This window comes from Oncorhynchus mykiss, chromosome 17, assembly GCF_057628025.1.
Source record: "Oncorhynchus mykiss isolate SJ-2025 chromosome 17, ASM5762802v1, whole genome shotgun sequence".
In the NCBI taxonomy this organism is placed as follows: Eukaryota; Metazoa; Chordata; class Actinopteri; order Salmoniformes; family Salmonidae; genus Oncorhynchus; species Oncorhynchus mykiss.
Window position 1 is genome coordinate 54,586,215 of NC_143038.1, and position 288,358 is coordinate 54,874,572.

Consider the following 288,358-nt stretch of genomic DNA (forward strand, 5'->3'; position numbering starts at 1 on the left):
TCAATTATAGTGGATTTATCAGTGGTGACAGTGTTTCCTATGTTCAGTGCAGTGGGCAGCTGGGAGGAGGTGCATTTTTAAAGAATTACCAGGCATCCTTTACTGACGGGATGAGATCAATATCCTTCCAGGATACCCCGGCCAGGACGATTAGAAAGGCCTGCTCGCTGAAGTGTTTCAGGGAGCGTTTGACAGTGATGAGTGGAGGTCGTTTGACCGCTGACCCATTACGGATACAGGCAATGAGGCAGTGATCGCTGAGATCTTGGTTGAAGACAGCAGAGGTGTATTTAGAGGGCAAGTTGGTTAGGATGATATCTATGAGGGTGCCCGTGTTTAAGACTTTGGGGAGGTACCTGGTAGGTTCATTGATAATTTGTGTGAGATTGAGGGCATCAAGCTTAGATTGTAGGATGGCTGGGGTGTTAAGCATGTTCCAGTTTAGGTCGCCTAGCAGCACGAGCTCTGAAGATAGATGGGGGGCAATCAGTTCACACATGGTGTCCAGAGCACAGCTGGGGGCAGAGTGTGGTCTATAGCAGGCGGCAATGGTGAGAGAATTGTTTTTAGAGAGGTGGATTTTTAAAAGTAGAAGTTCAAATTGTTTGGGTACAGACCTGGATAGTAGGACAGAACTCTGCAGGCTATCTTTACAGTAGATTGCAACACCGCCCCCTTTGGCAGTTCTATCTTGTCTGAAAATGTTGTAGTTTGGGATGAAAATTTCAGAATTTTTGGTGGTCTTTCTAAGCCAGGATTCAGACACAGCTAGAACATCCGGGTTGGCAGAGTGTGCTAAAGCAGTGAATAAAACAAACTTAGGGAGGAGGCTTCTAATGTTAACATGCATGAAACCAAGGCTATTACGGTTACAGAAGTCATCAAAAGAGAGCGCCTGGGGAATAGGAGTGGAGCTAGGCACTGCAGGGCCTGGATTCACCTCTACATCGCCAGAGGAACAGAGGAGGAGTAGGATAAGGGTATGGCTAAAAGCAATAAGAATTGGTCGTCTAGAACATCTGGAACAGAGTAAAAGGAGGTTTCTGGGGGCGATAAAATAGCTTCAAGGTATAATGTACAGACAAAGGTATAGTAGGATGTGAATACAGTGGAGGTAAACCTAGGTATTGAGTGATGATGAGAGAGATATTGTCTCTAGAAACATCATTGAAACCAGGAGATGTCATCGCATGTGTGGGTGGTGAAACTAATAGGTTGGATAAGGTATTGTGAGCAGGACTAGAGGCTCTACAGTGAACTAAGCCAATAAACACTAACCAGAACAGCAATGGACAGGGCATATTGACATTAAGGAGAGGCATGCTTAGTCGAGTGATCAAAAGTGTCCAGTGAGTAGTGAGGTTGGTTGGGGTCACGGCAATTCAGACAGCTAGCCGGGCCATCGGTAGCAAGCTAGCATAGGATGGAGGTCTGTTTTTAGCCACCTCGTGTGTTTCCGTCGGTAGGATTAGTGGAGTTCCGTGTGGTAGAGGGGAACAATCCAATTCGCAAAAAAACAAAAACCGCAGATGGGCGTTCAGGTAACGTCGTGACGGAGGAGCCAGCCGGATAACTCCCTCGGGCAAATAACGTCGGTAGTCCAGTTGTGAAGGCCCGGTGGGGCTCCGCGTTGGCAGTAAAACGGGTCCGGATAGGTGATTGTAGCCCAGGAGTGACTGTTGGAACTCTTTAGCTGTCTAGCTCCGGAATAATTGATGTTTGCTCCGGAATTGACGTAAGCCGATAGTCACACGGATAGCAGCTAGCTAGCTGCGAGATCCAGGTATAAATGTCCAGAGTTATATCCGGGGACATGGAGAGAAAAATAGGTCCGGTATGTTCCGGTCCGAGCCGCGCCGTCCAAAACTGACAATAGATTTTGAGCTAAAGGATAGCTGATGACCACAAACCGTGGTTAGCTGAATACTAATGATTAGCCAGTAAAGAAGCTAACTAGCTTCTGATTAGCTTCTGGTTAGCTTCAGGCTAGCTTCTGGTTAGCTTCTATGGAGGATTACAGATTTGAGGTAAATAATACTTTCTTTTTTAAAATATAAATTGGTGAGGCGGGTTGCAGGAGAGTGTTTTGAAGATGAGTTTATGGAAAATAAAATATATACATAAAAAGGTATGCGAAGAAAGTTGTAAATGTAAATATATATATATATACAGTGCCTTGCGAAAGTATTCGGCCCCCTTGAACTTTGCGACCTTTTGCCACATTTCAGGCTTCAAACATAAAGATATAAAACTGTATTTTTTTGTGAAGAATCAACAACAAGTGGGACACAATCATGAAGTGGAACGACATTTATTGGATATTTCAAACTTTTTTAACAAATCAAAAACTGAAAAATTGGGCGTGCAACATTATTCAGCCCCTTTACTTTCAGTGCAGCAAACTCTCTCCAGAAGTTCAGTGAGGATCTCTGAATGATCCAATGTTGACCTAAATGACTAATGATGATAAATACAATCCACCTGTGTGTAAGTCTCTGTATAAATGCACCTGCACTGTGATAGTCTCAGAGGTCCGTTAAAAGCGCAGAGAGCATCATGAAGAACAAGGAACACACCAGGCAGGTCCGAGATACTGTTGTGAAGAAGTTTAAAGCCGGATTTGGATACAAAAAGATTTCCCAAGCTTTAAACATCCCAAGGAGCACTGTGCAAGCGATAATATTGAAATGGAAGGAGTATCAGACCACTGCAAATCTACCAAGACCTGGCCGTCCCTCTAAACTTTCAGCTCATACAAGGAGAAGACTGATCAGAGATGCAGCCAAGAGGCCCATGATCACTCTGGATGAACTGCAGAGATCTACAGCTGAGGTGGGAGACTCTGTCCATAGGACAACAATCAGTCGTATATTGCACAAATCTGGCCTTTATGGAAGAGTGGCAAGAAGAAAGCCATGGAGGAATGGGAAAAAATTTCAGTCTCTCGATGTGCAAAACTGATAGAGACATACCCCAAGCGACTTAGAGCTGTAATCGCAGCAAAAGGTGGCGCTACAAAGTATTAATTTAAGGGGGTTGAATAATTTTGCACGCCCAATTTTTCAGTTTTTGATTTGTTAAAAAAGTTTGAAATATCCAATAAATGTCGTTCCACTTCATGATTGTGTCCCACTTGTTGTTGATTCTTCACAAAAAAATACAGTTTTATATCTTTATGTTTGAAGCCTGAAATGTGGCAAAAGGTCGCAAAGTTCAAGGGGGCCGAATACTTTCGCAAGGCACTGTATATACACGACAAGACGAGGACAAAAGACGTCTGACTGCTATGCCATCTTGGATCCCCTCTCCCCCGATTGATCAGTTTGGCCGGGCGGCCAGCTCTAGGAAGAGTCTTGGTGGTTCCAAACTTCTTCCATTTAAGAATGATGGAGGCCACTGTGTTCTTGGGGACCTTCACTGCTGCAGAAATGCTTTGGTACCCTTCCCCAGATCTGTGCTTTGACACAATCCTATCTCGGAGCTCTACGGACAATTCCTTCAACCTCTTGGCTTTGTTTATGCTCTGATTTGCACGGTCAACTGTGGGATCTTATATAGATAGGTGTGTGCCTTTCCAAATCATGTCCAATCAATTGAATTTACCACAGGTGGACTCCAGTCAATTCATAAAAACATCACAAGGATGTACAATGGAAACAAGATGCACCTGAGCTCAATTTTTGAGTCACCTAACAAAGGGTCTGAATACTTATTTAAAAATGATATCAGTTTTTTATTTTCAATTAAGGTTCAAAATGTCTAAAAACCTGTTTTCACTTTGTCATTATGGGGCTTTGTGTGTAAAACGATGAGGAAAAACATTTATTGAATCCATTTGAGAATAAGGCTGTAATGTAACATGTGGAAAAGTCTGGTGTCTGAATACTTTCTGAATGCACTCTATCTACATCAATGACCTTATGCCCCTACATACCGACTCTGTACTGCTTCTCCCTGTATATAGACATGTTATTATTACTCTTTTTTGTTATTCGTTATTCACTGTGTATTCTCTGACTCTAACATATAGTCTCAGTAGCACTCGTCCTGATGGTTCTCAGGTCCCCAGCCTCTAGTCCCCCGAGCCCCTCTGAAAGATAATTCTCCAAACAGCTTCAATAGAAGGGGGAAGAAAGGGAGAACCTAGTGGCGTGGCTGAGGAACAGAGGGCAGATGAAAGAGCTGCTAATGGACAGCGCTATGTGGCTGATAAAGCCTCCAGACACCGTGCCGTGCTGGTCTGTTGCTGGTCTGTTTTACAGGATCACCATTTTATAGCTAAACACTACATCTCACAGTCCACAGCCAGGCCTGCTTGATGTGACTGGGGTTACAGGCCAACTAGAAGAGTGAGTGAGTGAGTGAGTGAGTGAGTGAGTGAGTGAGTGAGAATAGTCAACATCTACTTCTTGGATCAGCCGAAGGGAATACCTGAGATGAATGGATGACTGATAGAATGCTACAGGCAAACAGAGGGGAAAACATACACAAATAAGTTCTCAGCTTTACTGACAGACTGTGACCAGGCTGAGTGAACTACCTTGTTCACCTTTGGAGCAATGGCTAAACACTGCTGAAGTAAAGTAGGGATGTGTGTATAGACAGTGAAACCTAGCGAGGCAGAGACAGGAGACAAACATCTTCATCACTGTTGCTGATGCACTCAAATCTCTCAAGACACCTTAGACTATCTCACCCTGACTCTTACATCCATGCTGTGTGTGCGTATGTAGTGTATGTGAATGTGTGAGTGTCAGTGTAGTGTGTGTATATATAGTTGTGTACACTGAGTGCACAAAACATTATGAACATCAGCTCTTTCCAAAACATAGACTGTCCAGGTGAATCCAGGGGAAAGCTATGATCCCTTATTGATGTCACTTATTAAATCCACTTCAATCAGTGTAGATGAAGGGGAGGATACAGGTTAAAGAAGGACTTTTAAACCTTGAGACAATTGAGACGTTGTCCGCTCCTGATATTCTACGAATTTTCTAAGAATGAATTCGAATTCGTGTTAGGCCTGCCCAGGCTTATGGTTTGTGCAACATTATAGCTTATGTTTGAGACCAATGCATGGCTGTTGCTGTAGTGATAGAGAGAAGTGTTAGTGAGAGAGAGAGAGAGAGAAGCGTGCTTGTACGCTCTCTCAGAACTAGAATTAGATTAACTTTCTATGATCTCGCTCCCTCTCTCTGCTTGACATGAGCCTGCAACTCTCATCTCTCCAGCGTTGCTCTTCATCATTTATTTCCTTATAGAATAATAGCCGCAGGAGCTGAAGGAGCTGAACAGCATGCAGCCAGAACAAGCTTTTCGCAATATATCAAATACAATTGGAGGAAAACACAGGTTGGAAAGCAAATATATCCTGCTTAAAAGAGAAGACTCTAATCTGACTGTAGGCTACGAAATATTTTATTCGCTTCCAAATAGGCCTATTGAGCGAACATTGTTTTACACAGTTAAACAAAAGAGAGATAGGCTTTTGGTACGAGAGTATCGGCCTTCTCCGCCGAGTGAGTTTCACATCATTGGGTGAGTCATTGAAACTGGAAGTCCTAAAAAGCTTATCATTTCCTATTCATATTGTACAATATGTCTCTCCTCCACACACCTACAGTAGGTCTAGGTTATTGATGGCTTCAAGGCCATTTTTATTGATCTCAGATTCTCAGTGTAGAAAAGTAGCCTGTCATTTCGATAATTTGTGCGATATTAAAAAATCTCTCCAGTCATAAAAAATGATGTAGAATTGAATGAAATGTGTTTATAAAAGGCCAAATTCTTCCCGGACCTAAGTACTAAAAACAATCCCATGTGTGAAAGTTCTGTAAGTGGCTTTACTATAATGCTCTATGCCATTATGCAAATGTGGTGAAATGCATGCAATGTTTTATTATAAAGGTGATTTTGAATGTGTTCTGGTACCTCAGAGCTCCTCAGGTCACCCTCCTCTCATGCTCACTTTTTGTTCCGGTACCTCCCAATTTACAAATTAACCACTGGTTAAGTCCTTAGTGATGTGGACGCCAAGGAACTAGAAGCTCTCTATCAACTCAACTACAGTCCCCGTCAATATGGATGGGGGCGTGCTCTCCCCTCTTTCTCCTATAGTCCACGATCAACTCCTTGGTATTACTGACATTGAGGGAGAGGTTATTCCTGTAGGCTCTCTCATCACCGCCGGTGATCAAGCCTACCACCGTCGTGTCGTCAGCAAACTTGATGATGGTGTTGGAGTCGTGCGCGGCCACGTCGTCCTGGGTGAACACACACACCATCCCACTCGCCCCCGTGGTTTGTGCTCGTCACTCCGGTGTACAGAGCTGATAGCTGGAGCATCCTGGGAATGTGCCTTAATAAAAACACTCTCCCCTCTAATTAATGGCATGGCAACCAGATAAAAGAAAGGGATGGGACAAGATGGGTTATGCAAGCTTTCTCTCCTCTCTTTCTTCCTCTCCTCCGGTCTGCTCCTCCCTGTTCCAAGGTGAATTACATGTTTTCAGCCAACTTAATGGGCCTAAACAGAGAGTGTAGAGAGAGCAGGATGGGTGTGCGTCCATCTTCAGGGGTGTAGAGAGGGATGGAGGGAGCAGGGTGGGTGTGCGTCCGTCTACAGGGGTGTAGAGAGGGATGGAGGGAGCAGGATGGGTGTGCGTCCGTCTACAGGGGCGTAGAGAGGGATGGAGGGAGCAGGATGGGTGTGCGTCTGTCTACAGGGGTGTAGAGAGGGATGGAGGGAGCAGGATGGGTGTGCGTCCGTCTACAGGTGTGTAGAGAGGGATGGAGGGAGCAGGATGGGTGTGCGTCTGTCTACAGGGGTGTAGAGAGGGGTGGAGGGAGCAGGATGGGTGTGCGTCCGTCTACAGGGGTGTAGAGAGGGATGGAGGGAGCAGGATGGGTGTGCGTCCGTCTACAGGGGTGTAGAGAGGGATAGAGGGAGCAGGATGGGTGTGCGTCCGTCTACAGGGGTGTAGAGGGTCAGTGGGAAGATAGAGTGGGTTGCAGGGGTAGAGGGATGGACATAGAGGAGCAGAGGGATAGAGAGAAGGATGAAGGGGACAGAGAGCATGATGGAGTTGGCTTAGAGCAGAGCTAGCAGACTCTATTCTCTCTAGCCACTCTACTGAGAACATACCCATCTGGCCCTGGTCTCTCCAGATGATGGCTGGGTGTCACACAGTTGCACAGCCCTCTGCATTAAAGCATTACTACAGCGTAGAGCCCTGGAGAGCCAATGCCACCCCAGGCCCTAGTTGGGTTAAGCTCCTACCTCATTCTCACAGCATATGTGGGTTTATCATGGGGGATGCTAATGGACTCTACATCTGAGGGCTCTTTGCACACATCCTTAATCATGTGTAGAATGCCTTCTCTAGAAGGTCCACAGTGTGGCACAGAGGTCAGAAGTCAAAGTGATAGCATTGGATGGGTTTAGGATGGTAGTCTGGTAGTTTAAACTGCTATCCTGATGGGAGCAGCTGAATTGCAGCCAGGCACTCAGTTAGTCCCCACATGAACTGATAGCAGGACGTGATAACCCTAGTTCACCTCCTTCAGACAGCCTCTGGTAGAAAGGGTCAACGAAAAGGTCAGAAATGGATGACCTACATACCCAGACTGTAACTCACAGCATACAGGGCTAACAGCAGTACAGCAGGGCTACCACAGTCTTGAGCACTGATTTGTGGGTAAGAGAGAGAGGTTAGGGAGGGGATCAGGGATCACGATGAGGTCATCACAGCCACCCAATTACAGATGTGTGTGTGTGCATGTTGTTTATTGTGTGTATCTGTTTGTAATGTCCTCTACTAATCTGATTTTTTGTTACGTTCACACATAATACAGAAAAAATGCTTTATATTTCAAGTATCAAAGGTTATCTATTTCCAATTTTTCTCAGTGTTTATTACACAATGTTTTAGGAAACACTCAAGTAACAGAGTAACACAGCTGAACAAAGTATCTGAATAGTGGAACATTGACTAATAACAATATTAGCACAGGCAATAACAATAACAAGGATAGTGACATCACAGTGATGCGGTTGTTGTGCTGTGCATCTATCCTCTCTGAGTGGGGTGACACAGGCAGCTCTCCGTAGCCTACTTGAACAGCCTTGAAATCTCCCAGGGTATGCAGACGTCACAGTATTTACAGTATGTACAGAGTCCTCACTGTCCTGCTACGTCAGTCCAGCGTCAGACGAGCGGGAAAACCATGCTGGAGATGGGTTTGCAAGCATGCTGAAGTAAAACTAGAAGATTCACTGAGCAAAGCCCCCTGAGTCTGTGTAGTATCACTACAGCTTTGTGTGTGTGTGTGTGCTGACAGAAAGGTCAGCTTGAACTTTCCAGTACACAAAACAAAATTATTTTTGTGTGAGCAAATCTCAGAGAGAGAGAGAGGCCGAGAGATGGAGAGGGGAGGGGGGATAGATCTGTCTGTGTGTGAGAGATTCTACTTTCTCTGCCCAGCAGGCGATTTCATTGTCCTATGAGGTCATTCCCTAGAGCAGTGGTATTCAAAGTCGGGGTTAAACTGCAGGAGGGTCGGCAAAATAATAATACAACAATTGTATGGGACAATATACAAACATTTTTGAGAAAGATCAGTTGAAAGATAACATTTTATTGAGTAAATGTTCTTATTGGTTTCTTTCACTTTGATAAGAGATAAAAATGCAATGAATTTAAGAAAATATACAGATTTTAAGGTTGAGGGGTGGGGTGGGGTGGGGACGCAAGAAATTCATGGGGGAAAAATGGGGTTCCCTAGAGATTCTGGCAGAAAAAAATGTCCCCGCTGAAAAGGTTTGAATACCACTGCCCTAGAAGATGTCACTGGCCTGTGCTCAGACTGCCCAGAGGAATCATGGAGCATGCTCAGTGCTGTTTTCCCACTGAACTAGATTCTCATCGGAGACGCTGTGTGACTGTGACCCACTCTTACTACCGGCTGCTGCGTCAGACCAGACAGAGAATGGTCACTTCCCTTCTACCATCCCTCTCTCAAGCCCAGCCTAATCAGAACATCAGGGCAAGGAGGGGCATGGTTCCACCCAGAAAGTCTGTCCCGTCCCTCCGTGAGGAAGGCCACATCCAGACCCTTAGGGGTTTCACAACCCATCCTGGTGTGAGGTATGTCGTATGTCTCTGTGGTGAATTCCTCCCTCAGTGGTACAGCCCTGAATTCTCAGAGGATGTAACCCCTCCCAGAGTAGTGGTGTTACAGAGGCGACACACACCCCTCATTCACCTACTTACCGTAAGATCTGAGATCTGGTCATGGGCCATGCACATGTACTTCCTCGCTGGACGAGAGGGGGTGTGCCACAAATAATTAAAGGAAGGGACCAGTCCTTCTCCCCAGCCAAGAGGCAAAACTCTTGTCTCAAAGGGGTTATACTCACTACACAGTGTACCAAACCGTGTGCCGAATTGTGTGCCAAACAGTAAGTCTTATGGTAACATCTTAGTCAACCATTCCAGCTCATGGAACTACAGAATGGAAGGAAGGTGGAAGCTTGCTCAGTTCCTCGCTTGTTCTTTCTTATCTTTAACAAAACCTTTCTTCCCACATCCTCTTTCCTGTCACCTTCCTGCAGGAGTTTCCAGTTATATCCCCTCCCTGCATCCATCAATCAACCCCCCCCCACCTGTTCCCTTCAGCAGCCCCTCCCATCATCAGCCACACCCCTTTACACTATATGGTCTATTACCGTGAAGAAAGTCCAGCAGGGTGGTTTTCATCTCAGAGCATGATCCTATCATATTTATTCCACAGTATCCATCCCTGCCACCACCCTCTTTTCTCACACATTCTTCACCCAGAGTACACATGATTTACCCTAACTCCACTTGGCCAGGCACCATTAATCCCCCATTTCTGGTAACCTTTCTTCCTGGGTGCTGAATAGCTGTGCTAATAGATTTACAACTCTATATAAGCACACTGCCTGAGTGCCGTACTCCAGGGAAATAAAGAGGGGCAATAATAATGTCCACACACATAACAACATTACTGGCAGACATACTGAGAGGTTTTCATTTGTCCTTGATTCACTACGGCAGGATTCCTGATGACAGCTTTATTTAGTGATGATTACAATCACATTTCTCAATTTTCCCCTCTCCTCTGCCATAGATGTCTAAATATAATGTTTTCAGTTGTTTTTCATTATCACAAGTCTTCATGGTAGAGTTGCTTGAAAAACATTTTCAAATGTCAGTGATTATAGTCCTCGACTGAGCGGAGGTCGTAGAGAATGCTGAAAGAACGGGATATGTGAAAACAATATCGCACTGGGCACACACTGGTTGAACCAACATACCAATGGGATGGCAGATACTGTTCACTATTTAGCTTTCACCTGTCCAGATGGATAGCGACAAACATCATTGTCTGTATCCACACACAACCACCCAAAGGAAATTAACCCCCATGGAATCCGCTTTTTTTAACAGAGGCCACCGGTCAATATGGAGTCTGGACAATTATTGACAATTCTCAAAGCCTGCTCCACAGTGAAGGGTCCCCTGCAGGCTACAGGCCCCAGAGAGCAGGAAGTGTATGGCTGCTATGGTCAGCCTGAAGCCTGATGCGTGTTTGTCTTTGTTCCAGAGAGCAAAGGGGCTTTGTTCTGCAATAACAAAAATAATCCCTAAAACAGGAGAGAGGGGGAAAGTCTCAGTATTGTTTGGTAGTTGGTGATGGCTGAGGACCCTGAAAAAAACAAAGCCCTGGAATCCATTACAGCACGGCCAGTATGCTGACAATATCAGGTCGCACAAAAAGCCATTGTCAATGTTTATTACAAATAAAGTATTTATAATTTCTATTTTGTCTACTCAGTCAGACAGGTTCTTTGCAAACTGCAAGTTCATTTAGTTACAGTGTATCTCCTGTGTAAGCCCCTCTTTTGGTCGAAACCCCCTCCCTGGATAAGACCTCGGTTCCACTGGACATTTTAGAACAGGAAAAACTACCAAATTGCGACAATATGAGAAGGTACTGTACATACACAATGTCCAGAGGCGATGAAGCTATCTTCTCATTGGGAGAGGCTACAGATCATCATTAGACTACACATATTTCTATGTGGCTAACTTTACTGACTCCTGTGTAATATCTAGAATAGTCTGACATTAGATAAAGAGCAAAGATAAACTGCCATGAGAAAATGACAGAATTAGTTAAGTTTCTCTGAAAATCGTTGCAAATGGTAGCCCAAGATTCATCAGACACGTCCTGTACAGCTCAGGGTCTGGGTCTGTAACTCCCTGACACAGGAGACAGTGCTAGAGTGAGAGAGCCTTGATTTGTTCATTCAGACAGACAGAGAGAGAGCGGGAAAAGTGTTTTTACTGTTCCTTTGATATTGTTCACCAATCATTTATCAGTCACCCAGGCCTCCCCAAACACCAACAACTTACATCGTCTGTCATGTGAGAGAATGTGTGGGGTTCACTTCAAAGAGGAAGTTGAGTGTAGTGTAAGACCTTCTCTCTGATAACAGTCACTGGGTTACATTGAGAGAACTATGCCTTTGCTTTTCTGTTTTCCCAGAACGGATCTAGACTGTAGAGTGTAAACAGGTATCAAGTGAAGTAATGTGTAGCCTCAGTGAACACTCACAACTCTCATGTCCTTTGGAAGCCCTCAGCATGGAGTGGCATTTTTTTAAACATTGGAAATGTTAGACGTTGTATATTATGCATGTATATTAAAGATATGTATATTAAAGATATGTATATTAAAGATATGTATATTAAAGATATGTATATTAAAGATATGTATATTAAAGATATGTATATTAAAGGCCGATAACTGTGACACCACATCGCTCACCGAAAGGTCTGCCCATGAAGTTTATAAACAGCAGAGGGCGCATCATCTCCATCTCGGAGCCGTGTCCCAGGGCTGTGAAATCATGTTGGATAAATAAGCCTTGTGTCGCTCTGCAGACCACAACATCAGCCTTGTCTCCAACCAGGCAGTAAAATAACAACTCCAGATTATATTGATCGGTGTATCTATGGACGCCACTCCTCCTGACAGAGACAGATGGGTCATTCCCTACCAATGGCCTTGAATGAGAAGGGCCAAAGTTCAGCCAAACACTCTAATATTCTAAGGAACTACAGGGAAAACATTTAGTGTCCTCATCTCATGTGACATATTGTTCAGTGGAGAGACATATTAAAGTAATTCCATCAGCACAGCGCAAGTCCAGGCAAAATACCGGAATGGTGACGTCATGTGCAGGGTGGATGTGATTTCACATGTTGACCATAAGATGGCACTCTCTAACACCCACTTGAACATAAACCAAGAAACACACAGGTTTCTTGGTTTTCATTCTGTATCATTTGGGGACCAATGCAACCTGAACAGTTCTGTCTTGCCATCTTCTGCACCAGAGACAGATGTTTACAGTCATCCACCATCCCTGTCCACAACCCCCTAGTCCACAACCCCCTAGTCCACAACACCCTAGTCCACAACACCCTAGTCCACAACACCCTAGTCCACAACACCCTAGTCCACAACACCCTAGCAAAAACTAAACCTTCTTGAAGGGAACAGCGCTCACTGTTGCCCCTAGTTGCCGTTTTCCACTTCATCTCCCGACGTCCTCAGACATGGATGGACGTCTAATCCTGACTTGTATCACAGGTGACCGCGCTGTAATTGTCCTGCTACAAAGACTGACTGAGCTTTATTACCTACCAGGAGAAATTAGGTGCATTGTACTGTAATTAAACACAATATTCAAACTCCCTATGGGGATTCTTAATTGATGTTGCTAACCCAGAATGTGTGGACAACAGGTGGTATTTCATTTCTAAAAATAAACCATCACAAAATAAATATCTTAGCCAGTATCCTATTCTATTACAAACAAATGCTGTTCAACTGTTGACAATAAACATTGACAATAAAAAAAGCACAGTTGTTAAAAAAAGTGAGTGGGATAAAGCAACATGCAGGCTTCTACTGTGTATTTGTTTGATTAACTCTCAGTAAATATTCCAAACCACACAGTAGAGATTAAGATCCACCCCCCAGCTCCAGATTACGACTTGTCAATTTGGACTAATGATAATAATGATGATTGATAGGTAGCAACTCATAGCCATAATAATATCCCTAATGGCCATAATAATGTGAATAACCCGATGAGTAGCTAGTTCAGAGCACATTTGGATTAATGATGATGGACATTATTACCCAAATATCCTGATGAGTTGCTTGTCTCTGAATAGCAGCATTGGATTATTGGTCAATTTATACATTTCTGCTGTCACATCAGTCCTGGCAATCAGGTGAGCTCCTTTATAAGGGTTACTCACATACATACACAGACTGTACACACACAGTAGCCATGGAAGGCGCAGAGGGACCCAAATTCTACATCCACATGTCCAACGCTTACAGGAGTGGTGCGGAGGCCTTTTGAGTACCCTCAGAGTCATATACCTGTATATAGAGAGCTGGGCCAATGCGGTTTCTTTCTGAACATTCCGAGAGCACCACTTTCTCCTCCATAGCCATTGCTAAGTGATAATTGACGCTTCTGCTTTGTGCTGTTTATTTTTGAGAGTTTTCAGAACACAACCATAGAATTAGGAATTAGAATACCAATTTAACTCAATAAGATATCTATGATCACAACACAGTACTGACTTGGATACAAATGATCCCAGTTCTAATCAATAAAATTGTCTTAAATTCGCAGCTCAGTTTTGCTTATTTAGAGTGCATCATTTCGTATGGAATTGCATTGTTACATCACCTACATTTTGAGTAAAAAGGCACTAACATGGCGTCCGTTCTAAAACCTGGCCAAACTCTCAATATATGGTTTGGAGTACCCTCAGTACTAGCTGGCTGATCTCTGAGCCTACGCATGTATGCCCGCATACATGTTCTTCCTCATCATCACCTGCCTCACCATCAACTTCCTTATATTCTAAGTCACCATCGAGCACAAGAAGCATTGGACAGCCCTCAACTAAATCCTGCTCAACCTGAATGTGGCTGATCTCGTCACGGTGTTCGGCGGCTTCACCACCACACTCTACACCTCCATGAATGGCTACTTTGTCTTCGGCCTCACCAGCTACATCATTGAGGGCTTCTGCGCTACCCACGGCGGTCGGATCGCCCTCTGGGCCCTGGTGGTGCTGTGTAGCGAAAGGAGGTTGGTTGTCTGCAAAGCCTATTGTAAACTTGCGCTTCAGGGAGAGCCATGCCATATTGATGGTGGCATTCCCCTGGGTGATCGCTGCCGCTTGTTCCGTGCCCCCTCTGTTCGGCTGGTCACGTTACATTCCGAAGGGCATGCAATGCTCATGCAGTTTTGACTATTACACTCAGACCTCAGGGATCAATAAAGATTCCTATGTCATCAACATGTTCTTCTGCCACTTCACCATTCCCCTGGTCATCTCCTTCTGCAATGGCAACCTGTTCTGCTCCATCCAAGATGCTGCTGAAACCACCCAGAGGGCTGAGAGGGAGGTCACCAACATGGTCATCATGATGGTCAACTCCTTCCTGTTGTGCTGGGTGCCCTACTCCAGTATTGCCGTGTACGCCTTCACCCAACAGTGACTCACCTTCTGACCCTTGTTCATGACCGTTCTGGCTTTTTTGCCAAAAACTCAGCCCTGCAGTTCTGCCGCTGCATGATCACTACCCTGTCCTGCAGAAACCTCTTGGATGAGGAGGAGGGAGCCTCCACCTCAGTGTTTTCTGCACAAGATGGCTGCTGCGGCCCTTCCGTCTCCTCAGGTTATGGAAAAGTTTGACCTGCATAAGACACTTTCTACATTCAGGTTAGTTTCAACGTATGTCTGTAGATGCACGTCTCAGTATACTGTAATTTCTGTGTTTACTTCACTGCCGTAAACATTTGTTTTATCTTAGAAAAACAAATATTAGTTACAGTACAAGAAGCCAGTTGATACAACTTAACTTTTAAGTCAGAGGAATAACTCATTTTTTAAAGTTAAAATACTTAGGAATTTTTATAGTCTTTACACTATAAGAAATCTTCAGTGCTTCAATTTAAAAAGAATGGTGACCCCAATCACTTGTATCTTATAATGTAAGAGTTGATGTAGCTAACAATTGCAAGTCAGTGGTGTAAGTTATCTTTTCAAGTTGAAACAACAACAATTTACAGTGTACTGAAGTTATCTTACAAGTTGAAAGAGTAGAACTGTTAATTAAAACATTTATAAAAATGGCCTATATTTTAATGAAACACGCACCTACTGAAATAACAGAAAAAGGATAATTTGCTTTCAGAGAACATGTTAACATCTACATTGTTTCTACCTGTTTTTGGTGGAAGTATGTACAGTGCCTTCGGAAAGTATACAGACTCCTTGACTTTTTTTTTGCTAATATATTAAAAATAAAAAAACTGAAATATCACATTTACATACATAAGTATTCAGACCCTTTACTCAGTACTTTGTTGAAGCATCTTTGGCATCGATTACAGCCTCGAGTCTTCTTGGGTATGACGCTACAAGCTTGGCACACCAGTATTTGGGGAGATTCTCCCATTCTTCTCTGCAGATCCTCTCAAGCTCTGTCAGGTTGGATGGGGAGTGTTGCTGCACAGCTATTTTCAGGTCTAACCAGAGATGTTTGATAGGGTTCAAACCCGGGCTCTGAATGGGCCACTTAAGGACATTCAGAGACTTCTCATTTAGCCACTCCTGCTTTGTCTTGGCTGTGTGCTTATGGTCGTTCTCCTGTTGGAAGGTGAACCTTCGCCCCAGTCTGAGGTCCTGCGAGCTCCGGAGCAGGTTTTCATAAAGAAACTCTCTGTACTTTGCTCCGTTCATCTTTGCCTCGATCCTGACTAGTCTCCCAGCCCCTGCTGCTGAAAAACATCCCCACAGTGTGATGCTCCCACCACCATGCGTCACCGTAGGCATTGTGCCAGGTTTCCTCCAGACATGATGCTTGGCATTCAGGCCAAAGTGTTCAATCTTGGTTTCATAAGATCAAAGAATTTTGTTACTCATGATCTGAATGTCTTTATGTGCCTTTGGCAAACTCCAAGCGGGCTGTCATGTGCCTTTTACTGAGGAGGGGCTTCCGTTTGGTCACTCTACCATAAAGGTCTGATTGGTGGAGTACTGCAGAGATGGTTGTCCTTCTGGAAGGTTCTCCCATCTCCACAGGGGAACTCTAGAGCTCTGTCAGAGTAACCATTGGGTTCTTGGTCACCTCCCTGACCAAGACCCTTCTCCCCTGATTGCTAAATTTGGCCATGCGTCCAGCTCTAGGAAGAGTCTTGTTGGCCTCAAACTTCTTCCATTTAATAATGATGGAGGCCATTGTGTTCTTGTGGACCTTCAATTCTGCAGAAATGTTTTGGTACCTTTCCCCAGATATGTGCCTCAACACAATCCTGTCTCGGAGCTCTACGGACAATTTCTTCAACCTCATGGCTTGGTTTTTTCTCTGACATGCACTGTGGACATTATGTAGACAGGTGAGTGCCTTTCCAAATCATGTCCAATCAATTGAATTTACCACAGGTGGACTCCAAGTTGTAGAAACATCTCAAGGATGATCAATGGAAACAGGATGCACCCAAGCTCATAGCAAAGGGTCTGAATACTTATCTAAATAACGTTTTTCTGTTTCTTATTATTTATACATTTGCAAAAATGTATAAAAAACTGTTTTTGCTTTGTCATTATGGGGTATTGTGTGTATATTGCTGAGGATTTTTATTTTATTTAATCCATTTTAGAATAAGGCTGTAATGTAACAAAATGTGGAAAAAGTTAAGGGCTCTGAATACTTTCTGAAGGCAATGTATCTATCTATATCTTATAGAATAAAAGTATTCTGCATTAAGTCCTGTCTGGTACTGTATGTATTTCGTCTGGAGAGAGTCGTAACAATAATAGTAATAGTAATATTAATATAAAGCATTCTTCATTCAGTCCCGTCTGGTATGTTTCTTCTTAACTGACTTGTCTAGTTAAATAAAGATTAATGAAATAAACACCCCTGAGGGGCCCCAGTGTTAAGGATCAGTGTGGCAGATGTGTTGTTACCTACTCTTACCACCTGGGGGCAGCCCATCAGGAAGTCCAGGATTCAGTTGCAGAGGGAGGTGTTTAGTCCCAGAGTCCTTAGCTTAGTGATGAACTTTGTGGGCACTATGGTGTTGAATGCTGAGCTGTAGTCAATGACCAGCATTCTCACATAGGTGGGAAAGGGCAGTGTGGAGTGTGATTGCGTCATCTGTGGATCTGACCAACCTTTCAAAGCACTTCATGGCTACCGACGTGAGTGCCACGGGGCGGTAATCATTTAGGCAGGTTACCTTCGCTTCCTTGAGCACAGAGACTATGCTGGTCTCTATGAAACATGTTGGTATTACAGACTTGTTTAGGGAGAGGTTGAAAATGTCAGTGAAAACACTTGACAGTTGGCCTGCGCATGCTTTGAGTACACATCCTGGTAATCCGTCTGGCCCAGCGGCTGTGTAAATTGACCTGTTTAAAGGTTTTGTTCACATCAGCTACCGAGAGCGTTATCACACAGTCATCCAGAACAGCTGGTGCACTTGTGCATGCTTCAGTGTTGTTTGCCTCGAAGCGAGCATAAAAGGCATTTAGCTATTCTGGTAGGCTCACGTCACTGCATTGGGCAGCTTGCATCTGGGTTTCCCTTTGTAGTCCGTAATAGTTTTCAAGCCCTGCCACATATGATGAGCGTCAGAGCCGGTGTAGTAGGATTCAATCTTAATCCAGTATTCACGCTTTGCTTTTTTGATGGTTCGTCTGAGGGCATAACAGGATTTCTTATAAGTGTCCTGATTAGTCTCTCGCTCCTTGAAAGCATTTGCAGTTGTGGCATGTAATCCATGTCTTTTGGTTGGGATATGTACGTACATTCACTGTTGGGACGACATCGTCGATGCACTTATTGATGAAGCCGATGACTGAGGTGGTGTACTCCTCAATGCCATTGGATGAATCCCGGAACATATTCCAGTCTGTGCTAGCAAAACAGTCTTGTAGTGTAGCATCCGCGTCATCTGACCACTTCCATACCGAGCGAGTCGCTGGTACTTCCTGCTTTAGTTTTTGCTTGCAAACAGGAATCAGGAGGATAGAATTATGGTCACATTTGCCAAATGGAGGGCAGGGGAGAGCTTTTTATGCATCTCTGTGTGTGAAGTAATGGTGGTCTTGGATTTTTTTTGTCTCTGGTTGCACATGTGACATGCTGGTAAAAATTTGGTATAACTGATTTAAGTTTGCCTGCATCAAAGTCCCTGGCCACTAGGAGTGTCGCTTCTGGGTGAGCATTTTATTATTTGATTATGGCCTTATAGAGTTGGTTTAGAGCGGTCTTAGTGCCAGCTTCGTTCTGTGGTGGTAAATAGACTGCTATGAATAATATCGATGAGAACTCTCTTGGTAGATAGTGTGGTCTATAGCATATCATAAGGTACTCTACCTCAGGCGAGCAATGCCTTGAGACTTCTTTAATATTAGACATTGCGCACCAGCTGTTATTGAGAAATAGACACACACGCCCACCCCTCATCTTACCAGAGGCAGTGTCTCTGTTCTACCTGTGCATGGAAAATGCCGCTGGCTCTATATTGTCCCATGTTCGTTCAGCCACGTCTCTGTGAAACATTAAGATGATAAAGCTTTTAATGTCCCGTTGGTAGGATCATAATTGCAGGTCATTCATTTTATTTTCCAATGATTGCATGTTACAAGAACAGATGACAGTAGGAGTTTACTCGCTTGCCTACTGATTCTCAGAAGGCTGCCCGATCTGCGGACCCTTTTCCTGCGTCTTTTCTTCACGCAAAAGGTGGGGATCTGGGCCTGTTCCAGTGAAAGCAGGATATCGCTCTCGTCGGACTCGTTAAAGGAAAAACTTTCTTCCAGTTACAGGTGAGCAATCGCTGTTCTAATGTCCAGAAGTTCTTTTCAGTCATAAGAGATGGTAGCAACAACATTATGTACACAATACGTTTAAAAAATAAGTTACACAAAAAAAAATAACCAAATTGCACAATTTGTTGGGAGAATGTAAAACATTAGCCATATTCTTTGGCACCATCTTTATCATATATATTATGGCACCTACAGAAAATATTTAAAAAACAACCATCAATGTGGTACTTTCTTTTGGGAGAAAAGTATTCTTAAAAGAAACTGGCATGTTCCTAAAATGTATTATAGTTAAACAGACCCAGGACCCATAGTTATTCAAAAGTAAAAGAATAATACTGGAAAGGATTTGCAATTCAGACAATATTTTAAGGCTTATTATCCAAGCACATCTTCAAATTGTCTGGCTTCATTATGAAACAACTTTATTGATCAGGCCATGACAAGATATTTAATATGGTATGTCTAACAATTTCTTTGTCAATCTGTCCGGCCAGAAGCTGACAGCTGATAGAAGAGGTTTTCCTCTAATAAACCTGAGTGGCCTCCACAGGTCACTTGACTGACTGGCCTCTGTCTGCATCTACCATCTGTCGTTCTGTCTGTCTGTGGTCTGGGAAGAAGAGAACATGACCTTGGTGTTCCCATCCACTAGCTCCTGTCATCGTCTTGACTTCGTACACTTTCTTCCTCTCTCATTTGAAGAATTAAATGGAAAAGGATCACACTGGTTTATAAACAGACAAATCCAAGTAAACCATACTTTTACTTTGTTTGAAATATTATACTATATTATTAATCTACCATTCTGCCCTATCTTCAATATTATATCTTATGAATCTCATGAGGTAGTAAGACAGACTCACATCAAAACTTCACATTCCCACACTGATCAATTACAATACCAAAATAGGGACACTGAAGATATGTTTAATATATTATTTTTATTTTAACATGATCATCATCACCATCGTAGTTTAACTTCATTTCCCTTCATTCGTTATGATCCCATCAATGTACACATTCTGCAGTCAAAAATATACAAACAAATGCAGGCTTGTGCTATAGTCTGGTCAAATGTCTAAAAAACAGTGGCACTGGGGGAGAGAAAGAAAAAAGACATGCACAGCATCTGTGTGGGGGGCACCAGTCACTGGAACTGTGTGCTGCCTGCCTCCTTGGGCTCAGTGGAAAAATACATACCAGTCATCAGACTGATGGCTGGGAAAACGGCCATCTCATATTAAACAAAAACAAAACAAAAATACGCTCATTAATGGAACTGTTAGGCACATCATTGTTTTTTGTGGTTTTACATTTTCTGTAAAATTCTGATGAATGTACAATGCTTAACCAAATCACAAAAAAACGACCCCCAAAAAACTAAAACTAAAAAAAATAAGATATCGTACTTCTGCCATTAAAAGTTTGTAGGTTTTGGAATCACTGTCTAGTAGGAACGCAGGAATGTAATATAATCAATAATTTAGGTTCATCCAGGGTCCAGGTATGTTCTGTTGTATGAAGAGTAGAGCTGAGTGGTGAGAGGGAACCATGGTGCCGTGGAGCGGTGAGAGGGGGGGGGGGACTGGTTGTGTTATAGCAGACGTCCCATCAGATGCTCAGATCTTTGGGGCTGTCTTTGTAAGCCTTCCGCTTGGGCTCCGGGGGCGCTTTGGAAGCACGGCTGATGTCAGACTTGAGTGTGCTGTAAGACTCCTTCAGCCTGGGTGCTGTTGCTCCCTCCTCCTCCAGCTCTATGAAGCTCCTGACAGGGGAGATGTTTCGTCCCAGACTCTGAACTCTGTAGCGGGGGTCTGGGGACTCCTCTCTGGGGGCGTAGCGTGCCTCTCTCTCCACCCTCTCAGGCGAGCGGCCCCTCAGCAGTGAGCTGTACCGCTTGTAGGCGCTGTCGGACTCGGGGGTATGGACCCTGGGCATGGTCTCTCCTCTCTGGCCACGGGCAGCAGCAGATAACAGGCCATCTCCTCTGTAGTCACGCTCCAGGGTGGATGCCCTCAGCAGAAGGCTATCCTCCTCAAACAGGCGCTCTTCCCTGGATTCCCTCAGCAGCGTGGGCTCCCTGTTGAGCCGGTCCAGGGCTGGAGGCTCCCGCAGCACACTCTCCTCACGATAGGGGCTGGGCACAGGGCCAGGAGGCTTCCTCAGCACTGGTGCCACCGCCCCGTTGGGCCTCTCTGGCTCCCGGCCCCTCAGTCTGTATGGGGAGGGCTGCCGGTAGGGGTCTGATGATTGGGTGCGGTGGTAGCGGGTGGGGGAGTGGTGGCGTGAGTGGTAGGGTGACCGGTGACCATAGGGCGACCGGTGACCATAGGGAGAGCGGTGGCCATAGGGTGACCGATTGCGCCGAGGGGACCTGTAGGGAGAGCGCTGGCGGTGGGTGCGGTGCCGGTCAGGAGAGCGGCCTTCCCTCTCTCTGTGCCCTTGGCTTTGTCTACTGTCCAGGGTTTTCTCTGCGCTGCGGGCCCGGCTACGACCCTTATCAGGGGAGCGGTGTCTCCGGTGGCGGTGGCCGCTACTGTTGTTGTGGTGTTGGTGAGTGCCGTGGTTATCCACACCAGACCTCTTGCTCTTGTCGCCCTTTCTCTTGGACTGATTGGAGGAGGCCCCTGTCTCCCCAGACGCCCCTCCCTTGCTCTTGCTCTTCTTGTCCGGGGAGTGGTGTCTATGTTTGGAATGGTGGTGGCCCTTCTTGTCCTTGCTCCGTGATGGTTTGTGAGGGTCTGGTGTGTTGGTGTCCGATGGTGTGTTGTTGTGGGGCAGAGTGCTCACTTCCGAAGCGTTTTGTACCCCTGCGGCTGGGCCTGCACCGTCGATGCTGGGGTCTGGAATAGAACATGACATACAACACAGGGTTCTGGATGAAACACAATGCTCTCACAGACTCCCTGACCAATAACATCTAACATTATTAGTAATACTGCCAATTGTAAAGTTAATGTCAGCAAACAAACACGGCTAAATTCTTCATTTGGATGCACAGCCACAGCTGATGGTTAGATATTAGTATTGCTATGTATGAGCCAAAAGCAGCAATGTACTGTGCGAGGACTGGTGGAACAGCCAAAGCCCGGAGACGTTCTCCACAACAAACCTGTCCCCAGGCAAGGAGCCTAGGGTGGCGTCTGGCTTTATGGAGCTGAATGGGGCTCAGCTGATGGTTGGACCAATGGTTTGATTGCGATGCTGCGTGGTGTTGATGCTGATTTTGATTGTTTGACATGACTAATTCATGCTCACTCATGCTCTCACTCATGCTCTGCCTTTGATGTTATATCAATATTTAATGCAACTAACAAAACCAAGATGAGTTTCTGAATTGAGTAATGATGTAAATAATGAATGAGCATGTTTGGTTTCAGGAAGAACGTGGTTGCTCATTATTTTCACAGATTGCACTCTATAAAGACTGCTGGGAGTGGGCTCAACACCATGGATAGAGGGTGCATGGAATTGTTTTAGGGACTAATCAAGGAGACTACTGATCCTAATTAAAATGACTGCAGTTCTATTGGTTCTTACCTGACTCTAATCATCTCACCAGATCAGTGGATAAACCACACGGAGGGTAATCAAAGTGTCACAAGACAGCTTCTAAAAGTCATAGTAACTCTACTTGATTGATTGGCTGAGAAAATGTCTAGGAGAGAAAAACTTTTACCATTGTCCCACAATCCCTATCACCAAACTAACGTGACATGAATCGAACGAAAGCTTCGGCATGTCAGCAGTGGACACGCCATTCCCAGAGGTTATATGCAAGATGTGGTATGTATGAATCCATTCCAACTGGTCAACATGACAACAGAGGCGGCGGTATTGGCAATGCATTCTGGGTGAATGGATTCTTGCATGGAGCAGAGGCACGGCAAGAGAGAGAGACCGGAGAGCGAGAGAGAGAGAGACCGGAGAGAGAGAGAGAGAGAGAGAGAGGACAGCTACAAACCATGGTCTGATTTTGGTAGGAACTAGGATCTCCCAGCTTGTCATTAGATGCTCTCATACATGCGGTGAGATGGGGAGCAACCATCGCTGAAGGAAGAAAGAGCCCAGTGAAACAAAAGGAGAGGTAGATAAAACAGAGAGAAGAGAAAGGCAACAGGGTTTAGATCCTACAACAATAGGCAGAAGAAGAATTCTTGTCCAATGGAAAAGGTGTTTATTTGATCATTTAATCATTCGGAGAAAGAGACAGTCCAGAAAATAACACAACCCTTGAGGAAAAAACAATCAGTTACAGAGAAAGTCCTGGAACCCAGCACACACTCACAGAGATTCACACACACAGAGACCCCAACCCCTTAGAGACAGCGAGACGCACACACAACACCGTATGAAGCCGTTTACATTGCAGAAATGAAATGTCAAATGGTGGAAACTAAAAGCACGAAAAATAGTAAAAAATATACAACCTCACAGAGATGTCATATTGGTGCAGGACAGACATAAGATATTCTCAGCTCAAAAAATCACATGAATAGAAATCAAGAATGCATTAAGATGAATTGTGACTATCAATCAACAGATCAATACAATTAAAATGAAATATTCCATAAATATTATGGAAAATCAACAAATAAAATCAGAAAAAAAACATTTGGATTTACACTGACAACTTCATGCAGCCATATACTTTCTATATGAATATGTGGGTTGATCATGATCATGGCTCTGTACATGTACAAACATTTCTGTAGAAGTGGAGCTGAATGGAATTGAATTGTCAGAAATGAGTGCAGTCTCAAGAATCACAGCTTCCCAATGACAGTTACAGTAGATGAGAATAAATCTGTGGATTTTTGTCAAACAAAGTCAAACAAGTATTGTGGATTTCCCAATGAAATGGTAGAAACTATTAGAATGCTCTAATTTCTCAACTGAAGTCCTAAACTCAGAAGCTTACATTCACCATCAATAAATATGATAAATATGTTGATAACGCCATATCAAAGCTTGGAGATGCAATACAACCAGAGAGCATTTCCCAGTTTATTTTTTTTTCAACCCTAAAAATATCATTCAGCAAGGACTCTGAGAATCAATAAACATATCCACATTTAGAAACACTAAATCTTTAAGATAAGATTGTTATCCCTCTCCTCACAGTTCTTTCATTGTTTTTATTTTATCAATGGGTCCATAGACCCCTTTCATTCTTGGGGAATTCCAGAATGCCCTGCTCTCCAAGCCACGCCCTGCTCCCCAAGGCACACCCCCACTCAGTGACACACAGCACAAGGTTAAAAGGTGACAGCAGGTGACAGCAGTTGACCCAGACCCGAAGAGAGCACCCAGAGTAGAACCAGACGCACCCAGTGGACAGTGGCAGTCAGTGGAAGGTCCCGAGCCCGGAGCGCAGGACAGGACAGAGCAGGACAGGAGACAGGGTTCCTCTCGCACCCCACCCTGTCCCTCTCCCCATTGTGCTCAGGGGGTGAAGACAGGGGAAAAGGGAATGTTTTCGTAGATTGACCCACCATATTCAGGCACTGAGCCGTCACCCCTCTTGAGGACCAGGTGGGCGTGACGGCCACCATCTTTTATCAGTTCAATGGCGCGGGCGTGCTTCATGCCCTTGGTGCTCTCACCGTTGATCTCCAGGATCTCATCTCCCACCTGAGGGAGAGAGGAGTGAGGCAGAGAGGAGAGGGGGAGACATTGGAGGAGGGGGAGGTGGAGACATTGTAGGGAGAGGGGGTGTCAGTAGAAGACATTGGGTAAGACACAGAAGGGGGGAGTGTGTCAGGGACGAAGAGGGAGAAGGGAGGATAAAGGAAAGAGGGTGAGGCAGAGAGAGATTGGGTGAGGATAGGTAGAAAAGGGACAAGGAGGAGAAGAGAGGGCAGAGGGGATGCAGAGGGGAGGGGACAGACGGGAACATAAGAGGTGCCAGAGAGGGAAGGTTAGATTATAGTTAAAACTGCTCTGACTGCTGTAAAGGAAACATTTCTATAAATCCACAATGTTACAAGAGGGGAAGAGGTTTTTCTCTGCGCCTTAAGTTATCTGTCAGTGTTCTCTCTGTCGAGGGAATTCCACTTCACATATTCACAAATAATATCGGATAATCAATTAACCCTTTCATTCTGTCTAAAGGACCCAGGGGAATGAGACGCTTAAGCTTTTAGACAATTCATCAAATTAAAGGTTAAATGACAGCTTGACAACTACAAGAGAGCACAAAGGACATCATATTTACATAATACAGACTTTAAAGAATAACAATTCATGCTTGTGGGGCATTGCATACATAACAGCACTGCACATTTTGTATTAGGCATTCAGCATAACATAACCACATCAATGAGTAGATGAATCAACTTCAAATTTCAAAACGCTCCTATATGGGGCTGATACATACACTCATGTTGCCGTTGCGTATGGCCGCTCCGTCCTCTGCTAGCCTCAGCACGTACAGGTCCATGTTGTACTCGTGACCTCCTCGCAGGCTGAACCCAAAGCCTTTATTTTCCCTCTCCAAGTCCACTGAGTAGAACGCAGCATCCTGAGAGAAACACACACACACGCAAACACACACATGACAAGGTCAGACTGGTGATTCACCGGTGGCTGGACTTGATGTTTGTGCCTGGGGACGGCTCGTATTTCAGTGTGGGGATGAATGCCACCTTGAGGACAGTTGCACCTATTAGATCGGAGCTCCAGAGTGGTGGTGAGTGAGATGAATCATAGATGGTTTGGACTCTGGGGGCGGTTTGAGGTGGGCCGAGAGGGCACGCAGAGCCACAGACACCGACTAACACCCACCCTGCTCTGTTCAGGATCTTATCAACATGGTATCAGAATAAAGCATCTCCCTAGTGTGACAGCCACTTAAAGGGAACACATTGCTGTAGGGTGTGTATTGGGCTGGATGGGGCAGGCCTTGTTGGTGCTGGACAAGTCCTTACCTGGGCTGGAGGTTGTGTTGTTGGGGCGGGGGGAGGAGGGGCCTGAGGGGATTTGAACTCAAAAGAGGACTCCTGTTTTGGTTTGGTGTTGTTTCTGGAATGAGAAAGATGTCAAAATATAGGTTAAAAATCACTGCTCATAGATACATGTTCTTAGTCAATTAGGTACTCCAAGTCTCAGAATCCCTCTCACCTGGGTTCAGGTGCAGCCTGTTGCTGGGGCGTGTGAGTGGTTGTTATAGTGGCGATCTTCTCAGCGTTGGTCAGTAGTGATGCATTAGAGGAGTCTAATAGGAGAGAAAGAGAGAGCGGGGGAGTCAGGAGACTGGAGACTGAAGCATGCAGAAGACAAAGGGAGAAAAACAAGAGCAGTTTCACAAAACCTTTCGTAAGCCGTTATTACACTGGTAAGATATAATTTACTCAAACAGGGACATATGGAAGCCTGGACCGGATGGAGTGGTACACTCATGACTCTCATCTAATCACAGCACTCTATCTCAATGTGACATCATTTGTGTGATTAATTACCTATAGTTGAATGTAACCCTTAAATAAACACGTAACAACTACCATCTCCCCACTCCAAACCGCCCCCTCATTTCTCTCTATCAACCCTTCGTAGCCTGATCCTACCCCCTGCTATCAGCCCAACTACCACCCGTAGCCTGATCCTAGCCCCTGCTCTCAGCCCAACTACCACCCCTAGCCTGATCCTACCCCTTGCTATTAGCCCAACTACCACCCCTAGCCTGATCCTACCCCCTGCTATCAGCCCAACTACCACATCCTACCCCCTGCTATCAGCCCAACTACCACCGCTAGCCTGATCCTACCCCCTGCTATCAGCCCAACTACCACCCCTAGCCTGATCCTACCCCCTGCTATCAGCCCAACTACCACCCCTAGCCTGATCCTACCCCCTGCTATCAGCCCAACTACCACCCCTAGCCTGATCCTAGCCCCTGCTCTCAGCCCAACTACCACCCCTAGCCTGATCCTAGCCCCTGCTCTCTATTCCACTCACAACCCCACAAACTGTGCTCAATTCCTCTCTCATCTATCCATCATTCCCCCACTAGTCCCCTTGGATTCCATTGGCTTAACTCTCCATTCAGACCACAGCCCCTGAGACGCTGGGCCGGCCAATCAAGGTGTAGGCCGAGCCGAGGGGTTTAATTCCACTCTGCTGGGTAGTCATTGCTGGGGAGACCCAGGGTTTGATGAGTTGTCTCTCTGCCCATGAATCCCAATGTCTTAAAATAGACCTCTCTCCACACCAGTGTCAACTGCCTGCAGCCAAGGCTCCATCCTTCTCTTTTCCTCCCTCAATTTCTGCTTCGCTCATCCAATCCTTCTTCTCTCCCACTGTCCTCTTTCCAATACTCTATCCCTTCTTCCCTCCCAGTTTTTCCACTTTAGTGCAGTTTGCAACCTTTTCTTTTTTTTCCCCCTCTGTAAACATTCAGGACTGAGGACGCAGAAGGCACTGAACTGTACCACTGATCAGTCTCTCCCACTGTGAGAATGGAAGGGGAAAAGGACCATTTTATCGAAGAAGTCATGGGAGGAAGAATTCAGCCCCTCCTGCCTACCCAGGGGGCTGAGTAAGGGTCACACCATCTCTCCCTTGTTGCTTTTACAAAGAAAGAAAGGGGGTGAGAGAGAGGAAAGGGAGGGAGAGGGAGAGTGAGAGGAAGTGGGAGAGAGAGAGGCAGAGAGAGAGAGAGAGATAGGCCAGGAGTGAGGGAGAGAAAGGGGAGAGAGAGGCAGAGAGAGAGCAAGGCAGAGAGTGAGAGAAAGTGGAGAGAGAGGAAGCGAGAGAAAAAGGCAGAGAGAGAACGAGGAAGGGGGGGGCAAGAGAGGAAGAGGGGAGAGAGGCAGATAAAAAGAGAGAGGAAGGGGGAGAGAGAGAAGGGGGAGAAATTGAGAGAGAGAGTGAAGGGGGAGAGAGAAAGGGGGAAGAAAGAGAAAGGTGGACAAGAGAGGAAGGAGAAAGAGAGTGAGAGAGAGAGGAAGGAAGGAAGGAAGGAAGGAAGGAAGGAAGGAAGGAAGGAAGGAAGGAAGGAAGGAAGGAAGGAAGGAAGGGAGAGGGAGAGAGAGAGAGAGAGAGGGGGAAGAGAGAGAGGAAGGAGAAAGAGAGCGAGGAAGGAAGGGGAGGGAGACAGAGAGAGCGAGGAGAAGGGGAAGAGAGAGAGCAAGGGGGAGAGTGAGGCAGAGACAGAAAGAGAGAGGAAGGACAGCGTACGAGAGAAAGCAAGAGAGGAAGGAAGGGGTGGGAGAGAGGGAGGGGAGAGAGAGGGAGGGGGAGATATAGAGGGGAGAAGCGAGAGAGGAAAGGGAGAGCGAGGCAGAGAGAGAGGAAGGGGAGAGAGGTAAAGAGAGCGAGAGAAAGGAGGGGGGAGTGCGCGAGAGAGTGAGAGAAAGGAGGGAGAGAGGGCGCAAGAGAGTGAGAGAAAGGGGGAGAGTGAGACAGAAAAAGGGGAGGGAGAGTGAAAGGGGGGAGAGAGAGAGAGAAAGAAAGGGGAGAAAAAGGGGGAAGAGGGAGAAAGGGGAGAGAGAGAGGAAGGGGTGAGAGAGAGAGGAAGGGGGAGAGAGAGAGGAAGGGGGAGAGAGAGGAAGGGGGAGAGAGAGAGGAAGGGGGAGAGAGAGAGGAAGGGGGAGAGAGAGAGGAAGGGGGAGAGAGAGAGGAAGGGGGAGAGAGAGAGGAAGGGGGAGAGAGAGGGGGAGGGGGAGGGCGAGAGAGCGAGAGTGAAAGCGAAAGGAGAGAGAGAGAGCGCTGAGTCTCCCTGCAGTGATTTTGGAATCAGCCTCCTTACTAAATCTCCTTCCCTAACAGCCCTGTGTTTAACAGCAGGATTCTGGATAAATCTACCTATCTCACTAATACAGGGATCTAACACACACACACAACCTCTCAGCCCAAAATACAGACATACAAACTCTTCCTCTCCCTCACAAACCCAAACTATGCTTTTAAAAAACCTCTGTTTTCTTGGCAGAACAATTTTGCCTCAGTGTAATCATCTATGGCTCTACAGAAAAAGGCTTTCATCCATAAAAACAGCCTAAAAAAACATGAACAAATAGTTCCAATTTCTCCAACATGCAGGTTGACAAAGACTCGTGGTTACACGGCCGTTCCCCCTGATTCTCCCTCACTTAATGAAACAGCAGTCCAGGGTGATGTGTTAGTGCAGTGTAGCGAGAGCTTTTAGCCCTAACACACAGACAAACATACACACATTGTGACAGCCTCTGACACTTGAATTACTCTTGCATGTTTCAGAAGTATGTGAAAGGCACGACTGCACTAGAAAGTTCCCTCACATCCCAGAGAAGCAGCTCTGTCAACATTGTGAGGGTGTTCAAACTGACTAGAGCACTTGAAATGTAAAAACAGTGTGATGGTGATGTACCGAGAAAGGCTTTCCTTTAGCAAAAGGACTGAGGGTAGAAAACATTAGGAACACCTGTTCTTTCCATGACAGACTGACCAGGTGAATCCAGGTTGAAAGCTATGATCCCTTATTGATGTCACTTGTTAAATCCACTTCAATCAGTGTGTAGATTAAGTTTAAAGGATTTCTAAGCCTTGAGACAATTGAGGCTGTGTACGTGTACCATTCAGATGGTTAATTGGCAAGACAAAAGATTTAAGTGCCTTTGAAATGGGGTATGGTAGTAGCTACCAGGTGCATCGGTTTGAGTTTGTCAAGAACTGCAACACTGCTGGGTTTTTCACGCTCAACAGTTTCCTGTGTGTATCAAGAATGGTCCACCACCCAAAGGACATCCAACCAAATTGACAACTGACGGAAGCATTAGAATCAACATCAGCCAGCATCCTTATGGAACGGTTTCGACACCTTGTAGATTCCATGCCCCAAATAATGAATTCAGGGCAAAAGGGTGTTCCTAATGTTTTGTTCATTCAGTGTATATACAGTACCAGTAAAAGGTTTGGACACACTGACTCATTCCAGTATTTTTCTTTATTTTTACTATTTTCTACATAGAATAATACTGAAAGACATCAAAACTATGAAATAACACATACCGAATCATGTAGTAACCAACCAAAAAAGTGTTAAAATCAAAATGTATTTTTGATTTTTCAATGTAGCCACCCTTTGTCTTGATGACAGCTTTGCACATTCTTGGCATTCTCCCAACCAGCTTCACCTGGAATGCTTTTCCAACAGTCTTCAAGGAGTTCCCATATATGCTGAGCACTTGTTGGCTGCTTTTCCTTCACTATGCGGTCCAACTCATCCCAAACCATCTCAATTGGGTTGAGGATGGGTGATTGTGGAGGCCAGGTCATTGGTCATCGAATGCAGCACTCCATCACTCTCCTTCTTGGTCAAGTAGCCCTTACACAGCCTGTAGGTGTGTTGGGTCATTGTCCTGTTGAAAAACAAATGATAGTCCTACTAAGTGTAAACCAGATGGGATGGCGTATCGCTGCAGAATGCTGTGGTAGCCAGGCTGGTTAAGTGTGCCTTGAATTCTAAATAAATCACAGACCCCCACACCTCTTCCTCCATGCTTCACGGTGGGAACCACACATGTGGAGATCATCCATTCACCAAAAACCCCAAATCTCAAATTTGGACTCATCAGGCCAAAGGACAGATTTCCACCGGTCTAATGTCCATTGATCGTGTTTCTTGGCCCAAGCAAGTCTCTTCTTCTTTTTATTGGTGTCCTTTAGCAGTGGTTTCTTTGCAGCAATTCGACCATGAAAGCCTGATTCACGCAATCTCATCTGAACATTTGATGTTGAGATGTGTCTGTTTTACTTAACCTCTGTGAAGCATTTATTTGGGCTGCAATCTGAGGTGCAGTTAACACTACTGAACTTATCCTCTGCAGCAGAGGTAACTCTGGGTCTTCCTTTCCTGTGGCGGTCCTCATGAGAGCCAGTTTCATCATATCGCTTGATGGTTTTTGCTACTGCACTTGAAGAAACTTCTGGATTGACTGACCATGTCAGAAGGTAATGATGGACTGTCGTTTCTCTTTGCTTATTTGAGGTGTTCTTGCTGTAATATGGACTTGGTATTTTACCAAATAGGACTATCTTATGTATACCACCCCTACCTTGTACCACCCCTACAACTGGTTGGCTCAAACACATTAAAAAGGAAAGAAATTCCACAAATTAATTTCTAACAAGGCACACCTGTTAATTAAAATGCATTCCAGGTGACTACCCCATGACACTGGTTGAGAGAATGCCAAGAGTGTTTAAAGCTGTAATGAAGACAAAGGGTGGCTACTTCGAAAAACCTCAAATATAAAATATATTCTGATTTGTTTAACACTTTTTTTGGTTACTACATTAGGTAGCCTAGTGGTTAGAGCATTGGGCCAGTAACCAAAAGGTTGCTGGATCAAATCCCCGAACTGACAATTAAAAATAGGAAAATAGCAAGGCAGTTAACCCACAGTTCCCTGGGCGCCGAAGCCATGGATGTCGATTATGGCAGCCACCCGCACCGCTCTGATTCAGAGGGGTTGGGTTAAATGCGGAAGACACAATTCAGTTGAATGCATTCAGTTGTACAACTGACCAGGTATCCCCCTTTCCCTTTCTATATGTGTTATTTCATAGTTTTGATGTCTTCACTATTATTCTATGTAGAAAATAGTAAAAAAATAAAGAAAAACCCTTGAATGAGTAGGTGTGTCCAAACTTTTGACTGGTACTGTATATTCCAATACAATACATGTTTACATAATTGATGTAATGCACAAATAATTCCTGACACAGGTTGATCCTAGCGGCTGAGATAGTCTTCGGTCTAGATCAGATCAACCCTGTTCCTGGAGAGATACCCTCCTGTAGGTTTTCACTCCAACCCCAGTTATAACTAACCTGATTAATATTATAAACCAGCTAATTATTAGAATCAGGATTGCTAGATTAGGGTTGGAGCAAAAAACCTAAGGAGAGAAGCTCTCCAGGAAAGGGGTTGTGCAGCCCTGGTCTAGATGGTATATATGAGTGGAACATTAGATATGGGAGACAGAAGAGGTCCTCTCACCGTCTCCGGGAATGATCCTTAGCGTGACGGTGTTCCCGGCCTCCTTGATCAGGTTGACGATGTCCGAGTGGGACTTGTTGGTGATGGAGCAGCCGTTGACGGCCAGGATACGGTCTCCCACCTTCAGCTTCCCACAGCGGTCCGCAGGGCTCCCCTCGATAATACGCCCTATTTTGTGGGGCATGGCCACACATGCATTTCCAGCTTTTTGCGTTTGTGTGATTCAGAAAGTGTGTGATGTGACATTTTTGGTGGTAAGGGGTGTTGTTTAAAGAGATAGAGAGGTGAAAAGGGGCAGAGGAAGAAGAGGAAGAGAAGAGAGAGAAAGGAAGGAAGGCAGAAGGTTAAGGGTTTATTCACCAAACCCACCAAGCCAAGTGCCAACAGAGTGTGCCCGGAAATCTGCTATGAGAAATGGAAAGCGTTTGCCAAGTGCTGTCCCCGACTAATAAAAATCTCGGTCAACCAAAAGTCGTCTGTTCTTTCAAACAATCGATTGGACTCAATTTTAAAACTTTAATTTTTCCATAAATAGACACACCCTATGTGTTTTAATAAAATCAACTATATGCTAGTCTGATTCTGTTTGATGAAATAAGACAAAAATGACACAAGAGAGAGCCAGAGATCAAGATACCCAGAAGAGAGGGACCTTAACCTGCCCATTCTCCTCCCGCACTTCACCTGTTGCGTTTGTATTTCTGTTCAGTGTATATTAACGTCTTCAAATATCAAAATCATTGTCTTGTGGTTAATCAAAATTCTATCCAAATCTACATGAAAATGATACAAACCTAAAAAATAACTTCTACTGCCAATTATGTAAAAATAGCCTACATAAAGCCAACAAATAAAAACACCAGCCTGGAGGTAGAAAATATCCTGATTAAAATAAATATCCTATGAATCACATTGGCTACCCATGGCCAGTCTGCAATGAACTTGAAACATTGTATCAACTAACTTGGGTCCAGCCCCAAGCTTATGCTAGCAAACTTGCAACATTGTATAAAATATGCTGTGCCCTCAGAGTTTCCCATGCCAGTGAGCTCGGGACAGAAACAGCTGGAGGCTATTTTGGGTAAGGGATAAGAGCTCATCAGGTAGACGTTTCCACTGGATCAGACATTTAGCATCACGATGAGTGGTAATCGAAAGGGAGAGTGATGGATTTAAAAAAAAAATACATTGAGGACCTATTGCCATTCTCAATGGATGTAAAAACAGACATTGTTTGCTTGTTGTTTGAGGTGAAGAAAACATTACTTTGAGAAGCTCCACAGCTCTTTAGTGGTGTTGCGTTACGCCAATCAGAAATACTACCAGATCCCCAAATGGGCACATTTATAGGCCAGGTAGCCGATAGGCCTACTTCTATGCGTAATCAGGTGCGTTTCCTTTGTCAACATTGACAGAAGCGCTCAACAAAAAAAACTATAAAATGGAATAAACCAAAACTTGTTTCTCACAAGTGTAGCATAGGTTGTGCGCTCTGCAAACAATGTGTCCACTCCTACAATGAGAACATTAAAAGACTGGAATAAAAATATATTGAATTGATTAACAGAAATTACCATAACCAAACAAACGTTGTAGATTAGAAATTATAGGTATTAACGGTAAAAGTAGGCTACTGCTGGTGATATACCATATGTAATGGGGAATTGATAGACACTAACAATCAAGGCAAACAATCCACACAATTAAGTTTTGAAACAATGAATGTGCACAAATTTGCAGGAAAGCGCACATTGGAGAGAGACTTGCATTGTGAATTTTTGCCACAACCCTTCTTGGACTGTGTCATCCACGCAGTCGCCGAAAGGATTAGTCTCAGCCTCCTCAATGAATTAGTTCACTGAGATGGGCACAAATCAGACAGGTGTTTCGTGTGCCACACATTTTTTTATATATATTTGCTACTGCTCGACAAAAAAAAAGGTTGGTCGACAAACAGCCAAACAATCGACCAGTCGACTAATTGGGGTCAGCCCTAATCTCAATTATTACAGTGAACTATTGCACATATCATTCCCTCTCTCTCTACTCCACTTCTTGATTTAACTACAAACAATAATCAAATCTAATTGTATGTCACATGCGCCGAATACAACACCTTACAGTGAAATGCTGTATAGTTAAGAAAATATTTACTAAATAAACTAAAGTTTTAAAAAATGCAAACAAAAAGTAACACAATAAAAGTACATAAGAATAACGAGGCTCTATACAGAGGGTACCGGTACCGAGTCAATGTGGAGGCTATATACAGAGGGTACCGGTACAGAGTCAATGTGGAGGCTATATACAGAGGGTACCGGTACCGAGTCAATGTGCGGGGTTACAGGTTAGTCCAGGTCATTTGTAAAGTGACTATTCATAGATAATAAACAGCGAGTAGCAGCAGTATAAATCCAAAAGGGGATTTAATTGTTCAGCATTTTAATGGCCTGGGGGCAGAATCCCTCTCTCCACTGGGATTCTCTGCCTCTTACCCTATTACAGGGGCTGAGTCACTGGCTTACCAGGGCTCTTCCATGCCATCCTTAGGAGGGATGCATCACTTGAGTGGGTTGAGTCACTGATGTGATCTTCCTGTCTGGGTTGGCGCCCCCCACCCCCTGGATTGTGCGGTGGCGGAGATCTTTGTGGGCTATACTCGGCCTTGTCTCAGGATGGTAAGTTGGTGATTGAAGATATCCCTCTAGTGGTGTGGGGGCTGTGCTCTGGCAAAGTGGGTGGGGTTATATCCTGCCTGTTTGGCCCTGTCAGGGGGTATCGTCGGATGGAGCCACACCGTCTCTGACCCCTCCTGTCTCAGCCTCCAGTATTTATGCTGCAGTAGTTTATGTGTCGGCGGGCTAGGATCAGGCTGTTATATTTCTCCTCTCTTATCCGGTGTCCGGTGTGAATTTAAGTATGCTCTCTCTAATTCTCTCTCTTTCTCTCTTTCTTTCTCTCTTTCTTTCTTTCTCTCTCTCTCTCTCGGAGGACCTGAGCACTAGGACCATGCCTCAGGACTACCTGGCCTGATGACTCCTTGCTGTCCCCAGTCCACCTGGTTGTGCTGCTGCTCCAGTTTCAGGAAACCTGACCTGTTCACCGGATGTGCTACCTGTCCCAGACCTGCTGTTTTCAACTCTCTAGAGACAGCAGGAGTGGTAGAGATACTCTGAATGATTGGCTATGAAAAGCCAACTGACATTTACTCCTGACGTGCTGACCTGTTGCACCCTCGAAAATCACTGTGATTATTATTTGACCCTGCTGGTAATCTATGAACATCTTGGCCATGTTCTGTTATAATCTCCACCCGGCACAGCCAGAAGTGACTGGCCACCCCTCATAGCCTGGTTCCTTGCTAGGTTTCTTCCTAGGTTCTGGCCTTTCTAGGGAGTTTTTCCTAGCCACCGTGCCTCTACACCTGCATTGTTTGCTGTTTGGGGTTTTAGTCTGTGTTTCTGTACAGCAATTTGTGACATCAGCTGATGTAAGAAGGGCTTTATAAATTTGATTGAAATTTGAGAACAGTCTATGACTAGGGTGAGTGGAGTCTTTGACAATGTTTTGGGCCTTCCTCTGACACCGCCTGGTGTGGCCTGGATGGCAGGGAGCTTGGCCCGGGTGATCAGTCTGTCTCTTTCCTCTGCGGTCAGTCACTCCAGTCTAGAAGAGCTCTGTGGAGCTCAACTCATTGAGTTCTGTACAAACTAGAAGCTTTGATGGTTTCACAGCAGGATGTGTTTGTCTAATACACAGAGAGAGGGGATGGATGGGTCTCTGTGTCAGAGTAACTGGGATCCATGCAGATCAAAAGGTCATTTCTCTACACTATTGATCAACAACCAATGTGTTTCACTTTGATATGATTAACAAATTGGCACAAACTTGCCAACTCTTACTATTTGTGTATAGTACATGAAGCTGTGCTTTACTAGATCATTGGATGCCCATAAGCAGTGTAAGCCTGATCAGCACCCCTGTGCCCAGAGAGACTCCCAGAGCTGTGGTCAGGCAGGGAGAGTGGCAGCAATATCTCTAGGCAGCAATTGTAGGCAGACAGGGCACGCAGAGGGACAAAAAGAGCTGTAGGACAGTGGGAGGTCTATCAATCTACAAATATTACAATAATCTTCCCCCTTAATAACTAATCCAAGTCAACCCCGTTTTCATGATTCCTGGTAGATCATGAAAATAAAACAGGAAGTATTTTTAACAATATATAACAATATATCCTCTATAGAGGATAACCTGCTGATTACAACCATCTAGATGTCCGTCTAACGAGTGATGTAAACAATATTTACAGTTTCTGTTTTTTTTTAGTTACAACAATTTACCCATAAGCAATATGAGTGATTAATTGCAACTTGTCACAAGAACATGGATTTTAGTGCATTTGCTGTTTATAAGGTGATCGTTTAAAAGAAAACAAGTAATATGATTACTATTTTGGCATGTTTCATATGGGGGTCGCCAAAACGGAAAGAGAAACACAACACTTATTTGTCAATCACTCATATTGATATCATGTTGAAACCCCCAAAAATAGAGAGGGGAGTCGAGCTACACATCCTGTCTAAAAAAAACACAGAATCTGAGAATAATATGTATATCACTGGTTAGAGGACAATTTGTAGAAGACAGCAAGCTACATTTTGGATTGTTGCATTTTGTTTCAAAGTTGGTCACCAACACAGAAAGATAAACGCAAAACTATTTTGTTAAATCACTCATCGATATAAATTTGAAATCAATAGAGCAGGGGCAAACGTGTGGGGTGTATACACCATTTAAACTAACACTATTCAAAGGCCACACTGAATCTGATAATACTTTTTATATCACTGGTTAGAAGAGAATTTGCTGAAGACAGTCATCTAAATTCTAGAATGTCAGATGGAAGTTTTGTGAGGCTGTCAAAATGGGGAAGGAAACAAATCAGATGCTTTGTTACTTATCTTCAACGAATCACAACCCACCATATAGCAACAGTGACAAGGGTTGGCTGTTATTTCAGTGATAGTTTGACTCTCAAACCATGTACAGGCGTAGTTGTGAGGCCAGCAACTTTTATACAGAGAGCTGAATTTTCCCTGCCATTTGAGTTTGAAAATGATAGTAGAAAACTGCCAGAGCATATGACAAAATCAATGGTACAAAACGAATGATACTGATCTGTTTCAAGCCATCGTTTTCATCTCATTGCGATTATTATATAACGTTTATACTAACATCACTAATCTGAGGTAAAAAAAGATGTGCAATTCCCCTCCATTCGAGGTGGTCAAAACGTGAGGTTGTGCAATGTAGTAACACATACTGTCCACATACAGGAAATCAGTGCAATGTAGTAACACATACTGTCCACATACAGGAAATCAGAGCAATGTAGTAACACATACTGTCCACATACAGGAAATCAGAGGAATGTAGTAACACATACTTTCCACATACAGGAAATCAGAGCAATGTAGTAACACATACTGTCCACATTCAGGAAATCAGAGGAATGTAGTAACACATACTTTCCACATACAGGAAATCAGAGCAATGTAGTAACACATACTGTCCACATACAGGAAATCAGTGCAACGCAGTAACACATACTGTCCACATACAGGAAATCAGAGCAATGTAGTAACACATACTTTCCACATACAGGAAATCAGAGCAATGTAGTAACACATACTGTCCACATACAGGAAATCAGAGCAATATAGTAACACATACTGTCTACATACAGGAAATCAGAGCAATGTAGTAACACATACTTTCCACATACAGGAAATCAGAGGAATGTAGTAACACATACTTTCCACATTCAGGAAATCAGAGGAATGTAGTAACACATACTTTCCACATACAGGAAATCAGAGGAATGTAGTAACACATACTGTCCACCTACAGGAAATCAGAGGAATGTAGTAACACATACTTTTCACATACAGGAAATCAGAGCAATGTAGTAACACATACTGTCCACATACAGGAAATCAGAGGAATGTAGTAACACATACTTTCCACATACAGGAAATCAGAGCAATGTAGTAACACATACTGTCCACATACATGAAATCAGAGGAATGTAGTAACACATACTTTCCACATACAGGAAATCAGAGCAATGTAGTAACACATACTGTCCACATACAGGAAATCAGAGCAATGTAGTAACACATACTTTCCACATACAGGAAATCAGAGCAATGTAGTAACACATACTGTCCACATACAGGAAATCAGAGCAATGTAGTAACACATACTTTCCACATACAGGAAATCAGAGCAATGTAGTAACACATACTGTCCACATACAGGAAATCAGAGCAACGCAGTAACACATACTGTCCACATACAGGAAATCAGAGCAATGTAGTAACACATACTGTCCACATACAGGAAATCAGAGCAATGTAGTAACACATACTGTCCACATACAGGAAATCAGAGCAATGTAGTAACACATACTGTCCACATACAGGAAATCAGAGGAATGTAGTAACACATACTGTCCACATACAGGAAATCAGAGCAATGTAGTAACACATACTGTCCACATACAGGAAATCAGTGCAACGCAGTAACACATACTGTCCACATACAGGAAATCAGAGCAATGTAGTAACACATACTGTCCACATACAGGAAATCAGAGGAATGTAGTAACACATACTGTCCACATACAGGAAATCAGAGCAATGTAGTAACACATACTGTCCACATACAGGAAATCAGTGCAACGCAGTAACACATACTGTCCACATACAGGAAATCAGTGCAACGCAGTAACACATACTATCCACATACAGGAAATCAGTGCAACGCAGTAACACATGCTGTCCACATACAGGAAATCAGAGCAATGTAAAATAATCGAATATTTAAACATAAATCAACATTTAAATTTGGGCTTACATTTTACACATATACTTCTCGATAGTTTAACCATTTACAATAATAAAAAAGATCTTTAAGCGGGCGCTCTAGAAATAACTCTCCCTGCCTACTTATTAGAACCTGTCAAGCCATAGTATTGATTTTATTCTATTCATTGTTATTTCAGACCACATCTGAATTATACAACATGCTTTCACTTGTGATCAATTATGAAAGACAGTATAAATATTACAGCTCTTTGGGCTGGGTTACAGTGTCTCTGCTTGACAGAATGAAAGAAAATAGAAGAGGATCACCACTCACTAGAAAATAAAATAATGAGGATGAAAGCTATTCACCAAGTGCCAGAAATATGCACTATTCAGAAACTCATTTGCATAGAAGGGACAGTACCCAATAGTCAAACAGCGATTAGTTACTAAGAAAAATATGTTCTACTGTATATTGAGAGAAAGGTTGAGTGTGTGTGTGTGTGTGTGTGTGTATATAGTGCATGCCTGTGTGTTACCTATATTTAAGTATAGTAAGGTAGAGATTACATGGGGGTCTTACCAAAGGTGGTGCCAGACTCAGGTCGGGAAACTGAGGAGACGATGACGAATCCAAAGCCCTCGTTCTCCCCGCGGTGGATCTCCACGTCGTAGGGCTGCAGGGCGGTGTTGACCACAGCACTACCTGAGCCTCCGCCACCCCCGCTACCGATGCCGCTGGTGGAGCCGCTGCCAGAGCCGCTGCCAGAGCTGACCGTGTTGAGGGAGTTCTGACTGCCCTGGGGGGTCCGCTTCCCCTCAGTCAAGGAGGGGGCCTGAGTGCTGCTGTGGTGTGACGAGGCTGGGGACGGGGGCACCTCACCCTCCCCTTTAGACACTGTGTAAGAAGAGGAGAAAAACAGATGTTAACGCTGTCAGACTGACAAGAAGCAAACTATTACCAACACTTCACAGCAACAGCACACAGCTCATAACACCAAATGAAACACAAAATGAAAGGTTTTCCTAATCAACATGGATAACGCTGCTCCTCTCTACCCACTGAGGATCACACCGATAGAAGGAAAAAAGAGCAGCATGCTCCCTGTTGACCAACGGTCACGCTTTGATCTATTTCCCCCCAAAACATCTACAGATATGGCTTCCGGATTGCATCACAACAGAAGGTTCCCATCTTATTTCCTGGCATTGAAGCAGTGCTTCATACAGGGCATCGCTTCTCTGACAGACCATTGTGCCCTCTGTCTGGGCACTCTCATCAATGGCTGGTAGACAGGCTAGTGTGTGGAGGGCATGGGGAAAGGTTGGAACCCTCTTCATCACATTTATGAACCTTTATTCATTCTGCTAAAGGGCAGGCTGGGAGCGATGAGCGCCTCTGACAAACATTTTTCCCACACACCCATGGACTGTTGAAGAGCAGCGGGGATGAACCTGCAAATATCAGCCCTGTCCTCGGGCCCTTCACTGCTCTGATGAAGACAAATGGAGCCAGGAGCAGTGAAAGGCCTGAATGTTACAGCACAGACTGCTGTTGATGGTACTACTGCACAGACTGCTGTTATTGATACTACTGCACAGACTGCTGCTGATCATTTGATGTACACAACATGCCTAACACTTAGAAGATGCAAAATATGTTTTACTGTGAAACAAACAAGAAATAAAACAAAAAAACAGAAAACTTGAACGTGCATAACTATTCATCCCCCCCCCCCCCCAAAGTCAATACTCTGTAGAGCCACCTTTTGCAGCAATTACAGATGCAAGTCTCTTGGGGTATGTCTCTATAAGCTTGGCACATATAGCTACTGGGATTTTTGCCCATTCTTCAAGGCAAAACTGCTCCAGCTGGTGTACAGCAGTCTTCAAGTCATACCACAGATTCTCAATTGGATTAAGGTCTGGGCTTTGACTAGGCCATTCCAAGACATTTAAATGTTTCCCCTTAAACCACTCGAGTGTTGCTTTAGCAGTATGCGTAGGGTCATTGTCCTGCTGGAAGGTGAACCTCCGTCCTAGTCTCAAATCTCTGAAAGATTGAAACAGGTTTGCCTCAAGAATGTCCCTGTATTTAGCGCCATCCATCATTCCTTCAATTCTGACAATGCTGCCACCACCATACTTCACTGTGGGGATGTTGTTCTCGGGGTGATGAGAGTTGTTGGGTTTGTGCCAGACATAGCGTTTTCCTTGATGGCTAAAAAGCTCAATTTTAGTCTCATCTGAGTACCTTCTTCCATATGTTTGGGGAGTCTCCCACATGCTTTTTGGCGAACACCAAACATGTTTTCTTATTTTTTTTTTATAAGCAATGGCTTTTTTCTGTCCACTATTCCATAAAACCCAGCTCTGTGGAGTGTACGGCTTAAAGTGGTTATATGGACAGATACTCCAATCTCCGCTGTGGAGCTTTGCAGCTCCTTCAGAGTTATCTTTGGTCTCTTTGTTGCCTCTGACTAATGCCCTCCTTGCTGGGCCGTGAGTTTTGGTGGGCCTCTCTTGGCAGGTTTGTTGTGGTGCCATATTCTTTAAATGTTTTAATAATGGATTTAATGGTGCTCCGTGGGATGTTCAAAGTTTCAGATTTTTTTTAGAACCCAACCCTGATCTGTACTTCTCCACATCTTTGTCCCTGACCTGTTTGGAGAGCTCCTTGGTCTTCATGGTGCCGCTAGTTTGGTGGTACCCCATTGCTTAGTGGTGTTGCAGACTCTGGGGCCTTTCAGAATGGGTGCATGTATACTGAGATCATGTGACAGATCACGTGACACATACATAAAGTCCACCTGTGTGCAATCTAACTAATTATGTGACTTTTGTACCAGATCTTACTACTCCTGTCTTATCCGGTGTCCTGTGTGAATTTAAGTATGCTCTCTCTAATTCTCTCTTTCAGCACCTGGCCATGCTGCTGCTCCAGTATCAACTGTTCTGCCTGCGGCTATGGAACCCTGACCTGTTCACTGGACGTGCTACCTGTCCCAGACCTGCTGTTTTCAACTCTATAGAGACAGCAGGAGCAGTAGAGATACTCTTAATGATCGGCTATGAAAAGCCAACTGACATTTACTCCTGAGGTGCTGACTTGCTGCACCCTCGACAACTACTGTGATTATTATTATTTGACGATGCTGGTCATCTATGAACATTTGAACATCTTGGCCATGTTCTGTTATAATCTCCACCCGGCACAGCCAGAAGAGGACTGGCCACCCCTCATAGCCTGGTTCCTCTCTAGGTTTCCTCCTAGATTTTTGCCTTTCTATGGATTTTTTTTAGCCACATTGCATGCTGTTTGGGGTTTTAGGCTGGGTTTCTGTACAGCACTTTGAGATATCAGCTGATGTAAGAGGGGCTATATAAATTGATTTGATTTTGATTTGATTTAGGGGCTTCATAGCAAAGGTCTTTTTCGTTTTTTACATTTATTTTTTAAATATGGTTTTTCATTTCACTTCAGCAATTTGGACTATTTTGTGTATGTCCATTACCTGAAATCCTTATAAAATCTGTTTAAATGACAGGTCGTAATGCAACAAAATAGGAAAAATGCCAAGGGGGATGAATACTTTTGCAAGGTACTACAGGACAGACTGCTGGTGATGATGATACTACTGGACAGGCTGCTGCTAATGATGATACTACTGGACAGACTGCTGCTGATGGTACAACTGGACAGACTGCTGCTGATGGTCCTACTGGACAGACTGCTGCTGATGGTACTACTGGACAGGATGCTGCTGATAGTACTACTGGACAGGCTGCCGCTGTCTACTGTCCAGTAGACTGCTGGTGATGGTACTACTGTACAAACTGCTGGTGATGGTACTACTGGACAGACTGCTGTTGATGGGAGTGCTGCTGATGGTACAACTGGACAGACTGCTGCTGATGGTCCTACTGGACAGACTGCTGCTGATGGTACTACTGGACAGGCTGCTGCTAATGGTACTACTGGACAGGCTGCTGATGGTACTACTGGACAGGCAGCTGCTGATGGTACTACTGGACAGGATGCTGCTGATGGTACTACTGGACAGGATGCTGCTGATGGTACTACTGGACAGGATGCCGCTGTCTACTGTCCAGTAGACTTCTGGTGATGGTACTACTGGACAGACTGCTGGTGATGGTACTACTGGACATACTGCTGTTGATGGGAGTGCTGCTGATGGTACAACTGGACAGACTGCTGCTGATGGTACTACTGGACAAACTGCTGCTGATGGTACTACTGGACAGGCTGCTGCTGATGGTACTACTGGACAGGCTGCTGATGGTACTACTGGACAGGCAGCTGCTGATGGTACTACTGGACAGGATGCTGCTGATGGTACTACTGGACAGACTGCTACTGATGATACAGGACTGCTGCAAATACGGCTGCTGATGGTACTACTGGGCAGACTGCGGCTGATGATACTACTGGACAGGCTGCTGATGATGGTACCACTGGACAGGCTGCTGATGATACTACTGCACAGACGGCCGTTGATGGTACTACTGGACAGGCTGCTGCTGATGGTACTACTGCACAGACTGCTTCTGATGGTACAGTACTACTGCACATACTGCTGTTGATGGTACTACTGGACAGGCTGCTGCTGATGGTACTACTGCACAGACTGCTGATGGTATTACTGCACAGACTGCCGCTGATGGTACTATTGGACAGACTGCCGTTACTGGTAGTACTGGACAGACTGCTGCTGATGATACTACTGGACAGACTGCTGCTGATGGTACAACTGTGTAGACTGCTGCTGATGATACTACTGGACAGACTGCTGTTTATGGTACTACTGGACAGACTGCTGTTGATGGTACTACTGGACAGACTGCTGCTGATGTTACTACTGTGTAACATAAAAAACAGAAAATCAGAAAATCACTACCAGAAAATCACATTGTAGGATTTTTTATGAATTTATTTGCATATTATGGTGGAAAATAAGTATTTGGTCACCTACAAACAAGCAAGATTTCTGGCTCTCACAGACCTGTAACTTCTTCTTTAAGAGGCTCCTCTGTCCTCTACTCGTTACCTGTATTAATGGCACCTGTTTGAACTTGTTATCAGTATAAAAGACACCTGTCCACAACCTCAAACAGTCACACTCCAAACTCCACTATGGCCAAGACCAAAGAGCTGTCAAAGGACACCAGAAACAAAATTGTAGACCTGCACCAGGCTGGGAAGACTGAATCTGCAATAGGTAAGCAGCTTGGTTTGAAGAAATCAACTGTGGGAGCAATTATTAGGAAATGGAAGACATACAAGACCACTGATAATCTCCCTCGACCTGGGGCTCCACGCAAGATCTCACCCGGTGGGGTCAAAATGATCACAAGAACGGTGAGCAAAAATCCCAGAACCACACGGAGGGACCTAGTGAATGACCTGCTGGGACCTGCTGAGAGCTGGGACCAAAGTAACAAAGCCTACCATCAGTAACACACTACGCCGCCAGGGACTCAAATCCTGCAGTGCCAGACGAGTCCCCCTGCTTAAGCCAGTACATTTCCAGGCCCGTCTGAAGTTTGCTAGAGAGCATTGGGATGATCCAGAAGAAGGTTGGGAGAATGTCATGTGGTCAGATGAAACCAAAATATAACTTTTTGGTAAAAACTCAACTCGTCGTGTTTGGAGGACAAAGAATGCTGAGTTGCATCCGAAGAACACCATACCTACTGTGAAGCATGGGGGTGGAAACATCCAGCTTTGGGGCTGTTTTTCTGCAAAGGGACCAGGACGACTGATCCGTGTAAAGGAAAGAATTAATGGGGCCATGTATCGTGAGATTTTGAGTGAAAACCTCCTTCCATCAGCAAGGGCATTGAAGATGAAACGTGGCTGGGTCTTTCAGCATGACAATGATCCCCAACACACCGCCCGGGCAACGAAGGAGTGGCTTCGTAAGAAGCATTTCAAGGTCCTGGAGTGGCCTAGCCAGTCTCCAGATCTCAACCCCATAGAAAATATTTGGAGGGAGTTGAAAGTCCGTGTTGCCCAGCAACAGCCCCAAAACATCACTGCTCTAGAGGAGATCTGCATGGAGGAATGGGCTAAAATACCAGCAACAGTGTGAAACCTTGTGAAGACTTACAGAAAACGTTTGACCTCTGAAATTGTTGGCAATTACAGAGGTAATTGTCAACAAAGGGTATATAAAAAATTATTGAAATAAACTTTTGTTATTGACCAAATACTTATTTTCCACCATAATTTGCAAATAAATTCATTAAAAATCCTACAATGTGATTTTCTGGATTTTTTTTCTCATTATGTCTGTCATAGTTGAAGTGTACCTATGATGAAAAGTACAGGCCTCTCTCATCTTTTTAAATGGGAGAACTTGCACAATTGGTGGATGACTAAATACTTTTTTGCCCCACTGTAGCTGTTCTTTGAAGGTGTTCATTGCAAATCACACTGGAAAACATAGTGTCCATGTCTAACTAGCTGTGTTTACCTCCGTAGCCGGTCTTGCGTCGCACAGTGAGGTTGACGTGACCCTGCTTGGCGGCCTGCTGCATCAGCTGTACCACCAGCTGGTGAGACTTGCCCATCACTGCCGTGCCGTCCACACAGATGAGCTCATCCCCTGAACGCAGGCGTCCATCCTCATCCGCCGCCCCATACTTCACTATGTGGCCTATGTAGATCTATGGAGAGAAGATGGGAGGGTAGGGGAGAAGAGGAGAGAAAATAAGAGAAAAGGCGAGTACAGAAGAGGGGGATGATCGGAAAGGTTGTTGGTCAATCAACAGTAGATGGTAAAAGAACATCAAGGTGAGATATTGACAGGTAAGATTTTCTTTTTCCAGCAGCACTAACATAACTCAGACTACTCCTGGCCAAGCTAGAAAGGTAGCTAGTTAGTCTTCCTCATCTTTCTCCGCTTGGCTGTGATAGGGTCAACTTGGGGTCATGATAGGGGCTGCACCAAATGTTTGATGTATTATAATAATTGATTATACTTATGTTGTATTAATAGAAGGGGAAGGGCTATAAGACCCCTCCACCACTACATTTATAGGGTCCTAGACTACAGATTAACAAATATATATATATATATATATATATATATATATATATATATATATATATATATATATATATTCATTATAAGGTTTAATATTGTTCCACTATTATTTTCTAGTCTTTGCCTCTTATAAAGAAACGGTCTGAGAGATGTGTGTTATTGCAGTCAAAACAGGGGTTTGTGAGAAAGCGCATCAAGGCTAAAAGAGATTCATAGACACAGAACCCTGCAGGTGAGTGAAAGAGATAAGAGACTAGTCTGATTTACCACTATATAGCAACTTGTGGAGTGGAAAATTACTGCTGAGCACTTAGAAAACACTGGAACTATTGTATCTCTCTTGCAAGTTTGTAAAACTGTGTATGCATGGGCTTGGTCTCGTGACTAGAAGGTAGTGATGTAGGCAGTTACATCACTAGGGGTTGACTGCAAGCATATTAAAAGCACCTTGGACATTCCCTATTTTGCAGAACTCAGGAGAGACATCGGTTGTATGTTTGATGTTTGATCTTTGACTTCTGTCTACAGCTGTATTTTTATTAAAATTGTAATGATTTATAAGTGCACATTTGGAGTGTTCTGTATTTGTCAAGTAAATAATGGAGCACAGAAAAGTGGAACCAACAGCTGCACAACCGGTCTAAATCTCGTGTGTCATTATTTTCCTTCTCCAAAAGAGGTAAAGACCAGGTTACGAGAACCAACAACTTGGCCTCTAAAAAAAAAGAAAATTGGTCTGAGATGTATTTTTCTCTCTGATTGAGGCTGCAGCAAAGAGATGAAAAACAGAGGAGCAAAGACCACCTCCACACACAGATCAACACTGCTGCTGAAGTCGATTCAGCTGGCTCCAACAGAGGAGCTAAGACCACCGCCACACACAGACCAACACTGCTGCTGAAGTTGATTCAGCTGGCTCCAACAGAGGAGCAAAGACCACCGCCACACACAGACCAACACTGCTGCTGAAGTTGATTCAGCTGGCTCCAACAGAGGAGCAAAGACCACCGCCACACACAGAACAACACTGCTGCTGAAGTTGATTCAGCTGGCTCCAACAGAAGTGTTTATAACCATCAAATTGGAATGTGAAATATGGCATTCAATGATGGTCAATATATATTAAAAAACATGATAAATATATGTGCTAATAAACGGAGAATAAGTGTTCAATCCAAGATTAAAAACATACTTAAAATAAAACCTATAGACACAGTTGAAGTCGGAAGTTTACTTACGCCTAAGCAAAACAAATTAAATTCAGTATTTCACAATTCCTGACATTGAATCCCTGTTAAAATATCCTGTCTTAGGTCAGTTAGGATCACCACTTTATTTTAAGAATGTGAAATGTCAGAATAATAGTAGAGAGAATGATTTGTTTCAGCCTTTATTTATTTCATCACATTCCCAGTGGGTCAGAAGTTTACATATGCTCAATTAGAATTTGGTAGCATTGCCTTTAAATTATTTAACTTGGGTCAAACATTTTGGGTAGTCTTCCACAAGCTTCCCAGAATAAGTTGGGTGAATTTTGTCCCATTCCTCCTGACAGGGCTGGTGTAACAGTCAGGTTTGTAGGCCTCCTTGCTCGCACACACTTTTTCAGTTCTGCCCAAACATTTTCTATTGGATTGAGGTCAGGGCTTTGTGATGGCCACTCCAATACCTTGACTGTGTTGTCCTTAAGCCATTTTGCCACAACTTTGGAAGTATGCTTGGGGTCATTGACCATTTGGAAGACCCATTTGCGACCAAGACTGATGTATTGAGATGTTGCTTCAATATATCCATATCATTTTCATTCCTCATGAGGCCATCTATTTTGTGAAGTGCACCAGTCCCTCCTGCAGCATAGCACCCCCCCAACATGATTCTGCCACCCCCATGCCTCACGGTTGGGATGGTGTTCTTCGGTTAGCAAGCCTCCCCCTTTTTCCTCAAAACATAACAATGGTCATTATGGCCAAACAGTAATATTTTTGTTTCATAGAAAACACTCTAAAGTTTCCAAAAATGTTGAAATAGTGTCTGTGAGTATAACAGAACTGATTTAGCAGGCGAAAACCTGAGACAAATCCATTCAGGAAGTAGTATATATTTTTTGGTTCTGTAGTTTTCTATTCAATGCCATTACAGTATCTATTGACTTGGGACTCCAGTTCCTATGCCTTCCACTAGATGTCAACAGTCTTTAGAAATCGTTTCAGGCTTGTATTCTTATAAATAAGGGAGTAAGACCAGTCTAAACGAATGGACCCTAACGTGACGCAGAGTTTTTTCAGACGCATGTGCATTTCTTGTTTACCTTTTATATTGACGACGTTATTGTCCGGTTGAAATATTATAGATCATTTAGGCTAAAAAACAAACTGAGGATTGAATATAAACATCGTTTGACATGTTTCTATGAACTTTACGGATACAATTTGGATTTTTTTGTCTGATTGTTTTGACTGAGTTTGTGCCTGTGGATTACTGAAGAAAACGCGCTAACAAAACTGAGGTTTTTGGATATAAAGAGACTTCATCAAACAAAAGGATAATTTATTGAGTAAATGAATATCTTCTGATTGCCACCATATGAAGACCATCAAATGTAAGGGATTAATTTTATCTCTATTTCTGAGTTTTGTAACGCTTCTGCTTGGCTGGTTACTGTTTGTAATAATTTGTCAACTGGGCTATGTTCTGGACTAGGCATGTTCTGGGCTAGGTATGTTCTGGGCTAGGTATGCTTTCGCCGAAAAGCATTTTATAAATATGACACTGTGGTTGGTTTTACAAGAAGTTAATCCTTAAACCTATGTAAAATATGTTTTGTTTTCAGAATTTTTATAATGAGCATTTCTGTAATTGAATTTGGCGCTCTGCAACCTCACTGGATGTTGGCCAGGTGGGACGCTAGCACATACCCTAGAGAGGTTAAGGCGGTTTTGGAGCAGTGGCTTCTTCCTTGCTGAGCAGCCTTTCAGGTTATGTCGATATAGGACTTGTTTTACTGTGGACATAGATACTTTTGTACCGGTTTCCTTCAGCATCTTCACAGGGACTATGCTGTTGTTCTGGGATTGATTTCTGAGGTCTTGGCTGATTTATTTGGATTTTCCCATGATGTCAAGCAAAGAGGCACTGAGTTTGAAGGTAGGCCTTGAAATACATCCACAGGTACACCTCAAATGATGTCAACTAGCCTATCAGAAGCTTCTAAAGCCATGACATCATTTTCTGGAATTTTCTAAGCTGTGTAAAGGCACAGTCAACTTAGTGTATGTCAACTTCTGACCCACTGGAATTGTGATACAGTGAATTATAAGTGAAATAATCTGTCTGTAAACAATTGTTTGAAAAATGACTAACAGACTTGCCAAAACTATAGTTTGTTAACAAGAAATTTGTAGAGTGGTTGAAAAACAAGTTTTAATGACTCCAACCTAAGTGTATGTAAACTTCCGACTCCAACTGTAGATGTATATTGAGCAGTGATGTTGGTGTATGGTTGAATCCTCCAACTCACCGGTTCTCCTGGCTCGTTCCCTCCCAGGATCCTGAACCCGTAGCCCGTGTCCTTTCTCCACAGGAAGATGTCCTGCTCCTGGAAGTCAGGCACTGCAACCAGAGAACCATCCATCAGCATTGATCACTACATCCTGGATCATTAGACCAGAACCCACACAGAGTAATCCCTCCCCCTGTTCCTCTCAGAGAAGAGTGGAGGCAGAGAGCTGTAGAAGATGGAGGGGGGAGCTGAAGATATCAAGACCTTAATGAGCACACAGCACACCTGCGGCTTCTTGTGAATCAGGTCAGTGGTCCATGCCTCTCTCAGCCTCCCACTGTCTCATTCTGCCTCTTCCTCTATATCCAGCTAGTAAAAACATTACCCTGCGGAATGTGTAAATATCTAAAAACATTCCATCAAAAGAAAATATATATATTTCAAGATACTCCCAAAATCATTTTAAACACCATTCAAAGCAAGATTGGAGAGGGCCAAGAGAACCTGCTTTATCAAAGTTTCATAATTAGTATTTATTTGAGTTCTATCCTTTCAGATGTCTTTGAAGACAAATTCCTTCTTTACTTTGTGTCGTCAACCTAGGTAGGTAGCTAGGTGACAGGGAACTGGACTGGGAGCAAACCTCACCAGTCTCTCCATAGCAGTGCTGCTCCTCAGGCTCAGACAGGAAACCCTGGCTGGTTGGAGGAGATCTGAGCAGGAGGAAAGGGAGTGCCTGGTACTGTCAGAGGCACCATGCTGCTATGTAGTGGTGCACTGCAGCGACTGACAGCTTATTGTTCATGTAGCACTCGAGGTGGGCAGACCACCTGAGAACAGGGTTCAAGCAACAGCCTGGAGCTGTGTGTGTGTGTCTGTGTATGTCTGTGTGTGTCCATGCGTTCAGCCCCCCAAGGGATACCCCATGTTACGGTACAGACCTCAACAGCTAAAGCCACTAAGAGCCAGCAGGGGGAGGGAGGAGGGAAAGAGACCAGCCTGGCTGCAATCTTTTCCTGAGTCAACAGATGAGCTCACAGTCTTAAGCTAGCTAGCTCTCTTCCCACCCACTGGGACTGAGTAGGGCTGAGATGGGCAGGTCAGAGGCTAACTGTCTCAATCTTCTTGTTCATAAGGGCAGGCACTGGGCAGCTTAACAGGTCAATACAGCAGCTCAACTTCAAAACAACTGTATGGAAACAGATCCATACTAAAGGTTAGTCGTTCTACCCTAGCTCGGACTGACCATGGTGAACAAGCAGATTAACTTCAGATCAGGAAGAGGAGATGGCGAGGGCGGGGGGGGGGGGGGGGGGGTCTACTGACTGAGCAAATACTCTATCCAGAGCAGTGTATTTACACCTGGTAATACAACTCTGTCTCTCTATACTGCCTACAAATCTCCCCCTGTGCTTAATAAAGCTGATCTTTTGTTCCTTGTTCCTTTAGAATTCTACACCCATCCTATCTCACCTGAGGATGGAGCCAACTCTGGCAGTACCGATACCCAGCTCCTCTCCCTTTAAGGCCTCTAAATAATGAAAGACCTTGATGAAAGCAGGAGCACCAGAGAAATGATTAGGCGTGGAAACCTCTGGACCCTGGAAGCCTCCACTCCTCAGAGGGCGACTGACAGGGGCTGAGTAATATTCCTATTAATTGAGGAGGTTGGCACCCGTTAGCCTCACCAGATTACCAGGAAATATGAGAGCCACTGTCCTCTACCACCAACGCCAATTCTATGCACATTTGTCTGGAGCTGTGTTCTAAAGAGTAGAGCACTGTAGCATGGAAGCATGATAATGTAGTGGTTATAGGGAGTGTAATTGAGCCGAGGTGCCAAGGAGGCAGCATGGACAGAGAGACTGTGTCAGTGTGTAGGAAGACTTTATAGACACTCTATAGTCAAGGTTTAGTTGATCAGGAGAGTTGTTAGCACCAACTCTCCTTAGACTGTTGTTATTTCTCTCACTACCATGTTTCTACCCAACTGACACAATGCTCTGCAAACAGTCCACATCCCTAACCCACCAAGTTAACGCCCACTTTAGATTAAAACACCGGAAGACAATAGGAAACTTTCAGACAATATGTTTTGGGGCAATGAGTATGTTGAGTTTAGGGGACTGATGCTTCTCAAAGGTTAAATTACTTCTGTGCATACAGGTTATCTCCCGTCACCAGCCCTAGATTGCAGTACCAACCCAACAGGACAGGGGGAGCCCCCAAGCAAACACCCATGCACGCTTGCACCAAAAATAAATACTTACGCCTACTTTCATACATGCTCCTGGACTGGGCCCAGATCTTGAAGGGGTCTGGTTTCCTGTGAATGGTCCCGTCTGCCTGGGGGTCCTGGGGAGGTAGGCCGGGCAGGGGCTGGGAAGGGGGTGGGGGGGCGGTACTCTTGCTGAGAGGGGGGGGCAGGGACGTGTGCACAGGGGAGTCAGTGTGGGTACTCCGGTGGCTGGACACAGAACTGTTCTGACTGTCCTTCCTCGCTAACTGCTGTATGAGGGAGAGTGTTAGAGGGGGAGGAGGAGGAGGAGGGCGATAGGGACAGAAAGGTAGAGAGGGAAAAGGAGGATGGTCAGAAAGAGAGATATTGAGTAAGAAGAAGGAGAGGGATAGAAGGAGTAGAAAAGAGTGGTGAAGAGAAAGGGAAATCATTAACAACATATTACGAAGTGAGACAAAACACCACTTTAATCAAGGCCAACACATCTCTAACAATACCGAAAGCATAATCAAGCAGATTTGTTCATGAGATGTATTTCTGAGAAAGCGAAAAATTCACTGTAGTTTCACATATAGAAATAAAGTCACACTCCTAACAGAAAGAAAACAGCTTGGCTGACAAAGTACATAGTTTATTCCTTTTGTTCAACACAGAGCTGAATATATTAATGGCAAGCCCTATTGCCCGATGCATGAGGAGACATTCAGAGCACATAGCAGTGAGGAGGGTGTTTCAATGAAGGGAGAATACATCTAGGATGGGAGAACACAACATGCAACACACATTACTCTACCATACAACACAGAGAGCGCACACAGGCAGCTTCCTCCCAAGAGATACAGGGAGAGGGTAACACAGAATGACAGTGGTCTCTAGTCATCAAATGATTTCTCCATACTCTAAATGGGGCACAGAAATACTAAGAAGAGCTGGGCCATTCTCAAACATCAACCCTACACAAGCTTGGAACACTTCTCCACTCATGGTAGGCCAAAGATTAAACAATATTTGTATTTAATTTGTGTCAATTCGGCAGATCTAAAATGTCTACTAGAATCACCCTGCTCTATATTTCCCTCAGTGCTCCAAGGCTGGCCTAAAGCTCTAGTCTATTTCCCTACATTAAGCCAAGAGAACACGAGAACATGGTGTAGAGAATGAAAACAGATCCAGGAGCAGCCTTGCACTGCCTACCAATGGATCAACATTATGAAGCATCAAAGCTCCCATCAGGGCCAAAACACAGTGAGAGTCCTGACAGAGAAAATTAGCACTCCACACAGGAGAGTGGAGAGAGGGACGGATGGAGGAGAATGGAAGGGAAGGGTGGACGAGGAGGTATAGATGATGTCGGTACTCACCAGCCTTGGACTCTTCTTTGCCGGTACCACCCCTGGGAAGCAATATCCAGTTCGAGATGGAGAGAGAAAAGTGAAAGAAAAAATGATTAACGACACAAAAATATTTCACCTTCCCCGCAGGTTAAAAAGAAGAAAAAAACAGAGTTGAGAAGATGGGGAACTCCAAACAGGGACTCCATTTGTGCAGCAGCGCTAGCCCGCTCGTCTATGCCCAAGTTATCTTCTCCCTCTCTTTCTCTGCCTCGCTCCCTCACATCCACGCTCCCACGCGCTGTGTTAAAAGGGGCAGCACGATCTATCTGCATTAGCAGGCAGCTGACTGCTGCAGCAGAAGAGGGGACAACCCCAAGGGCTAACCAAGCGCTCCGCTCACTAGAACCTGCCTAACCCACTGGCAGAGAGAAAGAAAGAGTGTGTGTTTATGTGTGTGTGTGTGAGAGATAGACAGACAAATGAGTAGAAAGAGAGTGAGAGAGGCAGCTCTGAGCTAACTCCACGGTCATACCCTTGGAGAAGGAGTCCAAGATACTGAACATTAAATTATAGGCAACCGTCAGTTCCCCTCTTACTGAGACCATCTTCCTGAGTCCGTTCAGTACGCCGCTCTGCTGATGAAGGCTCCAGCATCTAGTTACAGTCACACAGCTCTCTCTCTGCTGTGCATCACTCCACCTCCCGCGATCTTGATTCCCCCCTCCTCACCATCACCCTTCTCTCCCCTCCACCCACACGCTAGTAAACATGCGTGCACACACACAAACACACACATGCGCACACACTTTGCTCTTTCTATTCCTCTTTCATCAATCTGGGTCAGGCTCTGACAGGCAGGGCCAGAATAAATGATATGCTCATATATTAATAGACACCAACACTGGCAGGAATACAATCAGGAATACCAATATCAACATGAACACAAACAGAGAGTACTGGGAGACTAAAATGGAAACAAGCCTAGATCCTTGGATCCCCCTTGTGCACATGGTGAAAAATAACTGCACAATGTACATGTGCATAATGGTATTCAGCAGAATAAAGATGACAGTGAGTAAAATAACATGTTTTCAGTGAGTAAGAGCCAGGATTAGATTGGAGGGAGCATGTAACGCTGATCCTGACAGTGTTGTGTGTCAATCCTTTAAGGATATCTGGGAGATTGGGGTGGAGTAGGCAGTTCCTTATGGCTCTTATCCCCTCAACATCTGCATTCAACAGCCATTGAAATGTGGTCCACAGTCCAGCCACCTCTACAGCATGTTCCCCGATATCTCCTCCCCCATCACTAATCATCTAAACAAATCCCGCTCTCCTCTTATCCCTTACCTGCTCCCCTCCACTATACCCCTCTTTTGCCAGCGTATCACAGTCACCCCCGACTCCAATCCCTGAACCCAGGAGTCAGACAGAGACAGGTTAAGGGTGCCTTGTCGATGCAGCGTACAGCATAATCCCCCTCCATGCTCTTAAATACACACAGGGGGACACGCATGGCTGGTTCTCACACTGATGGACTGAGCAGGAGAGAGGAAACACTGGTTATCATAAGGATTTAGGTTAATGATCATCTGAAAACAGCATAATGCCACTTCAGTTGAAGCCCTTTGCCCTCATGAAGGTTGTAGTGGTCACTATATTTATACCTCCACAGAGAGAGGCTGCTCAGTTCAGTCAGAGGACGCTGGACACAGCAGCTGCTAAACAGAGACCATCACTGAGGAGATAATTATGTCCAGGGGGGTTGTGGGGTACACTGGATCCACGTCCATGCCCCCCTCCTCCATCTGGGCTCAGAGGGATGGATTCCGACAGCCCAGCCTTTCCGTCAGCACGTCGACAGCAACAGGCGCACAGGGGACTGACAGACGGTCGACGGTTGACTCAGAAGGCCAGCCCAGGCTGTTCCATTATGTACAGTGGAGACTGAGCCACATGTCATTCATGTACAAATAGGCTGTCATAGATGTGACTGCAATTACCAATGCAGGGATTTATTTACTCAGCAGCACCAATGTATAGGAGATGGGATTGAAAGTGACATAGGTGCCACCCCAGTCTTGTGACATGGCAAAGGTGACCAGGAAAAGGTGCAGATGTCAGCAACCTGGTGTTTAATCACACATCCAGAGCAAATAAAAAGCATCCTGTGCTGCAGTAATACAATGTGTCCATGTTTAGTCTGTCAGAGGCTTATGCAGTAGCTTACGATGCTGAGCAGAAATGACAATTTTGTGCTTTTGTCAGTCATGTCCCTCCTGGCATTTAGAGAGAATAGGATGAGGGGTACCCCCCCACCACACACACACCACCCACCAGTAGAGGAGCCCCACTGCAGAGTGCTGCACAGTATTGTCATGGAAACAAAGGAAGGCAAGATGGCTGAGACTTACGACTCCCCCTTCAGGCATGAGGGTGTGAAGAGACAGGGAGGATGGGGAGAAGGTGGGGGACTCACCTTGTCCTTGTTATGCCAGTATCTCTGACTCGCCCACAAACAAAGCCAGGTGCTCAAAAGCGCAATGCGTTGCCAAGCTGCTGGCATGCTATTCCTTGATCATTGCATTTCTGTAGGATTTCTCTGCAATGCTGTACGTTATTAGCGCCAAACGTGAAGTCAGCAAGTTTTTATGCAAAGCGTGCAAAAAGGTGCAGCATCCAGCCCTTACATTAAATCAATTCCTTTTGTCTGTGTGACCCCATCGTTGCCATTTCTTTCAGGTTGGGTGTGTTTGTGTCTTGTCAGAAGACACTGATCTGTGTTACTGTGACAGGAGCAGTGTTTACTAAGCCTGCTCTCCACTCTAAGCAGCAGAACATCTACAGCAGGGTGGAGATAAGAGATGTCTCCTTCCTAGCAGCACTCTGACTGCTCTTCTACAACGGCCCAATGCTGAGAAGAAACAACCATCTTACACTCTGCTCTGTCGGAGAGGAACAGTTCGTCACTCTCCACGGCGCAGTGAGAAGACACAGAGGAAAGAGTATTGGCTAGAATATTAGCCTTGTCAGACATTGCCTTATAGACCTTCGAACCCTCTTAATGAGACACAAAACATCCCACAAACAGAGACAAAGTAAAAACAGCATCTGCAGATCTGCAGGTGTGGACTACATAGGTCATTTGGCTTCAGCCCACTAGCATGAAGCAACAGCGTAGTAGTGGATATTTGGGTAATCAGGGTTCTTCTTCTTCTCTGGGATTTGTTTGGCGGATCGCCAAAACCTTTCGGTGCATACACCGCCACCTACTGTACTGGTGTGAGGCCATTAACGGCCTACCTACAGTACATTCAATTCTGAGAGGACAGGACACTATCCCCTCAACACCCCCTGCAGCTGTTCTGCAGTAAATCCTCGCAATCCCAAGTACTTCTCTGCCGCTGCCTCCACAATTTTCAAACCTTTTCTGCAGTACCTTTTCTGCAGTACAACTGACAACCATGGCTATAAATGCTAAAAAGCCCACCTTACTGAAGCACATATTCTTCCCATCACCATCTGTTGATCTCCGCCTACTCACAGGAATCCTCTCAGGATGCCTCACCCTGTACCCATCATCCTCTACCATTCTCTTCACTGCTACACTTTCTGTACAACTCTAACCTCAATCTGCCTTTCTCTCCCCGGACACCTCCGATATCCAGGCCCATGGGAACCCCCACATCTAACACACATAACTTGCTCCACCGATACCACGCATTCCTTCATCTCATTCCATCATCTCATGCCTTCCTGCACACTTCTCACATCTAGGCATCTCTCTCCTACACACTGCTGCAACATGGTAATCAGGGTTTTTTTCTGGATCACAATGCGGCTTAGGTGGGCGTGACAGTGGGTGTGGCCAATGGCTCAGTCACCAACTGATGATTTTACTCTGGGACGCAGAGACAAAACGTTGCTGATTTAAAGCTAATTTCCTGCAATTTTGCCATGGGGTAGAAAACAAATATCCTTCAATTCTACACATTTTGCCATGTTCTAATGCCATCTGAGTGACTCAAACTTTATAACAAAATCAACAGGGTCCACACCATGACAAAAATACTCCTGAACGCATCCTCTTTGGAATTTTAGATTCTCCCTGACTGTCTAGTTTTTATTTTGTTTATTTTTAGTTCTCAAAGATGATTTTATTTGAAAATATACACTCACTGGCCAAGTGTATTAGGTACACCACCACATTCACCAAAATGGATGACTCCTGCAGACAGTGAGTTACATGGGCGTGGCTTTATAAAGCAGGCAGACAGGCATCGTGACATTCAGTTACTGTTTGATTGAGCGTTACAATGGGCAAAACGAGTGACCTAACCGATTTTAAAGTTGGTGATTGTTGGTGCCAGGTTCAACGGATCCAGTAACTCAGAAATGGCCGCCCTCCTGGGCTTTTCACACACGACAGTGTCTAGGGTTTACTGTGAATGGTGCGATAAACAAAAAACATCCAGTTAGCAGCAGTCCTGTGGGAAAAAACAGCTCGTTGATGAGAGGTGGAATGAGAATGACAAGAATCATGCAAGCTAACAGGTAGAACACAAACAGACAGATAATGGCACAGTACAACAGTGGTGTGTAGAAAGGAATCTTGGAACGCACAACTCCTCGATCCTTGTCATGGATGGCCTATTTCAGATGACAACCACACCAGTTTCCACTCCTTTCAGCTAAAAACAAGAAGGTCATGGGCATTAATAAGAAGTTGGTCCTCCGTTTGCTGCCTTAACAGCCTGCACTAGTTGTGGGAACTTGATTCCATTCAGTCAAAAGAACACTAGTGGGGTCGGGCACTGATGTTGGGCAATTAGGCCTGTCTCGCAGTCAGTGTTCTAGTTCATCCCAAGGGTGTTCGATGGGGTTGAGGTCAGGACTCTGTGCCGGCCAGTCAAGTTCTTCCATACCGATCTCGACAAACATTTCTGTATGGACGTTGCTTTGCGCACGGGGACATTGTCATGCTAAAACAGGAAAGGGCCCTCCCCCTACTGTTGCCACAAAGTTGGAAGCACAGAATGGTCTAGAATGCCATTGTATGCTGAAGCATTAAGATTTCCCTTCACTGGAACTAAGGGGCCTAGCCCGGACCATGAAAAACAGCCTCAGACCATTATTTCTCCTCCAATAAACTTTACAGTTGGCACTATGCATTGGGGGAGGTAGCGTTCTCCTGGCATCCGCCAAACCCAGATTCGTCCATTGGAATGGTGAAGCGTTATTCATCACACCAGAGAATGCATTTCCAGTACTCCAGAGTAAAATGGTGGCGAGCTTTACACCACTCCAGCTGACGCTTGGCATTGCGCATGGTAATCCTAGGCTTGTGTGCGGCCGCTCGGCCACGGAAACCCATTTCATGAAGCTCCCGATGAACAGTTCCTGTGTTGACGTTGCTTCCAGAGGCAGTTTGGAACTCAGTAGGGAGTGTTGCAACCGAGGACAGATGATTTCTACACGCTGCGCATTTCAGCACCTGGCGCACCCGTTCTGTGAGCGTGTGTGGCCTACCACTTCAAGCCTGAGCCGTTGTTGCTCCTAGACCTTTCCACTTCAGAATAACAGCACTGACTGTTGACCGGGGCAGCTCTAGCAGGGCAGAAATTTGACAAACTGACTTGTTGGAAAGGTATCATCCTTAAACGGTGCCACGTTGAAAGTCACTGATCTCTTCAGTAAGGCCATTCTACTGCCAATGTTAATCTATGAATATTGCATGGCTGTGTGCTCGATGTTATACACCTTACAGCAACGGGTGGGGCTGAAATAGCTGAATCCACAGATTTTGTAAATGTTGTGCACTTTCTGTCTGGTTTTAGTTGTTTAAGTTTTTACTGAAACTATTTCATATTCATTTTGACAAAATAAACACTTAGGCAGCCCACCCAAGACTTTTTACGCAGAAAAAAAACCTGGATATTTTCAGACTGGCACACATCTGCTGTATGTAGTCTTAATCCCTGCTGGTCATGTCAGTCTCTGACCCTGTCCGTCCTCCCTCCCGCCATCGCTCAGCTCCGGGGGAATAAGGAGTGCATGGGCCCAGCCACCGCCGGTAACGACAGTGTCACCTCTGATGAAGGACTCTTTCATCATCCTCCCGCCTCTGATCCTCTGACATCCTTTCTCCCCTCTCTTTCCTCTCATCTGTTTTCTCCTCCTCTGATCCTCTGACATCCCTACATCCTTTCTCCCCTCTCTTTCCTCTCATCTGTTTTCTCCTCCTCAGATCCTCTGACATCCCTACATCCTTTCTCCCCTCTCTTTCCACTCATCTGTTTTCTCCTCCTCTGGTCCTCTGACATCCCTACATCCTTTCTCCCCTCTCTTTCCCCTCATCTGTTTTTTCCTCCTCTGCGGTGGTTGAGATGCTAAGCCATAACAACAGCAGCAGATTGCCTGTGGTGGTGTATTGTCCAATAGTCCCAGCCTAACAAACAGATGAATGAATGCCTTTAAAGCACCGGAATGGGACTCTGACAAGTCGACATCAACAGGTTAAATTATCTGGGCGAATAATGAGTGAGGCTATAGAGGGCTAGAGCTAGCCTAGATCTCAGCTATTCTCCTCACAGTGGCTCTGCATGGCCTGCAAATTAATACAACAGATGCTGTCTGCACCACCTCTACCATCCCTGCAGACTACTGACTGGTACACGCATTCACAGACTAGCTTCAAGTAAATTACAGGGAAGCGTTAGTCAAGTGGGGCTAGAATGAATTATGTCAGCAAATCAGAATGTCTCAAAAGGTAGGTGAGAGAAATGAGCACATTAGACTAATGGAGGGATTGGCATCGTAATGGCTTCTTTGATGAAAGCTAGAAATCCCATCGCCTGGCCTCAAGAAGACAAAAGAAGAATCCAGTGAGAATCTAGTGTTGTGGAGCCAGTGAGCTAACCTGCAGTGTTGAGGGACTCACTCCCAGAGATGGGAGAGGAGGTAATGGAGAGAGACAGAGACAGACAGACAGACAGACAGACAGACAGACAGACAGACAGACAGACAGACAGACAGACAGACAGACAGACAGACAGACAGACAGACACAGACAGACAGACACAGACAGACAGAGACAGACAGACAGAGACAGACAGACAGAGACAGACAGACAGAGACAGACAGAGACAGACAGAGACAGACAGAGACAGACAGAGTGAGCAGAGGAGCACAGAGCAGAGTAATTAAGACAGACCTGCTCGATCCTGCTCTCTGGGGAAAGGGCAGCCGATGTCTTAGCTGACTGATCCACACACAAACAAACACAACCCCGGAGCAGATCTCAGAATGAGGGGTCTGCATGGAGAGCCAGGATCTGAGAGAGAAGTGCTGTATGTCATAGAGCCATATATAATGAAAATGTCATATTTGTACTACACATACATGACACTCATATAGGTTAACCACATGTTTTGAAGCAATCTTCTGCTGAGCAGTCCTCTCCTTTCCAGAGTAGTGGCACACGGCTCTTTATTAAAGAAACTGACAGCAGCAGTAAAATGTGCCTTAATAATATCAGCGCTGTCTTCCATCCATCACACAGTGAGGAATGACTCTCTCTAACCGTCCCACCCGCACTGCTCTCCGCTCTCTGGTTCAGGGAGCCCCGGTTAAACCAACAAACATTTTGTTTTATTGACCTTCCATAAAAAGCAGAGCATTAGGGAAGTAGCGTTGTATAATGGTGGTCATTATATTAAAGCAACGTAGGAAGAGGAGGGAAGCAGTTTGTAGCAGAGTAGAGGGAGCAGAGTGGGAGCAGAGTGCTCAGCCAATGTCCTGTTCCCTTTCTGAACACTTAGCTTTACACGGCTGATGTTCAGGTCTTACAGTTCCACAAATTCAGCTCCAATGCCAGTTAAGACCACTCTGTATGTCTGTGGAAACAATCCAATTACATGTCTCTGTCAGTGTCAGTCAGGGCTCTTTGTGAAGGTGGGTTCTTGGTAGTGGGTACTGTCTGGGGATTGGAGTGAGAGACCACTCTGGTTCAATCATCCCCCTCATACACTGCATCTTCTATTCAGACCTTTTGTGAGACAGTTTTTCTAATCATACAACCTGTGTCAAAAGCCCGGCCCTGAGTTCTCATTAGAACGTTTATCTGACATACAGACAGTCTCATCCACAAGCATGCATGCATGAACTATGAGGGTGCCACAGGGTTCAATTCTCGGGATGACTCTTGTCTCTGTATATATCAATGATGCCACTCTCGCTGCTGGTGATTCTCTGATCCACCTCTATGTAGACTACACCATTCTGTACACAGTTGAAATCAGAAGTTTACATACACCTGAGCCAAATACATTTAGACCCGGACATTTAATCCTTGTAAAATTATCTGTTTTAGGTCAGTTAGGATCACCACTTTATTTTAAGAATAATAGTAGAGAGAATGATTTATTTCAGCTTTTATTTCTTTCATCATTCCCAGTGGGTCAGAAGTTTACATACACTCAATTAGTATTTGGTAGCATTGCCTTTAAATTGTTTAACTTGGGTCAAACGTTTCAGGTATCCTTCCACAAGCTTCCCACAATAAATTAGGTGAATTTTGGCCCATTCCTCCTGACAGAGCTGGTGTAACTGAATCAGGTTTGTAGGCCTCCTTGCTCGCACATGCTTTTTCAGTTCTGCCCACAATTTTTCTAATCGGATTGAGGTCAGGGCTTTGTGATGGCCACTCCAATACCTTGACTTTATTGTCCTTAAGCCATTTTGCCACATCTTTGGAAGTATGCTTGGGGTCATTGTCCATTTGGAAGACCCATTTGCGACCAAGCTTTAACTTTCTGACTGATGTCTTGAGATGTTGCTTCAATATATCCACATAATGTTCCTGTCTCATGATGCCATTTATTTTGTGAAGTGCACCAATCCCTCCTGCAGCAAAGCACTCCCACAACATGATGCTGCCACCCCCGTGCAGTTGGGATGGTGTTCTTCGGCTTGCAAGCCTCCCCCTTTTACCTCCAAACATAACGATGATCATTATGGCCAAACAGTTCTATTTTTGTTTCATCAGACCAGAGGACATTTCTAAAAAAAAAAAAACAATCTTTGTCCCCATGTGCAGTTGCAAACCGTAGTCTGGCTTTTTTATGGCGGTTTTGGAGCAGTGGCTTCTTCCTTGCTGAGCGGCCTTTCAGGTTCTGTCGATATAGGACTCGCTTAACTGTGGACATAGATACTTTTGTACCTGTTTCCTCCAGCATCTTCACAAGGTCCTTTGCTGTTGTTCTGGGATTGATTTGCACTTTTTGCACCAAAGTAAATTAATCTATAAGAGACAGAACTCAATCCTGAGCGGAATGACGGCTGTGTTGTCCCATGGTGTTTATACTTGAATACTATTGTTTGTACAGATGAACGTGGTAATCTCAGGCATTTGGAAATTGCTCCCAAGGATGAACCAGACTTGTGGAGGTCTACCATTTTTTTCTGAGGTCTTGGCTGATTTATTTGGATTTTCCCATGATGTCAAGCAAAGAGGCACTGAGTTTGAAGGTAGGCCTTGAAATACATCCACAGGTACACTTCCAAATGACTCAAAGGATGTAAATTAAAGGTCTCAACCTTTAAGTCTTTACTGAAGACTGATCTCTTCAGTAAGTCCTATGATTGAGTGTAGACTGGCCTAGGAGTGTGAAGGTGAACGGAAAGGCTCTGGAGCAACGAACCGCCCTTGCTGTCTCTGCCTGGCCGGTTCCCCTCTCCCCACTGGGACTCTCTGCCTCTAACCCTATTACAGGGGCTGAGTCACTGGCTTACTGGCGCTCTTTCATGCCATCCCTAGGAGGGGTGCATCACTTGAGAGGGTTGAGTCAATGACGTGATCTTCCTGTCTGGGTTGGCTTTGTGGGCTATACTCGGCCTCGTCTCAGGATGGAAGGTTGGTGGTTGAAGATATCCCTCTAGTGGTGTGGGGGCTGTGCTTTGGCAAAGTGGGTGGGATTATATCCTTCCTGTTTGGCTCTGTACGGGGTTATCATTGGATTGGGGCCACAGTGTCTCCTGACCCCTCCTGTCTCAGCCTCCAGTATTGATGCTGCAGTAGTTTATGTGTCGGGGGGGCTAGGGTTAGTTTGTTATATCTGGAGTACTTCTCCTGTCTTATCCGGTGTCCTGTGTGAATTGTAGTATGCTCTCTCTAATTGTCTCTTTCTTTCTCTCTCGGAGGACCTGAGCACTAGGACCATGCCTCAGGACTACCTGGCATGATGACTCCTTGCTGTCCCCAGTCCACCTGGCTGTGCTGCTGCTCCAGTTTCAACTGTTCTGCCTGCAGCTATGGAACCCTGACCTGTTCACTGGACATGCTACCTGTCCCAGACTTGCTGTTTTTAACTCTCTAGAGACAGCAGGAGCGGTAGAGATACTCTTAATGATCGGCTATGAAAAGCCAACTGACATTTACTCCTGAGGTGCTGACTTGCTGCACCCTCGACAACTACTGTGATTATTATTATTTGACCATGCTGGTCATTTATGAACATTTGAACACCTTGGCCATGTTCTGTTATAATCTCCACCCGGCACAGCCAGAAGAGGACTGGCCACCACTCATAGCCTGGTTCCTCTCTAGGTTTCTTCCTGGGTTTTGGCCTTTCTAGGGAGTTTTTCCTAGCCACCGTGCTTCTACAACTGCATTGCTTGCTGTTTGGGGTTTTAGAATGGGTTTCTGTGCAGCACTTTGAGATATCAGCTAATGTAAGAAGGGCTATACAAATAAATTAGATTTGATTTGAATTAGCCTATGAGAAGCTTCTAAAGCCATGACATCATTTTCTGGAATATGCCAAGCTGTTTAACTGTACATCTGGCCCTTCTTTGGACACTGTGTTTTAACAAACTTTGAAACGAGGTTCAATGCAATACACTTCTCCTTCCGTGGCCTCCAACAGCTTTTAAATGCTAGTAAAACTAAATGCATGCTATTCAACAGATTGCTGCCCACACCCGCCCGCCCGACTAGCATCACTACTCTGGACGGTTCTGACTTAGAATATTTTGACAACTACAAATACCTGTCTGGTTAGACTCTAAACTCTCCTTCCAGACTCACATTAAGGATCTATAATCAAAAATTTTATCTAGAATCCGCTTCCTATGCTGCCAAACATACCCTAGTAAAACTGACTATCCTACTGATCCTTGACTTCGGCGATGTCATTTACAAAATAGCCTCCAACACTCTAGTCAGCAAACTGGATGTAGTCTATCACAGTGCCATCCGTTCTGTCACCAAAGCCCCATATACTACCCACGACTGCAACATGTATGCTCTCGTTGGCTGGCCCTCGCTACATAGTCGTCGCCAAACCCACTGGCTCCAGGTCATCTATAAGTCTTTGCTAGGTAAAGCCCCGCCTTATCTCAGCTCACTGGTCACCATAGCAACACTCAAATGTAGCACGCGCTCCAGCAGGTATATTTCACTGGTAATCCCCAAAGCCAACACCCACTTTGGCCGCCTTTCCTTACAGTTCTCTGCTGCCAATGACTGGAACGAATTGCAGAAATCACTGAAGCTGGAGACTCATATCGCCCTCTCTAACTTTAAGCATCAGCTGTCAGAGCAGCTTACCGATCACTGCACCTGTACATAGCCAATCTGTAAATAGCACACCCATCTACCTCATCCCCAGGCAGTTAACCCACTGTTCCTAGGCCGTCATTGAAAATAAGAATTTGTTCTTAACTGACTTGCCTTGTTAAATAAAGGTTCAACAATATTTTTTTTTTTTAAATATTGTTTTTTTTTCTCCTTTGCACCCCAGTATCTCTACTTGCACATTCATCTTCTGCACATCACTCCAGTGTTTATTAGCTAAATTGTAATTATTTCACCACTATGGCCTATTTATTGCCTGTGCATAGATTTTTCTATTGTGTTATTGACTGAATGTTTGTTTATGTGTAACTCTGTGTTGTTTTTGTCGCACTGCTTTGCTTTATCTTGGCCAGGTCGCAGTTGTAAATGAGAACTTGTTTTCAACTGGCCGACCTGGTTAAATAAAGGTGAAATAAAAATAAAATAAAATGAACGAACGCACGCACGCACACACACACATCACAGCTAGGATGGTCGAAATTTTGCGTTGAAATCCACAATTGGATCTCAACGCAACTTTGTGTGATACCTTTAAAGTAACAGACATAGACTATAGTATAGACAGTGTAGTGTCAGAGAGAGAGATAAAAATAAAGAGAGAGAAAGACAGAGAGAGAGACACAGATATTAAAAAGACACAGAGAGCAAGAGTGAGAGAGAAAGAAAGAGAGACAGTGTGACAGAAATGAGACAGTAACACAGAAAGACCCACAGGAGGAACTGAGGAACCCAGCTATATATTCATGAGACTTTCTGACCTGGAACAAGATCTACACTATCTCTCTTTACTGCTCTGGATTTTCTCTCACTCTCCAAATGTCTCTTCCACTAACAATCTCTGCAACCATCTCTCACATTCTTTCGGTATTCATATTATCTCCATTCACCCACTAACTTCCCTGTGTTGCTTCTCTCTCTGTTTTCCACATAAACTAGATTCCCATCTCCCCCTCACCTTTCCATGCTTAGTTAAATAAAGGTTAAATATAAAAAAAATAGATAAGAAAAAATAACACAAGCCTTGTTTTAGGGCTAACCTTAATTAACCCTACCCATTTTTTGTGTGTGAATTGTTTGCATGTTTTAGCAACTTCCGGATTCATGACAATGGTGATGGAGAGAAGAGGCGGGAGTAAGAGGCAGGCTTGCCAATTAGAACTCAGATCTCAGCATGTCATGAGTCTATGTCTTACCTCCACCTATCAGATCTCAGCATGTTGTGGGTCTATGGTCTTACCTCCCCCTATCAGATCTCAGCATGTCGTGGGTCTATGTCTTACCTCCACCTATAAAATCTCAGCATGTTGTGAGGCTATCTTACCTCCGCCTCTCTGCACCAGCATGCTGACCTCACTTCCTTTGGGGCACTTGCTGAGCATGTCCACCACTTGGTTGTGGCTCATGCTCTGGACGTTCCTCTTGTTCACCTCTACGATAATGTCCCCCTCCTTCAGGCCCCTGCAGCGGGGGTAGTCCACTATCTGTTTGACCCTCTGTCCTCCCCCTGCAGGGCTGTCTGCGATGGTGAACCCAAAGCCTTTGTCTCCCTTCTCCATGTGCACTGTGATCAGCTCCGGCTGCGTCGCTATGGATGACGCCAGCGTCACAGAGTCGCTGAGGTAACCGTGCGAGCTGTTGGACGCCACCTCGGCGGAGGAGGGACTGTGTGGTCTCGACTCCCTCATGCCATTAACGGGGCCCCCAGTATGGCTGCCGTGGCTGGACGGGGAGTCGTAGCTATCCTGGCCATTGACGATGATGGGCTCCTTGTCCACGATGGCCACGGAGGTCACCATGCTGGTGTTGGGGTCGTCGGGGTCAAAAGGAAGGGGGTAGCCACGGCACAGCTCCAGGTTGACCATGGAGCCAATATGGATGGACTGGAAGACCTTCACCACCTGGGCGTGGGTGTAGCCTAGCACGCATGTGTCATTGACACTCACGATCACGTCACCTGAGGGGAAGAGAAGAATAAATTCATGTTGGATAATTAGCTCCATGTCAAAAACTAAAATCTTGGAAGTAACAAACTGTAGAACGCCTACAGTACACTATCAAACCGACACCAGTCAAGTGTCACCAATTCAAATCCTGGAGGGCACCAGATTCAGCTAATAAACCAATCAATCAACCTTGATTAGTCAATTGTTTTAGTGTGGGTTGGAACAAAAGCCTGCACACTCTGTAGCTCTTAAGGAGTTGGTGAACACCTCTTAATAGTGACAGGGACGGATAGAGCGGCGGCCCACCTGTCTCCATCTTGCCGTCGAGGGCAGCAGGCCCGTCCAGAACCAGACTCTTGATCTGAAGAAACTCATCAGGCTCGTCGCCCCCGACAACGGTGAAGCCGAACCCCCGGTGGCTCTTCCTCAGTTTGGTGTTGATGAAGGTTCCCTTTAGCTCTGCTGGGTTCCGCGTGAAGAAGGGCTTCCCTCCTGTAAAAAAAACACACACACAAGCCTTACACACCTTTCATAAGAACCCGTTGATCTCATGTGCAGTGCTAGCCAAATAAGGAGGGGCTATCCTACACAGTCTTGGCTCTGGATCAGTGAGGGCTCTGTGAGAGATGTGTTGATGTGACAAGCTCCATGAATCATAAAGAGACTGATTATGATTGATTGATTAATTAGGTTAAGAGGGATTCAAAGAGCTAGGGGGTACCAGCTTGTCTGTGCCTGAGAATGGGGGTAATCCTGTGGTAAATCCCCCAGACTGTGCCCCAGCCTCAGCCTGTGAGGCTGCTATCCCCTATGGAGAGCTACACTTTTGGGTAGAGAGGGAGAGGGGAGAGAGAGATGGAGAGGGGGAGAGAGAGGGAGAGAGGGAGGGGCAGAGAGCGGATGGGGCAGAGAGAGTGTGAGAGGCAGAGAGAGAGGAGATAGGGGTTGAGGGAGTAAATTGATGAAGGAACAGGAAACACATCCACTGAGTTGCATAGGGAAATGGACCAATACCCTCATAAAACTAGGATATTAACCTGGCCAGGACTTACGTTTGGGCCCGATGAGGGGCGGCAGTGGGGGTCCAGCCTGGGGATCCCTGTAGGTCTCCTGGTGGTTGGCGGTATAGCTGGCCAACGGGGCACCAGCCAGGGTGGCATCCTCTATCCATTCTGGAACAACAAAGGGCATACTTCCTGTCTCTGGTGCCTGTACAGTTACACCGATTCCGTATGGTTCCCCAATGGGTGGCTAGGAAACTACTGTACTGCATTGAGCCAGAATGGCTGCCAATGAAAGTAATACCACGTAATCCAATCTCTGACAGATCTAAATGGCAGCCTCACTGTGTAATGTATCAGAGGCTTAAGTCTTCATTAATATTCTCAGTATTAAGATTCAATCAATGAAAGAGTAAAAGTCTTCACAGATATTGAGCGTACAGAGATATTGACCTTAAAAGGAGGAAAAGTCAGCAAGTAATCAAGTCAGAAGCGTATTTAGCTGAGCCTGCAGAAGGGGGATCAATAGCCTGGTCCCTAGTGGTGTGACCTGCATGTCTAGGGAAAATCTGAGTGACATCGTACATCTAATATAGAAAGAGGTAAACCCAGGGCACACTCAGACTTAAACCACTTGTCCTGAAAAACCTTTCACTGGGAGAGCAAGACCCAGAAAGAATTCAAATATAGGGATACATTTACATTGCGGTAAAACACTCTTCAATGTATAATTGTCAAACCCAAACTTACCTAGAACTGCACACTTCCAAAATTATTCACATAAGCACAAATCCTTCGGAGAGAGAATCAGTGACACTTAAAACATTGCCAAATTAAACCAAAAAGACCTCTCTTCAAGGCCATTAAAATAAATCATAGGTATGCCTTTATGGTTTCTCAATAGCAAATCATAAAGCGCCAGAAGCAGAGTAGAGCAGAGCAGAGCAGCAGGACAAAGAGACAGATAGGCACGATCACAGACATGAAGAAAGAAAGGAATGACGCCCGGCGGGCTGGAAACGAACCTCGGATGTAGCGCTCACCTTCTGGTGGCTGCTGTTGCTCGAGCTGCTTCAGCCGCTTAGCCTCCAGTATAGGGTTCTCATACTGGGTCTTCCTGTTAATGTGACTGAGAGAGGGAGGGAAAAGGGGAGAATGAGACAGGAAGGGAGCGGGATAGAGAAAGATAATTGAGTCAGTGAAAAGTAGAGCGTAAGTAAGAACAAGGGGGATAATAAAAGGAAAGAAATTAGATCAAAAAGAGAAAGAAAAAAGAACAGAAGAAAGCCAAGGGGATCAGGCCAGGGATGGAGAAGAAGGGATAAAGAAAGAGAAAGATTGAGTTACAGAGAGGCCGTGATGAAAGAGTGAACACAACACACAGATAGACAAAGTCTCTGGTGGCCTATGCTCCAGGAGCCAAGGGCTCAAGTCAAGGAAGTCAAGTCTGGTACAGACAATGCTCTGGTGGATCAGAGGAGACAGAGACGACGAGGCCTGAATATCAACAGCATCACACAATCACTGAGGAGCACTGCTTCAGGAGGTTAACACCACCACCACAACCACGTCATACCACAACCCGACAAGGAATTAAAGGAGCAGTACACCGTAAGGAAATGACACTTCAAACAGTATGGAAACATTATGCAATTATGCATTAAACAGGAAACAATAGGAATAATGTATATGGAAAAACTCAGAAAACAAAACTGGGCATCTGCCTCGAAGGTATTGCTTTGAACAACAGCAAAACATATGCATGTATTGCTATTAATGCACAGCCCCAAGGTCTAGATGAGAAACCCTGTGTCTAAATCATCATGACGGCAACAAAATGGCCTATAATCCCCAAAACAGCCTGCATTTGATGTTGTTTTGCAATGTTCCAGGGCACTGCTCAGTGTTAAATGCATTGTAAATGTACAGTACAGTGAGGTCATTTTAAATGCGACAGATGTGTGTGTGTCACGACTTACTCCACATAGTAAACACCATAGACTGGGTCATCTATTTTCTCCCAGCCTGTTGGCAGCTCTGGAAGAGAGGTAGAGAGAGGAGGAAACGGCACGTTGTTAGAGATGGTGCTCATTGTTAAGACAGAAGGTCACTGAATACCTTTTCCTACCACACACAGCCTGTCAGTCACTGGGGAGTGAGCAGGACTCCAGAGGCTGTCTGGACCTGGCTCTTGGCTCCTGGCAGGACACGGCTGACATTTAACACATCAGATAGACACTACGGGGGGATTTGACCGATCATGATCAACACCAGACGCTCAGATGGTGAAGAGGAGCTGGCGGTATGTGTGTGTGGTGGTCTAAATGTCAATTTTGGTTTAAAAATGTGTTGTTTAAATACGTCACGTGAAGATATCTTTTCTTATTGTTCATGGCAGTAAGGGAATCTGATGTACAACGTTGACCGACATCGCTGATGTAGGCGTGGTGTGTATATAATGGTATTCAATGTTGTCCTTGATTGTTTTATCACTGTCTGTCGCATGGCATTGTAGAACTTCACGACCTCGATCATGTATTTATTCACCGCGGTCAAATTCATTAATGATGAGTTGTGTGAGAGGATGTTTTTAATTTTGTGTGTAACCAGGGACACTCGCATGTATATCTTCCATGACATCGATGCTGAGAATGAACGCCATAAATGGCCTGACAACACGGCCATACAATGAGACCAATTAAATCAGAACGTTTTAGATAGAGACATGCATTAGTCATCTGTGAAGGCTGCTACATTGATACAGTCTAAGTATGTCTCAGTACGGCAGAGCAACGCATTATCTCTCCATACAAAGTAGTGTGATTAAAACAGCAGAGATGGAGTTAGCTAGCTACTATACCAATGGCTATAGGGAAACGCCAGAGTGCTGTAATTGGTTACAAACAGATGTGTATAACTGAGTCCTCCGCTGTACAGTATCAGACCTGCATCTCATTAGCCTCAGCTAATGGGGGGGGGGGGGGGGGGGGGGTTGTGTTATGGATGGAACATCCACAATACAGGGACTAGGCTTTAATATTGTCCGATGTTCTAAAGGGGAACATTATACTTTGAGCCAGCAGCACATCACTCTCACCGTAAATTAGAATCACTCTGTATTTCACACCAGTGTGTCTATATTTCTTTTTTTTATGTACTTTATTTATAGATTTTCAGATTTGAGAACAAAAAGAAAAACAGTACAACAAAACCAACCCCTCATTCACCCACCCACCCACCCATACAGCCATCCCACCCATCCCTCCGATCCCTTCCCATCCCATCCCATCCCATCACACCCACCCACCCACCCACCCACCCACCCATACAGCCATCCCACCCATCCCTCCCATCCCTCCCATCCCATCCCATCCCACCCACCCACCCACCCAACAGTGGCAGTATTTCTAAAGGAGATCCTGCCTGTGTGTTATTATTGCTGGGTGCCAGAGCCATCACGTCACTGCTGGGCTTGCTGATACTGAGTGGGTGTAGTGGGATGAATCTGACACTTCAAAAAGAGCTCCCCTCTCCACGCTCCCCGGATGACCCCCACGCACACTCCAGCTCAAGGGTGACTAAGGTGACAAATTGTCGATTAAACTTTTTGCATCTCATTCTGTCTTCCTGACTATTTGATTGCTCCTGAGCGAGGAGCTGCACTACAGGGGCCATACGTCTGCAGTCCTATACACAACTGGAGTAATTGCCTTTCATAATCAATACGTATTGACTGTGTTCATCCAATCTGAGCAATGGTATTAACAATGGCTGCTCCTACCTTGGCTGCTGTTCACCACATGGAGGCGGCTAAACACTGGTCTAGGATCAGTTCACCCTTACTTATCTCAGACCTAACCTTAAACCAGGGGTGTTTTCATGTCTCCCTAGCAATTAATTGATATCACTGATTGACCTGGTATTGCACAATCCTGGTTTCTCAGGTATAATTCAATCTCTGATTAATAGAAAATAACAAACATCCTCAAATACTGATGACATTGGAGGATTGTGACTATTCACCCAAGTATTCCCCACTGAAATAGAATAGTGGGTAGTAGTTTTCTGAGCCCATCTCAGAGCCATGGCTGTTTAATAACCTCTAGTGACTACCCATCCCGCATGCGGGAGCGTAATCATCGACTGACACTAATTAGCATAACGCAACGGACATAAATATTTCTAGAAAATATTCCTATTCATGAAAATCACAAATGAAATATATTGAGACACAGCTTAGCCTTTTGTTAATCACCCTGTCATCTCAGATTTTCAAAATATGCTAAGTATAAATAAGCCAAAGCTAGACAAGCATTTGTGTAAGTTTATCGATAGCCTAGCATAGCATTTTGTCCAGCTAGCAGCAGGTAACTTGGTCACGGAAATCAGAAAAGCAATCAAATTAAATTGTTTACCTTTGATGAACTTTGGATGTTTTCACTCACGAGACTCCCAGTTAGATAGCAAATGTTCCTTTTTTCCAAAAATATTATTTTTGTAGGCGAAATAGCTCCGTTTGTTCTTCACGTTTGGCTGAGAAATCGCCAGGAAATTGCAGTCACGAAAACGCCTAAAAATATTCCAAATTAGCTCCATAATATCGACAGAAACACGGCAAACGTTGTTTATAATCAATCCTCAAGGTGTTTTTCAAATATCTATTCGATAATATATCCGCCGGGACAATTCGTTTTTCAGTAGGATCGATTGGAATAATGGCTACCTCTGTATTTTACGCGAGAGTCACTCTGGGAGCCATCAGGTGACCACTTACACAATGTATCAGCTTATGGGTATTCTTCAACATAAATGCGTAAAACTACATCACTATGTTGTAGACACCTTCGGGAATACGGAGAAAGAGTAATCTGGTTGATAGTCCATTCACTGCTCAATAGGGATGCATTGGAACACAGCGCTTTCAAAACATGAGGCACTTCCGGATTGGATTTTTCTCAGGCTTTCGCCTGCAACATCAGTTCTGTTATACTCACAGACAGTATTTTTACAGTTTTGGAAACTTTAGAGTGTTTTCTATCCTAAGCTGTCAATTATATGCATATTCTAGCATCTTGTTCTGACAAAATATCCCGTTTACTACGGGAACGTTATTAAACAAAATTAAAGCCCCCATCTGGCTCCAGAGACTGATGCACCAGCAGACAGTGGTGGGTAAAGTGCTCTTTGCTAGCCCAGTTTGCTAGCCCAGTTATAATATGAGGCCCAGTGGATGGAATGATGGGGCTTGAGAGTGAGAGGTCCATTTGACGAGAGGCCCATTAGGAAATTATCATCAGGTCAATGTGCCTCTCGTCAATGGTTCTCTCTTTAATAGGGCACGCTGGCTCGCGGGCGTGTGGGTTAACCCTGCAAGAACTGCCCACTCAGCAGACACAAGCCAGCAAGCTCGCACACACACACATGCAAGCACACACAAACAATATATTACAATATATTATTAACCATTTGATGATAATGTTTACACCCTCTAGGCAGTAAGGAAGAGATGTTATAAGCTGTAAGAAGCCAGGGTGACATTGTCACTGAAGCAGTACAGGAAGCATGTTATACAGTAGCCAGGTTTCCCAGAAGACACAGCAGGGGGGAGGGGAGAAAAGAAAGAGGCCTACCTAGCTCACTGTCCAGCTCTTCTGTGTGTACCCCTTCTTCTCCAGGAGAAAGCCATCAGGCCAGGAGAGAGAGAGTGGAGGACCAAGTGTGGGGATTGAAGAGACAGGGGGGGGGGGGGGGAAAGGAGAGAGAGCAGGGAAGAGACAGAGAGAGAGCACCAGAGGGTTAGAGATTGATTTTGATTCCAAGCCTCAAGCAAGCTAAGAGAGCAGCAAAATTTGGCTCCATACATTGTGAAAACATAATGTTTCTGGAATGGTTTGCTCCCGAGTTGCGCAGAAGTCTAAAGAACTGCATCGCAGTGCTAGAGGTGTCACTACAGACACTGGTTAGATTCCAGGGTGTATCACAACGGGCTGCGATTGGGAGTCCCATCGGGTGGCGCGCAATTGGCCCAGAGTCGTCCGGGTTAGGGTTTGGCCGGGGTAGGCCATCATTGTAAATAAGAATTTGTTCTTAACTGACTTGCCTAGATAAATAAAAGGATAAATAAAAAGCAAATAAATAAAAAGCTAAATCCAAGCTAAATCTATACTAAAATCTCTTCATGCATCTTGTCAATATCTGTCATATTATCTTTATATTAGCCACGGTCTGTAACATAACGTTAAACACACTTCATACTTTGCCATTGGGTGACACTGTTTCATATTTACTAAAGCCCTCGAAAAACCAGCTCCAGAAATCAATAGGTGCATTAAAGTGAAATAAATGTGTCATACCAGAGAGACAGACATACATTATAATACTGAACTGAACATTTTAGGTTGGGGCGGGTGAAAACAGCTGCCACTAAATATGAATCATAGTTCATATACCATATGCTTGACAATATGAATAATCTCTCCATCTATCCTGTGTCCTCATGCAGCGGTTTGAGAGGATAGAACTAATAGGAGCCATCTCATCAACACAAGTACCTCAGAACACATGCAGAGGACACATGGTGGGGGAGAGGAGGGGAGAGAGAGACAGGAGGGAGAGAGAGGAGGGAACAGAGAGGAGGGAAGACAGGAGAGAGAGACAGGAGGGAGAGAGAGGAGGGAACCGAAAGGAGGGAACAGAGAGGAGGGGAGATAGATATGGGGAGATAGAGGTGGGGAGAGGAGAGGAAGGGAGGGGAGAGAGAGGAAGGAGGAGGGGAGAGAGATGACGGGAGAGAGAGGAAGGAGAGGAGGGAGTGGAGGGGAGAGAGAGGCAGATTTAGTGCTAGTGTTTTGAGTGGGTGGGTGGGTGGGCTTGTATTTGCTCCTCTACAGTTCAAGGTACATATTTTATTGATGCTAGATGATGCAAATAACCCAGTCAGTCCTTCAGGCTGCCAGGGCGTCTTGCTCAGACTTTACCGCAGGCAGGCAGCACACGAGAGACCAGAATATTACTCTGTCTCATTTCACACTATGGTGGCTCAAGTGTGCCATCTGCAGGCCACTCATGGAATCACAGATGTGACAGACAAGCATCTGATTTCACACACACACAGAGCCTGTGGTGGACGTACCATCATCTTCACATTCTTCCAGAGGTTTGGGAGGCTTGTCCAGGCAGCGTGGGTCAATCCAGGAAGTGGTTTTTGTGTTGTGGCTATAGATAGACACACATAACAGAATCACAGACAGAAACATTGTTCTGACTGGGAAGGCATCAAACACTCACTGTCTGAAAAACATCCTCACTTCCATGGCTAAATATGATACACACTGTTAAGTAATCAGACTTAAAGGCAAGTGTCAAAGGTAGAAAGTGGCACAATATTCTCTTGAGAAGATTGTAATTTAAATAATATTATGGATGTTGGGTATAGAGCCATGTAGCCTATGTTATATAGTGTGTTATGGGGAGTAACGTGTGCATAGGATACATACTCTATAAAGTAGAGCTCTCCGTTCTCGGTGTAGGCCATCTCCCAGTTGTCAGTTAGAGGTCCCAGGGGGTCCTCTTCTGTGGGAGGATGGCTAAGGTGTATGTGTGTCTGCTGAGAGTCCTCCGTGGTGGATGACAAAGTGTTGTTCACACCGTAGGACGGGGCGTTCTCACGCGGGGCGTAGGGGTGCTCGTCAGGTTCACTCGAGTCTCCTGTGGGGGGAGGGTGGCGGGAAGGGGAAAACATGTGTAAACAAAATGCACACATTCTGTGGCAATGACACTATAGTTTGGTGGCCTTTCGGTTACAAGTCCAACGCTCTAACCACTAGGTTACCTGCCGCCCCATGTATCAGTTTTGACAGATACAAATCTGTCGTTCTGCCCCTGAACAAGGCAGTTAACCCACTGTTCCTAGACCGTCATTGAAAATAAGAATTTGTTCTTAACGGACTTGCCTAGTTAAATAAAGGAATAAAAAAATATATAGAATAAAATAAAACAAAAATACTGTCTAGTAGTTTAGAGGTAAAGGAATCTCTCTCCCTTTCACAAACACACACACTTGGCGAACACTTGACTACTGTTGTTTCTGACTGAGCGAGGCCCCTGATCTGACCTCTTGGGGAGAGTGATGATTAGATTAGTGCTCCTGTTCTCTCTGAGGACATCAAATCATATTCACACCTCTGGCATCTGGCTAGGCTACAAATACTGGTAACAAATTAACTACTCTTGGTCCAATCTGAAATCAAACCCACATCACCACAAAAATTCTCGGACTTGAGTCAGGCTGCATTGCTGAAGAGTAAGGGTCAGTTAATGAGACCCAATCACAAATAAAATACCAATACCTAAATATACCAGGAGAGTGGAGGAGATTAGATTTTCTTTAAAGCACTGATATTCCAGTACAAAAGAGAAAAACTAACAACGTAGTATTCTCATATGAAAAATATGGAACATTACCAAACACAACAGTCACCAAAAAGCAATCACAAAATGTAAAAAAAAAAAAACTGCAATCACAACATGTAAAAACCAGCAATCACAACATGTAAAAACCAGCAATCACAACATGTAAAAACCAGCAATCACAACATGTAAAATCCAACAATCACAACATGTAAAAACCAGCAATCACAACATGTAAAAACCAGCAATCACAACATGTAAAAACCAGCAATCACAACATGTAAAATCCAACAATCACAACATGTAAAAACCAGCAATCACAACATGTAAAAAAAACAGCAATCACAACATGTAAAAACCAGCAATCACAACATGTAAAAACCAGCAATCACAACATGTAAAAACCAGCAATCACAACATGTAAAAACCAGCAATCACAACATGTAAAAAACAGCAATCACAACATGTAAAAAACAGCAATCACAACATGTAAAAACCAGCAATCACAACATGTAAAAACCAGCAATCACAACATGTAAAAACCAGCAATCACAACATGTAAAAAACAGCAATCACAACATGTAAAAACCAGCAATCACAACATGTAAAACCAGCAATCACAACATGTAAAAACCAGCCATCACAACATGTAAAAACCAGCCATCACAACATGTAAAAACCAGCAATCACAACATGTAAAAAACAGCAATCACAACACGTAAAAAATAGCAATCACAACATGTAAAAAACAGCAATCACAACATGTAAAAAACAGCAATCACAACATGTAAAAAACAGCAATCACAACATGTAAAAAACAGCAATCACAACATGTAAAAAAAATAGCAATCACAACATGTAAAAAACAGCTATCACAACATGTAAAAAAACCCAGCAATCACAACATGTAAAAAACAGCAATCACAACATGTAAAAAAAACAGCAATCACAACATGTAAAAAACAGCAATCACAACATGTAAAAAACAGCAATCACAACATGTAAAAAAAACAGCAATCACAACATGTAAAAACCAGCAATCACAACATGTAAAAAACAGCAATTACAACATGTAAAAACCAGCAAACACAACATGTAAAAACCAGCAATCACAACATGTAAAAACGAGCAATCATAACGTATAAAAAAAACAGCACAACATGTAAAAACCAGCAATCACAACATGTAAAAACCAGCAATCATAACATGTATAAAAAAAACAGCAATCACAACATGTAAAAAAACAGCAATCACAACATGTAAAAAACAGCAATCACAACATGTAAAAAAAAACAGCAATCACAACATGTAAAAAACAGCAATCACAACATGTAAAAAAACAGCAATCACAACATGTAAAAAAAAACAGCAATCACAACATGTAAAAAAAAACAGCAATCACAACATGTAAAAACCAGCAATCACAACATGTAAAAACCAGCAATCACAACATGTAAAAACCAGCAATTACAACATGTAAAAACCAGCAATCACAACATGTAAAAACCAGCAATCACAACATGTAAAAACCAGCAATCATAACATGTATAAAAAAAACTGCAATCACAACATGTAAAAAACAGCAATCACAATATGTAAAAAACAGCAATCACAACATGTAAAAAACAGCTATCACAACATGTAAAAAAACAGCAATCACAACATGTAAAAAACAGCAATCACAACATGTAAAAAAAACAGCAATCACAACATGTAAAAACCAGCAATCACAACATATAAAAACCAGCAATCACAACATGTAAAAACCAGCAATCACAACATGTAAAAACCAGCAATCATATCATGTATAAAAAAAACAGCAATCACAACATGTAAAAAAACAGCAATCACAATATGTAAAAAACAGCAATCACAACATGTAAAAAAAACAGCAATCACAACATGTAAAAAACAGCTATCACAACATGTAAAAAACAGCAATCACAACATGTAAAAAACAGCAATCACAACATGTAAAAAAAACAGCAATCACAACATGTAAAAAACAGCAATCACAACATGTAAAAAAAACAGCAATCACAACATGTAAAAAACAGCAATCACAACATGTAAAAAACAGCAATCACAACGGCCAACTGCTTTCTTCTGGAAAATGTGAAGTCCAAGATGGACAAAGGGGTGCTGTTGGGGCTGTGTTTCTGGACCTAAGGAAGGCTTTTGATACTGTTAACCATGAGATTCGCATCACAAAATTGTCCAAGTTCAACTTTTCCCCTGATGCCTTGAGATGGATGAAATCATACCTTGAAGGCAGAACTCAGTGTGTCAGAGTGAGCAATGAGCTGTCGCCCACTCGTAGCTATGATGTGGGCGTGCCCCAAGGGTCAATACTGGGGCCCCTCCTGTTCAGCCTGTACATTCATGATCTGCCTTCTGTCTGTACTGGGTCTGAAGTTCAAATGTATGCAGATGATACAGTGATATATGTGCATGCAAAGAGCAAACAACAAGCTGCACAAGAACTCACTACTGTAATGGTCCAGGTTACAAAGTGGCTCAGTGACTCGTGTTTGCATCTCAATGTGAAAAAAACTGTTTGCATGTTCTTCACAAAGAGGGCAACATATGCTACTGAGCCAGATGTCTATGTGTCAGGGGAGAAGCTCCAGGTGGTATCCGATTTTAAGTACCTTGGCATCATACTTGATTCCAACCTCTCTTTTAAAAAGCATGTGAAAAAGGTAATTCAAATAACCAAATTCAACCTAGCTAATTTCCGATTTATACGAAATTGTTTGACTACAGAGGTAGCAAAACTGTACTTCAAATCTATGATACTCCCCCACTTAACATACTGCTTGACTAGTTGGGCCCATGCTTGCTGTACAACATTAAAACCTATTCAGTCTGTCTACAAACAGGCTCTCAAAGTGCTTGATAGGAAGCCCAATAGCCTTCATCATTGTCACATTCTTAGAAAGCATGAGCTCTTGAGTTGGGAAAATCTTGTGCAATACACCGACGCATGTCTTTTATTCAAGATCCTTAATGGCCTGGCTCCCCCTCCACTCAATATTTTTGTTAAACAGAAGACCCAGACATATGGCAGCAGATCCACAAGGTCTGCCATGAGAGGTGACTGTATAGTTCCCCTAAGGAAACGCACCTTTAGTAAATCTGCATTCTCTGTGAGAGCTTCCCATGTCTGGAATACACTGCCATCAGACACACATAACTGCACCACATATCACACTTTCACAAAATGCTTGAAGACATGGCTAAAGGTCAATCAGATTTGTGAACATGGTCCCTAGCTGTGTGTTGCCGCTTTCCATGTTGTCTGTTGTCTGTAGCTTGTGAGGTGTGGAAACACTTTGTTGCTTTTATGAATTTTGTCTTGCTGCTTTTTGTTTTATGTTGCTCTGCTCTGTCTGTATGCTACGTCTTGCTTGTCCTATGTTGCTCTGTCTGTATGCTATGTCTTGCTTGTCCTATGTTGCTATGTCTTGCTTGTTCTATGCTGCTATTGTCTATATTGTAATTGTTTTTAATAACCTGCCCAGGGACTGCGGTTGAAAATTAGCCGCTGGCTAAAACCGGCACTTTTACTGAAACGTTGATTAATGTGCACTGTCCCTGTAAAAAAAACAAAAAAAAAACTAAAACTAAACATGTAAAAAAACAGCAATCACAACATGTAAAAAAACAGCAATCACAACATGTAAAAAAACAGCAATTACAACATGTAAAAATCAGCAATCACAACATGTAAAAAAAACAGCAATCACAACATGTAAAAAACAGCAATCACAACATGTAAAAAAAACAGCAATCACAACATGTAAAAAAAACAGCAATCACAACATGTAAAAAAAACAGCAATCACAACATGTAAAAAACAGCAATCACAACATGTAAAAAAATCAGCAATCACAACATGTAAAAAAAACAGCAATCACAACATGTAAAAAAAACAGCAATCACAACATGTAAAAAAAACAGTAATTACAACATGTAAAAATCAGCAATTACAACATGTAAAAAAAACAGCAATCACAACATGTAAAAAACAGCTATCACAACATGTAAAAATCAGCAATTACAACATGTAAAAAAAACAGCAATCACAACATGTAAAAAAACAGCAATCACAACATGTAAGAACCAGCAATCACAACATGTAAAAACCAGCAATCACAACATGTAAAAACCAGCAATCACAACATGTAAAAACCAGCAATCATAACATGTATAAAAAAAACAGCACAACATGTAAAAACCAGCAATCACAACATGTAAAAACCAGCAATCATAACATGTATAAAAAAAACAGCAATCACAACATGTAAAAAAACAGCAATCACAACATGTAAAAAAACAGCAATCACAACATGTAAAAAACAGCAATCACAACATGTAAAAAAAAACAGCAATCACAACATGTAAAAAACAGCTATCACAACATGTAAAAAAACAGCAATCACAACATGTAAAAAACAGCAATCACAACATGTAAAAAAAACAGCAATCACAACATGTAAAAAACAGCTATCACAACATGTAAAAAAACAGCAATCACAACATGTAAAAAAAACAGCAATCACAACATGTAAAAAAAACAGCAATCACAACATGTAAAAACCAGCAATCACAACATGTAAAAACCAGCAATTACAACATGTAAAAACCAGCAATTACAACATGTAAAAACCAGCAATCACAACATGTAAAAACCAGCAATCATAACATGTATAAAAAAAACAGCAATCACAACATGTAAAAAAACAGCAATCACAATATGTAAAAAACAGCAATCACAACATGTAAAAAACAGCTATCACAACATGTAAAAAAACAGCAATCACAACATGTAAAAAACAGCAATCACAACATGTAAAAAAAACAGCAATCACAACATGTAAAAAACAGCAATCACAACATATAAAAACCAGCAATCACAACATGTAAAAACCAGCAATCACAACATGTAAAAACCAGCAATCATATCATGTATAAAAAAAACAGCAATCACAACATGTAAAAAAACAGCAATCACAATATGTAAAAAACAGCAATCACAACATGTAAAAAAAACAGCAATCACAACATGTAAAAAACAGCTATCACAACATGTAAAAAACAGCAATCACAACATGTAAAAAACAGCAATCACAACATGTAAAAAACAGCAATCACAACATGTAAAAAAAACAGCAATCACAACATGTAAAAAACAGCAATCACAACATGTAAAAAAAACAGCAATCACAACATGTAAAAAACAGCAATCACAACATGTAAAAAACAGCAATCACAACGGCCAACTGCTTTCTTCTGGAAAATGTGAAGTCCAAGATGGACAAAGGGGTGCTGTTGGGGCTGTGTTTCTGGACCTAAGGAAGGCTTTTGATACTGTTAACCATGAGATTCGCATCACAAAATTGTCCAAGTTCAACTTTTCCCCTGATGCCTTGAGATGGATGAAATCATACCTTGAAGGCAGAACTCAGTGTGTCAGAGTGAGCAATGAGCTGTCGCCCACTCGTAGCTATGATGTGGGCGTGCCCCAAGGGTCAATACTGGGGCCCCTCCTGTTCAGCCTGTACATTCATGATCTGCCTTCTGTCTGTACTGGGTCTGAAGTTCAAATGTATGCAGATGATACAGTGATATATGTGCATGCAAAGAGCAAACAACAAGCTGCACAAGAACTCACTACTGTAATGGTCCAGGTTACAAAGTGGCTCAGTGACTCGTGTTTGCATCTCAATGTGAAAAAAACTGTTTGCATGTTCTTCACAAAGAGGGCAACATATGCTACTGAGCCAGATGTCTATGTGTCAGGGGAGAAGCTCCAGGTGGTATCCGATTTTAAGTACCTTGGCATCATACTTGATTCCAACCTCTCTTTTAAAAAGCATGTGAAAAAGGTAATTCAAATAACCAAATTCAACCTAGCTAATTTCCGATTTATACGAAATTGTTTGACTACAGAGGTAGCAAAACTGTACTTCAAATCTATGATACTCCCCCACTTAACATACTGCTTGACTAGTTGGGCCCATGCTTGCTGTACAACATTAAAACCTATTCAGTCTGTCTACAAACAGGCTCTCAAAGTGCTTGATAGGAAGCCCAATAGCCTTCATCATTGTCACATTCTTAGAAAGCATGAGCTCTTGAGTTGGGAAAATCTTGTGCAATACACCGACGCATGTCTTTTATTCAAGATCCTTAATGGCCTGGCTCCCCCTCCACTCAATATTTTTGTTAAACAGAAGACCCAGACATATGGCAGCAGATCCACAAGGTCTGCCATGAGAGGTGACTGTATAGTTCCCCTAAGGAAACGCACCTTTAGTAAATCTGCATTCTCTGTGAGAGCTTCCCATGTCTGGAATACACTGCCATCAGACACACATAACTGCACCACATATCACACTTTCACAAAATGCTTGAAGACATGGCTAAAGGTCAATCAGATTTGTGAACATGGTCCCTAGCTGTGTGTTGCCGCTTTCCATGTTGTCTGTTGTCTGTAGCTTGTGAGGTGTGGAAACACTTTGTTGCTTTTATGAATTTTGTCTTGCTGCTTTTTGTTTTATGTTGCTCTGCTCTGTCTGTATGCTACGTCTTGCTTGTCCTATGTTGCTCTGTCTGTATGCTATGTCTTGCTTGTCCTATGTTGCTATGTCTTGCTTGTTCTATGCTGCTATTGTCTATATTGTAATTGTTTTTAATAACCTGCCCAGGGACTGCGGTTGAAAATTAGCCGCTGGCTAAAACCGGCACTTTTACTGAAACGTTGATTAATGTGCACTGTCCCTGTAAAAAAAACAACAAAAAAAACTAAAACTAAACATGTAAAAAAACAGCAATCACAACATGTAAAAAAACAGCAATCACAACATGTAAAAAAACAGCAATCACAACATGTAAAAAAACAGCAATCACAACATGTAAAAAAACAGCAATCACAACATGTAAAAAACAGCAATCACAACATGTAAAAAAAACAGCAATCACAACATGTAAAAAAAACAGCAATCACAACATGTAAAAAAAACAGCAATCACAACATGTAAAAAAACAGCAATTACAACATGTAAAAATCAGCAATCACAACATGTAAAAAAAACAGCAATCACAACATGTAAAAAAAACAGCAATCACAACATGTAAAAAAAACAGCAATCACAACATGTAAAAAAAACAGCAATCACAACATGTAAAAAACAGCAATCACAACATGTAAAAAAATCAGCAATCACAACATGTAAAAAAAACAGCAATCACAACATGTAAAAAAAACAGCAATCACAACATGTAAAAAAAACAGTAATTACAACATGTAAAAATCAGCAATTACAACATGTAAAAAAAACAGCAATCACAACATGTAAAAAACAGCTATCACAACATGTAAAAATCAGCAATTACAACATGTAAAAAAAACAGCAATCACAACATGTAAAAAAACAGCAATCACAACATGTAAGAACCAGCAATCACAACATGTAAGAACCAGCAATCACAACATGTAAAAACCAGCAATCACAACATGTAAAAACCAGCAATCATAACATGTATAAAAAAAACAGCACAACATGTAAAAACCAGCAATCACAACATGTAAAAACCAGCAATCACAACATGTAAAAACCAGCAATCATAACATGTATAAAAAAAACAGCAATCACAACATGTAAAAAAACAGCAATCACAACATGTAAAAAACAGCAATCACAACATGTAAAAAAAACAGCAATCACAACATGTAAAAAACAGCTATCACAACATGTAAAAAAACAGCAATCACAACATGTAAAAAAAACAGCAATCACAACATGTAAAAAAAACAGCAATCACAACATGTAAAAAAAACAGCAATCACAACATGTAAAAAAAACAGCAATCACAACATGTAAAAAAAACAGTAATTACAACATGTAAAAAAAACAGCAATCACAACATGTAAAAAAACAGCAATCACAACATGTAAGAACCAGCAATCACAACATGTAAGAACCAGCAATCACAACATGTAAAAACCAGCAATCACAACATGTAAAAACCAGCAATCACAACATGTAAAAACCAGCAATCATAACATGTATAAAAAAAACAGCACAACATGTAAAAACCAGCAATCACAACATGTAAAAACCAGCAATCACAACATGTAAAAACCAGCAATCATAACATGTATAAAAAAAACAGCAATCACAACATGTAAAAAACAGCAATCACAACATGTAAAAAAAAACAGCAATCACAACATGTAAAAAACAGCTATCACAACATGTAAAAAAACAGCAATCACAACATGTAAAAAACAGCAATCACAACATGTAAAAAAAACAGCAATCACAACATGTAAAAAACAGCTATCACAACATGTAAAAAAACAGCAATCACAACATGTAAAAAACAGCAATCACAACATGTAAAAAAAACAGCAATCACAACATGTAAAAACCAGCAATCACAACATGTAAAAACCAGCAATTACAACATGTAAAAACCAGCAATCACAACATGTAAAAACCAGCAATCACAACATGTAAAAACCAGCAATCATAACATGTATAAAAAAAACAGCAATCACAACATGTAAAAAAACAGCAATCACAATATGTAAAAAACAGCAATCACAACATGTAAAAAAACAGCAATCACAACATGTAAAAAACAGCAATCACAACATGTAAAAAAAACAGCAATCACAACATGTAAAAAAAACAGCAATCACAACATGTAAAAAAAACAGCAATCACAACATGTAAAAAAAACAGCAATCACAACATGTAAAAAAAACAGCAATTACAACATGTAAAAATCAGCAATCACAACATGTAAAAAAACAGCAATCACAACATGTAAAAAACAGCAATCAAAACATGTAAAAAAAACAGCAATCACAACATGTAAAAAAAACAGCAATCACAACATGTAAAAAAAACAGCAATCACAACATGTAAAAAACAGCAATCACAACATGTAAAAAAATCAGCAATCACAACATGTAAAAAAACAGCAATCACAACATGTAAAAAAAACAGCAATCACAACATGTTAAAAAAACAGCAATTACAACATGTAAAAAAAACAGCAATCACAACATGTAAAAAACAGCTATCACAACATGTAAAAATCAGCAATTACAACATGTAAAAAAAACAGCAATCACAACATGTAAAAAAACAGCAATCACAACATGTAAGAACCAGCAATCACAACATGTAAAAACCAGCAATCACAACATGTAAAAAACAGCTATCACAACATGTAAAAAACAGCTATCACAACATGTAAAAGTCACATATACGTGACTCATACATGTAGACCGACCTGTGTTCACGAGCCTATTATTTCTAGAAAAACATTTATTATCTATTGCAAATACAAAAGAAAACAGTGAGATGTTAGATGAAAACTGATATCAAGAACACACACACACACACACACACACACACACACACAGAACAAAAACACTTCTACATCACAGTTCTACAAGTAAGAAAATGATCATGCTCCTGTTCACAAGTACATTGAGTGGATACATATTCATTCTCTCAAACAGCACATGTGAAATCATGTTGTATTAGTGACCATTAACAACTTAATTCAGACAGAAACAGACAGAAAGCCACCATACTGGTTTCAAAAATGAAAGGTACACATTCTGCTATCGCAGCCAGGTGGCACTATTTTTTCTGCTATCAGATATACAGTGGCGGATGTAGACTGAACAACCAACTAATCCCTCACCACACAAAGGACCACTTGTATCCTGCACTCTTTCCCATAGCCCAGCAGTCTCTCGCTCCCTCCCTCCCCCTCTCCCCATAGCCCAGCAGTCTCTCTTCCTCCCACTGTCCTTTTCCCTCACCCACTCTCTAACAGTCTTTCCCTGTCCCTCCTCTCTCTCTTACCTGTTAAACTACTGTTCATCTCCGGGAGTTCCTCGTCCTCCTCCAGGTCTACAGGCACTATTCCAGCATTTTGCATCTCATTGTAGGACTTGGTGCGTCGGGGAGTGGAGTGCTGGGAGCCCGGGAGGCTGTCTTGCAAAGCATCACTGGTAATCACTTTCCCACTAGGGGGCTGCCTTGGCGGCTTGGGTGTTCCATAATAGTTACCTAGGCAACAGGAGGACATTAGCATGTTTAGAAAAAAAGGAGAGAAGGAATAAAGAGGAAGGCGGGAGAAGAGGGGGGTATAATCACAGAGTCTTTGTATGCAGATGAGGGGACTAAGAAGGCATGACCACAGAGTTTGGGATTTGTAGTCTAGTGCATTCTATTGGAGGAAGTGAGGAGGCTGTTTGTTTCCTCTGGGTGAGTGGAGCATTGTCTAGGCCCACTGACCAAGCTACAGTGACAGAACAGCCACTTCATTAATTGTGCATGTGAATGAATGGTATTTATGCATGACATGTGTAATGCTCCACAGGTGTTGATTGCAATTCTTCGCTATTAAAATATACACAATACTGAAAGTTGCTTGCGAACAATGGCAGACACCTTCCCCTTCTCTCACGTCTTCGACCCCTTTCACACCGAACATAATGCCAGGGTAATGATGACTTTATCCTGTGGGAATGGGATTATACACACAGGGTGTGAATCCCTTGTAGTCTTGACTACTAAATGCAGTAACCTGTTTAATTAAAAAACTCCTAGTACACTCACCTCCAGAGATATACAGCACACTACACCCACATACAATAAATACCAAAGTAAACAACTTGTCCAGGATTCAACTGATGACCTGCTGCAAATAGTTACCTTCATATGCTCCTATTTCCAGAAGGGTCCCACTCTGCTCCAAAGCCAGAAAGTCCTCCACAGGCAGGAAGTTGTAATCTATTCCAGGGACCTCTCCGTCACGTGGGGGGCGGGTTGTACCTGAGGAGCCAATAAGAGAGTGGAACGGGTCAGTCAACCAAGAAGATAAGACAATGTTAGGTGATGGTATGGCCAATATTAATGTAGCCTTCCACACAGGAAATGTGGCTAAAATTGGAGTGAGATTAACTCAGATATATGCTCCAATATAAATATATAAATAGTCAGTAGTTAGGTTTTCATCCAATTGACAATAGATTTTCATACGAATATTCTAAAATCCAAAATAAAAATGGTGTCAATTTTTCCATCAGAGAAATGTTTCCATCATATCTCTGAATCCTGGCTTAGGAAGGCGACCAAAAATTCTGACATTTCCATCCCCAACTACAACATTTTCCACCAAGTTAGAACTGTTGCAATCCACCACGGAGGACTCTGTTGCAATCTACTGCAGATAGTCTGCAGAGTTCTGTCATGCTATCCAGGTCTGTGCCCAAACAGTTCGAGCTTCTACTTTCCAGAAATAAGTCTCATTGTTGCCGCTTGTTATAGACCCCCCCACAGGACACCATATGTGAATTAATCGCCCCCCATTTATATTCAGAGTTTGTACTGTTAGGCGACCCAAACTGGGATATGCTTAACACCCAGGCCGCCCGACAATCTAAGCTCGATGCCCTCAATCTCACACAAATTATTATGGAACCTACCAGGTACAACCCCAAATCCATAAACACGGGCACCCTCATCCTGACCAACCTGCCCTCTAAATACTCCTTTGCTGTCTTCAACCAGGATCTCAGTGATCACTGCCTCATAGCCTGCGTCCGTAATGGGTCCGCGGTCAAACGACCACTCCTCATCACTGTCCAACGCTCCCTATAACACATCAGCAAGAAGGCCTTTCTAATCGGCCTGGCCCGGGTATACTGGAAGGATATTGACTTCATCCCGTCAGTAGAGGATGCCTGGTTATTCTTTAAAAGTGCTTTCCTCACCATCTTAAATAAGCATGCCCCATTCAAAAAATGTAGAACCTTGGCTAACTCCAAACCTGACTGCCCTTGACCAGCACAAAAACATCCTGTGGCGTACTGCATTAGCATCGAATAGACCCCGCAATATGCAACTTTTCAGGGAAGTTAGGAACCAATATACACAGGCAAATAGGAAAGCAAAGACTAGCTTTTTCAAACGGAAATTTTCATCCTGTAGCACAAACTCCCAACATTTCTGGGACACTGTAAAATACATGGAGAATAAGAGCACCTCCTCCCAGCTGCCCACTGCACAGAGGCTAGGAAACACTGTCACCACCGAAAAATCTACAATAATCGAGAATTTCAATAAGCATTTCTCTACGGCTGGCCATGCTTTCTACCTGGCTACCCCTACCCCGGTCAACAGCTCTGCACCCCCCACAGCAACTTGCCCAAGCCTCCCCCATTTCTCCTTCACCCAAATCCAGATAGCTGATGTTCTGAAAGAGCTTAAACTTCTGGACCCCTACAAATCAGCTGGGCTAGACAATCTGGACCCTCTCTTTCCAAAAATTATCCGCCACAATTGTTGCAACCCCTATTACTAGCCTGTTCAACCTCTCGTATCATTTGAGATCCCCAAAGATTGGAAAAGTGCGGCAATCATCCCCCTCTTCAAAGGGGGAGACACTCTAGACCCAAACTGTTACAGACCTATCTATATCTATCCTATCCTGCCTTTCCAAGGTCTTCAAAAGCCAAGTTAATAAACAGATCACCGACCATTTTGAATCCCACCGTACCTTCTCCGCTATGCAATCTGGTTTCCGAGCTGGTCATGGGTGCACCTCAGCCATGCTCAAGGTCCTAAAAGATATCATAACCTCCATTGATAAAAGACAATACTGTGCAGCTGTATTCTCGACCTGGCCAAGGCTTTCAACTCTGTCAATCGCCGTATTCTTATTGGCAGACTCAACAACCTTGGCTTCTCAAATGATTGCCTCGTCTGGTTCACCAACTACTTCTCAGACAGAGTTCAGTGTGTCAAATCGGACAGCCTGTTGTCCAGACCTCTTGAAGCCACAGGGTTCAATTCTCAGGCCGACTTTTTTCTCTGTATACATCAATGATGTCGCTCTTGCTGCTGGTGATTCTCTGATCCACCTCTACGCAGACGACATCATTCTGTATACATCTGGCCCTTCTTTGGACACTATGTTAACAAACCTCCAAACGAGCATCAATGCCATACAACTCTCCTTCCGTGGCCTACAACTGCTCTTAAATGCAAGTAAAACTAAATGCATGCTCTTCAACCGATCGCTGCCTGCACCTGCCCGCCCGTCTAGCATCACTGCTCTGGCCGGTTCTGAATTTGTGGACTATTACAAATACCTAGGTGTCTGGTTAAACTGTAAACTCTCCTTCCAGACTCACATTAAGCATCTTCAATCCAAAATGTAATCTAGAATCAGCTTCCTATTTCGCAACAAAGCATCCTTCACTCACGCTGCCAAACATACCCTCGTAAAACTGACTATCCTACCGAACCTTGACTTCGGCGATATCATTTACAAAAATAGCCTCCAACACTCTACTCAGCAAACTGGATGCAGTCTATCACAGTGCCATTAGTTTTGTCACCAAAGCCTCATATACTACCCACCACTGCGACCTGTATGCTCTTGCTGGCTGGCCCTCGCTTCATATTTGTCGCCAAACCCACTGGCTCCAGGTCATTTATAGATCTTTGCTAGGTAAAGCCCCACCTTATCTCAGCTCACTGGTCACCATAGCAGCACCCACCCATAGCACACGATCCAGCAGGTATATTTTGCTGGTCACCCCCCAATGCCAACTCCTCCATTGGCCACCTTTCCTTCTAGTTCTCCAATAACTGGAACGAATTGCAAAAATCACTGAAGCTGGAGACTCATATCTCCCTCACTAACTTTAACCATCAGCTGTCAGAGCAGCTTACAGATCATTGCACCAGTACATAGACCATCTGTAAATAGCCCACCCAACTACCTCATCCCCATATTGTTATCTTTTTTGTTTGCTCCTTTGCACCTCAGTATCTCTACTTGCACATTCATCTACTGCACATCACTCCAGTGTTTAATTGCTAAATTGTAATTATTTCGCCACTATGGCCTATTTATTGACTTACCTCCCTAATCTTACTTAATTTCCACACACTGTATATAGACTTTTCTATTGTTTTATTGATAGTACGTTTGTTTATTCCATGTGTAACTGTGTTGTTTGTGTCGCACTGCTTTGCTTTATCATGGCCAGGTCGCAGTTGTAAATGAGAACTTGTTCTCAACTGGCATACCTGGTTAAATAAAGGTGAAAAAAAATACAAGTTCAATTGGTTTCCATTGCATTTTCAACTCTACTGATGGTTTTGTCACAAATAAAATGTGTATTTAGCAAATGTGCCTACTCTGGTAATGGCACCAGTGTTCGAGCCAACAGCTTGCAGATACAGTGCGGTTATAGCATCAATGATGAGATTATTGTGGACAAAGGTGCAAGATTATTTAGATTTTTCCAAACGGCAGCCAAGCATTGATCATCATGTCACCAGAATAAGAGCCTAAAAATTTATTGAAAAGAACATCAAGCTCATCACCCTGCACTTTCACCCAGGAGCGCAACTTTGGTTTTAGAAGTGGGGGGGACATAATTATTCTATATATTTTGTTTTATCCAGTCGGATAAACACTCCAAACAGCCTATCAAATTCCAATGATAAAACTGGGTGGGCCAAAAATGCAATCTCAGAATGTGTGGGGGGGGGACATGAACCCCAGTCCCCAGTGAAAGTTGCGCTCCTGCTTTCATCACACTGAAGTACATCATAACTTATTTCATCTGTAGCCTAACAACCTGCATGATTTCCCGAGTCGTAGTGGAAGGACCACACAACATATCATCACGGGACTCCAAGTTTACGTTGATATGATGGTTATTATATCAATATTTGCGAAGAAAAGCGGTTCCACTGCCATTTCTCCTATAATGAATTTTACAGACACAAAAAGATCCCACCTAAAGTTTACTGACAAATGTGCTGTTTCCATCAGGCCTGTTGTGATTTTTTATTAGACATGTTCTTTACTCACATAAAAAGGTTGGATGGAAACCACAGGAGTTGAGGCACCTAATTTGGGGAGAACGGGCTTGTGGTAATGACTGGAGCAGAGTCCATAGAATAGTATCAAATACATCAAACATGGTTGCCAGGTGTTTGATGCCATTCCATTTGCTCCTTTCCACACATTATTATGAGCCGTCCTCCCCTCAGCAGCCTCCACTGATGGAAACCCGGGTAGTGTCATGATTCAAGCATGACACATAGGGACAAAAAAAATAATTTAACAGTGACATTGACCACTTAAATTGGAGGACAAGTTAAAGATGAGTCTTGTTTATTTATGCATTCATTATGACGTGCTGTAGAAACCCTGTGAGTCTGAGTAACACTACTGTGTGGTGAGTGGGGAAAGTGTGTGTGTGTGTAGATCAAATCAAATTTTATTGGTCGGGTACACCATTTTACATACATAATCCAAAAGTTTTCAAAAATAACAAGAAATTATGACATTTAACATAGAGATGTATGCGAGGGGGACTGTTTGGCAATCAAGGCTGTGAACGGCTTTCCTGTGCATGCTACTGTACATGTTATTGGATGCTGACAGTGGCCAGTTGGTGTAGTCAGTATTAAACAGCTCTATGGTGCGTTGGTGACAAGATTATGTAACACTGCTATGTTAATTGATGACAGGATGGCAGAGCCAGTCAAACTCAACTCTCGCCCACTATCTCGCTCTTATATCGCTCCTTCTCTCTCTGTTTCTGCCTTCTACTCTCCATTACCTAAACAATGTAGTTAAAATACTACTACAACTAAGATATTCTGTTCAAACCAATAATGATTGAGGTAATGCTTTGTCATGGTGGATTAATTAAAATACATACGCTCATGATATTTTCAAGACGTTTTATTTTTTTACATACATACCTTGGTCTACTCTACATGTTGCCTACACTGTGGTGTCTTTACAAAGATGTCTGTCCACGAGGCAGCAGCTGCTTCCCCTTAAGCAATGGATTGGTAACCAAATCTCTCCTGTTTGTTCTCTTTCTCTTCAGTATGAGAGCAACAGCCTCCACTCCTCTATCGCCCCATCACTGAGCTGATGAGAATATGGCTGCTGGTCAAAATAGCACGGGGAGCTGGGAGAAGGTGCTGGGAAATGCTCCTCACCGCAGCAGCCATTTTAATGACACGTGACGATAACTCACACACCCCACTGCCGTGGTCTCATCACACCACGGTCATATTCTCAATCACTTCTTCAATATCATCTCCCCTGTAGCCACCGCTACATAGGAGATGTGACATAACAGCATTGTGTTCTGTGTTCTGTTTACAACGTAGCTTGTGTACAACATCACTGCGATCATCGATTTAAAATCTCAGGCTGGTCATTGTTGTTCACAACTCCTCCACACTCAGTGCGGGGAAATATTGATGCGCAAGGCAAACCCTCAAACAAAGCATGAACTTTATCAGAGAGACTTTGAAGCGTCTCCCATTGCAGACAATACATCTGTAGAGTGTTGATCTTGGTGGAGGCTTCCCCCAGGATGAGTGTTCTACTAAAAAAGCAGACTCAGTAGAGTGCTGTTGACTCATCCCACCAATCACACGGCTCCCCTCGGACACAAACAGGAAGTGTGGGTTGTTATCAGTATTTCCAGGCCAAAAAAGCCAGCCTCGGACAGATTAGGACACTGTCATTCCTATTGAGTTAATGAATTCCCTGTCCCATACAAAAGCTCAATTGATGTTTGCTATGGAAGAGAGAGTCCTTCTCAAAGCTCCTCAGAGTATCACTTTAACGAGTAGCGCCACAGCACAGGCCTCATTCGTTCCAGCCTGACCTCACAAACCCAGAGGGACACAAGAGAGAGCACAGAAATAACCGTTACACAGTTAGCATAATCCACGCATCAAGACACAATAAAGCCTTTGAGATTAGATGCAAGCGTTAGCCAAACGTTAACTCATGGCTAGAAGTACTGTTGCGATATGTCGGTGCAATAAGATCATCAGTAAAACAGTAGATGATAAGGTTTTAAATACTGAGTAGCTGTCCACTCAAAATGTACTATTTAGCATGGTAGCACAGTTATTTGTATGCTACAACATTAGACTGTTGTGTGAACCACTGCAGTGACATATATGTCCTCACAAACAACGTACACTGATGAACCTTTTGTGTATGGAGTAAGATAGTGAAAATCACACACCTAGGCCATCTATACATAAAAATGTAATTGCATTGAGTGTAGTGAGACATTCTGTTTTGTTGCTAAGGACAACCCTGGAATAACAGAATCACTCAGAAGCCAGCCTCAGTCTCCTCTGACATTGAGGGCTTTATTTCCTTATAATGTAGTTGGTACCATTTAAAGGCACAGACAAATGGAAGGCTACAGAGGCACGACAGAGCAGGCCCATAGAAACCCTAAATCAAATCAAATCGTTATTGGTCATATACACATATTTAGCAGATGTTACTACGGGTGTAGCAAAATGCTTGTGTTCCTAGCTACAACAGTGCAGTAACATTAACAATACACACAAATCTAAAATGTAAAATAATGGAATTTAGAAATATTAGGACGAGCAATGTCGGACTCCAGAGTATGTACGGCAACTTCATTAATTAGTACCCGCAAAACACTCGTCTCAATGTCAACAGTGAAGAGGCGACTCCAGGATGCTGGCCTTCTAGGAAAGCGTCTCCTTCCTGATCAGTATGATGGCTGCATGGTCCCATGGTGTTCTTACATCAGCTGATATCTCAAAGTGCTGTACACTTTCTTCAACACACTGTCTGTGTGGGTGGACCATTTCAGATTGTCAGTGAAGTGAAGCTTTTCACCTTCTCTGCGGCCCGTTGATGTGGATGTGCTCCCTCTGCTGTCTCTTGAAGTCCACAATCAGCTCCTTTGTTTTTTTGACATTGAGGTTATTTTCCTGGCACCACCCTACCAGGGCCCACACCTCTTCTCTCATCATTGTTGGTAATCAGGCCTACCACTGATGTGTTGTCTGCAAACTTGATGATTGAGTTGGAGACGTGCATGGCCACGCAGTCATGAATGAACAGGGAGTACAGGAGGGGGCTGAGCACGCACCCTTGTGGGGCCCCTGTGTTGAGGATCAGTGTCGTAGAGGTGTTGTTGCCTACCTTCACCACCCGGGGGCGGCCCATCAAGAAGTCCAGGACCCAGTTGCACAGGGAGGGGTTCAGACGCAGGGCCCCGAGCTTAATGATGATCTTGGACGGTAGTATGGTGTTGAAGGCTGAGCTGTAGTCAATTAACAGCATTCAAATCGATTAATGTGAGAACACTGAGGAGAACCAAGCAGGCATACCACCACCACATACATACAGCAGTCCTTGTGTAATAATGTGAATATGGAGACCAGGAGGAAGAGGGGTGTCTGACCTGGTGATTGTTGTGTGAGGAGGAGCGAGAACCCTGATGAAGTGAACAGGAAAACAGGAGGAGACATGGTACAGTATGTTGTGTGACTCAGAGAGAGAAGGGCTTCAGGGAGAGTAGCAGGTCTAGTCTACTATGGTCTGCTTCACTCTCCTCACAGACACCATATACACTGCACTTGATTTCCTCACAGAACTGGAAAAGAGTCTGCTGTTTTTCAGTCTATAAAACACAGACAGAACCCATCAGTTTTTATCCACAACTGAGGGACATGACTAGGGATGCACCATATATATCAGCCTTCATATCTTGAGAGCGAGAAAGACAATTAGACATAACCAAATAACTTGACACATTGGGGGGGGGATAAACAACCAAAAACAGAGAAAACTAGAATGCCATTTGGCCCTAAACTGAGAGTACACAGTGGCAGAATACCTGATCACTGTGACTTTGTCCAAACTTAAGAAAAGATTGGACTACTAACAGACTCAGTGAGAATAACCTTGCTATTGAGAGGCCAACGTAGGCAGACCTGGCTCTCAAGAGAAGATGGTTATGTGCACACTGCCCACAAAATGAGGTGAAAACTGAGCTGCACTTCCTAACCTCCTGTCAAATGTATGACCATAAAGACACATACTTCCCTCAGATTACACAGACCCACAAAGAATTTGAAAACAAATCAAATTTTGATCAACTCCCATATCTATTAGGAGAAATACCACAGTGTGCCACCACAGTAGCAATATTTGTGACTTGTTGCCACAAGAAAAGGGCAATCAGTGAAGAACAAACACCATTGTAAATACAACCCATATTTATTATTTATTTTTCCTTTTGTACTTTAACTATTTTCACATCGTTACAACACTATACATATCCATATGACATTTGAAATGTCACTATTCCTTTGAAACTTTTGTGAGTGTAATGTTTAATGTACATTTTTAATTTAACTTTTTTTTTAATGTATTATCTATTTCACTTGCTTTGGCAATGGAAAAATATGTTTCCCATGCCAATATAGCACTTTTTTTGTCAGTTATATTTGACCGTGCATGGCCTCTCTGTAACCCCATGTGAACCGTCCCCCTCCCTCCCTCCCGTGATCCTTCCATCCCTGCACATGCCCTGCTGCTCTCGGGTGACTGGGCCACCGGTTGACACAGGAGCACGACATGGTGCACAGACCAGCCTGTAATACTTCAAAGGTTAGCAGAGGAAACACTGATCACAATCAGTAGCCACACACACACACACACACACACACACACACACACAAACCTGTAGCTTGCCTACTACTAAGGGGGAGGGGCCGTGGCCACCAAATGGCATTGTCCCGGTCCAAACAACGAGTAACAATCTCCTAATGGGGCTTTATAAAGCAACCTCTCCCCAGCAATACACAGACACACACACCTGGATGTGTCCTCGGTCACTGTGAATGAGGTGTTCTCCTGCATCTCTCTTCTGTTCAGCATGAGTGTCCTGGTCTGACCTAATCAACCCCATAGCCAGTGACCTAAACCACATCCCCATGTGACTGCAGCTGAAATTAGCAACATTACAACTAGTCCACAATCACCCCTGACCATGTCACAGCCATCATCATTAACCTGTTTTCACCCCCTATACATTGGTAATGTTTCCTCTACAATCACAAACAATACATCATCCCCTGGCCTGGCATGCAACCATCACTCCTGTTGTTGTGAGCTGGATGCTATAAGGGGGGGTGACATCAACGTGATAACTTAACCACAATCTATACATAACCACCCCCGTTCACCAGTTATAATGACCTTTAGAGTCACTGTAACCTAAGCTATCTACCTCAGAGACAATCAATAACCTACTGCCTACAGTCTTATCCCTGTCATCTCCAATGAAGTGCTAACCATCACACACAACCCTGAGTCTATCCTTCTCGCCATCATTGACCATAGTTACACTCCCCCCTGGTCCTTGTCTCAGATTGACACTTCTCCTCAGGGCCTCCTTCCCACCCAATAGATTAACGTGTGGGCATGTGTGTGGTATGATACAGTGGGAGGGAAGGACAGAGCTGTTGATTCAGTTAGGACAGGCCTGACTGGTCTCACCTCCTGCCTTACAATCCCATTACCAATACACCCTGGCCCGAGAGTGTGTTCACAGGAAGCCCTTTATTTATTTGTCCCTCTGGCTGTGTCCCTCAGTGCTGCAGGAAATAACCCAGCAGCCTCCTGTAAACAGTCCTCTCTTCCTTTAAAGCACTACATCATGGATGCTTCCAGCCAACAAATCAGAAGGTGGGAATCTGTGCTGTATAGAGTGGAACAATCTCCTCCCATACTGTATATAAAATAAACAGTTTATCTTGTGCCTTGTCCAACTACATGGATCTCTTCAATGCCCTCAGTGATGGGGATTCGAGTCAACTAACCTCTGCCGTTTGGTCGTCACCGAACTGCTGCACTGGTAAACTAATCCAAGAGCCTAATGCATATTTCATTGATGACAGACTATTTTAGGGAGCCTCTGCTCTCTCTTTGGCTGGCACAATTGACTCAGATATTTTCAACACTGACATTTGTGAGGCTAGACCCTGACAGTAATATTTGATTTGAGTGCAAAATTGCAGGACAAAAAGACAGAAATGATTCTGACTCAATTACATAGCACTCTACATTCCCTTGGCCGATGAAGGACTGGCAAGGAGAAGATTGCATTCAGATCACCCGCTTTTGGTTCAGGACAGAGAGGACAGAAATACATAGAACCAGGGTAGAAAATAGCCCATCTCTGCACTGACAGAGATGGCACCACTGAGGCAAACACACATTGCTCTAAAATCAATCACGTTTTGAACATCACAGTTCCAAAATAGATCAGAAAGGCAAAAGGAGGTTGTGGAGGCACGCTGCTGCTCAAAATAGCTGTGTGTGAAAATCAGTTTATTTCCTCTCTACAGCTCCGTTCCCCAGAGCAGCAGAGCCCCCCCCCCCCCAGAGCCTGTGCTTGGATTTCAGCTACGACCTACATTCAGCCCTTCCCACAAGGGCAACACAGAGTTGGACTTCTTGGCCGACTTCACTGCGACAGAACGGAGACAGTGAGCCACACTCCGCCATCACATTACTGACTGCATGTCTTCCTCCTTGATAATGAGATACAGAGATGTTTCAAAGGGTGGACATGATTTTGTTGCATGTATAGCTAACAACCTAGTGCCCAATGTTCAAGTCCTTAAACATTCAACGTAAAAACGATGGTGTGTCATGCCCCCCAGAATTAGCGGCATCCTGTAGCCTACATTTGAGCGGCCAAAATGATTTTGTTTTGTCTGCGCTGAATCCTACCTAGCAGACCATCTGTGGTGAGGCTACTGTAGCCCGCATTTCCATTTCCATGTAAAATGACCTATGTGCACCAACATGTGAATTTCATAGGTGCATGTCAAATTGGGTGTCAAATACAATTAAGGCATATTTACATTTTTCAACCATTTTCCATTCGAAAAAGCAAAGGCTTTGATTTCAGATGAAAAAGGGATCTTAGAAAACATCCATCAGAAAAAGTCTTGAAATGTATTAAAAATACATCAACACACAATAATCTTGAAGTAAAGACCCCTGCCAACTAATATCAGGTTTAGTTTTTACATTTAAGAAACATTGCCTTTGAAATTACATTACCAAAATCCCACATCTCTTTATAAGATATATTCTAATTTCTCTCCCTCATGAGGAGGGAGGATAATGAGAGTTCACAGGAGTAACAAGTAAAGGTAGACCTATCAATTAGTTCTAGTATTTTTACTGGTATACATTTTTTAAATGTTTTTATTAAAATTGGTAACGGAATTTCCAGAAAAGAAATCGCTAAACAACATTTTTGCAATTGAATTGGCTACAATGGGAAATCATAGTAGTCACAAACCACAGTTGGGTTCACAAGTTTGGACAGTACAGCACAGCACAGCACATTAAAGAAAAGTAGAGTATTGTACAAGCGTCGTAGGTCCTAATCCAGGCACTTGTCCTCTCCTGCCTGGACTACTGCAACTCACTGTTGGCTGGACTTGCAACTTGTGCCATCAAACCCCTGCAACTTATCCAGAACGCTACAGCCCACCTGGTTTTCAACCTTCCTAGGTTCTCTTATGTCACCCCGCTCCTCCGCACACTCCACTGGCTTCCAGTACAAGACCATAGTGCTTACCTACAGAACAGCAAGATGAACTGCCCCTCCCTACATTCAGGCTATGCTGAAACCCTTACATCACAACATGATCACTCCGTTCGGCCACCTCAGGTCTGTTGGCCCTCCCACCCCTACAGGAAGCTAGGACAGCAGTGTCCCTACCTCTTCAAACAGTATCTTAAATAATCTTCCTCCTTACCTCCACCCCCCCCAAAAAAAGAGCACTTGACCCCCCCCCCCCCCCCCCAATCTCTGACTCTACTGATAGCTACATTTAGGGAAAATGTACTTTCTATGCCTGTGATATGTGATTCTCCCACCCAGCTATCTTAAGATGAAGATGAAGTCGCATTGGATAAGAGCGTCTGCTAAATGACAGTACTGTAAAGTAGAGTTCAGTGCAGTACACAGTAGAGCACACTAGAGTTGAGTACACAATAATGTACTGTACAGAACTATACTCTACTGTACTCTACTGTATTAAACTATACTGTACTGCAGTGTACTCTACTGAGCTCTACCGTGCTGTACTTTGATGTCCAAACTTGTGAAACTTAGACTGGTTGGTTCAGATTTGGTCTGATCCGGACCAACCAAATGTGGTCTTGTTTTGGGGGCGGAGCTCTTTAAAATAATAGCCAGTGTGTAGAATAATACCCATTTATGCAAACGAGGATATTGCATATTTATACCTTTAAGTACTTATTTAAGATACATCACCATGAAGATAATGACATACTGTACATATCCATGATTATGTATTTCTGTGTAGTATAGATCAGGGACCAGTGATTAAATTCCGTTACCGCAATTCCGTTACCGGGAGTAAATCTACTTCACTTACGGTAGTTCAATAACCAAAATAGATTTCAATGTGTCATGTCATAGCTGACACCACTTTCTTTCTGCAGACATCGTTGAATCTTAATTCGGAGCAGATATTTAAGAGTTTTTGGAAAAAGTGGACACAAACTGAGGGAGATTTTACTGAAATTCTGTTACAAACTTTGCATCTGCACTGTTCTTCCAGCAACTGTAATTTTGTAAAAATATTAAGTGTAAATTGTTAAAAGTAGTTTTATTTGTTCAACTGAAATCAATGTTGTTTGTGTGGCATACATTTAAAGTACCGTGGAATTGCCCACAACAATTTCCGTTACAGTGGAATAGCCCACAGCTCTCTCTGTGTGCTGTGCCCCAGAGCCCAGGTCACAGCCATATTTGCTGACTTCCAGTGTTCACAGGACAAACTAGGAGGACGACCTCCCTCTCACCCCAGGGCTGTGCAGCCCTCTGGAGGAAGATTGCGGCGAGATCTCCATGCTACTCCCTGACAGGAAGGAGACGTGACTATTTGACTGTAAAGCTCTTTCAAGACCCAGAGGGGAGGGGAGTTACATGCTAAAATAAAATAGGTGGAAAGCAGCAGTGTTTACACACTGAAGACACCAGGCTAGATGTAATTAATCACTAGAGTGGGAATGATATGGGAAGGACAGAGTGTGTGTGTGTGTGTGTGAGAGAGTATGAGTGTGTGTGTGTGTGTGTGTGTGTGTGAGAGAGAGTATGAGTGTGTGTGTGTGTGTGTGTGTGTGTGTGTGTGTGTGTGTGTGTGTGTGTGTGTGTGTGTGTGTGTGTGTGTGTGAGAGTGAGAGAGAGTATGAGAGTGTGCGGACATCAAACATAGGTGTTACCTGTCCGCTCCATGGTGTTTGTGGTACCTCCTCTACTACCTGCAAAACAATATCCATTTACTTTACACAAATACATATGTTGTAAGGACATATCCAACTACTCTTCTGTCCTTCCCAGCAGACCTGTTTGGATTTGGGGTACTTGATTTATCTTAAGAGTTTTACACTTTGTACTTGTGTTTTGTACTGGACAAACTAAAACCAAGCAGGTGAAATATTTGACATGAGAAATCAATTTATGACTGACTGTCTTACTAAATTGAAATATGTTATTTGCATTTGTCTCCCCCTCTGTGGATTATGGTTAAACTAGGTGTAATCTTGTTCCAGACATAACAGAGTAGCTAAAGAGATTCCTTACTTCCAGGTGACAACTCCCTACTTACTGCCAGATAGCTGTAACTGCATACAGTAAAGCTTTAGTACTCATAACAGTCAAAACCCAGGCACAGCAGCCAAGGCCTGAGCAGGTGTTTCACAACATATACACATCTCGTCATGTGTAATCCAGCCACTATGCTACAGGTATCAATACAGACTATACTACCCTTGTCAAGTTCAGAACACTTGTTTATCCAGCATGTGATAGTAACACTCCTGACCTGATACAGACAGGTTTTCTCCCTTTATTCAAACACACTGCCCGAATATAGAACATTACTTATGTATGTATTCAACCAGATCAGTTCTCCTGTTGAAGGCCTATAGAAACAGTGCAGACATTGCTGCTAATCCACATTGCACTTGTTGATGGAAGATGTTACTAGACGTCACCTGCCCCTCATGTCCCTGCCAATTTCTCACCATTTGACAAAATTTATTTCAATTATATTGTTGAAACAAAACAAAGAAGAGTCATTCATGCCCACTTTCCAATACTCATTGCAGGATGGCGCCGACAGAGATGGTCGCCTCGCTTCAAGTTCTTAGGAAACTATGCAGTATTTAGCTTTTTTATGTATTATTTCTTATATTGTTACCCCAGGAAATTCTTATTACATACAGCTGGGAAGAACTATTGGATATAAAAGCAACATCAATTTACCAACATTACGACCAGGAATACGACTTTCCCAAAGCGGATCCTCTGTTTGGACCACCACGCAGGACTATGGATATAATCCCAGAAGCAGTCCCAAAACAATGGCGAAGAAGGGGCAGACGGAGCAACCTCCTGGTCAGGCACTGTAGACGTGCACATCACCCACCACTCCCGAGTATACTACTCGCCAATGTCCAGTCTCTTGACAACAAGGTAGACGAAATTTGAGACAAGGGTTACCTTCCAGAGGGACATCAGAGATTGTAACATTCTCTGTTTCACGGAAACATGGCTCTCTCCGATATATTGTCGGAATTGTATCAGCAATCGGGCTTCTCCATGCATCGCGCCCGAAAAACACTTCTCTGGGAAGAGGAAAGGTGGGGGTGTATGCTTCATGATCAAAGACTCACGGTGTAATCATAACAACATACAGGAACTCAAGTCCTTCTGCTCACCCGACCTAGAATTCCTTACAATCAAATGCAGCCATTTTACCTACCAAGAGTATTCTCATCAGTTATAGTCACAGCTGTGTACATTCCCCCTCAAGAAGACACCAAGATGGCCCTCAAGGAACTTCACTGGATATTTATTGTAGCTGGGGATTTTAACAAAGCAAATTTGAGAACAAGGCTACCTAAATTCTATCAGAATATTGATTGCACTATGCGCATGGGTCATACACTCAATCACCGCCAATCTAACTTCCAGGATTCATACAAAGCCCTCCCCACCCTCCCTTTGGCAAATCTGACCATGACGCCATCTTGCTCCTACCGTCTAATAGGCAGTAACTCAAACAGGATGTACCAATGACGAGAACAATTCAATGCTGGTCTGACTAATCGGAAGCCACGCTTCAAGATTGTTTTGATCACGCGGACTGGAATATGTTCCGATCAGCCTCAGAGAATAACATCGACCTATACGCTGACTCGGTGAGTGAGTTCAAAAAGATGTGCATTGGAGATGTTTTACCCACTGTGACTACTAAAACCTACCCTAACCAGAAACCGTGGAAAACAGTCTGGGAAAATGGCTGAATATAAACAGTGTAGTTATTCCCTCCGCAAGGCAATCAAACAAGCAAAATGCCGGTACAGGGACAAGGTGGAGTCGCAATTTAACGGCTTAGACACGAGAAGTATGTGGCAGGGTCTACAGGAAATCACGGTATACTAAAAGAAAACCAGCCACGTCACGGACACTGACGTCACGCTTCCAGACAAACTAAACACCTTCCTTGCCCGCCTTTGAGGATAATACAGTGCCACCATCGTGGCCAACTAACAAGGTCTGCGCCCACCCCCTCTCCTTCTCCATGGCTGATGTGAGTAAATCATTTAAATGTGTTAACCCTCGTTAGGCTGCTGGCCCAGAAGGCATCCCTAGCCGTGTCCTCAGAGCATGCGCAGACCACCTGGCTGGTGTGTTTACGGATATTTTCAATCGCTCCCTATCCCAGTCTGTTGTCCCCACATGCTTCAAGATGGCGCCCATTGTTCCTGTACCCAAGAAGGCAAAGATAACATATTCTCATTCACTCCTTGAGATTTGTGTGTATTAGGTAGTTGTTGGGAAATTGTTAGATTACTTATTAGATATTACTGCACTGTCGGAACTAGAAGCACAAGCATTTCGCTAACAAGAAGCACAAGCATTAACATCTGCCAACCATGTGTATGTGACCAATAAAATGTGATTGGATTTGATCATTCCTATTTAGATACAGGCTAGAGCTATTTCGCAGTTGTTTGGTCCTTCTGCTTCTAAAACTATAAAGCAGCATTCAAATGGAAAACGCTAACTTGCAGACAGCCCAGGCCATGAAGCCAGGACCATGTTAGTGGACACAGAACACAGCTAGGATTACCAATATGTATTTAAGGGCGGGTAAATAGCCTGCAAACAACTTCAAATCCACATTCTGTCCAAGACAGTACTACGGTCTGGTGTTAAGATACAAACAGAGCTCATTATTGCCGGTCGAGATGAAGATAGAAAATGGTCATCGTGTATGACTTATTATTAACCAGACGTTGGAGAAAAAGACAACGTGATATCCATGATAATGTTCCAATATGTGCAATGGTGAAAAGTAGGCCATCGTAAATCTGTTTGGCAATGATTCATTATTATAATTATTCTAATAATAGGGAATGCTATTCTTATTCTGCTGGTGTTCTGGCATTCCAGTCTTTCAGGACAGACGTTATTTGAAAGAGTGTATTAAACTAGTTCTTGGCTAAAGAGGAAACAAAGACAGCCCTTGCGAATGGCGAGACTCGCTAGAATTGTAGTTTATAATTACATACAGCACTCAGATTTGAAAAAAGGAGTATTTTGTTTGTTACAATGTAAAAGCCATAGAATAGATCATTGCGTTTGAGAAAATTCATTTGTGCAGATATAGATGTTTGTGCCGAGCTAGAAGGAAGCTGTTATCTGCAAAGCTTGATTACATTTTTCATGAGCGTGACCCAGTGGATATCACTGGAGGCTTGTGGTTCTCTCTCCCTCTCCTTCTATCTTCCCCTCTTCTTCTCTCCATCTATTTCTCTCTCAGCTTCTCTCTCCTTTCCTTCTGTGGCCATCTCTCTCTACTTTCATTCCATGTCCATCTTCTATCTATTTCTTTCTCTGTAATCTCAACATCCCTCCTCCTTCCTTCTTCACGTCTCTCTCCCCATATCTGCATTTTCCCTCTCTCATCCCTCTATTGTCCCCATCTACTCTAATAGTGGACATTGATATAATAAAGCAGCACCCTAAGTCGACTGCAGTGTAGTCCATTCTCCAGTCACACACTTTATGCTAATGTGACCTCAAATTGGACAGCGGGCTATGAGGCTGCCTGAGTCTATTGCTGTTTTTACATTTTGGTCAACACATATCCCTCTCCTGCCAAAACCCCAAACTGCATCCATGTGTCTCTAAAATGTCAAAGCCCCAAGACTACCCCAAAACATTATATAATTCATTAAGAGAGCACTTCTGAAGAAACAATGATGCAAATCACTGATGTGGAACAATTAAAATGACAAAATAGTATTGGAGCCAAGGCAAGCCTATAATTAGTGTCCTATAGCTGGGATTCAGGGAATGAGTCAGTTGCTTCTATTCAACCACTGATTACTAAGCAACTCTGTAGAACAAGGTTTGTTTGTTGTGTGGTCATTCTCAATGATCATAAACAGATGACTACGACTGTGTATGCACACATACAGTTGAAGTCGGAAGTTTACATACACCTTAGCCAAATACATTTAAACTCAGTTTCACAATTCCTGACATTTAATCGTAGTAAAAAGTCCTTGTCTTAGGTCAGTTAGGATCACCACTTCATTTTAAGAATGTGAAATGTCAGAATAATAGTAGAGAGAATGATTTATTTCAGCTTATATTTCTTTCATCACATTTCCAGTGGGTCAGAAGTTTACATACACTCAATTAGTATTTAATAACATTACCTTTAAAATGTTTAACTTGGGTGAAAACATTTCAGGTAGCCTTCCACAAGCTTCCCACAATAAGTTGGGTGAATTTTGGGCCATTCCTCCTGACAGAGTTGGTGTAACAGTCAGTTTTGAAGGCCTCCTTGCTCGCACACGCTTTTTCAGTTCTGCCCAAAAATGTTCTATAGGATTGAGGTCAGGGCATTGTGATGGCCACTCCAATACCTAGACTTTGTTGTCCTTAAGGTCATTGTCTATTTGGAAGATCCATTTGCGACCAAGCTTTAAACTTCCTGACTATCTACATAATTTTCCATCCTCATGAAGCCATCTATTTTGTGAACTGCACCAGTCCCTCCTGCAGCAAAGCACCCCCACAACATGATGCTGCCACCACCGTGCTTCACGGTTGGGATGGTGTTCTTCAGCTTGCAAGCCTCCCCTTTTCCTCCAAACATATCGATGATCATTATGGCCAAACAGTTCTATTCTTGTTTCATCAGACCAGAGGTCTGCAGGCCCAGCCGGCATCCCCAGCCGGCATCCCCAGACGGCATCCTCAGCCGTGTCCTCAGAGCTGGTGTGTTTACAGACATATTCATTCAATCCTTATCCCAGTCTGCTGTTCCCACATGCTTCAAGAGGGCCACCATTGTTCCTGTTCCCAAGAAAGCTAAGGTAACTGAGCTAAACGACTACCGCCCCGTAGCACTCACTTCCGTCATCATGAAGTGCTTTGAGAGACTAGTCAAGGACCATATCACCTCCACCCTACCTGACACCCTAGACCCACTCCAATTTGCTTACCACCCCAATAGGTCCACAGAAGACGCAATCGAAACCACACTGCACACTGCCCTAACCCATCTGGACAAGAGGAATACCTATGTGAGAATGCTGTTCATCGACTACAGCTCAGCATTTAACCCTGAGTCTCGACCCCGCCCTGTGCAACTGGACTTCCTGACGGGCCGCCCCCGGGTGATCTGGGGCCCCACAAGGGTGCGTTCTGAGCCCTCTCCTGTGCTCTCTGTTCACCCACGACTGCGTGGCCATGCACACCTCCAACGCAATCATCAAGTTTGCGGACGACACTACAGTGGTAGGCTTGATTACCAACAACGACGAGACAGCCTACAGGGAGGAGGTGAGGGCCCTCGGAGTGTGGTGTCAGAAAAATAACCTCACACTCAACGTCAACTAAACAAAGGAGATGATTGTGGACTTCAGGAAACAGCAGAGGGAGCACCCCCCTATCCACATCGTCGGGACAGTAGTGGAGAGGGTAGTACGTTTTGAGTTCCTCGGCGTACACATCACGGACAAACTGAATTGGTTCACCCACACAGACAGCGTTGTGAAGAAAGCGCAGCAGCGCTTCTTCAACCTCAGGAGGCTGAAGAAATTTGGCTTGTCATCAAAAGCACTTACAAACTTCTACAGATGCACGATCGAGAGCATCCTGTCAGGCTGCATCACCGCCTGGTACGGCAACAGCTCCGCCCACAACCGTAAGGCTCTCCAGAGGGTAGTGAGGTCTGCACAACGCATCACCGGGGGCAAACTACCTGCCCTCCAGGACACCTACACCACCCGATGTCACAGGTAGGCCATAAAGATGATCAAGGACAACAACCACTCAAGCCACTGCCTGTTCACCCCGCTATCATTCAGAAGGCGAGGTCAGTACAGGTGCATCAAAGCAGGGACCGAGAGACTGAAAAACAGCTTCTATCTCAAGGCCATCAGACTGTTAAACAGCCCCCACTAACATTGAGTGGCTGCTGCCAACATACTGACTCAACTCCAGCCACTTTAATAATATAAATTGATGGGAATTGATGTAAAAATGTATCACTAGCCACTTTAAACAATGCTACTTAATATAATGTTTACATACCCTACATTACTCATCTCATATGTACATGTATATACTGTACTCTATATCATCTACTGCATCTTGCCATCTTTATGTAAAACATGTATCACTAGCCACTTTAAAACTATGCCACTTTGTTTATATACCCTACATTACTCATCTCATATGTATATGTATAAACTGTACTCTATACCATCTACTGCATCTTGCCTATGCCGTTCTGTACCATCACTCATTCATATATCTTTATGTACATATTATTTATCCCTTTACACTTGTGTGTATACGGTAGTAGTTGTGGAATTGTTAGGTTAGATTACTCGTTGGTTATTACTGCATTGTCGGAACTAGAAGCACAAGCATTTCGCTACACTCGCATTAACATCTGCTAACCATGTGTATGTGACAAATAAAATTTGATTTTATCTATAGTTTGTTAACAAAAAATGCGTGGAGTGGTTGAATAACGAGTTTTAATGACTCCAACCTAAGTGTATGTAAACCTCCGACTTCAACTGTATGTGTACAACAGGTATTTTCCTGATAAGCCATCATCAACCCTATACTATATATAGTAGTCCTGCACTGCAGCACAATGGATCCACTAAACAATATAAACTTGTATGGATGTTGGTCAGGGTATTCTGCCTTAAACAGCATAGCGTGGGTTAGAGTGAGTGTCTCTATTCTCAGTCTGTAGTCTGTGCACGTCTCACGTGAGAGGGGAGAGAGAGGTGAATCGGTGAGACACTGTGTCTATGTGCTGTGCACACTAACATCTCTCTTCCAGAGATGAATGGTCTAAAATGAGAGCGAACAGAGGGGTACTTACCTACAGAAGACCTGTTAAGTCAACTGCATAGTGATGCTTCTGTCCATGGCAAGAAGAACATGACGGGAGACAGGAAATGAATTTAAGATTCACCATATTCCCGTCAAGCTACAATTCTGAGTTTGTGTTTCAGCGCAACAGCAGCAACGCCACTTGATTTGGTACAAAGTTGCCTTGCCGATGTTGACTTCCATGAAAGAAGATGTGCACCGTCTGAATTCCTTTTGGGTTTCCTTCTGTCTATATGTCCGTCTGCCTGTCCGTCTGCCTGTCTACAGTCTTGAAGGTTCTGACATATTGTCTCAAACCAGCGACCTCACCCAAACATCTGCTGCTTTAACCCGTCAATGTCGAAGGAGAGGAACAGAAGTCCTCTTCTCCCCTCCACACACAGATACATAATGTAACACAATCTAATCTTCAGCAAACAAAACAAAGATATCACCCACTGACAATTGTACACTTGGCTATTCGAGTAGCATTTCTGATACCACACTAGTCTGTTTCGCATTACTGACTGAGGCATGTTTTCATGCAGGTTTTCCAGACAGCAAACAAAGAGGCGGCTAGCATATTCTCAGTACAGTAGCATAAGCATACACCTCCATCATGGCCTCCATCTTGGCCTGATCTAGCTGGCGTGTTGGTGTGTGCACGCAGGGGAAGGGGTCACAGGGATGGGTGAAGACTGGGTTCAGTGCCCGTGCTCCCAATTCCATGAGGAACACAACCATCTGCCCCACCAATGGGTTAATCCATAGCACACAGGCCGTCCTTTCCAGCATTTTCCTCTCCACATATTCCCTTGCGGGTCAGGGGTCGCATTCCGAGCCCAGGCACCACTGGACTGAACAGACTCCCCCCACCCCCATTTTAGGAGGAAGAGGTCGACAGGCTTTGTTATGGCTTTTGATTGATTGGCAACATTGATCAGAGAGGTTTTATGGAGAGGCTGTTGTTTTCACAATGCTGGCTGAAAGAGGCTCATGGTGAGGAGAGAGAGACAGGAACACACACACACACACACAGAATGAGATCAAAACAGGCCTTTCCCTCAACCTGTGACATGCTCCATTTTCCTCTGCAAAGCCTCTGTTTTCAGCACTAAATTATTTGAACAGAGGGGGAAGCATCAGGGAGGGGGGATTAAAATAAGAAAGATCTGAGGGTCACTGAGACTAAATTACCCAGAAACCTGCCTAAAATACCGCAACCAAGATGGGTATTTTTTTCAGCTAGTAAAAGCTCCTTCACCGAAGGCTAGCACGACGGCAGAGGGTAAGAGAGAAAGGCTTTAAAACAATCAATTTACAGAGGGATGGCGAGAGAGCGCCAGGGGGTGGAGGGGAGGAGCAGACGGAGAGATGGATCGAGGGAGAGAGAAAGGGAAAGAGAGAGAGGGAGACAGCGAGGGGGACAGGAGGAGAGGAGAGGGGGTAAACTAGTATCCTGGAAACCCTGCTGCTAGCCAGCTCTGGTGCAGGCATGTCAACAGATCACAGCTTAATAATAGAGCCCCCATCACAGAGCACTGCTGTCTCCGCCAGACACACACGCACAAGACACAGACAGCTTCCGTTTGACCAAAACACATCAGCTGACATGTCTGCCAGCGATCTGCCTCTGTCTCATATACTGATATGTTCCGCCTGATGAACAGCAATCCCCCCCACTACCACACTCTCTTTATCTCTCCATTCCTTATTTCCTACCCCAACCATTAAATCCTTGAAGCCAAAGCCAAATAGTGAGCAAATACCTCTGAGCTGTGATTTCCTCAGCTAGTCCAGGGCTACACGACACACAGCAGAGAATCCAGTCAGGTAGGATGAAAAAAAACACAAAACAGATAGCTCTTTATCCACAGGGAGCGCATCAGACGCTCACATCCAAGCTACTTCCTCCCCCAGTCTGTCTGTGATTCGCTGTCGATATCTGTCGGTCTGTCCCTCTGTCCGATGGGTTTTCCTGTTCCTGCCAGGCTGAGAGTCCAGGCTCAGCCAATGTGAGATATACTCTCACACACACAAACACTTACACTGCTGTGCTCCTCCGCTCTGCTCCTGTCTGACTGAACCAAACCAACGTCTCCAGTCTCCCACATGCACCTACCCACCTCCTCTCAGTCTCTCGCTCTCTCACTCAGTCTCGCTTCCCTCGCTCCCCCTCCCTTTTTTCTCTCTCCTCCCCTCCCCTCCGTAGCCTATATATCTCTCTATCACACACAGACGTTGTCACACATGGTTCCTCTGTTCTGACAAACAAGGCAGTCCCAGCAAAGGAGCCCATCCCCACGCATCATGTGACCCCCGCAATCAACACTACCAAAGGCAAGCACGGGGCAGGGATGGACGGAGCTGGTCTACTGGGGCTGGGCTGCTCAGGCTAGAAGGATGGGGCTAGGTCTGGACAAAAGGCTGGGGATGGGGTGGAATAGGCTTAGATTAGGGACTGAATGAGATGTGGCATGTAGTGTGGGTGCATGAATATACACTGAGTATACAAAACACAGCTCCTTCCATACCATAGACCGGCCAGGGGAATCCAGGTGAAAGCTATGATCCCCCATATTAAATCCACTTCAATCAGTGTAGATGAAGGGGAGGAGAGGATAAAGAATGATTCTTAAGCTTTGGATTGTGTGTGTGCCATTCAGAAGGTTAATTGGTAAGACAAAAGATTTAACTGCCTTTGAACGGGGTATGGTAGTAGGTGCCAGGTGCATCGGTTTGAGTGTGTCAAGGAATGCAACACTGCTGGGTTTTTCACGCTCAACAGATTCCCCTGTGCATCAAGAATGGTTCACCCCCAGCTAACTTGACAACTGTGGGAAGCATTGGAATCAACATGGGCCAGCATCCCTGTGGAACGCCTTCGACACCTTGTAGAGTCCATGCCCCTACGAATTGAGCAATTCGGAGGAAAAATTAATATTAGGCAATATTAGGCAGGTGTTCCTAATGTTTGGTATACTGAATGTATGTTGACACTGTTTTGCTTCAATGAACAGTAGGGAGAGCTTGGGTGAACAGTAGGGAGAGACAACTCCTGCGTGAGACGACTCATCCTTATGCACATTTTTTCACGTCAGAAATACCGCACCAAACATCCTAGTCAGATGCAAAATTACACGACTAAGGTCTCCCTAGTCAAAAATGTCAAAATTAATGACAGACTTGAGTTATTTTGAGGAAGTGTATACTGGCTACGGTGTCTCAAAATGGACAAACAGTACTATTGATGCTTTTTTCTCGCTTTGCAAGCGAAGGTATTTTAAGGGAGTGTGCGGGCTCGGCTAGTAGAGCTAGGATAGGCACCAGCTGAACTGAAGCATGCTGATGCCTTCAGGAGGGGTGATGGGAGAAAGGGCGTGGGGTAAAGAATTAGCCACGAGTTCCTGTTCCTTAACCCCTCGAGGCTAGTCTCTAAGGCATACAAGTCTGACCACACTAAAACTAACTCAATCAATACAGCATCTCCCAATGAACAATTATTTCTGTCCAAACTGACATTTTTTAAATAATAATAATACATTTTCTGGATGGAAAAAAGTTTTCAGTGTAAACTTAACCTCTTAGAGCTCTAGGGGCGCTATTTCATTTTTGGATAAAAAACGTTCCCGTTTTAAGCGCGATATTTTGTCACGAAAAGATGCTCGACTATGCATATTCTTGACAGTTTTGGAAAGAAAACACTCTGAAGTTTCAGAATCTGCAAAGATTTTGTCTGTAAGTGCCCCAGAACTCATTCTACAGGCGAAACCAAGATGATGCATCACCCAGGAATTAGCAGAATTTCTGAAGCTCTGTTTTCCATTCTCTCCTTATATGGCTGTGATTTGCGCAAGGAATGAGCCTACACTTTCTGTCGTTCGCCCAAGGTCTTAGCAGCATTGTGACGTATTTGTAGGCATATCATTGGAAGATTGGCCATAAGAGACTACATTTTCCAGAGGTCCGCCCGGTGTCCTTTGTCTAAATTTGTGCGTAATCTTCAGGTGCAGGCATTTTCTCCTGGGATTCAGGAGAGAAAGCATGTTTCCAAGAACGATGTATCAATGAAGAGATATGTGAAAAACACCTTGAGGATTGATTCTAAACAACGTTTGCCATGTTTTCAGTCGATATTATGGAGTTAATTTGGAAAAAAGTTTGCGTTTTGAGGACTGAATTTATGGATTTTTTTTGGTAGCCAAATGTGATGTATAAAACGGAGCTATTTCTAATACACAAGGAATCTTTTTGGAAAAACTGAGCATCTGCTATCTAACTGAGAGTATCCTCATTGAAAACATCAGAAGTTCTTCAAAGGTAAATGATTTTATTTGAAGGCTTTTATGTTTTTGTTAATGTTGCGTGCTGGATGCTAACGCTAATGCTAACGCTAAATGCTAACGCGAAATGCTAACTCTAGCTAGCTACTTTTACACAAATGATTGTTTTCCTATGGTTGAGAAGCATATTTTGAAAATCTGAGATGACAGTGTTGTTTACAAAAGGCTAAGCTTGAGAGATGGCATATTTATTTCATTTCATTTGCGATTTTCATAAATAGTTAACGTTGTGTTATGCTAATGAGCTTGCTGATAGATTTACACAATCCTGGATACAGGGGTTTTTTCATAGCTAAACGTGACGCAGAAAACGGAGCGATTTGTCCTAAACAAATAATCTTTCAGGAAAAACTGAACATTTGCTATCTGAGAGTCTCCTCATTGAAAACATCTGAAGTTCTTCAAAGGTAAATGATTTTTTTGAATGCTTTTCTGTTTTTTTGTGTAAATGTTGCCAGCTGAATGCTAATGCTAAATGCTACGTTAGCCATCAATACTGTTACACAAATGCTTGTTTTGCAATGGTTGAGAAGCATATTTTGAAAATCTGAGATGACAGTGTTGTTAACAAAAGGCTAAGCTTGAGAGCTAGCATATTTATTTCATTTCATTTGCGATTTTCATGAATAGTTAACGTTGCGTTATGGTAATGAGCTTGAGTCTGTATTCACGAACCCGGATCCGGGATGGGAGATCAGAAAGGTTAAATAACTAAAACAAGATAAAGTATGTAGAAAAGATAATGGGCATATATATATATATATATATATTTTTTTTAAGATAAAATAAAAGTCTCAACAGTCAGAGTATATAAAATCCTAAACATTATGCATTCAGGAGTATTTTTGTCATGTATGGGGCCCACTTTGATTTTGTTATTATGTTTGAGTCAGCTTTAAACTGCAAACTCTCAGCCTCATGGCAAAATGTGCAGAATTGAATGAAATTTACTTTAAAAATGAAACATTTTATTTGCACCAAATGGCAAAATGTGTAGAACTGCAGGAAATTAGCTTTAAACAAATAACTGCAGTCAACATGAGGGCTTCAATCATTTTCGGAACCACTGGCCATGCCAATGGCCACGCCCCCGCAACAGCTATTTATTTTATTTCACCTTTATTTAACCAGGTAGGAAAGTTGAGAACAAGTTCTCATTTACAACCGCGACCTGGCCAAGATAAATCAAAGCAGTTCGACACATTCAACAACACAGAGTTACACATGGAATAAACAAACATACAGTCAACATTAGAAAAAGTCTATATAGAGTCTGTGCAAATGAGGTAGGATAAGGGAGGTATAAGGCAATAAATAGGCCATGGTGGCGAAGTAACTACAATATACCAATTAAACACTGGAATGGTAGATGTGAAGAAGATGAATGTGCAAGTAGATATACTGGGGTGTAAAGGAGCAAGATAAATAAATAAATACAGTATGGGGATGGGGCTATTTACAGGTGGGTTATGTACAGGTGCAGTGATCTGTGAGTTTCTCTGACAGCTGGGGCTATGTACAGGTGCAGTGATCTGTGAGTTTCTCTGACAGCTGGTGCTTAAAGCTAGTGACGGAGATATGAGTCTTCAGATTCAGTGATTTTTGCAGTTCGTTCCAGTCATTGGCAGCAGAGAACTGGAAGGAAAGGCAGCCAAAAGAAGAATTGGCTTTGGGAGTGACCAGAGAGATATCCCTGCTGGAGCGCGTGCTACGGGTGGGTGCTGCTACGGTGACCAGTGAGCTGAGATAAGGCGGGGCTTTACCTATCAGAGACTTGTAGATGACCTGGAGCCAGTGGGTTTGGTGGCGAGTATGAAGCGAGGGCCAGCCAACGAGAGCATACAGGTCGCAGTGGTCGGTAGTATATGGGGCTTTGGTGACAAAACGGATGGCACTGTGATAGACCGCATCCAATTTGTTGAGTAGAGTGTTGCAGTCTATTTTGTAAATGACATCGCCAAAGTCGAGAATTGGTAGGATGGTCAGTTTTACGAGGGTATGTTTGGCAGCATGAGTGAAGGACGCTTTGTTGTGAAATAGGAAGCCGATTCTAGATTTCATTTTGGATTGGATATGCTTAATGTGAATCTGGAAGGAGAGTTTACAGTCTAGCCAGACACCTAGTTATTTGTAGTTGTCAGAACCATCCAGAGTAGTGATGCTGGACGGGCAGGCAGGTGCGGGCAGCAATCGGTTGAATAGCATGCATTTAGTTTTACTTGCATTTAAGAGCAGTTGGAGGCCACGGAAGGAGAGTTGTATGGCATTGAAGCTCCATTTTGATCCAGATAAAAACCCTGAATAACCAATAATGAGGGAGATGTTTGCCTACAGAAAAGCCACTTCATTTAGGAAATGGCTACATCCTTGACTATATTACAATACAAATAAATGGCTATGTTTTTGATGTTATAAACATTATAACAAGACAAGATTCAAATCTCGATGTCCTCAGTCTCACCTTTCTCACTTTCACAGCAGAGGGAGCACTTTAGGTTTACAGGAGTTCAGACAACAAACCCAACCGGACAGAGCAAAGTCCTCAGAAAACAGGGCAGAAGTGTCTATGGGAATGTGTGATGTCCCCTAGGTTGCACAGAGAGACAAGAAATCTGCTATTTCGGGGGACAGACATGAATCATGTTACCCCCGCTGGATCGGTGCTTCAAAATGAGACCTTACCCAGGGAGAAACTCTCTTACTTTAGATCAGCCAGTAGTTTAGGTTAGTCCATCTCTTTTATCATCAAAAGAACAAGAGGTCTGAGAACACTGAAAATATGCTTCCACACAAAATATGCTCAACACAGAAGCTACATAGGAAAAGAATCACTAGCAGGATGAATTCACATCCTCACACACAACCTGTTAATGTGTGTTTGCTGAAGGTGAGTGTGGAGGGGTTTGGGTATGTACCCCAGAGACTCCTCCCTTCATTGAATCCCTCTTGATAATGCCTTTCGTTGACTTAAACTAGTGATGATGTCAGCGTAATGACATTTCAAAAGACATTAAAAGCCCTTTGTTCACCCCCCCTCCGCCCGAGATCCATCCATCCAAAAGCACCCCATCCCTCAAACCATTTTATATATATATATATTATTTTAATAAAGTTTTTTATATAAAGTGGAAAAAAGTATTTTTATTTAAAAGTTTTATGCATATCGATAGCAACAACCGAATACAATTTGTGGAGTTAATTACACTCACTGTGTATCTCACATAGGCTTTGAAAAAGCACCCGCGAGTACCAGTCACGGCAAGTGGAGATGGCTGCTGGTAAGCTTCCTTGACATTCATTTTTGACTACACATGGCTAGCCTTTGTTTAACCAGCTTAACAGCTGCTATTAGTGAAAATGTGTTTGGAGTTAGTCTATTAGCTAGAAAGGTATGTTAAGGGATTACCTCTTCCAATTATATGGTGGAGAGGTCAAAATAATGAATCTATATACCGAATCTATATATTTGAAATAAGGTTGATAAAGTTGATAAGGCCACTTCTTGTTGCCATTATTATTCATCATTTTTTGCTAACATATGATGAGGGTCCCTGGGTCGCCAGTTTGCCTGGGCGGGGAACCCTGGTCAAGAAATGGTTGAAGACCCCTGGATGACTGCTAAAAAGAGGTAATAAACCTACTTTGTGTATGACTTGGAGGACATTGACATTTGTTTTGCCCACCAGTACTATGCCTTTTGACGTTTGCCATGTTTTAGTGGCTGCCAAATAAAACTAAATGGTATTTCTCAAATGCGCCAAACACGACTTTACTGTGAAATGCTTACTTACAATCCCTTTCCCAACAATGCAGAAATCGTAACGCAATACAATAAAAGACGACAGTACATATAAGTAGTATAGGTACCAAGTCAATTTGCAGGGGTACAAGGTAGTTGAGGTAATATATACACTACGGTTCAAAAGTTTGGAGTCACTTAGTTTTTCTTTAAAAAACAAGGACATTTCAATTTTTTTGTCCACTAAAATAACATAAAATGTATCAGAAATACAGTGTAGACATTGTTAATATTTTAAATGACTATTGTAGCTGGAAACGGATGATTTTTAATGGAATATCTACAGAGGCCCATTATCAGCAACCGTCACTCCTGTGTTCCAAAGGCACGTTTTGTTAGCTAATCCAAGTTTATCATTTTAAAACGCTAATTGATCATTAGAAAACCCTTTCGCAATTATGTTATCACAGCTGAAAACTGTTGTTCTGATTAAAGAAGGCCAGTAGAATTGCTTCTTTAGACTAGTTGAATATCTGGAGCATCAGCATTTGTGGGTTCAATTACAGGCTCAAAATGGCCAGAAACAAAGCACATTCTTCTGAAACTGGTCAGTCTGTTCTTGTTCTGAGAAATGAAGGCTATTCCATTTGAGAAATTGCCAAGAAACAGACGCTCTTGTACAACGCTGTGTACTACTACCCTTAACAGAACAGCGCAAACTGGCTTGAACCAGGATAGAAAGAGGAGTGGGAGGCCCCGGTGCACAACTGAGCAAAAGGACAAGTACATTAGAGTGTCTATTTTGAGAAACAGACGCCTCACAAGTTCTCAACTGGCAGCTTCATTAAATAGTACCCGTAAAATACCAGTCTCAACATAAACAGTGAAGAGGCGACTCCGGGATGCTGGCCTTCTAGGCATGTAAAAGCCTTCAGTTCTCAGAACAAGAATAGACTGAAGAGTTTCAGAAGAAAGAAAGGTGTTCCTTTTGTCCAGGTGGGAAAGAGCAATGTGGAGTGTGATTGAGATTATGTCATCTGTGAATCTGTTGGGGCGGTATGCGAATTGGAGTGGGTCTAGGGTTTCCGGGATGATGGTGCTGATGTGAGCAATGACCAGACTTTCAAAGCACTTCATGTCTACAGATGTGAGTGCCACGGGTCAGTAGTCATTTAGGCAGGTTACCTCCGCTTTCTTGAGCACATGGACTATGGTGGTCTGCTTGAAACATGTAGGTATTAGACTCAATCAGGGAGAGGTTGAACATGTCCGTTAAGATACTTGCAAGTTGGTCGGCGCAAGTTCTAAGTACATGTCCTGGTAATCTGTCTGGCCCTGCGGCCTTGTGAATGTTGACCTGTTTCAAAGGTCTTGCTCACATCGGCTACCGAAAGCGTGATCACACAGTCGTCCGGAACAGCTGGTGCTCTCATGCATGCTTCAGTGTTGCTTGCCTCAAAGTGAGCATAAAAGGCATTTTGCCCGTCTTGTAGACTCGTCACTTGGCATCTCATGGCTAGGCTTCCCATTGTAGTCCGTAATAGTTTGCAAGCACTGCCACATTTGACGAGCGTCAGAGCCGGTGTAGTATGATTCAATCTTAGTCCTATATTGACGCATTGCCTGTTTGATGGTTTGTCTGAGGGCATAGCGGGATTTCTTATAAGCGTCCGGATTAGTGTCCTGCACCATGAAAGCGGCAGCTCGCCTTTGGCTCAGTGCGGATGTTACTTCTAATCCCTGGCTTTTGGTTGGGATATGTACGTACATATCACATATCCCAACCAGTCACTGTGGGGATGACGTTGTCGATGTACTTATTAATGAAGCTGGTGGCTGATGTGGTATACTCCTCAATGCCATCGGATGAATCAAGGAACATATTCCACTCTGTGCTAGCAAAACAGTCCCTTAGCTTAGCATCCGGTTCATCGGACCACTTCCGTATTGAGCGTGGCATTAGTACTTCCGGTTTGAGTTTTTGCTTGGAAGCAGGAATCAGGAGGACAGAGTTATGGTAAGATTTGCCAAATGGAGGGCGAGGGAGAACTTTGTATGCATCTGTGTGTGGAGTAAAGGTGATCGAGTTCTTTCACCTCTAGTCGCACAGTTGATATGCTGGTGGTAATGAGGGAAGATGGATTTGAGTTTTCCTGCATTAAAATCACCGGCCACCAGGAGTGCACCCTCTGGGTGAGCATTTTCTTGTTTGCTCATTGTCCTATACAGGAGTGCAGTCTTAGTGCCAACATTAGTTTGTGGTGGTAAGTAGCCAACTACAAAAAATATTGCTGACAACTCTCTTGATAAATAGTATGGCCTACAGCTTATCATGAGGTATTCTAAGGCGAGCAGAACCTTGAGACTTTCTTAATATTAGAGCTTGTGCAGCAGTGTTAAGAGTTTGCCCGATGCTGCCATTCTGTCCTGCCAATGTATATAAAAAATAGTTTGATTTATGATTTTCCATGTCATGATTCGGAGAAACATAGGACATGACAGTTCTTCGGATCACGTTGATAGGATAGTCTCAAACTTAGCTTAGCAAGTTTAGTCTTCAGTGACTGCATGTTTGCCAAAGGAACGGAAGGTAGAGGTGGTTTATCCACTCGCCGACGTAGTCCTGCCGGGCTCTATAACGACGCCTCTTCCTTCTTCGAGTGTCGGGGATTTGGGCCTGGTCCAGGATGAACAGAATGTCTTCCACCTCTGACTCATTGAAGTACCAATCCAAATTGAAGTTAGTGATTGCTGTTCTGATGTCCAGAAGCTCTTTTCAGTCATACAGTGGCTTGCAAAAGTATTCACCACCATTGGCATTTTTCCTATTTTGATTAAAATCGATTTTTGGTTGTTTTGTATCATTTGATTACACAACATGCCTAACACTTTGAAGATGCAAAAAATTTTTTATTGTGAAACAAACAAGAAACAAGACAAAAGAAAACAGAAAACTTGAGCGTGCATTACTATTCACCGTTCCCAAACGTTCCCGTTTTAAACAAGACATTTTGTCACGAAAAGATGCTCGACTATGCATATAATTGACAGCTTTGGAAAGAAAACACTGACGTTTCCAAAACTGCAAAGATATTATCTGTGAGTGCCACAGAACTGATGCTACAGGCGAAACCAAGATGAAATTTCAAACAGGAAATGCCCCAGATTTTGAAGGCGCTGTGTTCCAATGTCTCCTTATATGGCTGTGAATGCGCAAGGAATGAGCCTACACTTTCTGTCGTTTCCCCAAGGTGTCTGCAGCATTGTGACGTATTTGCAGGCATATCATTGGAAGATTGACCATAAGAGACTACATTTACCAGGTGCTCGCTTGGTGTCCTCCGTTGCAATTATTGCGTAATCTCCAGCTGCGTGCATTTTTTCATTTGCTTCAGAGGAGAAACCCAACAGCCACGAATGACTTATCATCGAATAGATATGTTAAAAACACCTTGAGGATTGATTCTAAACAACGTTTGCCATGTTTCTGTCGATATTATGGAGTTAATTTGGAAAAAAGTTTGGCGTTGTAATGACTGAATTTTCAGGTTTTTTCTTACCCAAACGTGAGGAACAAAACGGAGCGATTTCTCCTACACAAATAATATTTTTGGAAAAACTGAACATTTGCTATCTAACTGAGAGTCTCCTCATTGAAAACATCCGAAGTTCTTCAAAGGTAAATGATTTTATTTGAATGCTTTTCTTGTTTTTGTGAAAATGTTGCCTGCTGAATGCTAGGCTTAATGCTATGCTAGCTATCAATACTCTTACACAAATGCTTGTGTAGCTATGGTTGAAAAGCATATTTTGAAAATCTGAGATGACAGTGTTGTTAACAAAAGGCTAAGCTTGTGAGCCAATATATTTATTTCATTTCATTTGCGATTTTCATGAATAGTTAACGTTGCGTTATGCTAATGAGCTTCAGGCTATGATTACGCTCCCGGATACGGGATTGCTCGACGCAAGAAGTTAAATGTTTCCCTTTAAACCACTCGAGTGTTGCTTTAGCAGTATGCTTAGTGTTATTGTCCTGCTGGAAGGTGAACCTCCATCCCAGTATCAAATCTCTTGAAGACTGAAACAGGTTTCACTCAAGAATTTCCCTGTAATAGGCGCCATCCATCAGTCCTTCAATTCTGACCAGTTTCCCAGTCCATGCCAATGAAAAACATCCCCACAGCATGATGCTGCCATCATTGTGGGGATATTGTTCTCGGGGTGATGAGAGGTGTTGGGTTTGCGCCAGACATAGCGTTTTCCTTGATGACCAAAAAGCTCAATTTTAGTCTCATCTGACCAGAGTACCTTCTTCTATGTATGGGGAGTCTCCTACATGCCTTTTGGTGAACACCAAACGTGTTTGCTTATTTATTTTCTTTATTAAGCAATGGCTTTTTTCTGGCCACTCTTCCGTAAAGCCCAGCTCTGTGGAGTGTACGGCTTAAAGTGGTCCCATGGACAGATACTCCAATCTCCCCTGTGGAGCCTTGCAGCTCCTTCAGGGTTATCTTTGGGTCTCTTTGTTGCCTCTCCAATTAATGCCCTCCTTGCCTGGTCCGTGAGTTTTGTTGGGCGGCCCTCTATTGGCAGGTTTGTCGTGGTACCATATTCTTTCAATTATTTAATAATGGATTTAATGGTGCTCCGTGGGATGTTCAAAGTTTCTGATATTGTTTTATAACCCAACCCCGATCTGTACTTCTCCACAACTTTGTACCTGACCTGTTTGGAGAGCTCCTTGGTCTTCATAGTGCTTGGTGGTGCCCCTTGCTTAGTGGTGTTGCAGACTCTAGGGCCTTTCAGAACAGGTGTATATATACTGAGATCATGTGATACTTAGATTGCACACAGGTGGACTTTATTTAATGAATTATGTGACTTTTGACGGTATTTGGTTGCACCAGATCTTATCTAGGGGCTTCATAGCAAAGGGAGTGAATACATAAGCACGCACCCCTTTTCCGTTATTATTATTTTTTTAAACGTTTTATTTCACTTCACCAATTTGGACGATTTTGTGTTTGTCCACTACATGAAATCCAAATAAAAATCTATTTAAATTACAGGTTAAAATGAAACAAAATAAGATAAACGCCAAGGGGGGTGAATACCTTTGCAAGGCACTGTAGGAAATGATGTCGGAAATATCATGTACAAAAAAACGGACACAAATGGTCAGGAGCCCTTAAAACGGCTGCTATTCCCCCCAGCGCCATTATTAAGGTGTGTGTCACAAGGTGTGAGGAGGACATACCTAAGCATAGAACCAGAAAAACTGGTTCACATTTGAGTGTCCTTTGACTATACATGTGCGCTCTCATCTTGTCTTCTTTGGGGTGGGGTAAGATGATGACTACTGGTTGAATAAAACTAATAAAAATGTTCTGTAATGAATTGTTTAAGCTCTGCTTTGACAGTGCTAAAATGCACGAGTATTTTACATGAGTAGGTATCAGTATTAATAGGTACATACATATACAAACCATCATAAAAATCTCTTAACATCACACACACACGCCTTGCAGCCCTTACAGGTGTCAGTCAGACTGGTGGATCAGATATACAAATACCAACTACCCCAAAACCATGTACCTGTAGACATGCACACACATATACACACCATCAGCATAGCCTAGACAAAGAAACGGTCTGTAGGTTTTCAACAACGCAGCTACACACCACATACCTGGTTGTTTTCCCTCAGCCCAACTGATGCTTGACTATGTCAGTCTGTGTCTACAGACACAGTGGCTACACAGCACTGAGCGTTTCCCTGCTCACCCCCAGCTAATGCTTAGACACAGTGAACAGTACGACATGCTACAGACCGCACCATCCTCCAGCCTGAAGGAAACAACCATACAAGGGAAAGAACAGGGTAAAGATGAAACTAGAGAACACCAATAACACCTCCCTGCCTATATACCCATCTAATGGTTTACAATGTGAAGCTCCCTTTCTGTAATCTGCAATGCAGAGAGAATACTCTGCTCTGTGCTCCATTGTTCAGGTGGCATCTAGAGCTGATGCTAGGAGAATCTGCAGATACACTCATTCACCACACATCTACTCTACCATCATCCAATAGCTTTCGGGCACAAACAGAAACATCAAATCAAATCAAATTTTATTGGTCACATACACATGTTAGCAGAGGTTATTGCAAGTGTAGTGAAATTATTGTACACATATGCACAGACAGACAAACACTTACGCAAGCTGACACATTAAAGAGAGAGGACAGTCTTCTGCCTGTGAGAAGCACAAGACAAAGTCCTACTGCGCCACATACAAACCATGCAGGATAGAATTAGGCAGAGAAAAAGGGCTACTAGTGGTCCCCCATCTGTGCCTGTGTGCTAGATGTAGCTGAGCCTGCTTGCATGTCTGCCGATCTCCATCGTCCCTCTTTGCTTCTGTCCAACCCCCTCTCCAACCCCGACCTATACACAAGCCATCCACCATGCTCCAGCATGGCAATACATCACACATACAAAAAAGAATAGCAGCAACAGCAGACAAATCAAATCCCACTTGCCTTGATGCAGAGCGAGGGAGAGAGGAAGAGAGAGGTAGAACGGTAGCCCACAGACTGCAGCAAGGATCCTGTTGATCTCTCTATGCAGGGCAGGCAGGCAGACTGAGACACAAACACAGAGAGGAGAGCTCTGCTGCTGCCAAGACCATCACAGCGACGAGAGGAAAACAACAGCGGAGAAGAGGGAACAGCAGCTACAGCAGCGAAAAGAAGATTGGGAATGTAGAGCAGGAATGCAGAGAGGGTGAGGTGACCGCAGGGAAATCGACCAACGCCGGAAGATTGGAGAGGGAAAAGAGGGTAGCAGAGGGAGACAGAAGAGAGAGAAAAAGGGAGAGAGAAAAGAGAGAGATAGTAGTGGACTGTGGTAGTTGGAGATGGACTGTAGTGAGGCTAGTGTGAGAAGTCAACAGTGTGACAGGAGGAAAGGCAGAAGAAGGAGCCAGAGGCATTACGCTGCTCGTCTATGCTGTAGCTGATATTCCCCATCCAGCAACAATTGTCTATAGAATCTGTAGAAGGGCAGGCAGGGAGAGCCGGTTGGCCGGGTCAATTCCTGTCTACTAGGCACTGAGGACAGGCGACAATAACGTCACAGACAAACTCTGATTATATGAATGATGAAAGAGTGGAGTCAAGCATAGTCTCGGAGATGTGTGTGTGTATAAGAGAAGGGGAGTTTGAACTGCATGGTTTGAGCACCAGAGAGGTGGAGGCTTGAGGAGGATTCCCCCAGTCAGTAGTATAGCACACTCCTCCATCTGTCATCTCCAGTTGCTTTCTGTCCATTAATCACAGCCTCCTCACAAACGCCCTAGCTGACCCAAAGACACATCTATACCACCACACACTGACCTCCAGTCACAAGGGCCTGGAAGGGCAACGGGAGAAACCAAACCACGGCCGAAAACATAACCAGTCCTTGTGCCCTTTCACCTCCTCTCTCTCTCCACATCTATACTGAGTCTATTTGTAAGAAATTAATCCAATTAATACATGTATTATTATTACTGCATATCATATTGTACACCTTCGGTGGTATGTTTCCTTCCTTGGTTAACCATAATACCATTTATCAGGATGTCAATGGGAGTCGGAGTCAGGAGAGAAGAGCTAGGCCTTTGGTAATTAAAACGTCCATTATGACCAGACTAGCACAATCCAGGCCTGTCTGGCTGACATATGGCACACTGGGTAATTCCAATAAAGTCCTGAGAAAAAAGCCCCTGGAATACAGACAGCAATTTGCGTGAGAGGGTCATGAATAAACTAATTGAAAATCCAATGATGAGAATCATTAGGAAAAAGCCCTGTCTGGAGTAGGCTAGAGGCCAATCAGGCTTCTCAATGCACACATTAAAGGATGTATCTGGGGCTTTAGAAAACATGCTTGGATAACAAGGCATTGAAGGAGAGGAATAGAATTAACAGTGTTGAAATGCCATACTACTCAAAGCCTTGATAATGTAGTAGACACATTGAATTGTGGATTGGGTGAGGGGACTAAAAGAATCTAGCCAATAAATAAAATACTGTATGTTTGGTATAACAAATAAACAAGGAATGCCATCCCATACATAAATGCCAAATGGCAGTCGCTGACTACTACACATCTATATGCTAAAAATAACCCATTCTATTCCCCTATGTTATGTGTATGACTGCACACTGTCTCCTGGTCTCACCAGTTGATTGCTCTTCCTTTTCTGTCCGTCTGTCTGTCATGGCTAACACATTAACACCAGGGAATTCCATCTCCAACATCAGAAGGATGATAATCAAAGCTGCTGCACAGGGATTGGTCCACACAGCTAGATGTAGGATCCAAATGGGAATGGGGAGAACAGGCGAGGGCATCCATCTATCTCTCTGGCCACAGAGAGGAGAGGAGGGAATATCCACAGAAAACAGGTCCAAATCCTTGGACATCATGTAATATACTGTACACTCGGAGAAGAAATAGGAGTGAAGATGGGCGTGAGGTTCTGATCAATATGTAGTTTGTTTAATCACTGTGAATATTGATTGAGCAAAAGCCCCCAGGAATATCAACCATGGATGGCGCTGGACCTTGTCACTCTAATCAAATAGTACTGGGAAAGGTAAATATCTGTCTGATTGACTGGATAAAGAGGATTGAGAGCATGGGCTTCATGGTCATCTGGTTCCACTCATCAGTGGGAGGAGGAAGCCATCTCCTCCCGTCTGTGTGTTATCCAGTGCTCACGACTCGCATAGTATTCTGAGTATCTGTATCTCTGAGGGGCTAGAAGCTCCCTTAGAACCTGACAACCCATTTGACCATTCAGATGACACAGAGACATACGGGAACATGAGACCTCCAGCGTGAAGCTTCACTAAACAGCACAGAGTCCTTGCAAAGCTACACACCAAACCAGCACAGTAAACATAAGACATTAATCCAATAACACAAAGATTAGGAGGAAGAAGATGACGATGAGGAGGAGTAGAAAACAGAACTTAAAAGATTGTGGGCTACTCACAAGGCACAGCATGGCGGTAGAGGTTGTCTCGAATGGTCTGCTGCAGTTCGTGGTCCGGGGAGGACTTCTGGAAGCGCTGGCTCAGATAGTGCTTCAGGTCCTTATTTAGCTTGGTTCCTGTAGGCAGCCAGACAAACAGGAAGACATGTGTTAACTACATCACAACACAACATGGACGCCCAACTGTATATAACAGCAAATCCAAACATGGCTGCCTTGCATTTCGTGTGCACACCACTCTCACAGTCCATTTCATTACATCCATAGAAAGCAGGGGAGAACGACTGCCCCTCTCATTGAAGCCACGGAGGGTCAAGGCCGACCGCGGTACTGCAGACATTGTTAGCAGAAAACAGGAACCCTCATTATAGTGAATGGAAAAACTGCAATCTTCGTGGTACATTTTTGTGGAGCAGCTCAAACTAAGCAAGTTATGTCTCCATGAAATGCCATCTTAACCTACTTCATTTGGCTTCAATGTGCTATTGAGTCTTTACATAGGAAAGAATGTGATCTATGGCTTTGTCTATTCATATATACAGTCATTGATAGAAACACACCAGTCGGACATGAATAGGCATAATATAACTGAGAGACTCAGTTCTCCCTCCCTCCCTCCCTCCTCTGCAAACCTTCCCTTGTCACTTGGAGGGGTACCTGGCTAGCTCTCTCTCTCCCAGACTGTAGACAGTCAGTCCTGTAGTGACAGTGCTGCCTGGTGGCTCAGCCCCCTCCCACAGCTATGCCATCTGTCTCTCAGACACACAGTGGGAAAGGCTAACTGGTAGCCGCTAACACAGTGCTAGTGGCAGAGAGAGGAGCCAAACGCTTTCCTGTTGACACATCACACTGACTGGGAGAGCCCACGGTACATCAATGCCAGTCAGCACATTCTCACATGCAGGGTCATTTTCACACAACATTTACAGAGCCAGACTACTCTCTAAGAAATACGTTTATTACACACATACTAACATACAGTATATGCTAGGATTGTATCACCATTTACATGCCAGTAATTCTGCAATGGACCCACGTTTTCTGGAGTGCATTAATGTACAGGGTGGTGCAATAATGACCATCCTACCAATCCTCGACTTCGGCGATGTCATTTCCAAAATAGCATCCAATACCCTACTCAATAAATTGGATGCAGTCTATCACAGTGCCATCCGTTTTGTCACCAAAACCCCATATACTATCCACCACTGCGACCTGTACGCTCTCGTTGGTTGGCTCTCGCTTCATACTCGTCGCCAAACCCACTGGCTCCAGGTCATCTACAAGACCCTGCTAGGTAAAGTTCCCCCTTATCTCAGCTCGCTGGTCACCATAGAAGAACCCACCTGTAGCACGCGCTCCAGCAGGTATATCTCTCTGGTCACCCCCAAAACCAATTCTTCCTTTGGCCCCCTCTACTTCGAGTTCTCTGCTGCCAATGACTGGAACGAACTACAAAAATCTCTGAAATTGGAAACACTTATCTCCCTCACTAGCTTTAAGCACCAGCTGTCAGAGCAGCTCACAGATTACTGCACCTGTACATAGCCCATCTAGAATTTAGCCCAAACAACTACCTCTCCCCCTATTTATTTATTTAGCTCCTTTGCACCCCATTATTCTATCTCTACTTTGCACATTCTTCCACTGCAAATCAACCATTCCATTGTTTTTACTTGCTATATTGTATTTACTTCGCCACCATGGCCTTTTTTTGCCTTTACCTCCCTTATCTCACCTCACTTGCTCACATCGTATATAGACTTATTTTTCGACTGTATGTTTGTTTTACTCCATGTGTAACTCTGTGTTGTTGTATGTGTCGAATTGCTTTGCTTTACCTTGGCCAGGTCACAATTGTAAATGAGAACTTGTTCTCAACTTGCCTACCTGGTTAAATAAAGGTGAAATAAAAAAAATTTAAAACATAATAATGATCCATTGAGCTCAATGACCAAAAATGAACATAAATTATCATATTTCTGTGCTTCTGTAATCTGTATGATAACACCCCTGTGTGTGATTGACATATACATTCAAACCACAATCTCTGAGCCAGGTTTCAGCCAACTCGGGCAAACAGTCTGCTGGCGAATTAAAAGCACCAGATTGTGTTGTCATGGAAACAGTGTGTGTGTGCACCATTGTGTAGGACTACTCTGCTGGTAAATAAAGCCAGAGGCCTCTAATAAGATGCTTGGGGCAGCTAGCCTTGCTAGAGCAGGCGTACTAGTACACAGTTCTATGTGTAGTGCAATGCTCTCAGTCATCCAGTCATGTGAGGACTTCCTCACTGGATCTCCACTCCCACTGTGCCAGACCAGACAGAGACCTGTCAACAGTGCCTCCTCCACAGTGGAAAGTTAATGGCCATCCCTCAAACTCATTCTGTTCCTTTCCATCCTCTGGCATTTGAGGCCATCCCCTGGAATTGCTTTGAGATTTGTCTCTGCATGAATGATAACATTCTCACCATTTGAAAACCTCCTACAGGTAGGTAGGTAGGTAGGTAGGTAGGTAGGTGTGTGTGGTGTGTGGGTGTGTGTCATAAGCCTTCTATAGGAGTACATTCTGGCTTTGGTCATTCCCCTCTCCCATCCAGGCATGTCATTGTGTCTTAGTATTTAGTATTTTATTAGGATCCCCATTAGCAACTGCTAAAGTAGCAGCTACTCTTCATGGGGTTCAAACTTAATGTCTTGATCCCTAAACAGTTTGCCAGCCATTATTCAGACCAATGAAGAGTCACACATACCCTGGAAAGTCCCAGAAGCAGTCTGACCTCGATGGCAGACCCCCACCATGGAGGCAAATCACCACCATCAGCCCTCCAAGATCTAACCAACAGGAGACATACCGGGGCTAGGAAGGAGAGGAGCGGAGGCTCGAGGGGTAAAGGTGGACAAGGCAGAAGGGGAGTTACTGTGAAACAGTGGGCAGATTAAAGATAGAATATTGAGTAATCCAGTAGTGCTGCAGTATGACAAGACTTAAAAATGGTGATCTGTCTGGTGAATCACTGCCTCCAGTAACCTCCAGTAGCCATTACATAACAACTCATTGAATTCTGCATCTCCTGTCCTCTCGTAGGAGGGGACCGACAGTCTAATTTGATGGAAAATATGTTTAGAGTAAATACATTCTTTAAAAAATCCAATAAAAATCCAATCAAATGTATGTCACATGCGCAAAATACAACAGGTGTAGACATTACAGTAAACAGCTTGCTCACAAGCAGTTTCCCAACAATACAGAGTTAAATAAAACATTTAAAAAAAAGACATGATAAATAAAACACACAAGAAATAAGCTATATACAAGGAGTAGCAATACCACGTCAATGTGCAGGGATAAGTGGTAGTTGAGGTAGATACAGTATGTACATGTAGGCATGGGTAAAGTGACTAAGCATCAGGATATATAACAAGACAGGACTGAATGCTTGTGATGACACAGGCCCTTTAGACTGAAGTTTGATTTGCTAATTGTTACCTACTTTACAAGAAAAGGAAATCACTTAAAATCATGCCAAAAGCCCACAGAAGGGTCATCCATACATCTTACTGCAGCACTCAGTGCACTGTGGTGTGCAAACACTAAGTGCTGACTGGAGATGATATCCAACTGTAAAACAGACAAACAGATACCCACTCAATATATTGTGTGCACGGAACACACACACACACCTCAATGAGTCATTGACCACAGATAACCCCATGTGAGATGAGAGGTAGCAACATCTCCTTGAGTTAATCATTTGAACTACTTGAACTGAAATCAGTTTTATCTAATTTCTACCAGCATGTCAACCTGTGCAAGTAAAGGCAAGAAAAAAATCTAGATCACCTTTATTCCACACATAAAGCTCTCCCTGGCAAATCTGACCATAATCATCTTCCTGATTCCTGCCTACAAGCAATAACTCAAACAGGAAGTACCAGTGATGCGCTCAATACGGAAGTGGTCTGATGAAGCAGATGCTAAGCTCCAGAACTGTTTTGCTACCACAGACTGGAAAATGTTCCAGGATTCATCCGATGGCTTTGAGGAATGTACCACATTAGTCACCGGCTTCATTAATTACTGCATCGACGACATCGTCCCCACAGTGACCGTACGTAAATACGTAAGTACATATCCCAACCAGAATACATGGATTAAAGGCAACATCCACAATGAGCTAAAGGCTAGAGCTTCCGCTATCAAGGAGCAAAATCCCGCTATGCCCTCCAATGAACCATCAAACAGGCATAGCATCAATACAGTACTAAGATTGAATCCTCCTACACCGGTTCGGAGGCTATTCGAATGTGGCAGGGCTTGCAAACTATCACAGATTACAAAGGGAAACCCAGCTGTGAGCCGTCCAGTGACGTGAGCCACCCGGATGAGCTAAATACCTTCTATGCTCGCTGCGAGGCTAGCAACACTGAATCATGCATGAAAGAACAAGGTGTTCCAGACAACTGTATGATCACGCACTCCATAAACGATGTGAGTAAAACCTTTAAAACAGGTTAACATTAAGATGGATTAGCAGAACGCGTACATGCGCTGACCAGCTGGCTAGTGTCTTCCCTGACATTTTCAACCTCTCCCTGACCCAGTCTGTAATACCAACATGTTTCAAGTAGACCATCATAGTGCCTGTGTCCAAGAATGCCAAGGTAACCTGTCTAAATGACTACCGCCCCATAGCACTCACATCTGTAGCCATTAAATACTACTGCAAGGCATGGCTCACATCAACAACATCATAACAGACACCCTGGACCCACTCCAATTCACATACCGCCCCAACAGATCCACAGATGACGCAATCTCTATTGCACTCCACACTGCCCTTTCACACCTGGAACACCTACGTGAAAATGCTCAACATTTAACACCATAGCGCCCTCTAAGCTCATCACTAAGCTACGGACCCTGGAATTAAACAACTCCCTCTGAAACTGGACCCTGGAATTCCAGTCGAGCCACCCCCAAGTGGTGAGGATAGGTAACAACACATCTGACACAATGACCATCATCACAGGGGCCCCTCATGGGTGTGTGCTTTGTCCCCTCCTCTTCTCCCTGTTCACCCATGACTGCGTAGCTGCGCACAACTCCAAAACCATCATTAAGTTTGCTGACAACGCCACTGTGGTAGGCCTGATCACCGACGACGATGAGACAGCCATCAGGGAGGAGATCAGAGACCTGGCAGTGTGGTGACAGGACAGCAACCCTATTCCACCTCAGGAAGCTAAAAAGATTTGCATGTGACCTCAGATCCTCAAAAAGTTCTACAGCTTCACCATTGAGAGCATCTTGACTGGCTGCATCACCCCTTGGTATGACAACTGCTTGGCCCTCCAACGCAAGGCACTACAGAGGGTAATGCTAACGGCCCAATTATCACTGGGCCTGAGCTCCCTGCCATCCAGGACCTATATACCAGGTAGCACCATTTAAAAAAAAAAAAACTCCAGCCACCCAAGTCATAGACAGTTCTCTCTGCTACGGCACGGCAAGCGTACCGGTGAACCAAGTCTGGAACCAACAGGACCCTGAACAGCTTCTACCCCCAAGCCATGATACTGGTAATTAGTTAAATAGCTAACCTGGACTATCTGCATTGACCCTTTTTCTACTAACACTTTTATTCATCACATATGCTGTTGTTACTGTTTATTATCTATCCTGTCGCCTAGTCACTTTACCCATGTAATCACTGTTCCCCTCTACTTCTTTGTGACTGCTGCTTTCAATGACGGCCTAGGAACAGTGGGTTAACTGCCTTGTTCAGGGGCAGAACGACAGATTTGTACCTTGTCAGCTCGGGGATTCGATCTTGCAACCTTTCGGTTACTAGTCCAACGCACTAACCACTAGGCTAAATAATTAGCCTACTGCTAGACGACAAGGGCAGCCAGCATCTTTCAGAGTATGTATCTCAGCTGGGAGGAACAGTCCATTGGCATCACTACATTATAGGAGGACAGAACAGTCTGTGCAGAAGCATGACAACAGGGATTGGACAGCTGCCATGGCCTGCTAGGTAAGACCAGGCCAACCTGCTGTTAGCCTCTGTCTGACACCAAGCTGCTGCTACTGTACTGAGGATTCCACAACAGGGTCACTCACTTTGCTACTAGCTAGCTATCTAGCTAGCATGCCAGTTGGCCTAATGTACTAGCTAGACAAGCTTCCACATTCCACACCTTAATACTACACACCCTAACAACCCTGATATGGTCCCAGATTTGATATGGTCCTTTGAGCTGTATCTAGGAGATACTCATCATCAATAAACTGTATTCATTACAAAACACAGTTTCAGGTCAGCAGGCCACCCCTATCCTCTCCTTAAATCCGTACAGTCCCAGGCTGCCAGGCCCAACAAATCACACCGGAGAGAAATAATCCCATTAACTGGTACTGAATGGATAGGAGCTACAGTCTAACTGTACCTAAACACACAGTTACTGACTGAGACAGTAAGAGCCATGTAATCACTGTTCCCCTCTACTTATTTGTGACTGCTGCTATTCTGACAATGGCTAAACTGAATCACAAACCACATGATATGACCCATCTTAAATATCTGACTAGGCTTTTCGTAAAGCACATACTGTAGTTCTGATGGTTTCAATCTGTCCTGCAGAGAGCTAGGGGTAGAGGAAATGGTGAGAGGCAACCATTGGTTCCCTCAAATCCCTCCTCAAACAGATAATTAGTGAATACATTTCCTCCAAACAGAGCCCACCTGGCAGAGATTTCAGTAAGCCCCCCCGTCAGCAGGCAGGCTTTTAGTATGGACACACAACTACACTATCCATAGAGGGAGGGAGTGAGACAGAGAAACAGTCATTTTCTACAAAGCTAATACCATTGGTGAGTGGCAATACTATAAAGGCTGGCCAGGACACATGCAGTAGAGATCAGCCAGCCAACTCTCCACACAGTGACTGCACCCGGAGTAAAGCTCTTCAGCCAGGCACAAAAAGACATTGCACCGCCACAGCCAAGGCCCTCTGTTGGCAGTGGACTTCATCTGTTATTCACACATTGCAAAAATAATACCCCCATACACTCACTCCTCAGCTGACTTTACTAGTTGAGCTGCAATGTGAAAAATTAAAGAACCGACAGATTAGTAAATTGCTGCAGTAATACGTTTTGTTACACTTCTTCCCAGAAACAAAGAGCTTGATTATATATGTAAAAAAATATATTTAACCTTTAGTTAACAATGACGGCCTACCAAAAGGCAAAAGGCCTCCTGAGGAGACGTGGGCTGGGATAAAAACAAAAGTTATACTTTGGACAAAACACACATCACGACAAGAGAGACAACAAAACACGACATCAAGAGAGACCTATAAGACAACAACATAGCATGGCAGCAACACGTGACAACACAGCATGGTAGCAACACAACATGACAACAACATGGCAGCAGCACAACATGGTAGTGGCACAAAACATGGTACCTTATTGGACACAAACAACAGCACAAAGAGCAAGAGGGTAGAGACAATACATTGCACGAAGTAGCCACAACTGTCAGTAAGAGATTCAATGTTTGAGTCTTTGAATGAAGAGGTGGAGATAAAACTGTCCAGTTTGAGTGTTTTTTGCAGCTTGTTGCAGTCGCTAGCTGCAGTGAACTGAAAAGAGGAGTGACCCAGGGATGTGTGTGCTTTGGGGACCTTTAACTGAATGTGACTGGCAGAACGGATGTTGTATGTGGAGCATGAGGGCTGCAGTAGGTATCTCAGATTGGGGGAAGTGAGGCCTAAGAGGGTTTTATAAATAAGCATTAACCAGTGGGTCTTGCGACGGGTATACAGACATGACCAGTTTATAGAGTGCAGTAGTGATGTGTCCTATAAGGAGCATTGGTGGCAAATCTGATTGCCAAATTGTACAGAACATCTAGCCGCTCGAGAGCACCCTTACCTGCCGATCTATAAATTACGTCTCTGTAATCTAGCATGGGTAGGATGGTCTTCTGAATCAGTTTCCCCTATTACGATAGGGGAAACCAAGACTAGATTTAACCTTAGCCTGCTGCTTTGATATGTGCTGAGAGAAGGACAGTGTACTGACTAACCATACTCCCAAGTACTTTTATGAGGTGACTACCTCAAGCTCAAAACCCTCAGAAGTAGTAATCACACCGGTGGGGAGAGGGGCATCCTTCTTACCAAACCACATGCCTTTTGTTTTGGAGGTGTTCAGAACAAGGTTAAGGGCAGAGAAAGCTTGTTGGACACTAAGAAAGCTTTGTTGTTGAGCGTTTAACACAACATCTGGAAAGGGGCCAGCTGAGTATAAGACTGTCTCATCTGCATATAAATGGATGAGAGAGATTCCGCTATGCTATGTTGTTGATGAAATTGAGAAGACCGTGGGGCCTAGGATCGAGCCTTGGGGTACTCCATTGGGGACAGGCAGTGGCTGAGACAGCAGATGTTCTGACTTTATACACTGCACTCCTTGAGGTAGTTAGCAAACCAGGCCAAAGACCCCTCAGACACCAATACTCCATAGCCAGCCCACAAGAATGGAATGGTCTACCGTATCAAAAGCTTTGACCAAGTCAATAAAAATAGCAGCACAACATTGCTTAGAATCAAGGGCAATGGTGACATCATTGAGGACCTTTAAGGTTTCAGTGACACATCCATAACCTGAGCGGAAACCAGATTGCACACCAGAGAGAATACTATAGACATCAAGAAAGCCAGTCAGTTTTTTATTGACACGTTTTAACAACACTTTTGATAAACAGGGCAAAATAGAAATTGGCCTATAACAGTTAGGATCAGCTAGATCTCCCCCTTTAGATAAAGGATGCACCCTGTGGCTTCCTTCCAAGCAATGGGAACCTCCGCGGAGAAGAGAGACAGGTTTAAAAGGTCAGAGATAGGCTTAGCGATGAGAGTGGCTGCAAACTTAAAGAAGAAGGGGTCTAAACCATCTGACCCAGCTCCATTAGCACCTCTGACTCAGTGACCGCTTGCAGGGAGAAACTTTGTAACGGGGCAGGGGAAAAAGAGGGAGGACCATCAGGGCTAGTCGCATTAAAAGGGGTGGGAGATGAGGAAATGTTGGACGGGCAAGGAGGCATGGCTAAGTCAAATAGGAATCCTGACTTAATAAAGTGGTGATTAAAGAGCTCAGCCATGTGCTCCTTGTCAGTAACAACCACATCATCAACATTAAGGGACATGGGCAGCTGTGAGGAGGATGGATTATTCTCCAGGTCTTTAACCGTTTTCCAGAACTTCTTGGGGTTAGACCCAGAGAGAGAGAACTGCTCCTTAAAGTAATTAACTTTGGCCTTCCGGATAGCCTGAGTGCACTTATTTCTCATTTGCCTGAACGAGAGCCAGTCAGCCTGAGTATGCGTATGCCGAGCCGTTCGCCAAATGGAATTTTTGAGGTGGAGTAACTCTGCCAGCTCACGGTCTAACCAGGGGCTGAACCTTTTTCATTCTCATTTTCTTAAAATGGGGGCGTGTTTGTTAACAATACCACTGAAAATATCAAAAAGAAGGACCAAGCGTCTTCAACAGAGGGGATCAAGCTGATTCTATATCAATTTACAGAGGCCAGGTCATGAAGGAAGGCTTGCTTACAGGTCATGAAGGAAGGCTTGCTTACTGGGGCTCTCTCATACCGTCCCTGGGAGGGGTGCGTCACCTGAGTGGGTTGAGTCACTGATGTGATCATCCTGTCTGGGTTGGCGCCCCCCCCCCTTGGGTTGTGCCGTGGCGGAGATCTTTGTGGGCTATACTCAGCCTTGTCTCAGGATGATAAGTTGGTGGTTGAAGATATCCCTCTAGTGGTGTGGGGGCTGTGCTTTGGCAAAGTGGGTGGGGTTATATCCTTCCTGTTTGGCCCTGTCCGGGGGTGTCCTCGGATGGGGCCACAGTGTCTCCTGACCCATCCTGTCTCAGCCTCCAGTATTTATGCTGCAGTAGTTTATGTGTCGGGGGGCTAGGGTCAGTTTGTTATATCTGGAGTACTTCTCCTGTCCTATTCGGTGTCCTGTGTGAATTTAAGTGTGCTCTCTCTAATTCTCTCTTTCTCTCTTTCTTTCTCACTCTCGGAGGACCTGAGCCCTAGGACCATGCCTCAGGCCTACCTGACATGATGACTCCTTGCTGTCCCCAGTCCACCTGGCCGTGCTGCTGCTCCAGTTTCAACTGTTCTGCCTTATTATTATTGGACCATGCTGGTCATTTATGAACATTGAAACATCTTGGCCATGTTCTGTTATAATCTCCACCTGGCACAGCCAGAAGAGGACTGGCCACCCCACATAGCCTGGTTCCTCTCTAGGTTTCTTACTAAGTTTTGGCCTTTCTAGGGAGTTTTTCCTAGCCACCGTGCTTCTATACCTGCATTGCTTGCTGTTTGGGGTTTTAGTCTGGGTTTCTGTACAGCACTTTGAGATATCAGCTGATGTACGATGGGCTATATATATATAAATTTGATTTGATTTGATTTGCTAATTAAACATGTTTAACAGCCGTCTATGACAAATCAGGACAGATCGTTTCACTGAGCAGCCATTACGAACACAGGCTGTAAAACCGTGATCACTAAGGTCAATACGGAAAACTTTTCTTTTTCTTGGTGTTTGGAGTCATACCTTGTGGGATTGGTAATAATCTGAGAAAGACTGAGGGAGTCCCAATGCTTTAGGACTTGTTCAGTCACCTAGCAGGACAAATTCAGACTTAGTGTAATCGGCCAGGAGAGAGTATAGGGCATTTAGGGTACAGGCAGGTGCTGATGATGGACGATAACACCCAGCAACAGTCAACACAGAGCTATTTGAAAGTTTAATGCTTAAAACCAGCTAATCAAATTGTGAACCCACACTTTCAATTGATCAATTTTAGGTAATAAGCTTCTAGAGTGCAGAAAACCCAGGTTTTTACGAGAGCAGACATCCAGTAAACTCTGTCATTAACTCATTGAGTTACTGACAAAGCCGAGAGACAGAACATTCCTCTGTCTTGTCTGACTGAGCTGCCATGTACTGTTGTTAAAAGCAAAAATGGCTAACTATATCATGAAGAGTTCAGCATGTTGATCTCAGAATGTGTTCTGCTAAGGGTGTCCTCTGGACAGCCTATTAAAGCAGGGTTATTCATTAATAAATAGGAGCAGCAGTGGGATGGAGCTATCGGATATAATTTACCGCCATTGATTGTTACGGTTAGGATAAGGGTCAGGATAATCTGAGCCTAGATCTGTGCTTAGGGGGCGAGCATGTTAAATACTGTCCAGCCCAGCCTTCATTACCAGCAGCTGAAATCCCCCGTCGGCGTGAGTCTCTGCTGGGACCCCAAAGTATTTACTGCTATCTAATGAGAGAGAGGAGTTCTCATTACGCTAAAGGCATGGCCATCAGGGCTCCCGGTCAATAAACACTCTCCTGCTACTAACTAACCTCACAACTGCCTGTCAGTCACCACTCTGTCTCTGACAGAAAGAACACATGGTCTCAACTCTGACTGGCAAAACATGCATCAGACTTATTGAATTATTAATATAGTGATAAACACATTGTAAATAAGTGTAGTACTTGTTCTTTTCTTTCTCCCCCTTCCTCTCTGCCTGTCTCCATCTCCCTCGCCGCCTCCCTCCCTCCAGGCTCAACACTGCCCTCTGCGTTCCTCTACATTAGACTTCACTTGCGTTACTGCCGGGCCCAGTCGCCATGGCAACGCCAGTGGTATTAGCATGGATACTGCAGTGGTGACAGACAGTGAGCCGGGTCTGCTGCCTCCAACTGGACCCCTGGTGAACTACACAAACACCTTCAGGCCACATCAGGACTGCTCCAGCATTCCTGACACAAACAGTTCATCTAATGAGTTTGATGATACAATTCTCAGTTGCACACTGCTACCACCACTGAAAATAATTGTTTAGCTGACCTAAAGCAACACACGAATGGACAATAACATCCAGCGTGTACAAAACCTCCTAATATTGAGTTGCAACCCTTTTGCCCTCAGAACAGCCTCAATTCGTTGGGGCATGGACTCTACAAGGTGTCGAAAGTGTTCCACAGAGATGCTGGCCCATGTTGAATCAAATGCTTCCCACAGTTGTGCCAAGTTAGCTGAAAGTCCTTTGGGTAGTGATCCATTCTTGATACACACAGGAAACTGTTGAGCATGAATAACCCAACAACGTTGCAGTTCTTGACACAATCAAAATGGTGAGCCTGGCACCGACTACCATACCCCGTTCAAACGCACTTCAATCATTTGTCTTGCCTATTCACCCTCTGAATGACACACACACATAATTCATGTTTCAATTGCCTAAAGGCTTACAAATCCTTATTTAACTTGTCTCATCCCCTTCATATATACTGATTGAAGTGGATTTAACAAGTGATATCAAAAATGGATTATAGTTTTCACCTGGATTCACCTGGTCAGTCTCATGGAAATAGCAGGTGTTCCTAATGTGTTTTGTACACTGAGTGTAATATCATTGTCCACTCCACTAAATGTGTGTTCACAACCACACACCTCCTTCCACCAAGGGTCATTAACCCACTACAGTCGATTGACGCACTTGTGTGGCAGAGCTAGACTGATGTTTGTCAGACCAAGAGACATCCCGAAAAGTAGTCTGTGTTTTTCAATGTTTCTCAATGTTTCTATGGGCTATAGTAGTAAAGGCAAAAATCAATATTTTATCAAATAATTTTTCCATATTTTTTTTAATACCTAAAGGGGTCCTACAATTCAAAATCAAATAGCCCTATACTCATGCATTATATAAGGATCTAATGGATTCAGCTACGGAAACAATGTATTTTTATATACTACTTTATATTTTATCTGCAAATTGTTTTGTTCAACCAGGAAATCCCATTGAGATAAGCCATCTCTTTTTTCCAGAGAGACCTAAAGGCCTGCCACTGAGGTATTCAAGGCAAAATATATAGCAAACCGAATAGCAGTCCTCCCAGAAGCCAGAAGTCATGGTATACACTGAAAAAACACAACAAATGACTGTTGATATACACAGCTGTATTATTGATAGGATTAGTTTACTCTGTTGGGGGAAACGTAGTTATAGAATTTGACCTCAAATCCAAGACCTGGGGAGGAGGTGGAGAGAGAGAACGTTTCCACCGTTTCTAGTTTAGATTACTTATTGTTTAACTGAGGATATTGGCACACAACACAAGCCTTGGGTCGGCAGATGAGGAATGTTGAACATTACAGACTAGGCCAATGAAGAACGAACCAACTGAATGAAAAACTAACACAAGCACTCAGAAAATGGAAGTGTGTGCCTGTGCATGGCTGTGGGTCCAGATTGCTTTATCGATCTCAGTCCTCCACACAGAAATATGCTTCCCAGGACTAATTTCAGCTATAAGCCAAAGCTGCTCCCACAGATGTGTCAATTTCCTGCTCTGATCCATAACTGGAGAGCAGCACTTGCTGAAGTGTGCTTCTCAGATTCATTTGCTTTGTATGTCTATGAATGTATCTGTGCTTTGTGTGTGTGTGGAAGAGAGATAAATGAATCTGCATAATTCTAAATCATTTAGTAAAGTATTTATATTGAAAAAACGATTTCATCCCCCCACCAAATTGCATACATTGGTAGTACTAGAGCACCCAGCACTGTGGCCAGCCTGGTCATCAACAGTCTAAAGAGCTGTAGCAGTCATTCCATGCCAGCATGGCCTGAAAATATTTGGGGTATCTCAGATTGTTCTGACAATTCTCACACAGAAACTTCATTGGGAGTAAGGATGTTTGATATGCTTTAAACAAAACAAAATCATCATAATGATAATGGCCATTTTAGACATATACTGTACATTCCTCATGTCAGACCGTATGATCTGTGAACCATGCAGGATACAGACTACATCTTGGTGTAATTATAGTCTTTATAATATGCTCTAAAATATAGAGTATGTCTAGATTATGAAATCCTTTGTTTACATGAATATATTCAACATTCAAAATTAAAATGAGCAAACCCCATGAAGCTGGTTGAGAGAATACCAAGAGTGTGCAAAGCTGTCATCAAGGCAAAGGGTGGCTACTTTGAAGAATCTGAATTTGATGTTTAACACTTTTTTGGTTACTACATGATAATGGGTTAACTTCAAATTAAATGTATTTGTCACATACACATGGTTAGCAGATGTTAATGCGAGTGTAGCGAAATTATTGTGCTTCTAGTTCCGACAATGCAGTAATAACCAACGAGTAATCTAACCTAACAATTCCAAAACTACTACCTTATACACACAAGTGTAAAGGGATAAAGAATATGTACATAAAGATATATGAATGAGTGATGGTACAGAACTGCATAGGCAAGATGCAGTAGATGGTATCGTGTACAGTATATATATATGAGATGAGTAATGTAGGGTATGTAAACAAAGTGGCATAGTTTAAAGTGGCTAGTGATACATATATTGCATAAAGATGCAGTAGATGTTATAGGGTACAGTATATACATGAGATGAGTAATGTAGGGTATGTAAACATTATATTAAGTAGCATTGTTTAAAGTGGCTAGTGATATATTTTACATCAATTTCCATCAATTCCCATTATTAAAGTGGCTGGAGTTGAGTCAGTGTGTTGGCAGCAGCCACTCAATGTTAGTGGTGGCTGTTTAACAGTCTGATGGCCTTGAGATAGAAGCTGTTTTTCAGTCTCTCGGTCCCTGCTTTGATGCACCTGTACTGACCTCGCCTTCTGGATGATAGCGGGGTGAACAGGCACTGGCTCGGGTGGTTGTTGTCCTTGATGATCTTTATGGCCTTCCTGTGACATGGGGTGGTGTAGGTGTCCTGGAGGGCAGGTAGTTTGCCCCCGGTGATGCGTTGTGCAGACCTCACTACCCTCTGGAGAGCCTTACGGTTGTGGGCGGAGCAGTTGCCGTACCAGGCGGTGATACAGCCCGCCAGGATGCTCTCGATTGTGCATCTGTAGAAGTTTGTGAGTGCTTTTGGTGACAAGCCAAATTTCTTCAGCCTCCTGAGGTTGAAGAGGCGCTGCTGCGCCTTCTTCACGACGCTGTCTGTGTGAGTGGACCAATTCAGTTTGTCCGTGATGTGTACGCCGAGGAACTTAAAACTTACTACCCTCTCCACTACTGTCCCATCGATATGGATAGCGGGGTGCTCCCTCTGCTGTTTCCTGACGTCCACAATCATCTCCTTTGTTTTGTTGACGTTGAGTGTGAGGTTATTTTCCTGACACCACACTCTGAGGGCCCTCACCTCCTCCCTGTAGGCCGTCTCGTTGTTGCTGGTAATCAAGCCTACCACTGTAATGTCGTCCGCAAACTTGATGATTGAGTTGGAGGCGTGCATGGCCACGCAGTCATGGGTGAACAGGGAGTACAGGAGAGGGCTCAGAACGCACCCTTGTGGGGCCCCAGTGTTTAGGATCAGCGGGGTGGAGATGTTATCTACCCTCACCACCTGGGGGCGGCCCGTCAGGAAGTCCAGTACCCAGTTGCACAGGGCGGGGTCGAGACCCAGGGTCTCGAGCTTGATGACGAGTTTGGAGGGTACTATGGTGTTAAATGCTGAGCTGTAGTCGATGAACAGCATTCTCACATAGGTTTTTATGGCTGCAGGGCATTATTGAGTAGCTTGGATGAAAAGGTGCCCATTGTAAACGGCCAGCTCCTCAGTTGCTAATATATGCATATTATTATTAGTATTGGATAGAAAACACTAAAGTTTCCAAAACTGTCAAAATATTGTCTGTGAGTATAACAGAACTGATATTGCAGGCGAAACCCTGAGGAAAATCAAAACAGGAAGTAGCTTCTATTTTGAAAACATGTTCCATAGACTCCCTTTGCTGGATTTAAAGGGATATGAACCGGATTCCTTTTCCTATCGCTTCCTCAAGGTGTCAACAGTCTTCAGACATAGTTTCAGGCTTTTATTTTGAAAAATGAGCCAGAACGATAACATTGCGTCAAGTGGTCACATGAGTTTTGCTCGCGCATCAGAATTTGGACAGCCATTGTTTTCCCCTCTCCTACTGTGAAAGACATTTGCGGTTGATATGTTATTGATTATATATTTTAAAAACAACCTGAGGATTGATTATAAAAAACGTTTGACATGTTTCTGTGGACATTATGGAAACTATTTGGAATTTTCATCTGCGTTGTCGTGACCGCTCTTTCCTGTGGATTTCTGAACATAACGCGACAAACAAAAGGAGGTATTTTGGATATAAAAAGTATCTTTATGGAACAAACGGAACATTTGTTGTGTAACTGGGAGTCTCATGAGTGAAAACATCTGAAGATCATCAAAGGTAAACTATTAATTTGATTGCTTTTCTGATTTTTGTGACCAAGCTTCCTGATGCTAAGTATACTTAATGTTTTGTGTGCGATCGATAAACTTACACAAACGCTTGGATTGCTTCCGCTGAAAAGCATAATTAAAAAATCTGACACGACAGGTGGATTAACAAAATGCTAAGCTGTGTTTTCCTATTTTGCACTTGTGATTTCATGAATATAAATATTTGTAGTAATATTTATTGAATGGAGAGCTATGCTATTCAGCGGTTGTTGACACTTATCCCGATATCAGGATTGCAGCCATAACAAGTTAAATTACCTATAATGTCAATTTCTATATATAAAATGGGTCATACATTCAAAAGTAGCAGAGAGAGAGTCTGAGAACTAGACATGTTTGAAGAATATATTGTTCCAAACTATGTCTAGAAACAAGCTCAATCAAAATTGACACTTTTGAGATATTCATTTTTTAAATGTCGAATGTCTGTGAAACACCAAGATGTTGTCTGTATCATGCACAGTACGGTTCATCTTTGGGTCTTTACAGGAGGCCTGTATAGGTCTAAAATGTACACTTTCATCATGATTTTCTCCAAAATGGTTTGGGGGACAAATGTAAAAAGCATGTCAAACTTTCTTCCTCCCAATGAAGTTATGTGAGAATTGCCAGAAAAACCTGATACACCCTAAATATTTTCAGGCCATGCTGGCATGGTATCGCCACATAAGCCTTGGCTTCTCAAATGACTGCATCGCCTGGTTCACCAACTACTTCTCAGATAGTGTTCAGTGTGTCAAATCGGAGGACTTCTTGTCCGGACCTCTGGCAGTCTCTATGGGGGTGCCACAGGGTTCAATTCTCGGGCCGACTCGTTTCTCTGTATATATCAATGATGTCGCTCTTGCTGCTGGTGACATCTGGCCGTTCTTTGGACACTGTGTTAACAAACCTCCAAACGAGCTTCAATGCCATAAAACACTCCTTCCGTGGCCTCCCATTGCTTTTAAATGCTAGTAAAACTAAGTGCATGATCTTCAACCGATCGCTGCCACACCTACCCACCCGTCCAGCATCACTACTCTGGACGGTTCTGACGTAGAATATGTGGACAACTACAAATACCTAGGTGTCTGGTTAGACTGTAAACTCTCCTTCCAGACTCACATTAAGCATCTCCAATCCAAAATTAAATCTAGAATCGGCTTCCTATTTCGGATAACAAAGCCTCCTTCACTCATGCTGCCAAACATACCCTCGAAAAACGGACTATCCTACCGAACCTTGACTTCAGGCGATGTCATTTACAAAATAGCCTCCAACACTCTTTTCAGCAAACTGGATGCAGTCTATCACAGTGCCTTCTGTTTTGTTACCAAAGCAGCATATACTACCCACCACTGCGACCTGTATGCTCTCGCTGGCTGGCCCTCACTACATATTCGTCAACAAACCCACTGGCTCCAGGTCAACTATAAATCTTTGCTAGGTAAAGCCCCACCTTATCTTAGCTCACTGGTCACCATAGCAACACCCACCCGTAGAGCGTGCTCCAGCAGGTATATTTCATTAGTCATCTCCAAAGCCAACAACTACTTTGGCCGCCTTTCCTTCCAGTTCTCTGCTGCCAATGACTGAAACGAATTGCAAAAATCACTGAAGCTGCAGCCTCATAACTCCCTCTCTAACTTTAAGCATCAGCTGTCAGAGCAGCTGACCGATCACTGTACCTGTACACAGCCAATCTGTAAATAGCACACCCAACTACCTCATCCCCATATTGTTACTTATCCTCTTGCACTTTTGGACCCAAGTTTCTCTACTTGCATATCATCATCTGCACATCTATCACTCCAGTGTTAATGCTAAATTGTAATTATTTTGCCGCTATGGCCTATTTATTGCCTTTACCTCTCTTGTCTTCTACAATTGCACACACTGTACATAGATTGTTCTATTGTGTTATTGACTGTACGTTTGATTATGTGTAACTCTGTGATGTTGTTTTTTTCGCACTGCTTTGCTTTATCTTGGCCAGGTCGCAGTTGTGAATGATAACTTGTTCTCAACTGGCCGACCTGGTTAAATAAAGGTGAAATAATAAATAGATAAAGAAGCCATAACTGCTAAGTAATACATAGCCTAAAGCACATCACATCACACTCTAAAAGCAGGCCATGTCATAACAGAGTTTAACTTGTCATTCAATACAAAACACGTATACTTTTCTTTAGTAGGACAGAAAGGATGAATGGAAGGAATTAATTGGCTGGAACTGTACTGTGTTAACAAGGTGGATGTGAGAGACCAATGTCTTAGATACATAACAGATTGATCGGTGGGTGGGGTTTTCTGGAGGTAATCAACTCTCCATCATTGAGCCCTCCTTATTGATAGGTCCTATTATGACCTAGTGGAGGCATTCTGCTCCTCTGACTGGCTCACATATTTAAACCATGCTACAGGAACCACAGCCAAGTCACAGACTCTCAGCACTTTACACAGACCGAGATGGAGGGAAAGAGAGGGAGGCAGAGAGAGAGAGACAGAGAGGAGGGATAAAAAGAGAGAGAGAGAGAGAGAGAGAGAGACAGAGAGGGGGGAGAAAGAGGGGGAGAGACAGAGATAAGATAGAAACAGAGAGAGAGGGGGAGAAAGAGAGGGAGAGAGACAGAGATATAGGGTGGAGAAAGAGGGAGAGAAAGAGAGAGACAGAGGGGGGAGAAAGAGGGGTAGAGAGAGATCGAGAGAGACGGGGAAGAGAGAGAGGAAGAGAGAGGGGAAGAATAAAGAAAAACAAGGACACAGGGGATGGGGGATGGGGAAGAGGAGAACAACTTCAAAGAGAGGTAGAGAGAGTAGAAATGACAAAAACTGAGAAAATTAGAGTAGGAAAGAGAGAGTGAGACCATTGTGCATGCTCAGCATGTATAGCCACGGCCTGTCTGAGGTGAGAAATTAAAACATTGAAGATGGACAGAAAATTATTCAGTTCATGGGCACACACACACACACACACACACACATGCACCCACCCACCCACCCACCCCACTTTAATGTCTATAGGATTATTTGAGATAGTTATCTTTGATACCATATCACACTAACTTACTCACACGTTACTGAGTGTGAATAATTCAGACAAACAAGTGTATAGTCTTGTTTCTGCTTTTTGACTAATCAAGCTGATTTGCTCCATCAACCAAATCAGTGATACTTTCTTCAACAGCTACTAAGTACAGCCAAATCTCATTGGTTAATGGCTACTTATCAGTAACCAACCACAGTGCAGAGAATTGTCCTTCAGGCTTGATGGCTGATGTGACTAGTGCAAACACCCACTGTGTCAGGATGACAGGTGTGGTTGTGATACCTTGATTTCTCCTGTTTAGCATCTCCCTGGATTAAATTACCTACGACGTATTGTCTCCTGGAACTTCTCTCCCTCCCTCTCAACCTTTTCCACTCCGGAAATCCCTCCCTCCCACTCTCTCTCTGTTCCATCTCCCTCTATGGGGTAAATGGGTGACTGCTGAGGTTGAATTAGAGGCTGTAATAATATTGGTGCCTAAAATGGTCTAATATTTCGCTCTGTGGTCCATACAAAGGGGAGACACATAAACAAACAAAGACAGAGACAGACAGAGAGACAGAGACTAAGTCCTTTTTTACACAGCTAGTACCAGTGGCGAGTGGAAAAAAGTATCCCTCTACTTCTGTTCTGAACTGAGCTTCATCATACAGACTTCTCATTGGCCAGTAGAGATTACTTATTTGACTAATCAAATTACAGTCTCGCAAGTCTTGTGCATAGTCATTGGAGATGAGTTACTAGTACCAGTTTTTAGCAATGCCACCAGGGGGCAGATGTCACTCAATGTCACCTGTAAAGTCTAATAAAGACATCAAAGCTCTGCAGTAATCAGTTGGCTCCTAGTTTAGTTAATGATGATTATCAGCAGAGAGGTTATGTTGGTCACATCAGACACATAGATCAAATAGCGAGGTCAGCTTTCAACATGATCTAATGCACAACACAGAAGACAACGATTGAATGACCAGTCCTGAGACCGCTACGTTACGGGCTTGATCTAAAGGTTTAGCAAAACAGGACATTGGTTCATGTTGATAATATCAAGGACCTTCTACAATATTTTCACAATCATCCATCCCCTCTTCCCATTTGAACCTTACCCAAGCTTTATGCTAGTCCTACCTCTCTTTCCCTGCTATGCTTTCTAACCCTCCACTTCTCACCTCCTTATGCAATACTTTACTAACCCCAAATCCCTCCTCTTTCCCTTTCCTCAAGCATACCCCTCACATCAACCATCCCTCCAACCATACCTCTCTTCCATGGTAATTTCCCTCCCTTTCCTGCCCTCTCTCTCTGACCCTTGGAGCAGGCACAACTGACCCACTTTCCTGCCCCTACGAAGCTGCTGCTGAGTCAGACGGCCAGAATGCATGCACACACATCTGCTGTACAGTCTAATTTTAGTTACACGCACAGCATACACACACCACAGTACACACACACACTTTCCAAGCTGTAAAGCATCAGAGGCTAAGGGAATTGTGGCACGATGAGAAGACACATGGAATGACAGAGAGAGATCCTGTACCACACCTATAGTGTAAAACACATCCTCCCCATCAACCCAAAGCTACTGCAGTCACTTGGCCTGCTCCCGTGGAGACGGAACAATGATCCTTATCAGAACAGTACTGCAGATGCTCCATCAATAAGTCCCCCATCACCACACAGACTGCTGGGGCCACATTGTAGCTCAGCCCTGCTATTCATCAGACTCATCAATATGGAGATACAAGTGTAAAGTTGACACATTGACGACACTAACTGGGAATGTATGCATGTGTGTGTGCGTGTGTGTGTCCGGTATGTGACCCTCTCTCTCCCAGAGCAGTGTTTTCTCCTGCCAACTGGGTCCTGGGGGACAGATTTACAGACAGTGACAAGACGGAAAGGACAGTTAGGAATGGAATAGTGGAGTTATAGCCAGAAGCCTTGTTTTAGAGCTGCTTTACTGAGCTTTACTGCTCTGACGCTATGACTCGGCATGCACCCACACACACAGTTGAATGTGGAGCTGTCAGACCCAGGTCTGTGTGACATGGCTGTGGGTAGGGGAACAGTCAGAATTAGTTAGTTACAAGCTGATTCTGGGTCAGTGCCAGAGATCAGCCGTGCGGCATGGCCAACAACTGGCTCCACTCTCACACAGCCTGCTGTAGGACTGATGTCAGACCAGCAGGGGAAGTCTAAGACATCACAGCAATTGAAGGTGTATTGTGTGTTTTAAAACGTAACGCCTGTGAGCCTCCACAAGGCAGTTTATAACATGGCAGGACTCCTTTCCTCATCTCCATCATACAGCCATGTTTTCCCACCGTGACAAAATGCTTTCTCTCTACTCCTCCATACCAGAGATCAAGACAGTAACCATCAAGTGATGAACAAGTAGATGGTTCTCTACCAGAAAATGCATATCTGGACAAACAAAAATGGGATTAATAATTTAAAGGCCCAGTGCAGTCAAAATGAATGTTGTCTTGTGTTTTGTATCATATTGTACAACAGCTGATGAAACAAACACTGTAAAAGTGTGAACAAAACTGTATCAGTGTTATTTCCTGATAGTTGCTGGTTGAAAATACCAGCCTGTTTGCTGGGGCTGGAGTTTTGGCTTGCCTGGTGACATTATCAGGAGGTTAATCAGTTAATAGACCAATGAAGAGAGTTCCAGACCTCTCTGCCAATAACTCCTGGGTGGCGCAGCGGTTCTCCCGTGGCGCATCTCAGTGCTAGAGGCATCACTACAGACGCTGGTTCGATTCCAGGATGTATCACATCCGGCAGTGATTGGGAGTCCCACAGGGCGGCGCACAATTGGCCCAGCGTCATCCGGTTTAGGGTTTGGCCGGGGTAGGCCGTCATTGTAAATAAGAATCTGTTCTTAACTGACATGCCTAGTTAAATAAAGGTAAAATGAAAACAGCTAATTTTAGGTTCTCTCTTCCTCACCACTCCCAGACAGTCCTAGCAACAATTTTGTTTGAGTTATAGTTTGTAAATTTGAAAGGAAAACTGTTACAGTAAGGTTGTTACAATTGTTATGCAGAAATTATTTGATATTGATATAAAAACAGCTGCATTGGGCCTTTAAAGTAGGTGTCCTATTTTCTCCATCACGTGACTTATAGATTGCAAAGAGTATCACACACATACACACAAGCCAGGCCGAGAGCTTCCAATTTGTCTGTGTGTGTGTCAGTGGTAGGGAGCACACAGCACTAAATATAAACAGTGAAACATCAGGAATTATCCTGCTAGCATGATGAGCGCGCTAAAGCGCATCGACCGAGAGCCACTGAATTTAGTCAAATGTAGCAGAAGAAAATAGGGTGGTTTTGTAACGGCTTTATCATCATAACAAGAACAATTTAAGTAAGACTCATGCATCTAGATAACACTGCCATCATGCCACTGCTCAAACTGGCTTTGATACAATCCACTGACCTAGTAGGACTGTCCCCTCAGGTCTAATCTGCTATATTTCCTCTCACAACCCACTGGCGTCAGACTCAGTTAAAATTAAACAGAAGTGTTCACAGGTGAAGCACACTGCATGAAGATATGACTCTAAAACTCCCATTTGTCCTTAGCACCTCAGCAAAATGAGGTGGTTGTTTGCATACCACATGTATCCAGTAACACTAGCCAGATATAGCAGGAAGGTAGTTACTGAGGTCTCTCCACACGGCTGCTCTCGCCCAGGCAGAGACACCAGCCTCCCCTCTCTGCATGCTCTCCACTCTGCAACTGAGCTATGTGAAGTTTACACAAACAGGGCCAGAGAAAATTCCAGACGAGAGATAAGCGCAATGAAAATGAGAGCTGTGTAAACACTTCAATCTCGACAGGTCCTGCTGAAATGAGGGAGAAGGAGAGGGTAGGAGAGAGAGAGAGCAATGATGATGGCCTGGGTGAGGTGGAGAGACATGGCCACACAAGCACATGAACACACATAAACTAGCATCACAGCCATTTACTGCTTCTGGTAGCAGGGAAGGGGAAGGGAGGGAAGGATGTGACAGCAGAGGGGAAAGAGGTGACAGCAGAGGGGAATAGAAGGGAGCAGGGGGAGGCTGAGTTGTCTGGCAGGGCTCCCGGTCTGATCTCTGGGGCTGGGACTCACTGGGACTGTACCACCCATTTGCCCCAACTGGAGAATGTGCTGAGTGGCCAGGAACACCCACAACAACCCAGTGGCCTCTGGCCTGGCTGACTCAGTCATCATACAGTAGGCTGTCTGTCTCTCACAGAACTGAATACTGCTCATAAAACAATTGGCCATGAATTGAGGAAATGTATCTCTTGAAAAGATGTAGATGGGGGCCGAGACCACAGTCCCAGAACCAGTCCATTAACCAGGGCTAAAAGCAGGGGTTCATTACCCACTGCTACAGCCCCACTGCTCCAGTTCCACAACCAGTCCATTAACCAGGGCTAAAAGCAGGGGTTCATTACCCACTGCTACAGCCCCACTGCTCCAGTCCCACAACCAGTCCATTAACCAGGGCTAAAAGCAGGGGTTCATTACCCACTGCTACAGCCCCACTGCTCCAGTCCCACAACCAGTCCATTAACCAGGGCTAAAAGCAGGGGTTCATTACCCACTGCTACAGCCCCACTGCTCCAGTCCCACAACCAGTCCATTAACCAGGGCTAAAAGCAGGGGTTCATTACCCACTGCTACAGCCCCACTGCTACAGCCCCACTGCTCCAGTCCCACAGCCAGTCTATTAACCAGGGCTAAAAGCAGGGGTTCATTACCCACTGCTACAGCCCCACTGCTCCAGTCCCACAACCAGTCCATTAACCAGGGCTAAAAGCAGGGGTTCATTACCCACTGCTACAGCCCCACTGCTCCAGTCCCACAACCAGTCCATTAACCAGGGCTAAAAGCAGGGGTTCATTACCCACTGCTACAGCCCCACTGCTCCAGTCCCACAACCAGTCCATTAACCAGGGCTAAAAGCAGGGGTTCATTACCCACTGCTACAGCCCCACTGCTCCAGTCCCACAACCAGTCCATTAACCAGGGCTAAAAGCAGGGGTTCATTACCCACTGCTACAGCCCCACTGCTACAGCCCCACTGCTCCAGTCCCACAGCCAGTCTATTAACCAGGGCTAAAAGCAGGGGTTCATTACCCACTGCTACAGCCCCACTGCTCCAGTCCCACAACCAGTCCATTAACCAGGGCTAAAAGCAGGGGTTCATTACCCACTGCTACAGCCCCACTGCTCCAGTCCCACAACCAGTCCATTAACCAGGGCTAAAAGCAGGGGTTCATTACCCACTGCTACAGCCCCACTGCTCCAGTCCCACAACCAGTCCATTAACCAGGGCTAAAAGCAGGGGTTCATTACCCACTGCTACAGCCCCACTGCTCCAGTCCCACAACCAGTCTATTAACCAGGGCTAAAAGCAGGGGTTCATTACCCACTGCTACAGCCCCACTGCTCCAGTCCATTAACTAGGGCTAAAAGCAGGGGTTCATTACCCACTGCTACAGTCCCACTGCTCCAGTCCCACAGCCAGTCTATTAACCAGGGCTAAAAGCAGGGGTTCATTACCCACTGCTACAGCCCCACTGCTCCAGTCCCACAGCCAGTCCATTAACCAGGGCTAAAAGCAGGGGTTCATTACCCACTGCTACAGCCCCACTGCTCCAGTCCCACAACCAGTCCATTAACCAGGGCTAAAAGCAGGGGTTCATTACCCACTGCTACAGCCCCACTGCTACAGCCCCACTGCTCCAGTCCCACAGCCAGTCTATTAACCAGGGCTAAAAGCAGGGGTTCATTACCCACTGCTACAGCCCCACTGCTCCAGTCCCACAACCAGTCCATTAACCAGGGCTAAAAGCAGGGGTTCATTACCCACTGCTACAGCCCCACTGCTCCAGTCCCACAACCAGTCCATTAACCAGGGCTAAAAGCAGGGGTTCATTACCCACTGCTACAGCCCCACTGCTCCAGTCCCACAACCAGTCCATTAACCAGGGCTAAAAGCAGGGGTTCATTACCCACTGCTACAGCCCCACTGCTCCAGTCCCACAACCAGTCTATTAACCAGGGCTAAAAGCAGGGGTTCATTACCCACTGCTACAGCCCCACTGCTCCAGTCCATTAACTAGGGCTAAAAGCAGGGGTTCATTACCCACTGCTACAGTCCCACTGCTCCAGTCCCACAGCCAGTCTATTAACCAGGGCTAAAAGCAGGGGTTCATTACCCACTGCTACAGCCCCACTGCTCCAGTCCCACAGCCAGTCCATTAACCAGGGCTAAAAGCAGGGGTTCATTACCCACTGCTACAGCCCCACTGCTCCAGTCCCACAGCCAGTCCATTAACCAGGGCTAAAAGCAGGGGTTCATTACCCACTGCTACAGCCCCACAGCTCCAGTCCCACAACCAGTCTATTAACCAGGGCTAAAAGCAGGGGTTCATTAACCACTGCTACAGCCCCACTGCTCCAGTCCCACAACCAGTCTATTAACCAGGGCTAAAAGCAGGGGTTCATTAACCACTGCTACAGCCCCACTGCTCCAGTCCCACAACCAGTCCATTAACCAGGGCTAAAAGCAGGGGTTCATTACCCACTGCTACAGCCCCACTGCTCCAGTCCATTAACTAGGGCTAAAAGCAGGGGTTCATTACCCACTGCTACAGTCCCACTGCTCCAGTCCCACAACCAGTCTATTAACCAGGGCTAAAAGCAGGGGTTCATTACCCACTGCTACAGCCCCACTGCTCCAGTCCCACAGCCAGTCCATTAACCAGGGCTAAAAGCAGGAGTTCATTACCCACTGCTACAGCCCCACTGCTCCAGTCCCACAACCAGTCCATTAACCAGGGCTAAAAGCAGGGGTTCATTAAAATTGCATCTCTCCAACTCTTTGCTTTTAGAGGCCACTGTCCACAACTTAGCATTCTGTGTCATTTTCTGTAAGTTCCTCCATTAGTGTGTGCCGAGTGTGGTTGTCTGCTAGACGTGGATTAGGTGATCCCTGTCGAGGGAAGGGAAAACACCTTGATCCGACACGTAAACATCAGTGTGACATGTGAAGCGCTGCTCTGGGGGATAGGGCCGTTAAACGGATGAGGTCTTCTTCACTGGAAAAGATGTCATCATCTTTACGACGTCGTCACAGCTGGCTTTCGGCTCAAGGAGCTACTGCCTCTCTCTCCTATTACTACTCTCATCCTCCGGTCACCCCTCCATTCTCCCCATTCCTCTCCGTCAGTGGTCTGGTATGCAGACAGACAGAAGTAGACTCTTCCTCTGTTAAAATAATATTCTACGGGGATTTACACACTTCCTTCCATTTATTTTCCACTTGAGGTATGATGGAAATGTCTTATTATTGTGCCATAACAGGTGGGGATGAGAAATGCAAAAACAAATGTGTTATGGCTTTACATCCTCTGCCATATCGTGGACTGAGACCTACCTATCTAATGGAAGCCTCACTAACGTAAACCAGGTACGTACCTCAAGGCAGCCGTCTTGGCCCATTACTGTTTTCTATTTTTACTAATGACCTACCACTAGCCTTGAAGACTGTGTGTCTATGACTCAACATTAAACACACCAGCTACCACAGCAAGTCAAATCACTCTTAACAAAGAGTTGCAGTCAGTTTGTGAATGGGTGGCTAGTAATATACTAGTCCGAAATATATAGCGCACGATCAAAACTATGTGGACACCAGCTTATCAAACATCTCATACCAAAACCATGGGCATTAATATGGAGTTGGTCCCCCCTTTGCTACTATAACAGCATACACTCTTCTAGGAAGGCTTTCCACTTGATGTTGGAACATTGCTGAGGGTACTTCCATTCAGCCACAAGACCATTAGAGATGTTGGACACTTATGTGGGGTGATTAGGCCTGGCTCGCAGTCTGCGTTCCAATTCATCCCAAAGGATCTCGATAGGGTTGAGGTCAGGACTCTGTGCAGGCCAGTCAAGTTCTTCCACACCAATCTCGACAAACCATTTCTGCAACGGGAGCATTGTCATGCTGAAACAGGAAAGGGCCTTCCCCAAACTGTTGCCACAAAGTTGGAAGCACAGAATCGTTTAGAACGTAATTGTATGCTGTGGAGTTAAGATTTCCCTTCACTGGAACTAAGGGGCCTAGCCCGAACCATGAACAACAACCCCAGACCATTATTCCTCCTCCACCAAACTTTACAATTGGCACTATGCATTCGGGCAGGTGGCATTCTCCTGATATCCGCCAAACCCATGATTTATCACATCAGAGAAAGCGTTTCCACTGCTCCAGAGTCCAATGGCAGTGAGATTTACACCTCTCCAGCCGGCGCTTGGCATTGCGCATGGTGATCTTAGGCTTGTGTGCGACTGTTCAGCCATGGAAGCCCACTTTATGAAGCTTCCAACGAACAGTTATTACGCTGATGTTGCTTCCAGAGGCAGTTTGGAATTTGGTAGTGAGTGTTGCAACTGAGGACAGATGATTTATATGCGCTACCCATTCCAATACTTGGCGGTCCCGTTCGGTGAGCTTGTGTGGCCTAGCACTTCACGGCTGAGCCATTTTTGTTCCTAGACTGTCCCACTTCACAATAACAACACTTACAGTTGACCGGGGCAGCTCTAGTAGGGCAGAAATTAGACTAACTGACTTGTTTTAAAGGTGGCATCCTATGATAGTGCCACGTTGAAAGTCACTGAGCACTTCAGTAAGGCCATTCTACTGCCAACCTTTGTCTAAGGCGATTACATGGCTGTGCTCGATTTCATACACCGGTCACCAATGGGTCTGGCTGAAATAGCAAAATCCACTATTTTGAAGTTGTGTCCACATACCTTTGTATATATACTACCGGTCAAAAGTTTTAGAACACCTACTCATTAATGGGTTTTCTTTATTTTTACTATTTTCTACAATGTAGATGCAAGCACTCCATGACTCTCCTTCTTGGTTCAATAGCCCTTGCACAGCTTGGAGGTGTTGGGTCATTTTCCTGATGGAAAAACAAATGATACGACATCCGATCTGGTTTGGGCTTAGTGGGACTAACGCTGCAGAATGCTGTGGTAGCCATGCTGGTTAAGTGTGCCTTGAATTCTAAATAAATCACTGACAGTGTCACCAGCAAAGCACCCCCACACCCTAACACCTCCTCCTATATGCTTCAAGGTGGGAAATACACATGCGGAGATGATCTGTTCACGCACACCGTGTCTCACAAAGAAACGGCAGTTGGAACCAAAAATCTCAAATTTGGACTCTTCAGACCAAAGGAAAAATTTTCACCGGTCTAATGTCCAATGCTCATGTTTCTTAACCCAAGCAAGTCTCTTCTTATTATTGGTGTCCTTTAGTAGTGGTTTCTTTGCACACAGTCTCATCTGAACTGTTGATGTTGAGACGTGTCTGTTACTTGAACTCAGTGAAGCATTTATTTGGCCTACAATTTCTGAGGCTGGAAAATCTCATGTCTTTATCCTCTGCAGCAGAGGTAATTCTGGGTCTTCCATTCCTGTGGTGGTCCTCATGAGAGCCAGTTTCATCATAAAGCTTGATGGTTTTTGTGACTGCACTTGAAGAAACTTTCAAAGTTCTTTAAATGCTCCGTATTAACTGATCGTCATGTCTTAAAGTAATGATGGACTGTCATTTCTCTTTGCTTATTTGAGCTGTTCTTGCCATAATATGGGCTTGGTATTTTACCAAACAGGGCTATCTTCTGTATACCCCCCTGCCTTGTCATAGCACAACTGATTGGCTCAAATGCATTAAGAAGGAAAGAAATTCCACAAATGAAGTTTTAACAAGGCCCACCTATTAATTGAATGTATTCTAAGTGACTACCTCATGAAGCTGCTTGAGAGTGTGCAAAGCTGTCATCAAGGCAAAGGGTGGCTAAATTTTGATTTGTGTAACAGTTATTTGGTTACATATGTGTTATTTCATAGTGTTGATGATTTCACTATTATTCTACAATGTAGAAAATAGTAAAATAAAGAAAAATCCTTGAATTAGTAGGCATTCTAAAACTTTTCACCAGAAGTGTATAGTGAATCAAAACTAAAAGCATTGTATTTGGAACAAATAATTTTCTAAACTCTAAACCTTATCTAAATCTAATAATGAATAATGTGCAAGTTTACTAAGTTGAGGACATTAAAACACTTGGTGTAACCCTAGATCAGGGATCATCAACTAGAGGCTCGGGCCGATTTTTTTCTTGAGTGGATGGGAGCCAGGACATAATTACAAATAATTTGTAGACTGCAAATTGATCACAAGAAGCCCAAACATATATAAAATTTGACTAAAACATAATCATTTCTCACCTTGTAAACAATCACAACAAAATCTTATTTACAATGACGGGCTACCCCGGCCAAACCCTAACGACGCTGGGTCAATTGTGCGCCGCCCTATGGGAATCCCAATCATGGCCGATTGTGATTCAGCCTGGAATCAAACCAGGGTCTGTCGTTACGTCTCTAGCACTGAGAAGCAGTGCTTTAGACCACTGCGCCACAAGGTCAAAACATATCGATTCAACTGTTGCTAAGATGAGAAGTCTGTCCATGGTAAAGCGCTGCTCTGCTTTCTTCACAAATCGACCAAACAAGTCCTACAGGTCTTTGCTTAAGCACGCCTAGACTCCTGCCCATTTCTATGGTCAAGTGCCACAAAGGACAAAAGCAAATTACAGTTGGCCCAGAACAAAGCAGGACGTCTGGCCCTTAAAAGTACATGAAGGACTAACATCAAAATGGTGCTGGGATGCATAGCCGCCATTTTACGGACTCCTGACCAATTATGCCATTTTGTGTGTTTTTTTGCACTTAAATTTGTACATAATGTTTCCTCCATTGTTTCCTATTACCAAAAAAGCCATTACTCAGCTCAATGTGGACAAAGACTTCGGCACAGGACATAATGCTCACCCTTGACCAGGCCCTAATCCCAGACACTTGGAGGAAAAAATGTCGCTATAGAGACTTCAGTGACGAGAGAATAAACCGCCCCTACTCTCTGTCCTATTGGCGAATGTGCAATCGCTGGAGAACAAATTGGATGAGCTCCGTTTGAGACTCTTATCACAATGAGACATTAAGAAGCTTACCGATCTTTGCACCTGTACATAGCCCATCTGTAAATAGCCCACCCAACTACCTCATCCCCATATTATTTATTTTGCTCCTTTGCACCCCAGTATCTCAACTTGCACATCCATCTTCTGCACATCTTTGACTCCAGTGTTTAATTGCTAAATTGTCATTATTTTGCCACTATGGCCTATTTATTGCGTTATCTCCCTAATCTTTTTTTGCACACACTGTATATATACACTTTTCTATTGTGTTATTGACTGTACATTTGTTTATTCCACATGTAACTCTGTGTTGTTGCTTTGCTATCTTGGACAGGTCGCAGTTGTAAATGAGAACTTGTTCTCAACTGGCCTGCCAGGTTAAATAAAGGTGAACTATTTATTTTTAAAGAACTGTAATATACTATGCTTTCAGAGTCATGGCTGAACAAGAACAGGGATAACATACCATTAGCTGGGTTTTCCATGCATCAGCAGGACAAAACAGAAGCGTCCGGTAAGATCCGTGAGGTGTGTCTTTTTATCAACAAAGACTGGTGCACCATCTCGAATATAAAGGAGGTCTCGAGGTCCTGCTCGACTGAGTTAGAATACCTCATGATAAGATGTAGACCATACTATTTACTGAGAGTTTTCATCAATGTCATTATACCCCCACACCTTTGCTGGCACTAAGTCCACACTCAACGAGCTGTATAAGACCATAAGGAAACAAGAAAATGCTTATCCTAGTGGCCAGTGATTTTAATGCAGGAACATTTGAATTTTTACCTAATTTCTACCAGCATGTCAACTGCGAAACTATATGCGGAAAAAAAAAATCACCTTTACTCCACAGACAGAGATGGTTACAAAGCTCTCCCTCGCCCTCCATTTGGCAAATCTGATCATAACTTTATCCTCCTGATAACTGCTTACAAGCAAAAACTCAACCGGAATTACCAGTGACTCGCTCAATGCGGAAGTGCTCTGATGAAGCGGATGCTAAGTTACAGAACTGCTTTGCTAGCACAGACTGGAATATGTTCCAGGACTCATCCGATGGCATTGAGGAGTATACCACATCAGTCACCGGCTTCATTAATAAGTGCATCGATGACGTCATCCCCGCAGTGACAGTGCAACATCCAACATCTGAAAATGCAGCCGATAGCTGCCCAGGATTGCGAGCCTGCCAGACGAGCTAAAAGCCTTCCATGCTAGCTTCGAGGCAACACTGAACCATGTGTGAGAGCACCAGCTGTTCCTGGCGACTGTGTGATCACACTCTCCGTAGACAACGTAAGTAAGACCTCACATTCACAAGGCCGCGGGGCGAGAACTCTGGCAAGTGTCTTCACTGACATTTTCAACCTCTCCTTGACCCAGTCTGTAATTACATTTCAAGCAGACCACCATAATCCCTTTGCCCAAGAATGCCAAGGTAACCTGTCTATATGACTACTGCCCCACAGAACTTTTGAAAGGCTGGTTATGGCTCACATCAACACCATCATCCCAGAAACCCTGGAATCACTCCAATTCGCACACCACCCAAAAAGATCCACAGATGACGCAATCTCTATTGCACTCCACACTGCCCTTTCCCACCTGGACAAAAGGAACACCTACGTGAGAATGCTGTTCATAGACTACAGCTCAGCATTCAACACCATAGTGCCCTCCAAGCTCATCACTAAGCTAAGGTTCCTGGGACTGAATACCTCCCTCTGCAACTGGATCCTGGACTACCTGACGGGCCAACACCTATACTTATTTTCCACCATAATTTGCAAATGAATTCATAAAAAATCCTACAATGTGATTTTCTGGATTTTTTTTTCTAATTTTGTCTGTCATAGTTGAAGTGTACCTATGATGAAAATTACAGGCCTCTCTCATCTTTTTAAGTGGGAGAACTTGCACAATTGGTGACTGACTAAATACTTTTTTGCCCCCCTGTATAATAGGCGAACAAAATCAAGCCAAGGTAAAACTCTGTCATTCTGCCCATGAGCAAGACAATTAACCCACTGTTCCCCGGTTTCGGAAGACGTGGATGTTGATTAAGGCAGCCCCCCGCACCTCTCTGATTCAGAGGGGTAGGGTTAAATGCAGAAGACACATTTCAGTTGAATACATTCAGTTGGACAACTGACTATCCCCCCTTTCCCCCATAGAGCCTGCACTGACCTGCACACACACACTCTCTCTCTGTCTTTCTCTCCGACACACATACACACGACTCAAGTCCTCTTCTACTGCTTCTTAATGACAGCACAACATATTCTGATTCAGAAAATTCCTCAGAATTGATTTATTCAAATTACGTTTAGAGTTTTGCCTAAGTGATCCCCTGCCGTGCCGACTGTGTGTGCTGTGTGTGTGTGCATAGTGTGTGTTCTGCTCTCCGAGAGGGTGATGGATCATAGAGACGTGAGCGAGCGCCTGGAGATCACCGTGGTGACAGCAAGTCTCGGAGGAGACAGGGAAATTAACCTGTCACATAAATCTGGAGGGGGCCTGGACAGCTGACAGCTCTCCACTACTCCCAAATCAGACAGAGCAAGACTGATACCCCGTAACACAGAGGAGAGGAGGACATGAGGAGAGGAGGAAGATATATGGGGCCATATCAAGGGCCCTGTACAAAGAGAAGGAAGAAAAAGACGTGGCTTAACATAAGGAAAACACTAAAGGAGAGTGACAGGAGCCAATGAAAAGCAGAGAGAGGGAGATTGAGAACGACAGAAAGATAGAGGTTGACTCAGTCCTAGCCCCAGACTGAAGGTGTTTGAGCTGAGATGCAGTGTTCCACCAGGTCAGTCCAGGGAGAGTCATGTCAGAGTGAATGAAAGTATATGACCTCACATTAACCTGTCTAGCGGCTAGACAACAGTATCAATTTCACTACTCAGTAGTCTAGTGTAGCCCTCTCAGTCAGGTAGATCAACAGCACTCTCTCACCTTCCACACCACAGGGTATCCCTTGCACAACAGACAGATGAATCTTAAAAAGTTGCTGATGTAGTGTGTGTGTGTGTGTGTGCGCGCACTTGTTTTCCAACCTTATTTTAAGGTCCTGAATATCTTTTTGTTTGTTTGAATGCTATTTTAAGGTTAAGGGTAAGGTTTAGGGTTAGAGAAAATAAAATTGTTAAATGGCAAAAAAATGAAAACACAGCTGTATCTGTGTGTGTGTGTGTGTGTGTGTGTGTGTGGTGTGGTGTGTGGTGTGTGTGTGAGAGAGAGAGAGAGAGAGAGAGAGAGAGAGAGAGAGGTGTGGGTGTGCATGGGCTGTAGTCATAATCTCAGTTTTCTCTGCTAGCTGAGAGGACCTGGCAGGGCTCCGGAGGGAGGGCAGAGTGTTTTTATGTAACCCCACCTCACTCACTCTACCCCTCCTCCTAGACTCTCATCCCCTCCTCCTAGACTCTCATCCCCTGCCAACCTCGACTCTCATCCCCTGCCAACCTCGACTCTCATCCCCTGCCAACCTCGACTCTCATCCCCTGCCAACCTCGACTCTCATCCCCTGCCAACCTCGACTCTCATCCCCTGCCAACCTCGACTCTCATCCCCTGCCAACCTCGACTCTCATCCCCTGCCAACCTCGACTCTCATCCCCTGCCAACCTCGACTCTCATCCCCTGCCAACCTCGACTCTCATCCCCTGCCAACCTCGACTCTCATCCCCTGCCAACCTCGACTCTCATCCCCTGCCAACCTCGACTCTCATCCCCTGCCAACCTCGACTCTCATCCCCTGCCAACCTCGACTCTCATCCCCTGCCAACCTCGACTCTCATCCCCTGCCAACCTCGACTCTCATCCCCTGCCAACCTCGACTCTCATCCCCTGCCAACCTCGACTCTCATCCCCTGCCAACCTCGACTCTCATCCCCTGCCAACCTCGACTCTCATCCCCTGCCAACCTCGACTCTCATCCCCTGCCAACCTCGACTCTCATCCCCTGCCAACCTCGACTCTCATCCCCTGCCAACCTCGACTCTCATCCCCTGCCAACCTCGACTCTCATCCCCTGCCAACCTCGACTCTCATCCCCTGCCAACCTCGACTCTCATCCCCTGCCAACCTCGACTCTCATCCCCTGCCAACCTCGACTCTCATCCCCTGCCAACCTCGACTCTCATCCCCTGCCAACCTCGACTCTCATCCCCTGCCAACCTCGACTCTCATCCCCTGCCAACCTCGACTCTCATCCCCTGCCAACCTCGACTCTCATCCCCTGCCAACCTCGACTCTCATCCCCTGCCAACCTCGACTCTCATCCCCTGCCTCCTCGACTCTCATCCCCTGCCTCCTCGACTCTCATCCCCTGCCTCCTCGACTCTCATCCCCGGCCTCCTCGACACTCATCCCCTGCCTCCTCGACTCTCATCCCCTGCCAACCTCGACTCTCATCCCCTGCCAACCTCGACTCTCATCCCCTGCCAACCTCGACTCTCATCCCCTGCCAACCTCGACTCTCATCCCCTGCCAACCTCGACTCTCATCCCCTGCCTCCTCGACTCTCATCCCCTGCCTCCTCGACTCTCATCCCCTGCCTCCTCGACTCTCATCCCCTGCCTCCTCGACTCTCATCCCCGGCCTCCTCGACACTCATCCCCTGCCTCCTCGACTCTCATCCCCTGCCTCCTCGACTCTCATCCCCTGCCTCCTCGACTCTCATCCCCTGCCTCCTCGACTCTCATCCCCTGCCTCCTCGACTCTCATCCCCTGCCTCCTCGACTCTCATCCCCTGCCTCCTCGACTCTCATCCCCTGCCTCCTCGACTCTCATCCCCTGCCTCCTCGACTCTCATCCCCTGCCTCCTCGACTCTCATCCCCTGCCTCCTCGACTCTCATCCCCTGCCTCCATGTCCTCATCCCTCAGTCCCTGCAGCCCAAGTCTTTACAGATGTATGCCTCACGTGCCAACCTCTAATCTCAACACACTAAGGAGAGGAGAGGAGGAAAGAGGAATGTGCTGGAGCAGAGTAGATGAGAGTGGGTAGGGAAGGGATGGGATAGGATGGGAGGAGAGTGGAGTGGAGGAAATGTCAGTTTATCTTGTTGACTCGACTCCTGACTGATAGCTGTAGGAGATAAGAGGACTGGAGAGAGACCAGTCTGAAGAGTATCTCTGTCTGATCTGATGAGATGTACTCTGTACTCCAGGCCCGAGAGGACAACAGACGAATGGTCACATTCAAATCAAATCAATGGGATATGAGCTGCCCTTAAGGGGGACTACAAACATTTCTTAAAGTCCTTGGTTTGTACAAATAGTAGAGACAAATGGAGATCCAATTCTTAAAGCTTGAGGATTTGAGGTCGGGTAATTCAAGTACCTTCAGCTTCGTAGTACTGGGTTCTTTTTTTTTATTTTACTTTAGTGACAAAGCTGTTTAACCAACAGTAAAAGAAGATAATGGCTGAGCCATTTATGTGTGTTAAACCCAACTCAAAACAGAAGAGGACCTAGAGGCTGTGACAAACAGACACACCAAAGACAGATTTGTGCTTCAGCTATTCCTGTGACAGTGCCTCTGGGGGCAACACAATTAAGACACTTTTTAAACCCTCCTACACACCATGAACAACATTGAAGCCCATCTCGTGCCTCCACATTTGTGTCAAAATCATCCATCTCAATGCGAAACAAAAGTCCTATTGCGCACTCATGTGTTCCGCAGTCAAATTATGTTTGTAGCCCTGCGGGTTTGACATTGGTTTACATTTTTTATATTTTTTTGCAAATGAATGCACCAAATGCCTCTTAAGATACTAGGGAAATAAAAAACATTCTTCTTGTTCATTTTCCCCTTGTGGATTCTACCATTCTGGCCTGAACTCTGGGCTGCAGTGTAAGAAAGTCATTAAGCTTACATCACTTTGGTCTTTTTTACACTAAAACTTTCATTGACTTTTTATGGCAGCACAACTTCCACTAAGTGCTGAGATGGCAGCCCTGCTTTTTAAATTCAATTAATCCAACATTAGATATTAGCCCCAATCTTGTTCCCTGTCCAACCCAAATGAACACGTTTTGTACGCATTAAAAAGGCAGGGAACACTTTTAATCCCATAATCACAGTTCTCAGCATCAATAGGGCTGCATCAATCATGTTCTCATGTGTTTTACCCTGTCAGTGTGCATCCGCATATATACGCTGCCAGTCAGATCATCCGGAAATAAATGTAATGTGGAGAATGGAATTTGTGATTCTATCGAGATCATAATCATTGAAGAGAGATTTGTCTGAACATTCATATTACGACAGCTGACCTGTAATCACAGTCAAGTACAAATGTAGAGCCCCTGTAATGTCTTTATAGGTTGACCAGATCAAGCCCAGAGCTTCTGACAATAAAAAATGGCTTTATGGTAGAGTGTCATAGGGAACCCTACTGTCTAAAATAGTGCTCCTGGGTGGTAGCAGCAAGGCAGGCAAAACAAATAGGGACAAGGAGTGAATCAATTTGAGATGAGAGTGTTCACTGGGCAGTGACCAATGCGTGTGTTAGTGTTTTTGCGTCTTCCTGTAAGTGTTTGAGCGAGAGAGGAGGTAAAAAGACAGAGTGAGATATCTGAACTCTATCACACATTACAGCAATTAGTTAACTACATGTAGTGTAACCCCTCCTCTCCCCATGGTAAACTGTACACACGACCACTGAACTAGAAACAGCTCTCCAAACAAGCCACTGGCAAGCCCACCACCTTAACCCCTCACCTGCTGACACACTGCCAACACAGAACACATCCACAGCCATATAGATCTAAATCCACAGATCTAATTATCCAGCAAGGCAAAACAAGCTGAGACCAAACTGACATTCAGATCAACTATGTTCTACTATACATTCACAGTATTGCTGGGCATTTGAAGTATGCTGAGTGTGCATACGTGAAGGGGTTCAATTAAAAACAGCTGTTCCCTGAAGAACCTAGAAACAGAATGTTTTAAGAAATATCCGGGTGTCTTTCTTGGCTCAGGAAAATGTTATAACAGTCCCAACTAAAACAAAAGAACCATTCAGTCTGTCTGTTGGTGTGATGATAAAACAAATCATTACAGACAGACTTACTGAATGGGAGAAGCACATCTAAGGGCGCTATTGTTATACTGTGTGTGTGTGTGTGTGTGTGTGTGTGTGTGTGTGTGTGTGTGTGTGTGTTTGTGTTTGCAAAAAAACAATGTAAAACACATTGTGTTGATTTCCATCCTGTCCCTCCCACTGTGGAATCCACTCAAATCAAAGTTAGCCCTTCACACCCACAAAGATACTTCTCTAATTGCACCTATTTATCGGTTATGGAGTGTTTATGGCACTCTGCATAAAATGCCTGATTCCAATTGTGTGTTGAGGGTGTCATGGCCACAGAGGTATACCGCTGTTAAGTGCCAGTAATGGTCTGACTATGTTATTCAACTGACAGCTCGGCTGTAGCATAACTGCCTAATAGCCTGCAGCACAATAACATACAGTAGCTGATAAATTAGTCAACAAGTCACAATGGACAACGTGAATATTGGGAGTATTCTGGCTGATTTATGGTTCCCGAGTTAGTCAACCATTAGGATATTGCCTCTCCTGTTTGTCACGAGGAACTCCAGACTTCTGCAGCACAGCAGTCACTTATTTTCATTTTATTTAGCAGAATATCCAATCCAATTATGAGCCACAGTAAAGTGAGCGATTGTGCAGAAGTTAGAGGAGAGGGAGGGCGTACAGGGGAGTTTAGCTGGCCAGATAGATAGGCAGAACCGCACTAGGCACTCCTCTCAGGCCGTGGAGCACATTACCCCTGTGACAAATGGAGCAGGCAGGTAGCAGTCGTCCCATAGTCCTGAGACGGAACCCAGAGACCCAGAGGATAGAGCCCATTAAGCCCACAGTACAGCACTGCAGTAATACTCAACTACTACTGTGGATCTCAGACCGGCCTCAGAGGACTGGTTAAAGGAAACTAAACTATGGGACTGATAGAGTGGAGGTAGTTAAGTACTTACAGATGTACTGTAGTAATTGTACAGTTCCAGTAATCTGTATAGTACACATGCTACTGGTGATGACATCACTACAGCCACACCTTGAACGTTGAGATGGAACACAATACTGGCAGGACTGTTGGAAGTAGTCAGTCAGGTTTCTCTTCTGCAACAACTGCCTGAAACTGTACTGCAGAGTGACTGACGACCTGCAGAACCATCTGAAGACAGAAATATGTGATGCTGTCATTTGCATGTTTCAGGCTTTTGGATTTTGATAATAAAGACTAGCAGGTTTTTATCCAGACCAGATGCAGGCCACTTCATGGAAACTTTGGCACAAGAACTATTGTTAATGTGGTGTGTACTGATCCACGACACAGGCACCGTGGGTCACTTAGACTGCTGAATGGAAACATGTAATGCTTTAATATAAATACAAAAAGAGATGTTTTGAAATGTTCCAGACTACAAAAACAAAGGGGATTTATTGTCATATCCTGGCTATAAAAATAAAGCCTAGTTTCACTAGAACGTCACAGAGGAGGTTTGCAGAAGGTGGTCCATACAGAACAGCAGATAAATAAACAGTGGAATCACACTACACCTCAATTCTCCTTCCCCACAGTTCACATTTCCTCATAACGGTGCCCCTGAAAAAGGCCACTCTCTCAGAAACGTAAATAAAAATGTGTTCTAGCTTAAGTTTTCTTCATCAGAGACTGAGAGCATGGGGATATATGCCATCACATCAAGACATATGGCCTCAATTTCCGGCTACATTCTAAAGGCAAAGCGTAGCTATGCATGCCAATGCAATAATGGCATGTTCTCTGCTTTCCAAAAAATACAACTACAATGACCAATGATTCCCCCCTCCTCCCCATCTTAATTTAGTGCAGTGAGAATAAGGCCTAGTCCCAGGCCAGTAGAACATTGCCATGCAGGTCTTAATGTCACTAATCAGTCAGCACAGCCTGTAGTGGCCCATCAGCACTACTCACAAACAGATCTATGCTAACAATGTTGCCTGGGGGCAGCACTGGGGTAAAGAGGTAATCTGAAAACATAAATGATGATATGGCTAACTTCACTGTCGCAAATGTAGTTAATTTTCTCTCTATTGTACTGTAGAATGGTTATTTTAATTAGTATGTCTGACTCAATGGCAACACAATACTATCTCTATCAAAGTCTATTATCATAAAGTGTCTCTGGGTAGACCAGAAAACCTGGCGGTGTGAACAACGGCATCATTTGCAATTAAGGCGACAGTAATAACGGTGTTGGCGATAACATTCTCCATTACAGCGAGGCCAGAGGAATCTGTCACCAGATAACCTCACTGTGATTGGTAGCTTTAATCAAGGGACCAAATGTCTGTGTTCCAATCTCATTATGAACAAGGACGGAAGGGAACAGGCTATTGTATTAGCTTCAAAGTCTCACTCTGCCTGGGGCTCGCTCTGCTAGCATAGCATAGCGCAGTCTGCCTTCTGTGCTTAGTGTCTGTCTGCAGTGGTCTGCTCAGAGCCAGCCTGTTTGTAAATACTGCAGAAAGAAAACAACATGCAGTAGTAGACAATAACAAATAGCTCTCTTTCTTCTCATCATACCCCACTGCCCAGAGTTAGGGAAAGTGATTTTATGCTGGGGCAATATAAAATCTCTCAGCATATTGCTAGTAGAGGCCTTTAGCAGTTTGTTGACGCAAGCACTAAACCTGTTTCTGCCAGCCCATAGGAGCTAGATGAATCAGGTCCCTGCCTGGCATTATAAAAACACCCAGCTGCCTCTCCACTCCTCACTGACTACCTCATAAAGCAACCTACCAGCCAGAGACACAAGTCTCCACTGTCCTAATACACCCTGTATATACAGGACTGATGGAGCACTTAGAAGAAAAGTGAGACAAGAAAAGGGTTAGGGTTGATATCGACGGTAATAAAAAATGTAACTATCTGCAAAAACTATTGTTGTGGCCCACAGGTACAGTAGGGCCTGAGTTACATTGACTGCCTCAGAGAGAGAGAGAGATTTAAGCGCAAAGAAGAACAATTCAGAATCGATAGAGGGGGAGCTCTTAACTCAGAGCACAAAGTTTAAATAGTTGATTGAGCGGAGATAAAAGATTCAGCGTTCTGCAATGTTTCTTTAGAGCATTGATTTCTCACTGTTTGTGTCCGCCCTGCCCTCCGGCTCAGTAATCCCGTTACCCCTCTCTAGGTCTGTCCCTGTGCTGCTTTATGTTGATGAACTGATTCTCCCCTGCCTCAGACGCCCTTATAGAGCTCACAATGCCCCTATTGACTACAGCGATGCTACTGGACCACTACTGTTCAAATTGTGGTCAACATATTTTACAATACCCATCAAGATGTTTACAGACAATATAGCCTAGTTTATCTGGGAGTTTTTGTCTGTGCATATAGGGATCTCCTGAATGACAAAAAGCACTGTTAAAATAAAATTGACCAACATGAACATCACATGATGTTGATTCACACAACATCATTGGTGAAAACAGCCAGCCTGCCTTTCAACCAACCTTGGGACTTGGCACAAGCTCACAACAACATGACTGGCCAGTGATTTCCACCATGCCCTTCTGACCTCTGGTGAGGCATTAAATCTAAAACAAAGTATTACTTTCTCCACCGGCCCAAATCAGTGTTATTACTGGCCCTCAAACAAGACTTTATCCACCGGCCCAACGCAGTGTTATTACTGGCTCTCAAACAAGACTTTATCCACCGGCCCAACGCAGTGTTATTACTGGCTCTCAAACAAGACTTTCTCCACCGGCCCAATTCAGTGTTATTACTGGCTCTCAAACAAGACTTTATCCACCGGCCCAACGCAGTGTTATTACTGGCCCTCAAACAAGACTTTCTCCACCGGCCCAACGCAGTGTTATTACTGGCTCTCAAACAAGACTTTATCCACCGGCCCAACGCAGTGTTATTACTGGCTCTCAAACAATACTTTATCCACCGGCCCAACGCAGTGTTATTACTGGCTCTCAAACAAGACTTTCTCCACCGGCCCGACGCAGTGTTATCACTGGCTCAAACAAGACTTTATCCACCGGCCCAACGCAGTGGTATTACTGGTCCTCAAACAAGACTTTATCCACCGGCCCAACGCAGTGTTAATACTGGCTCTCAAACAATACTTCTCCACCGGCCCAACGCAGTGCTATTACTGGCCCTCAAACAAGACTTTCTCCACCGGCCCGACGCAGTATTATCACTGGCTCAAACAAGACTTTATCCACCGGCCCAAAGCAGTGGTATTACTGGTCCTCAAACTAGACTTTATCCACCGGCCCAACGCAGTGTTATCACTGGCTCAAACAAGACTTTATCCACCGGCCCAACGCAGTGTTATTACTGGCCCTCAAACAAGACTTTATCCACCGGCCCAACGCAGTGTTATTACTGGTCCTCAAACAAGACTTTATCCACCAGCCCAACGCAGAGTTATTACTGGCTCTCAAACAACACTTCTCCACCGCCCGACGCAGTGTTATCACTGGCTCAAACAAGACTTTATCCACCGGCCCAACGCAGTGTTATTACTGGTCCTCAAACTAGACTTTATCCACCGGCCCGACGCAGTGTTATCACTGGCTCAAACAAGACTTCATCCACCGGCCCAACGCAGTGTTATTACTGGCCCTCAAACAAGACTTTCTCCACCGGCCCAACGCAGTGTTATTACTGGCTCTCAAACAAGACTTTCTCCACCGGCCCGACGCAGTGTTATCACTGGCTCAAACAAGACTTTATCCACCGGCCCAACGCAGTGGTATTATTGGTCCTCAAACTAGACTTTATCCACCGGCCCAAAGCAGTGTTATTACTGGTCCTCAAACAAGACTTTATCCACCGGCCCAACGCAGTGTTATTACTGGCTCTCAAACAATACTTCTCCACCGGCCCAACGCAGTGTTATTACTGGCTCTCAAACAAGACTTTCTCCACCGGCCCAAATCAGTGTTATTACTGGCTCTCAAACAAGACTTTATCCATCGGCTCAATGCAGTGTTATTACTGGCTCTCAAACAAGACTTTATCCACCGGCCCAACGCAGTGTTATTACTGGCCCTCAAACAAGACTTTATCCACCGGCCCAACGCAGTGTTATTACTGGCTCTCAAACAATACTTTATCCACCGGCCCAACGCAGTGTTATTACTGGCTCTCAAACAAGACTTTCTCCACCGGCCCGACGCAGTGTTATCACTGGCTCAAACAAGACTTTATCCCCCGGCCCAACGCAGTGGTATTATTGGTCCTCAAACTAGACTTTATCCACCGGCCCAAAGCAGTGTTATTACTGGTCCTCAAACAAGACTTTATCCACCGGCCCAACGCAGTGTTATTACTGGCTCTCAAACAATACTTCTCCACCGGCCCAACGCAGTGTTATTACTGGCTCTCAAACAAGACTTTCTCCACCGGCCCAAATCAGTGTTATTACTGGCTCTCAAACAAGACTTTATCCATCGGCTCAATGCAGTGTTATTACTGGCTCTCAAACAAGACTTTATCCACCGGCCCAACGCAGTGTTATTACTGGCCCTCAAACAAGACTTTATCCACCGGCCCAACGCAGTGTTATTACTGGCTCTCAAACAATACTTTATCCACCGGCCCAACGCAGTGTTATTACTGGCTCTCAAACAAGACTTTCTCCACCGGCCCGACGCAGTGTTATCACTGGCTCAAACAAGACTTTATCCACCGGCCCAACGCAGTGGTATTACTGGTCCTCAAACTAGACTTTATCCACCGGCCCAACGCAGTGTTATTACTGGCTCTCAAACAAGACTTTATCCACCGGCCCAATGCAGTGTTATTACTGGCTCTCAAACAATACTTATCCACCGGCCCAACGCAGTGCTATTATTGGCCCTCAAACGAGACTTTCTCCACCGGCCCGACGCAGTATTATCACTGGCTCAAACAAGACTTTATCCACCGGCCCAACGCAGTGGTATTACTGGTCCTCAAACTAGACTTTATCCACCGGCCCAACGCAGTGTTATCACTGGCTCAAACAAGACTTTATCCACTGGCCCAACGCAGTGTTATTACTGGCCCTCAAACAAGACTTTATCCACCGGCCCAACGCAGTGTTATTACTGGTCCTCAAACAAGACTTTATCCACCGGCCCAACGCAGAGTTATTACTGGCTCTCAAACAATACTTCTCCACTGGCCCGACGCAGTACTATCACTGGCTCAAACAAGACTTTATCCACCGGCCCAACGCAGTGGTATAACTGGTCCTCAAACTAGACTTTATCCACCGGCCCAACGCAGTGTTATCACTGGCTCAAACAAGACTTTATCCACCGGCCCAACGCAGTGTTATTACTGGTCCTCAAACAAGACTTTACCCACCGGCCCAACGCAAAGTTATTACTGGCTCGCAAACAATACTTCTCCACCGGCCCGACGCAGTGTTATCACTGGCTCAAACAAGACTTTCTCCACCGGCCCGACGCAGTGTTATCACTGGCTCAAACAAGACTTTATCCACCGGCCCAACGCAGTGCTATTACTGGCCCTCAAACAAGACTTTCTCCACCGGCCCGACGCAGTGTTATCACTGGCTCAAACAAGACTTCATCCACCGGCCCAACACAGTGGTATTACTGGTCCTCAAACAAGACTTTATCCACCGGCCCAACGCAGTGTTATTACTGGCCCTCAAACAATACTTCTCCACCGGCCCAACGCAGTGTTATTACTGGCCCTCAAACAAGACTTTATCCACCAGCCCAACGCAGTGTTATCACCTGCTCTCAAACAAGACGTTCTCCCGTCCCAGACGACTGAAGGTGTTTTTAATCTTACCCAATGAACAAAGCTCAATAAAAAGGAACAATACACCATTTGGATCAAGTTCTGATCTCTGATATCAAAAATATCACATCATTGTGTAGAAAAAAGGAAAACACACAGAACATCTACCTAAATGCAGCATATATATAATCATATGTCTAATCATATGTCTAATACTGCTATGTGAGCAGTAGATGAGGCCTAACAAACACGACATTACACTAATGGCCCCAAAAGATGAAGGAGGAAGTGGCTTCCTGACCATTCCCAGCAGAGATAAACAAGGAAACCTAAATATCCTACTGGAGGAGGGCACTGCAGGAAAGGACAGGAGAGAACAGGGCAGGACTACCAAACAGACTGGTAGCAGCTGGGAATAAGAAGAATTAAGTCTTAAACAGATAATTCAATAATATTGGGTCAGTTAGAAAACTACAGTGAGTAAAAACAGATATGCTATTAAATAATAGCAGAGTAAATTGTTCCGGTTTAAATGCACAATTTCAGTTTGGTTCACAACCACAACCCTTCCTCAAACACATGTTGATTTCCTTTGGGACTTCCAGACTCACCAGCAGTAATAGATGAGTGAAGTTCCAGAACACTGCACATACAGTAACATAACCTACTATTAACCCCAGCCCGAATAGAGAGCAACGCACTCTGCTGTTCATTAGCAATCTGTAAATTACCTTAAACGCATGCAGGCCAGGCCAGGGCAGATGATATGACTGTACTGAGCACTCTCTGTCTCTACCCTGAAGACTGTACTCTACCCTGAAAACTGTACATGCCTCTAATGAGCCTCTTTAATGAGTCATTAAACAAGGGGGACTGGCCTGTAGTCTGATTGCTCCAACTCTCTGATCAATAAGCATGACATTTGCACTCTCACCCAGCTTCTAATTTCAACCAGGGAGATGAGAGGAGAGGGTGTGTGTTCAGTCGAACAGCAGTCCAATGTGGTCGTGTTCTAGTGTAAATACCCCTCTGTGCACCTCAGGTGAGAGATGGAGAGAGCCTGGAGAGATGGAGATAGCTTGGAATAGATGGAGAGGGATTAGAGAGATGGAGAGAGACTGGAGAGATGGAGACACCTTGGAATAGATGGAGAGAGCTTAGAGAGATGGAGAGAGCCTGGAAAGATGGAGACACCTTGGAATAGATGGAGGGCTTAGAGAGATGAGAGCTTGGAATAGATGGAGAGAGCTTGGAATAGATGGAGAGCTTGGAATAGACAGAGAGCTTGGAATAGACGGAGAAGCTTGGAATAGACGGAGAAGCTTGGAATATACGGAGAAGCTTGGAATAGACGGAGAAGCTTGGAATAGACGTAGAGCTTGGAATAGACGGAGAGCTTGGAATAGACAGAGAAGCTTGGAATAGACGGAGAAGCTTGGAATAGACGGAGAGCTTGGAATAGACGGAGAGCTTGGAATAGACAGCGAAGCTTGGAATAGACGGAGAAGCTTGGAATAGACGGAAAGCTTGGAATAGACGGAGAGCTTGGAATAGACGGAGAGCTTGGAATAGACGGAGAAGCTTGGAATAGACGGAAAGCTTGGAATAGACAGAGAGCTTGGAATAGACGGAGAAGCTTGGAATAGACGGAGAGCTTGGAATAGACGGAGAGCTTGGAGAGATGGAGAGAGCTTGGAATAGACGGAAAGAGCTTGGAATAAATGGAGTGAGCTTGGAGAGATGGAGAGAGCTTGGAGAGATGCCTATTGATTCATATGTTTGTGCTGTGACATCCTTTCTATAGATTCCCGGGCCGGGTGTGCCTGTGGTGACAGCATCATTGCCAAACTTGGGGCTGGCTTTCCTCAGCCATCAATTAAGCCGCGTGACACCTTTAACAAAGCTAACATCAATCCTGCCCCCCTCTCAAGGCTATCATAGCAACCATTGCACTGGAGGCAGTGGCAGGAGGTGGGTCTCCTGGCCACCAGAGGGACCCTGAAGTATTGAGAGACTTCCCATCCAACCCACTTCTTTTTCACACACAAACGCACACCTCATACTGTCCATTGTGTACATGCAGCTGGATATATCCATGACTAAATGCTACCCCTAAATGCTACTAATTCTACCCCTCATGTTACTGCTTTGAACAGACATCTTGACACACTTAAAGAAAATAATGATCTTAGCTTTTCTATCCTCCAGTCAATCACTCTGCTGGGCTCCTCTGCTGTGTAATGGCCCCTTTTCTCCCTGTCTGATAATATGTCTCCATAAAGTGGGATCAATTACACACACAATTACTGCAGCAGGACACACTACATTTCAAGATTACGCCACTGACCTCGCTCTGACCCCAATGAGACAATACAGTGAGTGTATACAAAGGGCTGATCATGCTGAGGTTATCCGACACTGATATCACTGTACAAACACAATCCAGCACACAAACCAAACCATATGACAGTTGATGGTGGTGCTCATGTTTGCGTATGACATGTAGTATACTCTGGAGGTGGACAATACCCTGTCCTGTGCATTAATAAACACAATCCTGACAGGATTCTAACACACCCCACCCGTTTCAGAAAGCTTCCTGGCCTGAATGAAGAAGAAACAGAGCATATCAGTTGTATACTTCCTGTCCAGATCTGGCTGTTCTATGTCCATTTTTACTCCTGCACAGCATCACATTCTCCTGTTCCCCTGACTGCACAGCACCGTCCAGGACTCTATTGGGACCACCACGATGGTTCACGCAAGACAGAGAGAAGAGAGGGGGTGGAGAGGAGACGAGAGGAGGCGAGAGGAGGGAACAGCTAGATGAAAAGAGCAAGCAAAATACTGAAGAAATGTAACTATAAGCTCTCGTTTTCTCTCTCCAGCATGGGAGGCAGGATGAAATGGCCGCTGCATTCGTCATCACAATCTTTCATATTCCTGTGACAAAAACAACTGGTGAAGCCACACCTGACTCCAAACTTCCCTAGAAACCAGTCAAATTCAAACACGGTAATTAGCCTATGGAAAGAGCCATGGCATATGAGTAGCAGTAAAGCTCCTTATACACATTACAGTCTACAATTTACTTATATAATACAAATACTAGCGTACTGTACTTTAGGCATGAAACTGCAAGAACTACTTAAATTGTTCTTGTTCAGTTGAGACCATTCTTCAGGCTTACCTTCAGGAGCTCTTTGGTTTATGTGTGTTTTATGGGTTGGTGGGAATTTAGAGATGTGATTCCCTCGTCCTCTCGGCTTCCTAATCTAGCATGACTGAACCTGTATGTGACTCCTTCAGTTTCTGCCTGAGAACATGGACACACACACACCTGACACTGTCACAATGGGAAGGGCAGGTGCTTGCATGATATGATCACCTCCTTCAAAGAGTCACAACAAAGAGCAAAATACTCCCATTGGTTGCATGATTCATTCACTTCATGGTGGTCCATTGCAGTACTGAGAACAATTCTTTCAACATTTTCACTGATCTAAGTTTGTCAATAACTATGAAATGTACCGCTGCAGAATTGATAAATATTGCCAGTGACAGAGGATACCTCCTATCCTGTCTGTCAGGCCATCCTCCAAAAGTCATGCAGAGTTTTTTGACTAGCTATTTGTAAAGTACTATAAAAGAGCGGGCACATAAACACACACCCAGTTGAACAGAAACCAAAGCTGTGCGGCTGCCCAGACGAGGCTGAAACTGGCTGCATTGGTGGATGATGACATCAGACCACCCACATTCCTCTAGAGCAGGTTCAAGCACATTTATCCTCTCTCCCCCTCTCTCATTGGCTAGATCAAAGATAATTCTCAAACATCACAGCCTGCTTCCCATTTAGGCTTGGACTTGTCTCATAGACGAAATTCAGTTATGGTTTGTTTGATGCCGTCTCCAATATTGACAGAGCATGACGTACAGCATGACGTAAACAAAGCATAGCTTACAGTACAGTTTTCTATGGAGACTGAATACCAAGAGTTTGCATTCTTCGAATGGGGATTAAAATCAATTCTGTAATGAAGGCAAAGCTTTTAGTCAAGTCAGAGCCAGAAGAAAATGGCAGAGAGAAATGTCAGTCTTGCATTGTCAGCAGTAAATCAGAGAGACAGAGCGAGAGAAAAGAGAGAGATGAGACGAAGGGAGGAAAGAGAAAAGGGAGGAAAGAGAGAGAGAGAGAGAGAGAAAAGGGAGGAGAGAGAGAGAGAGAGAGAGGAAAGAGAGAGAGAAAGAGAGAAAGAGAGAGAGAGAAAAGGGAGGAGAGAGAGAGAGAGAGAGAGAGAGAGAGAGAGAGAGAAAGAAAAGGGAGGAGAGAGAGAGAGAGAGAGAGAAAAGGGAGGAGAGAGAGAGAGAAAAAAAGGGAGGAGAGAGGTAGAAAGGGCGGAGAGAGAGAGAGAGAGAGAGAAAATGGAGGAGAGAGAGAGAGAGAGAGAGAGAGAGAAAAGGGAGGAGAGAGGGGGGGAGAGAAAAGGGAGGAGAGAGAGAAAAGGGGGAAGAGAGAGAGAGAGAGAGAGAGAAGGGAGGATAGAGAGAGAAAAGGGGGAAGAGAGAGAAAAGGGGGAAGAGAGAGAGAGCGAGAGAGAGAGAGAGAGAGAGAGAGAGAGAGAAAGGGAGGAGAGAAAAGGGAGGAGAGAGAGAGAGAAAGGGAGGAGAGAAAAGGGAGGAGAGAGAGAGAAAGAGAGCCACAGACCTTCTAGCCAGATCCTACACTACATACTCCTCAGTAGAGGTCTTCACGGGCCCAGCCAAACCTGAATAACCGAGACGCGATCCCTGAGCAGGTCCGGATCCAGAATACTAATCCGTCCCTCAGCTCTCGGTCAGCTCATGTTTGATTGTCATTGGGTCTCGGGTCTATGTAATTACAGCTGATAGACCCAAGTGGACCCGACCATGGCTATAGCCTAGAACATATTTATGTTACGGTAATAAGGTGAATTTCTTATCTTCTAGACAGCCAAGCCAACATAGAAAGACCTATTTGATAACCAGAAGAGCAACTTGGCTGATGAACATAACGTTTGTGTCACTCTGTTCAAAACGGGTCTCGTCTAGACCCGGGCCTGTTAGGGTACGGGTCGGATCTAGGTTGGGTTGTCCTCGGGTATATTCGGGTTCGGCTGAGATTGTTGTCGGGTCCGAAACCCATTTTCTTTTTTAAATGACCGGTCCATTCGGGCCCGGGTCTGATTGTTATCTGTCTGTTCAGGTCCAGGTTGAGCGGGAAAAACTCCACTTCTCAGCACACTTCTCTGCTCCCTCACACACTGCATACTGTCCCGTTGTCAAGTCACGGTGTTCCACAGTGGTGCATCACACAAACAACACCTTTCATAAAGAAAGCCGAGTCAGAGCCGGTCTAGGTCCAGGGGCAAGAATGTAAATGTAAAGCACATTTTGTGATTAAGGCAGGGAGGGCATAGCGTTTTCATTAACATGCTTTTACATGAACATGCTAGTGAGGCTGAGGGGATCAGAGGGGATCTGAGGAGGGGATCTGAGGGAATCTGAGGAGGGGATCTGAGGAGGGGATCTGAGGAGGGGATCTGAGGAGGGGATCTGAGGGGATCCAGGAAGCTGCTGCTATGCCAGTTACAGTAAAGAATCCATCCAGGTCTGAGATGGGAGCTGAAAGTAAACTGTATGAACTAAGCTATGAAAAATATACCCAAAACAGACAGCGCCACAAATGGAAGTCACTCACCCAAAACAAACAAACAAACATCACCAAGACGTCACTATTCATGACAACTCTGCTAAACCTGAACTGGTAGCAGAAATGAATCGTCCATGAAAACATCACTAAAAACTAGATTGTCTGTAAAACCTCACTCCCACTCTGGTTCTCTGCATTGCAGGCCTAATAAACAGTCTCAGAGCTGGGCATTAACACGAACTCTGAAAATGAGTGTGTTCTGAACTTGAAAACGTCAAGTTGTTGATGTTGCTGTTCAGCTCTAGACATTGGCCTGCGTGTAGAAACATATTTCGACATTATTTTATCAAACAAGAGAAGTTATTGATTCTCTTGTGCTGTTAAATAACTTTAAAAAGCTCTCACTGCTCTCTCCAAACAAAAAGGATGTAAAAAATAAAATTTGCTCGCTAGTTTTACAACAAGGAAAACAGATCAGAAATTATGAACTTAAAAAGCCTGAAAGTTATTAGGATGCAGAGGAAAGAGTAGAGTTGGGTATGGTGGTTCTAAAGGAGAGCGATATGTAGAGGCGTCAGCATGCTTTAGTTGAAAAAATTAGTGTGCTGACATACTCCCTTAATTTGCAGATTTTGCCGAGGAGATCTTAGCTGCGCAATTTTTACATCTGACTCGGATGTTTGGTGCAGTATTTCTCAAGTGAAGGATGTGTCGTCTCTCGTTAAATGACAACAGGCACGTCATTGTAGAATCCCTATGGTGATCAATAGCCGACGAGGGGGGCGTAGACTTCGGCTACAAACTTTGGCGTGCCTCACATTGTGTGCCTGAACAGCCCAAAAAAAGTATTGCCTAAGTCCAAAACATACAAAATGTTGTAATAATATATGCAAGAACTGTTCCAAACTGTTTCGGCTGGGAAGCATGTGGACGCCTTCGTAAGTAAGGAGCAGAGAGGAGGGAGATGGAGGAGTACAGTGGCCTTCTGTCGTTAATGTCAGTGGTTTTTCTACTCCTTGCCAAACGGTGGGAGGGAGCAATTATGCAGATGACGTGCTGCAGCCGAGGATGCACTGCATCAATCACACCGCACAGCAAGCCAGCAGGACCGCAAACACACACACATGCGCACCAGTGCTGGGGTCAATTCAAATTGAAGAAAAAAGAGTATCTATTTTCAATGACCTCTCAATAAACTGAGAATTAGAAAGTTTATCCTTTCCTTAAAAATGTTTATCACTTCCTGACTTGACTGCCTTCAATTCGATTTTACCCCAGCCCTGACACACACACATACGTTGGACATACACATTGTTGGATACGACATTTTGAACATTGAGATGTTAAATAAATGATAGAGAAGAAACATAGAATATCTGTGGAAAGACAGATAACTGTGGAATGTGTTGAAATGTGTTGGGGGACGGGAGCAGAGCACCATGTTGAAACAGGAAAGACAGATGGACATCTGTGGATTAGGTGAAGGAGGGGTTGAGGTCAGGAGGTGAGGACAGGTCACCTGAAGGGAGTAATAAGGGTTTGGTATCTTGTTACACTTTTCCTGTTAAACCATAAGATATAAGGATTGGAGAGAAGGAGGAGTGTCTTAAGTGGGATATATATATATATACACTGCTCAAAAAAATAAAGGGAACACTAAAATAACACATCCTAGATCTGAATGAATGAAATATTCTTATGAAATAATTATTTTTTTTTTTTTTTTTTTTACATAGTTGAATGTGCTGACAACAAAATCACACAAAAAAATTCAATGGAAATCAAATGTATCAACCCATGGAGGTCTGGATTTGGAGTCACACTCAAAATTAAAGTGGAAAAACACACTACAGGCTGATCCAACTTTGATGGAATGTCCTTAAAACAAGTCAAAATGAGTAGTGTGTGTCCCCAACCGCACCAGCATATGGTCTCACAAGGGGTCTGAGGATCTCATCTCGGTACCTAATGGCAGTCAGGCTACCTCTGGCGAGCACATGGAGGGCTGTGCGGCCCCCCAAAGAAATGCCACCCCACACCATGACTGACCCACCGCCAAACCGGTCATGCTGGAGGATGTTGCAGGCAGCAGAACGTTCTCCACGGCGTCTCCAGACTCTGTCACATGTGTTCAGTGTGAACCTGCTTTCATCTGTGAAGAGCACAGGGCGCCAGTGGCGAATTTGCCAATCTTGGTTTTCTCTGGCAAATGCCAAACGTCCTGCATGGTGTTGGGCTGTAAGCACAACCCCCACCTGTGGACGTCGGGCCCTCATACCACCCTCATGGAATCTGTTTCTGACCGTTTGAGCAGACACATGCACATTTGTGGCCTGCTGGAGGTCATTTTGCAGGGCTCTGGCAGTGCTCCTCCTTGCGCAAAGGCGGAGGTAGCGGTCCTGCTGCTGGGTTGTTGCCCTCCTACGGCCTCCTCCACGTCTCCTGATGTACTGGCCTGTCTCCTGGTTGTGCCTCCATGCTCTGGACACTACACTGACAGATACAGATGTGCCATCCTGGATCAGCTGCACTACCTGAGCCACTTGTGTGGGTTGTAGACTCCATCTCATGCTACCACTAGAGTGAAAGCACTGCCAGCATTCAAAAGTGACCAAAACATCAGCCAGGAAGCATAGGAACTGAGAAGTGGTCTGTGGTCACCACCTGCAGAACCACTCCTTTATTGGGGGTGTCTTGCTAAATGCCTATAATTTCCACCTGTTGTCTATTCCATTTGCACAACAGCATGTGAAATTTAATGTCAATCAGTGTTGCTTCCTAAATGGACAGTTTGATTTCACAGAAGTGTGATTGACTTGGAGTTACATTTTGTTGTTTAAGTGTTCCCTTTATTTTTTTGAGCAGTGTATATATCTGGATGGGATAAGTGTTGGGTTGTCTGAATACAGCTGTACAGAACCTTTGGGAAGAATTCAACTTGGTTAAAGCTTCTCTAGTGTCCATGAGTTATTTACTCTGAAAGATTAGAACCTAACAATATCACATAGAACTACTCAGCTACTGGGAGATAGAATCTAACCTCCCCGTAGCTGTGCTCTGCTGACATCCAAGTCTTTTATTAGCAGGAACACCACAACCCACCAATCACAACAAGTCACACTCAGGCAGTGAGTATGGGGAAATATGTTGTGGTGGGGGGATGAGAACGCATTAACCCCCCTCTCCAGCAAAAAATAAATGAGAGGCTGATTTGTGGTCGCTTACTCACACAGCCTGATCGGGGAGGAGGGACCTACTACAGACCCGTCTATCTCACCCATGTGTTATATGGGGGTAATATCTGCCGCCTTCCGCTCAAGGCCCCGACAGTTTAATGATTCTGTCTACTCGCTCACATACACAGTATATATACTGTACACTGAGTATATCATGTACAATTATAGTTCATATGCTTTGTTTAACTGATTGAACAAACTTTTTTTGTTCTTATATTTGTGGTGTGGTTTTCATATCAGCGCTTTTGGGCTTCCAACCTCCCCTGCACACCGTTTTTACCAGTTATCTGTACTGTTTTGTCGTTCACTTCTTTTCTTTGGTGTGAATAAATATAACCTAAAAGAACTAACACACACACCACCACCACCACCACCACAGAGACCCAGGCCAGGAATGATTTAGTCCTACAGAGGTTGGAGTAGGATGTTGTGGTGTCACCACTGACTGAACCAACAGGGACCCAAGAAGGGTAAACAGGGGAGGTGTTTGGTGTTGGAATACCTGGGCAGCAGCCAGCCTGCCCTATGGGGTGACTGACCAAGGAGAGGTCAACAGGTTCTGGGACACAGACGGACACATGGCCCTAAACCCTGAGGCAATGCCTCCTCTCCCACAGACAAGGAGGGGCAGAGAGGGGGAACGATAGACAGGAAGATAGCAATGATGTGCCCCTCTCTCATAAAGCCTTCCCCAGACAGCCTCAAGTGATAGATTGCTAGTAATATGAGTCTCGGGGGGGATGAGCGGTGAAAAGGTAGATGGGTAGGGTGCCTGCCTGCATTTGGCTCTGAATGTTTTCCATTTGAGTGTGAATGCTGGAATGAATCTCCCAGGAGGCAGCTACAGTATCAGCCTCCACAGGAACACAGAGATTATGGAGTCACGTTATCTAAAGATAATTCATTTTGATAAATCATCAGTCAAATGTACCACTCAAATTTCAAATAGAGATAGAGAGAAAGAGAGTAAATGTTGAGTGTAATCAAGTAAACGTCTACCCTATCCATACCCACATGTCCTCCTGTGCCTCAGTAGCTCACACGTCCTACCCTGTCCTTCCTTTCTCCCACACCCAGCCAGAGGGGAAAAGGAAGCAGACATAATAATAACAACAATAATAATAACAATAACAATAACAATAATAATAGGGGTGCTTATATTTGTGTGTAATGGATACATTTTTTTTTGCATATCCCAATTCCCCGAGACACTCGCAGGGAGTGAGGGAGTGGGGTAACGGCTGGGGTCACCATTTTACAGCACCCCTGGAACAATTAGGGTTGCTCAAGGGCACAGTGAAAATTTTTTCCTTGTCAGTTCCGGTATTTGAACCAGCAACCTTTTGGTTACTGGCACAATGCTCTAACCTGTAGGCTACCTGCCCCCCTTCATATGAGGGAGCTGCATTCTGTAGCGCTCACAACACAATCCCTTCACGGATCAACGGAGTGCTGTCAGAAGAGGAGGCGAGGAGAGGGGTACATACATTGCACTGCCCAGCAGAGCTGCTGTAAAAAAACAATTTTATTGGTAGCGTACACATATTTGCAGATGTTATCGCCGGTGCAGCAAAATGCTTATGTTTCTAGCTCCAACAGAGCAGTAGTACCTAACAATACAAAAACGGATTCATATGCAGCCTAGGGCGCCTAACTCTGCACAACCCAGTTATAACCTATACATAGTCTGAACAAGGCCTGACTGTTGACCTCTAGCTGTTGATCTCTCTGTCAGTATATGTAGGAAGACAGAAATATCCCTGGGTACAGCTGGCGTTTAGCTAGGCTGAATGAACCCAGGTAAATAGAGAACAATGCTCACACAGGATATATAGGCCCCAGTCTCTTTCTCTGCCCTGCCCTCGCTCATCTTCAGCCGTGTTTGTTAGAGGAGAAAAGAGAGGCAGGAGAGAGAAAGGCAAGGAAGAGAGAAAAAACATGTAAATAAAAAGAGGGAACGAGAGAGAGAGAGAGAGAGAGAGAGAGAGAAAGAGTGTGTGTGTGTGTGTGTGTGTGTGCCATCCCTCTGTTGACTTCTAACAGTGGAGAGAGCAGGAGCTAGCTAAGTGGTCATGAGGATGCTCATGTCCACTCTCTTTAGACTACTCCATCCAAGGTGCTCTGTGACTGAACCATCTGAAGCTACGCTCCAGAGGTGGGGGAAATGGAAAACAGGTAGCAGAGCTTAGAAATAAACAAGCAAAAATACGAATCATCAGAAAAGTCAGACGAAGCGCAACACTTGCCAGTTGACAATACATAATATATTGTAAAACAGAAACACATGAAAACAGAGCAGAACGTTTTTATGACCTTGTTTGTGCCTGTAGGCTTGTTTGGGCAGCCAGTCACACAGTCAGGACAAGATTTGCATGCAAAGCCCACTTAGTTAGCCCACACACACACAGCAGGCAGCCTGTGGTCTGGACATGAGACAGGAAGAACAAAGCAGTACATTTTCTTCCACTCCTTTGGTTAACATGCAAATCTCATGCACCTCCCTCATCCATGTTCATAGATTAGTGAATGTGGGCTGCTATCTCTGGTTTAAGAGGAACCTGGCCTGCTTATCTCTGCCTACTAAGTACAGAGGTACTTAGTAGGCAGAGGCAGGAACTAATCAATCTGTAAATCCTACTGTACAGTTCACATCATATTCTGTATTGCATGTGGTACAGCCCTGAAAACTCTCACTACAGAGAGATGTCTTTATTTCGCCTCTCTGAATAGCTTTGTAGAAGGCGAGCTTCAATTCACAGACAGATTGCCTAACATTCTCCTGCAAAATGTTTTGATAAACTTGGGAATTCATTTTTCCGTCAATGATAGCAAGCTGTCCAGGCCCTGAGGCATCAAAGCAGCCCAAAACCTTGACGCTCCCTCCACCATACTTTACAGTTGGGATGAAGTTTTGATGTTGATGTGCTGTGACTTTTTTTCTCCACACATAGTGTTGTGTGTTCCTTCCAAACAACTCAACTTAAGTTTAATCTGTCCACAGAATATTTTGACAGTAGCGCTGTAGAACATCCAGGTGCTCTTTTGCGAACGTCAGACGTGCAGCAATGTTCTTGCTGGACAGCAGTGGCTTCTTCCTTGGTGTCCTCCCATGAACACCATTATTGTTTAGTGTTTTAAGTAACGTAGACTTGAGCTGACACTAGGATTCTTCTTAACCTCATTGAGCATTCTGCGCTGTGCTCTTGCAGTCATCTTTGCAGGACGGCCACTCCTAGGGTGTAACGGACCTCGTCCTCCTCTTCTGAGGAGGAGAAGCCAGAAGGATCGGAGGACCAAAACGCAGGGTGGTAAGTGTCCATAATGTTTATTTTAAAACATAAACTGAACACTACGAAATACAAAACAATAAACAAACACTGACACGGAAGACAAACACCCACAACCCAAAAGTGAAACCCGAGCTACATAAGTATGATTCTCAATCAGGGACAACAATTGACAGCTGCCTCTAATTGAGAGCCATACTCGGCCGAACTCAAAAACCAACATAGAGAAACAAACATAGACTGCCCACCCAACTCACGCCCTGACGATACTAAAACAAAGATAAAATAACAGCACTATGGTCAGAATGTGACATAGGGAGAGTAGCAACAGTGCTTAACTTTCTCCATTTATAGACAATTTGTCTTACCGTGGACTGATGAAACTTAGATCAGTTCTACCAAAATTCCATTAGCATGTTAAATGTGCAACCAAAGGGAAAATAATTCTAGATCACCTGTACTCCACATACAGAGATGCGTATAAAGCTCTCCCTCGCCCTCCATTTGATAAATCCTACCACAACTCTATCCTCCTGATTCCTGCTTACAAGCAAAAATTAAAGCAGGAAGCACCAGTGACTCGGTCTATAAAAAATGGTCAGATGAAGCAGATGCTAAACAGGACTGTTTTGCTATCACAGACTGGAACGTGTTCAGGGATTCTACAGATGGTATTGAGGAGTACACCACATCAGTTACTGGCTTTATCAATAAGTGCATCGAGAACGTCATCCCCACAGTGACTGTACATACAGTGCCTTGCGAAAGTATTCGGCCCCCTTAAACTTTGCGACCTTTTGCCACATTTCAGGCTTCAAACATAAAGATATAAAACTGTATTGACAGTGGGGATGGTGATGAGCTGTGTTGCTTTTACGCCAAACATAACGTTTTGCATTGTTGCCAAAAAGTTCAATTTTGGTTTCATCTGACCAGAGCACATTCTTCCACATGTTTGGTGTGTCTCCCAGGTGGCTTGTGGCAAACTTTAAACGACACTTTTTATGGATATCTTTAAGAAATGGCTTTCTTCTTGCCACTCTTCCATAAAGGCCAGATTTGTGCAATATACGACTGATTGTTGTCCTATGGACAGAGTCTCCCACCTCAGCTGTAGATCTCTGCAGTTCATCCAGAGTGATCATGGGCCTCTTGGCTGCATCTCTGATCAGTCTTCTCCTTGTATGAGCTGAAAGTTTAGAGGGACGGCCAGGTCTTGGTAGATTTGCAGTGGTCTGATACGCCTTCCATTTCAATATTATCGCTTGCACAGTGCTCCTTGGGATGTTTAAAGCTTGGGAAATCTTTTTGTATCCAAATCCGGCTTTAAACTTCTTCACAACAGTATCTCGGACCTGCCTGGTGTGTTCCTTGTTCTTCATGATGCTCTCTGCGCTTTTAACGGACCTCTGAGACTATCACAGTGCAGGTGCATTTATACGGAGACTTGATTACACACAGGTGGATTGGATTTATCATCATTAGTAATTTAGGTCAACATTGGATCATTCAGAGATCCTCACTGAACTTCTGGAGAGAGTTTGCTGCACTGAAAGTAAAGGGGCTGAATAATTTTGCACGCCCAATTTTTCAGTTTTTGATTTGTTAAAAAAGTTTGAAATATCCAAAAAATGTCGTTCCACTTCATGATTGTGTCCCACTTGTTGTTGATTTTTCACAAAGAAATACAGTTTTATATCTTCATGTTTGAAGCCTGAAATGTGGCAAAAGGTCACAAAGTTCAAGGGGGCCGAATACTTTCGCAAGGCACTGTACATACCCCAACCAGAAGCCGTGGATTACAGGCAACATTTGCACTGAGCTAAAGGGTAGAGCTGGCACTTTCAAGGTGTGGGACTCTAAACCGGAAGCTTACAAGAAATCCTGCGACGAACCATCAAACAGGCAAAGCGTCAATACAGGGCTAACATTAAATCATACTACACCGGCTTGCAAACTATTACAGACTACAGCCGCGAGCTCCCTCACATCAACACCATTATTCCAGAAACCCTAGACCCACTCCAATGTGCATACCGCCCAAACAGATCCACAGATGATGCAATCTCTATTGCACTCCACACTGCCCTTTCCCACCTGGACAAAAGGAACACATATGTGAGAATGCTATTCATTGACTACAGCTCAGCATTCACCACCATAGCACCCTCAAAGCTCATCACTCAGCTAAGGATCCTGGGACTAAACACCTCCTTCTGCAACTGGATCCTGGACTTCCTGATGGGCCGCCCCCAGGTGGTGAGGGTAGGTAGCAACACATCTGCCACGCTGATCCTCAGGGGTGCACGCTCAGTCCCCTCCTGTACTCCCTGTCCACCCACGACTGCATGGCCAGGCATGACTCCAACACCATCATTAAGTTTGCAGACGACACAACAGTGGTAGGCCTGATCACCAACAACGACGAGACAGCCTATAGGGAGGAAGTAAGAGACCTGGCCGGGTGGTGCCAGAATAACAACCTATCCCTCAACGTAACCAAGACTAAGGAGATTATTGTGGACTACAGGAAAAGGAGGACTGAGCACGCCCCCATTCTCATCGACGGGGCGTGGAGCAGGTTGAGAGCTTCAAGTTCCTTGGTGTCAACATCAACAACAAACTAGAAAGGTCCAAACACACCAAGACAGTCGTGAAGAAGGCACGACAAAGCCTATTCCAGCTCAGGAAACTAAAAAGATTTGGCATGGGTCCTGAGATCCTCAAAAGGTTGTACAGCTGCAACATCGAGAGCATCCTGACCGGGTTGCATCACTGCCTGGTACGGCAATTGCTAGGCCTTTGCCCGCAAGGCACTACAGAGGGTAGTGCGTACGGCCCAGTACATCACTGGGCCTAAGCTGCCTGCCATCCAGGTACTCTACACCAGGCGGTGTCAGAGGAAGGCCCTAAAAATTGTCAAAGAGCCCAGCCAAAACAGTCATAGACTGTTCTCTCTACAACCGCATGGCAAACAGTACCGGAGTGCCAAGTCTAGGACAAAAAGGCTTCTCAACAGTTTTTACCCGAAAGCCCTAAGACTCCTGAACAGGTAATCAAATGGCTATTTGCATTGTGTGCCCCCCAACGCCTCTTTTACGCTGCTGCTACTCTCTGTTTATCATATATGCATAGTCACTTTAACTATACATTCATGTACAGTGGGGTAAAAAGGTATTTAGTCAGCCACCAATTGTGCAAGTTCTCCCACTTAAAAAGATGAGAGAGGCCTGTAATTTTCATCATAGGTACACTTCAACTATGACAGACAAAATGAGAAAAAAAATCCAGAAAATCACATTGTAGGATTTTTAATGAATTTATTTGCAAATTATGGTGGAAAATAAGTATTTGGTCAATAACAAAAGTTTATCTCAATACTTTATTATATACCCTTTGTTGGCAATGACAGAGGTCAAACGTTTTCTGTAAGTCTTCACAAGGTTTTCAAACACTCTTGCTGATATTTTGGCCCATTCCTCCATGCAGATCTCCTCTAGAGCAGTGTTGTTTTGGGGCTGTTGCTGGGCAACACAGACTTTCAACTCCCTCCAAAGAATTTATATGGGGTTGAGATCTGGAGACTGGCTAGGCCACTCCAGGACCTTGAAATGCTTCTTACAAAGCCACTCCTTCGTTGCCCAGGCGGTGTGTTTGGGATCATTGTCAAGCTGAAAGATCCAGCCACAATTCATCTTCAATGCCCTTGCTGATGGAAGGAGGTTTTCACTCAAAATCTCACGATACATGGCCCCATTCATTCTTTCCTTTACACGGATCAGTCGTCCTGGTCCCTTTGGAGAAAAACAGCCCCAAAGCATGATGTTTCCACCCCCATGCTTCACAGTAGGTATGTTGTTCTTTGGATGCAACTCCGCATTCTTTGTCCTCCAAACACGACGAGTTGAGTTTTAACCAAAAAGTTATATTTTGGTTTCATCTGACCATATGACATTCTCCCAATCTTCTTCTGGATCATCCAAATGCTCTCTAGCAAACTTCAGACGGGCCTGGACATGTACTGGCTTAAGCAGGGGGACACATCTGGCACTGCAGGATTTGAGTCCCTGGCGGCGTAGTGTGTTACTGATGGTAGGCTTTGTTACTTTGGTCCCAGCTCTCTGCAGGTCATTCACTAGGTCCCCCCGTGTGGTTCTGGGATTTTTGTTCACCGTTCTTGTGATCGTTTTGACCCCACGGGGTGAGATCTTGCGTGGAGCCCCAGATCGAGGGAGATTATCAGTGGTCTTGTATGTCTTCCATTTCCTAATAATTGCTCCCACAGTTGATTTCTTCAAACCAAGCTGCTTACCTATTGCAGATTCAGTCTTCCCAGCCTGGTGCAAGTCTACAATTGTGTTTCTGGTGTCCTTTGACAGCTCTTTGGTCTTGGCCATAGTGGAGTTTGGAGTGTGACTGTTTGAGGTTGTGGATAGGTGTCTTTTATACTGATAACAAGTTCAAACAGGTGCCATTAATACAGGTAATGAGTGGAGGACAGAGGAGCCTCTTAAAGAAGAAGTTACAGGTCTGTGAGAGCCAGAAATCTTGCTTGTTTGTAGGTGACCAAATACTTATTTTCCACCATAATTTGCAAATAAATTCATAAAAAATCCTACAATGTGATTTTCTGGATTTGTACCTATTATGAAAATTACAGGCCTCTCATCTTTTTAAGTAGGTGAATTTGGACAATTGGTGGCTGACTAAATACTTTTTTGCCCCACTGTATATGCATAGTCACTTTAACCATATCTACATGTACATACTACCTCAATCAGCCTGACTAACCAGTATGTAGCCTCGCTACTGTATAGAGCCTGTCATTTTACTGTTGTTTTATTTCTTTAACCTACCTATTGTTCACCTAATACCTTTTTTGCACTATTGGTTAGAGCTTGTAAGTAGCATTTCACTGTATTCAGCGCACGTGACAAATAAACTTTGATTTGATGAACATCAAGGCTTTTGGAGATATGTTTGTAACCCTTTCCAGCTTTATACAAGTCAACAAATCTTAATCTTAGGTCTTCTGAGATCTATTTTGTTTGAGGCATGATTCACATCGGGCAATGCTTCTTGTGAATAGCAAACTCAAATTTTTTACCAACCTCCCCAATCTTGTCTAATTGATTGGACTCCAGTTTAGCCGACTCCCGATTCCTATTAGCTTTTAGAAAAGTAATTAGCCTAGGGGTCCACATACTTTTTCCAACCTACGCTGTGAATGTTTAAATTATTTATTCAATACAGACAAGAAAAATCCAATAATTTGTGTGTTAGTTTAAGCACAGTGTGTTCGCCTATTGTTGTGACTTAGATAAAGATTTAAAGACCAATTTATGCAGAAATCCAGGTAATTCCAAAAGGGTTCACATACGTTTTCTTACCACTGTATAAGTTAAAGGTTAAATAAATAAAACATATATACAGTGCATTCAGAAAGTATTCAGACCCCTTGACTTATTTCAGATTTTGTTACTGTATAACCTTATTCTAAAATTGATTAAATTGTGTTTTTTCCCTAATCAATCTGCACACAATACCCCATAATGAAAAAGCAAAAACTGGTTTTCAGAAATGTTTGCAAATGTAATAAAAAAAAACAGAAATATTACATTTACATAAGTATTCACACTCTTTACTCAGTACTTTTTTGAAGCACCTTTGTCAGCATTTACAGCTTCAAGTCTTCTTGGGTATGATGCTACAAGCTTGGCACGACTGTATTTTGGAGTTTCTCCCATTCTTCTTTGCAGAACCTATCAAGTCCCGTCAGGTTGGATGGTTTCTCCAAAGATGTTTGATCGGCTTCAAGTCCAGGCTCTGGCTGGGCCACTCAAAGACATTCAGAGACTTGTCCCAAAGCCACTCCCACATGGTCTTATCTGTGTGCTTAGAGTCGTTGTCCTGGTAGAAGGTGAACCTTAGGACCTCAGACTGGGGCTGAGTGCTCTGGAGCAGGTTTTCATCAGGGATCTCTCAGTACTATGCTCCGTTCATCCTTCCCTTGATCCTGAGTAGTCTCCCAGTCCCTGAAGCTGAAAAACATCCCTACAGCATGATGCTTCCACCACCATGCTTCACTGTAGGGATGGTGTCAGGGATAGTGCCAGGTGTCCTCCAGACGTGACGCTTGGCATTCAGGCCAAAGAGTTCAATATTGGTTTCATCAGAACAGAAAATCTTGTTTCTCATGGTCCGAGTCCTTTAGATGCCTTTTGGCAACAGCTGTCATGTGCCTTTTACTGAAGAGCGGCTTCTGTCTGGCCAATCTACCACCTGATTGGTGGGGCGCTGCAGAGATGGTTGTCCTTCTGGAAGGTTCTTGCATCTCCAAAGAGGAATTCTGGAGCTAAGTCAGAGTGGCCATTGGGTTCTTGGTCCCCTCCCTGACTTAGGCCCTTCACCTCCGATTGCTCAGTTTGGCTGGGCGGCCAGCTCGAGGAAGAGTCTTGGTGGTTCCAAACTTCTTCCATTTAAGAATGATGGCGGCCACTGTGTTCTTGGGGAATTTCAATGCTGCAGAAATGTTTTGGTACCCTTCCCCAGATTTGTGCCTCGACACAATCCTGTCTTGGAGCTCTACGGACAATTCCTTCAACCTCATGGCTTGGTTTTTGCTCTGACATGCACTGTCAACTGTGGGACCTTACATAGACAGGTGTGTGCCTTTCCAAATCACATCCAATCAATTTAATTTACCACAGGTGGACTCCACTCAAGTTGTAGAAACATCTCAAGGATGATCAATGGAAACAGGATGCACCTGAGCTCAATTTCAAGTCTCATAGCAAAGGGTCTGAATACTTGTGTAAATTAGGTATTACATTTATTTTTGCATTTGTTTTGCCCCCGCCCCCAAAACTTTTCGCTTTGTCATTATGGGGTATTGTGGGTAGATTTTTGTGGATAATAAAACATGTAAAAAATTGAATATGGTGGAAAATGTCAAGGGGTCTGAATACTTTCCTAATGCACAGTATATATAATACGCAACATGTAGTTTCACTAGCTGAATAAAAGGTACCCGAAATGTTCCATATGCACAAAAGCTTATTTCTCTCAAATGTTGTGCACAAATTTGTTTACATCCCTGTTAGTTAACATTTCTCCTTTCCCAAGATAATCCATCCACCTGACAAATATGGCATATAAAGAAGCTGATTAAACAGCATGATCATTACACTGCACCTTGTGCTGGGGACAATATGAGGCCACTTTAAAATGTGCAGTTTTATCACACAACACAATGCCACAGTTGTTTCAAGCTTGAGGGTTGCTTGCAATTGGCATTCTGATTGCAATAATGTCCACCAGAGCTTAAGCCAGATAATTTAATCTTTATTTCTCTACCATAAACTGCCTCCAACATAGTTTTTGAGAATTTGGCAGTATATGCAACTGGCTTCACAACCGCCCGCAGTCCAGGTGTAACTACGCCAGCCCAGGACATCCTCATCTGGCTTTTTCACCTGCGGGATCGTCTGAGACCAGCCACCCAGACAGCTGATGAAACTGTGTGTTTGGGCCTCCTGAGTGGTGCAGCGGTCTAAGGCACTGCATCGCAGTGCGGAGGTGCCACTACAGCCTCGGGCTCGAGGCCCGTCTTCGAGGCCTGGAACTACAGCCTCGGGTTCGAGGCCGTGACCGGGAGACCCATAGGGCAATACACAATTAGCCCAGAATCATCCGGTGGGTCAAGAAGCAGGGCGGAGGATGCATGGCACACGACTTTCGCCTCTCCGAAGTTGCAGCAATGAGACAAGATAGTAAATACCAATTGGATATCAAAAAAAGGGGTTACATTTTTTTATCTGGGTTTGCACAATCAAAGAATTTCTGCACAAACTGTCAGAAACCGTCTCAGTGAAGCTCATATGCGTGCTCATCGTCCTCACCAGGGTCTTAGCCTGACTGCAGTTTGGCTTCGTAGTCGACTTCAGTGGGCATATTCTCACCTTCTGTACGATGGCCACTAGCATGCTGGAGAAGTGTGCTCTTCACGGAGGAATCCCGGTTTGAACTGTACCTGCCAGATGGCGTAGTGTTGGCGAGGAGTTTGCTGTCAACCTTATGAAAAGAGTGCCCCATGGTGGCAGTGGGGTAATGGTATGGGCAGGCATAAGCTACGGACAACGAACACAGTTGCATTTTATCGATGGCAATTTGTATGTACAGAGATCCCGTGACGAGATCCTGAGGCCCGTTGTCGTGCCATTCATCTGCCGCCATCATCTCTGAAAATGTCCCAGTTCTTCCATGGCCTGCTTACTCACCAGACATGTCACCCATTGAGCATGTTTGGGATGCTCTGGATCGACGTGTTTGACAGCGTGTTCCAGTTCCCACCAACATCCAGCAACTTCGCACAGCCATTGAAGAGAAGTGGGACAACATTTCACAGGCTAAAATCAACAGCCTGATCAACTCTATGCGAAGGAGATGTGTTCCCACCAAATACTGACTGGTTTTCTGATCCACACCCCTAACTTTTTTAAGTTATCTGTGACCAACAGATATGTATCTGTACTCCAAGTCATTTACACTCTACAAGGAGATGAGAGGAGAGGGGGGTAGAGGGAAAGAGAGGAGGGGATGGAGGGAGGGAAGGAGACGAGGGGAGGGAGAGAGAGGGAACAACTCGAGGGAATGTCTCAGTACTCTATTTAGTGATCCTCGTCATCTAATTAGTGACGCGCATGTATGGATGAACGAGATTCCCACTGTCCCTACCTACTATCTAGCGACACCACAGCCAAGGGTACGGGCTTGACGGAATCAGCTGGGAAAGAAGACCCTGTTGAGCTTGACTCAACAAGGCTTTAGTAGACAGCATGCTGAGGTAAAGTAGATACTTCATGCCTTTAATAAATTAGAGTTAGGGACTGCTATTCATTGTTTAGTTTGTGATGCTTGTAGTTAGGGGTGGGGTTGGGAGAGCTGATCCTGGATCAGAAATAGCTGATGACAAACACAGTGGTTAAAGGGGAATGTACATTCAAAGGGAGGCAACATTTACAAAAGACAGAAAAACATAGGCGGAGTCATAACACTTCCTCAACCAATGTGCCTCAGAGTTTGGATCTGCTCACCTGTCAGCTGGCACGCCGCTGAGAGCCACATCCCTTCACCTGTTGATGCAATGATGGTATGCAGCAGTTTCGCCCTAACCTGACTGACTGGCTCTGCTATACCTGGAAACAGGTGCATCTGTGTCAGCACACACACAAACAACACAGAGGTGACAGTTGAAGCATAGCTATGTCAGGCATTCCCATGTTGGCGCCAGTACAGGTCAGCCATTCAGGCAGGAGACTCCATACTGTCACTCAGACCTTCACACTACAGGCAGAGACGGTGAACATATGAAATAAGAGTAAAGGAATGCTGCAATAGCCAAAATTACTATATTATTTTAAAAAACTAAAAATGACACAAGCTGTTATATGATCCAGAGCCACATTCTTCGAAATCAACCAACAGCATTCTTCAAAACAAACTGGCAAAACGGGTTCTTTCAAACAGTCTGCTTGGAGAGCACAGCAAAGGCTTCAGGAAATGACACACAGGACGTGGTGCTCAACCTTGAAAGGGCCTGAGAGACAGAGATGGGGGGGTAGACAATAACGAGAGGAAGGAGAAAGAGAGAGAGAGGGTCTGTGAAGAGCAGTGAGAGACAGACAGAGTGAAAATCAATTTCCTTATCTTACATTATATAGTCACATTATATGGAGAGGAGGGTTTTCAGGTTCGCCGTAGCTTGCAGACCTACAGGGTAACTTTAAACACACCCCAAGGGGAGATCTGAAAACAATGCTTGGTATGTGAGTAATAGAGCTAGAGAAAGACATGCCTCCATCAAAACAGCCCAGCATATGTCCTCCTTCACCATCACTGCAGAGTCAGTGTGGCAGTGAGAGACAGTGCAGTATGTCTACAGTGAGTCAGCACACAAGTAGGACAGAGGCAAAATGGGGTTAAGACGAGACCAAACCGCACCACATCTCTCCTTATCAAATGCGGTAGCGCAATTCCACACCAGCATGGCCTGAATTTTATTTATGTATCACAGATTGTTCTGGAAATTCTCACATAAAAACTTCATTGTGAGGAAGGATGTTTAACATGCTTTTTACATTTGTTTAACAAACCCTTTTTGAGAAAAGCATGACCTATGCCCGTATGCCTCCTGTAAAACCTTATGATCTGTAAACCGTACATGATACCGACAACATCTTGGTGTCATTATATTTTAGAGCACACTAATGAGTATATGTCTATATTCAGAAGAAAAAAAATAACATTCATATATTCAACATAAAACATTATTAATATCTCAAAAGTAAGCTTTTGATATACATTTAAAAAATATATAAAAATGTAAAAATGCACATATTGTTTGGAACAAAATACTCTTCAAACATCACAATTTTACGAAATGACGAAATAATACATTTTATACATAGACATTGAAATTATAGGTCATCAACCAATCACAACCCTCCTGTAGGATTGCACATTCAGCAAATCACCAGCTGAGGGAGTACCCTTTGAATCAATTTTCCCATTCACTGAATTGGTGGTGCTCATAAAATGAACCATAACTATAAAAGCCCACTCTGAAAATTTGATGTACTTGTCGAGTATATTGTTTAAAACAATGTCAAATTTTACAAAATCAGATAAGGTACTAATGACATATTAATAGTTTGAATGTTGAATAAATGAATATGTAAAATTGTATTTGTGAATGTTGTGATACTCCATATTTTAGAGCACATCATTAGGAGCATACTGACACCAGGTTGGTGTCTGCATCATGTACAGTTCACAGATCATTGGGTCTTTCAGGAGGCAGAAAGGTCTAACAAGGGCCTTAAAATGGTCACCTTCATCAGGATTTTTTCTAATTGTTTGTGTTAAAAATGTAAAAAGCATATCAAACATCCTTCCCTCAATGAAGTTTCTATGTGAGAATTGCAAGAACAATCTGAGACACCCAAAGTATTTCCAGCTATGCTGGCATTGAAGAGACTGCCAGTACCACTACAGCTCTAAGAGACCAGGGGGAAATTAGATTTCTTCCTTAATTGATTAGAAGCCAGTTTGCAGCCTGAGGACAGGGAGTACCGTCCGTACTTCTGGATTCACCAGCAAACTCCCTCTTATTACCAATGACTCATCAGCATATCAGAGAGACTATTTTCTATGTAGTATTACAAAAATTGGGGCAATATGTATCACAGGTATACAGTGCCTTGCGAAAGTATTCGGCCCCCTTGAACTTTGCGACCTTTTGCCAAATTTCAGGCTTCAAACATAAAGATATAAAACTGTATTTTTTTGTGAAGAATCAACAACAAGTGGGACACAATCATGAAGTGGAACGACATTTATTGGATATTTCAAACTTTTTTAACAAATCAAAAACTGAAAAATTGGGCGTGCAAAATTATTCAGCCCCCTTAAGTTAATACTTTGTAGCGCCACCTTTTGCTGCGATTACAGCTGTAAGTCGCTTGGGGTATGTCTCTATCAGTTTTGCACATTGAGAGACTGAAATGTTTTCCCATTCCTCCTTGCAAAACAGCTCGAGCTCAGTGAGGTTGGATGGAGAGCATTTGTGAACAGCAGTTTTCAGTTCTTTCCACAGATTCTCTATTGGATTCAGGTCTGGACTTTGACTTGGCCATTCTAACACCTGGATATGTTTATTTTTGAACCATTCCATTGTAGATTTTGCTTTATGTTTTGGATCATTGTCTTGTTGGAAGACAAATCTCCGTCCAAGTCTCAGGTCTTTTGCAGACTCCATCAGGTTTTCTTCCAGAATGGTCCTGTATTTGGCTCCATCCATCTTCCCATCAATTTTAACCATCTTCCCTGTCCCTGCTGAAGAAAAGCAGGCCCAAACCATGATGCTGCCACCACCATGTTTGACAGTGGGGATGGTGATGAGCTGTGTTGCTTTTACGCCAAACATAACGTTTTGCATTGTTGCCAAAAAGTTCAATTTTGGTTTCATCTGACCAGAGCACATTCTTCCACATGTTTGGTGTGTCTCCCAGGTGGCTTGTGGCAAACTTTAAACAACACTTTTTATGGATATCTTTAAGAAATGGCTTTCTTCTTGCCACTCTTCCATAAAGGCCAGATTTGTGCAATATACGACTGATTGTTGTCCTATGGACAGAGTCTCCCACCTCAGCTGTAGATCTCTGCAGTTCATCCAGAGTGATCATGGGCCTCTTGGCTGCATCTCTGATCAGTCTTCTCCTTGTATGAGCTGAAAGTTTAGAGGGACGGCCAGGTCTTGGTAGATTTGCAGTGGTCTGATACTCCTTCCATTTCAATATTATCGCTTGCACAGTGCTCCTTGGGATGTTTAAAGCTTGGGAAATCTTTTTGTATCCAAATCCGGCTTTAAACTTCTTCACAACAGTATCTCGGACCTGCCTGGTGTGTTCCTTGTTCTTCATGATGCTCTCTGCGCTTTTAACGGACCTCTGAGACTATCACAGTGCAGGTGCATTTATACGGAGACTTGATTACACACAGGTGGATTGTATTTATCATCATTAGTCATTTAGGTCAACATTGGATCATTCAGAGATCCTCACTGAACTTCTGGAGAGAGTTTGCTGCACTGAAAGTAAAGGGGCTGAATAATTTTGCATGCCCAATTTTTCAGTTTTTGATTTGTTAAAAAAGTTTGAAATATCCAATAAATGTCGTTCCACTTCATGACCTGTTGCGTAGGTGCATTGTGGGGACTTCATTCGAGAGAGAGGTCCATATGAAAAAGCTTGCTGATCCTACACATCAGATGATGCTCTTGGCTAAGAGATCCAATTCTAGACCCGGACATCTAGATTCTATGACATTTAACAATCAGTGAACACTTCAGTATTAGTCTAAACAAATGTGGGGACTACTAGCAGAGCACTCCTTTCAGATGTAGAGCGCTTCCACCTCATCTGCCCTGAGCTCAGGAATGGGAAGGGGCTGGTAAGCTATTGGAAGAAAGTTTTCAACAGGACAATGACCCAACACACCTCCAGACTTTGTAACACCGTACCCAAACCGGCCTCGAGCGTGCGCAAATTGATTTGTCCCCCACACCAAACACGATCACGACACGGAGGCTCAAATATCAAAACGAACACTGAACCAATTATATTAATTTGGGGACAGGTCAAAAAGCATGGAACATTTCTGGCAATTTAGCTAGCTAGCTTGCTGTTGCTAGCTAATTTGTCCTGGGATATAAACGTTGAGTTGTTATTTTACCTGAAATGCACAAGGTCCTCTATTCCGACAATTCATCCACACATACAACAGTCAACCGAATCGTTTATAGTCATCTCTCCTCCTTCCAGGCTTTTTCTTCTTTGAACTTTATATGGCGATTGGCATCTAACGTTCATAGTTACCATGACGACTGAAAAAATTCAGTTCACCTTTCAATCACCCACGCGGGCATAACCAATGAGGAGATGGCACGTGGGTATCTGCTTCTATAAACCAATGAGGAGATGGGAGAGGCAGAAATAGAACTGCCTTCTATTTTAGCGCTTGGCAACGCAGACACTCGTTGGCACACGCGAGCAGTGTGGGTGCAATAATTGAATAACATGCATGTTTACATTTATTTTGCAATGGTGTGGACACCGTATAAGGGCTATTTGACCAAGAAGGAGAGTGATGGAGTGCTGCATCAGATGACCTGGCCTTGACAATCACCAGACCTCAACCCAATTGAGATGGTTAGGGATGAGTTGAACCGCAGCGTGAAAAGCAGCCAACAATTGCTCAGCATGTGTGTATGTGTGTTTGGGGGGCGGGGGAGACCCCCTGCAGGCCCCACAGTTTGGGAACCACTGCTTTACTGTACTATACTCTACTGAACTCTACTGTGCAGTACTTTGTGTACCTATTTAGGATACATCACCATGAAGGGAATGACATTCATAATTATGCATTTCTATGTAGTACAGATCAGGGACCCATGGTGAAATTCCGTTACCACAATTGCGTTAGCAGGTGTAAATCCACTTCACTTACTGTAGTAAGCAAATAACCAAAACAGATTTTTTTTTAATTCCAAGTAGATATTTAACAGAGTTCTTGGAAAACGTGGACACAGAGGGAGATTGTACAAAAATTATGTTAACTAACTTTGCACCTACACATTTCCTCCAGTAAATGTGTTTTTGTAAAATTATCAGAAATTTGTTTGAAGTAGTCCTTGTGCATAGAGTTGTATGGTTTGTTAATCTTTTAAAAAACAGTTTTTTGGGGGGAGTCTCAGCTGGGGAGTTTATCTGAAAGTTAATTGAGACGGACAAGCCAAAGATGTGGAGAATCAGTTTGCAATGCCTTCTCCATCACAATCACTGTAAGCAGACACTGTATAGTAACAGTGTCATCACTAATCCACATCATGAGAAGCAAAACCAAACCTAAAGAAAACATTTTACAGTCCCCGTAAAAACCTTTGGCTAACATACAGCTGAAATCTGCAGGGAGAGAAATACAGCCATGTTCTGAGCAGGCAACTCCAGACCTCCTCCTCCCATACACAAATAAAGCCTTCCACTGCAGAGTGATAGAGATAATGAGTAGCGCTGTGTGTGTATGTGCGTATGCGTGTGGGTCTGTGTGCGCGCGCGTGTGGATTTGAACACTCAAAGAGAGGCCTATGATAGGAGTGGCAGTGTGGCAAATTTTTAAGTGGTGATGGAATTCCAGAGCCAGCCAACAGATCCCCACTCTGTGCATGATCATTTTAACTAACACATAGCTAAAAACAAATCCCCACATTAAAGCGTTCAGCATAGCGTGCGATTGGTCACAAGCCTCAGCTTCACACAGTTTGTTAGATTCAGCTTTGATTCTCTCTGCTGGTTAGTCAGGGAAAAACTAAGAGCACAAATAAATGCATGCGAATGTGAACTCCTGTCATGGTCATAACATCATTGTTTCCATAGGGCTTTTAAAAGGGGTGTGTGTAGGGGCCATAGGGGTATGTGTAGGGTGAGGTACTGTACTGTGAGGGAGGAGAGAGGGCTATTGCTCTCAGAGAGGACAGCAGAGAGACTACAAGGAAGGCAATGTTTCACCTAATTGTATATGTTTTTTCAGGAAGTGGGCAAAGAACCTTGAGAAAAACATTCATAGCCAAAGGCACCAACTATTCCCGTAGAAAGGAGGTGGGTGGTGTGTGTGGGGACAGTGGCAGGGGAGGGGGGGACATTGTGAAGGGGAGCCGTTTTCCTGGCGTGTCTGGCTGAGGGAGGAGAAGAGCAATTGATTGAAAGGGACAGAGTGAACAGCACATTTCACATCGGGGACGCCTTCAGCCCTGACCCATGGCATCTGCCCCGTTCCTCCACTCCTATCAAGATTCGTCATGGAAACAGACATCCATCATCACTGCCAATCAGATCACAGCAATGTCTGAGCTGCTGCTAACTATCTGGCCATGCTAGACAGGACAGAGGAACACGGCTTTCTAAAAAGTAGACCCAGATTGCTGCCGTTGGGAGGACCGTGAACAGACACACACAAATCAAATTGTATTTGTCACATGCGCCGAAAACAACAGGTGTAAACTTTTCCGTGAAATGCTTACTTACAAGCCTTTTCCCAACAATGCAGAGTTAAAAAAAGTAAGAACAAATTGCAAAAGAAAAAAAAGAAAATAGAAACAACAAAAGCACCGTATCGAGGCTATACAGAAGGAGTACCGGTACAGTGTCAATGTGCAGGGGTGCGAGATAGTTGAGGTAATATGTAGGTAGTGGTAAAAGTGACTAGGCAATCAGGATAGATAGTGTGAAAGTGTGTATGTGTGAGTGTGTGTGACAACAATATGCGTGTGTGAGCATATGCAGTGTGTGTGTGTGTCTGTCAGTGTAATATGTGTGTGTGAGTCCAGTGAGTGTGCATAGAGACAGCGCAAGAAAGTCAGTGCAAAACAAAAAGAGGGCTCAATGCAAATAATCAAATGGCCACCCGGACTAACTGTTCAGCAATCTTATGGCTTGGAGGTAGAAGCTGTTCAGTAACCTTTTGGTCCCAGACTTGGCGCTCCGGTATCGCTTGCCATGCGGTAGCAGAGAGAACAGAGAGAACAGTCTATTACTTACGTGGCTGGATTTTTAGGGGCCTTCCTCTGACACCACCTGGTATAGAGGTCCTGGATGCCAGGTCTCTGACCTCCCCCCATAGGCTCTCTCATCGTCGTCGGTGATCAGGCCTACCACCATTGTGTTGTCGCTAAACTTAATGATGGTGTTGGAGTCGTACGTGGCCACGCAGTCGTGGGTGAACAGGGAATACACGATGGGACTAAGCATGCACCCCTGAGGGGTCCCCATGATCCAGTTGCAGAAGGAGGTGTTCAGTCCCAGTGTCCTTAGCTTAGTGATGACTTGGAGGGCATTATGGTGTTGAACACTGAGGTGTTGTAAATGAACAGCACTCTCACACAGGTGTTCCTTTTGTCCAGGTGGTAAAGGGCAAGCGACTTACAGCTGTAATCGCAGCAAAAGGTGGCGCTACAAAGTATTAACTTAAGGGGGCTGAATAATTTTGCACGCCCAATTTTTCAGTTTTTGATTTGTTAAAAAAGTTTGAAATATCCAATAAATGTCGTTCCACTTCATGATTGTGTCCCACTTGTTGTTGATTCTTCACAAAAAAATACAGTTTTATATATTTATGTTTGAAGCCTGAAATGTGGCAAAAGGTCGCAAAGTTCAAGGGGGCCGAATACTTTCGCAAGGCACTGTAATTAGGGAGCCATGCAAAGAAGGATTCAGCCAAGTTAGTTCACAATGATCTACAATTCACACACACTTAGTTAACAACGAGAGAGAAGAGAATAGATTGAGAGAATGGATGGGCAAAAGAAAAGATGAGGAGACAGAAGACAAAGCGAGAAGGTGGATTAAGAAAGAGAATGGGGCAGCAATGAGCATACCAGAGCAGTGCCGAGGTTATTCCTCTGGTGTGTGTCCCATACCAGACCAAACACACAAACACAGACTGCTGGCAGACTGCTGGCTATTGTGGAAAACATACACGTCTATATAATCCTCTTAAATCAGGACAGGCCTGTCCTCAAATCCCCAAGAAACTCTCTCTGTGTGGGTGTGTGTGTGTGTGTGTTTGTTTGCTTGTTTGTTGGGAGGGCAACCAGCAGAATCTAATGAGATTTGTGTAAATCAGACGTTGGTCTAAGTGTAATTAAAGGTAGAAAAAAGAAGAAAAACAGAAAGGTGGGAGCGCTCAGGACCTCAGACTAGAGGTCGACCGATTAATCGGAATGATCGATTAATTAGGGCCGATTTCAAGTTTTCATAACAATCGGAAATCGGTATTTTTGGACACCCATCTGGCCCGATTTATTTATTTTTGTCACGGTCGTCCTCCTCTTCATCTGAAGAGGAGAGGCGAGAAGGATCGGAAGACCAAAATGCGGCGTGGTATGTGTTCATCATTTATTTTACTACAGAAAAATACTGATCACTGAAAACCCTATACAAAACAATAAACGAACTAACAACCGTGAAGCTAATGCAAACTGCGCTGAAAGAAGCAATCAACATAGACAATCACCCACAAACAAACAGTGCAACCCAGGCTACCTAAGTATGATTCTCAATCAGAGACAACTAATGACACCTGCCTCTGATTGAGAACCATACTAGGCCGAAACATAGAAATCCCCAAATCATAGAAAATCAAACATAGACTGCCCACCCAACTCACGCCCTGACCATACTAACTAAATACAAAAACAAAGGAAATAAGTCAGAACATGACAATTTTTCTCTTTTTTTTTTACACCTCTATTTAATCTTTATTTAACTATGCAAGTCAGTTAAGAACACATTCTTATTTTCAATGACGGCCTAGGAACGGTGGGTTAACTGCCTTGTTCAGGGGCAGAACGACAGATTTTCACCTTGTCAGCTCGGGGGATTCAATCTTGCAACCTTACAGTTAACTAGTCCAACGCAATAACCACCTGCCTCTCATTGCACTCCACGAGGGGACTGTCTGTTACGTGAATGCAGTAAGCCAAGGTAAGTTGCTAGCTAGCATTAAACTTATCTTATAAAAAACAATCAATCAATCAATCATAATCACTAGTTAACTACACATGCTTGATGATATTACTAGTTTATCTAGCGTGTCTTGCGTTGCATATAATCGATGCAGTGCGTATCGTAGCTCCAACGTGTACCTAACCATGAACATCATTGCCTTTCTTAAAATCAATACACATTAGTATATATTTTTAAACCTGCATATTCAGCTAAAAGAAATCCAGATTAGCAGGCAATATTAACCAGGTGAAATTGTGTCACTTCTCTTGCGTTCATCGTAATTGACATAACATTGAATGTAACAAGAATATTTATGCAATGTAACAGGAATATTTAGACAAATGGATGCCAACCCTACGGAACGGTTCCGTATTTCACTGAAAGAATAAACATCTTGTTTTTGAGATGATAGTTTCCGGATTCGACCACATTAATGACCTAACACTCATATTTCTGTGTGTTACTATGTGATAACTAAGCCTATGATTTGATAGAGCAGTCTGACTGAGCGGTGGTAGGCAGGAGCAGGCTCATAAGCATTCATTCAAACAGCACTTTCCTGCGTTTTGCCAGCAGCTTTTCGCTGTGCGTCAAGCATTGCGCTGTATATGACTTCAAGCCTATCAACTCCCGAGATTAGGCTGGTGTAACCGAAGTGAAATGGCTAGCTAGTTAGGGGGTGTGTGCTAATAGCGTTTCAAACGTCACTCGCTCTGAGACTTGGAGTGGTTGTTCCCCTTGCTCTGCATGGGTAACGCTGCTTCAAGGGTGGCTGTTGTGATATGTTCCTGGTTCGAGCCCAGGTAGGAGCGAGGAGAGGGACGGAAGCTATACTGTTACACTGGCAATACTAAAGTGCCTATAAGAACATCCAATAGTCAAAGGTTCATGAAATACAAATGGTATAGAGAGAAATAGTCCTATAATTCCTATAATAACTACAACCTAAAACTTCTTACCTGGGAATATTGAAGACTCATGTTCAAAGGAACCACCAGCTTTCATTTGTTCTCATGTTCTGAGCAAGGAACATAAACGTTACCTTTCTTACATGGCACATATTACACTTTTACTTTCTTCTCCAACACCTTGTTTTTGCATTACTTAAACCAAATTGAACATGTTTAATTATTTATTTGAGGCTAAATTGATTTTATTTATGTATTATATTAAGTTAAAAAAAGAGTTAATTCAGTATTGTTGCAATTGTCATTATTACAAATAAATAAATAAAAATTGGCCGATTAAATTGGTATCTGCCTTTTTTGGTCCTCCAATAATCGGTATCGGCGTTGAAAAATCATAATCGGTCGACCTCTACCTCAGACTGGGGAAGGTTCACCTTCCAAACAGGACAACGACCCAAACCACACAGCCAAGACAACGCTGGAGTGGCTTCGGGACAAGTCTCTATAGGTCCTTGAGTGGCCCAGCCAGAGCCCGGACATAAACCCGATCTAACATCTATGGAGAGACCTGCAGCAACTCTCCCCATCCAACCTGACAGAGCTTAAGAAGAATGGGAGAAACTCCCCAAATACAGGTGTGCCAAGCTTGTAGCATCACACCCAAGAAAACTCAAGGCTTTAATCGTTGCCAAAGCTGCTTCAACAAAGTACTGAGTAAAGGGTCTGAATACTGAAAACCTGTTTTTGCTTTGTCATTATGGGTTACTGTGTGTAGATTGTTGAGGGAAAAAAACTATTTAATCAATTTTAGAATAAGGCTGTAACCTAACAAAATGTGGAAAAAGTCTTGGGGTCTGAATACTTTCCGAAAGCACTGTACACAATCCATGTCTCAATTGTCTCTTAAAAGGCTTGAAAATTATTCTTTAAGCTGTATCCTCCTCCTTCATCTACTCTGATTGAAGTTGATTTAACAGGTGCCATCAACAAGGGATCATAGCTTTCACCTGGTCAGTCTGTAATAGAAAGGTGTTTTGTACATTAAGTGAATTTCCCTATTCTTTGCTCAACAAACAGTTCTCTTATTCCAGCACTTGGCACTGTGCACACGCATGGTCATGGCTGTGTGTACATTTACCCATACTCTCAAGCAAACTTTCATACTGATGAATATCACACTTTGCATTGAAATGATTGGCATGGTTTACGCAGAGATTTGTGCCAATGCATGATTGATCTTACGCCGATTAAGATAAGCGGATTAAGGTGTTTATATGACTATTGCATAATCTGCCTACTGCCATAATCAGTTTAATATCAAATTATTACTGTGCATGTAAACGTACTCATTGCTGACATCCATGCTGCCAAGACTAGAGAACGACTGATATGGATTTTTTGAAAGGGGATACCTAGTCAGTTGCACAACTGAATGCAGGGCTGATGCCGATATTGATTTCTGAAGGTCAAGGATGGCTGACATTTTAGGCCGATATTCAATATTATTACATTTGAAAATTTGGATGACAACATTTCCCAGAGACAGCCATGTATGGATTAATGCATCAATCTAAATAATAAAAACAATCCAACAACATAACAACATAATGGTAATAATTGTATTTGATTGGTGAATCTCTTGATAAACTGGGTAAATTAAGATGGCATAGGCCTACTCACAATACAGTTAGGCATATTCAATAGGAGCGTGTGCATTAAGGGATTGGGTTTATTGTGGCTGATGAGTGGAGTCTATGGTGCTACACATGACAATCTGTTTGCTTTCCATTTGGGACTTATATTAGCTTACTGATCAACATCTGCATAGGAGCATCGCTCCAGCATGTCACACCTGTATGGAAGGTCATCAGAAAATAATATCTATTCAACGCAAATGGGTCCTAAGTAACATGATTTGTGATCACGGATGCTTATGAAACAAGTCTTTTTTTCTGTGATCGGGAAAACCTTGCTTTTTTCTGCTTTCAGGACTCATCTCTGAACAATTCAGCTGCCAGGATGAAATTCAAAACAACTCAATTAGCTAGTTCAGCTATCTGTCAAGAAATGGGCGGGTTGTAACCTGATCCTAGTACTACGAGTGAATAGAGCGAGACTGTAACTCCGCTCCCTTTCACATCTCTCTGCATCGCTCATATCACTTGGAGCTGTTTACTGCTACTACGAGAACTAGCTCAATGTTGATGACATGTGCTACCAAGCCATAAATGTGCATAATATCTAACAAGGAGAGCGAGGGTAGGAAAAAAAGATGAAACGATCATGCACATTGTCTGAATGACTCAAATCTGCCCAAAGTTTGAGAAGTGAGAACGCACACACGCATCTACAGCTTTCTCGGTCCATAAACTTGCAGGAAGGTTTTTAAGGTAGCTTTACCTATTGCCAACCTTTATTTAGGCATTTTGAAACACTTCCTTCTTTTCCTATTACGACAGTCATCTAATCCAACTATCAATTGTCAATTTACGGATACAATTGTGGCTGGTCAGATCAGCACACCAGTAAATAGCCGAAAATGGTGCATGTTCAGAAAAACAACATCAGCTAGCTACATCGGCTATTACATCAGCTAGCTACATCGGCTATTACATCAGCTAGCTACATCGGCTATTACATCAGCTAGCTACATCGGCTATTATCTCCTATCTAATATCTTAGCGTCATGTTATGAGTGGCGGCTGGCATAGGAGCAGCTTTGCTATGTAGAGAGAAGGCCCAATAGCCGATGGACTACACAAGGCCAATAAGACAAGACTAAAACATCTACCTCAGCTCATATCAGTTGACTTCCTGGTAACAGTATGCCTGTAGGCGAGATGATGTTGCTGCATCTCATAAGCGTAAACAAAAGCAGAACTGACAAGAGGTCTTTACCATGTCAGCATGCGTCACCCTCTGCTCCGCTCGGCTCTAGGCATGAACATTATCAGATTTCTGCATGCGTTGGATGTGAAGAACACAACTTTGTTTGGTCAGATGAACTGTCTGACGAACATTGTGTGCGATTGTAGAATGACTGTGGAATACAAGTCCCTTGTGATGTCGCTGCTCAGTGGACAGATTAAATCAAATCTACCATAGAGGTCAAAGGCTTCACAGTAAGCTCACACCCAAACTCCTCAGCTATTAGACGCCATATACAATGTGGAACTGCAAACGACTGACTGTGAAATACCTCCCAGATATAGGATTATGCTGATATGACAGCCACATTGACAATGTGGGAATAAGCAGAGGCCTTATGAGTAGATTTGTCAAGTGATCCTATGGTTGGGATGTGGTGAAGAGAAGAGAAGCTAAAAAGAAGAACTGGGAATAATATCTCAAAGCTCGAAATCTACATATCAGCTGCTCAACAAGACGTGTGTGACTTCATCTTCAGACAGGAAATAAAGAGGAAACGGGATGAGGATTGGAGGAATGCCACCGTCTCTGTCCTCCTTGAGGAATGACCACGGTGACGAAGAGGCTGTTGACAGGAGTACTCAACATACTCAACATCATGTGTTCAGAATTAGAATGGATCTAAATGGTTCTCAAGAGCACAATACGTTCCATCCAGGCAGGCAGGCAGGCAGAAAGAGTCTGGAGCACAGCTGAGAGCCCATTCACAATACGTTCCATCACTCAGGCAGAAAGAGTCTGGAGCACAGCTGAGAGCCCATTCACAATATGTTCCATCCAGGCAGGCAGAAAGTGTCTGGAGCACAGCTGAGAGCCCATTCACAATACTTTCCATCCAGGCAGGCAGGCAGGCAGAAAGAGTCTGGAGCACAGCTGAGAGCCCATTCACAATACGTTCCATCCAGGCAGGCAGGCAGGCAGAAAGAGTCTGGAGCACAGCTGAGAGCCCATTCACAATACGTTCCATCACTCAGGCAGAAAGAGTCTGGAGCACAGCTGAGGGCCCATTCACAATACGTTCCATCCAGGCAGGCTGAAAGAGTCTGGAGCACAGCTGAGAGCCCATTCACAATACTTTCCAAGGCGGGCAGAAAGAGTCTGGAACACCGCTGAGAGTCCATTCACAATACATTCCATCCAGGCAGGCAGAAAGAGTCTGGAGCACAGCTGAGGGCCCATTCACAATACGTTCCATCCAGGCAGGCAGGCAGGCAGAAAGAGTCTGGAGCACAGCTGAGAGTCCATTCACAACATGTTCCATCACTCAGGCAGAAAGAGTCTGGAGCACCGCTGAGAGCCCATTCACAATACGTTCCATCCAGGCAGGCAGAAAGCATCTGGAGCACCGCTGAGAGCCCATTCACTGTTTTCCCATTTCCTTGGTAACTAACCTGGATCATTGATGAATAAGAACAATCGCCATAGAAACCCAAGTATATGTTGACTACGTCACACTTTGTTATAGGCCTACACTCATACACCCACAATGAATCATACAGAAACTGAGCTGAATACAGGTCTGAGCTGAATGCGGAATACACTCCTTGGCCCTGGTCATTGATATTTCTGCATTCCGCCAAGGCCAGCCGTACCTGGAGAAATGGAACCTCCTCAGCGCCTTGAGAACCACAGGGCCAGGGCCGGAGCCCACTGACATCTACAGGGCTAATAAACAAGCCCTTCTCTCAGTCTGACAGCCAGGATGTGTAAGGAGGACAACCTCCAGGGTAGCCATTCACATTCAACATAGGAGGCTCCAGTTGAGCTAATCAGTAGGAGAAAAGGACAACCGGCAACTTGAGAGAGACAGGAGAAAGAGTGTTCCCCTTTAGTGGATTAATGAGGGTCGATTGTACATTTGTAGAGACAACAGTAGGGATTGGTACCGAAACCCGGTTTTAAACGGGCCCTGGGGCTAAATGATGAAAGACAGTAGTATCGATAAGCGCCGACGTTATCGGTTCGGCTTTCGGTACTGGAGAAATTAAGAAAATACATTTCCTATTTATTATTGCTACATAAACGTGATCTTGCACATTTTATCTCACCAACCGTTTCTAATTTACAATAAGATGAAGACATTCGTCTATGTTTTTCGCAGTTCCCAATCCAGAAGAGAGATCTCTCTCGCGCAGAGCCTGTGTCTCTTGCACGCACACACATCTCTTAATTAGTGACGATGGTGAAGAGAACTAAACATTCAAAAGTGTGGCTACACTTCACCAGAGTCGATGCTGACAATGCTCGTTGCCACAAGTGCAACAAGACTTTTGCTTGTAAGGGCGGAAACCCGAGTAATCTGTCCAAACATCTATGGAAAGTGCATCATGTACAGGCAGAGAAATGCAGTTTTCGACTGCGTAGCTCGTAGTTTATCTCTTGTTGCCCAATCCCCGTTAGGTATGTATACTAGCAGCCTGGAGCCCACACACAGAGCTAACTCAATTATGAGAACATGGGTTCATGGGTTCCATTAACAAAAGGAACCATTAGCCAGCTGGTTGTATAGCTGTGGGTGCGTTCAGAAATTCAATCACCCATTTAAAGATTTTGCACAATTTTCATTTAAGTTGCAGCTACAATGAACCAACCCACTCCTCCATCTAATACCGCTGGTCCAAGCCAAAGACCAGCCCAAAGCCCCTTCACGCTGGCAGCTAGTGGGAGGATGACTGAGGAGAGGGTGAATGAGTGCCACCTAGCCGTGACCAAGTTCATAGTGAAAGGCCTACACCCCTTTGCAACTGTGAAGTCCAAGGGCTTTAGGTAACAGTGTCAGTATATATTGAGTTGTATTTATGTTTAGGATATAGTAATATAAAAGGGTTGTATGTTAGTCCCATCACGCCACAATATAATACACACCAACACAATAATTCAATAATGACAGTTTTCATGTGTTGAATTTTCTTTTTTTTTATGTAGGGAGCTGAGCAAGGCACTCAACCCCAAATATACCCCTTCCTCTACGAGTTACCTCAGTGACACATTCATTCCTACCTGGTATGGTGTAGAAAAGGCCCATGTGATCACTGAGTTGAAGGACGTGCCAAAGCTGGCCATCACATCAGACGGGTGGACCAGCCTATGTCAGGACCACTATCTCATGGTTATAGTGCAGTACACAAGCCAGGGCAGTGTAAAACAGAAGGTCCTCCACACCAGGGCAGTGTAAAACAGAAGGTCCTCCACACCAGGGCAGTGTAAAACAGAAGGTCCTCCACACAGGGCAGTGTAAAACAGAAGGTCCTCCACACCAGGGCAGTGTAAAACAGAAGGTCCTCCACACCGGGGCAGTGTAAAACAGAAGGTCCTCCACACCAGGACAGTGTAAAACAGAAGGTTCTTCACACAGGGCAGTGTAAAACAGAAGGTCCTCCACACCAGGGCAGTGTAAAACAGAAGGTCCTCCACACCAGGGCAGTGTAAAACAGAAGGTCCTCCACACCAGGGCAGTGTAAAACAGAAGGTCATCCACACCAGGGCAGTGTAAAACAGAAGGTCCTCCACACCAGGACAGTGTAAAACAGAAGGTCATCCACACCAGGGCAGTGTAAAACAGAAGGTCCTCCACACCAGGACAGTGTAAAACAGAAGGACCTCCACACCAGGGCAGTGTACAAATCACAAACTGGCAAAGTAGTGGCAGAGGAGATCTCAGACATTCTGGAAGAGTTTGAGATAGAGTCGAGCAAGATTGTAGCTGTGACTGTTGATAATGCTGGCAATATGGACGTTGCCATCAAGTGACTACACATCCTAAAAATAGGATGCTTTGCACACACATTGTATCTGGCAGCGCATAAAATCTACAAAATGACTTTCATTGATAAATGGGCAGCCAGAATCAGAGCAGTGGTCGTGTGGTTCAAGAGATCCTCGATGTCCAAAACTGTCTTGAAGGAAAAGCAGCAGCTCCTTGGTAAGAAGCCAATTCAATCTATTAAAGTATTTAGAAATTCCCATATTTAACAATTTAATTCAATATTCAAGTGTGCGGTAATTAAATGTATGTTTTTTTTGTTTGTTTCAGGCCTTCCGCAACACTCACTCATCCTTGATGTCAAGACCAGATGGAACTCTATCTAATGATGGAGATTGATGGAGCAGTATCCAGCCATCCAAGCAGCAGCATTGGACCAACGACTGCAAAAAGCAACCTGGACCGTCTGAAGGATGAGGACTTCCATAAGGCTGAGGAGTTTGTCCAGCTCATGAGAATCCTCTATACATCCACACTGTATGTGTCATGTGAAAAGAATGCCCCCTGTGGACAGATCATACCCATCCTCCACAAACTGGAAGAACACTTCACTATGAAGCATGAAGATACAACATTTGTGGCAACCATCAAAGAGAAGGTGTGGGAGAACCTCTCTGAGCGCTATCAGGATGAGGACATTCAAGCCTACCTGCATGAGGCCACAGCAATGGACCCCAGATTTAAAGGGAGGCTGAGTGACGCTACCTGGGACAGACTGAGGAAGGCAACTGTTGAGGCCAATGTGAGAGGAGCAACACCAGGGTTGTCGGAGCAGACAGACACAGAGCACCAGACACAGGAGGAGGAGTCTGAAGGAGAAGGAGAGGAAAAGGAGGAGACAGTCCCTCCATTGAACAAAACGAGGAGTGCCTTGGAGGAGCGCCTTGGAGGAGCTGTTCTCAGAGGAGGACAGGGAGTTGAGGTTGACAATCCAACAGGACACCTCGTCCCTCACCATCAGCGTGTGTTTACCTAGAGGTCGAGCTCTACAAAGGCGTGCATCCCATCCCCATCTCCATGGTTGAAGATCCTGTGATGTGGTGGTGGGAGAAGAGAACTACTCTACCACTCCTCACAAACACTGCAACAAGCTACCTCTGTGCTCAAGCCTCCTCCACCCCTAGCGAGGGTATTTTCGACTGCAGGGAACACAATAAGCCAGGAGAAGTCCTGACTTCTGCCAGAGAAGCCAAATATGCCGGAGTGGCAGATAACCTAGTGTTTAGGGCGTTGGACTTGTAACCGAAAGGTTGCAAGATCGAATCCCTGAGCTGACAAGGTAAAACTCTGTTGTTCTGTCCCTGAACAAGGCAGTTAACCTACTGTTCCTAGGCCGTCATTGAAAATCAGAATTTGTTCTTCACTGACTTGCCTAGTTAAAATAAAGGTAAAATAAAAATTTTGATATTTCTCCAGAAGAACTGCTAAGAACTGTTAGTCCTTCTGCAGCCTACCTGCATGCCCCACCTGTGTTGCTCTATACCACTGTATTTTATTTTACAGCCTACCTGCATGCCCCACCTGTGTTGCTCTACCACTGTATTGTCTTCTGCAGCCTACCTGCAGGCCCCACCCGTGTTGCTCTACCACTGTATTGTCTTCTGCAGCCTACCTGCATGCCCCACCTGTGTTGCTCTACCACTGTATTGTCTTCTGCAGCCTACCTGCAGGCCCCACCCGTGTTGCTCTACCACTGTATTGTCTTCTGCAGCCTACCTGCATGCCCCACCTGTGTTGCTCTACCACTGTATTGTCTTCTGCAGCCTACCTGCAGGCCCCACCCGTGTTACTCTATACCACTGTATTTGCTTTAGCAGGAAAATATTGTTTATTTCATTTGTTTTACATTATCATCACCACAACATTATAGTCTATAATAGTGATTTGTTCAAAACATTGCTGGTTTTTTTGCTGTAAATAATTGTATATTTATTTGACATTTCAGAAAATAAAGCAATGTTAATTCTGTTCTTAATTTGTTTCATTTTCTTTCGTAAAAAAATAACAAAAAGAATCGATAAGAATACCGTTAAAGTACCAGACTGATAAGCAGTATCGGTAAGAGGAGAAAAACCATCCCTCGACAAAAGCATTTCACGGACCATTCACACCACTACTAAACGCTTCCACATGCAAAGACAAAGAGAGACATTCTCCACCTACCACCTACAGTTAATTCACTGCTATAAATTGAAACCACAGGAACAGCTAGCTATACTCACATCACATTGTTAAAAAAAGGGAAACTCCTGCCTTCTGGATTTACAACCGAGTTCAAATCTGCTGAGCCTGCATCGTTCATCAGGCGAGCCACACATCATGTTGATGAAGCTTAAAAAGCTTGAACGTAAATGTAAATTAACTGAGTGTAGTTTTGCCTTTCCTTCTGACTGATCACAGGCTGTATAGCCCACTGACTGACTGACTGACTGCAAGCTAAGTCTGGGTGTCTGAGACTGGGTCAGCCAGCCCGGTGTAGTGATTAAACAGCATCACATGGAGTTACCCTGCACTGTGCTGTGTTCTGACATGATCCAGACACTAGATACCTCCTCCCTGACCCCTGACCCCATTTTTCATGCTGCCTGGTCTGCCCAGCCCAAGCCCCATGGAGCGCCACACACACACTGATCATACAGCAAACACACACAAGGACATGCTCAATAACACATGCATGCATTCACTCTGGAAGCCTTGGCACACTAATCCACTCCCATGGTAGCTTGTGTGTGTGTGTGTGTGTGTGTGTCTGTATGTGTTCATGGGAAGTGGGGGGGGGGGGGGGGTGTAGAGGAAATGTTGATAACTGTCATAAGTAGACCAGAGTAGAGCCACCCACACATACAACTGTTATTTGTATCATAACCTTGGACATAATGATAATAATCTAATCTGCAACCTATTTCCCTCAAATACAGTTTAGTGATCAGACGATACGATACCTCACAGCCTCAGACAAATTATTACATAGGAAATGTCAATCAAAGACATGTCTCTCTTTGTGATATACAGCGGGAGTCCTGTAAAATATACACGGTATAGAGTGTGGGAATGCATTTCGAAACTTTGACCAATTACATAATCAAGTTGACTGTGTCAATACAGCAGCATGGCCACATAATGGTATGTAGTACACAGTGGCAGCTCAGTGTCATGCGTGTGTACTGTAATCCCTCCCACAACAATAGCACACAGAAACTGTTGGTTGTTATTAAAATGCCTCAATCAGCACTCAAACATGCTATGCCCGACCTGTCCCCTGAACTCGAGGGATGATGCAGAAACCTTCACGACCTGATGAACAATAGCCTAATCAGCAGTCTTTTGCTTTTCCATTCCGTAAACTGTGTGAAAATGACAGACGCCTTGAACCAACTGAATATGGGTTAGATGGCCCTTTGCCAAAAATATTTTCCCAATTAAGCCTGATTAGGGAGAAACATTCCCAGACAACGTAAATTATTAAAACCTGAAAGAGAATATGGTCATGTGAGTGTATCGCCATGGCATCCCCTCCGTTCCTCCCCACCTCCAGACAGGATCTGGAAATGGGCCAGGTGGAGCACTGGGACTGGAGTGGGAGCTGATTGGCCAGATTCTTGATAATTGTCTCAAGTAATTTATGGACATGGGTAGGATTGTCAGTCTTCCGAATAGACAGAGGAGACTCACCATAACTAGAACCATGTGTTGAATTGGGATTTTGAGGTATGGAACTGCCATGCTAATGTACAAGTTTCCCATCAAGAGGCTCTTAATCAGTGCCAACAAAGTAGGCATATGTGCTCAGGATGTATAGAGCAAATAGAAGTGTAAAAAGTATGGTTTTGCTATTTTTTTAAGATTTCTCTTTCTGTGATTTTTTTCTCTCTTTGGACAAACTTTTGAAATCAGTCAGATCCCAGAGTAACACTCCATCTCTGTGGCTCTGAGCATCCCTACAAGCCTGCAAGACACACTGGGTTCCGGTCACACTGGCTTAGTGTCAAACTATATGGCCAGGCCGAGTCAAGTTGACCATGAATGGTTCCCACTGGCCAGAGCTGCTCTTTGTCTGCTGATATTGCAAAATTCCACCCCAAAACTATTTTGGTAGCAATTTCATTAGATCGTTGTTGATATAGTCCCAAAATGTGTTGCATGTCAGCAATCAAGTTAAGCTCTTTAAAAAGACATATGATGCAAATGAATGCTGTTGTCATCCTACTGCTGAGGTACAGGCAGAGAGGTTGGGATGTAGTCAACTATCAGTAAGTGCCTTAGGACTAATGGGTGGTCTACAGACCAAATATTATTTGGCCCACAACATATGTACTCTCCAATCATATAAAAGTAAAATGCTGAAATGCAAGGCTTGTGGGTGTTGCTATAAGGAGGAAGGGGCATTTCAACATGCATACATGATAGATATATAATGGAGTTTATTAGTCACATGCACAGGGATGCTGATGTAATCACAGGCATGGTACAGTGAAAAACAACAGGGTCATACATTTTATGAGGATGTACATCTGACAGAACTAAAACTTTAAATGGGATTCTGAAAAGTTGTAAAAGAATCAGGACATAATTATTGAATAACCTGTGTGTGCCTCATCCACTTTAATACATCACGTCATATGGATGAATGAAGCGCTATAGACGCTGCTGCTTCTGTGTCATCTCTTACCTTGTCTGACTGTTTTCAATCTGACGGGACCCTTGCAATTATTTATCACTGTCTGTACATCATACAGAGGCAATCCAGAGATCGATAGGTTCTCTACTTCCAATATCAACTCCCCCTCCGTTAATTTTCCATTTTTGTAAATAACGATATCCTCGTTAACTTGTCCGATGAAGGCGAACTCTCCGTTCTCTGCACCGCCCAGCAATTGCACATTCAAATCACCCGGAGCGTCTTTGAGAACCGCGCACTCGTTAACTTTGGTGGTCCAGTGATTCTTCTTTTGGATCACTTTGGCCATGGTGAATATGCCAAACCAAACAGGTGGTCTTGCCGACTAATAACAATATAGACAACAAAACGAGTCTCAGGATGTAATATCAAAATCAGACGCAGCAAACTTTCTTTTTCTTTCCCTGAAGCATGAGTGCTGCTGTCAAAAACTGCTCATTGTTCACACAAACAAAATCAAGCCATTCTCGTCTGATGGACCACTTCTATTGACGTCTTGAGCAGCTGGTCTTAATTTACAGGTATTGTTTTTCTCATCTTGTTAACATCTTTGCCGAGTAAACGCTGCCACAAACGTATAGTCTCCACTTGTCAAATCCTTTCTCAGTTCCTTTTTTATGAAACCACTTTAAATATTTCCCGTTCAAGATCAAAGCGATGAAGGTTTTACTTTGAATAATAGGTGATTTGGTTGGTGGCACCACAACGGCTCCTTTAAACAGGTACAACGTTGTCCTGTGTTTTGTTACATTTCGTCCCACTGCGTGCAGTAGCGATCGGGATGTGCTGATAGTAAAATGAGCGCATGCGTCCTGTTTCCCTCCGGAGTCCAGAGGGAAAGCCTAATGGCTTCACCTATTACAAGGTCCTAATGCTCCTCAAGCGAAAAAAAAACACATTTAAAACATAAAACACATTGTGGATGCATTTAAAACACACATTGTGGATGCATTTTAGGGTATACAGTATTTTAAATATAACAATTTGGCCAAGTAATGTATAATTTATGCATTTTTAAATGTATTTTTGATGCGTGACATATATAATAAATACATTTTTTTTTTTTTAATACGTACATTTGTATAGAAATACATTATTTGGCCAATTCTTTATATACTGAACAAAACTGTAAACGCAACATGTAACAATTTCAAAGATTTTACTAAGTTGCAGCTCAAATAAGGAAATCAGTCTATGGATTTCACATGACTGGGCAGGGGTGCAGCCATGGGTGGTCCGTTGAGGGCTAAGGCCCACCCATTTGGCAGCCAGGGCCAACCAATCAGAATTCGTTTTTCCCCACAAGGGCTTAATTGCAGACAGAAATACTCCTCAGCAAGCCTCCCCCACCCACTCATATGAAGAAGTCGAATGTGGAGGTCCTGAGCTGGCGTGGTTACACGTGGTCTGTGGTTGTGAGGCCTGACAAATTCTTTAAAACGACGTTGGAGGCGGCTTATGGTAGAGAAATTAACATTCAATTCTTTGGAACATTCTTGCAGTCAGCATACCAATTGCGTGCTCCCTCAAAACTTGAGACATCTGTGGCATTGTGTTGTGTGACAAAACTGCACATTTTAGTGGCCATTTATTGTCCCCAGCACAAGTTAATGATCCTGTGTAATGATCACTGTTTAATCAGCTTCCTGTCAAAAATGGATTGTCTTGGCAAAGGAGAAATGCTCACTAACAGGAATGTAAACAATTTTGTCTACAAAATTTGAGAGAAATAAGCTTTTTGTGCATTTGGAAAATTTCGGGGATTTTTAATTTCAGCTCATAAAACATGGGACCAATACTTTACATGTCGGTTTCTATTTATGCTCAGTGTATGCTCGAAAAGTATTCAGACCCCTTCACTTTTTTCCACATATTTTACTTTACAGCTTTTATGTTACATTCTTTCTGCATCAATCTATACACAATACCCCATAATGACAAAGAAAAAACAGGTTTTTAGAAATGTTATCAAATGTATATAAAGTGTAAAACAGAAATACCTAATTTACATAAGTATTCAGACACCTTTCTATGAGACTCGACATTAGCTCAGGTGGATCCTGTTTCCATTGGTCATCCTTGAGATGTTTCTACAACTTGATTGGAGTCCACCTGTGGTAAATTACATTCATTGGACATGATTCGGAAAGTGCACTGCATGTCAGAGCAAAAACCAAGCCATGAGGTTGAAGAAATGGTCCATAGAGCTCTGACACAGGATTGAGTTGAGGCACAGATCTGGGGAAGGGTACCAAAACATTTCTGCAGCATTGAAGGTCCCCAAGAACACAGTGGCCTCCATCATTCTTAAATGGAAATAGTTTGGAACCATCAAGACTTCCTAGAGCTGGCCGCCCAGCCAAACTGAGCAATTGGGCTGAAGGGCCTTGGTCAGGGAGCTTACCAAGAACCCGATGGTCACTCTGACAGAGCTCTAGAGTTCCTCTGTGGAGATGGGAGAACCTTCCAGAAGGACAACCATCTCTGCAGCACTCCACCAATCAGGCCTTTATGGTAGAGTGGCCAGACGGAAGCAACTCGTCAGTAACAGGCACAAGACAGCCCACTTGGAGTTTGCCAAAAGGCACCTAAAGGACTCTGAGCATGAGCAATAGATTATATTGTCTGATGAAACCAAGATTGAACTCTTTGGCCTGAATGCAAAGCGTCACGTCTGGAGGAAACATGGCAGGGTCGAGGGAAAGATGAACGGAGCAAAGTACAGAAAGATCCTTGATGAAAACCTGCTCCAGAGTGCTCAAGACCTCAGACTGGGGCGAAGGTTCACCTTCCAACAGGACAATGACCCTAAGCACACAGCCAAGGCAATGTAGGAGAGGCTTCAGGAAACGTCTCTGAATGTCCTTGAGTGGCCTAGCCAGAGCCCGGACTTGAACCCGATCAAACATGTCTGCAGAGACTTGAAAATAGCTGTGTAGCGACCCTCCTCATCCAGCCTGACAGAGCTTGAGAGGATCTGCAGAGAAGAATGGGAGAAACTCTCCATATACAGGTGTGCCAAGTTTGTAGTGTCATACCCAAGAAAACTCAAGTCTGTAATTGCTGCCAAAGTTGCTTCAACAAAGTACGGAGTAAAGGGTCTGAATAGTTATGTAAATGTCATGTTTCATTTTTGCATAAAAAAAAAACAATTTGCTTAAAACCTGATTTTGCTTTGTCATTAAAACCTGTTTGGGATAGGGGGCGGTATTTTCACGTCCGGATGAAAAGTGTGCTCAAAGTAAACTGCCTATTCTCAGGCCCAGAAGCTAGGATATGCATATACTTGGTAGGATAGAAAACACTCTTAAGTTTCTAAAACGGTTAAAATGATGTCTGAGTATAACATAACTTATTTGGCAGGCGAAACCCCAAGGACAAACCATCAAGGATTTTTTTGTTGTTGAGGTGACTGTGTTTTCAATTGCTTTTCTATGGGAATCTAGATTTCTGAGGCATCTGGTTGCAGTTCCTAGGGCTTCCACTAGATGTCAACAGTCTTTAGAAATTGGTTGATGTTTTTCTCTTGAGTAATGAAGAAGTATAGCTGTTCAGACTTAGTGTCGAGTCTAGTGTACTATTGAGTTTGGGGCGCGCGACCTAGTGCTCGCTCCACTTTCATTTTATCCGCTATTGAATACAGTTCATTCCATCTTAAATTTTATAGATTATTTACGTTTTAAAATGGCTAAATTTGGATTAGAAAAGTTGTTTGAAATGTTTGGACCAAGATTTCAGGTTTCTTATTAGATAATGTGTAGTCATGTTGGGCGAGTTGGAACCGGTGTTTTTCTGAATCAAACACGCCAAATAAATTGACATTTTGGGGATATAACGATGGAATTAATCGAACAAAAGGACCATTTGTGATGTTTATGGGACATATTAGAGTGCCAACAGAAAAGGTAAGGCATTAATTATATCGTTATTTCTGAGTTTTGTGTCACGCCTGGCGGGTTGAAATATGATTGTCATGTGTTTGTTTGATGGGGTGCTGTCCTCAGATAATCGCATTTGCTTTCGCCGTAAAGCCTCTTTGAAATCTGACACAGTGGCTGGATTAACAAGAAGTTAAGCTGTATTTTGGTGTATTGCACTTGTGATTGTATGAAAGTTAAATATTTCTAATAATTTATTTTAAATTTCGTACTCTGCAATTTCACCGGATGTTGTCGAAACGTTCCACTAGCAGAACCCCTAGCAGTAAATGTAGATGTATTATGTGTAGATTGATGAGGGGGATGACAATTTAATACATTTTAGAATAAGGCTGTAATGTAACAAAATGTGCAAAAGGTCAAGGGTTCTGAATACTTTCCGAATGCACTCTAGCCTACTACAATACCCACCCCATCCTACTAACTAGCCCAGATGGAGCTATTATTCCTTTTACGTTGTTTGCGTCCAACTGGAATCTTTGCAGCCAGCTATACACTCGTGTCCGGCTCATGCATAAAACATCCTCCATTCAGGCTGCAAGGGCATCAATATTCTCCTTAACTAGCCTTAATGACGAGCCGCCCCCCCAATAAAATGAAGAATAGGCGTACTTAATAAAACACATTTTCCCACCACCATGCTAGAGTGGCTAATGCTACCGATCAGGTTGCAGCAGTCTGGTGTTTACCCTGGCAAACTGTCATGTCCATGTCAGGAAAATTGTGTTTTATTAAGACAGTACCCATATTTTTCCAGTGTTTTGTTGTTGGGCTGGAGGAGGGGGCAGCTAACCATTAAGGCTAGTTAAGGGGGAAATCAATGCCCTTGCAACCTGAATGGAGGATGCTTTATGGGATGAACGCTGAAAATAAGGTCTGAGGTTAACAGAGGCTTAGAATATCTTATACATTTTGTTGTATGAGATAATATCAGTCAGTTAACATGACCTTTATGAATTATGAAGCTTTTGTGTGCTTGTTTTGATTACATAAATGGTTCAAAACTCACAAACATTAACATTAGCTGATGAAGATTATCTCATCGAACAAAATGTACTAGATCTTCTAAGCAGGTGTTTACAACAGACCTTATTTTCAGCATTTATCCAACCCCCCCCCCCCCCCCCCCCCCCCCAAAAAGGGCTTTGGCCCCAACAAGCATGGCTGAGTTAGTGCCTTACATTAATTGGTCTATTGACCAATCACATCAGATCTTTTCACGTCAGCTCTTTTTCAGAGCTGATCTGATTGGTCAAAATACCAATTAGTGAAATAAAGATCAGAATTGGGCTGCCTGTGTGAACGCAGCCTGTTACTGGTTTGGAATGGAATGCAGATCACTTGGCCAGGTGAAATAAATGTGTTCTTCTCTTTGGAGTCCAGTAATTCAGGTTTTTCCTGTGGTACATTCTTCCATCTCTCACTGGAACTTCCCCTCAAACCAATGGACAGACATACACACCCCTCTGTGCCCTACTAATATGGAGCCCTGGTATGTGTATTCTTTCATTTGAGTCGAACACAAAACATGTTTAAAATCGTGTTCACCATTATAGGACCTACAACTATACAATTTTACAATAGGCTATATTAAACATAATTGTGATAACTGTCAACGTCATCAGTTTTATCATCAGCACACCATCATCATCATCATGAGATAGACAGTGAGAGAGAGAGAGAGAGAGAGAGAGAGAGAGAGAGAGAGAGAGAGAGAGAGAGAGAGAGAGAGAGAGAGAGAGAGAGAGAGAGAGAGGCATTAGACAGCTGGGCTGAGGCGTAGGAACAGGAAATGTTGTTTGATGGAATCAGATGGGCTGTGCCTCTCACCTAGGGAAAAGCAGATGAGCTTTTCCAAACCTAAAAATAACATTCAAAGTACTCTCTTTCCCACGGGAGGGAAGCCATTGGCCTGGATGGGACGGGAAACGGAGTGAGTGCTTTTAAGCCTAAACTGTGTAGCTTCTTCTCAGATCAGTTAATCAGACACAGGAACAGTTTATCAAGCCCAGGGCTATAGAGTTAAACCATACATTCCCACTCTGGATGTATGTAAATAGTGTTAACCATAGTGTCAACCAGATGTTGTCAGATGCAGCATCGCTTAATTTACCTCTAGTAAGATAGTACAGCCTACTAATACATTCAGAGTGGTGATCACATAGAGGTAAGCAGAATAATAATAAGTATCCCATTATACATTGTAACGTTTGTGTAAGTGTCCCATTACACAAGTGTCCCATTACACATTGTCCTCGCTGCCTCTCCTTGGACCCCTGATCTGGTGAAGCTGGATAGGTGAGAGTCATCATTATATGCTGTAAGTGATATTGTTATCACTTCTCTAGTGCTTGTCAGTTCCAGGGTCATTAGGGAGAGGACAGGAGGAGAGAGGGAACCCTTTAAAAGAGTGACATGGTGTGCCAGTGCTAGTCAGATGTACTTTGACCTTCATTGGGGGTCGAGCAGAGCCAGTGCCAGCTTCCTGTCACACTGTGTCAGCCAAATCAGACAGACGGGTACAGCCAGGCCATTCTCCCATGGCCACTAGTTTTTCTGTCTCCTCTATATGTCTCAGACTTATCTTTCTCTCTCTTTCTCTATCGCTCTTTCACTCCTTCTCTCTCTCTCTCTCTCTCGCTGTCATGCCCTGACCTTAGAGAGCCTTTTTATGTCTCTATTTGGTTTGGTCAGGGTGTGATTTGGGTGGGCATTCTATGTTCTGTTTTCTATGTTTTTGTATTTCTATGTTTTGGCTGGGTATGGTTCTCAATCAGGGACAGCTGTCTACCGTTGTCTGATTGGGATTCATACTTAGGCAGCCTTTTTCCCTTCTGTCATTGTGGGAAGTTAACTTTGTTAGAGGCATCATAGCCCTGTTAAGCTTCACGGACGTTTTGTGTTGTTTTTGTTGGCGACATTCTAATAAAGAGGAATCACCTTGGTCCGCTTCTTACGACGTCCGTGACACTCACACTCTCTTTCTCAGCAATATGTCTGCCATTTGGTCTAAGATAATAAGTTGTTTTTCCTGACAATGAAAAATGTATCAGTTTATGTTCATACATGGACACAATGATATATGGCATCAAAGATCTACATAAGCTGCACATATACAGTGAATTCGAGAAGCATTCACACCCCTTGACCTTTTCCACATTTTGTTATGTAACAGCCTTGTTCTAAAAATAAAAAACAGAAATGCCTTATTTATAGTGGTGATAAAAGCACCCAACTATCGTACTGTACTTGAGTAAAAGTAAAGATACCTTAATAGAAAATGACTCAAGTAAAAGTCACCCAGTAAAATTCTACTTGAGTAAAAGTATAAAAGCATTTGGTTTAAAATATGGTTAAGTATCAAAAGTTAAAGTATAAATAATTTCAAATTCCTTATATTAAGCAAACCAGATGGCACCATTTTCTTTGTTTTATATACGGAAAGCCACAGGCATACTCCAACATTAAGACATAATTTACAAACGAAGCATGTGTGTTTAGTGAGTCAGTAGGGATGACCAGGGATTTCCGGTTGATAAGTGTGTGAATGTGACTATTTTCCTGTCCTGCTAAGCATTTGAAATGTAATGAGTACATTTGGGTGTCAAGGAAAATGTATGGAAAAAATGTATGTAATATTTTCTTAAGGGATGCAGTCAAAAAAGTAACGTACAGATACCCCAAAAAACGACTTAAGTAATACTTTAACGTACTTTGAACCACTATACATAAGTATTCAGACCATTTGCTATGAGACTCAAAATTGAGCTCAGGTGCATCCTGTTTCCATCGATCATGCTTAAGATGTGTATACAAGTTGATTGGAGTCCACCTGTGGTGAATTCAATTGAATGGACATGATTTGGAAAGGCACATGCTTGTCTATATAAGGTCCCACAGTTGACAGTGCATGTCAGAGCAAAAACCAAGCCATGAGGTCGAAGGAGTTGCCAATAGAGCTTCAAGACAGGATTGTGTCGAGGCACAGATCTTGGGAAGGGTACTAACAAATTCTTCAGCATTGAAGGTCCCCAAGAACACAGTGGCCTCCATCATTCTTAAATGGAAGAAGTTTAGAACACCCAAGACTCTTCCTAGAGCTGGCCAAATTGAACAATCGGTGGAGAAGGGCCTTGGTCAGGGAGAGAGCAAGAACCTGATGGTCACTCTGACAGAGCTCCAGAGATCCTCTGTGGAGATAGGAGAACCTTCCAGAAGAACAACCATCTCTGCAGCACTCCACCAATCAGGCCTTTATGGTAGAGCGGCCAGACGGAAGCCACTCGTCAGTAAAAGGCACATGACAGCCCTCATGCAGTTTGCCAAAAGGCATCTAAAAGGACTCTGACCATGATAAACAAGATTCTCTGGTCTGATGAAACCAAGATTGAACTCTTTGGCCTGTATGCCAAGTGTCACATCTGGAGGAAACCTGGCACCATCCCTATGGTGAAGCATGGTGGTGGCAGCATCATGCTGTGGGGATGTTTTGCTGCGGCAGGGACTGGGAGACTAGTCAGGATGGAGGGAATGATGAACGGAGCAAAGTACTGAGAGTTCCTTGATGAAAACCTGCTCCGGAGCGCTCAGGACACCAGACTGGAGCGAAGGTTCACCTTCCAACAGGACATTGACCCTAAGCACACAGCCAAGACAATGCAAGAGTGGCTTCAGGAAAAGTCTCTGAATGTCCTTGAGTGGCCTAGCCAGAGCCCGGACTTGAACCCGATCGAACATCTCTAGAGAGACAATGAAAATAGTTGTGCAGCAACACTCCCTATCCAACCTGACAGAGCTTGAGAGGATCTGCAGAGAAGAATGGGAGAAACTCTGTTTTTGTTTGATGAGGAAAAAACACGATTTAATCAATTTTAGAATAAGGCTGTCACAATAAAATGTGGAAAAAGTCAAAGGGTCAAAACACTTTCTGAATGCATACATGTTTACATGTTGTTTCTGTTCTGGAGGGGTCTAATCATATAAATGTCAGGACCTCATCCTGAGACACGTATCAAATCAATGGTCTTTTATATCTCATCATATCCAAGGCACCACTTGCATTTATGATTCAGTGAAGCCAGTGGAAGCCTAACTGTTTGTTTGACCATTTGCACTGGTTTCCATACACTGTTGTTAATGCTGAGTGGCTTCGTAGACAAAGTACCACCGGTCACCATGGTGACTAATCGTCAGGTCAATCCAAAACACTTTATGCTTCAATTGTGACAATTTACTTTTTTGAGTGCTTGAGATGTCTGTATTGGCAAGAATCCACAATCAATAGCAAGTGGATTTAGATATTCATTGTAGACGGTAACAGCCCCATCCATCATTAAGACATCATACTCAGTAAATTAAATCACCACCAGCTCATCTTCAAAGTGCCCAGTGGAGACAACTATCATTGCAGCACAGTTTTAGTGAGTTATCAACAGCATACAGTAGGTCTTTATCTAGGTGTAACCAGTAGTGGAGGTGCATTGTTCCTCCATCTCTCTCTCAGTCCACACCCTTCTGTACATACCTGAATGGACTGTTAAATTGACTGGCTGGACCTGGGAAGAGAGGGAGAGAGAAAAATAAAGAAGTAAAACTAAAAAGTAATTGAATTAGGGGTGGAAAGGTACTAAATTTGCCGTTCCTGTCACAGCCCTCACCTCTCCATAGCATGCGAGAGAAGAAGAAGACTGTATGATGTTGGCCCTCACTGGATCTATCATGAAGAGAACATGTCTCTTTCTCAGTAATATCAGGTTTCATACATTCATACAGGTTTCATGCATACAGGTTTCATGCATACAGGTTTCATGCATACAGGTTTCATGCATACAGTTTTCATGCGTACAGGTTTCATGCCCAGCTTATAACAGTATTCCAGTGGTACAAACTGGTCACCAAACAGTCTGTTAAAGATCATGCACAGTAGGCTACAGAACACAATGGCTTTTTCATTCAAGTTTGTAGCTATAAAGAGTAACAAATGCATTTATTTGGAGTGCTCTATAGTTCTCTGTAGAATGACTGGGGGATGGTTACAGTAGTATAGTGAAATCACATAAGAGACTTTATGAAGGCTATAGTGCACTGCCAAGGGATGACCTCCTAATAACAACAGTGTTATATATGTGTGATATGCCAGTACAGCAGAGAGATGGGTCTGAAAAACACAATCTTTAAATCTTTAAAATCTTTAAAACCACAATCTTTAAAACCATAAGCACATTTTTCCCTCTGTGGCCTGATTGTCTGTTATTGTAACAGACTCCCAACAAGTTTGCCAGATATTCACTGACCTACTGTAACCAACAAGTTTCTGTGTTAAACACTCTGTAAAAGAGGGTTCTGTAAAAGAGGAGGTCAATTTTTTGCTTCAATGTCTTTTTAATCTTATTTTCCTCTCTGGCCCGATAAAGACTTATTCGTCATAATATCCACAGAAAGAGAGAGACTGAGAGGAAGGGAGGGGGAGCGAAATCCCTATTTTTATGTAAAGCAGAGCAGCAAAGCCCAGTGTTACCCTGTCAGATTACAGATGAGTGGTTCTCACAAAAAGGCCATCAGATTATCTGACACTATTTAGGATTGCTGTCATACCACCAGCAATGAGAGGCTATGTCATTGGGGGCTTGTAAATCATAATTTTTCTTACCAATACCATTCTGCAGTTCAGTATGTAGGTTATGTTTTGGTCTGAATTGTATCAAGCAATATCCAGAGCAACTGAGTGATGAGCACTCTCACAAAGTTAAAACAGTGCCAGAGGTCTAGATTTGAAACGCAGAAAAATAAACGCTGTACACAGGATATTGAACCATCTCAAATCATGTCAGCACTAAATTCTGGCTCATCTCCAAAGCAATATATTCCTTCTCTAGAATGAGAGATTCTGCAAATGGTTGATGTGATTTGGTGATAAGATTGAACCACCGGTTATGTAGAGCCTCTCTCTCTTGGCACATGGGTCATTTAGCTGGTAAATGCCCTCAGAGAACTTCCCATTTCCACAAAAGCATTGTCAAACTCTATACAGTATCTTAATGTAATAGTGAGATATTTTATGTAAAAACACACATTAAAAGGGACATTTTTGGACTTAATGATAAATTAATGAAACAGAATATACCAATTGATTCTTGAAGAATATAAGTTATAAATGCCTCATGAACTTAGTTCAACTGTCGTACCCCATCAGAACCCAAAACATAAGCTTGATTTACTCTGTTTGTGTAAACAAAGTAAATGTGAACAAACACTATAGAGCCCCAAAACATGCTTATTAAAACTATAATTGTGGATGGTCAGTCTTTGCATCCATAGCTATGTCTATGAATTTGAAAGTGTTTACATTTCTCCAGTCCCATCCCTCAGCTTTTTTTTACCTAAACAGGGGTGGGGAGTATGCTTTGTAATTGTTTCTACTACTGATTACTGCTTTAAGGAACAGATATTTAAGACCATGTTGCCCTGCAGAATATCGCAGAAACAAAAGGAGATTAAAATGTAAACACATCTGGTTGTTTAAAGGTTGGTTGAAAAGGCAGACATTTTTTAACTTCAAATAGAGCAAAGGAGCGGCTTATCTTTGGGTACTTAAACAAGGCATCGGTCACAGTTAATGTCATTCCATGCATTCCTACAACTGTCTCAGTGCAATACAGTACCAGTCAAAAGTTTGGACACACCTACTCATTCAAGGGTGTTTCTTTATTTTTTAAAACTATTTTCTATATTATAGAATAAAAGTGAAGACATCAAAACCTTGAAATAACACATGTGGAATCATGTAGTAACCAAAAAAGTGTTAAACAAATCAAAATATATTTTATATTTGAGATTCATCAAAGTAGCCACCCATTGCCTTGATGACAGCTTTGCACACTCTTGGCATTCTCTCAACCAGTTTCATACTTCCAGCGCCGACAGAGATGGCCGCCTCGCTTCGCGTTCCTATGAAACTATGCAGTTTTTTGTTTTTTTACGTGTTATTTCTTACATTAGTACCCCAGCTCATCTTAGGTTTCATTACATACAGTCGAGAAGAACTACTGAATATAAGATCAGCATCAACTCACCATCAGTACTACCAAGAATATGTTTTTCGCGACGCGGATCCTGTGTTCTGCCTTACAAACAGGACAACTGAGTGGATTCCATGCAGCGACCCAAAAAAAAAACAACTCCGAAAAAGAGGGAAACGAGGCGGTCTTCTGGTCAGACTCCAGAGACGGGCACATCGTGCACCACTCCCTAGCATTCTTCTTGCCAATGTCCAGTCTCTTGACAACAAGGTTGATGAAATCCGAGCAAGGGTAGCATTCCAGAGGGACATCAGAGACTGTAACGTTCTTTGCTTCACGGAAACGTGGCTCACTGGAGAGACTCTATCCGAAGCGGTGCAGCCAACGGGTTTCTCCACACATCGCGCAGACAGAAACAAACAACTTTCTGGTAAGAAGAGGGGCGGGGGCGTATGCCTTATGACTAACGTGACATGGTGTGATGAAAGAAACATACAGGAACTCAAATCCTTCTGTTCACCTGATTTAGAATTCCTCACAATCAAATGTAGACCGCATTATCTACCAAGAGAATTCTCTTCGATTATAATCACAGCCGTATATATCCCCCCCCAAGCAGACACATCGATGGCTCTGAACGAACTTTATTTAACTCTTTGCAAACTAGAAACCATTCATCCGGAGGCTGCATTCATTGTAGCTGGGGATTTTAACAAGGCTAATCTGAAAACAAGACTCCCTAAATTTTATCAGCATATCGATTGCGCAACCAGGGGTGGAAAGACCTTGGATCATTGTTACTCTAACTTCCGCGACGCATATAAGGCCCTGCCCCGCCCCCCTTTCGGAAAAGCTGACCACGACTCCATTTTGTTGATCCCTGCCTACAGACAGAAACTAAAACAAGAGGCTCCCACGCTGAGGTCTGTCCAACGCTGGTCCGACCAAGCTGACTCCACACTCCAAGACTGCTTCCACCACGTGGACTGGGACATGTTTCGTATTGCGTCAGACAACAACATTGACGAATACGCTGATTCGGTGTGTGAGTTCATTAGAACGTGCGTTGAAGATGTCGTTCCCATAGCAACGATTAAAACATTCCCTAACCAGAAACCGTGGATTGATGGCAGCATTCGCGTGAAACTGAAAGGGCGAACCACTGCTTTTAATCAGGGGAAGGTGTCTGGTAACATGACCGAATACAAACAGTGCAGCTATTCCCTCCGCAAGGCTATCAAACAAGCTAAGCGTCAGTACAGAGACAAAGTAGAATCTCAATTCAACGGCTCAGACACAAGAGGCATGTGGCAGGGTCTACAGTCAATCACGGACTACAGGAAGAAATCCAGCCCAGTCACGGACCAGGATGTCCTGCTCCCAGGCAGACTAAATAACTTTTTTGCCCGCTTTGAGGACAATACAGTGCCACTGACACGGCCTGCAATGAAAACATGCAGTCTCTCCTTCACTGCAGCCGAGGTGAGTAAGACATTTAAACGTGTTAACCCTCGCAAGGCTGCAGGCCCAGACGGCATCCCCAGCCGCGCCCTCAGAGCATGCGCAGACCAGCTGGCCGGTGTGTTTACGGACATATTCAATCAATCCCTATACCAGTCTGCTGTTCCCACATGCTTCAAGAGGGCCACCATTGTTCCTGTTCCCAAGAAAGCTAAGGTAACTGAGCTAAACGACTACCGCCCCGTAGCACTCACTTCCGTCATCATGAAGTGCTTTGAGAGACTAGTCAAGGACCATATCACCTCCACCCTACCTGACACCCTAGACCCACTCCAATTTGCTTACCGCCCAAATAGGTCCACAGACGATGCAATCTCAACCACACTGCACACCGCCCTAACCCATCTGGACAAGAGGAATACCTATGTGAGAATGCTGTTCATTGACTACAGCTCGGCATTTAACACCATAGTACCCTCCAAGCTCGTCATCAAGCTCAAGACCCTGGGTCTCGACCCCGCCCTGTGCAACTGGGTACTGGACTTCCTGACGGGCCGCCCCCAGGTGGTGAGGGTAGGCAACAACATCTCCTCCCCGCTGATCCTCAACACTGGGGCCCCACAAGGGTGCGTTCTGAGCCCTCTCCTGTACTCCCTGTTCACCCACGACTGCGTGGCCACGCACGCCTCCAACTCAATCATCAAGTTTGCGGACGACACAACAGTGGTAGGCTTGATTACCAACAACGACGAGACGGCCTACAGGGAGGAGGTGAGGGCCCTCGGAGTGTGGTGTCAGGAAAATAACCTCACACTCAACGTCAACAAAACTAAGGAGATGATTGTGGACTTCAGGAAACAGCAGAGGGAACACCCCCCTATCCACATCGATGGAACAGTAGTGGAGAGGGTAGCAAGTTTTAAGTTCCTCGGCATACACATCACAGACAAACTGAATTGGTCCACTCACACAGACAGCATTGTGAAGAAGGCGCAGCAGCGCCTCTTCAACCTCAGGAGGCTGAAGAAATTTGGCTTGTCACCAAAAGCACTCACAAACTTCTACAGATGCACAATCGAGAGCATCCTGGCGGGCTGTATCACCGCCTGGTACGGCAACTGCTCCGCCCTCAACCGTAAGGCTCTCCAGAGGGTGGTGAGGTCTGCACAACGCATCACCGGGGGCAAACTACCTGCCCTCCAGGACACCTACACCACCCGATGTCACAGGAAGGCCATAAAGATCATCAAGGACATCAACCACCCGAGCCACTGCCTGTTCACCCTGCTATCATCCAGAAGGCGAGGTCAGTACAGGTGCATCAAAGCTGGGACCGAGAGACTGAAAAACAGCTTCTATCTCAAGGCCATCAGACTGTTAAACAGCCACCACTAACATTGAGTGGCTGCTGCCAACACACTGACACTGACTCAACTCCAGCCACTTTAATAATGGGAATTGATGGGAAATGATGTAAATATATCACTAGCCACTTTAAACAATGCTACCTTATATAATGTTACTTACCCTACATTATTCATCTCATATGCATACGTATATACTGTACTCTATATCATCGACTGTATCCTTATGTAATACATGTATCACTAGCCACTTTAAACTATGCCACTTTGTTTACATACTCATCTCATTTGTACATACTGTACTCGATACCATCTACTGTATCTTGCCTATGCTGCTCTGTACCATCACTCATTCATATATCCTTATGTACATATTCTTTATCCCCTTACACTGTGTACAAGACAGTAGTTTTGGAATTGTTAGTCAGATTACTTGTTGGTTATTACTGCATTGTCGGAACTAGAAGCACAAGCATTTCGCTACACTCGCATTAACATCTGCTAACCATGTGTATGTGACAAATAAAATTTGATTTTGATTTGATTTGATGAGGTATTCACCTGGAATGCATTTCAATTAACAGGTGTGCCATGTTAAAAGTTAATTTGTGGAATTTCTTTCCTTCTTAATGCATTTGAGCCAATCAGTTGTGTTGTGACAAGGTAGGGGGGTATACAGAATGTAGCCATATTTGGTAAAATACCAAGTCCATATTATTACTTTAAGAGATGGTCAGTCAATGCAGAAAATTTCAAGAATTTCGAACGTTTCTTCAAATGCAGTGTCAAAACCATCAAGCGCTATGATGAAATTGACTCTCATGAGGACCACCACAGGAATCGAAGACCCAGAGTTACCTCTGCTGCAGAGGATAGGTTCATTATTTTATTTATTTTTATTTAACCTTTATTTAACTAGGCAAGTCAGTTAAGAACAAATTCTTATTTTACAAAGACGGCCTACCCCGGCCAAACCTTCCCCATACCAGGACGACACTGGGCCAATTGTGCGCCGCCCTATGGGACTCCTTTTCACGACCCGTTGTGATACAGCCCAGGAACGAACTAGGGTCTGTAGTGATGCCTCAGACCGCTGCACCATTTGGGAGCCTCATTAGAGTTACCAGCCTCAGATTGCAGCCCAAATAAATGCTTCACACAGTTCAACTAACAGACACATCTCAACATCAACTGTTCAGAGGAGACTGTGTGAATCAGGCCTTCATTGTCGAATTGCTGCAAAGAAACCACTACTAAAGGACATCAATAATAAGAAGAGACTTGCTTAGGCTAGGAAACATGAGCAATTGACATTAGACCGGTGGAAATCTGTCCTTTGGTCTGATTACTCCAAATTTTAAATTTTTGGTTCCAACCGCTGTGTCTTTGTGAGACACAGAGTTGGTGAACGGATGATCTCTGCATGTGTGGTTCCCACCATAAAGCATGGAGGAGGAGGTGTGATGGTGCTTTGCTGGTGACACTGTCAGTGATTTTTTCAGAATTCAAGGCACACTTAACCAGCATGACTACCACAGCACTCTGCGATACACCATCCCATCTGGTTTACACTTAGTGGGACTATCATTTGTTTTTCAACAGGACAATGACCAACACACCTCCAGGCTGTGTAAGGGCTATTTGACCAAGAAAGAGAGGGATGGAGTGTTGCATCAGATCACCCGGCCCAAAACCCAATTGAGATGGTTTGGGATGAGTTGGACCGCAGAGTGAAAGAAAATCAGCTCAGTGCTCAGCATATATGGGAACGCCTTCAAGACTGTTGGAAAAACATTCCAGGTGAAGCTGGTTGAAAGAATGCCAAGAGTGGGCAAAGCTATCGTCAAGGCAAAGGATAGCTACCTTGAAGAACCTAAAATATAAACTATATTTTGATTAATTTAATACTTTTTTGGTTACTACATGATTCCATGTGTGTTATTTCATAGTTGTAATGTCTTCATTATTATTCTACAATGTAGAAAATATTTTAAAAAATAAGAAAAACCCTAGAATGAGTAGGGGTGTCCAAACTGTTGTATGTCATGTATTTTGATGAAATAATGCTTTGGTACCATAAATGATCATCTCAACAAATAACAGTTTTTTGTTGAGATGGTATTAGGAGTGGTTCCTCTCATTAAGAAATTGAGAGAGAGAGAAGAAGAATGGGGAGGAAAATAGGGAATAGAGGGAAGAGAGAACATGACTTGCTGGTTCTGACTGATTAGTCATGTGGTCCATGTTAAAGCATAGCTGAATAATTCAATGCAACACACAACAGGTGCTCAATTTGCCCACTCAGCCAGCCTTGGTACACTATGACACATTGCCGCCAACTTATTGTATCTAAGGTAGGGGATGAAGTCATCTAATGGTGGAATCTTAATGAGATTTTTTATATGGCTATCCTTAACTTTTGTGCAAATCATGCACTCATGTTGATGGGAATATTTCTGTGTTTATTAAAACCCTCATTTTCTGTTGCTTTGGGTCCCCAAAAACTCAAACACAAATACAATGCAAAGCAATACACAAAGAGTGAGACGGTGGGCAGATTGTGTCTAAACTGATTGTTTGTGTCAGACTCCGGGCCATATGAGTGCATTGCCTTGCGCTACCTGATCGTTTTCAATCTCCCTCATGTTTCTGATCTGAGTATGTAAAGATGCTTTCCCTGACAACATGCAAGACGGGCTGCTCCACCGGTTCTGTGGCAAGCTTCCAACTCTGACAGTGGGACAGCTGCACCAAACAGCTTACAGAAGAATGTCAGAGAATGAGAGTGGCCTGACATGCAAAATGTATACATTTAATGATTCAAGTATTGTTCCATTAAATCATAATGGTAGAATGGTAATTGTTTCATTCTATAGAATGTGAAATGTATAGGCTTACTGTATGGAAGTGAAGCTGTTTTGGCCTACAGGAAAAGGTGGGCCGAACAGACCCCTATTAACAGCGATGGGGCTGTAGTGGAGCGGGATCGAGAGTTAAGTTCCTTAATGTCCTCATCACCAGCGAACTATCATGGTCCAAACACACCAAGACAGTTGTGAAGAAGACACGACAACACCTTTTCCCCCTCAGGAGACTGGCATTCGAGAGCATCCTGACCGGTTGCGTCACCACCTGGTATGGCAACTGCTTGGCATCTGACCGTAAGGCACAACAGAAGCTAGTCTCTACTACACAGTACATCACTGCGGCCAAGCTTTCTGCCATCCAGGACCTATATACTTGGCGGTGTCAACAGAAGGCCCCAAAAAATTGTCAAAGTCTCCAGTGCCCAAGTCATAGACTGTTCTAGGACCAAACAGCTTCCCCCACACCATAAGACTGCATTATCAAATGGTGATATTATCGATGCATAGTCACTCTACATCTACCTACTGTAATGAATACTCAGGGAGAAAAAGGTGTAGATTCACGCGCAGAGCGCGCCATCTGTTTATTTCGCCTTCGCAGAAGGCAGGATTCGTGGTCACAGCCAGGCAATGGTCATACACTGGCGGGTAGCCTAGTTGTTAGAGTAGTAACCAAAAGTTTGCAAGATGAAATCCCCGTGCTGACAAGGTAAAAGTCTGTCATTCTGAACAAGGGAGTTAACCCACTGTTCCTAGGCCGTCATTGAAAATAAGAGTTTGTTCTTAACTGACTTGCCTAGTTAAATAAAGATAAAAATAAATAAATACACAGGTAGGAAAACAGACAGGTGAATCAAAACTAGGACTGAAGGCTTTAACTGGTTCTCACAAACGAGCTAGGAAAAGGCTTAGTAGAGTCAAAACGAACAATACCTCACAAAGGCACAAACAGAATTAACTGAACTAAAAAAAGGAGCTGATGAGACCAGGTGAGTAACTAACACAGGTGAAATCAACGAACAAAAATGAAAGACAGGGCTACGTTCAAGAACACAACAAAACAGAACACAAGGTTGACTAAGAAAATAAATACAGAACCTTACACCTACATGTACAAATGACCTTGACTAACCTGTACCTCTCCACATTGACTCGGTACCGGTACCGGTACCCCCTGTATATAGCCTCCTTATTTTATTGTGTTATTTTTTTTTTAACTTTAGTTTATTTATTAAATATAACTCTTTCTTGAATTGCATTGTTGGTTAAGGGCTTGTAACCGCATTTCACAGTAAGGTACCTGTTGTATTTGGAGCATGTGACAAATTTGATATGATTTTGATGTCAGAGACATGCTTAATGTAGCTACACTCATAGAAAAAAGGTGTTATCAGGAATGTAAGAGGCTGTCTCCATAGGAGAACCTTTCAAATGATACTTGTTGGTTTCACGTAGAACCCTTTTGGGTCCAGGTAGAAACATTTTCTTCCAGGTATGTAAAACCATTTTCACATAGGGTGGCAATTCAGCAGCCTGATGGTCTGATGGTAGAAACTGTTGGCCAGTTTTCCAGTTTTTGCCATTATTCTCCTGTACTGCCCACGTCTGAGTGATTAAAGCAGGAAGAACAGGGCATGGTTTTGGTGGCTGGGGTCCCTGATGATTTTCTTGGCCTTCCTGCGATGCCTGGTGTTGTAGGTGTCCTGTAGGGCAGGTAGTGTTCACCCAATGGTGCGTTCAGCTGCATGTATCACCCTCTGAAGAGCCTTCAGGTCCGCGGCGGTGGAGTTGCTGTACCAGGCTGTGATGCAGCCCAACAGTATGCTCGTGATGGTGCTCCTGTAGAACACTGTGAGGGCCCTCGGGGACGGGCCAAATTTCTTCAGCATCCTGAGGTTGAAGAGTTGTTGTTGTGCCTTCTTCACCACGGTGTTGGTTTGATTAGGCCATTTAAACTTCTCTGAGATTTGTACTCAGAGGAATTTGAAGTTATTGATCGTCTCCACGGTGGCCCCGTTGATGAGGATGGGGGCGTGTCCAGCCTGGTTCCTCCTAAAGTCCACATTCAGCCCTTTGTTTTGCTAACATTGAGGGAGAGGTTGTTTACCTGGCACCACGCCTGTCGTGGGTATACAGGAAATACAGGAAGGGACTGAGTACAAAGCCCCCGTGTTGGGAATCAGTGTTGCGGAAGTAATGTTGCCTAACTTCACCACCTAGAGGCGGGCCGTCAGGAAGTACAGGAGTCAGTTGCATAGGGAGGAGTTCAGACCCAGGGCTGTGAGCTTTGTAATGAGCTTATAGGGCACTATGGTAATGAAGATGAGCTGTCGATGAACAGCATCCTCACATGTGCATTCCTTTTGTCCAGGTGGGTAAGGGCAGTGTGCAGAGCAATGGTGATTGCTTTGTCTGTGGATCTGTCAGGGCGGTAGGCAAATTGGAGAGGGTCAAGTGTGTCAGGTAGGGAGGAGGTGATATTGTCTTTGACTAGCTTCGGGAAGCACATCACGATGGAAGTGAGTGCTACTGGTCGGTAGTCATTCAATTCAGTTACTTTCCCTTTCTTGGGCACGGGGATGATGGTAAATATCTTGAAGCAGGTGAGTATAGCGTCCTGAGCTAGGAACAGATGTGAAAATGTCAGAGAACACAACAGCCAGCTGGTCTGAACATGGTCTGAGGGCACGGCTTGGTATCCTGTCCTGAATCGTAAGTAAAAGGTGTTTAGGTCCTCCGGTAGGGTGGCATTGGTGATCGTGATGTGTCTGTCTTTCTTTCCTGCCAAATACATCTTGTGTCCAACCCACTGATTTGCTCCTCCACTTTGTCCCTATACTTGTGTTTTGCCATCTTGATCGATCTGCGTAAGTCGTATTTGTACTGTTTGATCAAACTATTGTCCCCGGTCACCTTACCCTGTTTATAAGCAGCATCTCTCTCTTTCAGTTTCCCTACAAGGCTGGTATCAATCCACATTTTTTTTCTTCTGGAACTCTTTGAAAGGCACTATCAGTATCACGTCATCTATGCATTTTTTTATGAATAGGGTGACTGAGTCGGCGTATTCATTGATGTTATCTCCAGAGGCGACCCGGAACATATTCCAGTCCGTGTAATCAAAACAGTCTCGGAAAGTGAAATCTGATTGGTTGGACTAATGCTGTACAGACCTGACCATCGTAACTTCCCTCTTGAGTTTTGTTTGTAAGTTGAGAGAAGCAAGATGGAGTCGTGGTCAGATTTGCTGAAAGGAGGACGGGGGAGGGCCTTATGTACACAGCCATGACGATAATCCCATGTGTTGTTGGTCATAAAGCAGAACCCACCACCTTTTCCTCTTGCCAGAGAGTCTGCATCCTATCCGCTCGAAAAACTGGTTATATATAATCCGTTTGGATGTCGGAAGACAGCCAAGTCTCAGAAAAACATAGTATGTTGCAGGATCTGATGTCCCTCTGGAAGGAGATCCTCACTCTGAGTTTGTCAAGTTTGTTCTTTAATAATTGAACATTGGAGAGTGCTATGCTCAGGTAATGGAGGACGGGTCACCCGGCGTCTTAATCTCAGTAAGACCCTGCTATGTCTGCCAAGTAGCCTGGCACCTCGCAGAAGAAGCTAGTCAAAAAAAATTCAGTCTCAGGGAATTTGGGGAGGTCGGAAGGACAGTGAGTACCCAGTGATTCCTACCTGGGTGTATGTAGTAATGCATGAAATAAACTGATCAAGAAAACACCAGAAAACACAAAAGAAAAGTAGAAACCTGTAATGTTTTATCAGAGCTCGAAGCGAGGTGTCCTCTGTCTACGCCATCTTAACCAGATAAGACTGCTAAATAGTTAGTCCAGGTAGCTATTTGTTTAACTATTTAACTCTCAGCATTGACCCTTTTTTCACTAACTTTTTGGACTCATCACATGCGCTGCTGCTACTGTTTATTTTCTCTCACTATATTCCTAGTTATATGTACATATCTACCTTAATTACCATGTATCCCTGCACATCAACTTGGTACTGGAACCCCTTGTACAGTGGGGAGAACATGTATTTGATGCACTGCCGATTTTGCAGGTTTTCCTACAAAGCATGTAGAGGTCTGTAATTTTTTATCATAGGTACACTTCAACTGTGAGAGACGGAATCTAAAACAAAAATCCAGAAAATCACATTGTATGATTTTTAAGTAATTAATTTGCATTTTATTGCATGACATAAGTATTTGATCACCTACCAACCAGTAAGAATTCCGGCTCTCACAGACCTGTTAGTTTTTCTTTAAGAAGCCCTCCTGTTCTCCACTCATTACCTGTATTAACTGCACTTGTTTGAACTCGTTACCTGTATAAAAGACACCTGTCCACACACTCAATCAAACAGACTCCAACCTCTCCACAATGGCCAAGACCAGGGAGCTGTGTAATGACATCAGGGTTACATTTTAGACCTGCACAAGGCTGGGATGGGCTACAGAACAACAAGCAGCTTGGTGAGAAGGCAACAACTGTTGGCGCAATTATTAGAAAATGGAAGAAGTTCAAGATGACGGTCAATCACCCTCGGTCTGGGGCACGATGCAAGATCTCACCTCATGGGGCATCAATGATCATGAGGAAGGTGAGGGATCAGCCCAGAACTACACGGCAGGACCTGGTCAATGACCTGAAGAGAGCTGGTACCACAGTCTCAAAGAAAACCATTAGTAACACACTACTCTGTCATGGATTAAAATCCTGCAGCGCACGCAAGGTCCCCCTGCTCAAGCCAGCGCATGTTCAGGCCCGTCTGAAGTTTGCCAATGACCATCTGGATGATCCAGAGGAGGAATGGGAGAAGGTCATGTGGTCTGATGAGACAAAAATATAGCTTTTTGGTCTAAACTCCACTCGCCGTGTTTGGAGGAAGAAGAAGGATGAGTACAACCCCAAGAACACCATCCCAACTGTGAAGCATGGAGGTGGAAACATCATTCTTTGGGGATGCTTTTCTGCAAAGGGGACAGGACGACTGCACCGTATTGAGGGGAGGATGGATGGGGCCGTGTATCGCGAGATCTTGGCCAACAACCTCCTTTCCTCAGTAAGAGCATTGAAGATGGGTCGTGGCTGGGTCTTCCAGCATGACAACGACCCGAAACACACAGCCAGGGCAATTAAGGAGTGGCTCCATAAGAAGTATCTCAAGGTACTGGAGTGGCCTAGCCAGTCTTCAGACCTCAACCCAATAGAAAATCTTTGGAGGGAGCTGAAAGTCCGTATTGCCCAGTGACAGCCCCGAAACCTGAAGGATCTGGAGAAGGTCTGTATGGAGGAGTGGGCCAAAAGCCCTGCTGCAGTGTGTGCAAACCTGGTCAAGAACTACAGGAAGCGTATGATCTCTGTAATTGCAAACACAGGTTTCTGTACCAAATATTAAGTTCTGCTTTTCTGATGTATCAAATACTTATGTCATGCAATAAAATGCAAATTAATTACTTAAAAATCATACAATGTGATTTTCTGGATTTCTGGATTCCGTCTCTTGCAGTTGAAGTGTACCTATGATAAAAATTACAGACCTCTACATGCTTTGTAAGTAGGAAAACCTGCAAAATCGGCAGTGTATCAAATACTTGTTCTCCCCACTGTATATAGATAGGCAAGTTATCATGACTTATTGTGTACATATTATTGCTTTTATTATGACGCATTTTACTAACCTATTATTTCTCTATTTTTCTTTCTCTCTGCATTGTTGGGAAGGGCTCGTAAGTAAGCATTTCACTGTTAGTCCACACCTGTTGTCTACAAAGCATCTCTCTCTCTCTCTCTCTCTCTCTCTCTCCCTCTCTCTCGAAATAACCCACGGGGGCCACACTGGTTGAATCAACGTTGTTTCCACATACTTTCAATGAAATTACATTGAACTAATTATGGAATAGACGTTGATTTGGTGTCTGTGCCAAGTCGGACCTGATGCACAGTGGATTTGAAAAGGAAACCATTGTTTGACTCTGTCCAGGTGCTCTTTTGTTTGCTTGACCTTGCTGGTTGGAGCGGCATGACGACTGCCAAGGTACACAATGAGGGGAGACGCAGTGACCTTGGTGCATTCTTTAGCCTACCAAGCATGACCTCACCCCCCCAGACCCCCACCACAACCCTGTTCTGATTCGTCTACAATTCACAGCAGTGTGCCAGCATTTTCTTGTTTGTTTGGATCATCTGATTTTGGAGAGGCATGGGGGTGGGGGAAACACAACTTATTGTAAGTGTTGGCTATTCTGTTGATTGCTGGGGCACATAACTCATTGTACATTCACTCTGTGTTTGTTGCTAGTATTTGCTTAGATCTGCAACACTTCAAATGTTAAGTAAAAGTATACTGCTGTTTCTACTGAAATGGCCTTTTCCTCCATTCTAAATTTCTCTCTCTCTCTCCTGTTCAATGTTCAGTCAAGCAGAGAAGGCACACATACTGCTCCTCCACCTCCCCCTTGACCGCATGAGGAAAGCAGCAGAGTCTGGACACGTTCCAAAACACACCAAACAGAGTGGTCCCAATATTTCTTTATATGGCAGTAATGGCCGTTTCCTATGAGTCAGACCGTGGGGCCTTGGATGGGGGTTTAAAGTGATCCCCGTTTGAAATCCCAGCACTAATATGATCCATCTAAAAGACAACATGACTAAAATCATTCTGTTTTCATAATCCTACACCACCCCTCCAGTAATATACCAGCCAGCGAGGGAATTGTGAGTATGGGCCTCTGGCATGGGCAGTGGAAGTCCTTAGATCATAGAGAGTGAGTGTGAGTGGGCTGTGCGGAGGGAGGAGGAGGGGGACACTAATGAAACACATTTGCCCTGTTATATGGAAACCTGAGCTTGCATTATTCCAGTCTGGCACATGCTAGACTTCCCAATGTATAAATCTCAGTCCAGGACAGGCAGCATATGGTCCTTTCTCTCTCGGCCAGGTGCAGGTTGTTCTCCTCTCTTTTTCTCAGAGCCCACTCTGCATTGGTGAGAATGGATTCCTTCAGTCATGGAGGAGAACAAAGGGCATTGCTGCAACGCTGGTGAAACCAATACAGTGCTACATCTGCTCGGTACTCCATTCTAAAGCCCAATAGATTTATAGCAATCAAGGGGCTAGTGGGCTTAATGTGGTGGAGACTGATAATGACCTGTGAATTACAATATCATACTAGGTGTATACAATGTGTGTAATGGTGAAAGCAGTCATGCCTCAAAAGGCACACCCAAAGGGGAGGGGAGGAGAGAAAAAAATGAAGATGTTTTATGATTACATACACCAGATATAGGTGCAGTGAAATGTGTTGTTTTACAAGGTCAACCATAGTAGTACAGCTCCCTTGGAGCAAACTAGGGTTAAGTGCTTTTCCCATCTGAACAACCGACAGATTTTCACCTTTCTGGCTGGTATTCAAATCAGAAACCTTTTGGTTGCTGGCCCTATGCTCTTACCGCTAGGCTGCCTGCTTCTACCTGAGAGGAGAAGAGAGGAGAGGAGAGGAAGAAGAAAGGAGAAAGGAGAGATCAGGCGTGAACCCAGATGCTCTCTAAAACAACTAATCTGACTGAACATTTTGGCATTCCAGACTGCAATGCTGCACAGAGGCTGTCATTGTGTTCTGGAATGTGGACTGATTAGAGGAAGATCTGGTTGCCATGGAAAGGGAATGCTTGCCATGCGCTCTCTGTCTGGGCAGTTGTTGTGTGGCCTTTTTGTTGTTGTTGTTGTTGTAGTAGTTTCACTAAAGCATGTAGAACTAATCATAGAAGGGGTTCCTTAATTTGGCCAGGCCATCATTGTAATTAATAATTTGTTCTTAATTGACTCGCCTGGATAAATAAAGGTATACAAATAAATATATATTATGTCGGAATCCAAGTAGCAGTAAAGATAGCCCGGTGTTAATTCTCATTTCCATTTTGAGAAATGGAGCGTATTTCATTTCTATTCTTCAGTTCATAATACAGCAAACCAGTCTCCAAGGCAGGTCCAATTTCTGGAGTAGTGTTGAATGAGGCCTCTGGCTGTGCTCCAGGAGGGCCAGAGTGAGGGTCTCTCAGTAGGCAGGGTGAAGGCCACAGCCCAGGGATGGCCTGTCTGTTTGTATTTATATTTATTAAGGGTCCGCATTAGTTCCTGCCAAGGCAGCAGCTACTCTTCCTGGGGTCCAGGAAAAAATTAAGGCACTAATATACATTATAATACAATTTTTAAACATTAAAATACATTTTACAACCAATTTCACAATACATTAAATGTGTGCCCTCCGGCCACTACTCAAATTACTGTTACTGGATAGAGTTTCACATAGGACCTAGTGTAGTGAGCGGAGGCCCTAAGCAAGAGGGTGAGTCAAGATGTGAACAATAATTCAAAACAGTCCTCAAAAAAAGGCCTTCAAATTATTTGACTTTTAGAACGTATCATACTGTATATCCACCACGGATTCTATTTGTAAAATGTGCAGGAGCATGACTGGTGGCGACTATACATCAGACCCCTACTCTTCATGCAGTGTGCACTACAGTATATGTATAATGTAAACATTCTCGACTACACTCCCCCGGCATATCTGTTTTAATGATGTTCAAATACAGATTGCTGATGCGAATAGTGACTAAGGGTGACATTTTGACAGCAATTGTGCTAAAATGCCCACTTCTTCATAGTACAGGGAGTACTCCCTTCATCATGATAGAATGGCTACAGGCTCTACCTTTGGACAAGATTTAGTTGCTCTTGAAACTTGCTTTATACAGTATGTAAACTCAGCAAAAAAAGCCATACTGCTCGTGCTGTGCGTGATTTCCTGCAAGACAGGAATGTCAGTGTTCTGCCATGGCCAGCAAAGATACAGTATGTGTCTGGTTAGACTGTAGACTGTAAACTGTAAACTCTCCTTCCAGACTCATATTAAGCATCTCCAATCCAAATGTAAATCTAGAATCGGCTTCCTATTTCGCAACAAAGCCTCCTTCACTCATGCTGCCAAACATACCCTCGTAAAACTGAACATCCTACTGATCCTCGATTTTGGCGACGTCATTTACAAAATAGCTTCCAACACTCTACTCAACAAACTGGATGCAGTCTATCACAGTGCCATCCGTTTTGTCACCAAAGCCCCATATACTACCCACCACTGCGACCTGTATGCTCTCGTTGGCTGGCACTCGCTTCATACTCGTCGCCAAACCCACTGGCTCCAGGTCATCTACAAGTCTTTGCTAGGTAAAGCCCCACCTTATCTCAGCTTATCTCTTATCTCAGCTCACTGGTCACCATAGCAGCACCCACCCGTAGCATGCGCTCCATATTTCACGGGTCACCCTCAAAGCCAATTCCTCCTTTGGCTGCATTTCCTTCCAGTTCTTTATTGCCTTACTTCCCTTATCTTACCTAATTTGCACACACTGTATATATACTTTTTCTACTGTATTATTGACTCTGTTTGTTTTACTCCATGTGCGGTGTTGTTGTATGTGTTGAACTGATTTTCTTGATCTTGGCCAGGTCGCAGTTGTAAATGAGAACTTGTTCTCAACTGGCCTACCTGGTTAAATAAAGGTGAAATAAAATAAATAAAAATCCACATAATAATTCACATTTCATGTTGCTGTAGGATTATGTTCCTGCTGCAGCAAACGGGCGCAAATTAAGATTGTACATCTGCATACAGTAATGTTATATATCAGGGGTATTCATATGGGGGTCTGCGGAGGTACTGCAGGAGGTCCGCTTTTTAAAATTGTATATATCTTAATGTATTTCTGAATATCATTATCAACAACAGAATTAACTAATTTTAAATGACATACCTACAGAAGAAAAGAGGAGAATATCTTTGTTCTAATGATGTCAACTTTATTTCTCAACTCCTAATACTTTTAATGGAGTGTCTGACATAGGCTTTGAAAAATCACTTGTGAATGGGCTACCAGCAAGTGCCGCTGGCTTCTGGTAAGCTTTTTTGACTTGGACATTACTTTTTGCTAACACATGGCAAACCTTTGTTTAATCAACTAAACAGCTGCTCTTAACCAAAATGTGTTTGATGGTACCTTTCTAGCTAAAAGGCTATGTTAGAGTTTACACTTCCCCTTCCTATTATAATGTGAGGAGGTCAAAACAATGAAAACTATCTACCAAATCTATTCATGTTGAAATGTTGATTACTTATCCTTGCTATTATTATTCACCTGATGATGAGACAAGATGTGAAAAACGTTTTTTTGCTAACGTATGATGGGGTCTCTGGGTCACCGGTTTTCCTGGGAGGGGGTCCCTGGGCAAGAAAAAGTTGAAGACCCCTGCTGTATATCATCAGCCTTGTAAAAAGTTAACTTGGGGCCAGAGATGCTATTGTATGACTTGAGAAATGTCTTGGCATAGTGTCTTGGCATAAAATAGTGTTAATCCACTGTGGCAAAGCTGTGGAGAAATATTTCATGCTGGAGTATTTTTACATTAAAGTTTATGGTGCTCCGACAACCATCCTCACCGGAAAGACGTACATGCACACATACTGTAGTCTACACGCACACACATACACACTCCTGCCATTACACCTTTACATAACTCCAGATACAAAATGATCCAACTCAGTGAGCAGTCAGTAAAGCGTGAACGCCGAATGAGCTATGCCTCTGTGGGTTGGGAAATCTCTGTATTTCTCTGAGGAGTGGCATACTCCATTCTAGTAGGCCTCTGTCACTATGCAGTACCCTGCTGTGCTGACTCTGAGCTATGATGTGTCATGCTGTGCTGGGGTCTTCTGTGTTATGCTGTCTGGCTCACACTGTATTGCCAATGGCACACTTGCTCCGTCTGACTCCGGCATATTCATGGTGTGTGTGTGTGTGTGTGTGTGTGTGTGTGTGTGTGTGTGTGTGTGTGTGTGTGTAGATTGGTTGGAAAGTGGAGAGTAGAGTTGAGAAGCTGAGCCCACTGGGATACTTCTGAGTGATGACTTGGTCAGGGCTTGACACCATGGCAGTATGAAATACTGTTTTACCTCATCCTGCAGGGACACTAAGTTTATGTTTTTATGCCGACAGCTTTCTAATCTTCCCCCCAAACATCACTTTCACTGAGACTCTCTGGGAAGCCATCTAGTCAGGAATTATGTCCGGCAGTCATACAAAGATACAGGAAGACTACACTGTGTGCAGAGATTGAAGTTCTGACTTCAATGCTTTCACGGAATCTTTGAGTATGGAATTATAGATAATTATACATAACTTTTCACAGAAAGTATTTTCTAAACAAAGCACCCCGCCATGATGTCTTTGTCCTCAGTCTTGCATATCGCCACAGCTGAGAACCATTCCACTTAAGTGTTCTCATAAACTGACTTTAACACTGTTCAGCATGATTGTTCGATAACACACAACTTTCTTTCATTCTCTCCTCCTCCCTCTCTCTTTTTCTCCTCCCCTCTCTTTCCTCAGCTGTCATTAGCCACTCTCAGAGTGCCTCTTTACACTTTTACCGTCTCCCTCTCCTTCTTTCCCTCTCCCTCTCTCACTCCATCACACTCAAAGTGCCTCCTGGTTGGATGGGTACACTTTCTCTGTCACCATCATTTTCCTTTGCCACTTCGCCAGTGGAAGAACAAGAGCATGAGTACAGTGAGTGGAGCGTCTTAGCGTCGATGATATCACCTTTAGCTTGGCCGCTGGATGAGTAATGGAAGGACCTTTTATGTGGAGGGCTGAGAGCATTTAGATGGTATCCATGTTGACCAGGGGGATTGTTAACACACACTGGGATGTCATTGATCACCACTGCAGGGTGAGGTGACCTGCACCAGAGCCGCTCGTAAGGAGAACCCACTGATAACAAGGAGCATCCTCATTTCCACGTGCCAAAAACAGAGACAAGGTAATGCAGACAAGTGCAAAACATATGTATGTTTTTTGTTACTGGTGAATGTGGAGTGTTGTTATGAATATATAAGTGTTGATGGACTAGATTCACCTAGCCACATAATAATACACACAGGCACAAACGACCTGAGAGCACAGCAGGAAAGGGTGGCAACAGCACTCAAGGGAGTGATTGAAAAAGCTTCTTCTACTTTCCCCAATGCACAAGTGGTTATATCCACCCTGCTACCACGACCAGGTCCACCTATAGAAGGCAGCAGTGCCCACCTTCTCCCGGACCCTAAAGGACATCGCTCTCAAACGCAGCCCCAACACACAGCAACAGATCAATAGACACCCCGCCCAGAGAGGACCGACGCAGAGAGGACCGACGCAGGGAGGACCTACACTCAGCAAAAAAAGAAACGTCCCTTTTTCAGGACCCTATCTTTCAAAGATAATTCTTAAAAATCCAAATAACTTCACAGATCTTCATTGTGAGGGGTTTAAACACTGTTTCCCATGCTTGTTCAATGAACCATAAATAATTAATGAAAATGCACCTGCAGAACGGTCGTTAAGACACTAACAGTTTACAGACGGTAGGCAATTAAGGTCACAGTTATGAAAACCTAGGACACTAAAGAGGCCTTTCTACTGACTCTGAAAAACACCAAAAGAAGGATGCCCAGGGTCCCTGCTCATCTGCGTGAACGTGCCTTAGGCTTGTTGCTAGGAGGCATGAGAACTGCAGATGTGGCCAGGTCAATAAATTGCCATGTCCGTACTGTGAGACGCCTAAGACAGCGCTACAGGGAGACAGGACGGACAGCTGATCGTCCTCGCAGTGGCAGACCACGTGTAGCAACACCTGCACAGGATCGGTACTTCAGAACATCACACCTGCGGGACAGGTACAGGATTACACCAGGAACGCGAGTTACACCAGGAACACACAATCCCTCCATCAGTGCTCAGACTGTCCGCAATAGGCTGAGAGAGGCTGGACTGAGGGCTTGTAGGACTGTTGTAAGGCAGGTCCTCACCAGACATCACCGGCAACAACATCGCCTATGGGCACAAACCCCGTCGCTGGACCAGACAGGACTGGAAAAAAGTGCACTTCAATGACAAGTCGTGGATTTGTCTCACATGGGGTGATGGTCGGATTCGCGTTTATTGTCAAAGGAATGAGCTTTACACTGGGGCCTGTACTCTGGAGCGGGATAGATTTGGAGGTGGAGTGTCCGTCATGGTCTGGGGCGGTGTGTCACAGCATCATCGGACTGAGCTTGTGGTCATTGCAGGCAATCTAAACGTTGTGCATTACAGGGAAGACATCCTCCTCCCTCATGTGGTACCCTTCCTGCAGGCTCATCCTGACATGACCCTCCAGCATGACAATACCACCAGCCATACTGCTCGTTCTGTGTGTGATTTCCTGCAAAACAGGAATGTCAGTGTTCTGTCATGCCCAGTGAAGTGCCCGGATCTCAATCCAATTGAGCACGTCTGGGACCTGTTGGATCGGAGGGTGAGGGCTAGTCATTACCCCCAGAAATGTCCGGGAACTTGCAGGTGCCTTGGTGAAAGAGTGGGGTAACATCTCACAGCAAGAACTGGCAAATATGGTGCAGTCCATGAGGAGGACACTCACACTTACTGGCCTGAGGCCAAACCACATGACCACTGCAGTACTTAATGCAGTTGGTGGCCACACCAAAAACTGACTGTTACTTTTGATTTTGACCCCCCCTTTGTTCAGAGACACATTATTTAATTTTTCCCATGTCTGTGGAAATTGTTCAGTTTATGTCTCAGTTGTTGAATCTTGAATATTGTTATGTTCATACAAATATTTACACATAAGTTAATTAAAGTTAAAGTTAAAGTTTGATGAAAATAAACACAGTTGACAGTGAGAGGGCCTTTCTTTTTTTGCCGAGTTTACATCTAGACCACAACACCACCAGCCATGTCCATACCCCCACCCCAACTAATCAACACTCATCAACACCACCAGCCACGTCCATACCCCCACCCCAACTAATCAACACCACCAGCCACGTCCATACCCCCACCCCAACTAATCAACACCACCAGCCACGTCCATACCCCCACCCCAACTAATCAACACCACCAGCCACATCCATACCCCCACCCCAACTAATCAACACCACCAGCCACGTCCATACCCCCACCCCAACTAATCAACACCACCAGCCACGTCCATACCCCCACCCCAACTAATCAACACCACCAGCCACGTCCATACCCCCACGTTAAACATGCCCACACCCTATTTAGGCCCCCTCAGATCAGACCTATACCCCTCCTGCCCACACCATGCACCCTAACCCAGCAAAGAGGGCCTCAACATGGAAGTCACACCTACGCCTAGGCCGTGAGCAGGCAAACAGCCCCAACACCCACTCTTACACTAGCCCAAGCCAATAGCATGTACCAGATGCTCAGCAGGCTCTGCTCACACTTACTGGCCTGAGGCCAAACCACATGACCAACAACATTGGACACTTTATGGAACACGAAGCCTTCACTATATCATCCTGGAATATCCCAGGCCTGAGGTCATCTGCCTTTGGCCTAAAGAGCAGGAACCTGGACTTCATCAAAGAAGTCAGAAATACAGACATTGTCATCCTACAAGAAAGATGGTATAGAGGAGACGGACCCACTGGTTGCCCTCTAGGTTACAGAAAGCTGGTAGGCCCATTCACCAAACTACCAGGTGTGAAACAGTGAAGGGACTCAGGGGGTATGCTTATTTGGTATAGAGCAGACCTAACTCACTCCATGAAACTAATCAAAACATGAACATTTTACATTTGGCTAGAAATTCAAAAGGAAATTATCTTAACAGAGAAAACATCATCCTGTGTGCTACCTATATCCCCCCACAATCCCCATACTTTCATGAAGACAGCTTCTCCATCCTGGACCGGGAAATCAATAATTTCCAGGCCCAGGCCCAGGGACATGGACTAGTCTGTGGCGACCTAAATGCCAGAACCTGCCTGGAGGTGACAACATTCCCTCCCCCATATGCCCCCCTCGGCACAACTATGACAACATAACTAACAAAAACAGGTCACAACTCCTGTAGCTCTGTCGCAAGCTGGAAAATGTACATAGTCAATAGTAGGCTTTGAGGGGATTCCTATGGTAGGTAGACCTATAGTTCATCACTTGGCAGTAGTACTGTGGACTACTTTATCACTGACCTCAGCCCAGAGTCTCTCAGAGCATTCAGTCATCCCCCTGACACCCCTATCAGATCACAGCAAAATCACAGTCTACTTGAACAGAGCAATACTCAATCATGAGCCATCAAAGCCAAAGGAACTGAGTAATATTAAGACATTTTATAGATGGAAGGAATGTAGTGTGGAAACAGACAGCAACAAATTCAATCCCTTCTAGAGAAGTTCCTGGACAAAACGTTACACTGTAATAGTGAATGTGTAAATTTGTCAGTAGAAAATATTAACAGTATATTTGACCTCAGCTTCCCTATCTAATCTAAAAATGTCAAATAGAAAACCGAAGAAAACGAACAACAATGACAAATGGTTTGATAAAGAATGCAAAATCCTAAGAAAGAAATTGAGAAACCTGTCCAACCAAAAACATAGAGACCCAGAAAATATGTATATGCCTTCACTATGGTGAATCACTAAAACAATACAGAAATACACTACAGTAAAAGAAGGAACAGCACGTCAGAAATCAGCTCAATGTAGTTGAGGAATCCATAGACTCTAAATACTTCTGAGAAAATTGGAAAACACTAAACAAACAACAACACAAATAATTATCTCTCCAAAATGGAGATGTATGGGTAAACCACTTCTCCAGTCTTTTTGGCTCTATAATAATGAACAAACAGCAAAAACATGTACATGATCAAATACAAATCTTAGAATCAACTGTTAAAGACTACCAGAACCCACTGGATTCTCCAATTACCTTGAATGAACTGCAGGGCAAATTAAAAACCCTCCAACCCAAAAAGGCCTGTGGTGTTGATGGTATCCTCAAGGAAATGATAAATTATACAGACAACAAATTCCAATTGGCTATACTAAAACTCTTTAACATCATCCTTAGCTCTGGCATCTTCCCCAATATTTGGAACCAAGGACGGACCACCCCAATCCACAAAAGTGGAGACAAATGTGACCCCAATAACTACCGTGGGATATGCGTCAACAGAAACCTTGGGAAAATCTTCTGCCTTTTCATTAACAGCAGACTCGTACATTTCCTCAGTGAAAACAATGTAGTTAGCAAATGTCAAATTGGCTTTTTACCAAATTGTCTTACAATAGACCACGTATTCACCCTGCACACTCTAATTGACAAACAAACAAATCAAAACAAAGGCAAAGTCTTCTCATGCTTTGTTGATTTCAAAAAAGCCTTCAATTCAATTTGGCATGAGGGTCTTTTTATTTTTATTTTTTATTTCACCTTTATTTAACAAGGTAAGCTGGTTGAGAACACGTTCTCATTTACAACTGCGACCTGGCCAATATAAAGCAAAGCAGTGCAACACAAACAACAAGAGTTGCACATGGAATACACGAGCGTACAGTCAATAACACAATAGAAAAAAATAACGTTTATTTACAGTGTGTGCAAATTACGTGAGTAGGTAAGGCAATAAATAGGCCATAGTAGCGAAGTAATTACAATTTAGCAGATTAACACTGGAGTGATAGATGAGCAGATGATGATGTGCAAGTCTGCTATACAAATTTATGTAAAGTGGTGTTGGGGGAAAACACACAGCATTATAAAATCCATGTACGCAAACAACAAGTGTGTGGTTAAAATAGGCAAAAAACACACACATTTCTTCCCACAGGGCCGTGGGGTGACACAGGGATACAGCTTAAGCCCCACCCTCTTCAACATATATATCAACGAATTGACGAGGGCACTAGAACAGTCTGCAGCACCCAGCCTCACCCTACTAGAATCTGAAGTCAAATGTCTACTGTTTGCTGATGATCTGGTGCCTCTGTTACCAACCAAGGAGGACCTACAGCAGCACCAAGATCTTCTGCACAGATTCTGCCAGACCTGGGCCCTTACAGTAAATCTCAGTAAGACCAAAATAATGGTGTTCCAAAAAAGGTCCAGTCGCCAGGACCACAAATACAAATTCCATCTAGACACCATTGCCCTAGAGCACACAAAAACGATACATACCTTGGCCTAAACAGCAGCGCCACAGGTAACTTTCTCAAAGCTATGAACAATCTGAGAGACAAGGCAAGAAAGGCATTCTATGTCATTAAAAGGAACAAAATTTGGCATACCAATTAGGATCTGGCTAAAAATACTTGAATCAGTTATAGAACCCATTGCCCTTTATGGTTGTGAGGTCTGGGGTCCACTCACCAACCAAGAATTCACAAAATGAGACAAAAACCAAATTGAGCTCTACATGCAGAATTCTGCAAAAATATCCTCTGTGTACAATGTAAAACACCAAATAATGCATGCAGAGCAGAATTAGGTCAATACCCGCTAATGATCAAAATCCAGAAAATAGACGTTAAATTCTACCACCACCTAAAGGGAAGCAATTCCCAAACCTTCCATAACAAAGCCATCACCTACAGAAAATTTAACCTGGAGAAGAGTCCCCTAAGCAAGCTGGTCCTGGGGCTCTGTTCACAAACACAAACAGACCCCACAGAGCCCCAGGACAGCAACACAATTAGACCCAAACAAATCATTAGAAAACAAAAAGATAATTACTTGGCACATTGGAAAGAATTGACTAAACAACAGAGCAAACTAGATTGCTATTTGGCCCTAAACAGAGAGTACACAGTGGCAGAATACCGGACCACTGTGACTGACCCAAACTTAAGGAAAGCTTTGACTATGTACAGACTCAGTGAGCATAGCCTTGCTATTGAGAAAGGCCGCCGTAGGCAGACCTGGCTCTCAAGAGAAGACAGGCTATGTGCACACTGCCCACAAAATGAGGTGAAAACTGAGCTGCACTTCCAAACCTCGTGCCAAATGTATGACCATATAAGAGACACATATTTCCCTCAGATTACACAGATGCACAAACAATTCTGGGTGAAATACCACAGTGTGCCATCACTGCAACAAGATTTGTGACCTGTTGCCAGAAGAAAAGGGCAACCAGTGAAGAACAAACACCATTGTAAATACAACCCATATTTATGTTTATTTATTGTTTCCTTTTGTACTTTAACCACTTGCACATTGTTACAACACTGTACAGTACATATACACAATAAGACATGTGTAATGTCTTCATACTTTTGGAACTTCTGTGAGTGTAATGTATACTGTTCATTTTTATTGTTTATTTCACTCTTGTATGGTACCTACTTCACTTGCTTTGGCAATGTTAACATATGGGTTCCCATTCCAATAAAGCCCCTTGAATATTGACACGGTTTCCACTGCACTCTAATTATCCCTATCATTGAGAGAAACATAACTAGCATTAGTGTGTCCATTACACACACACACACACACACACACACACACACACACACACACACACACACACACACAGAGATGATAGATGCATCTTAAAATGTCCATCAAACAATCAGCAAAGTATCTATTTACTGGTGGGCTTGAGGGGAGAACAATTCACTGTAAAATAGCAAGCATTAATACATTTTCTCATATATAGGAATAATACAGAAGCTATGGCGTTATACAATCAAAATGCTGCCATCTGCTGACTATAATACAGATATACTGGGTCTCCATAACCGTAGATTAGAAAAATGGCTCCTGATAAACATTTCTGTTATATTTTCTGTCATAGCATGAATATGTGCCTGGTTGCCCTTTAAAAGCATTTTTTTAAGACAACATTGCACATAAGACAGTGAAGGAGGCCAACATGTGACAAGGGAATGATACCATTGCATTTACACTAACTATGAAGTTAGTTCAATAAGATCAGCTGCATTGTACCTCGCTGGGTTTGATGTATAGCTGAGCCTGCCCATTCTCAGGGATGGCTAATGGCCCAGTGATGCAGACTTAACATGCCACCTCCTGGGTCTATGTGTGTGTGTCTGAAACCTATAAGGAAATGAGATTAACCATATGCCAACAGAGCATGAGAAAGTCTTGGGATCATGCAAATGAGATGGAACACCAGGGTCCAGGGGACACCAGATCCCCTTGGGATATTCAGATATTGTAGATTGAGTGGGAAACATGTTTTCACTTTTCAGAGTGCTGCTGGGTAAACAATCTCATCTCAGATCAATAGAAACTCGTTTTCCAGAGCAGAGAAGGAGCTGATGCAGCGTAACATTCATTTCAGATAGGGAACAAATCCCATTTGCAAGTAATATTCTCCCTCACTGGCACTTTTATTTACTGGAAAATATAAAGAAATGTGTCACTTGAAGCAATGTTTTGAGCATGAGAATTTCATTAGAAACTGATGCTTCCCAGCATCTGCCGTTGCAATCTGGTCTCAAAGACTAGACCTAACATAGTAAGTGTAAATCCAGGAGACTAAGTTAGTATGTTATGATATGTTACGTTTGGCATGGTTACAGTACATAAGACAGATGGTTACTTAAGGCAAAAACTAAAGTTGGGGGGTTGGTCGGAGGTGGATGGGTAGGCATATAACGTGAATGTCTATTAACCCAAAGGTTGTGAGTATGAATCTTATCATGGAAAACTTTACCATTTTAGCTAATTAGCAACTTTTCAACTACTTACAACTATGTAGCTACTTTGCAACAACCCTTCCCCTAACTCTAATATTAACCCTTTTAGCTAACCTTTCCCTTATCTCTAATATTAACCCTTTTAGCTAACCCTTCCCCTAACTCTAATATTAACCCTTTTAGCTAACCTTTCCCTTATCTCTAATATTAACCCTTTTAGCTAACCCTTCCCCTAACTCTAATATTAACCCTTTTAGCTAACCCTTCCCCTAACTCTAATATTAACCCTTTTAGCTAACCCTTCCCCTAACTCTAATGTTAAGGGCTAGGGATCCTGCTAGCAGGACAACTTCAGGAGAAACTGGAGGGCGCGCAATTCAAATAAATAATCACAAATAATATGCATTTTAAACATTTATGTACGAATAAGTGTCTTATATCGGCTGAAAGCTTAAATTCTTGTTAATCTAACTGCACTGTCCGATTTACAGTAGCTATTACAGCAAAAACATGCAATGCGATTGTTTGAGGACAGAGAGACATCCGGGACCATAACATTCTTTGCTTCACAGAAACATGGCTCACTCGATACATGCTATCTGAGTCGGTACAGCCACCTGGTTTCTTCAAGCATCGCGCCGACAAAAACAAGCATCTCTCTGGTAAGAAGAAGGGCGGGGGTGTATGCCTTATGATTAACGAGACGTGATGTGATCATAACAACATACAGGAACTCAAGTCCTTTTGTTCACTTGACTTAGAATTCCTCACAATCAAATGCCGACCGCATTATCTGCCAAGAGAATTCTCTTAGATCATAATCACAGTCGTGTATATCCCCCCCAAGCAGACACATCGACGGCCCTGAAATAACTTCATTGGACTCTATGTAAACTGGAAACCACATATTCTGAGGCTGCATTTATGGTAGCCGGGGATTTTAACAAAGGCTAATCTGAAAACAAAAGTTCCCCAAATTCTATCAGCATATCGATTGTGCTACCAGCCTTTAGACATAAACTAAAACAGGAAGCTCCTGCGCTCAGGTCTGTTCAACGCTGGTCCTACCAATCGGATTCCACGCTTCAAGATTGCTTCGATCACGTGGACTGGGATATGTTCCACATTGCGGTGAACAACAACATTGACGAATACGCTGATTCGGTGTGCGAGTTTATTAACAAGAGCATTGGTGATGTTATACCCACAGCTTCTATTAAAACGTTCCCCAACCAGAAACCGTGGATTGATGGCAGCATTCGGGCAAAACTGAACACAGCAACCACTGCTTTAAATCAGGGCAAGGTGAAAGAAAGAAAGAAAGAAAGAAAGAGAGAAAGAGAGAAAGGAGAGAAAGGAGGAGAGAAAGAGAGAGAGAATTAGAGAGAGCATACTTAAATTCACACAGGACAATGGATAAGACAGGATAAATACTCCAGATATAACAGACTGACCCTAGCCCCCCGACATATAAAATACTGCAGCATAAATACTGGAGGCTGAGACAGGAGGGGTCGGGAGACACTGTGGCCCCATCCGACGATCCCCCAGACAGGGCCAAACAGGCAGGATATAACCCCACCCACTTTGCCAAATCACAGCCCCCACACCCCTAGAGGGATATCTTCAACCACCAACTTACCATCCTGAGACAAGGCCGAGTATAGCCCACAAATATCTCTGCCACGGCACAACCCAAGGGGGAGCGCCAACCCAGACAGGAAGATCACATCAGTGACTCAACCCACTCAAGTGACGCACCCCTCCTAGGGACGGCATGGAAGAGCACCAGTAAGCCAGTGACTCAGCCCCTGTAATAGGGTTAGAGGCGTGGAGAGAGGGGAACCGGCCAGGCAGACAGCAAGGACGGTTCGTTGCTGCAGTGCCTTTCCGTTCACCTTCACACTCCTGGGCCAGACTACACTCAATCATAGGACCTACTGAAGAGATGAGTCTTGAATAAAGACTTAAAGGTTGAGACCGAGTCTGCGTCAATTCCATAAAAATTGAGCTTTATAGGAGAAAGCCCTGCCTCCAGCTGTATGCTTAGAAATTCTAAGGACAGTAAGGAGGCCTGTGTCTTGTCACTGTAGCGTACGTGTAGGTATGTACGGCAGGACCAAATCGGAAAAATAGGTAGGAGCAAGCCCATGTAATGCTTTGTAGGTTACAGTAAAACCTTGAAATCAGCCCTTGTCTTAACAGGAAGCCAATGTAGAGAGGCTAGCACTGGAGTAATATGATAATTTTTTTGGTTCTAGTCAAGATTCTAGCATGCATGTTTAGCACTAACTGAAGTTTATTTCGTGTTTTATCCGGGAAGCCGGAAAGTAGAGCATTGCAGTAGTCTAAACTAGAAGTGACAAAAGCATGGACTCATTTTTCTGCATCATTTTTGGACAGAAAGTTTCTGATTTTTGCAACGTTATATAGACGGAAAAAAGCTGTCCTTGAAACAGTCATTATATGTTCGTCAAAAGAGAGATCAGGGTCCAGTTTTATTTGAGATGAATGTACAACCATCAAGATTAATTGTCAGATTTAACAGAAGATTTTTGTTTCTTGGGACCTAGAACAAGTATCTCTGTTTTGTCCGAGTTTAAAAGTAGAACATTTGCAGCCATCCACTTCCTTATGTCTGAAACACAGGCTTCCGGCGAGGGCAATTTTGGGGCTTCACCAAGTTTCATCGAAATGTACAGCTGTGTGTCATCCGCATAGCAGTGAAAGTTAACATTATGTTTCCGAATGACATCACCAACAGGTAAAATACATAGTGAAAACAATAGTGGTCCCAAAACGGAACCTTGAGGAACACCGAAATGTACAGTTGATTTGTCAGAGGACAAACCATCCACAGAGACAAACTAATATCTTTCCGACAGATAAGATCTAAACCAGGCCAGAACTTGCCCGTGTAGACAAGTTTCCAATCTCTCCAAAAGAATGTGGTGATCGATGGTATCGAAAGCAGCACCAAGGTCTAGGAGCAAGAGGACAGATGCAGAGCCTCGGTCTAACGCCATTAAAAGGTAATTTACCACCTTCACAAGTGCAGTCTCAGTGCTATGATGGGGTCTAAAACCAGACTGAATCGTTTTGTATACATTGTTTGTCTTCAGGAAGGCAGTGAGTTGCTGCATAACAGCTTTTTCATTTTATTTTGAGAGGAATGGGAGATTCGATATAAGCCGATAGTTTTTTATATTTTCTGGGTCAAGGTTGGCTTTTTTCAAGAGAGGCTTTATTACTGCCACTTTTAGTGAGTTTGGTGCACATCCCGGGGATAGAGCACTGTTTATTATGTTCAGCATAGGAGGGCCAAGCACAGAAAGCAGCTCTTTCAGTAGTTTAGTTGGAATAGGGTCCAGTATGCAGCTTGAAGGTTTAGAGGCCATGATTATTTTCATAATTGTGTCAAGAGATATAGTACTAAAACACTTGAGTGTCTCCCTTGATCCTAGGTCCTGGTAGAGTTGTGCAGACTCAGGACAACTGAACTTTGGAGGCGATGACGCAATCTCAATCGCATTCCATACTGCCCTTTCTCACCTGGACAGAAGGAACACCTATGTGAGGATGCTGTTCATTGACTACAGCTCAGTGTTCAACACCATAGTGCCCACGAAGCTCATCACTAAGCTAAGGACTCTGGGACTGAACACCTCCCTCTGCAACTGGATCCTGGACTTCCTGACCGGCCGCCCCCAGGTGGTAAGAGTAGGCAACAACACGTCTGCCACTCTGATCCTTAACACTGGGGCCCCTCAGGGGTGTGTACTTAGTCCTCTCCTGTTTTCCCTGTTCACCCACTACTGCGTGGCCAAACATGACTCCAACACCATCATCCAGTTTACTGACGACACAGCAGTGGTAGGTAGGCCTGATCACCGACAAAGATGAGACGGCCTATAGGGAGGAGGTCGGAGAACTGGCAGTGTGGTGTCAGGACAACAACCTCTCCCTCATTGTGAGCAAGACAAAGGAGCTGATCGCGGACTACAGGAAAGGCGGGCCGAAAAGTTCCCCATTGACATTGACGGGGCTGTAGTGGAGCAGGTCGAGAGTTTCAAGTTTTTGTTTTCCACATCACCAACGAACTATCATGGTCCAAACATACCAAGACAGTCGTGAAAAGGCACAACAAAACCTTTTCCCCTCAGGAGACTGAAAAGATTTGGCATGGGTCCCCAAATCCTCAAAAGGTTCTACAGCTGGTTGCATCAGCGCCTGGTATGGCAACTGCTCGGCATCTGACTGCAAGGCTCTACAGAGGGTAGTGCGAACGGCCCAGTACATCACTTGGGCCAAGCTTCCTGCCATCCAGGACCTATACTGTATAATAGGCGGTGTCAGAGGAAAGCCCATGAAATTGTCAGAGACTCCAGTCACCCAAGCTATAGACTGTTTTCTCTCCTACCGATCGGCAAGTGGTACCAGAGCACCAAGTCTAGGACCAAAAGGATCCTCAACAGCTTCTACCCCCAAGCCATAAGATTGCTGAACAATTAATAAAATCGCCACCGGACAATTTACATTGACCCACCCCCCCTTCATTTTGTACACTGCTGCTACTCACTGTTTATTATCTATGCATAGTCACTTCGCCCCAACCTACATGTACAAATTACCTCAACTAACACACTGACTCAGTACAGGTGCTCTTGTGTATATCCTTGTTGTTGTTATTGTTATTGTGTTACTTTTCATTATTACTTTTTATTTAATCTACTTGGTAAATATTTCTTAACTCTTGAACTGCACTTTAGGGCTTGTAAGTAAGAATTTCACGATAAAGTCTACACTTGTTGTATTCGGCTCATGTGTCAAATAAAGTTTGATTTGATTGGTCATCCAAGATGGCGTAGCAGTGAAACGTCTTTGTCCTTCATCTTGTCATGTCCCATGAATATATCTTTATATATCTTTTTCTTCACATATCTTTTTAAAATATTTAAAATAAACCTCAAATTCAAAATACTCTCCTGCAATTCGCCTCACCCAATGTGGTGTGGATCTGCTTTTTTCTAAATTATTTTTCTTTATCTCTGAACTGGAATCACCCAACAGAAGCTAGCCAGCTAACCAGCTACTAGCTAGTAGTCAGTTAACCATTGCTAGCGGTCATCAGCTACCATTAGCTTGGAAAGCTCTCTTCAGTTTGTACAACGTGATTCAAAACAGAGCATAACGGACCTATTTTCTCTCTATATCCCCAGATTCCTATCGCAAGCTCTGAACCTTCTCACCTAGCTAGCTGCAATCCGAGTGACTACTCCTGTCCCGAAGCAAGCACCAATTAGCCTGGAGCTAGCCCATGCTAGGCCCATCTCCCTGCTAGCTGAAGAGGTCCATCAGCCACTCCTGGGCTATAATACCTATTTTGCCAACTGGCTTGGACCCCTTTTACTGCTGGTACGGTGTTCGGAACCCCGCCGATCCTTCTCGACTGGACTACCGACGTAATCTGCTCGAGGGGGTTACCCACGTCGCACTGTCCCCGGAATGCCCTTCTGCTAGCCTGCTAGCCACGGCCCGCTAGCTGTCTAGAGCATATCGGACTGTTAGCTAATATGTCCATCTGCCAACTTCTCGGGCCACTATTCCTATTTTGCTAATTGTGATGGATAAGTGATGGATAAGCCCTGCTTATCCATCACGACTGGACTACTGACGTAATCTGCCTGAGGTTTTTTTTCCCCAACAGGCCCCTCTGTTGCGACATCCCCTGAATGCCCATCTGCTAGCCTGCTAGCTGATGCTCGCCAGCTGTCTAGAGCATATTGGACTGTTAGCTGAATAGATCCATTTGCCAATTGGACTAGACCCCTCTGCTACACGGAACCCTACTAATCCATCACGATTGGTCTGTCGACAGAACCGCACGAGGAGGCTAAAACAGACTTTCCTCTGTCGCGATGTCCCTCCAAGGCCCTTCTGCTAGCTTGCTAGCCCCGGTCTGCTAGCTGTCTGAATCGCCGTGTCTCCAGCCAGCTAACCACTCACTGGACCCCTATGATCACTCGGCTACGCATGCCTCTCCCTAATGTCAATATGCCTTGTCAATTACTGTTCTGGTTAGTGATTATTGTTTTATTTCACTGTAGAGCCTCTAGCCCTGCTCAATATGCCTTAACCAACCATTTAGCTCCCCCTCCCACATATGTGATGACATCACCTGGTTTAAATGTTTCTAGAGACAATATCTCTCTCATCATCACTCAATGCCTAGGTTCACCTCCTACCATAGCTGTACACTTTTCTTTTAATCTTTTCTATCGCACCCAGAAACCTGCTCCCTTTACTCTCTGTTCCGAACGTACTAGACGACCAGTTCTTATAGCCTTTAGCCATACCCTTATCCTACTCTGGTGATGCAGAGGTTAATCCATGACCTGCAGTGCCTAGCTCCACTCCTATTCCCCAGGTGCTCTCATTTGTTGACTTCTGTAGCCGTAAAAGCCTTGGTTTCAAGTATGATAACATTAGAAGCCTCCTCCCTAAGTTTGTTTTATTCACTGCTTTAGCACACTCTGCCAACCTGGATGTCTTAGCCATGTCTGAATCCTGCCACCAAAAACCCTGATATCTCCATCCCTAACTATAACATTTTCAGCCAAGATAGAACTGCCAAAGGGGGCGGAGTTGTAATCTACTGCAGAGATAGCCTGCAGAGTTCTGTCTTACTATCCAGGTCTGTACCCAAACAATTCAAGCTTCTTGTAACGGGATTCCTCCTGGGAAGGAGAGGCGGACCAAAATGCAGCGTGGTTATAATTCCTGGTTCTTTAATAATGATACATGAATAATACATGAATAAACTACAAAACAAGAAACGTGAAAACCCGAAACAGTCCCGTGTGGTACAAACACTGACACAGGAGACAACCACCCACAAAACCCAACAGAAAACAGGCTACCTAAATATGGTTCCCAATCAGAGACAATGACTAACACCTGCCTCTGATTGAGAACCATATCAGACCCAAACACAGAAACAGACAAACAAGACATCCAACATAGAATGCCCACTAAGATCACACCCTGACCAAACAAAACATAGAAACATACAAAGCAAACTATGGTCAGGGTGTGACACTTCTATTTTAAAAATCCACCTTTCCAGAAACAAGTCTCTCACCGTTGCCGCTTGCAATAGACCACCATCTGCCCCCAGCTGTACCCTGGACACCATATGTGAGTGAATTGATTGCCCCCCATCTATCTTCAGAGCTTGTGCCGTTATGTGACCTAAACTGGGACATGCTTAACACTCCGGCCATCCTACAATCTAAGTTTAATGACCTCAATCTCACACAAATTATCAATGAACCTATCAGGTACAACCCCAAATCTGTAAACACAGGCACCCTCATAGATGTCATCCAAACGAACTTGCCCTCCAAATACTCCTCTGCTGTTTTCAACCAAGATGTCAGTAATCACTGCCTCATTGCCTGCATCCGTAATGGGTCAAACGACAACCCCTCATCACTGTCAAACTCTCACCAAAATACTTCTGCGAGCAGGCCTTTCTAATCAACCTGGCCGGGGTATCCTGGAATGATATTGACCTCATCCTGTCAGTAGAGGATGGCTGGTTATTCTTCAAAAGTGCCTTCCTAACAATCTTAAATAAGCACGCTCCATTCAAAAAATTTAGAACCAGGAACAGATATAGATAGCCCTTGGTTCACTCTAGACCTGACTGCCCTTAACCAGCACAAAAACATCCTGTGGCGTACTGCATTAGCATCGAATAGCTGCCGTGATATGCAACTTTTCACGGAAGTTAGGAACAAATATACACAGGCAGTTAGGAAAGCTAAGGCTAGCTTTTTCAAACAGAAATGTGCATCCTGTAGCACAAACTCAAAAAATATCTGGGACACTGTAAAGTACATGGAGAATAAGAGCACCTCCTCCCAGGTGCTCACTGCACCGAGGCTAGGAAACACTGTCACCCCACCGATAAATACGCTATAATTGAGAATTTCAATAAGCATTTTTCTTCAGCTGGCCATGCTTTCTACCTGGCTACCCCTAACCCCGTCAACTGCCCGACACCCCCCACGGCAACTCGCACAAGCCTTCCTCATTTCTCCTTCACCCAAATCCAGATAGCTGATGTTATGAAAGAACGGCAAAATCTGGACCTCTACAAATCAGCCGGGCTAGACAATCTGGACCCTCTCTTTCTAAAATTATCTGCCGAAAATGTTGCAACCCCTATTACTAGCCTGTTCAACCTCTCTTTTGTATTGTCTGAGATTCCCAAAGATTGGAAAGCTGCTGCGATCATCCCCCTCTTCAAATGGGGAGACACTCTAGACCCAAAGTGCTACAGACCTATATCTATCCTACCCTGCCTTTCTAAAGTCTTTGAAAGGCAAGTTAACAAACAGATTACCAACCATTTTGAATCCCACTGTACCTTCTCCGCTATGCAGTCAGGTTTCAGAGCTGGTCATGGGTGCACCTCAGCCACGCTCAAGGTCCTAAATGATATCATAACCGCCATCGATAAGAGACATTACTCTGCAGCCATATTCATCGACCTGGCCAAGGCTTTTGACTCTGTCAATCACCACATTCTTAACGGCAGACTAAACAGCCTTGGTTTCTCAAATGACTGCTTCGCCTGGTTCACCAACTACTTCTCTGATAGAGTTCAGTGTGTCAAATCAGAGGGCCTGTTGTCAGGACCTCTGTCAGTCTCTATGGGGGTCCACAGGGTTCAGTTCTCTGGCCGACTCTCTTCTCTGTATACATCAATGATGTAGCTCTTGCTGCTGGTGATTCTCTGATCCACCTCTATGCAGACGACACCATTCTGTATACATCTGGCCCTTCTTTGGACACTGTGTAAAAACTTCTTATGGCTTAGATCCCACTAACGGGATCGATATGACAACATTCAGTTAAAGTGCAGGGCGCAAAATTCAAAACAACAGAAATCTCAATAAAAATTCCTCAAACATTTTACACCATTTAAAGATAAACTTGTTGTTAATCCCACCACTGTGTCCGATTTCCAAAAGGCTTTACGACGAAAGCACACCAAACGATTATGTTAGGTCAGTACCTAGTCACAGAAAAACACAGCCATTTTTCCAGCCAAAGAGAGGAGTCACAAAAAGCAGAAATAGAGACATAATGAATCACTAACCTTTGATGATCTTCATCAGATGACACTCATAGGACTTCATGTTACACAATACATGTATGTTTTGTTCGATAAAGTTCATATTTATATCCAAAAATCTCAGTTTACATTGATGTGTTACGTTCAGTAATGTTCTGCTTCCAACACATCCGGTGATTTTGCAGAGTCACATGAATTTACAGAAATACACATCATAAATGTTGATGAAAATACAAGTGTTATGCATGGAACTTTAGATAAACTTCTCCTTAATGCAACCGCTGTTTCAGATTTCAAAAAAGCTTTACCGAAAAAGCACACCATGCAATAATCTGAGTACGGTGCTCAGACACAAAAACAAGCCATACAGATATCCGCCATGTTGTGGAGTCAACAGAAGTCAGAAATAGCATTATAAATATTAACTTACCTTTGATGATCTTCATCAGAATGCACTCCCAGGAATCCCAGTTCCACAATAAATGTTTGATTTGTTCGATAAAGTCCATAATTTATGTCCAAATACCTCCTTTTTGTTCGCTCCTTGAGTTCACAAATCCAAATTCACGACGGGCAGGCCAGACGAAAAGTTTAAAAAATCCACTACAGTTCGTAGAAACATGTCAAACGATGTATAGAATCAATCTTTAGGATGTGTTTAACATAAATCATCAATAATGTTTCAACCGAGGAATTCCTTTGTCTTTAGAAATGCGATGGAACGCAGCTACCTCTCACCGGAGAGCGCCTGAATGAGCTCTTGGCACTCTGCAGACACCTGACTCAATCAGCTCTCATTCCCCCCTCCTTCACAGTAGAAGCCTCAAACAAGGTTCTAAAGACTGTTGACATCTAGTGGAAGCCTTAGTAAGCGTTTTTTACACTATATCTTGGAAAGGCAAAGAGTTGAAAAACTACAAACCTCAGATTTCCCACTTTCTGGTTGGATTTTTCCTCAGGTTTTTGCCTGCCATATGATTTCTGTTATACTCACAGACATCATTCAAACAGTTTTACAAACTTCAGTGTTTTCTATCCAAATCTATTATTAATATGCATATCTCAGCTTCTGGGCCTAAGAAGCAGGTAGTTTACTCTGGGCACCTTATTCATCCAACCTACTCAATACTGCCACCCAGCCATCCAGATGAGCTTCAATGCCATACAACTCTCCTTCCGTTGCCTCCAACTGCTCTTAAATGGAAATAAAACTAAATGCATGCTCTTCAACCGATTGCTGCCCGCACCCGCCCACCCTTCCAGCACCACTACTCTGGATGGTTCTGACTTATATGAATATATGGACAACTACAAATACCTAGGTGTCTGGTTAGACTGTAAACTCTCCTTCCAGACTCACATTAAGCATCTCCAATCCAAAATTAAATCTAGAATCGGCCTCCTGTTTTGCAACAAAGCATCCTTCACTCATGCTGCCAAACATACCCTCATAAAACTGACCATCCTACCGACCCTCGACTTCGGCAGTGTCATTTTCAAAATAGCCTCCAACACTCTACTCAACAAATCTATCACAGTGCCACCCGTTTTGTCACCAAAGCCCCATATACTACCCACCATTGCAACCTGTACGCTCTCATTGGCTGGAACTCGCTTCATACTCGCCGCCAAACCCACTGACTCCAGGTTATCTACAAGTCTCTGCTAGGTAAAGCCCCGCCTTATCTCAGCTCACTGGTCACCATAGCAGCACCCACCCGTAGCACGCGTTCCAGCAGGTATATCTCACTGGTCACCCACAAAGCCAATTCCTCGTTTGGCCGCCTTTCCTTCCAGTTCCAATGACTGGAACGAACTGCAAAAATCCCTGAAGCTGGAGACTCATACAGTGCCTTGCGAAACTATTCGGCCCCCTTCAACTTTGCGACCTTTTGCCACATTTCAGGCTTCAAACATAAAGATATTAAACTGTATTTTTTTGTGAAGAATCTACAACAAGTGGGACACAATCATGAAGTGGAACGACATTTATTGGATATTTCAAACTTTTTTAACAAATCAAAAACTGAAAAATTGGGCATGCAAAATTATTCAGCCCCTTTACTTTCAGTGCAGCAAACTCTCTCCAGAAGTTCAGTGAGGATCTCTGAATGATCCAATGTTGACCTAAATGACTAATGATGATAAATACAATCCACCTGTGTGTAATCAAGTCTCCATATAAATGCACCTGCACTGTGATAGTCTCAGAGGTCCGTTAAAAGCGCAGAGAGCATCATGAAGAACAAGGAACACACCAGGCAGGTCCGAGATACAGTTGTGAAGAAGTTTAAAGCCGGATTTGGATACAAAAAGATTTCCCAAGCGTTAAACATCCCAAGGAGCACTGTGCAAGCGATAATATTGAAATGGAAGGAGTATCAGACCACTGCAAATCTACCAAGACCTGGCCGTCCCTCTAAACTTTCAGCTCATACAAGGAGAAGACTGATCAGAGATGCAGCCAAGAGGCCCATGATCACTCTGGATGAACTGCAGAGATCTACAGCTGAGGTGGGAGACTCTGTCCATAGGACAACAATCAGTTGTATATTGCACAAATCTGGCCTTTATGGAAGAGTGGCAAGAAGAAAGCCATTTCTTAAAGATATCCATAAAAAGTGTTGTTTAAAGTTTGCCACAAGCCACCTGGGAGACACACCAGACATGTGGAAGAAGGTGCTCTGGTCGGATGAAACCACAATTGAACTTTTTGGCAACAATGCAAAACGTTATGTTTGGCGTAAAAGCAACACAGCTCATCACCCTGAACACACCCATCCCCACTGTCAAACATGGTGGTGGCAGCATCATGGTTTGGGCCTGCTTTTCTTCAGCAGGGACAGGGAAGATGGTTAAAATTGATGGGAAGATGGATGGAGCCAAATACAGGACCATTCTGGAAGAAAACCTGATGGAGTCTGCAAAATACCTGAGACTGGGACGGAGATTTGTCTTCCAACAAGACAATGATCCAAAACATAAAGCAAAATCTACAATGGAATGGTTCAAAAATAAACATATCCAGGTGTTAGAATGGCCAAGTCAAAGTCCAGACCTGAATCCAATCGAGAATCTGTGGAAAGAACTGAAAACTGCTGTTCACAAATGCTCTCCATCCAACCTCACTGAGCTTGAGCTGTTTTGCAAGGAGGAATGGGAAAAAATTTCAGTCTTTCGATGTGCAAAACTGATAGAGACATACCCCAAGCGACTTACAGCTGTAATCGCAGCAAAAGGTGGCGCTACAAAGTATTAACTTAAGGGGGCTGAATAATTTTGCACGCCCAATTTTTCAGTTTTTGATTTGTTAAAAAAGTTTGAAATATCCAATAAATGTCGTTCCACTTCATGATTGTGTCCCACTTGTTGTTGATTCTTCACAAAAAAATACATTTTTATATCTTTATATTTGAAGCCTGAAATGTGGCAAAAGGTCGCAAAGTTCAAGGGGGCCGAATACTTTCGCAAGGCACTGTATCTCCCTCACTAACTGGACCTGTACATAGCCCATCTGTAAATAGCCCATATGTAAATAGCCCATCCAACTACCTCATCCCCATACTTTATTTATTTATTTATCTTGCTCCTTTGCACCCCAGTATCTCTGCTTGCACATTCATCGTTTGCACATCTATCACTCCAGTGTTTAATTGCCATATTGTAATTATTTCGCCACCATGTACTATTATATTACCTAATTTGCACACACTGTATAAATACTTTTTATTGATTAATACTTTTTATTTATTAATACTTTTTATTGACTGTATGTTTGTTTATTCCATGTGTAACTGTGTTGTTGTAAGGGTTTTCCTGTGGTGAAGGAGAGGCGGACCAAAATGCAGCGTGGTGGTTATTCATGTTCTTTAATAAAGTAACTATACATGAAATAACTAACAAAACAATAAATGTGCGAAAACCTAAACAGTCCTATCTGGTACAAACACAGAGACAGGAACAATCACCCACAAACACACAGTGAAACCCAGGCTACCTAAGTATGATTCTCAATCAGAGACAACTAATGACACCTGCCTCTGATTGAGAACCATGCTAGGCCGAAACATAGAAATACCCAAAACCTAGAAAAACAAACAGACTGCCCACCCAACTCACGCCCTGACCATACTAAATAAATACAAAACAAAGGAAATAAAGGTCAGAACGTGACAGTTATGTGTCGAACTGCTTTGCTTTATTCTTGGCCAGGTCGAAGTTGTAAATGAGAACTTGTTCTCAACTAGCCTGCCTGGTTAAATAAAGGTGAAATAAAAAAATAAAAAAGTACATTTGATTACCTCGACTAACCTGTTCCTCCGCACATTGACAGTACCGGTATCCCCTGTATATAGCCTCATTATTGTTATTTTATTGTGTTACTTTTTTAACCCTTGTGTTGTCTTAAGGGTCAAAAATGACCCGCCACTATGTTTAACAGCAGAGAAAACCCCCTAAATTATATTTTTTCAACTTGAAATTTGACTTGTCCTGAAGTGCTGAAGTGACCCCAACATTAGAAAAAGTGAAACATCGCCTTTGTTCATATTTCCATGAAAGCTGTACATCACCAGGGCACAGGACAGTTATAAAATCATTTACACACCACAAAAACCACAAAGACACACCCACACACACACACTGAGAAATTGAGATTATGTGTGCTACTTATTACTCAGACAAAACTAAAACTTTCGTGTGCATCGGCAGCATCTCCCCTCCAAGACCCCACACATGACTCAAGTTCACAGACAAAATATAAAACAATTTCTGTCAAAATAAACATATTTTCAGACAAAATAAACATTTATTGAAAGCATTGTTTACTAATGGGGAATGCAGTCAGAGGCTATAAAGGTTCTGCAGATGACAGTCCCCCCAGTTCCCTCTTTGCTGAAGCCATGAGTGCATGTTTCTGTGCCCGACAGGTTGTTGATCAGATTTTTTCAGATGTCCAGGAGGAACAAGAGAACAATGATTTAGAAGAGGAGGAGGAATCTGAATAAGAAGATGGGAAAGAATTCAACCCAGACCACAATACATCATCTTCAGATTAAGAAGAAATCCCCCAAGCTGAAAGAACAGCAAAATAACATGTTCCTTGTCACCATCTGACAACTAGGGCAGGATGGAAGCACAAGATGTCATGAGGGTGGCCCCAGGGCCCACAAGACATGCAGTTGCCCATGCCCAGGATATCACCTCAACAGTCTACATCATCACACCAACCATCGAAAAAATCATCCTGGAGATGTCAAATTTTGAGGGTTCCCCCCCAAAATATGGAGACAACTGGAAAAGGATGGATGAGATAGACATGCGTGCCTACATAGGGCTGCTAATCTTAGCGGGTGTATATAGGTCCCGAGGCAAGGCTACATGTAGTCTCTGGAATGCAGAGAGTGGAAGGGCAATGTTCTGTGCAACGATGCCACTGAAAGTCTTTCACAATTTCTCAAGAATGCTACGATTTGACAACTGTGAGTCAAGACCTGCAAGATGTGTGAGAGACTAACTGGCGACCATAAGAAAGGGCTGGGAGAAGTGGGTGGAGCGTCTGCCATACCTCTACAACCCTGGGCCTGAAGTAACAATGGATGAGCAACTGGTTCCATTCAGAGAAACATTTTTATTTTCATATCTGTAATGCAAGTGATTTTCACTGTTAATTGTATTATGTATTGTTGTAATATCATTGGTTTATGTGATTGTTTTCTATGTGATTGTTTTCTATGGAAGTTGCAAGTCTACACAGGAAAGCTGACCATTGGAGGCCCGGAGAAGAACCAGGGGATGCGGGTTGTGCTTGATGTGACAGATGGACTGAGGGGGCACAATATCAAGTGTGACAATTTATTCACCTCTTATGAACTCCAGCATCTCCTTAAGAGGGAGATCATCATGGTTGGCACAGTTAGAAAGAACAAGCCTGAGCTCCCCCCTGCACTCCTTGCAAAAAGGGGGAGAGAGGCCTTCTCATCAAAGTTTGCCTTCACCCCCACCGCCACTCTAGTTTCTTACCTCCCAAAGAGTAACAAGAATGTGGTCCTCCTGAGCACACTGCACAAAATGGCTGAGATCAGTGATCGTGAGGACAGGAAACCAGCCATCATCCTGGACTACAACAACAAAGGAGGTGTGGACAACCTGGACAAGATGATTGGAACTTACAGCTGCAGGAGGATGACTGCCCACTGGCCCTTGGTCATCTTCCATAGCATCATTGATGTGTCCTCATACAATGCCTTCATAATATGGAACAAGATCAACCCTACCTGAATGCCTGATAAGCGGAACAAGAGGATGGTGTTCCTGGAGCAGCTGGGAAAGTCACTTGTAGCTCCACACATTCAAAGAAGGGATCCCCCGCACAACAGCCTCTGCAGCGCTTGTGAAAGCTGTTCAGGAGGCTGAATCTTGTCCTGATACACCTGAGGCTGCAGCTGGGGCAGGCAAGAGGAGGACATGCCAATTCTGCCCCCCAAAGAAGGAATGTAAAACAAATATGTGCTGCACATGTGAGAAATACATCTGGAAAGTCCATGCACACACACTTGCATACTGTCCTAAATATGCTAATTAGAGTTGATTGATTTATGTTCTTCACGTTTTTTGTTTTTGTTTTGTATCTATTATCTTATTTTATTCTTATTTATTGTTGTTTTTTATACACCTTGTGGGTGGGAACAATGACAAAATAAATGGGAGAAGACTAGTATTTTATAGTTGAATTCCTCATTGTTGTCACGACTTCCGCCGAAGTCGGGCCCTCTCCTTGTTCAAGCGGAGCTCGGAGTCGCCGGACTTCTAGCCATCATCGATCCACTTTTCATTTTCCATGTGTTTTGTCTTGTTTTTCCTCACACCTGGTTTAAATTCCCTCAATCATTTGTTGTGTATTTAACCCTCTGTTCCCCCCCATGTCTTTGTGTGGGATTGTTTATTGTAAGTGCTTGTGCACGTGTTGTTTGGTGCACGATGGGTTTTTGTAACCAATTCTGTTACAAATTCTGTTACAGTTCTGCTCTCCTGTGTCTGACTTCCCTGCCACCGATTACGCACCCCTTACAGAATCCCACACCAACTATATGGAGTCAGCAGGAGCCCCTAGAACAGGGCTGGAGGGGCGCGTCCGGGAGCATGCGGCGATGCTCCACCATCTCGGCACCGCCATGGACCGCGTTGTCCAAACTATTGACCGCTGGGAGAGACAGGGAGTTCCTCCAGCGCCTCCACCAGCACAACCAGGGTCTCCATTACTCGCCCTCCCTTCACCGGTCCCAGTGGGATTTGGCTCGCCCTTCCCCGGGAGTATGATGGGACGCCTGCACGCTGCCAGGGTTTCCAGTTACAGCTCGACCTCTACCTGGCAACCATCCAACCAGCTCCTTCAGGTCGTGAGAAGTTGTCCGCCCTCGTCTCGTGCCTCTCTGCGAAAGCCTTGGAGTGGGCCAACGCCGTGTGGGGAGAAGGAGATGCGGCGCTGGACCATTTCGAGGATTTCACCAGCAGCTTCCAGGCAGTCTTTGATCATCCACCCGAGGGTAGAGCATCTCTTCCATCTGGGTGAACGTCTCTTCCATCTGAGGCAGGGGATGAGGAGCACCCAGGAGTTCGCCATGAATTTTCGGACACTGGCCATCGGCGCGGGATGGAACGATAGGGCCCTGATTGACCACTATCACTGCAGTTTGCACAAAGACATCCGTCGGAAGTTGGCCTGCAGGGACACCACCCTCACTTTCGACCAGCTCGTGGACCTGCTGGCCACCCGCGGACGTCCAGATCGGGTTCTATCGGTTCCATCCCCCAGCACCGCCACTCCGGTACCCATGGAGCTGGGAGGTGCGCAGTGAGACTTGAGTTGGTTCCGGCTTGTGCACCATCTGTGGCCGCAGAGTGAGCCAGCACACTTCTCACCCAGAGTCCTCTGTTGCACACATGTTTTTTGATGTTTCTTTCCCAAAGTTTTCCCTGCATTCCCAGCATAAGGGGCTCGTCGATTCAGGAGCAGCTGGGAATTTTATAGACAGATCGTTCACACTTAGTTTAGGGATCCCCATTGTTCCCGTGGCTGTGCCCTTCCCCGTTCATGCCTTAGACAGTCGACCAGTAGGGTCAGGGTTGATTAAGGAGGCCACCGCTCCTCTGGGTATGGTGACACAGGGGGGTCACAAGGAGAGAATTAGTCTCTTCCTCATTGACTCTCCTGCGTTTCCCGTGGTGCTAGGCCTACCCTGGTTAGCTTGTCATGACCCCACTGTTTCTTGGCAACGGAGGGCTCTCACTGGGTGGTCGCGAGAGTGCTCGGGGAGGTGTTTAGGGTTTTCCGTTGGTGCTACTATGGTGGAAAGTCCAGATCAGGTCTCCACTGTGCGCATTCCCCCTGAATATGCCGATTTGGCGCTCACCTTCTCCAAAAAGAAGGCGACCCAATAAACCACCCCATCGACGGGGAGATTGTGTGATAAATCTCTGGTAGACGCTGCACTTCCCAGGAGTCATGTGTATCCCCTCTCACAGGCAGAGATGGAGGCTATGGAAACATATGTCACCGAATTCCTGCGTCAGGGGTACATTCAGTCCTCCACTTCACCCACCTCCACGAGTTTCTCTTTTGTGAAGAAGGAGGAGGGAGGTCTGTGCCCGTGTATTGACTACTGAGGCCAAAATCAGATCACGGTGAGGTACAGTTGCCCGCTACCTCTTATCGCCATGGCGATTGAGTCAATGCACGGGGAGCGCTTCTTCACCAAACTAGATCTCAGGAGTGCTTACAACCTGGTGCGTATCCGGGAGAGAGACGAGTGGAAGACGGCGTTCAGTACGACTTCAGGGCATTATGAGTACCTCGTCATGCCATACGGGTTGATAAATGCTCCGTCAGTCTTCCAAACCTTTGTAGACAAGATTTCCAGGGACCTGCATGGGCAGGGTGTAGTGGTGTATATGGATGACATTATGATATACTCCACTACACAAGCCTAGCATGTATCCCTGGTGCGCAGGGTGCTTGGTCAACTGACCTGTACGTCAAGGCTGAGAAATGCCAGGCCGACTCCTTTATAGGGTACCGCATTTCCACCTCGGGGGTGGAAATGGAGAGTGACCGCATTTCAGCCGTGTGTAATTGGTCGACTCCCACCACGGTAAAGGAAGTGCAGCAGTTCCTAGGGTTTGCCAATTACTATCTGAGGTTAATCCGTGGTTTAGGTCAGGTAGCGGCTCCCATTACCTCACTGCTGAAGGGGGGCCTGGTGCATATGCAGTGGTCAGCTGAGGCGGACAGGGCTTTTGGTCACCTGAGGGCTCTGTTTACCTTGGCTCCCGTGCTGGCCCATCCGGATCCCTCTTTGGCGTTCATAGCGGAGGTGGACACGGAGGTTGGGATTGGAGCCGTGCTCTCTCAGCGCTCGGGTATGCCACCGAAGCTCCGCCGCTGTGCCTTCTTCTCGAAGAAGCTCAGCTATAACGTGGGGGACCGGGAGCTGTTGGCTGTCGTCAAGGCTCTGAAGGCGTGGAAACATTGGCTTGAGGGGGCTAAACACCTTTTCTTATCTGGACTGACCACCGCAATCTGGAGTACATCCGGGCAGCGAGGAGACTGAACCCTCGCCAGGCAAGATGGGCCATGTTTTTCACCCGTTTTGTTTTTTCCCTTTCCTCTCCCCATGTCTTTGTGTGGGATTGTTTATTGTAAGTGCTTGTGCACATGTTGTTTGGTGCGAGACGGGTTTTTGTACCCAATTATTCTTGATATTTTTATGCCTGGGTTTTGCTATTAAACTGCTCTGGCTATTACCAAGTTCCGCTCTCCTGCGTCTGACTTCCCTGCCACCGATTACTTACCCCTTACAATTGTACAGTATGTAGGAATATATCACTATGTTGCCAAAAAAGTTCAAGACTTATTGTTTCCCTTCAATAAAATGCATTCAAAACTAGTTTCCTCACATTTCTGTTACTTATTTAGACTATAAAAGTTCTCTCTCTTGCTAAAAGAAATGTATGTTTACAGCCATGCAGTACCTTTAGCAATAATAATATAATAAACCTCTGTAAAGAAAACAATTATGTGTGTTTTGTAATAAAACGGTGGTGTCCACTGATTAAATGCAGTCTTTATGCATTGTGAAGAGGGAACACCCAGATACTCACCAAGTTTGAGATGAATGACAGGTTGTTTCTTCATGCAAAATAGATTTGGGGTTTAAAATTCAATGAAGTTCCTTTATTTGATGGATTTAGTGAAGTCGGGTCATTTTCTACCCTTTGGACAAAGGTAGTATACAGAATGTTAAGACTATTTTAGTGTTAAATATATTTTTCTTAAAACTGCATTGTTGGTTAAGGGCTTGTAAGTAACTTATTCAAGTTTCAATCAAATCAAATTGTATTTGTCACATACACATGGTTAGCAGATGTTAATGCGAGTGTAGCGAAATGCTTGTGCTTCTAGTTCCGACAATGCAGTCATAACCAACGAGTAATATAACCGTACAATTTCACAACAGTTACCTTATACACACAAGTGTAAAGGGATGAAGAATATGTACATAAAGATATGAATGAGTGATGGTACAAGATAAGGCATAAGCAAGATGCAGTAGATGGTATCGAGTACAGTTTATACATATGAGATGAGTAATGTAGGGTATGTAAACATTATATTAAGAGGCCTTGTTTAAAGTGACTAGTAATACATGTATTATATAAAGATGGCAAGATGCAGTAGATAGTATAGAGTACAGTATATACATATGAAAAGAGTAATGTAGGGTACGTAAACATTATATTAAGTGGCATTGTTTAAAGTGGCTAGTGATACATTTTTTACATCATTATTTCCAATATTAAAGTGGCTGGAGTTGAGTCAGTATGTTGGCAGCATCCACTCAATGTTAGTGGTGGCTGTTTAACAGTCTGATGGCCTTGAGATAGAAGCTGTTTTTCAGTCTCTCGGTCCCTGCTTTGATGCACCTGTACTGACCTCGCCTTCTGGATGATAGCGGGGTGAACAGGCAGTGGCTCAGGTGGTTGTTGTCCTTGATTATCTTTATGGCCTTCCTGTGACATCGGGTGGTGTAGGTGTCCTGGAGGGCAGGTAGTTTGTCCCCGGTGATGCGTTGTGCAGACCTCACTACCCTCTGGAGAGCCTTACGGTTGTGGGCGGAGCAGTTGCCGTACTAGGCGGTGATACAGCCCGACAGGATGCTCTCGATTGTGCATCAATAAAAGTTTGTCAGTGCTTTTGGTGACAAGCCAAATTTCTTCAGCCTCCTGAGGTTGAAGAGGCGCTGCGCCTTCTTCACCACACTGTCTGTGTGGGTGGACCAATTCAGTTTGTCCGCGATGTGTATGCCGACAAACTTTAAACTTTGCATCCAAACAACTCGCGCACGTCAACTAGCATCTGCATAGTCAGGCGCTAAAATAGAACTTGGTTCTATTTGTGACGCTGGTTGTGCTACATGTCCCGCCTCTCCCATCTCCTCATTGGTTTTAGGAGCAAATACCCATGTGGTGATTGGAAGATGAACTGACGTCCACACTCCAGTCCAGCTGATAGTGGTAATGCACCTTAAAGTTGGTTGCAACCGTCATATGAAGTCCAAAGAAGAAGAAGAAGACTGAAGGAAGAGATATTACTAGAAACTAACTCGGTTTTGTCTGTGGATTAATTGTCGGAGTCGAGGACCTTGTGCATTACAGGTTAAAAAAATAATCCAATGTTTATATCCCAGGACAAATTAGCTAGCAACTGCAAGCTAGCTAGCTCAATTGCCATGAAAGTTTAATGCTTTTGACCTGTCCTCAAATTAAGTTGGTTTAGGGTTTGTTTTCATGTTTCAACCTGTGTGGTGTGGATGGACAAAATCAATTTGCGTGCGATGGTGCACGCATATTATATTAGCGCATGTGGACGCTAGTCAGCATGTAAGCGTTTCACGGTAAGGTCTACCTATACCTGTTGTATTCAGCGCATGTGACAAATTACATTTGATTAGATTTTTTCTCCCCATAGAATTCTGTTTCCAGATTGCGGGGAAAAGTTAACACTTAGTGCAAAATGGTTAACACTTCATGCCCCTTCTAAAATAATGGGTCCATGACGCCAGTGGAAACCACTGCTGTTAGACTGAGACTTTAAAGGCCACGCTGACTTTGGAAACCAAGCAATGCTCATGAGGACTGAGACAGAGTAGAGATCATCAGCAGAAGCTCATTTCAAAGTATAGAGTAATTTATCAGCCGTTGATCTAATTAAACAACCCACTGATGAAACCAGAGACGAGACGACCCATTATCTGCCTCCATTATCCCCACTGTCTCGGGATGAGAAATCACTCCTCCGGATCAGCCAGCCCCATCTCTTCTCTCTCTCTCTCACCCTCTCAAACAGTAGACTTTTAGATGGAAAGATGGTGGGAGAAAACCGCTCTCCTCTTTTTGTTTAGTTCAACCTTTCATTTCATACTTTTCCCTGACGCGCCATGACTGACATTCCCTCTCTTCTCCCTCTCATGGCTAAACTTTGATTCTGACAAGGGGCTGAATTTTCTCCTACTCTCCTCTCACCATAGAACATCCCTGCCAACTGTAATAGTAAAAATCTGAGGGATGGGACTGGAGAAATGTAATCACTCTGTCACGTTCGTTGTATGGAGGAGACCAAGGTGCAGCGTGGTAAGAGTATATACCTCTTTAATTAAAGAAAGAACACTGAACAAACTATAGAAAACAACAAAACAAACCATGAAGCTAATGTGCGTAGTGCAGACAGGCAACTAAACATAGACCAAGAACCCACAAAATACCCAAGGAATATGGCTACCTAAATATGGTCCCCAATCAGAGACAATGATAAACAGCTGCCTCTGATTGGGAACCAATTCAGGCCACCATAGACCTACATAAACCTACTTACAGAAGAAACCTAGATATACAAAAAACGCTAGACAATAAAAAAACCAACATATCCACACTAGTCACACCCTGACCAAAATAATAAAGAAAACAAAGATAACAAAGGTCAGGGCATGACAGTACCCCCCCCCCCCCAGAGGTGCTGACTCCGACCGCAAACCTGTACTTATAGGGGTGGGTCCGGGTGGGCATCTACTCTCGGTGGCGGCTCTGGTTCTGGACGCCGCCCTCCTTCTTTACACGGGTCCCTCCGCCTTTGTAGAGCTGAACTGTGGCCCGTCGCCGGAGGTTCCGGACTGTGGCCCGTCGCCGGAGGTTCCGGACTGTGGCCCGTCGCCGGAGGTTCCGGACTGTGGCCCGTCGCCGGAGGTTCCGGACTGTGGCCCGTCGCCGGACACTCTGGACTGGGTACTGTCGCCGGACACTCTGGACTGGGTACTGTCGCCGGACACTCTGGACTGCCGAGTCGCACTGGATACCTATATGCCTTAGCACACAGCCTCTTGGAAACACGCCATAGAAGTCATAAACCTAGGAACAAAAATATAGAGGTACCATGCTCTGAGTGGACATTTAAGAGCACATGTGCCCCTTTTTTTCTAGATGTTCCAACGTTCGTAGATGACCCTCGGGGTCATATAACAACCAGGGTTGCTGTAGAGTGGGCATAAGTTCAACACTCAGGAGTCAATGTCCTATCTTTTGTCTTTTTCATAGCCTGAGAGAGAGAATATATTACCTAAAGTTATCACAGCTGCACACTATGTAACACATTATGTTGATAATTGCCTAAAATCGGAGGTCATTGTCTTTCATAATTGTTGCAATACCTGATGTGGAAACGTTGTTAAATATTTGCTACTTTGGTATACATTGAGTGAAAGGGTATACATTGAGAGAGAGAGTAATGTTCCACACTTAAATAATAGATCATTCATGCACACAGCCCTGTCTTCATAGTTGTTCATAGTTTATTATCATAGTTTTGTCATAGCTTCTAATTATCGTTTCTAATCACAGATTGAATATAGTTCGCCTTGGTTTCTAATCATACTTTCTAATCAATAAGCGGGTCAAGTTGACCCTAAGAAGGCCGAAGCTATTGTTTACAAACAGTATGAATAAAAACAATGGTTAGCCTTCATTTTTTTTAAACATACATGTAAATGCCTAGAATTAATACCCATCATTCTTAAATAATATATATCTATATACAAACATCACCTTGAATATTCAACTCCCCTTCAAAAAGTTCCATGAGGAAGGAAGGATTCACCGGTGATCGTTTTATCTGTCCTGGGACTGCTGCCTGGTGTTTGGAGTTAGGGTAAGGCCATGAGGAAGGAAGGATTCACCGATGATCGTTTTATCTGTCCTGGGACTGCTGCCTGGTGTTTGGAGTTAGGGTAAGGCCATGAGGAAGGAAGGATTCACCGATCGTTTTATCTGTCCTGGGACTGCTGCCTGGTGTTTGGAGTTAGGGTAAGGCCATGAGGAAGGAAGGATTCACCGATGATCGTTTTATCTGTCCTGGGACTGCTGCCTGGTGTTTGGAGTTAGGGTAAGGCCATGAGGAAGGAAGGATTCACCGATGATCGTTTTATCTGTCCTGGGACTGCTGCCTGGTGTTTGGAGTTAGGGTAAGGCCATGAGGAAGGAAGGATTCACCGATGATCGTTTTATCTGTCCTGGGACTGCTGCCTGGTGTTTGGAGTTAGGGTAAGGCCATGAGGAAGGAAGGATTCACCGATGATCGTTTTATCTGTCCTGGGACTGCTGCCTGGTGTTTGGAGTTAGCGTAAGGCCGTTAGTACAAAAACGTAGAAAAGTATCTGTTTCATCTGCTCTTCTGAAGTCCCTAATGCTGTATGTACCCCTGTTTGTTGGCTGTCCGCTGTAAACACAAAAATAGCTTTTAAAATAGGGTGCACGCTTTTTGTTTTTAATGTATATATATTATTATGGATTTTATTTTTTTGGACTTAGTAGTGTGAAGGGCTACGCTTCTGAGAATCCCCGTCTAACTCTGTCGGTTCCCAATCAATGATGCCCGGTAGCCTCTGGATATCCTGCGAACGTTAGATAACATTAACATGTTATACGATATATATACACATTTTTAAAATTACAAGAATATGGGCATTTGACATTACATTTTTTTTTTAAATTTTTATTTTTTTTTTTAAATCGGTTTAAACACAACTCATTTTTAATATTACAATAATATCCATAATATTCAAACAATTCCCCTCATCCAAATCTAATATATATTTTTTCACGAACTCACCTTCAGGAAGCTCCATTAGGATGGATTCACAGATTATATTTTAAATGTTCAGTCCGATAAATATTCGTGTTTGTGGGTTTGTAGGTTTGTAGCTGCGCTAAAGCGGTGCTAACAGAGTGGATCGGTTGTCACTAGACTCATTCGTGGTCATGGCTCAAAAGGAGAGAAAGTACGGAATGAGTTTACTGGGCATTGGGGTGACGTTTTTTTGGCGATATCCTGTATGCAACACCCTGTATATTTGGTTTAGATTACAACGGTAGTGATTTCAAACAGGAGGGGTGTCGAGACAGTAAGACGTGGCCCTTTTGATTTCCTACATCCTCGGGGTTAGCACCTTGGGGGGTGTCCGGTGTAAATTTATAGCCCGGGGTGGGGGCACCGTTAGTCTATGTGCTGATTAGAAATATCAATGTTTAACCCCGGGGGTCGTTCTAGACATAGTGCATTCTTTCTGGGGGCTGTTTGACTTTTTAGCCCCCACATCCTCTGAGGGGTGAGATAAATTAGGATTTGAAAGGGCATATGTGTTAATGAATCGAAAGTCCCCATTTTAAGAGACGCCGACACTTTTTGGTGGGGGGGTAGGCAGATATCTGTACATACCGTTTGCATGATAGTGCAAACCTTGGTTTCAAACAACCCCTACAGAGAGAGAGAGATGGCCTTGAGTGCAGATGCTTGGGCATTGTTGAACACACACCCCACATACCCTTTTTGTTTTTGAAACACACATACACCAGCACATGCACGCACATGGCTTTTCCGTAATTATTTTTCTTCGTGACAGACTGGGTGAGAGAGAAAACGAGAGCGGGTGAGATACAATTTTTTATTTAATTCAAAATATCAAGTACATACAGTTTAAAGCATGTCATAATTAATTACACCTTTTTACTATTCCTTTCTTACAGATAAAGGGCCTGGTTAGCCCTGACCATTATCCGTATCCAATTTTACCATCGCCTTGCCAGGCTCTCATGCACACTATCAAAGCTCCATAAGTTCACTCCATGGGTAGATAATCAGTCGGGCTTGTAGGTCCTAGGTATGTCTCAAGGATAGCCGCGGCCAGCGCCATAATTGTTCACGATTTTGGAAAAGACTCCAGCTTATTCATAAGGGTTATGAATATGGGATAATCACTCCATTTAAAGCTAAACACTGGCATAAAAAAAGTTGACATCCATGCATGCCTTGGAAGATACATGAGAACTGGCAGACTTTGTCGCATCTCCACTATATCTGTCATGTTACTGTGGTCTTTTTAAAAGTCAGTAAACATGTGTAGATTGTACACTTGTTTCACAGTAGATTTGTTTAAGCCCACCAAGAAACACCTGATTTATCCCACAGTATTAATTAATACGATGGGTAGAAAATGAATCTGTTTAAGTCATAAGTAAAGGCCTTTCATAAAGAGGCAGTCATGATTGACTGTGGCACATATTTAACACGTATTGCTTGTTACAGAAGACTACTGTTGGACATTGAATATCCATTCATCCCTGTTACACCTTTATGTGTTGGCTCTCTATGTCTGTACATAGTGTGAAATGCGGTTTCCCTCAAGTTATTACACCCTAAACCTGAATCTGAAATTACCTTTAGGATCTTTCTTACCCCCTTTTACTTTGGGGTTCTAATCTCCCTCTTTCAAAATCCCCCAAGTGTACATGCACCGAGCATCCATAGGCTGGAGCCACCTGGAAGCTTAATGCATGTACATAGAAAGAGAACTAAATAGGAAACTCAGTGTGTTGGGCCGAGAAGCATTCTCGATGGTTTATTTATTGTTGTTGAAAGCTTGAAATGTACACAATGCAAAGGGACCTTGTTTCTAACACCCCATGCAGACACACACACAATCCCCTCCCAGACATTCCTGCTTCATAGACAACCGTAAGGGCAATAAAATAGGGGGTGTGGGTTCAAACACAGACCCCCCCAGTTCAACCAGGACCCTACACATCAATCATGACAACTTCAAAGGAATATACATAACTTCACACACCCTCTAAGGCGTGACAACAGGAACACGGTGTCCTGACCGGATGCCCAAATATGGGCATGCACACGTCATCCTGACATAGGGTCATAAATCATACGTTTGACGTCTACTTTATTCTCTCTCCCATGATATTAACACTTAAGACCATGCCTCAGGACAACCTGGCCGTACCCAGTCCACCTGGCCTTGCTGTGAAACCCTGACCTGTTCACTGGACATGCTACCTTGTCCTAGGCCTGCTGATTTCAACTCTCTAGAGACAGCAAGAGCGGTAGAGATACTCTGAATGATCAGCAATGAAAGCCAACTGACATTTACTGAGGTGCTGACCTGTTGCACCCTCGACCACCACTGTGATTATTATTATTTGACCCTGCTGGTCATCTGTGAACATTTGAACATCTTGGCCATGTTCTGTTATAATTTCTACCCGGGACAGCCAGAAGAGGACTGGCCACCCCTCGTAGCCTGGTTCCTCTTTAGGTTTCTTCCTAGGTTCCTGCCTTTCTCAGGAGATTTTCCTAGCCACCGTGCTTCTACACCTGCATTGCTTGCTGTTTGGGGTTTTAGGCTGGGTTTCTGTACTGCACTTTGAGATATCAGCTGATGTACAAAGGGCTATATAAATACATTTGAAACATAGTAAAACAAGCTTATATTTTGGGTTCTGATGGGATACGACAGTTAAACTAAGCTCATGAGTTATATTCTTCAAAAATATGAATTCATAAGTCCACAAATTGATGTAGCAATGGCTGATCGCCCCTTTAAGCTTTGGTAGCCATGTCTAATAGTTTGCTTTTGTGAGAGGTTTAGCAGTACTAACTGATGGCATGTACAGTCTCTGATGAGAGGTAGGGGTACTGCAATATGGCTAAGAAAACTGAGAGCGCTTACTTTTAAATCGCTTTGGTGCAATTTTCACAAGTCTGTGGTCACTTTTCACAACTGTTAATACAAAACTCAAACCAGATCATCAAAAGTGCAGTTGTTTCAAAACTCTAAGCACATTTTCACTCGACTAAGTACAACACAAAATCATACGGTCACTTTTTCACCAAACCTAATCAGGTTCTCATCTAGAAATACATTCACATTGCAATATATGTTCATATAAGGTTTAAGTTACATTGTGAAAGCTGTCTTCAATGAGCGCCCCATTAATGACATATGGGATAGAAATTATGGAAAAGTGATGTTCAGTCAATTTTAATGGATAGTTCCAGTGTATTGCCTAATGTAAAACAGTGTAATGTACATTCATTTACAGGACTGTAGCATACACATTTCAAAATTGCAGTTTGAATGTAGTATCTTAAATGTTTTGCAAATAGATTAACTGGATGTTTAAATAACTAAATTGAGAGGATATCATTATGTTGTGTTGGTGATTAGACCAATGTACTCATATTTCACAATAAACATATTTTGGATCAATGGTTGTGTGGTGAAAGATGTGTACAAACAAAATGGACACTGAAAGGTTTTGAATGTACGACTGGCTGTTACCAGTTGAGTTTTATACTAAGAGTTATAAAAATGTTCCACATACTTGTGAAAATACTAATACCTTTATAGAAAAGATAATTGGTTTGAATTCTTAAACTTTGATAAAATACTGCCTCTTGAATAAGATGGCTGTGATATTATCTGGATACCATCCCACTTTAAACACTACTAATATCAGTATGCAGTTGACACCCACAACTGTTTGGGAAACTTGAGATCTTACTCAAATCCCTTGTCAGCAGAATTACCATATTACAGAAGGGAGTAATCTTCAAATATACACTCCTTTATAACGAATGGATGGAAGGCTTGGATCAATGGGCTGTATATCCAATCCCTTAGATATACAGAATCACTGACTGAAGTACAAAGCCAACCAGAGCTTTTGAAGCTTCTATGTCATCATAGAACCCCCCTATAATGACTGCAACATTGGATAGATGTCCACTACTGTTGCATGCCTGTCTAAATTTCAATTGAGAAACTGCTCACTGTCAGGAAATGGAAGAGCTCTTCAACAGTTCAGGTTAAGGTCCTTTCACATGAGGAATAGTCAACAATGTCATAAGAATTAGTATTACATTTGTAATTTGCAGATGTTCTTATCTGGAACGACTCCATGAGCAATTAGGGTTAAATGCCTTGCTCAAGGGCACATCGAGAGCAACATTTCGGTTACTGGCCCACTAGGCTACCTGACGCCCAGGAGTATCTCTGGCATGAGTAAAAATAGGCTAAATTAAGCTGACATGCATGACAGTGATGCATCACTCATTAGTAAGCCATAAGGAGCTGGGAGAGCTGTACTATAGTGTTTTGGAAATGAGAGCTGTGATGTTGGCATTTAGGGTAGCAGGGTAGCCTAGTGCTTAGAGAATTGGACTAGTAACCGGAAAGTTGCAAGTTCAAACCCCCAAGCTGACAAGGTATAAATCTGTTGTTCTGCCCCTGGACAGGCAGTTAACCCACATTGAAAATAAGAATTTGTTCTTAACTGACTTAGTTAAATAAAGGTAAAATATTGATGAGGCAATTGTTGGAAAAAGTGAACTTGTACAATTACACACAAATTGGATATTGCAAAAAACATACATGAGTCTCCTTGGTTTCAAAGACACATTATCACCAAAGCAGTTGTGTCTCTTTTGTTGAAGGTCAACAGGCAATATATTAATTTGTGACAGTTGATATATGGGATGACACACACACTGTTACGAATCCCTTTTGGCCCGACAGTCTAGGGAGGATGGTAATGAAACCCGTAACATAACTCATGCAAATAATTGTGACAAAGTAAAAGTGTGAACAAAATAACCAGGACAACTGAAATCTACCGTCAAACTCAGGGTTTACTTATAAACACACGGTAATGGCGGGAGCAGGAAAAGGGGCTGAGCTGGACCCAAGGAAAGAAACAATAAGTATACAAAAACACCCCTAAGTTAGACTAGCCTACTTTAACAACAGCTAACTAACCAAAAATACAGTGGGTGGTCCGCCCAGTTCTAACTAGTGTATTTAACAAAGTTTACCTACGGGTAGTGTATGCCCATGGGCGACTTGTCTTGGTTTCCCCTTTTCCCACCAGCAATCAAACACAAACACCATAACCAAAAACAATACTCACAGGTGATGACAAAGTGCTATGGAGGTGCTCAAACAAAAGAGAGGTCTAAGACACAACGCGAGTGAAACAGAGCGATCTACATACATGGCATTTACAGAGAGATTAAGCTCTAGAGCAAACAACTGATGGGGTTTTTAAACCAAGGGAAAGGAACCGTGATAGGGTAAGAAACAGGAGGAGGTGTGTCTTCTGATTGTTGATTGGCTTGGTGACTGATTGGGGAGTGATGATTTTCACCTGTGAGGGGAGAAGGAGAGAAAAGAAACACACACACACACACACAGGATACTTGTATCCGTAACACACACACACACACACACACACACACACACACACACTCTCCCCCATTGTATCCGATGATGACTTGCACTCCTTGAATCACAATGTTTGTTGAAGAACACTTCATCTGTTCTCACTCTCTCTCTGTGGGGAAATGCAATGTTATTAGTAATAGTTTCAAATAACATAGTTTCCATATAACAATGTCTGATTGAGATCACCTGTAAGTTGATTGGGGTTCCTAATGTCACGATGGGAAATGCTTTGTTATTGTACTATTTCCCTGCGTGTTTCATGCCACTAGATGGCAATATAAGACCATGAATGGTTCAAATATGTTCTCAGCTTTTTTAAATCTGAAAGTCGATTTCTCCCTCAGCTCTGCTCTGAGTCTTTGCTATCTGCAAGGTCGTTATTTCCACATAAGCCAAGCAAATTAAGATACTAAGCTTAGCATAATGTCTTTTAATCAAAGTCATTTAAATCTTCAACATTAAGGCTTAGATAACTAATTCTCCTGTCCAGAAATTGAGACATTAAACCCTTGTAAAACATTGTAAAATATTGACAATAATGTTAATGCTGAGATTTGGTAACTGTATAAATCTGACGATCAAATCCTTGTAGCTCCGCATCCACATGGTGGCAGTGTTATGGTATCTTGAGTTTATCATGTACAGTAACACTGTCTCACCAAAGACCTCTGTACTCTAATATCATATCTGCATAATCCATCTGGGAAAAAGGGCAAGTTTGCAGTACTGCAGTATTGCAGTACTATGCAGTACTGAATAGTATGTTTTGACAGGTTAAATCAACATCTAATCAAATAGAAAGAATTGGCTACTATGTTATTGTTATACCTGTAATATATACAGACCCCTCTTGACTAATTTGGGATTTCTTGTGTTGTAGCTGAGATGCGTGTTATAAAGGGCTAAGTCAAATGACGCTGTGAAAGGATTCCTCCCATAGATAATCCATGTTCCCATTACGGCTGACACATACAGTACCACAAATAGGATTGTATTGCAAGGCATGTTTGTGCATATTTCACAGAAATACCTGCTTTTCCTTTATTGACCCATACAGTCGATGACAATCAGTGACGTTCCCCCGGGCAAGCAGCAGTGACTCTCCTCTCTTTCCCCCTGCCTGAGGAGTGTCTGTAGCAGAGACACATCAATCTGTACAGCATTGCCATGAGAACCACTCAAAGACATTTAATTCCCACCAAGACAGGCACTCCTGCTATTGATCTATGTGCAGTGCCTGACTGGGGGGGGGGGGGGGGATTGACAGGAGGGTGGATGCAATCTCCTTTTACACATGTGATCTCTTGCTGCAGGCTGTGACCATTGTCAGGATAGACCACTGACTTGCCATTATGCTGCATCCAGGTCCATGTATGAATGCCGTAAGCTGTAATCCTGGCGAGAAAGGCCAGTTATTGATTGACTCCTGTCCCGTGATATAGAAGATAATGTCTGTGGATAGTAGCCCGGCTGTAGTTCTATGTGGTCCATTGATAAACTACACCAGGCTGCAGTGCTGATGATAGGTCAGTCACCTTAGCCCTGCACAGTGCTAACTGTGGGAACATTTGAGACATCTATTGAGGTACTGCTATTGAGTCATAGAACACCTATCCTTCCATCCACATCTCTGCTTGACGGACTGACAGCTGAGGTGAGATTCTGAGAGATGATGTGGCTCAACAGGAACCGTGTCTGGTGCCATGAGGTTTAACACAGCATATACAGAGGTTTTTACATGTGGAGGAGGGAAGTACCTGATATCAGGCCTGAGGTATGCAAGAGCAGGAAAATCTTCCCTGACACATTAAAGAGATTCTCCAGTACTTTTGTCCCTGAAAATGTTGTACTACAGTACGTAGTATGTCGCATCATTGCTCCCTCGCTCTGCTGTGTGTGCATCTTAGCTGTCACTCAAATGGCGAGAGGCTGAAGCTCATTGAGTAGAACTGGAATTGATAGGGGGCTGACCCACGTAGCAGAACATCTAGGGAAAAGGGCGTAACACAGCTCCCAGAAAAAACTATTGCTTTCAAACTAGGGATTTCATGTTATTAGTTAAGACAGTAATTCTGCTCATAGACGATGCATGTATGAACTACACATGTACACATCCAGCCCAAAGCGGGAGGTTTAAAAAATACTTAGTAGTCGCCAACATTCCCGAGCATGTGTTTTAAATATAGAGCTTGTCTTTTCAGTTGTGTTGTAAAAACTAAAAGCATTTTTCATACAAACCATACATGGTAATATGGTGGGATTTCCCCCAAAGTTCTCAATGCCTTATTTGGGTATAAACAGGACTCCGGGAGGTGATTGTTGATTGGCCAGAGACTTTAATGCAGGGAAACTTAATCAGTTCTACCAAATCTCTATCAACATGTTAAATGTGCAACCAGAGGGAAAAACATTCTAGATCACCTGTACTCCACACACAGAGATGCGTACAAAGCTCTCCCTCGCCCTCCATTTGGTAAATGTGACCACAACTCTATCCTCCTGATTCCTGCTTACAAGCAAAAATTAAAGCAGGAAGCACCAGTGACTCGGTCTATAAAAAATTGTCAGATGAAGAAGATGCTAAACTACAGGACTGCTTTGCTATCACAGACTGGACCATGTTCCGGGATTCTTCCGATGACATTGAGGAATACACCACATCAGTCACAGGCTTTATCAATAAGTGCATTGAGGACGTCGTCCCCACAGTGACTGTACGTACATACCCCAACCAGAAGCCATGGATTACAGGCAACATTCACACTGAGCTAAAGGGTAGAGCTGCCGCTTTCAAGGTGCGTGACTCTAACCCGGAAGCTTACAAGAAATCCCACTATGCCCTGCGACGAACCATCAAACAGGCAAAGCGTCAATACAGGGCTAAGATTGAATCATACTACATCGGCCCCGATGCTCGTCGGATGTGGCAGGGCTTGCAAACTATTACAGACTACAAAGGGAAGCACGCGAGCTGCCCAGTGACACGAGCCTACTTCTATATTCACTTCGAGGCTAGCAACACTGAGGCATGCATGAGAGCATCAGCTGTTCCGGACGACTGTGTGATCACGCTCTCCGTAGCTGACGTGAGAAAGACCTTTAAACAGGTCAACATACACAAGGCTGCGGGGCCAGACGGATTACCAGGACGTGTGCTCCGGGCATGTGCTGACCAACTGGCAGGTGTCTTCACTGACATTTTCAACATGTCCCTGATTGAGTCTGTAATACCAAAATGCTTCAAGCAGACCACCATAGTCCCTGTGCCCAAGAACACAAAGGCAACCTGCCTAAATGACTACAGACCCGTAGCACTCACGTCCGTAGCCATTAAGTGCTTTGAAAGGCTGGTAATGGCTCACATCAACACCATTATCCCAGGAACCCTAGACCCACTCCAATTTGCATACCTCCCAAACAGATCCTCAACGTAACCAAGACTAAGGAGATGATTGTGGACTACAGGAAAATGAGCACAAAGCACGTCCCGATTTTCATCGACGGGGCTGTAGTGGAGCAGGTTGAGAGCTCCAAATTCCTTGGTGTCCACATCAACAACAAACAATATTGGTCCTAACACACCAAGACAGTTGTGAAGAGGGCACAAAACCTATTCCCCCTCAGGAAACTAAAAAGATTTGGCATGGGTCCTGAGATCTTCAAAAGGTTCTACAGCTGCAACATCGAGAGCGGTTGCATCACTGCCTTGTACGGCAATTGCTCGCCCTCCGACCCCAAGGCACTTCAGAGGGTAGTGTGTACGGCCCAGTATATCACTGGGGCTAAGCTGCCTGCCATCCAGGACCTCTACACCAGGTGGTGTCAGAGGAAGGCCCTAAAAATTGACAAAGACCCCAGCCACCCCAGTCATAGACTGTTCTCTCTGCTACCGCATGGCAAGCGGTACCAGAGTGCCAAGTCTAGGACAAAATGGCTTCTCAACAGTTTTTACCCCCAAGCCATAAGACTCCTGAACAGGTAACCAAATGGTTACCCAAACTATTTGCATAGTGTGCCTCCCCCAAACCCTTCTTTTACGCTGCTGCTACTCTCTGTTTATCTTATATGCATAGTCACTTTAACTATACATTCATGTACATACTACCTCAATTGGCCCGACCAACCAGTGCTCCCGCACATTGGCTAACCGGGCTATCTGCATTGTGTCCCACCACCTGCCAACCCCTCTTTTTATGCTTCTGCTACTCTCTGTTCATCATATATGCACAGTCACTTTAACGATACCTACATGTACATACTACCTTAATAAGCCTGACTAACAGGTGTCTGTATATAGCCTTGCTACTCTTTTTTCAAATGTCTTTTTACTATTGTTTTATTTCTTTACTTACCTACACACACACACACACACACACACACACACACACACACACACATACCTTTTTTTCACACCATTGGTTAGAGCCTGTAAGTAAGCATTTCACTGTAAGGTTTACACCTGTTGTATTCGGCAAACGTGACAAATAAACTTTGATTTGATTTTGATTTGATTTGATTGGCTGAGTGCAGTTCTGTGCTTGCCCAACACTTACTATTGGGTGGAAATCTATCTTCATCACTAGCAATTATGCCTAATTAAGTAATTGACATGTTTACATGTATTCATTACTGAAGCGCTGTAACGAACCAGAGCCAAACATGATGTTACATTCAACAGACTGGAGTGGACTGAGGTCTTCACAAGTCCAAACAGTAAAATGGTTGAATGTTGTAGGCTAAATCAAGGATATGCTTTAGAGTGATACAAAGAGCAACAAAAGGTTGCCTATTTGTGTGAGAGCCTTGGTGGAATGATTTATCAGTTTGTACGGAATGTAGCAGCAGTGTTATTTTATTTATTCACAGGAATGTTGTGAGGAGGCATTGTCGGGGCTCTCACCCCCTCTTCTTGAGGAGTTAGGGCATGACAAATACAACTGTCATCTCCCAATGTGAGGCAATGAAAGAAAAAAGTGTCTAAGTTAAATCCTGCAGGAGAGGGAAGTCACACAGGCTAGTTGTGATGAATAGACACTGTGTCCCCTTTGTGATAAACCATTTGTGTAAGTCACTCCCACTCAGGAGACGGTGACTGTGTATTTGTGCTCCTATTACACCGGTCCTCCTCTCTCCTCTGGACAGTCAGAATCTGTTGGGTTTATTCCTGGTTTGGATCACTGTTATTCATACTCACATGGACACTTGTTCATTTCTTCTAAATACTCAAGTATGAAAGATGAATACATAAACACCATGCAATGTCTATGAAATTCACCTATTTTACAATTCTTCCTCTGTATGCACCAAGCAAGCCAAAATAAAGGATCATACTACTTTCACGATAGTGACTTCCATTATTAACATCATGTTCATATTCAATTAAGTCTACAGTACACTACACTGTCATCTCATTCTATGAGGTCATGTTGGATGCTGATGTGAGTGTGGAGTGGGTGCTTCAGACCAGGCACTCTGGCCTCGACAGCTACAAGACTTTAATGATTACAAACCTCTCAACCAATCGATGGCTATCAGAACCTGGCCAGTGACAACTTTTTCCTCAGCCGCCCCGATCGCACAACGACAACAACAATAAAAGGAATGGGAGTAGGGAATTAATCAGCAACTGTAGAAGTTAAATTCATCATGACAATCGATAGCAGCCATTATCCCATTGGCACGGACGCGGAGGAGCTATTGGGAGAGCTTTGGTTTGCCCGTGATATATCTATATTTAGGCAGGAGCGAGGCATGGGATCAATATGCTACAGGCAGCTCATATTTCAGCCAGGCAGCAACCAGGGACCAGGAACAAGGGAAGGGGGGTGACATGGACTGGGGCAAACTACTGACAAGCAGGTACAGAGGCCATGATGGAAAGGAAAGGTAAGAGGAGGACAGGAGGAGAGGATGGTCCATGTGTGATAGTCTACTACTCCTACAGTATCATAGAGAAACTGGTTCTCTTTTGTCCACTGACTGTATTTTAATGTTGGGGTCAAGTGGTGCTAAATGATAACACTGCAGCTTTTGATCTCCTTACCTGTCTCTCACTTTTTCTCTCCCAAACTCTGCCCCCCCAAACACACACATGCCGTTGTATTGTCCAACAGTATGTAAACCACCAAAAAGCTACTGTTTGAGAAAGGCCTTTAGTCACATCACCCTTATGTTCCTCTGTCCTGATGATGCAACTGTTAGCAAAGTTAATGAACATGAAGGATGTTTTAGCTGAAGTTAGAGCACAACTCGACCCCCTGTCGCATGAATAATCTGAGTGTGTGTCACAGAGCGGAGACGTGTGTTCCCCTCAACTCCCAATAAATGGCTATTACAGATGGTGCTCTCTCCAATCGCCTGTTCCGCAGAAGAAGAAGAGAGAGAGCAGGATGTTAATGACGCACGGTGACTCTGTCCAGAGGAGCAATCTCAAAACCAGAGAATAATAAAACTAATTTCAAACTGGGGGGAAGAATGCACCAACAATCTGGCCTTTAAGGCCAACACAACAACACAAAGTCAGGGGTGGGGAAACTATTTGAGCTTTTGAAAACTTTGTCAGCACTCTGAGCGCCCTTTCATCTCTTCACTTGAGTAGCTAAGGTGTTACCCGGGTAACCTTTTGAACCGAGGTGCACCCTCCCCAACGCTCAATAAGATGCCTCCAGCATAGACGACGGCTTCACGTTATTACAATAAACTGTGCTTCTGCCCGTGTATCTCCCCTCCCTGCCATAATCCTCAGTCGTTTGCCCTTTACTTTTTCAAAGGCAGCCTGCGGGGCAGAATTGCCCTGTGTTGAGTGGAAGCTGACAGTGAATAAGTTCCCCTCTCGTCTGATGCCTTTTATCTCTGAGATTATACTTGGAGCAGGTCAAGATCAATGCTGTTTTAGGTTCGGGTCCATGTGTGTTTTCAGACACCTCAGGGTGGCAGTAGATGAAGTGTGCCAGCTCAGATCGCCACACCAGGAGATTATGGGGTTATGCCAACACTATAACGCAACTGGATATAGGCTATGATATAGAGAGGTACAGTACAATGTGAGAGAAACATGACAAGACTGATTAGGTGACATTGGGTCGCTTTTGTTTCAGTGGCTTCGGCAAGTTACTTTAAAAACTGTGTTGCATTGAAAGTCTATAGTCTCTACATTCAGCCTTTATTGTCTCCCTTCTATCTTTCTATCTAATCTGGTCCTGGGGAACTTAATTTTCTGGGTCTGCTGAGGGGGAACAAACTGAACAAATTACAAGGATGTAGCCAAAGACAAGGACAAGCTATGACAGGGTGACAAATTACTTTATGTGAGGAATCAGACAGGATACTGCAAACATCTCTGAACTGCACAACCACAGAAATCAATACAGTCCATGGCTTAGAATTAATGCACCCCATATTGATTAAGCTCAGAAACAAAACCCCAGTCCTGAGGGTCAGAAACAAAACCCTAGTCCTGAGGGTCAGAAACAAAACCCTAGTCCTGAGGGTCAGAAACAAAACCCTAGTCCTGAGGGTCAGAAACAAAACCCTAGTCCTGAGGGTCAGAAACAAAACCCTAGTCCTGAGGGTCAGAAACAAAACCCTAGTCCTGAGGGTCAGAAACAAAACCCTAGTCCTGGTGGTCAGAAACAAAACCCCAGTCCTGAGGGTCAGAAACAAAACCCTAGTCCTGAGGGTCAGAAACAAAACCCCAGTCCTGAGGGTCAGAAACAAAACCCTAGTCCTGAGGGTCAGAAACAAAACCCCAGTCCTGAGGGTCAGAAACAAAACCCCAGTCCTGAGGGTCAGAAACAAAACCCTGGTCCTGAGGGTCAGAAACAAAACCCCAGTCCTGAGGGTCAGAAACAAAACCCTAGTCCTGAGGGTCAGAAACAAAACCCTAGTCCTGAGGTTCAGAAACAAAACCCTAGTCCTGAGGGTCAGAAACGAAACCCTAGTCCTGGTGGTCAGAAACAAAATCCTAGTCCTGAGGGTCAGAAACGAAACCCTAGTCCTGGTGGTCAGAAACAAAATCCTAGTCCTGAGGGTCAGAAACGAAACCCTAGTCCTGAGGGTCAGAAACAAAACCCTAGTCCTGAGGGTCAGAAACAAAATCATAGTCCTGAGGGTCAGAAACAAAACCCGAGACCCGAGGGTCAGAAACAAAACCCTAGTCCTGGTGGTCAGAAACAAAATCATAGTCCTGAGGGTCAGAAATAAAACCCTATTCCTGAGGGTCAGAAACAAAACCCTAGTCCTGAGGGTCAGAAACTAAACCCTAGTCCTGAGGGTCAGAAACAAAACCCTAGTCCTGAGGGTCAGAAACAAAATCATAGTCCTGAGGGTCAGAAACAAAACCCGAGACCCGAGGGTCAGAAACAAAACCCTAGTCCTGGTGGTCAGAAACAAAATCATAGTCCTGAGGGTCAGAAACAAAAGCCTAGTCCTGAGGGTCAGAAATAAAACCCTATTCCTGAGGGTCAGAAACAAAACCCTAGTCCTGATGGTCAGAAACTAAATCATAGTCCTGAGGGTCAGAAACGAAACCCTAGTCCTGATGGTCAGAAACTAAATCATAGTCATGAGGGTCAGAAACAAAACCCGAGACCCGAGGGTCAGAAACGAAACCCTAGTCCTGGTGGTCAGAAACAAAATCATAGTCCTGAGGGTCAGAAACAAAACCCTAGTCCTGAGAGTCAGAAACAAAACCCTAGTCCTGAGGTTCAGAAACTAAATCATAGTCCTGAGGGTCAGAAGCAAAACCCTAGTCCTGAGGGTCAGAAACAAAATCCTAGTCCTGAGGGTCAGAAGCAAAACCCTAGTCCTGAGGGTCAGAAACAAAATCATAGTCCTGAGGGTCAGAAACAAAACCCTAGTCCGGAGGGAGGAATTAAGTCTCATATTAAACTGTTTCATGGCTGCATTATAACATTAAATCAAAGCAAATTGTATTGGTCGCATACACATTTTAGCAATGTTATTGCAGGTGTAGTGAAATGCTTGTGTTCCTAACACCAACAGTGCAGTAATATCTAACAATACACAATAATACACACACATCTAAAAGTAAAATAATGGAATTAAGAAATATCTAAATATTAGGATGAGCAATATACAGTATAAATATATATATGTGATGGGATGTGTAGACATTATTATAGATATTATGGACAGTATGTTGATAGAATATTTAGTATATCTGTAGAATACGTAGGATAGAATATTTAGTATATCTGTAGAATACGTAGGATAGAATATTTAGTATATCTGTAGAATACGTAGGATAGAATATTTAGTATATCTGTAGAATACGTAGGATAGAATATTTAGTATATCTGTAGAATACGTAGGATAGAATATTTAGTATATCTGTAGAATACGTAGGATAGAATATTTAGTATATCTGTAGAATACGTAGGATAGAATATTTAGTATATCTGTAGAATACGTAGGATAGAATATTTAGTATATCTGTAGAATACGTAGGATAGAATATTTAGTATATCTGTAGAATACGTAGGATAGAATATTTAGTATATCTGTAGAATACGTAGGATAGAATATTTAGTATATCTGTAGAATACGTAGGATAGAATAGTATATATACAGCAATAGTTGAATAGGATGGACTTGACTAGAATACAGCATATACATATGAATAATAACTTTCCTCTCAAAACAACTGAAACTATTATTTATCAATATTAAATATTTAAATGAGAGAGTTTTAAGGCATCTGTACAGGAAATGATGTCCTCCTCCTCACTCATTTTGTGGGAAGTTTTCCCAGGTCACACCAGTTGAGGCCGGCTACTCTCAGTAATTTCTGCCTCTGTTTATTTGGGTCCTGGGGGTTGCATTTCAGAGACTGGCG

At 43.8% G+C, this 288,358-nt stretch overlaps 1 protein-coding gene, 1 long non-coding RNA gene and 2 pseudogenes across 36 annotated transcripts; 3 read left to right on the forward strand and 1 right to left on the reverse strand.

Moving 5' to 3' along the window:
- Window positions 1–13,393: 13,393 nt before the first annotated feature.
- Window positions 13,394–14,625, forward strand: LOC110494500 (rhodopsin, freshwater form-like; annotated as a pseudogene).
- A 5,268-nt stretch (window positions 14,626–19,893) lies between these two features.
- On the reverse strand, window positions 19,894–212,228 carry LOC110494499 (membrane-associated guanylate kinase, WW and PDZ domain-containing protein 1). Of its 33 annotated transcripts, none has more exons than XM_090205978.1 (24): window positions 211,423–212,228; window positions 124,500–124,616; window positions 86,704–86,823; window positions 85,849–86,055; window positions 75,040–75,250; window positions 74,676–74,758; window positions 73,174–73,209; window positions 69,523–69,580; window positions 68,587–68,672; window positions 67,595–67,714; window positions 66,849–67,034; window positions 65,921–66,553; window positions 52,992–53,023; window positions 51,662–51,899; window positions 49,410–49,501; window positions 45,320–45,512; window positions 39,406–39,720; window positions 31,954–32,121; window positions 26,094–26,187; window positions 25,901–25,994; window positions 25,351–25,494; window positions 24,467–24,605; window positions 22,936–23,021; window positions 19,894–21,814 (listed from the first exon to the last, which is right to left on the reverse strand). In XM_090205978.1, the coding sequence occupies exons 1-24, from the start codon at window positions 211,718–211,720 to the stop codon at window positions 21,758–21,760; spliced, it is 3,807 nt and encodes a 1,268-aa protein (XP_090062104.1). In that variant the 5' UTR covers window positions 211,721–212,228; the 3' UTR covers window positions 19,894–21,757. The 33 variants fall into 33 exon arrangements, with proteins under 33 accessions (XP_090062104.1, XP_090062102.1, XP_090062101.1 ...); XM_090205976.1 differs by having other exon boundaries at window positions 31,954–32,157; XM_090205975.1 differs by having other exon boundaries at window positions 31,954–32,157; window positions 51,668–51,899; window positions 68,569–68,672.
- On the forward strand, window positions 109,754–124,504 carry LOC149976083 (uncharacterized). 2 transcript variants are annotated; one of them, XR_016488027.1, is made up of 5 exons: window positions 109,754–111,689; window positions 112,058–112,119; window positions 114,938–114,990; window positions 115,259–115,340; window positions 123,741–124,504. It is a non-coding gene; the product is annotated as an uncharacterized LOC149976083 (long non-coding RNA). The 2 variants fall into 2 exon arrangements; XR_016488028.1 differs by having other exon boundaries at window positions 115,276–115,340.
- On the forward strand, window positions 207,092–208,728 carry LOC149976084 (uncharacterized; annotated as a pseudogene). Its single transcript, XR_016488026.1, has one exon. The product of XR_016488026.1 is annotated as an uncharacterized LOC149976084 (transcript).
- Window positions 212,229–288,358: the final 76,130 nt, after the last annotated feature.

Excerpts from the sequence above, each read along its gene's own strand:
- LOC110494499 (XM_021569619.3), bottom strand. The coding sequence starts at position 211,720 with ATGGCCAAAGTGATCCAAAAGAAGAATCACTGGACCACCAAAGTTAAC. Across the intron at positions 86,824-124,499 it reads CTACCGCCATGCTGTGCCTT|GTACAACCCGCCCCCCACGT; the intron begins GTGAGTAGCCCA and ends TTGGCTCCTCAG. Across the intron at positions 73,210-74,675 it reads GGAAGAATGTGAAGATGATG|AAGGGGTACACACAGAAGAG; the intron begins GTACGTCCACCA and ends CTCCTGGAGAAG.